This window comes from Maylandia zebra, linkage group LG23, assembly GCF_041146795.1.
Source record: "Maylandia zebra isolate NMK-2024a linkage group LG23, Mzebra_GT3a, whole genome shotgun sequence".
Classification (NCBI taxonomy): Eukaryota; Metazoa; Chordata; class Actinopteri; order Cichliformes; family Cichlidae; genus Maylandia; species Maylandia zebra.
The window spans coordinates 33363155-33625742 of record NC_135188.1 but is presented as its reverse complement, the minus strand read 5'-3'; the positions used below and the strand labels follow the sequence as shown (position 1 = coordinate 33625742).

Here is a 262588-nt window from a genome sequence, read left to right as displayed (position 1 = left end):
GCTCCCAGGCCTCTGGTAGAGGACACAACTTTGAAGGATATGCATGTGTTTGCATGCTTGAGGCAAATCTTATATTTATAAAATAATATTAACACATTGAGTCACAATAAAAAGTTTGAGCTTTAATGGTTGACATTTATTTTCACAGACATGCATACACTCAGAAGTTGCCATTGCTATCTTGGTCACGTAAACCTTAAAGTTGCTAAAAATAATTTTTTGTTGTTGTATTTTAAAAATGCGGGTCAAATCACTACGTGTCATGAGTCAGAAACACACAAAAATGTACTGAATAATTCCTGTCAGCTTCATGGGATGTCTTAGCATCTCTTAATTTGTTACTTTGGTTTTACAACCATAGTCAAAAACATCTAACATCTACACCATCTATGTTTTAGAATTTGTTTAATTTAGCATTTTTAAAGTCATTAGGAAAAAAGAGAGACATCTGAATTCGTCTACAATCTCATATTCTGATGTTCCAAGCTAGTTCAGGTCTGATCTGCACGGATATAAAGCTTTGAGGGTCAGTTGTAGTTATCGTCATTATCTCCTTCATCTAGGTCATGAATTTCATCGCTGTCTTCCGTGATGTAGCTGTCAGGGTTTTCGGGCTCATCAGCGGACTCATCGTCGTCCTCCGTGTTCACCCTCCCTGACAGGACATCCTCTATCCAGTCCTCCAGCTCCTCTGCAGTGGGCAGGTCCTCATCATTGGACATGTCCAGCCAGACACTATCTGCCTGGAAAACAGAGAACCACAACATTTAATGTCTTTAAAGTCTTTATTTTGGTGTTTTCTTAGAGTTTGATATTTTACTTACATCTGTCACATTGACCACACCAATCTGAGGTCTAAACAGGTCCAACTTAAAGGTTTTTTCCCAATAAGTGGTCAACTGTCAGGACAAGATAAACCAAGCTAACTTCAGACATTTTCTGCATTTAAACAATGGTAGAATTTTCCTGTGTAGAAATTGTTTATAAGGGATCATTTTAAAAACTATTTGGTTAAACAGGAAGACTGAACCAGAGGGAAGTCATCAGGGTCGATCCAGACAATACTCAGCTCTGGGTTGTTGGTATTGTCTCTGGCCACATCTTTCAGGATTTCTAGGAACTCATAGCCATCTAAGGAAGAGACAACAAAGTTATCTGAACTCAACTCCAGTTTCTAATCAAGAAAAATAAGTGTAATGTTAAACAATAAAAAGCTCTGAATTACAGCTGCACACCTGGATCTTCTTCCTCAGCAAAGGCAACAATATGTATTCCATCCATATCATCTTCCTACAGATGGGAAGAATTTAAAGATTTAGAGTAATTAGTAGCTTGAATTCAACGTTGGCTTCAATACATTTAAAGAAAGTGCTTGTATACTATGTAATTTCTGCTTTCATCTGCTCTAATAAGACCAAACAATCACCCATGTCTCAAACATATTCTCAGCCCGGAGCTTCCTCAAAGTAGCTCTGTAAGAAGCACATTTGTATTAAATCTCACACAAAGAAATGCTTGAAATTTTAAGTTTTTTTAATAAAACTTGAAAAAAATAAATAACATTAACCTTCTGTGCTGGGTTACATATTCAACAATGTCTATCTCGGATAGAGGTCTTCCAGGCACGATGGCCGGCTCCTCCATGAATGGCTCATAGAAATTAACTTCATTCATCTTTAGGGAAAGATGTTTGGCTACCTTAAAAAAAAAGTTAAATGCCAAGATGTCACTTCAATGTTTTAGGGGTGGTTTTCATGTTTTTTTTTTAATGTTTGAAGTGAAGCTCATTAATCAAGAGTTTCAACTAAATTAGCTATCTCCAGTCTTTTTCAGAAACGTATATTTGAGGAGCGATGTGAAGATAAAGATTGGAAACAGCTAGCCTAAGAGATCAGATTTAACAAAAAACAAACACTAACATTAATTTACATACTTTAAACAACAGGTGACATGCTATGTAGTGCGCTAAATAGTGAATTTCAGAGCTGCTAGCAGCTAGACTTTGATGCATTTGAATATAGCCATGCTAGCTTTTTGCAAAAGTAAGCTAACAAGCTACTTGTTATTTACACACAGAAATTAAGTTGCATTTAATTAAGTCAATATTCTAATTTATTATGGTTAGTGTGTTTTAAGTAATTATGGTGCATGTTACTGTAAAACAAAGTACAGTGTAGTATATTTTCTGTTAAGACTTACAGATTTATCAAATGTAGCAAAAAACTTGATGTAAGGCTGAAACCGCTCTGAGGCTTCCTGGAAAGCCTTGAAATCTAAAAAACAAAAACAAAAATGAGAGCTGGAAATAAATTTGAGAGAGATTGACAAGAACAAAAGCTCAAGTTCAGCAGTGACATTCTATAGTGATGGTGTGATGAGAAAGGCAAGAAGTGAAAGGCTTCTTCATTCAATTTCTCATCAGATTCTGGTATCTTCATCCCAGTAACCAACTTTCCCTTAATACAGTTTTATAAACTTGTAACACGATCCTAGTTCTCTTCCCAACAAGGTCACCGCCAGGGACCGACCTATATCTGGACAGAAATAGGCTTCATAATGAAAATTTGTGCCACCGTCGTATTGGCCAGATAGTATCTTCCCTGCCTCACTTTTTCTCCTTTTTTTGTGAGAAGAACTATAATTGCAGTTTGACCTATTAGACGAGGAGCCAGAAGCTATTTAAAGGCTGTCATGAGACTGAGTGAGACTAGCAAAGTCTAGAATCAGGTTTTCATTTAGCAGCCAGTAAGGCTATACGAAATATATCTCCATCAACCTCTATAGTCCATTAACATGTCTGAAGCACAATAAAACAACTTTATGGTACACTGAAAGAGAGAGTGAATGAATAGTAGAATTGTAAAGCGCTTCCAGGGTCTCGAAAAGTGCTATATAAATACAATCCATTATTATTATTGTTGTTATTATTATATTGACATATGAGTTTGATGCTAAACTAACATGAATCTTCTCCTTTGAAATAACCAATGAGGCGGATGTCTTCCTCCATCCTCTCAAAGGCTCGCACCTCCATGGCATTATTGATCATCTCTACTGGGTCCTCCAACACCTAAGGAGCAGTATAACACAGAAGGAAAACATGTTAGTCATTACTTAGGTAACTTAATCAGTTTGGTATAGTTGGATCAGTTCCAGTCTCATGCACTTTTGTTTAATGTGGACTCATAATTACATGCCGCTTTGATTAGCTTAGCATTAGCACTGAAGATAGCAAACAGCTAGCTTGGCTCATGCCATGGTAATATAATCCACCTAACAGAGTTGAAATACAGGGTACTGTTACCTAAAAGTAACTGTTGCGCTAAACCTACCTTGGAAGGTATATACATGTCAGTCAATAATCAATGCAAAGCAATAATGCTGAACTTGTGCATGATGCAGTCCTAAAAACTTTAAAGTGTGTAGTTTAGATAAAAATGAAGTAAATGTATCAGGAAGCAGGGGCCCAATTAAGGCCCTATTCACTGTTCTTTTAAAATACATATCTTGTGCAATATGCCGTGTAAACCGAAATGCTCAAATTAATTAAAAATAGTTTTCATATTTTTAAATTGGAGTTCTTGTTTTTTAACAAATTGCACTATTTTGAGGTAGTAATCACCTCTTAAAGGTAACATTTCTCTGTCGTCAGTTGCATTGTTTAAATGTGAATGTGTGCATGTGCTGATAGTCAATAGGACTGAATTAATGTAGAGAATATTGCACATGCAGTAATAAAGAGAGTAAAAAAAAAAACCTGCAGGAAGAGCAGTAAAAGCAAAAACCAAAGGAAATCTATTAGTCAGCTCTAGCTCGCACTTGTCTTTTAATAATACAGCTTACTGAGTGGATGCTATGATATTAGAAGAAAAAGCTCTAGGATTCCAGAGCTTATAGATTTGACTAAGATGCTATTATTTGGCAAAATTATTAGTGCGTCGACCTAATTGTGCGTAATAGATATTTGATCCATATTAGATAGACAGAAGCTGTGATGCCATGAGTGAAGGGGCTTGTTAAGCTATTGCTTAGCCTGAGTAGATGGCACAGGCTTCTTAGTGAGTTCTGCAAACTTTAATCTGTCTCCACTAAACTTTTGCACAACAAAAGTAAGGCAGAACCTTCTTATGTTTACAAAAAGAACTCCAACAATGTTGAGTAAAAGGGAGTTTTATATTAACTCATTACTTTTAATATTATGGTAATTTATCTTAGCCTGTGGGAAATGTGAATGAAAAATCAGTTAGATCATCAAAAGTATATGAGATTTAACTCTAATCAAAAGGGACCTGTAGCAGTTGTGTCGCTGCCTTAACTTTTCTGATAACTTAGTTTACAGTGCATTTTTTTATATGAGGTACAGATGACGGTTACTAAAATGTGTGTGTTGTTGAAGAGCTTATTGATGTTGCAGTTGTGATATGTTAGGGATTCAACTAATTAACGAGGCTAAGACTGATTGTTTTTGTGGGTAATGTAACTGCCGTCTGAAAAGCATCAGATTTTACTACTCACATCCAACAGGAACTCCACCAGAGTGTCTGCTGAGAGCTCCCCGTCAAACTCAATCACACGGTCGTCCTTGAACACGTACAAGCTGCCCACCTCCTCCAGTCCTATTTAGACAACAGATCCAACACTTTCAAAACAATACATTACTAGTAAAATGGTATAAGAAACCCATAGGAGTGGATAAGCCAAGAGCAACACAGATGCAGTACATACCCAGTTTCTTGGCCACTTTGACATCCTTCTGGGAGTCCACCATTCCAAAACCGATGTCTTTGTTCTCCAGGACTTGAGCTGTAAGCTGTGTTCAAGAACAACAACTCATTCAGTATTGTGACTCTATTAAAATACTCTATAAAACACACTTAAAAAAAAACCTAGATCAGGAACATCACCTAATCAGGATGATTTTCTGAATGGCATCTAGGATGAAACGTTAAAAATGAGATTTAATGTTCACTCTTTGTGTCGGGCCTTGTTGCAACAAGTTGGCAGTCATACAGGATGGACCATTGTTTTGAAGCTGATTGTCTCATCCTCATCTTCAAACTCACCTGCCACATTCTGACTTGAGAGTGCTGTTATAGCTCACCTGGTTGAGCAGCTCGTCAAACCCCGGCCTACTCGTCTGTCCCAGACGGTTTCCTGTATGTCATCCCCCTCACTTTCTCTCCAGCTTCCTGTCTACTTTCTGCACTGTCCTATCCAGTAATGGCAAAATACCTCATGTTCTGAAATCTCTTCATCGTGTTCTAAATGTTGTCTCTTTTCTAAAATCACAGAGGTCACCATCGTGATTGGTAAGGAGTTATGCATATACAAACAAACACATGTGACACCCTCAGCCATACTAACAGCAGCAGATTGAGATTTAAACCTTGTTATTTAGGTTAGGAAAAGATTATGGTTTAGGTCAATATTAAGTACAAATCTGGGTCAAGTTTCATAGTGACCTTCAGGATATTGTTGTCCAAGTAGCCAGAAAGTACTTCCTCTTGGTGGGAGGCTTTTGGTCAGTTTAGGGGCTTCGACACTGAAATAGGTGCAATAAAACACCAGTGTTGGCAACTGGGAGCAAGACGCAAGAGCATAGCTGGTAAATTAAATAATAGTTGGTGACTTTTTATTTGACTTTTAAATAAAACTGTACAGTGTGGACATGTGTGGACTAAAACCACCTGGTAAGTAAACCTTGAGATAAGAAACACTGGTGTGAACACCCTCATTGCTTTGATTTAGCTCTGACTTCTATGCTGTGTACTTGAGCCGACATCCACAGCTGCAGCCGTCTTCGTCAATACATCTTTTCATTACCAAGATGTCTGTGTACTGAGAGCCCCCTGTGGAGTTTTCTTGTTAGGAGGAAGCTGTGAGTCAGGACTGCTTGCCTTTCAGCTTGCAGTTGTTGAGGAAGGATAACAGATTTAGAAAACCACTGAGGAGGGGGTTTACTTTGTGTATTTCTGCTTTCCAAGAGTGCACGAAACATGACAGAAATGTGAAACTGAAAATGTTGCCAAAGGTGAATACTAACAAATAAAAAATGCCTCCAAGATGAGAAGGAAAGGAGTGTGAGAGCAAATCTTCTGATTTCTAGTTCAAAGGAAGGTAGTAAAGAGAATTGGGAACAAGCTATAATTAACAAAATGACCTAGAAACAATCCCTGGATATATGTAAACCACAGCGGAGAGCACAAAATGGGATTAAAAGGACTGCTTGCCAGTTAAGAGTGTGCACAGGTAAAACATAGATCCAGTCTAAGGAGAGAGTCTATACTTCAAGAAGACAGAGGAAACATGGGGCAGTCGCTGTCTGATTTCTCCTAGAACGGAAAGTATCAGTGATTACTTTGCATGGCAGAATGTAATCTGCAGGGATTTGAGCTATAGCTCAGCATCCGGTATGCCACAACAGATCCATCTCTCATTTCCTCATGTCTTCTTTGATCAGTGGTGATACATTTCCCATAGCTTCCAGGTATTTGCAAACCTGAAAAACTCAGGAGCAATGAATTTTGCAAAGAGTTTTCAAAACCAGTTCATTGTTTATGAAGCTTCATGATAGTAACATCCAGCAGATCGCTAGTGACCCCCTTAGAGTCAGGAATAGGGTTAACAGGGATTAACATTCACCTTGGGATATATTTTTTTGCCTATCCAATGTGGTCTAAAGCTACAGAGCTAATGTGTGAGGCTCTATATTGGTCTTTGGCCTAAATACGAATACCATCATCCTCATAGGCAATATGTTTAGTATGTTAGAATGCTAAGTACTGCTAAGGCTTCTGGAAATGTGATTTTTTACCACAAAGCAACTGTTGATCAACTGGTCAATAAACACAAAACGAATCAGCAATCCTAATAACTGCTTCTCCCAAATCTAATTTTTCAAGCAGAGAAGGCACTTTATGTTATAATTCATCATCAGAAAGAATTCTTTATGGAGCATAACGCCTGAACCACATGAGTTAGCCTTTCTGTTTAATGCTTATCAAAATGTGAAAAAAAAAACTCTATAAAAAAGTAGATTACATCATTATACTTCCACATTTCTCACTTTCCTTTCACAGTTAACTCCATTTTATAACACACAATGAATATCATCACCGAGCCACTTGCCCTGCAGTCTGTGACACATACCCAACCTCAACCAGTTTCTCACCTCCAGCACCAGCTCTGTCATCTGGAACCTCTTCTGAAGACCCTTGTTGGCCGGCAGAGGTTCGTGGTAGAACAGGCACAGCAGGTCATATCTCTTCAGAGCCTTTTTGTAGTTGCGCTCATTGATGTCCATCACCCTGTCTTTCCCGTCAAAATTGGGGAACTCTAGACCTTCCTCGGCACTGCAAAGGAAAACCAGGTTAAGGCAGAGGCCAGATAGAAGAGAGAGCCACATGTGTTGCATTTTTGTTCAGGTGTGGATGTGTTTGCAAAAAAATAAAAAATAAAAATCCAAGATCCTCTCAAGACCAAACTTGAAGAAATTGGCTATGAATGAGATCTGCAATTCATCCACAGATTTGATCTCTATTATATCTCCAGCAAATCTGAAATACTCTGTCTAATATTTCACTGGACACCCTGCTTCTTTTTATTGCCCTCTTTTGATAGCTCTCCCTCTCCACCTGTCTTCTGTCTCTTCCTCTCTCTGTCACTTACTGCCCAAATCTCAGGAGGGTCTCTTTCCTCCTCCTTTTCTCTCTGTGATGGAGAAACTCATTATATTGAGCACATTTGACGGATAATAATTCATGAGGATGCTGTTCATGCCCTTGAAATAAACTCGTGATTTTATCAACCACTAAATCAGTAACGTCATTACCTATGTGGCAGTGTTTGTACGTTTGAAAATCATGCCTTATGTTGTAAATAACTTTCTAATATCTATCTATCTATCTATCTATCTATCTATCTATCTATCTATCTATCTATCTATCTATCTATCTATCTATCTATCTATCTATCTATCTATCTATCTATCTATCTATCTATCTATCTATTAAACTGAAGATTTGAGACCAACAATCCCTCAGTGTTTTAAGCTTTACGGTAACGAACAAATGAATTTCACTGCGAGCATTACCGTAATGACTGTAACCCAGCCAGAAGTAGCGGACCGCAGATAACAACGGCGCAGATTCTCCTCGTCAGACAAAGCTGGAGGATAGAGGGGAAATGGAGTGGTTTTGGTTGTGGAGGATTTTAATAGTAGTGAAAGTTTTTCACGCGTGTTTGGCTGGTGCTTCAGGTAATCTATTTTTAAACACCTACGCCTTTTGAATTTGTTATAAAAAAAGAACTAGTGAGCTTTTATTTGTCCGTCGCTCTTTAAGATGACTTCTGGTGCTATAGGCAACCATCAATTCACCGGTGTTAGCTAACTAGCCCAGCAGCTAACTTTTAGGTTGGTATGAATGATGGGTAAGAGTTTGCTCTTTCTCTCACACTCACATTCAGTACGATAATTTATAGTCGAGCCATTACATGACAGAGTGTTTTCGTGCAGGAGTTACTTGAAGTGCTGTTAACCTGTATGGTCTGCTTGCTCTAAAAAACCTAACCTACACAAATACATTGATTCTATGTAAATTAGAGACTTGCAAACTGCGAAACAGCCGCGCGTGTAGGTTTTCCCTTGTTCTTTAGACTCCATCGACGTGTGTTGACTCTTAACGGATTGCGCAAATGCTCTGGCTTAAGCAAAGGGAAGCTCAAAAGTAAGCTCTCAGCCCCTTATAAAGCCCTTGTAAAGCCCTTATAAAGCCTAAGATTGTAATATGCTACAAACTTTAACAGCACAATCGAGGTGTCCACTCATATTTCAAAGTTTCTTCAAATTTAATATCACACACATCTGTGTTGTAGATTTTTTTAAAATTAATAATGAACATCTGAACTGTTATTAGTAAAAGGGACTGAAAACAAAAAGGGCATACAGGCAGCTGCGAATCTGGTTAGATACAATACATTAAAAATAACACGTCTGTTCTTCCCTAAATATTTCCTTTGTTGGCAGACTGGCAAACAACACTTCCTGCTTCCTGGTGTGTACTGGATCATTGTCCTGCTGCATAGGTGTGCTTCAGCCAGACATTGTCACTCAGGATCTTTTGGTAGAGAGCAGAATTTATGGTTCCATCAATTACAGCAATGAGCCATTTCTGCCCACTCGCTTTCTTCCCGTTGAATCAAGAACACTGACTTTAACTGAGTCAAGTGAGGCCTGCAGTTCTTTTTAGATGCTGGGCTCTTTTGTGACCTACTGAATGATTTTGACTCTATTAAATGTGATACAAAATAGCAAAATCTCCATTTATATGTGATGTTTCAGGCAACCAGTGGAAGAAAGTTAAAGAAAGGATATCGGATACTGTTAAAGGGTACACTCCATGTGAACCTGTCAACTGTAGCTGCCACCTAAGGTTGGTGCACTTTATCTTTCTTGCATATGAACTGAATCCAGGCAAAAGATCATTCTGTTAGAAACCTCTTTATTATGAAATAAGTGTCAGATCTACGTATAGTATCTGACATACTGATCACATGCATGTTTACTGCTTCATTCCCATTGTGTAAGTTAAAGCATAATATGAACTTTGCCGTCTGTCTCAGTGTCCTACAGCATGACTTGCAGACCTTTAAAGGGGGGATTTCACAGGATGTCATGGCTGCTACGGTTCAGAGAGGAGTGGGAACCCACTACCAGATCATTGGACACAAGCTGTACAGGGAGCAAAACTGCATGTTCCCTGCTAGGTAAAGCAGGACCTGGTGTGATTTTTAGAAACTGATCAGATACAAGTCATTGTTACTTGTCTGAACATCAGGTAGTTGTATCGATGACATGATGTGGGCCACTTCCCTGTTTTCAGGTGCAGTGGGGTGGAGCACTTCATACTGGAGGTGATTGACAAGCTGCCTGACTTAGAGATGGTTGTAAATGTGAGAGACTACCCTCAAGTCCCCAACTGGGTGCAGCCAACCCTGCCAGTCTTCTCTTTCAGTAAGGTCAGAATGTGGGCAGTGTTTTTGAGGTACACATGGATGTGTTATTACTATTATTAAGTGCAGTAAGTGTTCTTGAAATGTGGATGTTTGTTTTTTAAGTAGACCTCAGACTACAACGACATCATGTACCCAGCATGGACATTTTGGGAAGGCGGACCTGCTGTGTGGCCCATTTACCCCACCGGACTGGGAAGATGGGATCTGATGAGGGATGACCTTAAAAAGTAAGGTTTGCACTTTAGTGAGGGGAGGAGCTGACTAGTGAACATACAGTTTGGACCATTGTCCAATTATGTGCACTGAAGAAATTAGAAATGTAATTTAGAAATTGCGGTCACTTTTATACACAGTCCTGCATTTTTTGAAGCTCAAAGTGAATTGGACAAACTACCATAATCTTAAATATAATAATATTCCAGCATTTGGAGGAATCCTGCTGCTTCTGTCAGCAGTCCCATCAATGAACACTGGTGTTCCACTGGTAGCCATACTGATGACATCACAATGTTCCCACCGTGTTTGACAATGATGTGGTATGGCTCGGATCATGAGCTGTTCCTGTTGTTCTCCATACTTTGAATTCATTTAGGTGGTCCCTTTTCATATCCTTATTAAAAGAATATCTTCACTCTTTTCTATATTAAATAAAAAATGTTGATTTTAACGTACAACATTTCTAATAGTACTACTGCTAATAATGTGTTGTGTTTTAGCTCTGCAGCACAGTGGCCATGGAAGAAGAAAGAGTCTAAAGGATTTTTCAGAGGTTCCAGGTCAGTGTTGTGAAGATGTTCACTTTGTGTAACTCTCTATGGAAATTCTTTTTATTCTTTTTCTTTTCATATACATTTACATCATATGTGTAGCTAGCTGTAGGACCCTAAATCATGTCTTCTGGACTGTGCTCTTTCTTTGGTAGAACCAGCCCTGAGCGCGACCCTCTCATCCTTCTGTCCAGAGAAGCTCCAGAGCTGGTAGATGCAGAATATACAAAGAACCAAGCCTGGAAGTCTGAGAAGGTCAATCACACTGACACCACACCACACTGAGCTCACAGACTTTTGCAATAATCTGAAATCAGTAAGATTCTTTTTAAATTGATCCTGCTTATATACGATCATTTCATTGTTATAGGACATATTAGTCACTTTTACAGTGGAATCCATCAGACTGACTTTAAATGACTTTTTTTGTATTTGCTGTGTTTTAGGATACTCTTGGGAGACCCCCTGCCAAGGAAATTCCCCTGGTAGATCACTGCAAATACAAGTGAGCTCATTCTCTTGACTTTGCCTGTATTTCATTCATATTTAAAGAGGAACCATTATACTCTTTCCCAGCTCTGTGTGATCTACAAATCAGAATGATCCTCCTGAAATCCTGGGCCTTAGAGGATAAAATGAAAGGCAGACCTGTCTGAAACAAGGCTTTTTAGCTCCAATTCTTTAAACCACCTTCCTTCTGATTGGCTGCTCATTGCAAACAGAAGGATTGAGCTGCAGGTGCTGTGGCGACACCCTCGTGGCATGAGAACAGCCAAAAGTAGCATTTATAAAGACATGTCTTATAGCTGAGTTTACAGCAGCTTTGTTGTGCCATGCAGTCTAACGGATGACTTCTTTCCAATCTCCTGCAGGTATTTGTTCAACTTCCGTGGTGTGGCAGCAAGTTTTCGCTTCAAACATCTCTTCCTGTGCGGCTCCTTGGTGTTTCACGTGGGAGACGAATGGCAGGAATTCTTTTACCCTCAGCTCAAGCCCTGGGTCCACTACATCCCAGTCAGGCAGGATCTGTCGGATCTCAGGTAGGTCAGCTTGTGTCCTCAGTAGAGATGGACTGATCCGATATTACTATCGGTATCGGTCTGATACTGACCTAAATTACTGGATCGGATATCGGAGAGAAATAAAAAATGTAATCCGATCCATTAAATATCACGAAAGCACCTCACAAAACTTGCAACACGGCGTAACTCAGCTCATAACCTTAGCACGTCGAGCAGTATGCGTCACGTGATAGAGCGGCTGTGGCTGTGGTATAGCTTTAGTGTTTTTTTGTTTTTTTTTAAACTTCAGTATGAACTTATACAAAATGCAGCAAGATATTAAAAAAACAGTTTTATTGATTAAAAATACACTATATCGGATTCATATCGGCAGATATCCAAATTTATGATATCGGTATCGGACATAAAAAAGTGGTATCGTGACATCTCTAGTCCTCAGACGTGTGGATGAAGTCTGTGTGTGCATCGTTAGTTTTGTTGTTTAAATGTATTTGTTAAGACGTCCCTTTGGTTTAGAAAAGAAGATGGCAGCTTGTGTTCGTGGATGGAGGAAAAAAAGAGTCTTTATACAGTGTGTGTGTAGCCTTCTGTCTGTTGTCCAATTTAAAAATGTGAGGCCTTTTATATTCCTTTTATAGAACAAAGGAACGTATTTACAACCAGCTTTGACAATTTAAACCTGATGACACACAATAATAATTTGTTATATAGGTAAATGTGCAAATTTACACATTTTAATTGCATCCGTGAACATATAGCGATACGCTGACTGTATATTTCAAGCCAAAGCGTTTGGATAAATGCCAACAAGCTGGTGAAACAATTAATAGCTTGTAGCAAACCAGAGAGCTTGACAAGAAGGCTGGATGGGGATTTTAAAGTGAGCTCTCAAACTCTATTTGTTATTTTATTTCATGTTTTATTTTGAAATATCTCTATTCTATGCACGCCCAGGAGTACTATTTGCCAAGTAAGGAAGAATTTGCAAATATAAATGTGTCTGCACTCTGTGTCCTCAGGGAGCTGCTCCAGTTTGTTAAAGAGAACGATGCCATCGCGCAGGAAATGGCTACAAGGTGAGAGATCAGAACTTCATGATTGAGCAGGAGTAGCTGCGATAACCTTCTCCCAGCATCACGTGACTTTTCTGCTTCCCAACCTCTCTACAGGGGGAAGGAATTCATCCTCAACCACCTGCAAATGGAAGATGTTTCCTGCTACTGGGAAAGACTTCTGACCATGTTCAGCCAGCTTCTCACCTACAAACCCCAAAGAAAGAACAGCTACAACCAGATAGTCCACCGAGCCAGCAAAACAGAGCTGTAAGACAGACTGTGTGGGACCAGACTGTGAAGATTCTGACTGTAACTGAACCAGGGTGTACGGTTTCTTTTCAAGCAGCACTGTGTCATGTTGTTAGTATTCTGGTTTTATTTACTGATCTGAAGTCTGACGCTTTAACGCTGTCTTCATATATTTGTGTTTATTACAGTGTTTGAGACCAGTGTGGACCACACAATGACCCACATGTCCACCAGTTAGTGGGCTTAGATTACACAGCTGTACAAGCAGCTGACTGTAGATGCTGCCAGTAATTAATCTGTGCCCACAAGATTCTATCAGTATCTTTTGAAAGAGGGGGAAAGTGTGCACACTGTTTCTCTGTGGTGTATATTCCTCCATCAGATCACGTGACTGACACGTCTCTCTAAAAGAGCCAGCATTTGCAAGATTACACTAAGGATCCCTCAATCAATGCATTCTTGTGAAAGAATCTTTCACAAGAATGCAATGCAAGAATCTTCAGGTGCCACTAGGGGGCTTATGTGCCAAAGTCCTTACTGATCACTCTGGTTTGATGAGTTCAGTACTTCCAGATGTGACGACTGTTTTTGCGCCTGTTATCCATCTAACCAGCACAAGTGCGTAACTATAACGCATGTTTTAAGCCACTAAAGAGGCAATCCATTATTTTATACATCAGTTTATTTTTATTTGTCAAAAAGTTATAGCTGTGATTGTTATTTTGATTATATTATAGTGACATTATCAAGGTTAGTGGAAATCATAATGTAAAGGGTATATGTAAAGGAAAATCCAAGGGATTGTTGGTGGATATCAGTTTGGGAGTAACTTTTATAACTAGATTACATGTGAATATTTAGACTCTGTAGGCGAGAGGCAAGAATTTTGGTACTAGAAGCTTTCTGGTTTGTGTTTTGTTGTCCAGTTGTAGATCTGGGTTTTTGAGCAAACTTTGGTTGCATGCAGGTAACTTGTCCATGTAGAGAGCAAAAGAGCAATTACTCCTACTGATGGGCTCCTAGATTGGTCTGACAGTTGTTTTTATTGAAACTAAAACTTTAATTCTCCAGGAAAGGATCATAATGGAAATATAATGCATTCCTGTCTTTAAGTCATTGAAAGCTGTAATGGAAATGGACGACAGGTGTTCAGATATTTACAAAAGATGTGTAATTATTAAGTGGTAGTTAAGGATACCAGGTTTACCATGTTGGAAAAATTTAATGAACAACAAATAGTTTGATATTAAATGAATCTATGTTTAGTACAGTTCAGTACAGAAAATAATGTGTAGTCCACCTACCAGACATTAAAGTAGTGGCTAAAACTGGTGAGGATCATGTGGTAGTAGAGTTTCTTCTTTGCCACCAGTGAAGTTGATTGCAAAGCTTTGCTAAAGATAAGTTTTGTTACACTGCCCTCTACTGGGCAACTGGAAAAACTCTAGACTTTTACTAAGTTTCATGATAACCGGAATGCAAATCATTAGCTATATCAGTCTACATTTCACCGCCATCGATTTTAGAACATAGACAGAAGGACACTTTCTTTTACACAAAGTGCCAGCAGTGAGCAATAATATTCAGAGTAACCACTTTGTTTACCATTTCTGATAAAGCTGCCTTGAAATCAAGACATTATAGATGATGTAACTGATACATGATCATGTTGAATATGTTGTAGTATTCGGTTATTTGAGGAAAAAAAGAAGCTGAGATGATGTGTCTGGTCATAGTGTTTGTTTTTATCTCAATAAACTGGTTAAAACTTTTTAACACTGTCTTTGTCACGCTTTTGTCTTTGTTTTTGTCTCTTGCTGTACATGTATGTATGTATATATAATATTCACGTGTGCCCGCTGTATTTAGTTAAGGTTTTACCCCTTAACTAAATAACTATATAATAATAACCCATCATAAACTTAAACCACCCGGTTGTGTCAGCAACGGTAACAGCAACTGTGTTAGTCCTCCAGCGATAGGCGGCGCTATTTTCAAGTCTTTCAGCTGTAAGTCTTGGCCGGGGTGAAAGGTTTGGACGCCGGTGGACTATGTGGGAACTATAGTAAAGCGCTCTTCTGAAGGGCATTATGAAAAACAAATATCTGTATTTTCGTACATTAATCGGAACGGCACGTCTTTGTAAAAACAAGCGGTTCATTTCAGAGGGATTCAAGTAAGTTGTTTTGCACCTGCTGTGATGTGTCAGAGGCTAACAGCATGCTAACCATACGAGGGGTTGTTGCACACCAGTGTTTGAACAAACGAGGAGCATAAAACCGACCGCAATGAAAACCGGTGTCGCGTTTTGGGAGCTGTTACGTAAAACTGTGCTGTTTGTCATAAATAACGTGCTGCTGCTGTGTTAGCCTGAGCAACAGCACATGCACAGTTTGACCTGACAGGAGCACTGTATGAAGAGACAGCGTTATGTGGCATCACTTATCCACCAGCACACTGGCTTTAAAAAAATATATTAATTGTTATTAATAAAATCTCGCCAGAAATAATCCAAATAGTCCTCAGTATAAGGTTCTGCATAAACAAACACCCATTTCAGATGAACACAGCCTAAATGCTATTAAAAATATTCTGCCTTGTTGGGTTAAAACAACACAATCAAATCAATCACCAAAGCCATTTTTCTCCCTACTGAGGGGATACAACAGCTAGAACTGTGTTGGACCCACTTTGCCTTTAAAACTACCTCAATTCTTTGTGACATTGACTCACAAAGGTGCTGGAAACAACTTTTCACACCACCCTTTCCTCCCCATTATGATGCTGAGTTCGAACTTCAGCAGGTCAGGATCCACATGCCTGAATGCACTGAGTTGCTGCCATCAGAGTTTGTGTCATTGAGTGGCCACTCCATAGTCTTACAGCAGGAGTGAAAATACAGGGTTAGGTTCATTCAAATTGTTTAGATAAACAAAATTGTAAAATAGTATTGTTTCCTCTCAAATACAGCTTGATTGTTTCGCGCCTTGGTGCAAACAGACTCAGACTCATAATCTTATTTCTTCTACTGTGGATGGTTCAATAAATGTGAATATTTCCTTATATATTTACTGTTTGTGCTCTGGTTAAAAAAATCTCAGGCAGAATAAGGTCACTGTGACCTTTTATTTTTACCTTTGACCCCGGAGCAGTTGACACATCCTGATTAGCAGATCTGAGGTTTTGTGCTCTGAGAGATCAATAGTGTATTTTACAGTTGGGGGAGGAAAAAAGTCCTATTTTCCCAGTTTCTGTTGATAGGACTGTAGAATTCAACAGCTGCCTAGTCAAACAGCCTGTGCAGCACTGCCAGGCCTTCATTCGCCTCGAGGCTCTTGGTTTTGAGGATGGAGCTTGAGCTGAGGCGGCGAGTGTGGCGTCTCAGCCCGTGACCATGTGTTTCTCCCTGTTGCAGCACATCAGCAGCTGAAGCGTGATGCATCCAGAGCCACGCAGGACAAGCGTTGCCCTGCAGAGACGACTGGCAGATTCAGCCCCTCAGGGCACGCTGAGCACCGGCCAACTGCAGGGCTTCATCCAGCGTGCCAGGCCTCCTTTCTTCTGCTTTCTGCTCCCCAGGGTTCACGCAGCTGATGTGGCTGCTGCACAGATGCCCTCTTCCTCCTCCTCATCATCCTCTTCCTTCACCAGTACTGCTCCTGTAGCTATCCCTTCGTCCAGCAGCCTCCCGAAAAACATCGGGAAGCCAGAATTCCCGAGCACGGGATGGGAGCGCATCAAAGATCTCTTTGACAGAGAGTTAGTTTTATTGTTACATTGTTTCACTTGTTTGTGTCTTGGTGTTTTTGAAAAGGTCTTTGTGTATATGTAGACACTGTGGTGTCGAATTCATCGTGAATCATGTAGTTGATGAGTTAAGATTATTTAACTAAACTTGCAGCATCCTTTAGTTTTCAATGGCTTTTTGCTCTAATGGCTTCTAATGTAACAAGTTCACTCATTACTGGCTTTAAACTTACAAGGAAAATTCTCGTCCCTGTTTAGTGTGACTCAGAAATACCCAGAGGAGATCACCAATGTTGTAAACAGCAGTGCTCTCGGTGCACTTGCAGGCTTTGTCTATGGGGGCTTGCCAGCAGCTCGCCACGCCAGGGAGAGATATATCCAAGTCAGCCAGGCAGAATTATACACTAATCGTGTGGACGCAGTGGTAAGTGAAATCTGTGCCTTTAAAACCATATCTGCTGTGGTTTTGGGTGCAAATGTTCCATGAATGATGTCTGTGTTCAGCTTTAATATTGTGATGTCATAGTTTCTTATTTAATTGAATTATTATTTATGGGGTCTGAAGTGGAGCATTGAGAATAATGCTGCAAATAAAAGTAAAAGTCTGTCTGTGCCTGTTCTGTCTGTCAGCGCTCAGCACACAATGCAGCTATCCGGGGGTTTATAAGATATGGATGGAGATGGAGCTGGAGAGTGGCTGTGATAGTTACCTTGTTCAGGTAAACAAAAACAAAAAACAGGTGGAGCATGTGAGGAAAGTGTGTGTAGTGTTACTTTTACAAGGGGTCAAATCAGCTTGTGGATCTGGAGTATTAATAACAGGAGAATGCACAGAATGCTGAATGTCACATAAACAATGTGCAGATGTTTATTGGATGCGAGTGCTTTAACATTGCTAGCATACCTCGGTCAGTTTGTTTTGGCCTCACTGACTCAACATCGTGTGTGTTTCCTCTCCCTGTGTAGTTCTGTGAGCACGGGACTCTCCGTGTACCAAGACAAAGACGCAGTCAGCCAGTATGTTGCAGCTGGAGGTGAGTCACGTGATCTGATCAGGGCGCCTGCAGGTTGTAGTTCCAACTGTGATTGTTTTCAGTTATTTCTATAATAAATGCCCACTAAAATAGGACCGTATGTGATGATATTAAAATGTGACACGTCTGTTCAGTTACACCCAGAATCTATGTTTAATTATTGCTTGACAATAAAAGTGTTCTTTCAACATGTCCAGTACAAATTCCTGCACATTGAAATGATGAAACTCTGTATGTGAGCAGCTGTGACTGTAGGCCTTTTCAGACTGAACCTGGGCCTGAGAGGGCTGGTAGCGGGCTCGGTGATCGGAGCAGTGCTGGGGTAAGGCTGGCTTCTGCTTCTACAAGAATTCTTTGACTTCCAGTCCCAACAGTGCATGTTAAACTTTTTTTCCATCTGATGTAATAGAACATGCTCAGTCCTCAGTACTGAGCTGACTTCTATTATCAGATGCTGTGTATTTACTTTTTGACATGCATGCATGCCTTCTCGTGTATGTGTGTGTGTATTTACATTCATGCCTGTGTGCTCGAAGTCAGTGAGCACTCTGGCAGCCAGCTGCGCCCCTCCCAGCAACCCTCTGTCACCCAGCTGAACCTCCCCCCTCCTCCTCCCCACTCCCTTCCAAATCTGCTCGTGGTGCCAGAGGGACTCGTGTACCACAGAGGACAGTGTTTTGGGTACTGAACCAAGGAGACGGGCCAAGGCAGCAGCTGCCCTTCTCCTTTTATACCATCGGTGTTATTCCAGCCTCTTGTGTCCTTCTACCGTGGTCTGATGTAGACTTGGAGGTGCTTCATCCTCTGTCTCATCTTCACAGCCTGGCCCACTTTAGCCTCGCTTGTCCTTTCAGCTGAGCGCACACAGCTAAATGCAGATTGTATAACTGCAAATTGAGTGTGTTGCCTTTGATGGTGTAACAGAGGAGGGTCTAGTTTGGATCATCCCTGTGGTCAACTCCATAATGGCTTAGCCATACTTCCAGTTGGCCCTCCACTAGCACTGCTCCCTCCTCCTCTTCCTCTCACTGTCTGCTTCAGTGGCCAGCCACCTGGAGCATTTGATGTGGGCAAATGGCTCCAGCCACGGCTACGCCAGGTGTAGCTGGGGCAGAAGGGGCGGCATGAAAGCAGGCAGCTAATTGCAAAGCACATCACGCTCCAGATCTTTAACCATTATGGTTTCCTTATTCATGTCGTAGAGGTGTGAGTGGAAAGTGCGGAGGGTTTGGAGAAGCTGGGCCGCAGCAGCTGTAGAAACTGTTTAAGGAAGTTATTACAGGGTCGATGCTTCCATTGAACTGGCATCTGATATGTTTTATGTTATACAACATAGACTATCTGATGAACTGATCTGTGTAAAAGTGTAAAGGTGTGCATCACAGTTAGTTATACACACTGACTTCTACACAGGATTCCGGTTGGTGCTCTGGTCATTGCCTTGCAGTCCCTGACTGGAGAGACGATCCGAGAGAGGCGCAGGAGAGAGCGCAGGGAACTGTATGAGCACAAGCTTGCAGAATGGTAAGATCTATCACAAATAAATACAAAGTGTCATTTTATCCTGATGCTTCTTGGTTAATCAGAGCTGGTGTTTTCAATAAAAGGACAGCCCGTTTGCAGTTGACGGATGAGCTGATTTCCAACTTGAATGTGAGCTCTCAGGTGGAGGAAACCAATAAGGACATGCAGAGGATCCAGGAACTGCTCAGTCTACCACAGAATGAGGATGTAGTCAAAGACTCAAGTGGACAGTGAGCATGGCTGCCTTCACTGTCTGCTATCTGTTGGAATCTGGAAAATACAAACGTTCTCTTACTGAATGGAAACCGATTCAGATGAATTCATGATGCTGTTGTACAAGAAAAGTAGGTCCAACGAAGAGCTCACCTAAATGTGACATGGGATACAGGAAAAGGATTTTAAGACTTTCAAATATTCAGTATCTGATTTGTGCCACTTAGTCCACATTGGTGTTGTAAAGGTTAAGGTGGACTTGATGTGATGCTTCTGTGTACTTTTAATACTGAAGTTGACTGACACAGTATGTCCCGTGGTTGAAATCACAAAGTCAGCATTGTTGGTCGTACAACTTATTAAAACCACATGAAAGAAAGAAAGAAACAGACTCCTCTCCAAACCAATAAATATCAATTCATGCTACAAAACACTTCATTCTCTCTGTGTGTAATCTGTAGTTTGCTTTTGACCATGCCTTATGGGCTTTTCAGCAACTAGGTCAACCAAAGCCTCGGCCCCTGGTGTAAAGAAGATGTGACACAGCAACAGCTGGGGCTCAGGATGCAGCAGTGACTGCTGACGTGCACATGGACAGCCAATAGAAGCAGTCTGTGATGTGGAGAGCTCAGAGAGCTTCAGGTAAACGCTTCAAACGAGAAACTAGTTAATAGATTTCTCTTCTTTTTTTTTTAACCATTTAGGTTGGAGTAACAATGCAAGTCTGACTTTTCCAGACTTAATTTACTGCTGGAATGAAAGTGTTAGCATCATATTTGTTCAAATTAAAAACCTTATTGGATTCAAATATAAAATTATCCCAAATAACCACAATGAACCTGCAGCTCCTTTACATTTATACGTTTATACTGCATCTGAGGGATGGATCGACAAGTGAATACATGCTGTATTCACCCACTTCCTCCCATGGATCCTCCCATCAGCTTCTTAATTCTTCTGAGAGAGTAACATGACTTCTGAAAATGAAAATATGAATGATTGCTGAGTAATTTGTTGATAGAATGACAGCAAGTGAAGTATGTTTCATAAATGGGCTCTGAGCGCCCTCTGCTGATGGCTTTGCATGAGTGAGTACAGAATACAACAGAGATGTGTCTTCAGTAACTGCGGTATTTCAAAGTTAAAAAACTGCTCCACAGCTGAAACAATGCAACAAACGCATGCATACTGCAACGCAGGGGAGTTTCTTCTGGCCTGTGAAATGCTCGGACACCAAAGCGTTGTCAGTATTTGTTAATGGGTTGTGTCCACCATGTGTCCACATGGAAAAGAACTGAGCTGAACTATCTAAGATGTGCAGGAATGACACTAAAGACTGTTTCTTAGTTAGCACAAGGGCCAAAAGTGGATTTGCAAATTTCTGTGAGAGTTGGTGACACGATCACTCATGTTGTGTGCGATGGGAATCCAAAAAACAAAATAAATAAAACATGAAAAGACACTTGATGAATATTTGGAGAATATTAGATGTGGGGGTAGGAGTTTATCTTATGAGGCTGCATGAAGGAGGTGTCTTTGGTAGGTGGCACCATGAATGCCTCAACGTATACCAGAAGCTAACGAGATGACCGAGTCGCCAGAATCCTCCAGAAAAGAGATGATGACAAAGCAAAACATGTTGGCAAAACTCACGAGTGTTTCTAATACAGGCAAAAGAAAAACTATCACCTGGAGAGGTGTGTTGCGTGACTTGAAACAAGTGAAACACCTTTGGGGCATCTTTTAGAGACAAAAGTAAAGAAGGCAAAGCATCCCTTTGGAAACCAAGAAGGACCAGGCCATTAAAAACAACAGCAGACAAAGGAAGCTTTTAAAAAATACAAATGTATATTTCGTCTTCTGTACCTCTGCAGCTGTTAGATATGATATGAATCAGTTTAAAGAACATTATCTGACACTGCAGTGTAAACCTGATGATCTTTGCATAGAGAGAAAGTGTTTTGAATGCCTACAAGCCCAAAACAAGCTTTTTAAATGTGCACAGTGATTTGCGTGTAACCTTTGAGGGCTCACAGTTGCATGTATCTTGACCACACGTAGAACCATTTATCAAATCCGTGCATCCAAACCTGAAGAAATACTGCTCGTTTCTGCACAACGCCTTAAGTTCGGCTTCACAAATCGGATCATTTTCTCTGTGAAGAAGCTTCCTGTGCACACGCATGTCTAAACCGACGTGTAACCGCCCCCTCGCTCTCTTACAAACCATAAATGCGCACGAATGGCCTGGCACGCACAAATCACGTCGCATGCCGACGTGGGGTTTTGGCACAACTTTGACCCAGCCAGCCTCACACAAAACCACAAAACTAAGCTGCATTCAAGTCACAGTAAAAAAAGGAACATCTGGCTTCCGCTGTTTCGTCTCCAGGGTTTATCTAACCGGGCAGAGCAGAAACGAACTGAGCATTGACTGACTTTTCCCAGCAGATGAACATCCAGCATGTAGCGGCAGCTTATTTAAAGAATAAAATAATATCTGTGTTTTCTAGTGGAGAGATGAACCCATCTGTTTATTAGAAAAAAATACAATAGAAATCCAGATGTCTCCGTTTTCCACTGGGCCTTGAACGTAGCTTAGATTTTTGGATTTGTGAGAAGCAGCCGCCGTCTCAGAACCTCTCCCGGGCATGTGACGCAATCTGTAGGTATCAACGATTCTTGTGCATACGTTTAAGGTTTTGTAAGCGACCAGCAGGGACGTTACGTGCGCTCACAGGAACCTTTGTCAAAGAGAAAATGATGAACTTAAAAAGTTGTGCGCAAATGATCGCAATGTGTTCAGGTGCATGTCTGTGTGTGGACTGGAGCGCTCATTTGTTAACCCTCAAAAGTTACACATAAATCACGGTGTACACTTAGTTCAGGTTTGTGGATCATATCACATACATTTGTAACACTTTTGGCAAAGTTGTCTCCGTGTCTTTGAGCTAAAATTGGATATTGTTATAAGGTATTTAATTCTTGGCTCTGATTTAAAGAGAAACTAAATCCTGACTCTCATTTTTACTAAATGAGATCTGACAGTGCTGTGTCATCACAACAGAGGTTATGGCTTCAGTTTAGCTGTCTAAGTGAGAGATGGGTCTTTACTTGGTTAGAGCAGCTGTCTCTGTGCATTGCTGGTGTCTCATCAAGATGCAAAACTTAAGTAACATAGTGCTTTGGTATAGGGACAGAATCTCTGTAGTCTGCTAAACTCAGCAGCCCTGATGTGACGTCCTATTGTATAATGCCACTATGCATCCCGGTGAGACTCTCTGCACTATTTGCATGGACATTTTGGCATAAAATGGACAGATGGAGTGAAAACAGTGAAGTTTGATGTCATTTGGACGAAGTTGTCTTTTGAACTTTGAAGACGGCCCAGACTCCAGGTGCTCGCGCTGTCCTGACACACCAGCTACTGCACGTGGGGATCAGGAAACACACGTGAAAACCGGGGCCCTCGATATTGCACTTTCATAACTGTATCTGACTATAGGCGTTGCTTAAATGGTGCGTTAAAGTGCAACTCGTTCAGATTTGTTTTGTAACGTGAAATTGTCACTGAAAATGCCGACTTAAACACTTGTCCGTGACATTAAATGACAGTTATTTTATTTCAAACATGTACGCGGTTATTTCCATAGATTTTTTTTTTCCATTGGAGGTTCAGAAAGCTCACTAGGCTCATTTCTACTTTATAGTTAAACACTCCGCCTCTTGTTGTGCATTTACACCTGGGAACAGGTGGAGACAGTTTAGTGAAACACAGAACAGCTTCAGCAGTCTTGGCTTTACATGACGCAAGCCAACTATACATTTAGTGATCGAAGTCGTCCCTGAGTGAACACTGTGTACAGATGGGTACAGACAGCAGCCTCAGAGCACCCATCTAATATGGAGACTACAAAGGCAGACAGCAGGCGCAATCCTTTGGCCACTGCCAGCTTTTTTTCAAGGGTCTTTTTGTGGTAAGTGCATTAATGAAGATATTGGATTCCTCAGCATGTTGTTAGTATATCAGTCAAAAGAAAGAAGAAAGTTTCTGCAAATTATTCCGCACTGAGTGACAGCACTTAAAGTGTTCCGTCTGAAATGGGAATAAAGTATATCATAGAGATGAATCGGAATCTAGGAGCGAAGAGGGAATTTTTATTTTTATTTTTGTGTACTCAGTAACGACTAGAAGACTCGGGTAACAAGTAACTGAGAAATCAAATAGGTTAGAACTTAAAGGGCTTGCGGATCTTTTGATCTTTTTAAAGTGGGCTTTTAAAAAAGGCCCGTTATATCTACAGGGAGAGTGTAAGTCAATCGTTCTATAAATGTCAAATGTAAACTGTCCATATTCCATAGGTGACTGAATATAGGCTTCCCCTTCGCATAGGGGCTTGTACATATTGTACATAACAAATATGTGTCAGTTACTTAAAGAACATCACGTGATATATCCCCTACGGGCATTCCGATGTACGTCTTGGTCCAGTCCCAACGTGCAAACTGATGCTCTCACAAAGTCTGAGGCTCTCAAGTATTTTTGAAAAGCTTTCATGCAAATAGAAGTTAAAACACGTTCTTTATTGCACATCTAGTTTAATCAGCCGTTTCTTTTTATTGGAGAAAACTGATGAGACTATTGCAATGAGCTCACTAGGTGACTTCAGTGAACTCTGTAAGGCTTTACAGAGAAACAAACCAGGGCCCTCTCTCGTTTCACAGACGACATTTAACATGTTTAGCAGTCACAGCAAGTATTCCTATTTGCTCGGAAGATGAAGGCGAGGCCAGAGCAGCTGTTTGCTATCTGCAACTTCACCACTAGCTGCCCTAAGTCGTACACACTGCTTTTTTAAAGGTTTATATATAGACTATATAGAAGTGGGTGTAGTCATTCGTTTCTCTGGACTGCAGTGTGAAGTCAGCGTATTGTAACAGCAGTCTGGCGAGGAAGGAGCGGTCCAGCGGGCATGTGGTGTGGAGGTTAGCCGGATAACACGGAGCCAGTCAGTTAAATTAAACAACAGACCTTTATTCCTTGTCAGCAACATAAGACCATACAAGCCAGGTCTCCACGGCTCTACACTGTCCGTACATACATGTGCGGGGATCGGTAGTCGCCGGTGCCAGGCCGTTACAACGGTGAGGTCTATCCTGAGAACAGAACACGAGCAGCATGTAATGGCTGCCGCTAACAACTCACACACCCCCTAGGAGACTCCCATAGCTACTACAATAGTAGGGCAACCCCCCCTAGTGGTGCTATAACCCAAAAGGGTTGTTACAGTATGCAGATTGATTCATTCCCACAGCCAGCCTCAAAGAGCTGTCTTTTTCTTTCAGCACCAGTTGCTTTCCTGTGCTTATTAGTTATTCATACACTGATCATCATCACTTGCTTGTTAATTCAAGAAGCTGGATACCTGTGAATTTACATTGTAATTTTAAATGTTCTTCCGGGACTGTGGCCGATATTTGATGTGTGAACAGCATTAGCTTTAAGAGATCCTCCAAGTCCATCACTAGAAACACTGTTTCTCCAAATAACTCATTAAGCACAAATAGTTCAGACATTCACAGTCAGCTTAGATATGTCTTTTCTAAACCACAGTGATTTGTATTTTTCTCTGCCAGATGGAAATGGTTTGTTTTTTTCTGTTTCAGTTGGTTAAACCCCCTGTTACAGCTTGGCCAACACAGGCTCGAGAAAGGTGACATGTACAGTGTCCTTCCGGAGGATCGGTCTGAAACCCTGGGAGAGGAGCTGCAGAGGTACTTCAGCAAAAGGCTAATGTGACAAAACCAGAAGTGGTGCTGGTTAAGAAACATGTCTGTTTGTTTCAAGTTAATGTTTTATTTTTTTATAGTGTGGATTGCCATTCTGTCAACCTGCCACTGCTTGTAATATCAAGTGCTTTCGAGGGTCTGATAATTGTGTTACTGACCTGCTGCTAATTAACCTAATTAGCCTCAAAGTCCTCCAGTTGTTTCTTTTTAGTGCCACTTACCTTTGCAGCCTTCTCTTGCCCTGTCCCAACTTTGTGAGATATGTTGCTGCCATCAAATTTCAATGCAAATAATTTTCATAAAATAGTAAAGCACCTCTGTTGGAAATGTGTTTATAAATCCTGGGCTCAACTAATAAATTCATTTGATTTGCAGATGTTGGAACGAGGAAGTAAAAAAGGCTTCAAAGGAACTATGGAAGCCGCAGCTCTCCAGGGTTCTTATAAAGTGCTATGGAAAGTCCTATGCATTAGCCGGCCTATTTGAATTTTTTCTGGTATGTTGTGAATATTTACAATTGGCACCAGTGTTAAAACAATCATTCATGCACAGGTCGTATTTGAGATTTTGTGCGGTTTTCTGGCCATATTATTTCAGATGAGCTAAAATAAAAAGGAATACTGTAGTTTTACTGTATTATTGTATTACTAGCAGATATTTGAACCAATTTACCACATCCAGTACTAGTAATGGATAGAGTGAAGCTTGTTTGCATATTCCATTATGTATTTATTGTCTTTGTCGTAAAGGAGGCAATCAAAGTGATCCAGCCACTTCTTCTGGGAAAAATAATCCTTTTCTTTGAGAATTATCACCCAGATGATCAGAGGAGTCTTTGCATGGCGTATGTTTACGCTGCTGCGATGTCCATCTCCACGTTTGGACTGACTATCCTCCAACATCTCTACTACTATCATGTCCAAAGAACAGGCATGAGGATTAGAGTGGCTATGTGTCACATGATCTACAGGAAGGTCAGTGAAGATTCAGAAAATTTGCACAAGAGATGCAAATTTTTGAGCTCACAACTCTCAGAATAATTTTGTAAATTTTTCAAGCTGTTAAGTAAAAATGTTCTCATCAGGCTCTTGGTCTCAGCACTGAATCCATCGGACGAACAACCACCGGTCAAATAGTGAACCTACTTTCAAATGATGTTAATCATTTTGATGAGGTAAGGCAACAGATGACCTAAATTTGTAAGGGTCAAGAACCAACTTGAAACTACATTTGGAGAATTGTAACCGAGACAACAGAAGGACAGAGGGTTAACCTGGATGTACCCTTTGAAACATTTTTTCATTAGGTATTTGAGTAGATGGGTATTTGTGGTAAATACAGGGTTTTTTTTAGATATTATTTAAAAGTTACTACACTAACTTGCCACAGGAGAATGATAAAGATGAAAAATCTGAACTCTTGACCCTCTGCTTGATGTTATACACTCAACAAAAATATAAACGCAACACCTTTGTTACTGCTCCCATTCCCCATGGGATGGACGTAGAGACCTAAAATTCATTCCAGATACACAATATAACCATCCCTCCCAAACAGTGGTCACAAATCAGTCCAAATGTGTGGTAGTGGGCACATCTGCTATATTGAGATAATCCATCCCACCTCACAGGTGTGCCACATCAGGATGCTGATCTGACATCATGAGTAGTGCACAGGTGTACCTCAGACTGCCCACAACAAAAGGCCACCCTGGAATGTGCAGTTTTTTGCGCTATTGGGGGTCTGGGGACCCAGAACCGGTCAGTATCTGGTGTGACCACCATTTGCCTCATGCAGTGCAACACATCGTCGCATGGAGTCTATCAGATTGTCAATTGTGGCCTGTGAAATGTTGGGCCACTCCACTTCAATGGCTGTGCGAGGTTGTTGGATATTCGTGGGAACTGGTACACGCTGTCGTATACGCCGGTCAAGCACATCCCGAACATGCTCAATGGGCGACATGTCCGGTGAGTATGCTGGCCATGCAAGAACTGGGACATTCTCAGCTGCCATCTGCCCTGAACAATGTGAACCATGATTCATCCGTGAAGCGCACACCTCTCCAACGTGCCAGACGCCATCGAATGTGAGCATTTGCCCACACAAGTCTGTTACGGCGACGAGCTGGAGTCAGGTCAAGACCCCGATGAGGACGACGGGCATGCAGTCAAGCGTCCCTGAGACGGTTTCTGACAGTTTGTGCAGAAATTGTTTGGTTGTGCAAACCAATTGTTCCAGCAGCTGTCTGGGTGGCTGGTCTCAGACGATCTTGGAGGTGAACCTGCTGGATGTGGAGGTCCTGGGCTGGTGTGGTTACACGAGGTCTGCGGTTGTGAGGCCGGTTGGATGTTCTGCCATATTCTCTGAAACGCCTGTGGAGACTGCTTATGGTTGAGAAATGAACATTCAATGCACGGGCGACAGATCTGGTTGACATTCCTGCTGTCAGCATGCCAATTGCACGCTCCCTCATTGCTTGTGGCATCTGTGGCATTTTGCTGTGAGACAAAACTGCACATTCCAGGGTGGCCTTTTGTTGTGGGCAGTCTGAGGTACACCTGTGCACTACTCATGATGTCAGATCAGCATCCTGATGTGGCACACCTGTGAGGTGGGATGGATTATCTCAATATAGCAGATGTGCCCACTACCACACATTTGGACTGATTTGTGACCACTGTTTGGGAGGGATGGTTATATTGTGTATCTGGAATGAATTTTAGGTCTCTACGTCCATCCCATGGGGAATGGGAGCAGTAACAAAGGTGTTGCGTTTATATTTTTGTTGAGTGTATATAGGGCAGGGAAGAGGTCTGGAAGTGTCAATATAAAGCAAATCAATACAAAGTTGTCCAGAGAGATCACATTTATTGTATGACGAAACATTTCTGTCCACTTCCAGGATTACAGCACACCATCTATAGAGCATAAGGTCTGGCGAGTCCCTGTTCAGACGATGGCATCACAAGATGACTGATTTTGAGCTAATACAAGACCTCACAATAACTTCTAATCAATGAGATTGACTGAGAGCAAACCTTCAACTGATAGCTAGCTATGTCATAAGGATGTATATAGGCAATTTTTGTATGGGTAGGACAATTAAGTTTACTTTTGTCTAATTCACAGGAAGTTGTTTTCAAAAATATTAGGCAGGCATCTGAATAAAACATCTGTACTTCCACAAATGAAACATGCTCATCCACCCTGGTTAACTGCAGTCAGGCATTAAAAGCAAGTCTCTGCGGCTATTTTGTTAATGCCACAAAGGAATCATTTTTGGGATAGCTTAAAGCCTGACACGACTGATTAACATGTGAGGGTGATTGCAGTCACACGAGAATCACAAGCATCTTAAAGCTGTTCTATCGGCATGTAGTTACCCAACACTTTATTGAGTATTCCTAAAATTTGTTGACCATTAGCACATTTCTCCAAATCTTGGGCATCTATGTTTGCTTACATTACAGGCCCCTTATGGTGACTGACAGTTTTATCCAAGTTGTGACCGCCACTTCCAAATGTCACACACTTTTCAAAATGTCATTTATAATGACCTCTACAGATTACACTCAGACTGCACTACTTGTGGGCGGGACCTCTGCAAGCAATGGTGATCATCGTTTTCCTTTGGTATGAGATCGGCCCCTCGTGCCTGGCAGGTGTGGCAACAATTGCAGTTATGATGCCGATACAGACCTGGTTTGGAAAACTCTTCGGCATCTTCAGGTAAAGGATAACTGGAGAAGTACATGGATCTTTCAATCTATAGACCTCTCAACGTCCAGCAAGAAACAAGACCCGACTGCAGGACTCATAGGCAAATTGGGCAAATGTAAAACACACCTTTTTATTAAAGTAGAAGCCCGATGTTCACAAGCTCCAAAATATCCACACACAAAAAAGACTAATCCAGGAAATTCCAAAACCCGAACTGAGACATACAAAGGTGGTTAAACAGGCAGACTGCCAGACTTCTTCTTGGATTTTAGACACAAAGGTGCATTGCTGCCCTCTGGTACTTCGTAAACCAAGGAGGTCAAACTCATTTTACCTTGAGGGCCACATACAACTTACTTTGATCTTAAGCAGGCTGGACGAGTGGCGCTGTGATTTTTCTTTTCTAAAGAAATGTTGCTGTAGTAAATGAAAGACATGTTCGCACAAATTCAATTGTAAGAAATGTTTGAAATTACACAAAATGTTCTGGTAGCTCATTGCCCAGACTCTCCTGTAATTATAAAGCAGGAAGTGTTTGTTAATACACAGAAAACCTTCTGTTTCTCTTGTTTTCTTACTGTGGGCACATTATTTTACCGAACTTCAGCAGAGTTCTTCCCAACTCGGTTTCAATTATAGAAAGATTGGCACAGTCAAAAAAAGTCCTCCACTGACATCTCAACTCTCAACAAATTTCCCAAAATACTCTCTGTGTAACTTTTTTTTTTTTTTGGCTTTTAGCCTTTTGTGCTGTATCCATTTTGAGTTTTTAACCTCAGCATGCTAAGTGCACAGCTGATCATCACACCACTGTGACAAAAACTACTTTTTTTTGAGTTGTTGCATTTCATGAAGAATGTAGATTTATATGATCTCTCTAAAGAGTATGAGCTCTATTACCTGATCGAAGTGTGTTTAAGGTTCTGTATAATCAGTCTGTATCAGTAATGACCTTCATCGTAGCCTTAAGGATTGTCCTATGTTAATTTTTTTCTTTGGGTCAGATGAGTAAGTGATGGATGGAGGGAATTTTACTGCAGTCATAGAAATCCTAAACCTTGTTGCTTTGGCATTAGACACATTTGATGCATACAAACCCACACATAAACTCCTCTGTAGGACTCCCATTTTTAACTTTAGTGTATTTTATGTCCACCTAGATAACTAGGGAATGTTAAAGCTGATACTGAAGCCATGCAAATATTTTGCAAGACCGGAGCTAATGTAGAAATCAGACAGGAAACACCAGGGAAACAAGACACAGCTGAAACTAATCAGATGATTACAAAAGAAAGTAAAACTAAATACAAGACCCAAGAAACAAATGACAACCAAAATAAAACAGGGAATGAATAACCGAAACACTCAATATGACAAACTAAAAACAAGGAGAGGAAATAAGGGAACAAGAGCCAACAAGAATGAATCAAAGAAAATCAAACGATGAAGAACAACCCAACCAACAGAAATAGAAACTTGAACTAAAAAGATTCGAACTAAGAACTAAATGTTCCCTATGAATCTAAAAACATTTTAAAACAAGTTCCAAACTCTGAAACCCGAGTCCAAACCCAGGACCATGACAGGGCCTGTTTAACAATGTTCAATGACTGTGTCTATTTTCTCATGCACTAATATGTTATTTATAATGTATCATTAGGAAAACTAGCGGCCTCAATGACATGTTGTGGAGTTTTTTGTTGTTGTTTTTTGGCAGGAGCAAAACAGCAGTCCTTACTGACAGCAGAATCCGTATCATGAATGAAGTGGTGTCTGGCATAAGGATAATCAAGATGTATGTCTGGGAGAAATGGTTCTCAGCCCTGGTGACTGAAGTTAGAAAGTAAGGATGAGAATCACAGACAAACTGGTAATGTTTTGACACGAATCATTTTCTGAACCAGCAGAATACTACTGCATATATTATCCTTTTTTGGTACCCCTCTCCATCATCAACTGATTTAGCCCTCAGCTCTGACAGGCTCACGGGGTATTGTCGTCAAAACACAGGGAGGACGACAATACCAAGTTTGTGAATGAACTCCAGAATGAGGCGACATAGGATTTTCAAATTCAGACCAATGATGCACCTACTAGAAATCTCAGATAAGTTCAAATCCCGCTGACCTTAACCCCAAGGTCAGAGGTTAACTTTTCTGAAAATCACTTAGGATTTCCACGTTTTTCACATAGGTGCAAATGCTACAACTCTTACATAAATCCTCCTTTTGCAACATGTTTACATTTTATGTTTGCTTGTCTTTTCTTCAATTTGTGAAAAAGTTTATATTACTACTTTTTTTTCTGGGGTGTTCTTAATTGGTACTGTTGTCCTCCTGCTGAAACTCATATCAAGAGTGATCCCTAAACTCAGTGGGAGGTTTGGATCCTGCTGTATTGGATAACCAAGAGTACTTAGACAGAACTTATGCAGGCACAGGGAGAACATGGGAATTCACAAAAAGCTACACTCTGACTTTTCTTTCCTTTTTCCTTCATAACTTAAAAATTAAATATATAATTACTGTCATAGACATATCAAAGTGAAACCGATGTTGCTCAACATCCTGCCAAATTTAAACTTAAAACTTTGCTTCAACTATGTAATCCATCTACATATGTTCTCTTATGTTTGTAGGAAAGAAATCAGTCGGATATTAAAGAGCTCCTACCTACGAGGACTCAACATGGCTTCCTTCTTTGCCAGCAGCAAGCTCATAATCTTTGTTACCTTCACGGTCTACACTCTTTTGGGGAACACCATGACTGCCAGCCAGGTGTTTGTCACCATGTCCCTGTATGGTACAATTAAGGTCACCCTGACCCTGTTCTTTCCTCTGGCCATTGAGAAGTTGTCAGAGACTATAGTGAGCATTCGCAGGATTAAGGTAATTAATTTCTGTCATAAACTGTAGGAAAAGTTGGCAATCCAGTAGTCATGTCCAAGATAGTCAAACAATTTCCAAAGCTGGTGTAAAACCATGTTTATCATTTTCCCAGAATTTTCTCCTACTGGAAGAGATTGAGAGAAAAAACATTATGTTGCCTTTGGCGGAAAAGGGGGGAAACTCTATTGAGATCGAGAAACTGACCTGCTACTGGGATAAGGTAAATAGTGTAATATATTTCGTAGCGGTGTAACATATTGTTGTAGAACAATGACTGTTTCTGCAAACTTTATAGTTTGATGTAGTACTTACTGCCATTTTTGTCTTTGTTTAGAGTTTGGATGCACCATCTCTTCAGAATGTTTCCATCACAGCAAAGTCACATCAACTTCTGACTGTAATCGGACCAGTGGGGGCCGGAAAGGTCAGTAAACTTGTGTAATCTATTTTAGCATCCACCCTAAGATTATAGGAGTCTTTAACCTAACGGTTTATTACCGGATTCTTATACGCTGCTCAAAAAATAACCACTTTAATAACATATCAGATCTCAATGGGGAAAAAAATCATCATTACTGATGTGCACTGAGTAATATGTTAGGTGGTGCAACCTGGCAACATTGGATGAACTGAAACATAATGTCTCACAGGTGTTCTATTGATTTAGGTCAGGTGAGTGTGGGGGCCAGTCAGTGGTATTAGTTCCTTCATCCTTCAAGAACTGCCTGCATACTCTCACCACATGAGGTTGGACATTGCTGTGCACCAGGAAGAATCCAGGACCCACAAGCATATGGTCTGATAAAGTTCAAGGACTTTATTACAATATCTATTGAAAGTCAGGGTGCCGTTGCCTAGCCTGTAGAGGTTTGTGCATCCCTCTATCAATATGCCAGTGACTCACCACCAACCCAGTCATGCTGAATGATGTTACACAACATACATTTTTCCACGACTTCTCCAGACCCTTTCAGTTCTGTCACATGTGCATGGGTTAAGCTTGCTTTCATCTTTGAAAAGCACAGGGCGCAAGTGGAGGACCTACCAATTCTGGTATTCTATGGCAAAGGTTAGTTGGGTTCCATGGTGCTGGGTGGTGAGCACAGGGCTTACCAGAGGGCACTGGGCTCTCTGGCGCCATTATTGTCATTTTTATAGGGTTTTGGCAGTGATCATCCAGTTTCCTTTTGTAAAACGGAGCAGATCCCAGTCCTGATGATGGGTTAAGGGCCTTCAACAGCCTTGTCCAGGTCTCCTAGAACATTTTCTTGTCTCCTGGAATTTCATTTACCGTTTTACCATGTGGGAGATGGACTACCTGTGCAATCTCTGTAGGGTCCAGGTATCGACTAACAACCCCCTCTGCTATTTGACTGATCACATCAATATCCCAAAAGTTTAACTGACTAGTTGACAGACTAGTTACACAATATGGGATCAACAAGAAATGAATTTTGGAATATCAACAAATTAAATCCATAGTAAAAAAGAAATTTAATCCCAGTGAAGCTGAATTACAAACACCACCAACTGTGGTACAGTTTTTTAGTCTAAAACCCCCCAAATCATTGTCTAAAATATACAGAACACTTTCTAAAATAGATGAATCAATATCCCTTCCTATTGCAAAATGGGAACCAGATTTATCAATCAACTTAGACCCAAACCTTTGGTCTCAGATATCCTTAAAAACCTTTCAATGGATCAGAAATCCCAGTTTGCAATTAATACAATACAAAATATTACACAGAGTGCACTATACTGGTCATAGGATGTTCAAGATGGGCTATACGCCTTCCAACAACTGCTCACACTGCACAGCAAATACAACGGACAATTACATCCACGCTCTTTGGTTCTGTCCACCAGTTCAGAAATTTTGGCGTGAGATATGTGTAGACTTATCAAAGTGTCTGAAATGTAACATTCCAGCCTCCCCTTTAATATGCTTGCTGGGCAACTTGGATGAGGTCACTGCAGAAATAAACACAGCCCACGTTGTTTTTACGGCCCTATGCATTGCCAAGAAAATGGTCCTCATTAACTGGAAAAATAAAAATAATCTTAATTCTAACCAATATAAAAACCATCTAATAGATCACATTAGTCTTGATACAACCTCTGCCATCACATTTGATCAATCCCTTTGGGCTCCTTTGATTGGCTTCATCACCTAGTGGGGGTGGGGGGTCATGGTTTGGTCCTGCCTTCGCTATTGTAGTTGATATGGGGGTAGGGACGGCCTTAGGGTGTCTGGGGAGTCCCTAGGGATGTTTCCCTGGAGGGCCTAACCTGGGGGATGTGACCATGACCTGGTTAGGAGCTCTGGGGCTCTTGGATGGTGTTTTCCTTGTGGCTGCGTACAGCGGAGATGGGAGAGGGTCTGTGCTGGCGGACGTTGGTTACTGGCCTGGTAGCCTGGCTGCCCCTGGGAGGGTCCGGGACGGGCGTGGAGGCTTGGGGGTCTGGGGGTGCTCCGCCCCCCGGTCTGGGGTGCTGGCCGGGCCTTGGGGGCTTGGGTCCTGGCTGTTGTGTCGCCGGAGCAGTGGGCGGGTGGGTGCAGGGGGGCTCGGCCCCAGTGCAGGGGACCTCTGGTGCATCGGCCCAACTAGGGGGCTCTTTAACTGGTGGGGAGGTTGTTATATCTTTGCAGGTGGTCTCCTCACTACAGGAGCTCACTCTGCAGGTGGGGGGGGGGGAGAGATTTAGGAGAGGTGGAGAATGAACTCAACCTGGGTATCTATTGTCTTGTGTAGTTTGGGAGATGATTGGATGATGGAGTGGGTGCAGTTTTCTCTGGGGTGGAGTCAGGGGGGCTGCCCCAGACTCTGTGGGGCTGGGCGGTGCTGCTGCTGCGGGCCCCGGTCCGGATGGGCCTGGGCCCCCTTGCCCTGGTGGGTTCCAGAGTGTGGGGGTGCCTACTGGGGTCAGCGGGGGAGCTGGCCCCAGGGAGGGGCCACTTGCCCCTCCCTTTCTTCCCTCCCCATCCTCAGCTGCCTCCCTATTCCCGCTCTACCACACCCACCCACACACGCAGGGCTTGGGGTGCAGGTATGTCACCAGGGTGCAGGGGAGGCACTCCCTCTCTGTCCCCTTCTGGCCGCCTGTGCCTCAATTTTATTCTGCAACCTAGACATCCACATTACTCACACTCTCACATAACACATACATATAGGGCCTTGGGGGTGGGCACGTTTTACAGCATCCAGAGGATGGTTGGTGTATTCCAACCCACCTCGGGCGCTGATGCCCTACCCTCAATTTTAAATGTATTTAGACACTAAGGGTTTTCGGGAGGAGCCGTGCTGCTCTCTGAGAGGAAGCTAGTACCATGCTCTCCTGAGTTTTAAATGCACTTTAGAACAGCACACAGCAACACTACATATGAGCGGGCGTAGGGAGGTTTGAGGTCTTCACTCACCCCGGTTCTGTTGGCCGTCAGGGCTGGGGGGCTGGGAGGAGGTGCTGGCCGTCAGACTGGGGTCTGGGATGCGGGGCCTCCCTGCTACTGCAGATAAGGAGGTGGTCCGCTTGCCTCCACCCCAGAGAGAAGGGTTACATCTCCTGGGTCTAGGTGCGGCTTGCCCCTCTGAGGGCGGGGGTACCTGGACCTGGGATATGGAGTATGTTTGGGGAGTGCGACTGTCTGTGTAGTGTCTATTTGTGTCTGTCTGCACGTTAGGTAAGTGCCGAGTATTTGGTTGTGCATATGGGGTGGGAATGCACGTTTGTGTCCGCGTGCGCCTGTTCGTCTGTGTCTATATGTCAGGTTGGGTCTTAGACTCAACCTCTCTGGGTAGATCTCAGGCCCTCTAAAGTACGGAGGCCTATCTCCCCTCACCACACTCCCTGCCGGTGGCTGATGCCCTCAGACCTTGGTGTGTTGGTGGTCCTTGTCGTCTGGGGCTGGGCACTCATGTATGTACCGGCTCACTCCTGGTGGCCGATTGGTGGGACCTGGCGCCTGTGGCCCGGCTGGGCCCCTTCCGGGGGGTGGGATGCCCTCAGGCCTCTGGCCTCTGGGCCTGAAGCTCGGTCCTCTCTGGCACAGCTGGCTGCCGGCAGAGCCCGCGGGCACGCCACTGCAACCCCCTCTGGCCTCTGCTCCGTAGCTGCTGGATGACCTCTCGTTTGGGGCTCTACTCAGCTCTTCCCAGGAGGGTGGCACGGTTCCCCCCCTTTTGGTGGTTCTCCTCGGGTCCTTGTACTCTGGGGCCTCTGGATATCTGGGGCCTGGATCTCCTCCATACCTGCTTCATACCCTGGAGGACGGGGCTGTGGCTCCCCACACTCCCTAGCAGATCGTTACATGGAGAAACCTTTGGAATACAAGCATGCTGATCCACACAGGTATGCACACAGGTGTACACACGGGTATTCACAGACACGGACTACACCTTTCTTGGCTGCTGCCTCAAAGCACATTGTGTGCTGTCTATCTTGCGTGCTGCACAATATCATTTAATATTTAGTATCTACTGTTATCTACAGCTAGCTAGTTTATTGTGATGGTGCTGTTTTTATTATGTTGCTCTTTTTTTGTTTGCTTTCTCTTCTGTTTTTTTTTTTCTTCATACAGGTGATCCAGGTGTTTTGTTTGTTTTTCTTTCTTTCTTCCCCCCTTTCTCACCGTCTCTTCTCCCCTTTGGTTTTCTTTCTCTCCCTCTCTTTCTTTCATTCTTTCTCCCTGTCCTATCCCCCAGTCATGTCTGTCCCGTTTATAGCAACCGAAAATAAAATAAATTCATATGGACCAATATGGCAAGGCCATGATGATCCACTTGGTAAAATAAATCCGCTTGGCATCTTTCTTGGCCTTAAAACAACAATTCTGATGGCTAAAGATCCAAACGGGACACGAAAAAAAAAAAGTTTAACTGACTCGACTTTATTTAAAAAACATCCTTTAATTCTTTCTTTTAACAGTGTGCTTGATTTCATTTGTAAAAGAGTGGAGGTTTTTTCCTTTTTTTTCTGTTTTGTTTTTTTCTGTTACTGCATAGAGTCCTATGAAATATGTGGCCCATGATTCAGTACCTTGTACATTCACATTTAGCAAAAGTAGCTAAAGATCAGCTAAATCTGATCTGTATGACTTTATCAGTCATTATTCAGTTTATTCAGGTTTAGAGGCATATGTTTATACACAGCTCTTTTATGGTTCTGCCAAGGTGTTTGAGTTGTGTTGAGGTCCAGAATTTGTCTGGGCCATTGCACCATAGCAACTTGGAAACAAAGTGCTAAACCATTGCAGTATTTGTCACTGACAAAAAAAAAAAAAAAAAAATGCAATTTACCCAGCTTACATGCATGACATCCATGTTTTCCTCAGTCATCCCTGCTAAGTGCAATCCTGGGAGAGCTTCCTCGTGATACAGGCACACTGAAGGTCAAAGGTCAGCTAACCTACGCATCCCAGCAACCGTGGGTGTTCCCTGGAACCATTCGCAGCAACATCCTTTTTGGGAGAGAACTTAACCCAAAGAAATATGAGCAGGTCCTTAGAGCCTGTGCTCTGAAGAAGGTGAGCTAATGTGTTCTATCAAAACGGAATATTGTGTTCATGACAATGTAGAAATACTACTTGAAAAACTATGACTGAAAAGCTTCTAAAGCCTGAACTACTACTGTGGATTTCATGGACCCGGACTTTACAGAGAAGCAGATGCATGTCCACAACTCAGGCTTCTTCTAGTCATGATTCTGGGTTTTGTACCCAGCGTTTTTCAGCTTTGGAATCTCAGTCTTCAGTTTGATATTTTCTGTATGACCTTGTTGTAATTTTCTGTTGAATATTATGTTTGCTTGGGTTGTGTTTTCATTCTGATTTTATGTTTTGTATTCATAGTTTCTTTGTTAGTTATTCTCAGGTTTTTCCTTTCCTCTTATGTTTTTAATGCCTAGTCTGCGTTTCGATCATTAATACTTGTCCTGGAATCTCTATCTGTGCTTATAGTACAGGATAGCCTATTTTGCTAATATTCTGAAGAACAAAACCAAACTGCCAATATTTATCAAATGACTAAAATGTTCCCCTATTTTTGGCATTCACATTTATTTTTGTTACACGTACATTTTGTGCAGGACCTGGAGATGTTCCCAGATGGAGACCTAACACTGATTGGAGACAGAGGAGCCACACTCAGTGGTGGACAGAAAGCTCGTGTAAACCTGGCGAGGTACGACAACAGTCACAGCAGTTATGTCATTGTTATGCACAGGAGAGAAATCCATTTTTAGTATAATCCTCAACAGATTTGAATTCCTTCTCTGAGTTATTAGGCAGCCTAAAATAGAGGCAGCAATAACCTATATGTTCGGGCAATTTTTTTAAACCTCCAGGTATGCACACTACTGTTGCTATAGTTGTTCTACTTCACATGCCATAATCAAAGCCCTTTTTTTTTACAGGGCTGTGTATGAGGATGCAGACATCTACCTCCTGGATGACCCTTTAAGTGCTGTGGATGCAGAAGTTGGAAAACATCTTTTCGACAAGTAATGACTGCTCACAATTATCTGTGTCCCAAAGAGATACCCATATGTATTCATACACATGAAGTATAGTATATTCTACATGCTACATATCTCTGTTTTATAGAAACGAAGGGAATTATTAATTGTAAGGTTAGATTTGAGTTTTCAATTCAACACCGGTCATTTCATGGCACTTTATACTGTAAAGTAAAGACCCAACAATACTATCACTGATAAACTTAGAAGTGGGATTATTATGCTCACATCGAGCCATGATTTTTATTTTAGTTGCACTGCATGATTGGCAGTTCCAAATAAGCATTATTTAACTGTTACCAGTCCTTTTAAAGCCTCTCAGTTGACACAGAGATAAGGAGAAAAAGCCATAAAGATTTCTTTAAGTACATACTGCTGAGGTAATGCACACAGATCCTTTTCTGCTCTATCACAGCCACAGACTTTTTGCTTTTTTCCCCCTGTAGAAATATATTTTCTGCCACACATCCTGTTTGACCTTTTAAATGTTCTCTTACTCAAATTTTACACAAGTCAGCTATAAATGTGTCATAGTTCCAATATTGTAATCACTTTAAACAAACGCAAACAATGAATCTGGATCTTGAGGACTGAGCTCGCATTACACAGCTGCGTTGTGTCGTGCAGTATGGACCTATATGAGATTTTTAAAAGGAGAAAAGTTCCACTTCTTATTTATGAAATGTGTACACCTGTCTGTGCTTATGATCAGGTGTATCTGTGGCTTGCTGAAGAACAAGTGTCGTATCCTGGTCACACATCAGCTGCGACATCTGAGGGAAGTTGACCAGATCCTGGTCCTGAAGGAGGTTTGTACTCCTGCAAAAGAAAATTGCTTGAAGGAAGCCTGCCTCCTGCTTCTTAACCATGCCATTGCAATAAATAAAGCATTCCCACAGCAGAATCCTGCCTAGTCGGTCAGACTTGGCCTGACATGGTGACAATAACCTGATCAGCTGCGACATTAAAACCACAAAAAAGGTTCTCACCCATTCAGTAATGAACCTGGGCTGTTTATGTCACAGTATGGCTGCCGACGGACAGCCGACTGTGAGGAGTGAGGACGTGGAAGTGCAGACATGCAAAGAGACAAAACTTGAGCATAACAAAAATGAGCTGTTTATTAAGGCTGGCAAAATGGTACAAAACAAAAGGCAAAGACGAAAGTAAACAATAACCTAAACTGGGTGAACTAAGATTAAAACATGACCTCACAAACCTTGAACATTTAGACCTGGCATGGATTCCTAGAAAAACCTGGAAACATGACATGAACATAGCAGACGACCACCCACTGGAGGTGATCAGGGGAAGTGGAAACACATAGGGACACAGCTGACACAAATTAACATGTCACAGGGGAAGAGCAAAACTAAACACGAAGAACATGGGACACCAGACCTCTTCAAAATAAAATGGGAAACATAACGAGACACAGACGTGACAACACAAGCTTGACAACATAAGAAACGCAGATATGAAACACATGAGGGGTGAGGGAGACTTAAAAACAGGGGTGAAGACGCAAGGGGAATCTAATAAACAGTGAACTGTAACGGCAACCTATGCACAATAGAATTGAACTTAGAGAACCTAATAAACTTAAACATAAACATACTCAAAACATTGGGCCAGAAGACCCAGAATCATGACAGTTTAGTGGTTTCATGCACCTGGACATTATCGGTCCTGTGGGTTGCCTGCTGGGGCTTTGGCTTTTTAAAAGAATGTTTGGGGCTGGTTTAGCTGTAAACTGGGGAGCTCTTGTCCATTAGATGTATTTGCACTTGTTGAGAACCTGTTGTTTAGATGGTGATATGTGTATATAGGACCACGAATGTCAGGATCCAAGGTTTCTCAGAAGAGCTGTCTTACACTGTAAGGACATAACTGCTACTCATCTGTCTGTGGTTTTATTAATGCTGTCGCTTGTGTCAGTGTTAGTCATAATCCTATATATGTATATATGTATAAATGGTGACATTTCAACCATTTCTAAAATCGAAACAAATACGAAGCATTTTGACCACAGGTAAAAGTATTTTACAAATCTGTGCATCCACACCTAAATGCATTGTGATCACTTATGCACAACTTTTTAAGTTCAATTTAAGAAATCTGATCATCTTCTCTTTCAAAAATCTTTCTGTGCATACACATAACATCACTTTAATTTTCACTCACAACACCATGGTTGTACAGGACTGTGGACCATCCTCTGAAGTGGGTATATGCTAATCCATTTAATGTGAAATAAAACTTTGATGTTAATCTTACTATTCTCTGAAAACAGCAACATTATTGTTAGCTTAATTGCTAATCCTGGACATTTCTGCTCTCAGCTGACATCAAGTCAGACAAACCTTGGCAATGGAACAGTGGACAGTGGAAGCACAGATGTCCCAGTTTTCTGCTGGGACTTGAACACAGCTTAGATTTGTGGATCTGTGTGAAACTACCTGGGTCTCAAAACCCTATGTGGACATGCGATGTGACCTGTATGTAATGAATGATTCGTGCATGTGCACTTAAGGTTTTGTAAGTGAGGCAAAGGGTTATGTGTATTTTTAGATATTTGTGTGCACAGGAAGATTTTTTGAAAGAACATAATCAAATTTCTGAACTTGAAGTTGTGCGTAAACAAGCAGCATTTATTTAGGTTTGGATGTACAGATTTATAAAATGGTTTTCCGTGTGGTTAAGATGTTTTGTATTTGTGTTTGGAGCACACATTTGGAGTTCCAAAGTTTCATTGACCATACAGACCCACCCTTAAGATTGACCTCAGTACTCATTCTTCTCGGGTTTTATGAGTTTGATTTCTTTGTTTGGAGAAGTTTCAGTAAACACTTTCCTACATTGAAGCCTTTGACGCCTTTGACTTCTACCTGTTCCCGTGTTTCAAAGGGAGATGAGGATTGTATGCACTGGGTTTTAGGGGGTTATAGAGTCCCAGATTCCAGATTCACTTGGTTAAGTGCAAAGGTTTGTCTTGGGGTACCCCTGTAGGGTAGAGCCTACAGGGGTTACAAACAGTGAACAACCCCCTTTCCCCCCATTGGACTATCCATATACCAAAAGAACAGCAGCCTAGATGTCCAGTAACTGATTTCCTTTGTTGCATCTTTAGGGTCAAATCATGGTCCAGGGAAGCTACAGTGAGCTGCAGTCCTCTGACCTCGATATGGTGTCCCTGCTGAGACGTGATGAGGAGCAGGAGCAATTGTCTCCATTTGCTGACCCAGAAAAACTGTCTTTACAAAGTCGGTGGACAAATGATTCTCACAGTTCACACTGTTTCCTCAACTGCCCCCTTCCACCAGAAAGCACCTACACTGAGCATCTTCCTGTATGTATATTTACTAAAGAGATTGAACATTGCTATTTTTACAAAATAGTGTTGTTTTACCTTCAGTTTTTTAAAAATGTAATTAATTTTCATAGACCCCCATGCATTGTCCTTTCTCTTTTTCTTTAAAGTTTCTATATGGTACCATGGTATATAAACAAGTCCATTTATTACTTCTTCTAATATGTGACATTTGTAGATATTATCTGATAGCCATTTGGCTAGAAAAGATATGCTAACTTCAGGTAGCTATTGGAGAAGTTCACTTACTCTAAGTCAGGGGTGCCAAATCCCAGTCCTCGAGAGTTACTGTCCTGCAGCTTTTAGATGCATCCCTACTCCAACACAGCTGAATCAAACGGTTTGATTACCTCTTCAGCATGCCATCAAGTTTGGCAAAGGCCTGATAACAAGCCATTCATTTGATTCATTTGATTTGAACAAGGATGCATCTAAAAGCTACAGGACGGTAGCTCTCGAGGACTGGGATTGGGCACCCCTGCTCTAAGTAATTAGTTAATGTGTTAATAAATGGTAAATGGCCTGTATTTGCATAGTGCTTTACTTAGTCCCTAAGGACCCAAAAAGTGCTTTACACGACATTCAGTCATTCACCATTCACACACACATTCATACACAGATTCACACACTGCTGATGGCAAGCTAAATTGTAGCCACAGCTGCCATGGAGCGCACTGACAGAGGCGAGGCTGCCGGACACTGGTGCCACCGGGCCCTCTGACCACCACCAGTAGGCAACGGGTGAAGTGAAGGGGTGAAGTAATAAAATCATGAAAATGTATGAAAATTAAAACAACACAGAAAATTTAACCCCAAATCAACTATCTCAAATCCTCAACCTCTTAAAAAGTAAAAAAAGATGAGTGAAGAAGAAACACTTAGCGCATCATGGCACCCTAGACCTATTGCAGTGTAACTAAAAGAGGCTTGAGGGTCACCTGATCCAGCTCTTACTAATGCTTTATAAAAAGTCTAATCTTAAAAGTAGTGATGGTGTCTGTCTCCTGAATCCATACTAGAAGCTGGCTGTACAGAGAGGGGCCTGAAAGCTGAAGGCTCTGCCTTCCAAATATTGTAGCAACAACAAGTAAGCCTGCAGTCCGAGAGTGAAGTGCTTTATTGAGCTGATATGGTGCTGTGTGGTGTTCATTCATGGTACATGATATGGTAATGGATGGTACATATACACTGCACTTATACACTTAACACTGAATTACTGCATCCATGTAATGTGGTGTGTAGGTAATCAGCATGCAGGCACTGTAAAGTTGTTACTGAAGCTAAGATTGCTTTGATGGCAGCTTTCAGCTCATCTTTATGTGTCCATTTCCGCTCCATGTGAGGTCTCCCAATTTCTTAAATCAGCTATTCTTGACAATCCTTTCAACAGCTTTGAAAGAATTCTCACCTTTTCCTACTCTACGGTTCCTTTCAGTCAAATTTCACGTTACATGTAATAAATATATAAGAAAAAACTATACTGTCAAAAGTATTTGCTCATTTGACCATTCATCCAGAAACACATTTATCAGGTCAGACAAGAAGGACTAGCTCACGGTCCTTGCTCTAATTCATCCTAAAGGTGTTCTGTTGAGTTGAGGTCAGGTTTTCATGATATATATATTTCTCACTAATATTATTTTAGATGCACTATCATGAAGTGTCAGCTTTGTTCTGAGATTACAAACAGTAAAACTATGTTCAAGTATAAAGATGTGCCTGGATCATTTCTTGTTTTGCAGGTTGAAGCTATTCAAACTATTGCAGAGGAGACACGAGCTGAAGGAAATGTCAGCAGTCACATTTATTTTACATACTTCACGGCAGGCTGTAGCCTTCTGGTTTTAATGGTTATATTATTTCTTAGTATTCTAGCTGAGGTAAGTCACAGACCTCTTATGGTACCATTAGCAAGTGAATGGAGATTTTTAATGCAATGTTTTTATTCATTGTGAACATAAGAAACAAAACCAAGTTGAACCTTTTTTTTTTATTGTTTGTTTCTTTTCAATAGGTGGCATATATCCTTCAGGACTGGTGGTTGGTATACTGGTGAGAACTCAACACACTTTTAGTACTGTGTAACACTGTGCAAGTCTTGAGATACACCTCATTTCTTTATAATTTGCTTCTAAGGAGCTAAAACGTTTTTAGATATATTGTAATGTAAAGGCCCTACAAAGAGATTTGATAAAACAGCAAGCGCTTTGGGGACAGTGGGAAGGCAAAAAAATAATAAATCTATTTTTTCCTTCTGTTCTGCATTTCTATGTATGTTTTCAATAACTCACTACACGTGTGTCCCATTTTGCAAGCAAAGTATAAAGAAATTAGTGGTAGATCAGGACTTTAGTCCAGTTCTGTAGCCAGTAGCTTACTTTTCTATTCATTTAATTACAGAACATTTTATTAGACTGTTTAAGTGATGTTCTTTGTTTAATTGTCTTCTCACCTGACAGGGCAAGAGATGATTTTACAAACGGCACAAACAGCAGAGTCACTGCTGTTAGCCTTAAAAGTGGAATGAATGTTACTAGTTCATACCAAGAGTTTAATCTCTCGTTTTACCTCAGCATTTATTCAGGTAAGCCTTTCAGTCCTGTAGTTCTTACTGAAATCTTCACATACTATTGTTGACTACCATGTGTTTAGTGTCCATTATGTTATATTACTTGGTAGAATATCCTGCTGTAAATCAAATACCAAACTATTTTTTTAATATAGTCCTGCTGTGTTTACTTTTAGGTTTGACAGCAGCAGCTGTGGTCTTTGGTTTTGCCAGGAGTTTGGTGATATTTCATGGGCTGGTGAGATCAGCTCAGACTCTTCACAACAGCATGTTTAGTGCTGTGCTCCACACTCCTGTTAGCTTCTTTGATGTCAACCCCATAGGTGAGGCCTACACAGGATTTATTTTTATTTTTAAGAGGAAACAGTCACATATTTATCTGCCTAGTGTTTGTTAATAATGGATTGCATTTATATAGCGCTTTTCTAGAGCCTCCGAGCGCTTACAATTCTACTATTCATTCACTCTCACATTCACACACTGGTGGAGGCAAGCTACAGTTGTAGCCACAGCTGCCCTGGGGCAGACTGACAGAAGCGAGGCTGCCATATCGCGCCATCAGCCCCTCTGGCCATCACCAGGTGAAGTGTCTTACCCAAGGACACAACGACCAAGACAAACAGAGCTGCGGATCGAACCGGCAACCTTCCGGTTACAAGATGAGCTTCCCAACCCCCTGAACCATGGTCCATTGTTTAAAGGTGTAAAATGTAAGACTCTTGTAGGAGCCAGGAGTTTTAATCCGCCTGGAGCATCACATCATGGTGGAACTTGGGAACGGATAATTCGTATGATCAGAAGAATTCTGAGATCCGTTCTTCAGCAACAACAGTTGGACGATGATGGATTAAATACGGTTCTATGTGAAATTGAAGTATTTTTAAATGACAGATCCATCACAAAGCTTTCTGATGATCCAAAAGACCTAGAGCCACTTACACCAAATCACATCCTCCTGATGAAAGGAAAACCATCTTTACCACCCGGACTATTTGACCCTCAGGATATGTATCTGAAGAGAAGATGGAAACAGGCTCAGTACATCTCAGATCTTTTTTGGAAACGATGGATACGCGAATACCTGCCTTTGTTACAGGAGAGACAAAAATGGAACCAAAAGAAGAAGAATCTAAAACCTGGAGATATAGTCATTATAATGGATTCTTCTGCACCGCGTGGTTCCTGGCCACTTGGAAGAGTTCTGGAAGCCATTCGTGACAAAAAAGGACTTGTGCGATCTGCACGTTTAAAAACAAAGACTAATATTCTGGAAAGACCTGTAACTAAACTTTGCTTGTTACATGAGACTGTAATCTAAAAGTGTGTTACTTATGTTTATTTATGTGAATGTATAGGTCTAAAGTAGACTGTATTAGTGGCTCCTTATTTTCTTTGTGATTAGAATTGCCATGTCTGATAGCCATTTCAATTAGGGGCCGGGGTGTAGGAGCCATTCTTGGGTTAATACCTTATGTGGTCACTAGAGGTCACCTTTTTCTGTTTTGATTATGTAATGTAAAGGTATTTAAGGTAGACGCACGTAATCGGCGTCAGGTGTGTCATTGAGAAGGCAAACAGTTTGTGATCGTTGCGCTGTTATGCTAAGGCGATACAGAATAAAGACCAAAAAGGACAAGATACATACTGCTGGATTTATTGGACTGTGAACTTAATTCATGCATACCAGTGACATCGCGTCACCCCCGTTAACGACCACCTCAGTGGCTTCAAGCGTAGGCTTAGCCTCTACAACTCTAATTCAAAAATAAATCAAAACTGTCACCAATTGGGGCAGTGTTTCACTGGAAAATTCGTAGGTATCAATCCCCAATGTTTAAAAGACAAACCGCAGAATTAAATCTTGCTAACTATCCAATAACACCGGAGACACTGAAAGCTTTTAAGGCTGGTATTAACATGTTAGCCTGCTTACTTTAGTTGAGATCTCTGTATAGATTGCATAAACATCTAGGACATAACTTTAAAGCTGTTATTTTCTCACATTCTGCTCACAGATTTGGTTTAATTTCATTTTTAATTTCATTTTTAAACCATTTTCAATAAGCAATCACACACATTAGCCAGAAACTCCTAAAGTCTGAACTGCAGGCCTCACATCCACTTATAACACAGAATATTTTCAAGTTGACATTCTGCCCTTTAACAACATAGTCCTGTTAATTAAAACTGTGTCTGCATTGTAGGAAGAATACTCAACAGGTTTTCCAAAGATGTCAGCCAAATGGACTCCGTGCTACCTATCACCTTTGTGGACTTCTATCAAGTAAAGACTACCATAAATTATATACATATGTAGACAAAAATACTGTGCCACCTACACCATGTTACATTTACAGGAGCTGCTTGTCCACAGAAACCCATGCTATGAACCTTCAAGCATACATGCTCAATCATCCATGTAAGGAAATCCCAAAAAATTGATTCTGTTCATCTTGACATAGCATTTTGTGGGAGAAACGTTTCATCACTCATCCAAGTGACTTCTTCAGTCTGGACTGACTGCAGGTTTCCCCAAGTTTATGAGGATTACACATCCTGGATAGGGAGGAACGCTGGTTTGAGCGTGGAGTCAAGGAGGCCATTTACGTGAAAAGGGAAAGACCATCTCTGAATCGAGGAGGGGGCCTAAGGGTACATCTTTCACCAACTTACAATGCTGTGATTGCAGCCATACCCCAACTCTCTGTGAATTTTACCCATGCCCTTGATCAATGGGCTTTGATCAGTAATTGTTGATCAATGGTCATGGCAATTTGCATATTAACAATCAAGGAACTGACCCCACAGCCCATTGTTCATTCATTGGTCTGGTTTCAGTCATTGTACAAATGTGCTGTTTATAAGGTTGGGGAGGTATCTCTGGCTCTCTTCCACAGCATGTCTTTTATCCTGTTTTCCTTCTCCCACCCCAACCGGTCACGGGAGATGGCCCCGCCCCTCCCTGAGCCTGGTTCTGCCGGAGGTTTCTCCCACTGAAAACACTACGTCCAGATGAACATAATCACGTTTTTGGGACTTCCAGCATAGAGTTTTTGTATGCTTTTTGAGCACTGGTAGTTTTTTAAACGCGCTATGTGCCTCAGCAGAGTGACCCCACTCTGTAACTCTGCAACTTCATGCTGTGGTTGCTAAATGGCTCCACTTAAAGCTGAATGTGGAATATCTAGGAGGGAAGAAATTTCATGAACTGACAGTTGCCACTATTACTTAAATGATTAGAAGGTGTAGCACTCATTACCTTGGTCCATGTTTTCTTTATTTTGACTTAACAAGATCTTTCAGTGTTTTCATTATTTTTCATTATATGATGTTTTTTTTAAGTTATTTTTACAGAATGTTGGCGTTATCGCGGTGGCAGCCTCAGTTATTCCTCTCATCCTCATCCCTGTTGTGCCTCTCCTGTTAATCTTTCTGTATTTGAGGAGCTTGTACCTTCGTACCTCACGTGATATCAAACGCCTTGAGTCAACAAGTATGTTGATTTATTATTTATATAATTTGTTTTGGGGGAAAAAATAATCTGAAAGGGCCAGCAAAAGTAGTTCTTGTCTTTTCATTTTGCCCTTTCTACAGCTCGGAGTCCAGTTCTCTCACACCTGTCCTCTTCCCTTAATGGTCTTTCTACAATCAGAGCTTCCAGATCAGAAGAGAAGTTAAAGAAAGACTTTGATGCCCATCAGGACCTTCACTCAGGTTTACTCTTTGAGAATAAACATTTACACTTTCCAGGCTGACTGGAATTTGTAAAGTGACTGATTAATTTTCAGTGTTAAGTCCAAAAATTCTGTGAGACAACTTTACTATGGTGCATTTTTGAAAGACATGCAGCAAAATGGTGAAGACTTGAACCCAGGCAACTGCAGTCAGGGTTTCAATGTATGATGTATCTGCTTAACGAAGCAAAAAGAAGACAAATAAGAAATTGAACGACAAACCAAGTCTATTACTTGCCCTGTAGTAATCCAGATACAAAAAATAAGTCTGCCTTTGCAGTTTTGTACCCCTGAGCTGTAAAATGCTGATGGAGTATTGTTGACTCAAGTTCAAATCTCAGTAACTCAGTCTCAGGTTTTTTTCTGCTCTTTTGTTTCAGAGGCCTGGTTTTTGTTCCTGATGACCTCCCGCTGGTTTGCACTACGCCTCGACAGCATTTGCTCCATATTTATTACCCTCACAGCATTTGGCTTGATATTACTCAGAGATGGTAAAGAATTAACAACGTCCATCCATCCATCCATCTTCATCCGCTTTGTCCGGGGCCGGGTCGCGGGGGCAGCAGCCTAAGCAAAGAGGCCCAGACCTCCCTCTCCCCAGCCACCTCCTCCAGCTTATCCGGGGGAATACCAAGGCGTTCCCAGGCCAGCCGAGAGATATAATCTCTCCAGCGTGTCCTGGGTCTGCCTTGGGGCCTCCTCCCGGTGGGACATGCCTGGAACACCTCACCCAGGAGGCGCCCAGGGGGCATCCTTGTCAGATGCCCGAACCACCTCAGCTGGCTCCTTTCGATGTGGAGCAGCAGCTGCTCTACTCTGAGGGAGAGGCCAGCCACCCTTCGGAGGAAGCTCATTTCTGCTGCTTGTATCCGCGATCTCGTTCTTTCGGTCACTACCCACAGCTCGTGGCCATAGGTGAGGGTAGGGACGTAGATCGACCGGTAAATTGAGAGCTTCGCTTTTACACTCAGCTCCCTCTTCACCACGACGGACCGGTGCAGCGTCTGCATTGCTGCAGCTGCAGCCCCAATCCGTCTGTCGATCTCCGGCTCCCTTCTCCCATCACTCGCGAACAAGACCCCGAGATACTTGAACTCCTCCACTTGGGGCAGGAACTCATCCCCGACCCGGAGTGGACACTCCACCCTTTTCCGGCTGAGAACCATGGCCTCAGATTTGGAGGTGCTGATCCTCATTCCCACTGCTTCACACTCGGCTGCGAACCGTTCCAGTGCGAGCTGGAGGCCCCCACCCAATGAAGCCAACAGAACCACATCATCTGCAAAAATCATCTGCAACAGTCCATTCATTTAACTCTCCTTCAATAATCTCAAATACTGATTAATTCTGTTCCTATCTTGATTCAGAGCAATTGTGTGGCATCGCATGATTTTTACCAAGGTCTCAGTCCTGTCTTATTTACGGTGTTACGTTACTGGCTTTGCTTTTTTTTTTTTTTTAATTAATTAGTTAATTAAAGCTCCTGATTAGGGTCGGGCTAGGCTTAACAGTGGGTTCACACAAAACCTTGGTTGATTGTGACCCACACCCATTTTCACACCTTGGCTCGTGTGATTAGGTAGAGGATCAATAGGGGGTCCATGTCCCTCTTGGGGGAACACTCAGATAGGGCTTAAAATCTGGGACTCTCCACCAATTACTCTTAGAACTGAAGAAGCTTCTTGGATGAGAGGTGAAACATCTTCAAGGAAATTTAAAGAAGTCCAGACGCTTTTCTTTCCAAGCTCCTTAGACTCCTGATGATTGGAGACCTTGCAAATGATGCATGTAATTTGAGATCTGTATCTGCATGCAGTTTTAGTTTCTCTTTTGTGGTTTAAATAAAACAGAGAAAAATGATCCACTGGGTAAAAGGGTTTTTCTTTACTCGTCTTGCTATAAAGCTCAAGTAACATTCAGGATCACTCCCAATATTATGAAGGTAGAACCATCTCAGTGAATATATGTCTTTTGCTTTCATGTCTCTTACTAGTGTCACTTTCTTTGCACAATGATCTTGTACTTTTGCAGTTACAAAACGATTTGACTAAAAATTATGTAAAGATGGCAATGTGTTACTGACTGCAATACCAGAGTCCAAGCTAAAGCTACAAAAGCTAAACTGGCAGCACACTGGCCAATTCAACACTTTGTTAAATAGGTTTAGAAGAACAAACTCACGTGGTCTGTTTTTTTTCCTTCTTAAATTTATTAGGGCTGGTGGCTGGAGAGGTAGGCCTGGTTCTTACCTATGCTGTGACACTGATGGGAAACTTCCAGTGGACAGTGAGACAAAGTGCCGAGGTGGAGAACATGGTAAAAACAGAGTGACATTTAAATTTAAGGCTTTTTTCTTCTGTTAACAGATATTCACATGACATGCTGTTATGACCTGCTGAAGGTAGCTTGTGATTTTTTCAGATGACATCAGTGGAGAGGGTGGTGGAGTACACTGAGCTAAAAAATGAAGGGCCCTGGGAAACTCAGCAGCATCCTCCCTCTGATTGGCTGAGCCAAGGAATGATAACCTTTGATCGAGTGAACTTCTTCTACGACACAGACGGACCGCCGGTCCTCAAAGAGATTAGTGCCACGTTTCATGCCAAAGAGAAGGTGACACATTTGTTTGCAGACAGATAGTGGGTGGGTCTGAGTGATGATCAGCTGTTGATGTTCTGTGTGTTCGTCTGGGTCAGGTCGGTATTGTGGGTAGAACAGGAGCGGGGAAAAGCTCTCTGGTCTCGGCTATTTTCCGCCTGGCAGAGCCCCAGGGGAAGATCTACATCGATGGTGTTGTGACCTCTGAGATCGGCCTCCATGACCTGCGCCAGAAGATTTCCATCATTCCTCAGGTACAACATCAGATGACACCTATTCTGCCTATTGTGTTTTTTGATATTTCATTTCATAGCTGGAATTTATGAGGAAAATGTATTGTGGCTGCACAGAACACCTGCCTGATGAGAGAGACCTTAAATCGTAGGCCTACATAATTTTGCACTCGTGTTTAGTACCCACGTTCTTCTTTGCTTCTGCCCATGCACTGCTGTGTATCTTATCGTGTTATCATCACCTGTTGGGAGGATTTTATAATGTAACACTTGTGTGGACCTGCATGTAGAGCTTTGTAGCAAAGTGCTGAAGTTATAAAACAAACTCCTCTGTGACCCTTGACTCTAAGGATCTGTTCGTTTGTAAGCCAAGCAGTGGTAAAAGAATATGGGGCTTCAAGGCTTATTTTTTGAGGAAGTAAAAACAAGAAAAACAAAATGAAAGCAAATTAAATTAAATTAAAAATGAAAATGTGTAGTATGAAACTGATTAATACACCTTGTATTTATGCTCAAATCAAGTATATCTGTGATTCTGCCTCACTTCTCTCTTCTTTGTTTTCCAGGACCCAGTTCTGTTTACTGGCACTGTGAGGACAAACCTGGACCCTTTTAACCAGCATAGAGATGAAGACCTGTGGAAAGCTCTGGAAGAGGCTAGTAATCACATCCGGGACTTTAGTTACAGCTTCCAGTTGTTTCACAGCATGCCCTCCCCTCCGGTCTCTTTATTGCAGAAATTTACTTAAATTATTGTAAATCTATATACACATAACTTATATCATATACATATACCCTTGTACTAATAAATATCTGGGATTCAACTATGCTTTGAAAAATATATGGATGAATTAACTTTGTCTTTAAAGATCAAACCGGCATTTTTGTGTTAAAAATTCTTTGGCTAGACAGAAAGTATACTGTGTAGGTACAGTATATGCACTTAAGCTGGATTTCTTTTGAGTGATTTTATGTTAATAATACATATTGCATTGTAAATATTGCAGTGCACCAAATTATTCACAGCACTTCACTTCTTCCAGGTTTTGTCATGTTTCAGATTAATTCTAAATTGCATTAAATTCATTTTCACCCCTTGCACCCATATTAAGAAAGTGATAAAAAAAGTTTGAAATTCATGCAAATTTATTAAAAATATCCATCCATACATCCATCCTGCCTCCCTCCCTCCCTCTTCCGTTTCTCTGGGGCCAGGTCACAGGGCAGCAGCCAAAGCAGAGAAGCCCAGACCTCCCTCTCCCCAGCCATCTCTTCCAGGCTACCTGGGGGAAGACCAAGGCATTTCCAGGCCTGCCAAGAGATATGGGCTGTGTCCCAATTCAGGGTCTGCACGCTTGAAGTACGCATTTTAAGTGCGATTACGTCACCGCCACGCGACGACGGCTGTCCCAATCCGAAGTGTACTTCAAACGATTTCCCCAAATATCAAGCGTGATCCGGTGCACGCTTCGTGGTCCCATATATCCCACAATTCATAGCGCGTTGGTGGGTGTGGAGAATTTTTCCGCAAAATACGGCAGAAGGGAGCGGCCGAAGAGTGAACTGTCAAAGTACTGAATATGATGTCACTTACTTATGTGCGAATGTTTAATAATGAAGAACATTAAAACATTGCTGTTGGCCACATGTCGGCAAAGTTGTGTGACATTAGTGATGTTTGTACTTTCAGCGTCCATATTATATTTACATTACCACAGTGGGATGATTTTAGTCTCATGAACAACTAATTGTTATTTACTGACTAATCTTGAAATGACTGCTCAGTACAGAAATGATGCCCAACAATCATGTTTTACAGTCCCGTGGTCTCAGCCTCAGATACTCAACTAATCAAAGTGATGTCATGACGAAAATGCATGACTAACAAAACATTTGTTTCTCCTTCATTTCTGTCAAACAAAGCTGTATGTAACGTTACTCGCGGTTAGTATCATGGTTGCTAGGCAACCTGAACAGCGCGACGAAGGCTAGACCGTCCCATTTCACAAGCATCTCACTTCCGCACTTCTCATACTTATAGTACACACCATACGTAGTGCGTGTACTTCAAGCGTGCAGACCCTGAATTGGGACACAGCCATAATCTCTCCAGCGTGTCCTGGGTCTGTCCTGGGGCCTCCTCCCGGTGGACATGCCCGGAACACCTCACCCAGGAGGTGCCCAGGAGGCACATAAGTATTCACAGGCTTTGCCATGATACTCAAAATTGAGCTCCAGACCATGATAAACAAAATTCTCTGGTCTGATGAAACAAAGATTGAACTGTCTGGCCTGAATGCCAAGATTTGTGTCTGGAGGAAACCAGGCACTGCTCATCATCTGGCCGATACCAGAGCCACCCCACTGAGCTACAGGAGAAATGTGAAAATGGCTGTGTTCCAACATTCCCCATTCAACATGATGGAGCTTGAGAGTTTCTGCATAGAAGAATGCACAAAAATATGTGCGCCAAGGTTGTAGCATCATACTTCAAAAGACTTGAGGCTCTAATTGCTGCCAAAGGTTCAACAAAGTATTGAGCAAAGGTTGTGAATACTTATGTACATTGAAAAATACATGTTGTATTTTTGTTTTCTACTTTCTAAATTTGCGAGAATTTCAAGCTAACTTTTTATGCCTCAACCGTAAAAGCCTGAGGGAGTGCTGTCATCACCGGTCTTACCCAAGTTTGCGAATGCAAAAATTCAAGAACTAGGCGACGTAGGATTTTCAAATTCATATTATAGTTTGAACCACGAATTTGAATCTCTGTGACCTCAACCTCAAGATCAAGGTCAGAGGTCATGTTTCCTAGGAAGACACCTAGGATTTTTACCATAGGTGCATCTGCTAGGATTCTGGGGTATAGCACTTGTGGCCACCAGTGTTTTTATTTCACTTTATGAGAAATGAAATTCATCTATTTTGGAATAAGGCTGTGAAGCAAGTGAAGTACTGTCAATACTTTTTGGATGCACTGTATATGTCATTTGATTGTTTTTAGAAACTCTAATCAAGGACATTGTTTTAAAGAATAAACCAAAGACAGCTCTTGATGGTTGCTCCGTATAAACAAAGGTACAGCTGAAGTCTGTGGTGGAGGAGCTCCCTGGAAAGTTGGAGGCTGTCTTGGCTGAGTCGGGCTCCAACTTCAGTGTGGGTCAGAGGCAGCTGGTGTGTCTAGCCAGAGCCATCCTGAGGAAGAACCGCATCCTCATCATCGATGAAGCCACAGCTAACGTGGACCCGAGGTCCTCCAAACACATTGCCAGCACATATAAAGCATACACAGAAATGTCATTACACATCCACTAGTTTTCTCAGCACACCTCTCCCATATGTTTCTACTGTGTTTTGGTTGTTGCTGTGATTACAGGACAGACGAGCTGATCCAGAAAACCATACGAGACAAGTTCAAAGAATGCACAGTGATCACTATCGCGCATCGCCTCAACACCATTATAGACAGTGACCGCATACTTGTGAGTCATCTCTTCTGTCTCAGTGCAGTTTAATTTAATTTCAATCAACCATGTTTTATAATCATATTATCTCTCAGGAACACCTTGAGGATCTTTAAATTTTAACTTTAGCTGTCCATTTTCAGTCTGACAGTGTGTTAATCAGTTTTCATAGGGGTGGGAAATGCATTTTGTCAATCAGTACCCATGCCTAATGATCGTGAAAGCGATCATGCACTGGCCAGGTTCCTGTTTGGCTCATCCTTAGCAGGTTGTCAGTTTAAAAAAGGACTGCAGAGGACTGTTACATGTCTGGATAACAGACGAATCAGTCACAGTGAATGGATTTAAAGTTCTGGGCCCATGAAATAACTGATATTGGTAAAGATTACAATCAGGATCGTCCCAATTTATAGATATATTTTCCAAAGTAGTTTTTGAGATGTAGCACCATTTTCAAACTAATTTGAGTTCATTATTATTGCTGTGTAGCGTGTCAGTCTTTATATATTTTTCACATGCTAGCTTTTAAAGGACTGTAAGTTTACCGTTATTGGTGAAGAGGACATTTGTCTATTTTTAAGGTTCTGGAGAGTGGGACCATCCAGGAATTCGACCACCCCTTTACCCTGCTGCAAAACAAAGAAGGTGCTCTCTACAGGATGGTGCAACAGATGGGCCAGGCTGAGTCAGCATCTCTACTGGAGTCAGCTAGACAGGTGAGCTGAAAAAAGTGGATAGGGTGGAGAGAGAACTTTGGACTCTGTTTTTAAGTTAATTCGAATTAAAATAACGTTTTTCCCCTCCAGGCAGCACAGAGGTCCTGAAAGTCTGTGGCCAGTGAAGCGTGACTGTTGTGCCTAAGAACTGGAAGCCTTCTACCACTTTGCTAACTTGTACACTTGGATCCTAGAACAGTAGAACCACCGTGGGTTTAAATTGGACGCCCTTGGTATTTTTAAATAAATGTCTAACTACTAAAAGAAATCACTGCCGTCTCTGATCCATGGCTTACACCTAAATGAAAAAACACAACAATGATCATTACAAATGATAAGGATCATTTATACCACGAACCTTCCAGGGGTTATATTTACCCCTTTTTTTGAAATGCTGAGCTCTACAATTGTGCTACACTTGGTTGCCTTGCAGTGCTTATTGGTTACATATTTTAATAACCACTCTCCTATCCGATGACCCATAGCTAAGAGGATTAGCTGACAACACAAACAGATAGGAAGCTAGAGTTATATAGAAAGATTAATATTTATTGCAGAATTTAAAGGGGTTGGGATATTGAGGGAACAGGGAGCAGGTCAGAAAGGTTGACTGGGCAGGTTGCTGCCTATGCAAACCAGATAAAGCTGAATCTTAAATGTCCAGGAGTCCAGGGCTGAAAACTGGGGCTGGAGCAGACTGTGTGGTGGATCATCCAGAGCTTATGTCTTTTTAGTAGTCTTGACTATAGGATGGGATGATGGTGGGGCTCTACTCCAACTGACTCTTTATTGTGCTTAGTTGACAGTGTTGTCTTCTGCTACTCTATAGTTCAAGGTTCACTATCTTGGTGTCAGGTTTCCATTTAGCAGCAGTAATAATGTAGTAGCCACAATGGCCCTGCTGTGGTGAAAGAGTTTAGGTATACTTACAACAGTCTATGTAAATTCTGGAAGTAAATGCCTAAATTTATATCTAGCTACTGGCTCTAACACGAATTCTCTCCTTTGAAGTAACCAGTGAATTTTCCTCCATTAATGCTGTTCATAATTCTAACAGCAAACCTCTTGTGACTCTTCATTAACTAAGGAGCTGAAGCTAGATGGTAGTTTGTGTAGCATAAAGACTGGAGATGGGTAAATGGACTGGTTCTCATATAGTGCTTTTTTACTTGATTACTCAAAGTACTTTAAACACCATTCACACACACATTCATACAAGCACTTTTTCAAGGATTGAACCGCCTGTCTAGTGATGACATGCTCTAACTCCTGAGCCACCTGCCTGAGTAGGTGTTGTTTCATAATAAACCAAATCCATGAACAAATGATGTGTGAAAATGATCAGTGGTTGCCAATTTGTTTGCCAGGAACATTGATGATTTTTGCAATTTCAGTGTTTCTTTTTCAGCTTTGGAGTCTTCAGTTAGTATAGAGAAGGTACAAAGCAGTTTTAAACCACACAAGTTCAGTTTAACTGGACTCCGTTGTTCTGTTAGATGTATTCCTAATAGAGAGAGCTTCCGTTCTATAGTGTGCTGAGCTTTCCTAAAGTAACTAGCTACATTATCATTGGAATAAAATACATTCCTGTTAACAATTATACATGAAATGAACCCAAATAAGTCATACATGAAAACTCCTATCCATTATTCAGTGAGAAAAACAGATGTAACATATCCATACACAGTGTTTGGTTACCTTGGCACTAGGGATGGGTACCGGTGTCCGGTGCCATGATGGCACCGGTTCTGACATAAACGGTAGTAACCAGACCGAAAAGCAGCGCACATTTCGGTGCTTTATTTCGGTGCTTTTTTTCCTGAGCTGTGATACACTTCTAGCCAATAATTTTACGTTTCCGAGGATAGTAGGCGGGGCCAGGTACGTACGTTCAGTTAGAGCAGAGCTACAGATTAAAAATGTCCAAGGCGAAGCGGTCAAAAGTCTGCCTGTACTTCACAGCAAAAGATGCAAACTCAGCAGCCTGCAACAAGTGCTTTAAGCTGATACTGTGATACTGTCAAAGGAGGTAACACCAAGAATCCGATGAAACAGCTGGCGACGCATAGCGGTTTTTTTTTAAAAGCCGAGAAATGCGCCGTATTTGATAGCTTGCTGCGAGACCTCACACCGTGCACGTCGGGTGGGTTGCCAGTTATCGGACCCGGAGCAACATCCCCCAAAAACCCGAAGAATAGAGTCCTGGCCCCTAGCCCTGCCAGTGTAGCAGAAATGATGAGGATGATGATGCAGCAGCAGCCGTTCTTCTCTGCATGAGTAGCTTCATGTTGTTCGTGTGTAATTTACGTTGAGTAGGCTAACCACGTTATTACATTAATGCATGTAAGGTGAACTAGCAAACATCATCATAGCTACATGCGGCTGTCTTCTTGTTTGATGGCAGATACTCGCTTCACCCTGGCCAAAAAGGCTAAAATGACCAAAGAAAAAGTGGGAAACAGTTAAACATGAGAGGTTTTTGGACAAAGTTTGTGTTTTTTCCATTGTTTAAGCACTGCTTCCAGCCAAGAGTGATGCCATATATGCCCTATAGCTGCAGAAAAGGCTAACATTGTTATCTTTTTACAAAAAACCCCAGCTGAACATGAGAGGTTTTTGGACAAAGTTTGTGTTCTCCATTCTTTAAGCACCGGTTCGAGCACCGTTTAAGCACCGGCACCGTTTCAAAAGTACCGATTTGGCACCGGTATCGGATAAAACCTAAACGATACCCATCCCTACTTGGCACATACCTGCAGTTTCCCAAACCTGATGGTTATTTTTTTCTTTAAAAAATGTTTTTGAACCCTGACTTTGTTTTGGACATTATCTTATCTTTAAGCCTAGATTTGATGTGATTAGATTTATTGCTGTTCATTGGTTGGATGCCCATGCATCCATAGCTATAATGAACGTTGTGCAATTTGGTTATGAACAATGTGATGGTGGATATTATTCTTTTGCTTTGCTTGCCTTGTTTTACACTCTTTGTAAATTACTTTAACAGTGTGAGACTTGTGTCTCATTGATTCCTTACCTTAAATATTAAAAGACTGCTGTCTGGAAATGTGTGGCTCCAAATACTCCTGTATAGTGTTTTGAAAATTGAAATTTATGGGGTGGTTTTATATTGCTTCTATCAGTTTGTTTTTGGGTATGTTTTTCTTAACCAGTTCTTTTGTAAACTGTGAACCTAATGTTAGGTTTGAATGACAAAAGTTTGCTGAAGTCATTGTGTCAACCATTTTTTTCACAAAATTCAACTGACCCATTTTATTTTATTTTTTTTGTTACTGTTAAAAAAATGTGAGGTGTAGAACATAGACTGTCTTTGGCTTTTGAATTAAAGTCAACACTTTTCTGGGCATAACAAAATATCTATTAAAATAATCTGAAAATCATTAATTAAAGGTCACATGCACAGAATGACAAATGGTTTTCAGTAGACATTTGGTAGACAGTACTAAAGGGTCATAAGATTAAAAATCTTGGAACCACAGCTGTTGGAAGATAACATTGACCTCGGTATTCTGTAAATTCCTGACCACTGCTGTAAATCACTATGACTCTTAACTGTAAAGGGCTTGAACTGAGAGCAACACAAACGAACTCGTTTTGCACTGCAGTTTGCATTTAGCTTGGCACTGCTACACTGTCTACTTGAGCTGGCATGCACAGCTGCTGCTGTCTTTGTAAATACATATTTTCATTAGCGAGATGCTTGTGTGCCAAGAGCCCCCTGTGCTGTGGAAGCTGTGATTCAGGAATGCTTACCTTTCAGCTTGCAGTTGTTGAGGAAAGATAGCAGAATTGGAAAACTACTGAAGGCTGGGGGTGGGGCTGGGTGACTTTGTGTTTTTGCTTTCCAAGAGTGCATTAAATGTGACAAAAAAATGAAAATGTTACTAAACGTGAATAAAAAAAGGGAATAGTAACAAATACGAGGTATGAAAAGGTGAAGTCCAAATTGTTGATCAGTCAGTCAACACAAAAATTATTCCGCTATATAGACTGAACCCCCAAATCTGCAGCTCTCCAAAGGAAGGACAAATCTGTTTTGGGGTTTTTTTTGGGTCTTCAGTTCATGTGGCACCATGTTTGACTCTGTGGTGCCATTCATATTTTGTTGTGGTTTGCCAAGAGGCTACCATGAGGCATCAGATGCCTGAAACCTGAAACTCTACTCAAACTCCCTCTGAGAGAAAGTCTAGCCACTCTTCAAAGGAAACTAATTTCCACTGCTTGTATCCGCAGCATCATTTTTTTCCGTCACTACCCACACCTTTCACCATAGGTGAGGGCAGGACCTGACCAGCTCCCTTTTTACCACAACAGATCAGTACAGCTTCCACCTCAGTCCGTCTGTCAGTCTCGCACTCCACTCTCCCATCACTCGTGAACAAGAGATGCTTAAACCTCTCCACTTAAGGTAGTAACTTGTCTCAAACTTGAAGCAGGTGCTCCCCCACGATGTGAGTGGGCGTTAAGGCGTCTCGGGAGGGAACTCAAACGCCCACTCACATCCTGGGCCATCTGACCTCAGGAAATCGCATGATAAGGTGGGGCCAGGCTTCATAATGAGCTCACCCGAAACCCTGGTTGATTGGGACCCACACCCATTTTCACACCTTGGCTCAGGTGATTAGAGGATCATCAGGGGGTCCTTTTGTCCCTCTTTGGGGGGATACTCCCACTGGGTTTAAATCTGGGACTCACCACCATTTGACCTTAGAACTGAAGAAGCTTCTCGGATGAGAGGCGAAACGTCTTCAAGCAACTTAAAGAAGTCCAGACGCTTTTCTTTGCAAGCTCCTTGGACTACGATGACCTGGATGACTGAGAACCTTCACAGACATACTGTCCTATAGAAAATAGGAAAACAGCTTACTGTCTTGACATCTGTAAATGTCTACCTGCTGATTTTTTTTGTTTGGTTTTTTTCCTTTCATTTATTTAGGGTTAAATTCAATGAAAATAATGAAGTCTGCTAGTCGTACTATCTGGAGTATGAAACTGCACTCTCATGTTTTCTGTCAACTCGTTAGTCACTATAAGATAAGCGGAGCGGTAGAAGTTAATTAGCAGTCTTTAGGGTATTTGGGCTTCCTAAGAAAGTACATCCTTGGTTGTTCTTTTTCTACCTGGTGGGAAATGTTTGTGGACCAGGTAAGGTTGGCCAAGATGTGGACCCTGAGGAACTTAAAGCTTTCTACTCTTTCTACCTCCTTTCCATCAATGTAGAGGGTGGAGTACTCAGATCACTTTGTTCTCCTGAAGTCGATTACCATCTCCTTGGTCTTGGTTGTGTTCAGATGTAGGTTGTTGTTGTCACACAATCTCTTCAGATCCTGAACCTCCTCTCTGTAGGCCCAGTATGCACAGTCAGACCCATCCATTTTTTGTGTTTTGCAGCTAAGATAGTGACAGCAGAAACACTTGAGCCTGGAAATGTCGAAATCAATGTACATTAAATCAACACCTTATAAAACAGATGATGACATTATGAGAAACTGCCCAGCAAATGTTTTGATGGTGAATAACCATCAGGTGTCTGCGTTTTGTTGATATATAGTCACAGTGAAAAATTGTTCTAAAATAAAAGTTGAAACAATGTTGCAGATGTTACACTGTTAAAGGTACTTCTCCAAAATTTCTTAGATGTCCTTGTTAGACTTGATAGCAAGAGCAAATTTGTGTTCAAGGATTCTTTTAAATTATTACTCAATTATAATAAAAAACTAAAAACAAAAGAACACGCTGTACCTCAAACTCACAAGCGCAGGCTTCTGAATCCATTTTTATCCTGAGCTAATTGAATTATTGCTTAACCAGTCCCATGCCTGGTTTACTATGTTGATGCTGAGAACGGGGAACAGATATTTGTAAAAGGCTGACGTGTTAGATTCACTATTCACTATCTGTTTTTCTCACATTATAAAAGCGTCTGGAACATCCGTATGGAAACAACATCCCCGTAGATCAGATCAGTTTTTGACCAGGAAGGTGATGGCGGGATTTGAACCCTTCAGCTTAAAACTTTCCTTTTTGCTAAAGCATATGGTTAGGGCTGATCAGGTGACCCTGAACCCACCCTTAGTTATGCTGCAATAGGCCTAGGCTGCTGGAGGCTTCCCATGATCCACTGAGTGTATCTTCTTCATCACATCGGTATACCACTTTGCCTTTAATTATTAGTTATTAATCTCTTGCTCTCCTTCACAGTGTGCCTTCTGTTATGTCTCTACTATTGTAGGATCGTTGCCTTAGAATATAAAGTGGCTTAAGGTGACTGTTATACATAAAACTGAACTGAATTGATCAGGATCTGTGCAGCAATGTGACTGAAAATGTCTTTGGATCTTTACTCTACCACTTTCCCTTGTTTGAAGGCTGAGGTATGGTTTAATGCTGACAAAGAGACAAACCGCTGTGCATGCAACAATTCCAGAGAGCAACAACCAGTCATTGAGTTTTGCCAGGAAACTTTATGTAGTTGTGTTTGAGTAAAGCAAGATGTGTGTTTCCGCTGTCTCCATCTGGGTTACATAAACATGTCTGTATTTTCATTTCCTTTTCATCCTGAAGATATTTTAACCCAAATTAAATATCCAGCCTTTCATGGATATTGAGTCTTCTTTTTCTGGTGTCCAGTCCTGACAGATATTGGAACGCTTGCTCCTGAGAACGTGGACGCAGCAGCCTGAAGCCTGTTTTTCATTCTTTCAATACTTGTGTAGAATAAATACTGTAATGTTACCTCAGTGGAGATAATGCTGATATTCCTGTAGATTCATGCACTGTGGGACTGAATTCCTTACAAACGGATCACCTGGCGTTCCTTTTCTTTGTTTCTACAGCTTATGTGTGCTGTTTATCTGCTGCTATAGTTTTGTAACAGTTTTGAGCCATACAACTTTAGGCTTTACAAATCTAATATTAAAATAATTTAATATAATTTAAGGGAAATGCATCTTTCTTAAACCATAGGTTCCAGTGACAAAAACATTAGCGTCCGCTGTTCACTCACTGCGTGGGAACAAAACTTCTTTTTACAGCGAAAAAAACCCCTAAACACAAGCACCGAGTACGCTGCCACGGAATGGGAAATTCACAGAGAAACTTGCGGATTCTTCCACTGACCGCTGCGGCACACCTGCACCTGCATCAGTAATTAGTTACTGATTACTTTTTTCACTTAACTTGACCAACACTGCATGTGGAACATTTATTCTCCCTAATATTGATCAGGAGGAAGCTGGCATCATCTTTCCAGATTACTGGGTTTTCCACTCATTAGTGTCTCACAGGTGAGCTGCAGCTTAGCCAGTCTGACTGCCTTGCACGTCAGTCCCAATTTCCTTGTTGCTTGTCATTTTTATAAAGGTATGAAAATACACTCAACCCTCATTCATAAGTCAGCATATCTGAGATGTTGGAACACATCCAGGACAAATTTTAGTACACTGAACTGTGATTGGTGAAAGCCTGTGGATTGACTGAATGCCACTGGAGGTCTTTTAAAAAATGATTGTTTTCCCTTTTTTGTGAGCTCATGTAGTCACACAGAAATACGCACACAGGTATCGAGATACACACAAATCTTTTTGCTACAATAACAGCCCCGTACCTTCTGAGCAGCTCCTGCATCCGCAGGAAGACACTGATGTTTGCAGAGAGGTAGCTGTTTGAGATGAAGGTGACATTTGCCCTGGAGGTAGTCAGTAATGACTACTTTTTGAAACTATGCTGATTATGCTTGTATACTTATAGTTAAGGAGGGTGAATGCTAGACTCTTACTTGTAATAGAGTATTATCTTGGTGCATTAAAAATAATTTTACTTTTTAAGAAAGGAATTACGAACACAGAAAATCAGAAAAATCACAAAATTAGAAAAAGTCAGATTTTGATCCACCATGCAACACCAACAGTAAAGCATCTGAATGGCAGCAGTTTCACTATCATTAAGCATTAAATGAATATGAAGTCGTTTATTTGTGCTTGTGTAAAATATTCAAGTAGCAGGTTGCTCTTTATTTAAACTTTACCGTCCTGTGTCCTATGTAACTGTAGGTACTTGAGTGAGTGAGTAATTTCAAACTGAATTTCTGCTATTACTGCAGCTCACACACAGAGACTTCGACACCCTGGCCTTCACTTTGGGGTAGAAAAGTAATTTTCAAAGAAAAATTAGATGTAGGAGAGAAATAGATCTGTTGCCTTTTTTGAATTAAACTGTGAGAAATAAATGTAAATATAAATGAATAAAATCCAGATTATCCTATAATTATAAAACTGAAAGCTTTTTGGTAATTGAAGGATATTTTATTTATCAATTTAATTTTTGGTTTTACTACACTGTAAAAACTGTGACTAGAGGTTACTTAAAAAAGTTATGGCAACAAAGTGACACTTGAAATAATTAAGTAGATTTTAATTTCAAAAGATTTATGTAAAATGTAGAGAAAATGTTAATTAAATTCAAATAGAAAACAAAAGTAGATATTAATAGAATTAAACTGTAAATATGTGTTGGATTTAGGGTCAAAATCTCAAACTGAAGGTTGAAATTGCCCAACTTTACCAAAAAAAATAATTGATATGAAATAAGTCTCTGAGAAAAATTACTTTGAATTTACTAACTACCTGGCAAATGTTTAGTAAATATCAACATGAACCTGAAATTTGAATATCCTTTACCGTTTCCTTTATCTCTGTTACTTATTTATGATTGACTAACAAAAACTTTAGTTAGTCAATCTTTTGTTAAATTGAATCACTCAATATAACTGTAGAACAAAGGTTTTTTAACTCATGTACATGGAATATCAATAATGTAAATCAACCTTTTATCCCAATTTGGATGTTTAACCTGAGAAAATCTAAGACACATGTAAGAGGAAGTAACATTTCTACAGCTACAGGACTGCACTTCTGTTAAATTTTAAAGTTGTTTTAAACTAATGTTTTATAGTAACATACACTATAAACAAAGAAAAGCTTCACTAGTGATTCCTCCAATTTGTTGCCTTTCAAACAGAATATTCCTAAGAAACTTGTAGGTAATAAAAAACAAACATTAAAATGAAGAGCACAAATACAGCCTGACACATTGCAGGTCATTTGGGTAAGATATGAATAAGTTGAAATTATTTTGAAAACTGAAAAGATAGCTGCATCTAACAAAGACAAACCAAAGGTTTTCAGTGAGCTTATTTCCCTTTCATTCTTTCAGAGTCCTCACTTAAGCCAATAACTTGTTCTTGAGGCTGTTCACTTTTGGTGAGAGCTTAGCACAATCCAGTTCAAGGAAAGTTTTCTGGAATACTTCCAAGGTGTATTTTAGCTCTTTGGGATAGGCAAGATTGACTGCATATGTCAATTCAACCAGCATTGCGCATGCTCTTGGAAAATTGCCCAGAGCAGGCATAACTCTCACACCCTCCAGCACAATGCCAATGTCATCCTCCTCAGATCCAACAGCCTTGATTTTGTAGATTTTCATCCTCTGTTCAGAAAGATCTTGTGACACACCATCCTCATCAGCATCCTGAAACAACAAACACATGGGTTTTCTGACTGTAGTTGCACACATGAAATATTTCCTGGACACATCCTGTAGCTGAATGACAAATAGAACATGATAATGCCTCAAATTATTTGAAACTTGACAAACACATATGAATAACAAAAACAGAATAATGTTTCTACTTCAACACTTACACTGTACTCTTTGATCAGTTGATCAATGGACTCCCCAAGGTACACCATCAAGCACCGAATAACCAGATTTCTGGTTATGTCATTGCTAGGATTGCTTGGTGACTGAAAATGAGCAAGAATTCCAAAAATTACCATCAGATAAGTGACCATTTATTAAGACAAAACTGTGAGAATTGGCAGTATTAAAAAAAAATGTTAAATATCAAATTATCATCACATGGAACATTATGTGCGATAATTAGCTGATGTTAATGCACATGCCTGGGTGCTGACAGTCAACACAAAGGTATTGTCAACATGCTTGTAAGCTTCAATCTTTAAATGTGTCGTTTTAGTAAATTACATTAATTTATTCTTTTAGTTTTTTATCTAATTTAGTTTATGTTCGTCAGAAAGGGTTTTTCCTTCTTGGGACAAAACAAAAACCCAGCAATACCTGTACTTGTGTTTTTTTGTTTGTTTTTTGTTTGTTTGTTTTTACTAAGAATAGACATGTATTTAAAATACAATTAAAACATGAAACCCATAATTGTGTTGTTAATTATATCAGTGACGTCCTGGCGTCCTCTTGCACTGACAAAAACATGCAAACAAATTAGTGGAGCTGTGCACCATGCAAATGAAATTTGACAAAAAAATTCTTTAAATAAAATTCCAAGCTGAAATGTCTGTGGAAAATACCTTGGCTATGATAGCCTGCAACTTCAATCCCATGGCTCCCCCCTTGGAATGTAAAAGGGCCAACAGTTTGGGAGTGTACTCATCCAGCATGGACATGAATTTGGGTTCAAGGTGTACCAGGGTGATCCTGTAGAACTCATCCTGCAGCTGAACGACAAAAAAAAACCATGATGCAGCCTCAAATTATTTGAAGTTTGAAAGATTACATTAAAAAAAACCAAAAGCCCACCCAAAATGAATTTGGAACTCACATGAGATGCCTCAAACAAAGCTGGCCATCTGGCTTTGATGTCTTCAATGCTGGGGGACAGGTTGACAATTTCATGTCGTCTATGTGCAAATGTTTTAGCCATTTTTTCTTTTATCACTTTGTTGTTGTCTCTTTTCTTGACTTCAGTAAGCAACTGAATTCTCTCTTCTTCTTGACTGTCCTCATCTTCACCTGCTGGATATGGCGGAAGGTAATTTACCTCTGCTTTCCGAGGCTTTTTCACTTTATTTGCAGACTTCTGGTTACCTGGACTCTTGTGTTTCATGGCATTGCATGTCAACTCAGGAACACCAAACCCTCTAAGTTTTGTACGATAATTGGCCATCTTGTATTTGATGCTTTGTTGCCAACCATAATAACCTGAGAAAGAGCCAGGTTCCTTGAGACAAGGGTATTTTGTCACAAGTGCCTCAGCAACATAACTAACCTGTGCACTTGAAGGATAGGCCGTAAATGTAAATATAGTTTCAGCCAACTTCTCAAGAATATCAGTCTTTACTTTGGAGGTGGGCAGAAGATTTCCATTCTTTTTATACTCCTCAGTGGCTCTTTCCAGGTACATCTCAGTTTCATATGCAAACTGTGGAATGGGAAACTGTTTCGGCCAGGGCTCACAACGTTCTGTGGTCTTCTGCCTTTTGAGAATAATGGTGTCCTGAGAAGAAGTAGTTGCAGCAGAGTCTGCATTGGATACAACTGACTCAGCATATGAGGAGTCATAGTCAGACAGTTGGCCAGAGGGGCCGCCAAAACTGTCATCAACCGGAGTCAAGCTTAGCATGACTGGGGTGATGCCAACAACCTTCACAGTGTCTTTGTCTTTTATCTGGTCAGCTCTGTGAAGAGTGAAGTAGTCCTGGAATTCTGGGTCAAAATACTGAAGACTGAAGTCATTTGAAATCCCAAAAGTATCCTTCACAACACTCTGCAGCTCCTCCAATGTTGGTGGGATCCCTGATGGAAGAACCAACTTCTCGATTTGGTCATCAATAATTACACGAAGCTTTGCCTCCATCTTGTTCAACCTAGAATAAAATGTAAATGGGCAGAGTTAAATTTCCCTTCAATTAAATAAAATTAGTTATTACTTTTCATTTATACAATAGTTGAGATATAAAACTATAAAACAAAAAGCACACTTCAACACACCAAATGTTGCAAATAACAAATACTTGGGAGATGTACATGTTATCAAGTTTTTGTTGTTGTCGTTTTGTTTTTTGTTGTTTGTTTGTTTGTTGAAAAAGATTTGCATATCTTACACTGCCATCCCATTTGCCAGGTCCTAAAGTGATGGAAAAATATATATCTAAGAATCTAAATAGTTTTTCATGACAAATGTAAGAGCATGGGTATCTATACACATTTGATGTTGAGATTATAGAGAAGAAGAAAAAAATCCTACAAATAATAAGCAATTATTTTCTACTTATTGTTTTTACAAAAACAAATAAGTTAGATTAAGTGGGGTCAACTTGGTAATTTTATGCCGCTTCAATTTCAAAACCATTAGTTTAATTTAATATAACATGTTATCACAACTTACTTTATAATGCACAGTCTACATGCTGATCAGGTGAATTTAAGTTGAGGGATCTTCCATTACCTGAAAGGAAAGCAACATTATCATTAATAGCAGTCTCCAAAATAAAAAATTTACACAAACACACGCAGTCATTCCAATAGATTAACACATTTCAAAACATATAAGGACGTTTACTGTTATTTTCTAATAATGATTCTACAAATTTTCTGGTGAGATATTTACTCTTAACAGTAAATATAAACTCACTGACACTGACTTAACGCCTCTAAACGAACACAAACCTTTAGAGCACTTTTGCAAATATGCGATGTCTTGATAAACCGAGCAGGTATTTGAAGTTTACACAGCACCTCGCATGAAAATATCTTAAAAGTTTGTCCAAATTCATGGGCTGCATCCTCCTGAGGACCCGGCCTTCGCGGTCTACGTGGGCCGGGTCCCCAGAAGGTCGGGTAGGCTGGAAGTAAACGGCTGGGGAAATTGGACGGTCTAGCCTTCTGATTAGCGTCACCGCTGTCTCGGTGGAGTTTAATAAACTCAGCCGTCTGCTCCTTGCTATCTAAAATATAACAGGACGCTGGAGTAAATTCTCGACCGTCTCACACTTTTGTTTAATCAGTTTTCTGTTTGACGTTTATTCAGCTGTGTGAAAATCCCGGAGGATTAATAAAGTTTTGTTTTATCTAATCTAATCTAATAACTTTAATCTCAGCCAAACCGATTTACTCACGAACAAATAAAACACCGAAAAAACCAAACAATAACATTTTTAGGTTGTCTAAGTGACTTATACATTACGTTTAAACTGAGTAGCGAAACCCCGCGGTGATCTGAAAATGATGTGCCGGGAATTGTGCCGTTCTCAGCGGCTTCAGTGACCCTCGAGCTCCCGGCTTGCTATCGAGCTGGTGGGTAGCAGATGCTCCGAAAACGTCGAAGCACTTTTGCAAACATGCGATATCTTGATGAACCGAGCAGATATTTGATGTTTACACAGCTACTTTCTCGCCTGAAAATATGTTAAAAGTTTATTTTGTGACCCAGAAAGATTACTAAGAGTAATTTTAAAACTTAGTAGCGGCCGCCATTATTGGAAACTGGAGTTCGAAAAACTGACTGTGGCTGACAAAATCACTCACAACTGAGCGCAAAACATTTTCATGAACTTTTAAACGTGGATGAAAGACGTTAAAACTCATCGGAATATGTCGTTGATGTTTTTTAATACGGTAAAACATGTGGTTAGTTAAAGCTGTTCAGTAACACAGTCGTGAAGGCTTGGAAAGTGACCTTGTGCTAGCAGTCCACTAACTGCCATTTGTGTAAAAATACGATACTATCATTACAGTGATGATTATTAATAAAATTTCGACGTATCATACTGTTTAAAACCTTTACTCAAAACCGATATACGTTATTGTTTAAACCGTGTCTTATATTTGAACAAATTAAGAAGTCTTACCTCTGACAAAATGGAGATGTCCACTCATGAAGCACGTGTGTCCTGCACGTGGCACAAAGGATTATGGGCGGAAGTGTTCAATGATTAAAATGAAAATGCTTTCATCAGTTAAATCTATTAGATTTCTTAAATTTTTTTAGTACTCAAACATTTTTTTTAAAATCTACTCAACAAACCATTGCTGAATTTACCCCAAACAAAACTGTGTAAATTTAAATAACTGAACATCTCAAAATTGTTGAATTTTGCTTAGATTTGATTAAAACTACTCATACACGTTTTTACTGAGTAATAATTACTATTACTCTCCTATTAGATTCTAATTAACCCCAATCACAGTTTTTACAGTGTATGGACCCACAATATTTTTTTTTTGGTTTTTTTGTTTTGTTTTGTTTTGTTTTGTTTGTTTGTTTGTTTGTTTGTTTGTTTGTTTGTTTGTTTGTTTGTTTGTTTGTTTGTTTGTTTGTTTGTTTGTTTGTTTTGGGTGGTGTAAAATAAATTCAGAGTATTGGAAAAACAGGAACTTTTCTGTCCTTCAGTTGTTTATCTATCACTAAAATACTTTGGTGCAGGATGAATGGCCAGGGGAGAGATCCTTGTTAGTAGAAAGAGATGCAAAACGTATTAATATACAGTTAAAAGTCCATCATTTATGTCCTCCTTTACATTGTCCAAAGCAGTTCAGCAGTCCGGATTGGAGTCGTTGTCGGCCGATTTTGGATCCCGGACCTTACTTTGACAGCTCTGATTCGTTCATGTTGACAACGTAATCCCGCTCTGACTCGGCTTACTTCAAGTTTGACCTTAACGTCTTCCCGTAGTCACGTATACTTTGCACTCTGGGATGCAGAATTTAACTAGCCGTAAATTGAGCAGAAATTCTACACGCAGTCCAGAGCACAGCGCTCCCGCCCCTGACACCCAACCGGCCAATAAGCGGAGTGGACGTTCTCACTTGTTTTGTAGTGACGCACGGTTCGCGGACTTCGTTCGGAAGTTTCTGTGTGTGAAAGCAAAACATCCATGCGTCCGTCTGTTTTCTTCCGGGTCTCGGTTGTGCTGGATCCTGTACCAGTGGTCAGAAGTCGAGAGGCTGTGTAAACCCTGAGGTGTTAGGAAAGCAGACATATTTTAATAATGCTGCACAGGTAGAGCTAGACTGAAAAGATCACATGACTCCCTTACTTTTCAAGTTCCAAACACGACATCCTCTAGTCCTGTAGTAATAATAATATTAATAATAATAATAATAAAGTTTCACTTTCCTTTTCAATTTGCACTGATGGTCGTGTAGGTGGAGTTACGTGAAGCGATCTTAAATAACTTAAACGGCTAAATTCCAGCCTGAACAGTTATTGGTTGAGCTTTACATAACTTCCACTTACTACACGGACCGAATGAAGTGGAGCGTACAGCGTGCAGAGATGCGCCCGGCTGAGCTATCCCCAGTATGACCATGGAGGTGACAAGCACGGGCGGCAGGCACAACCCGCTGGCAACTGCCAGCTTTTTTTCAAGAGTTTTTTTGTGGTAAGTGTGATTTCACGGCGTGATCTAACTCTGACCGAGCGGTGAGGTAATTAGTTAAGAACAACAAACTGCTGATTTCATGCATACATGTTTGTATATCGTTTTAATTGTGGTTTTTCTGAGTTAACTAGAACTATGAACCCGTTTACAAGGGGATTTAATCTGTGCCAGGATGCATTTTTAATTGAAAAAAATAGTTTCTCATAACTTGATCACGCATTGAAAAATCAATAGGATTAGCCCATCCCAGCAATGCTGTGCCCCACGGACCACATGAGGCAAGCAAGAAATACTTCAGAATTTATTCAAAAGCCGGTGTTTACATGCTTCAGACCATAATAGTGGAAACTGAGACTGATTACTTTAATTCAAAGTGGGTAGAATCACTTCCATACACTGAAAAAACAAAACAAAACAAAAAACTCCTGGGTTATTTTATTAGGTCATAAAAAATACTAAATCCACAGAAAGTATGTGCAGCTTTTCGCTGTGTGTATTATTTCTGTGCATTTATTTGTGGAATAGATTTTGAACAGCAGAGTTGAGTCAGGTAGCTCTGGACTTGTTTGAGTTTTTCAACCATAACTCATGAATGGGAAAAGCAATCGTAGGCTTTAATGTAGCCCTCATGGTTTAAACTGGCTTAATACATAGTATGAGTACCACACAAACAAATACTACATAGATATGTGGTTGGTCTTTTGATGTCTATATTGAAAGCATTGAGTAACTGAGTAATAACTCACCTTCAGAATGTTCAAAGTGCACTTCTTTCTAGATACCAAGGGAGGCTTCACTACACATGACCAGAGAATTATTAAACTGGGAGAAGCAGAAAACTTTGCTATGTTGTTTCTGATACGTCTGCTTTTCCCCTCTGCTAACCTGACATACACTGAATGTCATACACTGAGACACCAGGCTATGCAAACAGGTGCTTATTAACAGGTGCTTTTACTGCCAGAAAAACACAGAGTTAAATTAAGATGAACTGTCCCATTATACTGTTTTTTTATTCTCTTAAAGTTAAAGTTGGGTGTTTTTTTATTGTTAGTATTTTTTTGAAAAACGTGGTGGATATGGGATGGTGTGTGTGTGAGTGTGTGTGTCCAGGGAAGGCGGACTTTGACGGGCATGCTAATGTGTGTGATTTAAGCCAAGTTGATCTGTAAAGCTAATTTTTTAAAACCCAGACATCAGTAAAATATCATAAGTACAAAAAGCCGAGCAAACTTTTTTTGCTTTTTTATCGTGGGGTATCGTGTGTAGAATTCTGAGGTGGAAAATGAATCGAATCCTTCTTTTGGAATAAGGCCGAAATATGGAAAAATGAGGGACAGGTGAAGCGCCATGAATACTTTCTGTCTTTCTATTTCAGCTGGTTAACCCCTTTGCTGCAGCTTGGCCAAAAGCGAAGACTTGAGGAAAATGATATGTATAGCATCCTTAAAGAGGATCAGTCTGAAGCCCTGGGAGAGGAGCTACAGAGGTACTACACTGCTGTGTTGCATTATTGGATCACTAACAAAAGTCAAATCTGAGAGACTGAGAAGATGATGGCTCAGACATAGGTCCTTACAATTTTCTATGACCAGTTTGAGAAGAGATTTATTTTTGAGTCAATGAGTAATGTGGTTATGCATACTACCCAAATAACCCATTTCACAACATGTGATTTAGTCAAATATTGCCTTGAATAACATTAAAAAATTCTTCTACCCAGGAAAGTTATGGGTTAAGACCCTATGGTTTTGTTGTCACTTCCTTTACATGTAGCTGGATGGTTGGCCTAGCACCAGAGGTTTTTGAGCTCTTGATCACTTTTAGTACTATTTATGAACTGGTCTTTTAAGCAGTCCAGAAGAAGAAGCGTTGTTATCTATTTATGATGCAAAAAAAGTCATTTCTGGCCAGTCTACCACAGTAGAATAATACCCCAAAATATTTTTCTGGAGTCTGCCATCTATTGATGATATTTCTGTTTGTATTCACCTCTTCAGGGGTTCATTTCCCCTGGTGAATTGTACAAATATGATCTGTAGACAAGCAGGTAGCTGTTGGTGCTTTGCCAGGAGAGACTGCATGCTTGTTCAGTAACTGTGTGTTTCTTTGAATTGCCAGGGAGTGCTGCCGTAGTGTGAGTCACACCTGATGTGTTATTCTGACAGGTCAATCTACTTATTCCGGTTTGATGTATTAACTCCTTTCACAACAGGCCAAACCCAACCTTAGGCCTCCCTGAAACATGCCGATGCTCCCAACAGGCATCCTGTCACTAAAAATAACACTAAAAGTTCAACAGAAAGAGCTGTAATAAAGCTCATTACTTTTAAATAATTCAGTTCCATTTTATCACAACAACAGCCAACTTAAAGCACCTTGTATTGTAAGGTAAGACCCCATAATACTACAGAGAAAACCTTAACAAGTCAGTGACCCCCTTTGAGCAAGCAGTTGGTGATGGTAGGAAGTCCACACTTAAATTTTGCTTTTATTTTTAACTTAGTTTTAATAGTTTTTAATAGTAATTGTTATAAAATTGTTAAAGAAGTAGCTTCTTTTTTGCCACACGTGTAAATGTTCCCAGCTCTCTCAGTCAGAAATGCTAACCAGCTCTCTGTGCCATTCATTTGATGAAGATGTAAGTGGCAGTGTCACTGGTGGATCATTGAATTGCTGTTTGCCATTCCATTAACCTGATACTTCTTGTAACAAATGAGTATGTTGCCACTGTGCGGCCGTATGGTTCTCATTTGGAAGGTTTATTTGCTAATGATTTTTTTAAAATGTTGGTGTGACTATATCCTAAATAGTTACATTGCCATTTGTTGTTCTAGATTGGTCTAAAGATCAATGTTGTGTCTAGATTGACATAAAATGTTGTTTGCTTAACTTCAACTTATAGTGTGTACTTCTGTTTGTACCAGAGAAGTTGTACCTTTCACAGTTACCTCATAGGTTAGCCTAATCTAATAATCTCCATGTTTATCTTGCAGATTTTGGGACCGTGAAGTTAGACATGCTACAAAGGAACTCCTGAAGCCAAAACTCACCAGAGTCCTTATAAAGTGCTATGGAAGGTCCTATGCAATGGCTGGGATATTTGTTTTTTTCCTGGTATGTCGACTGGTCATGTGGAGGTGTCAGATGAGTTATTTGTAATGAAATAATAAGCATGCTAATGTACTCAGAGACCTTTCTTGTAACAAAAATTGGCTCAAATATCTAGCAGCCATTTGAACCCATTTCCTAAAGTCTGGGAAAGGATGAATGTAAGCTTGCATTCATTGTCTTTGTCATAAAGGAGACAATCAAAGTGATCCAGCCACTTCTTCTGGGGAAGATAATCCTTTTCTTTGAGAATGGTGACCCCGATGATCAGAGAAGTCTTGGCATGGCGTATGTTTACGCTGCTGCGATGTCCATCTCCACGCTTGGACTGACTATCCTCCAACATCTCTACTACTATCATGTCCTAAGAACAGGCATGAGGATTAGAGTGGCTATGTGTCACATGATCTACAGGAAGGTCAGTGAAAAATCTGTACAAATGAAGAGTTGTCAGCTTATCTCTGTCAGAAATATGTTCCGATGGATCCATCTATACTTGTCGGTGTTGTGAAAATTGTTTTTTGAGCAGTTAAGTAAAATTCCTCTCATCAGGCTCTCAGACTCAGTGCTAAATCCATGGGACAAACAACCACTGGGCAAATAGTGAACCTCCTTTCAAATGATGTTAATCGTTTCGATGAGGTAAGAGAATCATGTACTCAAACACATGATGAGATTATTTAATTGTATTTGATGACATTTTTAAACCAAGTTGTGCCCTTAACATCAAGATCTTCACACAGATTTGTAAAAAATTGTAAGGTTTGGACAAGTTGTCCAGCATGTTTTCTGCACGTCAACAATCATGCTCTCTATAGATTACACTTAATCTGCACTACCTGTGGGTGGGACCTCTCCAAGCAGTGGTGATCATTGTTTTCCTTTGGTATGAGATCGGTGCCTCGTGCCTGGCAGGTGTAGCAGCCATCGCACTCATGATGCCGATACAAACCTGGTTTGGAAAACTCTTTGGCATCTTCAGGTATGGACGAAGAATACAGAAGCTGGACATTATTGTTTCTGACGATAACGTTCTTTTATTATGCACATTGTCTGCCTGTTTTTATACAATTTTGATTAGATGGTTTTTTTAGCCTCTAATGGACACAGTGTAAATGGTGCTTATATTTGCAGGAGCAAAACAGCAGTCCTTACTGACAACAGAATCCGTATCATGAACGAAGTGGTGTCTGGTATCAGGATAATCAAGATGTATGCCTGGGAGAAACCGTTCTCAGCTCTGGTGACTGAAGTCAGAAGGTAAGAACTACAGGTTTTATGAAGAATCAGCTAATTTTTTAGAGGAATTTCTTCTTCTTATAATGTGCTCCCATAATAATTATGAGTATAAACAGTGAATCAAAAACTGTCAAAATAAATATTTTAATAAACTGACTCGTCATCCTGCAGTTTTATGATTTGGAACGACCAATATGATTAATGCTTCGACACATGTGGAAATGAAATGAACTGAAAATATCAGACATGTCTTTAGCTGTCTTTTAAAATAGTGAACAGGACCGATAAACTTCAGGGGCATAAAGAAAGATCATACCACAGATCAGGCTTGCTCCATCAGCCCAGGAACTTTTCTCATTTGCCAAACGAATGAGGAATGTAGGGTTCACATAATGTGTGGTTTGTCTGGAGGCGGAGATCCATGTTGAACCACTGTGCTCTTCTGGAACAGCGGAGAACTGGTCCTATACATGTAAAAATCAAAGGAACACTTTTTGATGAGATTATAGCATCAAGTCAGTTAAACTTATGGGAATAATACAAACTGCTAAGTACCATTTTGAGCTGCTGCAGTGATATTTCAACAAAATATATATTTTTCAGCTCTATAGGTTGATAATTTTCATTTCGATGAAACAATCTGACATCCTTTCATTCCTTACACAATACACAGTCCATAGTGTAGTCAGCATTGATATCCAGCATGATTTTTCCTATATTTTTTTAGTTAGAGTATACAGTTGAAAACATCCTTTGGTGTGCCTAATGTTTTATGTGTGCTTATGAGTCTCCTCATCAACAAGAACAAAGAGCTTGAGCATATAAAGTTAGGCATGTCTGGGAAAATGTAAAGAGATTTCATTAATAGCATGATCTGTATTGGATTTTCTTATCTCTGCAGAGCTCATCAATTTCTTTAAATCACTGCAATCACAGTTTTTTCTGGTAACCTCTTAGGGCCCATGGGAGTTCATATGGATTAGCTACAAGAAGAATTAATCAGAATTAACAACAAGGAGAATTCCTTATTGCTTTGATGTACTGCTCTTAAAGAACAGCTTAGATTTGTATTAATTCATTAATCCTCAACTTTCTCAGCATTGATGTCTGGTTAATGATAATCCTTTATGTTTGCTCTGCACTTTATATGTTAACTGTCACTTATTGTTCCCATCAACACCTTCTGAGATTCTTTGAAAGAAACCCACTCAAAATCAGTCCTTGTGACATCAAGCAGTAATCCATTGTAGCCTTCAAAACTTTCCATCCATCTTCAGCTTAAATGTACTTAGAATAACCACAGAGGAAATTTGTCACTACTAGTGACCAGCATTGAATGGGAGGCTCTGCCTTCTTCATTCTGATTTTAAATACTTACCACGTGTAAGTCAGAAGTCTCTATTGGGGTGATATGGTATAAAGAGGTTTGCTTTACAGAAACCAGTATTTTAATATTGGCCATGTACAGACAGAGAGTGAGGAAGTCGGTGAAGCTTGAACTTTTGGTGTGGATTATACAACAGCTCAACATTATTTTTCTGTGTGAAAACTTGGGTTGCATTGTAGTCATGATTAATTCAGGGTTACAGTTTCAGGAAGAAAAATGTTTTACAGTCAACCTTCAAGTCTCAATGAGTCTTTGATAATAAAGACTTCTTAAGATATCCACAGTTACAAAACTACTAAATATGTAGTAAATATGAAGTAATGTGTACATTTGGATTCTAACACAGGGTTGATTTATGGTGAAATGGTTTGTCTATTTTTATATTTTAAATGGATTTTAAGTTGTTTTTTTTTTTAATGATTTGTAGAGAAGAGACAAAACCCTTCATCTTGATCAAAACACAAAACAAAGAACGTTACGTTCTTTCCGTCAAGCGCAAGGCCTCAGGCTTCGGGGCCTCTGCAGATGCTGAATCATTACATTCTTGTGAGAGGCCCCGCTCTGAATGTCCTTAGGGCCTCTAAGGACATTCAGTGCGGGGCCTCTCACAAGAATGTAATGATTTGCTTTGGTACAGCCTGTACCAAAGCTTTCGACAAACAATTTTTTTTAAAGCTGTTTTGCTAATGTTCTAAAGTAAGGTCAAATCTATAATTAACTGTCATTTTCTGCTGAGTCAAGCTAAATGTATTCCCAGTATTAGCATTCCATCATTACCAAACGATATGTTGACGCTATGCTGGACTGAGCCTTTGGTCAAGCAAACTAACACATGATCTTGGTGTTGCATGAGATACATGCAACACCAAGATATATTGCCAAAAGTTCTTGCTCGTTTGCCTTCACACGCATATGAAATTGAGTGACATCCCATTGTTAATCCATAAGGTTTATTATGATTTAGGAGTATATTTATGGGAATTTTTAACCATTTTTCCAGAAGTGAGGTCAGACACTGATATTGGATGAGAAAGTCTGGCTCACAGCCTCCGCTCTAATTATTCCCAAAGATGTTCTGTCAGGTTTAAGTCAGGACTCTGTGCAAGCCAGTCAAGTTATTTCACATTAGACTCATTGATACATGTTTATTTGGATGTTGTTTTCTGCACTGTTGCACAATGATGTTGGAACAGGAAGAGGCCGTCCTCAAACTGTTCCCACAAGGTTGGGAGCATGAAATTGTCCAAAATGTCTTGTTATGCATCAAGAGTTAGTTTCACTGGAACTAAGATGAGCCCAACTCCTGAAAAACAACTCCAGATCTCACCGCTCCACCAAATTTTACACTTGGCACAATGTAGTCAGGCAAGTACTGACAGACTCGATACACGTACACTACCGGTCAAAGGTTTTAGAACACCCCAATTTTTCCATTTTATAATTGAAAGTTATGCAGTTTAATGTTGCATTGCACTCTGAAGTGAAAGCATAGTACAAATAAGCAATTCAAGTAAAACAATTATCATGGAATCAATTTATAGACCAAAATGTATTCTATAATTCCACCTTTGGCAGCTGAACACACCCGTGGCATTCTTTCTACAACAGAGATCAAATATTCTTCAGAAAGTTCTTCCCATATCGGTTGCAGAGGTTCCCATAAATGTGTGGCACTTTTAGGTTGCTCTGCTTTCACTCTTCTGTCCAGTTCATCCCAAACCAGCTCGATGGGGTTTAAGTCTGGAGACTGGAGACCACTCCATGTTTTCCAGCTTACCATCTTGTTCTTTGTTCCTGAGGTAGTTCTGGCATAGCTCGGACTTTTGTTTTGGGTCATTATGTTGCAATAGGATGAAACCCTGACCAACTAGAGGGTATTGCATGGCGCTGCAGAATGCTGTGTTAGCCATTTTGGTTCAGGGTGCCTCTCACTCTGTACAAGTCACCGAGCTGGAATCCAGCAAAACAGCCCCAGACCATCACACTTCCTCCTCCATGTTTGACAGTTGATGCCACACACTGTAGAGCCATCCTTTCGCGTACGAAGATCCTGCGTGATGAACCGGTGATTTCAAATTTTGATTCATTGCTCTATAATACCTTCTTCCAGTCTTCAGTAGTGCAGTGGCGATGTTTCATGACCCAGGCAAGCCTCTTTGTCTTATTCTGACGTCTTAGCGATGGCTTTCTTCCTGCAGCTTGTCCTGTCAAACCTGCAGCTCGAAGTCTTCTCTTCACAGTTGAAACTGAGACTTACTATGACCATTATTAAGCTGTGTTTAAAGCTGTTGCCCTGTTAGCCACCGATCACGGAAGCTGTTAACTCTCAGAAACCTTTTTCTCACCACAAACTACTTTTTGCAGTACAGTGCTGTTCAGCTGATGCTCACGAGGGCATGGTACCACAGTGTGTTCCAACACTGCTTTCATGCAGGCAGAGGGGGTTGTAAGTAATCCAGAAAAGCTGGAACACCTGTAAGAATTAGTAGCACCAGCTTTCAAGACCTGATCAACCTCCATTGCTGCACAACAGCTTTAAATTGTTAACCCATTTTGTGTTCCCTGAAAAATACCTTTTTGTATAATTTGAAATGTACATTATTTTTCATTTTTTTCGAGAGTAAAAAAGGGTTATATAAGAATCAGTCCATTTACCATCCAGTGACCCTGTTCGGTGATTTTACGTTGCCTACCGTACCACTTCCTGGCAAAAAAGCAGAAAACTCAGAACCACTGTACTGCCAGATAAAAAAAAGTTTAATGCAATTTGTAGAAGCACAGCGAGGATAAACTTGACCTACGTGTATCGACTAGAGAAACTTCACGAGGGTCTAACATTCAAACTGGGAAGCTTAAATACAAACTTAAAAAGACAATAACAACCACCTGTGTGAGAGGAAATAAAAAAAACAAAACAAGAAGCATCACTGTAAATATATCAAGAATCACATATTATACGTGATAAACCTTGTTAACTCAATCTTTGTAGGCTAATAAATATAAGACCACAAAATACAAAAAATGCACAGAAAATATGTGATAAAGACATGAAAACTGTGGGAAGGAAAAACACAGGAAGGAAGCTCTGGGAGAACCAGGTTCAGGGAGGGGCAGCCATCTGGTGCAATTGGTTGGGGGTTAGGGGAGGAAGACAGGATAAAGACATGGTGTGGAAGAGAACCAGAGATTAATAATAACTAATGATTAACTCTAGAGTGGTGTATAAACAGAGGGTGAAAAGAGGTTAGTGAAGAAGAAACACAAGCATAAATTAGGTAGGTTTCAGGGCCAGGGTCACCTGATCCAGCCATAACTATGAACTTTATCAAAAAGCAAAACTTTAATGCTAATCTTGAAATCCAAACTGGGGGCTGGTTCAACAGAAAAGGGCCCTGAAAGCTGAAGTCGCTCTATCTACTACAATAACCAAGGAACCACAAGTAAGCCTGCAGTCTGAGAGCAAAGTGCTCTATTGGGGTGATATTTAAGATAAGATGAGGCCTGATAGTTCAAGGTCTTGTGTGTTAGTATGTCTTTGCACTCTTCATGGTCTGATGAAGAAAATAATTATTTAGACGTAAGTATTTCAGTTGTAGTCATTTGAGCATTCTTTTTTTTGACAGTGGTGTGACACTCTAAATAAAGTCTTCTGATTTTACATATTAAGCCTCCCTATGTTCTTCTTTACTCCTAGGAAAGAAATTCATCAGATATTAAAAAGCTCCTACCTGCGAGGACTCAACATGGCTTCATTCTTTGCCAGCAGCAAGATCACAGTGTTTGTCACCTTCACTGTCTACGCCCTCCTGGGCAACACCATCACTGCCAGCAGTGTGTTTGTCACTGCATCCCTGTATGGTACAATTAAGCTCACAGTGACCCTGTTCTTTCCTCTGGCCATTGAGAAATTGTCAGAGACTGTTGTGAGCATTCGCAGGATTAAGGTAATTCTGTTCTTTCATAAATTGGAATACAAGTAACAAAACCGTAGCTGATATCTGTCATTAGTACCATAATGACCGATTTACTACTTTTCTATTGTCTAAAAAGTTCAGAGAACTTTACATAACAAAAATCGTGTTGACTTAATGTTACGGTCTTCCCTGAGCCTGGTTCTGATGGAGGTTTCTTCCTGTTAAAATGGATTTTTTCCTTCCCACTCTCACCATGTGCTTGCTCATCTGAGTAATCTGATTGTTGGGACTTTCTCTGCATTGTTGTATTGTCTCTTTAGGTTACAATATAAAGCATGTTGAGGCAACTGTTGTTGTGATGCTTGTTTGGTGCTGTTGAACTAAAATAGAATTGAAATTCATGATGTTTTCCATCATGGAGAATCCATCTGTCAAATAGATCCTAAAGTGATGTCCAGATTGATTGCAGATATTGTAACTGTCCTGCAAAAAAATGGATAAAAGATTGGTGGTGACATCAGAACTCTTTTTAATCTTAAATGTAGTTGTTTCTAAATTTGTGGATAGGTAAAGCAAGAGAACTGTGCTAATTTAGTTTATGTTTCAAAGCACGTGTGTCCATTAAATATCTTTCAAGAATTTTCTCGTCCTGGAAGAGCTTGAAAGAAAAAATCTCGCACTGCCTTTGGAGGGAAAAATGGAGAACGCTATTGAAATTGAGGCACTGACCTGCTACTGGGATAAGGTAAATGTTAAAGTTTAAAACTCATATTGATAATGAGTCATCTTGCATAATTTTAAATTCAAAATTTGTGCATTAATTAATACATTCTTCTTCTTTTTTTTAGAGTTTGGATGCACCATCTCTGCACAATGTTTCCATCACAGCAGAGTCACACCAGCTTTTCACTGTGATCGGACCAGTGGGGGCCGGAAAGGTCCGCAACTGACTTACCATTTAGCCTTTAGGTCAGAACATTGAGTATCAAAATTGTGTTTTCAGGGTCACATGTTCATAACATCTGTGTTTTCTTCAGTCATCTCTGCTCAGTGCCATCCTGGGAGAGCTGCCTTATGACACAGGCACATTAAAGGTCATAGGTCAAATAAGCTATGCAGCCCAGCAACCCTGGGTGTTCCCTGGAACCATCCGCAGCAACATCCTGTTCGGGAAACAACTGAATCCTAAAAAGTATGAGAGGGTCCTCAGAGCCTGTGCTCTGAAGAAGGTGAGATATAATGCTGCAAGTTAACCAGTTCATGTTAGGCCAGCAGCTCAAGGCGAACCGCTCTTTACCCTCTGGTGTAAAATCTTACAAGGTGGGTTCCTACCTATAGAAAATGCTGATTAGCTCCAACAATATGATCAGATGACCTTGATAAAAGCCAGCAGCCTTCAAAAGTCAATTATAATCATATTGATTAATTGCATTGTTTGCTATAGTTTAGGAGCAAATTCTGAAATTTGACTTTGGGACGTCACATCTTTTCTTGAAAGTAAAGCAGTATTAGTTGTGCTTTTCTTTTATGTCTCATTTGAAGTACAGCTGTGGTCAGAAGTTTGCATGCACTCATCCCAGGCATGAATGTCATGGTTATTTAACTGTTCTTTTTCTATAGTGGAATGATTGTACAGCACACATCTTCAATAACTTTAAAACAAGTTTAAGCTTTTATTTGGGATTTTTTCTAATCTATGGATCAAAAATATACAAACAACCTCAAATATATACTCACCAATTTATTGGTGTTCATTTAGCTGTATTTAGTTCAATATCACTTTGCAAGTTGCTCTTCAAACAGACACTTTTGGAGGCCATCAATGATCTTCTGGTGGATTCTGTCTAGATATTTTGACCACTCTTCTTGGCAGTTTGTTTAAATTGGTTAGTTTCCTGGTATGGAGCTGGCCATCCTGGGAGAGCTGCCTTTGAAAGCCTCACCTTTGTTCCTCTAAATATATTGTGGTCTAACAGCTCAGTCTTTCTCTTGTCTGACCATAAAACATTTTATCAGAAGCTATTTGTTTGTCCATGTGGGGGAACAGCAAATTTCACTCAAGCTTGAAGGTGTTGACTTTGGAGCAGGGCCTTTTTTCTGTACAATCGTTTAATTCTGGAAAAAGAACAGTTCAAATAAATCATTAAAAACTCAAAATTATCATGACATTTATGCCCTTGATGATTGTAGGCAAGTTACGCCTCCATTGTTTCAAATTCAGGACCTGCAGCTGTTCCCAGATGGAGATCTGACACTGATTGGGGACAGAGGGGCCACACTCAGTGGGGGACAGAAAGCTCGTGTCAACCTGGCAAGGTACATGGACATCATGTAGTAAGAACGCTACCTAGAAGAAAACTTACACGTATTGTATCACCGTGACGCATTCAAATGTTAGTCTGAGTTTCTAAGGAACCTAAACTAGAGGCAACAAGTAGCTAGATGTTGGGGTGCATGTATTTTTACCCTGCATGCACACACTTGTGCTGTTACATTTGCTATAGTTTATGTGAAAGTTCAGTCTTTTTCCTGACAAATAAGATTCCCCCACTGTGTGTCCTTGTTTTCAGGGCTGTATATCAGGATGCAGACATCTACCTCCTGGATGACCCTTTAAGTGCTGTGGATGCAGAAGTTGGAAAACATCTTTTTGAGCAGTGAGTAATAAAGAGTTCGGTGCTAATTATCTGTATACCCTGATTAATAATGGTGTCGAGAATCGTGCTCATGCTCGACAGTACACACTGCATGATTGAAGTTCATGTGAACTGTTTTAATTCCATTCAGTTCAGTTTTATTTATATGGAACTATTTCAAAGCAACAGTCACAAACGTGCAGAAACCCCCTCTTATTTATCAAAATCAGGTGTATCTGTGGCCTGCTGAAGAACAAGTGTCGTATCCTCATCACACACCAGCTCCAGCATCTGAGGACGGCTGACCAGATCCTGGTCCTCAAGGAGGTTTGTCCCCCTTTATGCTGGTTTAAGTAGGCAGGGGATAAACATGTTTGCATTCACCAGTTATAGTTTGTTACTCTGAGGTGTGTAATCTCTGAGAGTGAGCTCCAGCACACGTTGATCTCCAGTCGTCAGGTGAGATTTCCGTTTCCAAATTGTTATTAATTTTTTAACTTACAACACAAAGTCTCTGGACCAGATGTGTTAATACAAAACTACTCAGTTACAGAAGTTAAGGAAACATATTCATTCAGATGAAAAATCTAATTCAGTTTGTCAAAAAACGCTTCAGCTGGAGGAAAGAGATCCAGCATTATGTAGAGTGATGTTGGGAGGTTTAGGTTTAGGTTAGCTTAGGTGACGAGCTGAAAAGTGTCAGGGATAAACAGGCAACGCGGCTTTGTGTACAGTTCCAATTAAATCTCCTTGATCCCCTTTTTAATGTGTTCCCCTTTACTCACAGGTTCTGCATTTTGTAGAAGGAGCTTCACAACTGATTTTTAATGGTGGTTTTCCAATTTTCCAAATTCATAGAAATGATTTTCTCCGAAGGAAGGCGTTCCTTCAGATGAGCCTTTTTGACTTTTTTGTTATTAAGTACTGAAAAACACATTGTTGCTCATTTTCATTATTTGTTTCTCCAGGGTCATGTCATGGTCCAGGGAACCTACAGTGAGCTGCAGACCTCTGGCCTGGATATTGTGTCCCTGCTGAGAAGTGATGTGGAGGCACATTCAGTTGGGTCATGTTCGGTTGACCCAGACAAATTGTCTTTACGCAGCCAGTGGACGATTTGCTCACATGGGTCACACTGTTCTTCCAGCAGCCTCCTGCTACCAGACAGCAGCTGCACTGATCAGCTTCATGTAGGTATATTTCCAAAAGATTAGATTAAGAGTCCCCACATAAATGGCAGCATTTTGTAGTCACCTAATTACAAGGATGGACAGAGGTAGAAATGAATAGTTTGGGTTAAAATAGACCTGCAAGTCTATTATCACTAAACTTGTTTTATTGTTTTGCAGGTTGAAGTTGCTCAAACTATTACAGAAGAAACTCGAGCTGAAGGAAATGTTAGCGGCCATGTTTACCTTAAGTACTTCACAGCAGGCTGTAACACTTTGGTGTTAATGGTCATAATACTGCTCAGCATAATAGCTGAGGTAAGCCCCGACCCTACAACACCCTTCCTGCACTCTTTCTGTCTCCAGGTGTTACCTGTCTGTATTAACTGTTATCAGTATTAAATCCCTCACTGTACAATCATGTGGAAAAGTCATAGTGACTCTAACCCAGGGGTGGGCAATCTCAGTCCACGAGGGTCGGTGTCCCTGCAGGTTTTAGATCTCACCTTGGGTAATCACCTGAATCACATGATTATTTCGTTACCAGGCCTCTGGAGAACTTCAGGACATGTTGAGGAGCTAATTTAGCCATTTAAATCAGCTGTGTTGGTTTGAGGACACATCTCAAACCTGCAGGGACACCGGCCCTCGTGGACTGAGATTGCCTACCCCTGCTCTAACCTGACTTAACCTTCCCACCCTCCCACACATTTCATGCAACTTGGTTTCCTCATGCTGTGTTTCAAAAATTGATCTAAAGAGAGGTCCGTTTCAACAGGTTGCATATATCCTGCAGGACTGGTGGCTGGTATATTGGTAAGAACTTTACCAATGTGGATATTTTTAATGGCAAATACAGTATGCAATAGCTTAACTTTATACTGTTCATTTGACAGTTTTTTAAATGAAATTAGATCAGTTATCATTTCGTGTGTACCTGATTGAATTGTCTTGTCATCTGACAGGGCAGGGGAGGAGTTTTCTAACAGCACAGCCACTGCTGTTAGCGTGGACAGTGGAATGGATGTTACTAGCTCATTTCGAAAGTTTGATCTCACTTTTTACCTCGGTATTTATTCAGGTAAGCCTATAGTTATAGTAATACCTATAGTTCTTGTTAGAGTCTTCAGGTCTAATATCTAATATAGTCCTGCTGTGTTTACTTTTAGGTTTGACAGCAGCAGCTGTGGTCTTTGGTTTTGCCAGGAGTTTGGTGATATTTCACGGGCTGGTGAGATCAGCTCAGACTCTGCACAACAGCATGTTTAGTGCTGTTCTCCACACCCCGGTTACCTTCTTTGATGTCAACCCCATAGGTGAGGCCTACACAGAATTTATTTTAAATTTAAGAAAAAGCGTTGAATTACATCAGGGTATATCCTGCCTTATGCCTTTGACCGATTGGGAGTTTTGCCTATAGTTTTACAAATAACCCAGTCTATTTCTACCAGGAAGAGAACTGGAGTCAAAACACATCCCTGACATATTCCAGTGTTGTCTGAGTTCTCCAAGATGACATTGGCCTTAAACCTCTAAAAAAAGGTCTATTAAGTTCAGTTCAATCCAGTTTTATTCATACTTGGCACTCCAAGTTAGAACAGCCACATAAAGGTGCTTTGGGAGGGAAAAACTCTCTTTTAACAGGAAGAGATTCCTGGTAAAACCAGGCTCAGGGAGGAATGGGGATTTTCCTCCCCACTTTCACCGAGGTGCTTGTCATGAGGCAACGTTTCAATGAATGGTGAAAGCATTGATTTGTATGGTGTAAAGCTTCATGTTCAGAACATAGACAGCATAAAGATGGACGTAGTGATATCACCCACTGATTTTGGATTGTCCAGGTAGCTTCAATGTTAGCGTCTTGCTAGCATTAGCCCACTAGAGCATACAGTACACACTAAGAAAAAGGACAAAAATTACACTTGCCTACATCCTTAACATGATAATGGTGCTGGGTGCAGGGCTGACATATCTTTGCTTTTACTGATTGAATGATTTATAGTCTTCTCTTTATATAATGTTTCTGTTCCTTTTCCCTTGTTTCAGGTCGAATACTCAACAGATTTTCCAAAGATGTCAGCCAAATGGACTCCATGCTACCTATCACTTTTGTGGACTTCTATCAAGTGAAGACTACTATATGTGCTATATACACACAAGACTCACTTAAAAGGATCCTTCAGTAATTTGAGTATTTCTGATTATGCGATGTTGTTTTAGTTGTTTTTACAGAATGCTGGCGTTATCGCGGTGGCAGCCTCAGTCATCCCTCTCATCCTCATCCCTGTTGTTCCTCTCCTAATAATCTTTCTGTACTTGAGAAGCTTTTACCTCCGTACCTCACGTGATCTCAAACGTCTCGAGTCAACAAGTGCGCTTATTTTTATTACGATCCTATCATAAACTCATCATTTTAAACTGTAGGTTCAATGACGCTGGCTGTTTAACAGTTTCTCACAGCTAATCTTTTCCTACAGCGCGGAGTCCAGTCTTCTCCCACCTGTCCTTGTCTCTTCAGGGTCTTTCCACCATCAGAGCCCTCAAGGCTGAGGAGAGGTTAAAGAAGGCATTTGATGCCCATCAGGACCTGCATTCAGGTTTACTCTTTATGAACTCTTTATGGATGGTTAAAACTGAGATTTTCTAGCTGATTTTAAAGGAATTTCAAGCGATAAAGAAAACTACTCATACTTCCAAGTAGAACTGGAATTCTGGATAATTTGCTCTCAGTCTGTCAATGAATACCTTCTGGGAGCATATTTGTAAAGGCATTTTCCCTCTTAAGAAAGGTTATCACAGGTCAATTCAAAGTTGATCATTTGCTCAACTATCTCTCCTAAGAGGCCTTGGGAAGATAAGCTATGCGTCTCCAGCTGAAAAATAGTTAAAAATGTTGTAAATCAGTAATGATAGTGGAATAATGATAGCGAAGAAGCCTGGAAGACTTTAATTCAGTTTTATTTATATGACAACAGTCACCTCAAGGTGCTTTATATTGTACAAATCGCTTTATAATAAATTACATGTGTGAGATATTTGGGTCTCATGAAATGTCTTGTAAAGTGAACCTGCTCAAAAGATTAACCTGGTCATCTTCTTTATAATGAAATGCATTTTTTCGTCTCGTTGCAGAGGCGTGGTTTTTGTTCCTGATGACCTCCCGCTGGTTTGCACTACGCCTTGACAGCATTTGCTCCATATTCATCACTCTCACAGCATTTGGCTGCGTCTTACTCAGACATGGTGAGGAACTAAAGCACCATGCAGACAAACTGTCTCACAACAGGTGCCTTATATTGTAAGGTAAAGAGTCTGTAACGATACAAAGAAAACCCCAACCATCAGAGGACCCTCTTAGAGCAAGCACTTGGCGACAGTGGGAAGGAAAAAATCCTTGATTTATTTTATTACAGCGATTATGTATGCTGTAGGTATTAAAGGTACTGTACAATGTTTTGAATATCAATCTATCAGACTCTAATTTGTACATGTAAATGGAGAGTCCTCTTCACACACTAAGGTTAGTTATGGAGTTCCACAGGGTTCGGTGCCAGGACCAATTCTGTTTATATTATACATGCTTCCCTTAGGCAGTATCATCAGAAGACATAGCATACATTTTCACTTCTATGCAGATGACACCCAGCTTTATATATCTATTAAGCCAGATAACACACACCAATTTGTTAAAATACAGGAATGTCTTAAAGACAAAGACTTGGATAACGTCTACTTTTCTGCTTCTAAATTCAGATAAAACTGAGGTTATTGTATAAAAATCTAACCCTCCAGTAACACTGAGGAATTTTGGAGTCATTTTTGACCAGGATATATCATTCAGTGCATATATGGTAAACAAACGTGTTGGACTTCCATTTGCGGAATCTGGTTCAAATTAAAAACATTCCGTTTAAGTGATGCTGAAAAACTTACTTCTAGGCTGGACTACAATTCCTTATTATCAGGATCTCCTAAAAACGTCCTAAAAAGCCTTGAGATGGTCCGCAATGCTGCAGCAAAGATACTGACAGGGACCAGACCAAGAGAGCACATTTCACCGACACTGGTTTTTCCTCATTGCATCCCTGTTAAATCCGGAATCGAATTTAACATACAAGGTCTGGAATAATCAGGCCCCATCTCATCTTAAAGACCTAATAGTACCCTATCAACCCATTAGAGCACTTCGCTCTCAGACTGCAAGCTTGTTTGTGGTTCCTAGAGTATTTAAAAGTAGAATGGGGGGCCGAGCCTTCAGTATTCAGGCCCCTCTTTTGTGGAGTTTGTATTCAGGACAGGGCTCTAGACTAACTTTTTGCCATGGGCGTACTCCTAACTTTAAAAAGTTAGGCGTACCGGCACAAAAGTTGGGCGCACACAAATTTTATAATAATTTATATAATATAATGTGTTTTTCTGAATACACTGTGCTTTTTCAGCATTCAAAGATTGATGACACCGTGTCAGAGCACTGGCTATGAATTTCAGAAGGATCAGGCCTTAACTTAACAGAAAAGTTAGCAATAGTTCTTTTCCTATTACAGCTACATCCACGTCTGTCGTGCCTAGGCTGCTCACTAGGGCTGGGTATCATCACTGATTTCTATAATCCATTCGATTCCGGTTTTCAAAGTCCCGATTCGATTCAACTTTTAGCCTCAGACAGTCAGAAATATTATAATTCTGATCATTTATCAGTACTGACTTCATCAGAATTGTGAACATCACAGCAGAGGCCTTTGTGTGAAAGTAACTGAGAATAAAACACAGATTTTCCTGGTCTGGCTTTTTATAGCAGATAACCTTAAAAATATTCTACAATGTTCTGCATATAAAGTTTAAATTTCTTCAGTATTGAACAACAGAAAAAATAGGCTCTCTTGTCCGAGGTCATTTAAGTGAAAAAAAGAAAAGAAAAAGACAGCAGCCACAGCGCTGTAAACAACGGTAGACTGGTGGGCAATAAGTGAATGAATAATACAGAAAACAGAGATTGGAGACGGGAAACTGTTCTTGAAGTACAGAGAGAGATAGAGAGAGAGAGCTAGCTGTGCATGAAGTGTGATTTTTTTTTTTTTTTTTTTTTTTTTTTTTTTTTTTAAATAGTCGTGGAAGCAAAACAGCAAAATTCATGACGACATTGATCAAATGTGAAGTGCAGTTTGCTGCTTCTTTTGCTGCTTGCTCGGTGAATTTTGGTTGGAGAGAGACAAAACCTGCAGCTCAGAATCAGCGCAAAAAGACGTAAACACAGTGCGGACCGGACGCATCAGAACCGCTAAGCTCCGACAGAGTGTCCGTCTACGGGCCGTCGGGTGAGAAAGCCGAGAAAGACAAAGTTGATTCTGATGCGTCGGTCCTCTGTGTTTACGTCTTTGTGTGGAATCCCTGTACCTGCTCTCATTTGCTTTTTGGTTGTTGTTGAAATGGTTTTGTGAGCTTTAATCTGAGAATCTGGCGTTTCTGGCAAAACACAGTTATATTTAAAAGTCGATTCAGGATTTAATGAATTGATATCGCTTTATTCAAGCTACTCACCTCCCACTTCCACCTGCACTTTCAACTGGACCACGGCCAATCAGAGAGGTCCCGCCCCTTACTATCTCTGATTGGTTTAGTCCACGATAGGGGCAAAATGTGTGTCTGTTGTTGACCACAGGGAAGGTTGCAGATTTTTTTTTTTTTTTTTTTTGCTACCCGAACAGTTGGTCGCACAGGTGCAACCAATTTTTTATTTTTTTTTTAGTGGCACCACTGAAAATTTTGGTCGCATTTGCGACCAAATTGGTCGCACTCTAGAGCCCTGATTCAGGAGACAGACAAACTCTACTTTTAAGACTTTTTTTTTTTATAAAGCATATATTTAGGGATGGATGAGTTAACCCTGAATTTTCCCTTAGTCATGTTGCAATAGCTCTAGGCTGCTGGGGGCTTCCCATGATGAGTCTTTTTCTTCACTCTTTATGTGCGTATACACCACTCAGCATTTATTCATTAGTTATTGTTCATCTCTGGCTCTGTTCCAGGGTGTGTCTTTGTCCCGTCTTATTCCCTGCACCCACAGTCAGTCATGGCAGATGGCTGCCTCTTCCTGACCTGGTTTTGCCAGAGGTTTCTTCCTATAAAAACGGAGTTTTTCCTTCTCACTGTCGCCAAAGGATTTGCTCGTGGGGGGTCACATGATTGTTGGGGTTTTCCTCTGTATTATTGTAGGGTCTTTACCTTACAATATAAAGTGCTTTGAGGCAATTGTTGCTGTGATTTGGTGCTATATAAATCAAATTGATGTGAATTGAATTGAATCTGTGCAACAGGTCAAGAATATATAATGTAGATTAATAAGATTTGCCATAAATGGACGTTTATTAAAACCTTTACTTAAACTATTAAAAATAAAGGAAAGAAAAACCAAACAGTTCCACAACTTTTAAACCAACCAGCCCCTTAGTGGGCTTGGGGTATTTAGCAAACTAAACACAATTAAATGTTTAATTTAACTGCATTTAGTTTGCTAAATACCCTAACCACACACATTTAGTTAATGCAGAAGAAAGTCCTGAACTAGCCTCTGATTTCTGATCATGTTTTGGATCCATTAGGCCTGGAGGCTGGAGAGGTGGGCCTTGTGCTGACCTATGCTGTAACACTGATAGGAAACTTCCAGTGGACAGTGAGACAAAGTGCAGAGGTGGAGAACATGGTAAGAACTGAGTGATGACATTTTGTATTTCCAGTTTTTTTTGAATGAATGATGTTGATGAAAATGATGTTGGTGGGTGAAGATAAATGTACTTAATGGACAGTTACATGGAGCAAAGTTTCCATTTCCCTTAATCCTCTCAAATTTTGATCATACCTCATTTGTACAGAAACTTTGGACACTTGACTTCTGCACTTACAGTAAAGTATGCTGTACAAATTATAAAGCCCTTTGTAGGAAAGTTGGAATTTTCGGTTTTGGGGTTTAAAAAATATAAAAACATCCTGATGCCTATGAATGAACGTTAACATAGGCTACAAAAAGCATAATTGAAAAAGACCTCTTGGCTTTTCAGATGACATCAGTGGAGAGGGTGGTGGAGTACACTGAGCTAAAGAGTGAAGCACCCTTAGAAACTCAGAAGCGTCCTCCCCCTGATTGGCCGAGCCAAGGAATGATAACCTTTGATCGAGTGAACTTCTTTTATAGCAAGGATGGACCACCGGTCCTCAAAGACATCAACGCCACGTTTCAACCCAAAGAGAAGGTGACACATCGGTTTGTGGAGAACAGCTGGTTGGGGTCTGAGTGATGATCAGCTGTTGATGTTTTGTGTCCTGTGGGTCAGGTTGGTATTGTGGGTAGAACAGGAGCGGGGAAAAGCTCTCTGGTCTCGGCTCTGTTTCGCCTGGCAGAGCCCCAGGGAAAGATCTACATCGACGGTATTGTGACCTCTGAGATTGGCCTACATGACCTGCGCCAGAAGATGTCCATCATTCCTCAGGTACAACATCAGATGACACTTCAACTGCCTGAAGAAATACGTAGTTACAATCTCACTGTTACAATAATGCTATCCATTTCTGTTATTCTTCTATTAATTGAAACTGCTATATCATTTATTTTCAGTAAATTAAACTCAAAACACAGATTTTCAAAGTCATACGATACTGCGTGTCGTTTCCAAATCCATATCCGGTACATAGAATTAATGACGTAGCAGAGTCTACTGATTTTTCTCCCTGACTTCTCTCCCCTCTGCTCCCCAGGACCCAGTTCTCTTTACTGACAGTGTGAGGAAGAACTTGGACCCTTTCAACCAGCACACTGATGAAGACCTGTGGAAAGCTCTGGAAGAGGCTAGTATTTAATTAGCACACCCAGATTTGTCGTTACTGCCCACAGACCAGCTACAGGTTTCTCCTCTCCATGTTCACTGCAGGTACAGATGAAGTCTGTGGTGGAGGAGCTGCCTGGGAAGCTGGAGACTGTCCTGGCTGAGTCAGGCTCCAACTTCAGCATGGGCCAGAGGCAGCTGCTGTGCCTGGCCAGAGCAGTCCTGAGGAAGAACCGCATCCTCATCATCGACGAAGCCACGGCCAACGTTGACCCAAGGTCCTCCAGATACATTACCAGTACAGAGAGCTCCTAGACATCCAGGAGCTTTCTCAACACACTTTTCCCACATGATTCTCAAAGTGTTTTTCTTGTTGTTACTGCAGGACAGATGAGCTGATCCAGAAAACCATTCGGGAAAAGTTCAGAGACTGCACTGTGCTCACCATCGCTCATCGCCTCAACACCATCATAGACAGCGACCGTATACTGGTGACTCAGCTATTCCGACTGTAGCTTTTTAATAAATTCATACTGTTAGAGTACACAGATATGCAAAAAATGTTCCTGTGTTAACTGTTACACCACCGTATGTTTTCTCTTGGCCTAAGGTGCTGGACAGTGGCACCATCCAGGAGCTGGACTGTCCTTTCACTCTACTGCAAAACAAGGAGGGTGCTCTCTACAAGATGGTGCAAGAGATGGGCCAGGCTGAGGCAGCGGCTCTGCTGGAGTCAGCAGGAAGGTGAGGTGAAAAAGAGTCCCCTTAAACATGGCTGAAAAATCTGCATCCACACAGTTTCCATGCTTTCCAGCTTATGACAGCAGCCTGAGCAAAATAATTTACTTTTCTGTGGCTGCTACAACCAGGTGAGGTCTACTTCCAACAAGTCTCTCTCACACCCAAACAGAGAAGTTAAACTGTGACGTGGAGTGAAACACTGGAATCAGCTGAACTCTTGCAGCAACCTCTGAGCACCGCGAGCTCCTCCTGCCTCCAACTGTGTGCAACGACTGGGGCGTTTGATGTTTTTTATGCTTTGATCTTATTTGATCTGTGTCTGTTTTTAAGTTATGTTGAAATCATAAATTATGGTTACATTGTCACATGTGAACAAGCTACTCTGTAAGATCTGTAAGCTTCAGAATTTGACCTTGAATTCCCCAACCGTTATACTTTTTGTACACGAATTTTCATAAAGTTCATGTAATTTGTAACAGTCCTTGTCTTCTTGACTTGACCAAAGATTTGATTTCAGTATTATATCTTAGTAGCAATATTTGCCAAAAAGCAAAAACTACACAATACACCAAGACAAATGTTACCATGTGAGATGTGTGGGCCTTTTATGTAATATTTGACAAAACAAGCGTACAAAGTTGAAATAACTTAAACATTCAGCAGACAGCTCACACTGCTATTTCACTTTCCTCCCTGGAAATGCTTCAGTCAGCATTTAAACAACACAAGGAACAAAATATTTAACACTGAAATCTTGTGACGCTTTTTTTCCAAGTCTTTAAAACATGTAGTTAAAGAGATAAATGTGAAAAAAATACAGAGAGATCTCTGCAGAGTAAGAATTTGGTCGTTACTAATCCTGAACAATAATATCACTTTGATCTACAAGTGATTTACTTCCATCAGTAAATTAAAGCACTTGGGATTTTAAGGATTATGTAGCCATTTAAAAGCTATTTGTGCAAGGCACCAGAATGCTGAGCAGCAATTTAACACGTGAGAGATAAATAGGTAGTGCTCTACATCAACAGTTCTCATAGCCCTGATTTCTGGGCAGTCAGTCTGAGGAAACAGCTGCACTGTGTGGCCACATCAGGCCCAGCAAATCAATGCTGTGCAGGTCACGTCCACCCCGTCTTACGCCACCAGCAGCGGATCAGCGCTTTCACCAGAGACTGGAGGGGCTTTACAGCCCAGGGATCTTCTGGAGGAGCAGCAGCAATTCAGTGCCTCCCTGAGCTTACAGAGCGGTCTCAAAGATAACCAAGTTCCCGTCTGCTGTTACTGCGTGTCCGTTTGACAGGCTGGGGCGGCTCCTGCTGTCGTAAGCCTGGAACGCATAGTTTACAAATGTCAGTTTACAAAAAGAGATTGACTCAAGTTCTTCACACTTAACGAAAACAAACTGACCTTTTTAGCTGCCTCTAGAAGAGCTGCTGCCTCCTGTTTGCCCGTCTGCTGCACCATTTTATAAAAAATGTTAGTGGGATCCTGCAGCAGGGTGTACGGCTCATCATACGCATGGATCTTCCCCGCATCTAGAACCTGGAAACAAATAGTTCTGATTATTGCACAAAAGTAAGAGCAAAGTATGAGTTTCAAAGTAAAACTAATAGCCTCTTGACTTGAATCTGGCATTTTTTCAGGCTATGAAAGAAAAGCTGCTAAACCCAGAAAGCCCGACACTCCATCCACATACAGGGAAAGCAGAAGCTGCTCCAAAGGTGACAGTCACACTTGTGTTACAGTTTGTATGTTTGGACACCAATCTTGTCAAATACAGAATGCATTAAGCATTAATGCATTTCTAAGGCCTGGCATTGACAGATTATTTGGATCCAGCTCTCAGCAAAAAGCCATTCTACTTTTTACCTTTGCATTAGTTGTTTAACTACTACCTAATTAGAGGTTTTACCTAATTAAGTGGCATCAGTGTCAACGATTCAGGACTCACCAGTATACGGTCGCTGTCTACGATGGTGTTGAGGCGATGAGCGATGGTGAGCACAGTGCATTCCCTGAATTTATCTCGTATGGTTTTCTGGATCAGCTCATCGGTCCTGCAGCCGCAGAAATAAACGCTTCTGTTAGTGTGACCTTTAGATAAAATTTACTATCAGCAAACAACCACCGATGTGTCAAAGTAAGTGTTATCAGCTGAGTAGTTTCTGTATCCCATCATGCTGCAGTACACAAGATATTCTTCTGTCTAACAAGATGTTGTTCATACACAGTAGGCAAACGTCATCTTGCAGTACCTCGGGTCCACATTGGCTGTGGCCTCATCAATGATGAGGATGCGGTTCTTCCTCAGGACAGCTCGTGCCAGACACACCAGTTGCCTCTGGCCCACACTGAAGTTGGAGCCCGACTCAGCCAGGGCAGTCTCCAACTTTCCAGGGAGCTCTTCCACCACAGACTTTAGCTGCACCTGCAGGAATAAAAAAAAAATAAAGCAGCTTTAACTACACTGTGTGTGTCCTCTATAAATAATTCCTGCTCTGTCGTCTTTTTACAGTTAGTTCCACAGGGTTCTGTACTGGGACCAATCATACATGCTTCCCTTAGACATTATTAGAAGCACTGCTATGATATGATACGCAGATGACACCCAGCTTTATTTATCAATCAAGACAAATGATTCAAAAACAAATAGTGTGTCTAACCTGACACTGACTCAACCTCCAATAACACAAGGACTCATGTTTGATCAGGGTATGTTCCTTAGCATCTACATTAAGGACTGCCTTTCTTTTCTTTCTATTAATTTGTGCAGTACCTGTAAAATTAGAAGCAACCTGTCTCAAAGTAAAGCTGGAAAGCTAGTTGGTGTATTTATTTATTCTAGGCTGCATTGCTGTAAAAGCCTAAAAGCCTTCAGTTGATCCAGAATGCTGCAATCAGTATAAAAGAGAGACTCCATTCTTCACATATTAGCTTCTCTGCATTAAATTTGAAGTTCTTCTTCTTACATATAAAAATCATGAATAAGACCTGTTAGTATCTAAATATCCTAACAAAGATTAATATAAACTATAACATAATATAATTACTGCATAGTCATCTGTTTTGACTACAATGTTACCCACAGAGATGTCCCGTGATGCTAAGAGCACAGCTTTAGCACATTTGTGCCATTCACTGCCTTCCCATCATAGGCCATAAGGGCTACTCTGGGTAACATCACCCTCAGAGGTATTTGTGCAATAAGAGCTGCTGGGTTCCTCTGCAGGTGGAGAACTGTGATAGACAGTGCGGTGTTATTGTTACACTGTGACAGCAGCAGATGTAGAGAATAGGGGTGCAACGATATTCGTATCGATATTGAACCGTTCGATACAGTGCTTTCGGTTCGGTACGCATATGTATCGAACAATACAACATTTGTAATTTATTTTATCAACTTTCCTTCTGACGATGCTGTCTGTGTGGAGCGCTCAGTGAATCTGCGTTCGACTACTCCGCCTAGGCGGCACTGTCGACCCTAGGCGGAGCAGTCGAACGCAGATTCACTGAGCGCTCAACACAGACAGCATAGTCAGAAGGAAGAGCGCAGGGCAAGCTAGCGAGACAGAAGTTAAGCTCTCCTTGCAACATGGACGTTCCCCACTCTCATTCAGATCTGGCGTTTGGAATTATTTTGGTTTTCATGTGACGTATGACCCTGAAGGTAAGCGAGTCATGGACTAAAGTAAAACAGTATGTTGGATGCGCCATGCAATGCTCAATTACATGGGTGGGAACTAGTGTGTTAGCGCAGTTAGCTCGTTAACGTGTTGGCCGTCTAGCCCCATGCACGGGGCGATCGGCGGTAGCTCGTTAACGGAGATTTGCCGTGTTGTGGCGTTAAGGTCATTTCAACGAGATTAACCTGAAAGCACTAGTGGGAACACAACGAATATGACTGCACATTTACATCATCTTAGTGCAAAGACAAAAACAACAAGCATGCTACTAACTTTAGCCGAGTCATTTAGACAGCTGTTAGCACATGATTCTCCTTATGCTGCTGAGAATATAGCCCAGAAGAAGCGGATAGTATAGCTTTTATTTTGGAAAGAGGCATTTCTCTGTAATAAACTCTCTTTTCCAAAGATGAGTGATTCCTCAATCAGATACAGGGCTCGCAAAATCGCTAGCCCGACGTCCTGGGGCTAGCGATTTTTTTCAGACGGGCTACCCTGCCCGTCGGGCTACCCTGCCCGTCGGGCTATTGTAGGAAGGAAAAATATATGTCAATGCTTTTGCATTCTTTCAGAAATGTAGCTGGGTAATTATGTCATTGGCATCGGTGAGCCACTGTCAATATGTGATATATTGAAATCGCGTTTGAATTTGCGCTTGTTTTTTTGCTTTCACTTTGCAATCGTGCGAACTGTGTATAGAGAGCGACAGCACTGATCTGTGAGTGATGATAATTTGTGCACCAATTCCTCTGACATCGTCTTATTAATCGTTAGCTTACTATGCAAACATGACAAGTGAAATCTCCCGCAGCAAGCTTAAACATGTGAGAGGTTGATCGCGCAGAGAATCGCTGAGCTTATGTGAGTGCGTGTGTAAAAGCAGCAGGATATATATTTTAGTTCTGCTGAGCCAAATAAGACAGGTCAGGGTGAAGAAGTGACAGCCAAAGAAAAGCTTACCACAAAACGGAGAAGTTATGACAAATCAGACTATAAGGCAAAAAGAAAGTGCAGCTTTATGGTTTCATGGACAAAAGAATTTCTGTGGCTGCGATATGACGAGCTAAATAACCAGGGGTGCACATAAGTGGTCCGCAGGTGCGCATTCGCTGTCAAAATAAAAAACACGCACAAGGGTTAGAGTTAAATTTAAAAACTGTACTTTTGAGTTAAAATATATATTTATAATTTTAATAAATGACAAATTAAAAAGGCATGAACATTTTTTTTGTATCGAAAAAATATCGAACCGTGACACCAAAGTATCGAACCGAACCGAACCGTGAATTTTGTGTATCGTTGCACCCCTAGTAGAGATGTGACCCAAAGCTGACAATCCCTCATTATAAGCGGTTGTAAATGCACCACAGGAATTAAAGAGTGCAAGGATGCAGAGAGTTGGAACTGCACAGTTTTTCTCAGCTGAAAGAGGGAGAGACAATGTGTGAAGGATGCTGATGATCCTCTGCTCTGAAAGTGACACAATTAGGAATAGGATCTATATAGAGCCCCAGACAGTCCATACATGGTGCAGGTTCCTGGCAGCTCTTTTCAAGGCTGATTTTGAGGTCAAAATCCTTGAGGTCATTCACCACCACACTGGGATCTCTGATTGTCCGCTCCTGGCTCCAGGACATAATTACATAATTGCCTATGTAAGAGAATATCCTCATGCAATAGAGACAGCAGCTCCTCCACCCTCAGTCATCCTGAATGGGACAGTTTGATGCTAGTACGCTACGCTCTGATGAGCCAACCTGACATATTTCACAATATTTCTGTTGTATGGTAAGATAATAAAATAGTTTGGCAAGTATTCTGCTTCATCATACAAGAATTAAAACTCACACACTACTGATTCTGCCGATTGTGAGAGTTACTGACCTCTTCCAGAGCACTCCACAGTTCTTCATCTGTGTGTTGGTTAAATGGATCCAGGTTCTTTCTCATGGAACCCGTAAACAGTACCGGGTCCTAAAGGGGTGGGGGAGAGTTGGAGAACCCAGAGGACACCAAAATGATTAGATTTTGTGGACTATTTGTAAACAGAACAGCACAGTGACTTATTTCGACATATCTGAGTGAATGTCCTGCTGTGGCAGGTAAAAGTTTAAAAAACCTAAATGGCACACATGGCAAACTGTAACCAGCTGCCCTCCTTTGGTTTTGAATGCATCCTACAGTTTGCAAAAGTTCTGACTGATCACAGCAAAGAGCTTTGTGGGAATTGAAATGCTGAGAGCGTTGAGGAGAAAATGTTTGCTGGACAGCTGATTTTAACTCATTACTGGTAAGCTGGTGAAAACAAACAAACAAACAACAAAAAAACCAAAAGATGCAGTGTTAAAACTACACTCGTATAATTGTTTGAGCAAATAATTCAATTTTATTTATAAGCACCAAATCAAAGCAGTTGCAACAAAGTGCTTGTGCACTTTGTTGCAACACTTGTGCTTTTCTCACAGAGCAAACAGAAGTGACTCTAGAGTGTCAGAGCAGACTGGGGCTGCTGATCCTTTCTTAGCTTTAAGGATGTGCCCAACTAGTAATAATTAATGTCACTTATTAGCCAAATATTTCTCATGTCAAAGTAACAAAGTCATAGTAGACGAGCTACGAAACAAGGCAACAAGAGTAGCCAGATGCTAGTGTTGTGTTCTGCTAAGAGGTCAGCTATGATGTTGTACCTGAGGAATGATGGACATCTTCTGCCGCAGGTCATGGAGGCCGATCTCAGAGGTCACAATACCGTCGATGTAGATCTTCCCCTGGGGCTCTGCCAGGCGGAACAGAGCCGAGACCAGAGAGCTTTTCCCGGCTCCTGTTCTACCCACAATACCAACCTGACCCACAGGACACAGAACATAAGCTTTGGTTTGACAGCGTATCACACAAATGGCTTCAGGTTCTTAGAAACAAAACAAATAAACCTTGATGTCTGACCTTCTCTTGGGGTCTAAACATGGCTTTCAGGTTGTGCAGCACCTGAGGTCCGTCAGCACTGTAGGAGAAGTTGACCTGGTCAAAAGTCACCAGGCCTTTACTTGGCCAATCAGGAGGAGGACGTTTCTGGGTTTCCCAGGGTGCTTCACTCTCCAGTTTAGTGTACTCTACTACTCTTTCCACTGATGTCATCTGAGGACAGAAACGCAGGAATGCACATTAAATCAGGGTCAGTCTGTGTGGTGTAGTCAAGAACACAACATGTAATAAAACTATTTGCATACAAGTTCAATTTAAGAAATAAACAATCAGGTAAATCTGAAAGAATGGATTAATATCTAGAATTACACCAAAAATTTAAGAAGATACTGCCCACCACATCCTCCACATCCAATCAGCAAGTCTGCAACTCACAACTCAGTGTTCAGGATGCTTCAGTCTGCCACTGTTTCTGCAGGATTATTTTCCTAAGCTACTTTTTCTCCATGAGCTGCTTTTCTCAATGAAGGAGAACTGCCACGTGAATCAGACGGATGTTATAGAATCATTTAGTGTGTCTACTTGGTATCAAGGAGAATGCAGGTATTATTTATTATGGAGAGATGCCAGAGAAACACCAGTACAACTAGTGGTCTATTCATGCTATTCATGTGAAAGAGCAGAATCCCAAAGCTTAACCCTTTGGACTCTTGCAAAATAATAATGTCCATTCGTCCTCTTCTGCTTATCAAATTCAGGGTCACGGGGGGACTGGAGCCTATCCCAGCTACCACAGGTCGGGAGGCAGGGTACACCCCGGACAGGTCGCCAGGTCGACAGATAACCATTCGCACTCACATTCACACCTACGGGCATTTTAAATTCACAACTAACTTCATGTCTGTGGACTTTCGGAGGAAACTGGAGTACCCGGAGAGAAACCACACAAACATGGGGAGAACATACAAACTCCTCACAGAAAGACCCCGGCCTGATGGTGGAGTTAAACTCAGGACCTTCTTCTTGCTGGGAGACAACAGTTCTAACCACTGCATCACCCAAATAAGTAATTTACTTCAGACTCCTAAAAATTTTTGATCATTTAAGTCTGCTGACAACACAAGTTTAAGATGCGTAGCACACCAGGCAGAAATCATACAACATCAGGAAAGTGGTCTCAGATTCACCTCCATGTCAACAAGCCCAACAACCATAAATATAAAACAAAATGGCAAAGAAGACTTTTGATGTTCAAATGACAGAATAAATACAATCTTTGGACTATTTCTGGAAATTAGTGAGATTTATATGGGAATAGCAAAAGCTCAGTATGGAAAGAAATGATACAAGCTCTGGAAATAAAAGAGACAGTGAGTATCTTACCATGTTCTCCACCTCTGCACTCTGTCTGACACCCCACTGGAACATGCCCATTAGTGTGACAGAGTAGCTCAGAGCCAAACCAACAGCACCCGCATCAAGCTCTGACAGGAGCAGGAAAACAACCATTTTACTAACACTTTTAAAAGTTAAACGGCAGCAATCACTCAGCATCTGCTGGACTGCATATACACTGTATTGCCAAAAGTATTCACTTAACTGCCTTCGCAAGCATATGAACTTGAGTGACATCCCATCCATTTAATTTAGAGGGTTTAAAATTATGCAGCTTCAACTCTTCCACAAGGTTTAGCAGTGCGTTTTTGGGATTTTTGATCATTCTTCCAGAAGTGCATTTGTGAGGTCAGACACTTATGTTGGATGAGAAGGCCTAGCTCGTCATCTCCACTCGAATTCATCCCAAACTCACTCACACATGTCTTCATGGACTTCATGGACGTTGCTTTGTGTACTGTACACAGTCATGCTAGAACAGGGGGCCATCGCCTTGATGGCCCCTTCCTGAATGAAATTGTCCAAAATGTCTTGGTATGCTGCACTAAGAGTTTCTTTCCCTGGAAACAGTCAGATAAGTACCGTTCTCAGACTGGACCATAGGCTTGCCAGATGGAGAAGCTTGATCGTTCATCAATTTGGATGGGTAAGCCTATACTTTTGGCAATATAGTGGATAACCGGCACACTGCTGCCCCCTGCTGGTAAGCGATCGCAAACAGCAAGACTAAATCAACAGTAAAATTAGTTCTCTCACTGTCTCTGAGCAGCAGACAGCCAAAAGTAGTGATGGTAACAAAGATGGAGCAGATGCCATCAAGGCGGACAGCAAACCAGCGAGAGGTGGTCAGGAACAGGAACCAGGCCTCTGCACAGGGAAACAATCCATCACAGACAGTTCAAAAACATACAATTTTTAAGTTCTCTGATCATAATATGAGCTTCTATGTGCCAAGCATGAAGAGCACCTGAGTGCAGGTCCTGATGGGCATCAAAGACTTTCTGGAAGCGCTTCTCTTCCCCAAATGCTCGGATTGTCCAAAGGCCCTGAAGAGATGAGGACAAGTGGGAGAAGACTGGACTCCGAGCTGAGGACACAGATGAGTCAGAAGTTACCAATAGGTTAAAGAGCTTCAAGTTTTAAAGATATTACATATGCAGGTTTTAAAATGAAAAAGAAACAACAGTAGCAGCACGTGTATCTCCTTCTTCACACACTGTTGTACTGTAGGACACTCACTGGTGGACTCCAGCCGTTTAACATTTCTGGAGGTCCGCAGAAAGTAGCGACGCAAATAAAGAAAGATGAGAAGGAGGGGGACAACGGGGATAAGGATCCAGGGAATCACTGACGCTGCAACAGCAATGACCCCAAGTATCTGGAGGAAGATCTGCTCACAACAGAAAAACACATCAACATTAAAGTGGTTTGTTCTTGTGCCTTTTTCTTTTTGAGTGTCTTTAGAAAAGAAAAATGAATGTTTTACAGAATGAGAAAGTATTTTCATTAACTTGTGCATTGTACTTCAGCCTTTCACTTTAGTAACAGCACTGTCAGTTTTACTCATTTTATTCTTCAAAGAGATCTTTGACCCTCTGTTACAAATAAGAGCGTTATCTCAGATGGGCATCAGTAGGTAAATGTTACCAACCTCAGCAAAGGGCAGTGCCACAGCGCTTACACTTTCGCTTTACTCACCAGTGGCAGCACTGAGTACTGAGTGACTGAGGCAAGCTCAAGGAACATGTGACAACAAAGAAATTCGTAATATTTTGTCCAGCAGCGTGTAATCAGTGTAATGATTAGCTTCAAAGTTAAGAGCTAAGGGCTAATGAGTTATAAAGCCTGGACCTGAGTGAAGTATTTCAGGTACTGCATTGATTTCATAGTGATGGGACAGCTGCTGTGAGTCTGCAGCAAAGTTTAAATTGCCTAGTTATGGCATTTTCTTCATAGAATTTAGCTTTCACTTTGGAAAACTACCCAGCAACAGATGAGCACATGGTAAGATCGCTTTTCTTCTTAGGTTGTTGAACTGTTGATTTGATTCTATTAAGACTTGTTACCGTTTTTTTTTATTGGACTTTAAATGACTTTTATTGGCTTGAAAGTTTTATTATCATTACAGTAGTGAGTGCTGCTGTTACTTCAGGGAAATACTTCCCTACCTTTGCTCTGGACCTGCTGTGTTTATCGAAAAGAGCGTGGAGGCTACAGCTCCACCATAAACTGTCACTTGTTATGATCTTCATTGCAGCTTTGTCAGTGGTTTAGAAAAGAAAAATGCTGCTGTGTCTTTGCTGAGAAATCTACCCTCACCTGAACGAAATCTGCAAACGTCACTGGCATGTTGGAGTCCAGCAGCCCAATGTCCTTTGAAAATCTGTTCAATACTCTTCCTGAGGTCAGACAAGAGATAATTATCACCACACTTTGAAACCAGCTAGAGTAAGATTAATGTTTAGTTTAACTTTCCTTGCCTGTATATAGGGGGTCATATGATTGTTGGGTTTTTCTCTGTATCTATGAAGCGCCTTGAGGCGACTTTTGTTGTGATTTGGCGCTATATAAATAAAATTGAATTGAATTGTATACTGTGCCCCCACAAAGATGGCAAATGGAGTAAAAGTAACCACAAAATTCATCCATCCATCTTTACCCCCTTTATCTGGGTTATTTGGGTCACACCAAGGTATGACTGAGTTCCTGACCCTATGTGTAAGGAAGAGGAACCTCACCAAACCTCATCTAACCCTGGGGCCTGGCCAGCTTTTTTGTTTGTTTGTTTTTTTACTTCAGTGGCCTCAGCCACAGTGATGGATGGGTTAGCTCCAGACTCTGCTTCCACTACAAAAAGTGTATCAGCAGGATTGAGGACATCATTTAAGCAGATCAAGCATCCTACCCAGGGACTTGAAGAGGGTTGGGTATTGTGCTGACGTGTCAAATGTGATTTTACACATAAGCATAAAATGACAGTCAGGACCTGTTTCTTGACTCAAATGCACAGGGAAACAACCAGACTCATCCATCCCAAAGCACAGTTGCCAAATTGGGGATACCTGTATACCCAACCTGCCTGTCACCTCTCACTGAGGGCAACCCAGGACTGGTACAATGTCCAGCCCTCTCTAGACACCAGAGCAAAAGCTATGAGTTCATGTGACCGTGACTACACCTAGTTCATATTTCTCAACCTTAAGCATTAGCTCAGGCTCCTTCCCCAACAGAAAGGTGCCATTCCAAGTTCCTAAAGCCAGATTTCTCAGCCTGCCCCTGACCATCTCCCCTCCGGTGAGTGGTTGGCCCACACGAGCACTACAGAATTCCATTTAGAAGTTTTTGAACTACAAAATTCTACAATTTACCGACTCTGGCTTTAGAACGTACAACACTAAAAATTTGCAAAGTTTTGCTTACCAATCGGATTGATGTCAAAGAAGCGCACGGGTGTTTGGAGTATAGCGCTAAACATGCGGTTGTGCAGAGACTGTGAACACCTCACTAGCACATTGAACAGCACCAAATTCCTGCCAAAGCCAAAGATTATGGTGACTGCAGTCAAACCTGGAAAAATAACACACCATAAAACACCAGTGGAGTAAAATCAGAAGAAATGCAGCGCAGTGTAAATAAGAGAACGCCTTTACCTCCATAAATTCCCAGGTAAAAATCCGTGTCCAGCTCTTTGGTGACATTTAGTCCATTTGTTGTGATGTTAGTCATGTTACTGCTGGCCATTAGTTTTTCTTGCTCATCAGCCCTAAACAGTCAGACATGAGTATAAACAGACATGTAAAAGCTGCAGTCTATGAGGAAAACGGCAGATTGAAGATACTTACCAGTAAGCTAGCCACCAGTCTTGCATGATGTATGCTACCTAGAAGATATAAAAGCCAAAAAAATAATTTTTACTGCTTTATATTACACATGTGAAATGCATTCAACACTTATTCTCACTGAGCTAACATGTGGAAGGCGAATTACAAGTGCAGGTGAGTCTTTGTGTACCTGAGCCATGATGTTAAGCAGCACGACAGCCAGCAGAACCACAATGTTGGCCCCAGCTGCCAGATACTTGGCATAGATGCGTATTCCAATGGTTCCCTGAGCTCGAGTCTCCTCTGCAAATGTCTGAACTTTCTCCGCCTGCGAGGAAGTCATCAGCATGCAGACAAGTATCATGATCACTGGCCGTCAAGTTCCCTGTGTTTAACTTGTCAAAATGAAAACGGACTAAAGCAAACTAAGCTCAAGTTGTGTCAGTTCAGCACGCTCTGTATGTTAAAGACCATTGGGGAAGGGGAAAAGAAAGAAAAGCAAACATGATATTAAACTAGGGATGGGCAGAAACGACCCATTTCCTATAAACAACCCTGATTTTTTAAAAACTAGGCTGTTTTTACTGATAATTATCCACTAACCGGTAACTGGTCTTCATCTTTGATGGACTGGACAGAGGAAGTCTGGGACAGCACTGAATTTTGAGACAGAGTTCGAGTTCTGGTGGGGGTGTCATGATGAGGCTGCTGTTGCTCCTCTTCCTCCTTCTTGAGAAGGGAGGTGAAGTCCAATCCAGACTGCTGAAGCTCCGTGTAAGTTCCCTTTGCCACCATGTGACCCTGACAAACACACACACATATCACCAAGTGTTAGGAAATTGTACAGCTGTGTTTTACAGACCTATGGCAGCACCACCTCCTCATGTGAAACACACACTTTGTAGTGTTTGGAAATGTACTGCGGTTTACATCTTCAAAGTCCTGCGAGTCACCCAGATAGTCTGTTGACAGTCAGCTTGCTTTGGCAGCACTCAGTCTTGTTTGTGCTTTTCTACAAATGGTAGTAGTGTGGCTGAATTTCAGAAAACATCTCCTGAAGAGACAAAGATAAATCCCTGCAGCCCCTTCAGTCTATGATCTAATACAGGGGTGTCAAACGTACGGCCCGCGGGCCGGATCAGGCCCGCAAACGGGTTTAATCCAGCCCGCGAGATGATTTTGTAAAGTATAAAAATGAGCAGCAATTTTTCAATAAAGAAACTGTTGTTCCAATTGTGTCCATTGGATGGCGCAATAGCAATTGTGAGCTACTTTGTTTTGCCCGCGAAATTTAAACCTGATCTGTTTTGGCACCCTCATTGCCCCAATATGTCTCTGTCAAAAAAGAGAAAAGTGGATGCAGAGTGTTCCAAGATAAATGGTCATCCTCCTCACGGAAGTGAATGGGAAAGCTGTATGTTTGGTGTGTTCCCAGCATGTTGCAGTGCTGAAAAGAATATAACCTCCGTCGCCACTATGTGAGTCTTCATGCCGACAAATATGACAACTTTCAAGGACAGCGGAGAAGAGAGAAGGTGAATGAACTGTTGGCGGGTCTGAAGAAACAGCAGTCTGTGTTTACTCACAGCCGAGACATCAGTGATGCTCCAGTGAAAGCTAGCTACCTCATTGCTAACGAAATTCCACTAGCTTCAAAACCATTTAGTGACGGTGAATTTGTAAAAACATGTATGATGAACGCATCGGAGATTGTGTGCCCTGAAAAGCGCCAGGCCTTTGCAAATATCAGCCTGACAACAAACACAGTTGCTGACAGGATTTCTGATCTTTCAGCGGATTTGGACAGCCAGTTGAAGCAAAAAGTAAAGTCATTTATTGTGTTTTCAGTTGCAATTGATGAAGGCACGGACATTACAGATGTTGCACAACTGGCAATTTTCATCCGCGGAGTTGATGACACATTGACCGTCACCGAGGAGTTCGTGGAGTTGGTACCGATGACAGATACAACGACCACAGCTAGGGTTGCCAACTCGCTGAAAAATAAATAAGGGACACCTCGTGGCCAGGGCCGGGCAACCCAGTTGTCTTCACCCTTCCCAGTGTGGTAGCTATTTTTTTTGTGTGTGAAATTATTTTTTAACCATTTGACTTGAATTTGATTTAAGCAGATGCATATTCTTTGTGATATGACCATATGGGAAACAAATGATCATTTAGCCATTTATTTTTAGCTCAAAATGACAACATTAACACAGTAAAACAGGTCTCTTTCTTAAACAGAAGCCTGTCATGCTTAACTTTTGAGAATATAAGTAAATCTTTCTTTAAAAGAACTCTGTCCTGCTTAACTTAAAATTATATAAATTAATAGAAAGCAATAGAACAAAAAATATTCCTGTAACTGTGCACATATAGTGCATATAGTACAATTGGCTTCAGTTGAGGTATTATTTCAGCTTTTCTAATGCTAATCAGCTGCTCCTGTTTGTAAACCCACTTGTTGCCATGATTACGCATCTTAACTCATCATCATTATTCATCTATGTATTACTTTTATGTATTAGTCATCTATTTGTTGTAATCATCTATCCTTGCAGTTGTTTATTACACAAAATAAATTATATTATCACACTTCTGGCCACATAGCGCTGATATTCACTGCACATGCCCATAATAACCTTAACCAGAGGGTTTAAAAAAACAAACCAATGTTTACATACCATATCTGCTTCTGCCGTGGCCTGGTGGACAAAAAAATGGTTAAGGGTTCCCTGAGCTTTCACACCCCTCCTATGGAACTCCAAAGTGTTCAAAATTAAATAAATAAATAGGTCAAGATGAAATAAATAACTATGTGAATGAATAAGACACAGATATGTAATGTGAGAATGATATTGTGAAATAATGGAACACATTTTGAAAAAAATGCTCATTATTGTGAAATATATTGCATTCTGCTATATAAATTTACTTATTATTGTGAAATATTATTTCATGGTCATTATTTTTCACAATAACAGAGATTATTCCTGAGGCATTTTATTTATTTCCAGCCGTTTTTAGTCCAAAATGACCTTTTTTCAAAGTCAGTCTTTATTTCAAAATCCCGTTTTTCCCGATGGTCTATTTATTTCATAATGCGACTTTTCAGCAGAATGACTTTGTCTGTCAATCAATGTAAGTGGGCTGGACCTTTGCACCTATTGGCTTATCGTTTACCATCGACTAGTTTTCCTGGATACCGGCTCCGCGGACGGCTACTGCAGCTAGCAACAGCGTGCTAGGTCAAAAGTCACGGAGGATGGCGGACTGGTGTGAACTTCAGCCAGTTCTGCTCATTTAAGCAAATCAGATAGAGAGGGATCATTTACCTGTAGATACTGTTTTGAGTCGTTTAGATGTTTCTGAAATGCTTGGGATGATAATTGCTCTTCAAGATGTTCGCATCGATGACAGCATTGTCAAAGGTTTAAGATCAATTCAGCACCGTGTTCGTTTGGAATACGCCGAGGAAGAACAGTCTTCAAATGTTGGCCGTCCACGTCTAGAAATCCCGGTGCAGCACTCAGGACTTTAGTGCTGTCCGGGATAACCGTCGGGGTAATTGCCGATACATTTTCTGTGTCTCCGAGCACAATTAGGAGGAAAATGACGGAGGATGGTCTAAGGTAAGTTTATGCTGTAATTGAGCACCTGTGTGATTCTGTACACAGCATTGTTTAGGTGTTGACCTTAATTATGACGTTTGACAATGAATTATTATCGCTTACTTTTTTTTGTTACTGTCTAAACTAAGTGGGGCAGCTACGGCTAAAGCTATCGGCGCCATCTCGGCGTTGAGACACGTTTAGCAGTGTTAGCTGTTAGTGTGTTAACTCGGAGACTGGGGTCAGTGGAGCCTGTAGGAACCTTTTACACAGAGAGTAGACCCACCAGCTTTCCACAGTCTACTTACTTATCACATCTTGTTAGACAACAGGGTCATTAGTGCTTTAAATAGTACATAGTTGAATGTTTCATTGCTGTTTGCAGTTGATTGTTCTCTGATAACGCATAACAAGGTTGATGTTAAATAGCGAGTTTATTGAAATGGTTTTGTCTATTTCAGCAGCATTATAGATATACTTTCTCTGGTGTCTTCGGTAAAGCTAAAACAAGAATACATTTACATCCTTGGTTCTTTCAGCATTAATTGGAAAACTTTGAGATTTGCTGTGCGCCTCCCAAGCCATTCTCTTTTATCCCACCTGTCAGGTATAGATGGCAATACTTTAAACAAAGTTAAATTTGTTATACCTGAAGAGAACCAATCCTGACCTAGAATGGGTGAATGAATAATTAGTTGGTAGCCAATGCCTAAGCAACTCACATAGGCCCTGGCAGACTCAATAAGTCCATCTAGGAACAGCTGCAGGAAACACCTCTTCAGTTTAGATTTAAAACATGTGCATGCTCTTTCAGGTTGATGAGGATTATGGTGTGGACTGGACAGGACAACATAATCGCTGCCCATCAAATGAGATCACCATTCCTGAGATTCAGCTCCCAGATGCACTGAATGAACAAGACCCTGCTGTGCTACCAATACTTCAAAATCACTTGTAGAAAGACATTATTACATTTAATCAGTTTCTATGTCAGGAGGATTTTTTTTTTTTTTTAATTTCTACAGCTTTGTAGCTAATACTGACTCAAAACAGCATAACCAATTTCATTTTCAACAAAACAGTGAGTGGCTATAAAACAGGATTTGTTTTATACAGCTGTCACTTTAATGATATTCATTTCTTGGTTGGATATACAGTACATGTCAACTCTGAGCAGATTTAATACAATGAACACAGTACAGTAGTGTAACATCTTAATTCAAATAATTTTTTCTAGAATTTTTTTGTATCAGTAGCGAGTATAAACAAAACATATTGTGTAATTTATAATGTACAGTGAACAACTGATTTTGATATCTGAACTCTTCATCAGTTTATATTAAAAAAGCCATAAATGCACACCTGTACTCTGTATTTTTCACTGTCAAGTGTATTAAAAAGAACTAGAACTCACTAGATTGTCCGTTTCTTTGAACACCGAGTACAGTAATGTGATGCAAGAAAGAAGAAATGGTCTAATTTTACCATGTGGTTATGGAATCAATCGTAAACCAGACCAAAACCTGAGTCAGTAGAGTTGAGACACACCTGAATGTCCATTAGAAATGACTCATAGGTACAGTAGTGTGCAGGAAGACGTAGTACTTCAAAACCGGTGGAAGACTTTGGAAGATTGCTGTTGACCACTTCCACAGTCATTTCTCGGCAAGACTTCCCATCCTGTCCAAAACTTGATGAGGGCTTTTTGTTGTGCACAAGATGCTGCAACAGAAGATTGTTTTAAACTATAATGACATCCTATATTCATTATTTTGAATCTTTTATGGAGAAATACCATAAAAGATGACCACTTACATACAGGGCACCAGACATTTTTGCCCCACTCAAATTGCTGTTGTAGCTTTTATAGATATTTTTATGTTAACAAAGCTAAAAGTAGTCTACATACAATTCTAGTGCAACTGATAATGCCACCACTCTTATGTATTGCATGGAGCAAATAACAAAACAAAATTATACTATAGCGTAGAGCTGGGCGATAGAACGATAACGATATGTATTGCGAAATAACCTTTTCTCAATAGAAAAATTAAACTATTGCGATAGACCTCACCGCTCTTGTCCTTTTTATAAAAAAATAAAAATAAATATCGTGATATGAAAAAATCTCATATCGCCCAGCTCTACTATAGTGTACTTTGTTAATGACCCAAGATCACTGGACTGTATGTAATTTACCAAAGTATAATCAGAGAAAACCAATGGCAAAATACCTATCGCAGCAGACTTACCATTTTCAATGAAGGACCGAAGGTAACCTGCCACTCTGCATTTATCCTCGAGAGCATTCCTCTTCTTCCTCATCTTCATCTTCTGTGGCAGGCCACAGTCATTTTATAGCTTTACTTATCTTGTAGTCTTAAGAGCATCAGCAACATTAGGTGTATTTTTATTAAATGTAACCCAGCTGTTCAACTAACCTACGCATACAAAACAGTATATTGGTGTTTTGTGTCAACAATTAATGTTCATCCTTCATAAATTAACCAAATAGCTTTACTATTCAGATGTTAAAAGATGTGACCTGACCTTACCTCACAACAGGGAGCAGTCTCTGATTCCCTTGGTAAGAAAGGAGGAATGATGTCTGATCTTTCTGTCAGAAGCGGCCATACCATGGTTTCCTTAAGCCCTTTCCTCAGCTGCTTGACTTGACGACTTGTTTGTGTTATGACCTACAACGGTGAGACCAAACCAAAACTGAAGTTGGAGTCTGTAAAGTGACACACACTTTAAATGTTAAATATTTAAAGAACATCCACTGTACTAGTAAAAGCATTTTCAAATTATACCCACTTACAAAATCACTACGTTGAACTAAAATTGCTTTCTTTTCTTTCACATAGATTACTTGTCTTCCATATTAGCACAGAAGATAAGCCACTTTAAAACAGTCATGAATAACTATTACCTACAACAATGTAAATAGTAATACAGACATTAACCCAGAAGACAATTATTTTCTCTTACCTAATTTATAGAATTCTTTGCTATGATAAAAAACAGTATTAAAAAAAATCTGTGACTAAACTGATTAAAAAGCTCATTTTTGCCAGACAGACTAACCAAGCAATAATAACATATCGTTACTTACCCTGAACAGCGTTTCGTGGAGTGGAGCTAGCTGTGATAGCGTTAGCATTTGCTAACGTTAACACTGTGCGGTTGTGATGAGAACTTGGACCAGGGACCACTTCATCTCCAGTACACTGCTGCAATACGCAGACTGAGGTGAAGACGTTCAATCTAAGCGGTTAGCAAGTTCTCTGAGTAACTCAGAAACGGACTTGTTTCCTGCAGCCATGCCCTTCACAAGAATTGATACACCTGTAACGTTATTCGCGCCCAGTGTTTTGCATTTGTCGGTGCCTTAAGTTTATTTTGAGCTGCATACTGCCGCCAGCTGCATAGGAGATGCATTGCACCATTAAACCTAAATCGACAATTCATGTGCTATTACTTACGTCTGAGTAAAGGAGCAACCAATCACACAACTGGCTCCGCCCTGTCTTTCTTGATTGACAGACAAAGTCATTCTGCTTTAAAGTCGCATTATGAAATAAATAGACCATCGGGAAAAACGGGATTTTGAAATAAAGACTGACTTTGAAAAAAGGTCATTTTGGACTAAAAACGGCTGGAAATAAATAAAATGCCTCAGGAATAATCTCTGTTATTGTGAAAAATAATGACCATGAAATAATATTTCACAATAATAAGAAAATTTATATAGCAGAATGTAATATGTTTCACAATAATGAGCATTGTTTTCAAAATGTGTTCCATTATTTCACAATATCATTCTCACATTACATATCTGTGTCTTATTTATTCACATAGTTATTTATTTCATCTTGACCTATTTATTTATTTAATTTTGAACACTTTGGAGTTCCATACCCCTCATGTTCTTCTTGTGCCCACCACTAGAAGCATGCCTATGGAAAAAGTGCGCCGGCACACAGTGCAGTGCGCTTTAAAGGTGTTATCGTGCACTTTTCCAGCCAGGTGTTTTCCTTTTCCCATTCCTCTCTGTACTTTTGCAGCCTTTTTTTCTTTCTCTGAGCGAACAAACATTGCTGCTCCAATGCTGGGCTTACACTGTGCGATTTTTGGCCCATTTTGAGCCGATTTTTGAGTCGTGCGACCGATTTGGTGATCGGCCCGATTTTGGCCTTCATCGTGCATCGTGTAGTATACGTGGGGTAACGAGAAGCGATTAACACCTCACGACCAGCTCCCGATCATCAATCGGTCGTGAGGGTGTCAACACAGCCGCTCACGCGCTAACACGTAAACGTCGGTGAAAAAGATGGAGCAGCATGGCTGTGCAGCGTGTGATCTGGACCCAAGCGATGGAGGCACAACTTGTAGAACTTTGGAAAGCTCATCCGAGCCTTTTCGATGTGGCATCACAAAATTATCACGACCACAACAACCGTGAAAATAGTTTGATTTACACTGCTGCTTAATCACAGCTGCCTGATCAATGTTTTTCAATTTAGCAAAGTTGATGGTGGTGGGGTGTCTGTGTGAGTGAAAGACAGAGAGGGAGAGCGAGCGACAGAATTTCTGTTATAACCTTCATTTTATGGAGGCACAGTGTGAGCACTCAGGTCTCATCAGAGCATCGGGCGGTATAGTGTGAGACTCTGCATCGTGACCTACCAACTTCTAACCCCTGTGAGTCAATCGTGCAGTTTGAGCAGGAGCTGAATAACGTGAATGAAAAAAAATCGCACAGTGTCTGCCCAGCTTTAGGTGTACTGTCGTCCGAGACTTGCACCGCAGTGTCAGCGTTTGTTTCCCTGTTGGCCATGCTTGTTGTTGTGGTCATCTGTTGTCTTCCGGTATTTTCTCCGCAAGCGACCTTTCCTCGACCAATGAGATAAGCGGTAATCTGAATCGTCATACTCGAATTGTCATAAGTGTGCTGTCAGCTCATTGGTCACAAAGCAGGAGAGGGGCTGGGAATTATGTTTTCAAACAAAGCGTTAATTCCATTAACATTTATAGACTACTTTTGATTCTCACTGTATTACGGGACAAAGTGCGTCCCTTATTAGCTCAATACGGGACGTGTACTTTTGTTTCTAAATACGGGACGATTCCGTTTTTTAAGGGACGGTTGGCAACCCTATCCCTGAGTGAACACGGTGTACAGATGGGTACAGACAGCAGCCTCAGAGCACCCATCTAATATGGAGACTACAAAGGCAGACAGCAGGCGCAATCCTTTGGCCACTGCCAGCTTTTTTTCAAGGGTCTTTTTGTGGTAAGTGCATTAATGAAGATATTGGATTCCTCAGCATGTTGTTAGTATATCAGTCAAAAGAAAGAAGAAAGTTTCTGCAAATTATTCCGCACTGAGTGACAGCACTTAGGCAAGGCAAGGCAAGTTTATTTGTATAGCACAATTCAACAACAAGGTGATTCAAAGTGCTTTACAGAGACATTAGAAACAAGAACAAATAAAAAGCATGATTTAAAATTGATTAAAACAAGCAAATAAACTAACTAATTAACAAACAAACAAACAAACAAAACAGTATATAAAATCAAAACAGATAAAATCAGAACAGTAGATAAAATCAGTAGTTAAATGTAAGTTTTGAAATTTAAGCTTAAAGTGTGGATTTGGTGCTTTATTCAAATGCAGCTGAGAACAGGTGAGTCTTCAACCTGGATTTAAATAAACTGAGTGTTTCAGCTGATCTGAGGCTTTCTGGGAGTTTGTTCCAGATATAAGGAGCATAAAAGCTGAATGCAGCTTCTCCGTGTCTGGTTCTGACTCTGGGAACTGATAAAAGACCGGATCCAGATGACCTGAGGGATCTGGATGGTTCATACTGGGTCAGGAGGTCATTGATGTATTTTGGTCCTAAACCATTCAGAGCTTTATAGGCCAGCATCAGAACTTTAAAGTCTATCCTCTGATGGACAGGCAGCCAGTGTAAGGACCTCAGAGCTGGACTGATGTGGTCCACTTTGTTGGTCTTAGTGAGGACTCGAGCAGCAGAGTTCTGAATGAGCTGTAGTTGTCTGACTGATTTTTTAGGTAGACCTGTAAAGATGCTGTTACAGTAATCAAGCCTACTAAAGATGAATGCATGGACTAGTTTTTCCAGGTCCTGTTGAGACATCAGATCTTTTATCCTTGATATATTCTTGAGGTGATAGTAAGCTGACTTTGTTATTGTCTTAATGTGTTTTTCTAAGTTTAGGTCTGCATCCATCACTACACCCAAATTTCTCGCCTGGTTTGTGGTTTTTAGATGTATAGATTGAAGTTCTCTGGTGACCTGTAATCGTTTTTCTTTGGCGCCAAAGACTATTACCTCAGTTTTGTTTTTGTTTAGCTGGAGAAAATTGTGGCACAACCAGTCATTGATTTCCTCAATGCATTTACCAAGAGCCTGTACAGGGCCTCGGTCTCCTGGTGACATTGTGATATATATTTGTGTGTCATCTGCATAGCTGTGATAGTTTATTTTGTTGTTGTTTATAATCTGTGCCAGTGGGAGCATGTAGATGTTAAACAGAAGGGGTCCCAAGATGGAACCTTGGGGAACTCCACATGTGATACTTGTCTGCTCAGATGTGAAGTTACCTATTGATACAAAGTATTTCCTGTTTTCTACGTATGTTTTGAACCAGTTTAGTACAGTTCCTGAAAGACCTGTCCAGTTCTCCAGTCGTTTGAGTAATATGTTGTGGTCAACTGTATCAAATGCTGCACTGAGATCCAGTAAAACTAGGACTGACATTTTTCCACTGTCTGTATTCAGACAAATGTCATTAAACACTTTGGTCAGAGCGGTTTCAGTGCTGTGGTTCTGTCTAAAACCTGACTGGAAGGCATCGTAGCAATTATTCTGTTTTAAGAAGTAACTGAGCTGTTGAGAAACTGCTTTTTCAATGATCTTACTTAAAAACGGGAGATTTGAGATCGGCCTGTAGTTGTTCATTTGTGTCTTGTCAAGATTGTCCTTTTTCAGTATAGGTTTGATTACAGCAGTTTTTAGTGATTCTGGAAACACACCTGATAATAAAGAAAAGTTGACGATCTGTAACAGGTCTGACTCTAAAGTCTTTGAGACCTTTTTGAAAAAACTTGTTGGCAGGACATCTAAACAGCAGGAGGAGGAGTTCAGTTTACCTAAGATGTCCTCCAGGTCTTTGCTGTTAATAGGTTGAAACTGTTTCATGGTGTTTAAACAGTTTTTTGGTGGACACAGTACATATCCTGGATCTGCTGTTGATGTACCAATTGCTTGTCTAATTTTTTGGATTTTTTCAGTGAAGAATTTGGCAAAGTCATTGCAGGCCATGGTCGAATGAAGTTCAGCTGCCACTGACACAGGAGGGTTTGTTAGCCTGTCAACTGTAGAAAATAAGACCCGAGCATTATGGCTGTTTTTAGTGATGATGTCAGAGAAGTAGGACCTCCTTGCATTCCTCAGTTGTAAATTATAATTGTGAAGTTTCTCTTTATAAATGTCATAATGAACCTGGAGGTTTGTTTTTCTCCATCTGCGCTCAGCTTTCCTACACTCTCTTTTTTCATTTTTCACCAGTGTGGAGTTTCTCCATGGAGACTTTTTCCTTCCAGAGATAACCTTCACCTTAATGGGAGCAATAGTGTCCATTACATTTAACATGTTAGCATTGAAGCTATTGACGAGCTCATTGACTGACCCTCTGGGCAGGTCAGGTGTTAATGGGAAGACCTGGTTAAAAATGGCACTACTGTGTTCAGTTATACACCGTTTTGTGATCACTGTTGTTGATATATTTGTGTGGGCTGAGATTTTACTTTCAAAGAAAACACAGTAATGATCAGACAGGCCCACATCAGACACAGTAACCTTTGAAATGCTCAGGCCTTTGGAGATCAGTAGGTCAAGAGTGTGTCCTCTATTATGTGTGGCCTCTGTTACATGCTGAGTCAGCCCAAAGTTGCCCAGAGTGTTACTCAGGTCTTTAGTCCCTTTGTCCTGAGGGTTGTCCACATGAATGTTAAAATCCCCAGCAATAATTACACAGTCAAAATCAACACAGATCACAGACAGCAGTTCACTGAGGTCATTAAAAAAGTCTGTGCAGTATTTGGGAGGCCTGTAAACATAACTTTGGATGGGGCCTTCAGCTGTAAAGCCACATATTCAAAAGACTGAAAACTTCCAGGAGATAGCTGCTTACATTGAAATGATTCATTAAATAAGACAGCAACCCCTCCTCCTCTCCTGCTCGCCCTGACCTCACTGATAAAACTGTAGTTAGGAGGGGTCGTCTTCGATGAGAACAGCTCCACTGTTACTTTGGTCCAACCAAGTTTCAGTTAAAAACATAAAATCAAGGCTGTGCTCAGTGATTAAATCATTAATTAAAAATGTTTTCCCAGCTAGAGATCTAATGTTTAATAAAGCCAACTTAAGTGTTTTAGAGGTATTACTTGTCCCCTCGTGTTTGGGAGCAGTCTGTGGCACACAAGGTATGTTTACTATGTTTAAAGATCTTTTAGAGTGCAGCTCTCTGTGTTTTGACCAGGCCACATGTCTCCTGTCACCTAAAAGTACAGAAATTTTAAAACCTTCTAGTAAACAGGGTCCCAGCTTCTCCTGGGAAAAGTCATCACTGCCATAATCCTCACAGCCCGGACCCTTCACACATCACGCATCAGACTGCGGAGACAGGGCATGAAGAGGAACTAAGGGGGGCGAGGCTGGGCAATGTGACTTCGATTGCTCTGTTGAGGGTGGGGCTCGATGGCGAACCTTTGGCCGCTCTGGTGGGGGGTTTATGGGGGACAAAAAGGGATTGGGACGGGGGGTAGATCTGAGCCCAGCATTGACCCGCTCCATCATCTCCTCAGTGAATTTCAGGTGTGGGGAGGAGGGAGAAAGGGAGGGGGAGGAGGGTGATGGCCTGTCAGGGGTTTGGGGGACTGGGGAAGGTCGTGGTCCCTTGTCCTGGTCGTTGGTGTTGTTGAGAGAGTTGGAGGCAAATAGGGACCCCTCTTCTTGCCTTAGATGTCTCTCCTTTCTGAGGCTCTTCCTCAGATGCCATGGATGTCTCTCCTTTCTGAGGCTCTTCCCGGGTGGGGGCAAATGGAGCTCCTCCTCAAGGTTTCTGCTGGGCTTTGTCTGTTCTTGGAGTACTGTTTGTTCCTCTTTATGAGATAACTCCTCGTTTATCTCAGCCTTGGCACCAAGCACGGATGGATGACGTATGGAATAAAACAAGTTGGAGGTGAACAGTTTCACCCCTGACTTGTTAAAATTAAATCCATTTGCTTTGAACAGATGCCTGCGTTCCCAAAAAATATTAAAGCGTTCCGTCTGAAATGGGAATAAAGTTATATCATAGAGATGAATCGGAATCTAGGAGCGAAGAGGGAATTTTTATTTTTATTTTTGTGTACTCAGTAACGACTAGAAGACTCGGGTAACAAGTAACTGAGAAATCAAATAGGTTAGAACTTAAAGGGCTTGCGGATCTTTTGATCTTTTTAAAGTGGGCTTTTAAAAAAGGCCCGTTATATCTACAGGGAGAGTGTAAGTCAATCGTTCTATAAATGTCAAATGTAAACTGTCCATATTCCATAGGTGACTGAATATAGGCTTCCCCTTCGCATAGGGGCTTGTACATATTGTACATAACAAATATGTGTCAGTTACTTAAAGAACATCACGTGATATATCCCCTACGGGCATTCCGATGTACGTCTTGGTCTAGTCCCAATGTGCAAACTGATGCTCCCACAAAGTCTGAGGCTCTCAAGTATTTTTGAAAAGCTTTCATGCAAATAGAAGTTAAAACACGTTCTTTATTGCACATCTAGTTTAATCAGCCGTTTCTTTTTATTGGAGAAAACTGATGAGACTATTGCAATGAGCTCACTAAGTGACTTCAGTGAACTCTGTAAGGCTTTACAGAGAAACAAACCAGGGCTCTCTCTCGTTTCACAGACGACATTTAACATGTTTAGCAGTCACAGCAAGTATTCCTATTTGCTCGGAAGATGAAGGCGAGGCCAGAGCAGCTGTTTGCTATCTGCAACTTCACCACTAGCTGCCCTAAGTCGTACACACTGCTTTTTTAAAGGTTTATATATAGACTATATAGAAGTGGGTGTAGTCATTCGTTTCTCTGGACTGCAGTGTGAAGTCAGCGTATGCAGATTGATTCATTCCCACAGCCAGCCTCAAAGAGCTGTCTTTTTCTTTCAGCACCAGTTGCTTTCCTGTGCTTATTAGTTATTCATACACTGATCATCATCACTTGCTTGTTAATTCAAGAAGCTGGATACCTGTGAATTTACATTGTAATTTTAAATGTTCTTCCGGGACTGTGGCCAATATTTGATGTGTGAACAGCATTAGCTTTAAGAGATCCTCCAAGTCCATCACTAGAAACACTGTTTCTCCAAATAACTCATTAAGCACAAATAGTTCAGACATTCACAGTCAGCTTAGATATGTCTTTTCTAAACCACAGTGATTTGTATTTTTCTCTGCCAGATGGAAATGGTTTGTTTTTTTCTGTTTCAGTTGGTTAAACCCCCTGTTACAGCTTGGCCAAAAACACAGGCTCGAGAAAGGTGACATGTACAGTGTCCTTCCGGAGGATCTGTCTGAAACCCTGGGAGAGGAGCTGCAGAGGTACTTCAGCAAAAGGCTAATGTGACAAAACCAGAAGTGGTGCTGGTTAAGAAACATGTCTGTTTGTTTCAAGTTAATGTTTTATTTTTTTATAGTGTGGATTGCCATTCTGTCAACCTGCCACTGCTTGTAATATCAAGTGCTTTCGAGGGTCTGATAATTGTGTTACTGACCTGCTGCTAATTAACCTAATTAGCCTCAAAGTCCTCCAGTTGTTTCTTTTTAGTGCCACTTACCTTTGCAGCCTTCTCTTGCCCTGTCCCAACTTTGTGAGATATGTTGCTGCCATCAAATTTCAATGCAAATAATTTTCATAAAATAGTAAAGCACCTCTGTTGGAAATGTGTTTATAAATCCTGGGCTCAACTAATAAATTCATTTGATTTGCAGATGTTGGAACGAGGAAGTAAAAAAGGCTTCAAAGGAACTATGGAAGCCGCAGCTCTCCAGGGTTCTTATAAAGTGCTATGGAAAGTCCTATGCATTAGCCGGCCTATTTGAATTTTTTCTGGTATGTTGTGAATATTTACAATTGGCACCAGTGTTAAAACAATCATTCATGCACAGGTCGTATTTGAGATTTTGTGCGGTTTTCTGGCCATATTATTTCAGATGAGCTAAAATAAAAAGGAATACTGTAGTTTTACTGTATTATTGTATTACTAGCAGATATTTGAACCAATTTACCACATCCAGTACTAGTAATGGATAGAGTGAAGCTTGTTTGCATATTCCATTATGTATTTATTGTCTTTGTCGTAAAGGAGGCAATCAAAGTGATCCAGCCACTTCTTCTGGGAAAAATAATCCTTTTCTTTGAGAATTATCACCCAGATGATCAGAGGAGTCTTTGCATGGCGTATGTTTACGCTGCTGCGATGTCCATCTCCACGTTTGGACTGACTATCCTCCAACATCTCTACTACTATCATGTCCAAAGAACAGGCATGAGGATTAGAGTGGCTATGTGTCACATGATCTACAGGAAGGTCAGTGAAGATTCAGAAAATTTGCACAAGAGATGCAAATTTTTGAGCTCACAACTCTCAGAATAATTTTGTAAATTTTTCAAGCTGTTAAGTAAAAATGTTCTCATCAGGCTCTTGGTCTCAGCACTGAATCCATCGGACGAACAACCACCGGTCAAATAGTGAACCTACTTTCAAATGATGTTAATCATTTTGATGAGGTAAGGCAACAGATGACCTAAATTTGTAAGGGTCAAGAACCAACTTGAAACTACATTTGGAGAATTGTAACCGAGACAACAGAAGGACAGAGGGTTAACCTGGATGTACCCTTTGAAACATTTTTTCATTAGGTATTTGAGTAGATGGGTATTTGTGGTAAATACAGGGTTTTTTTTAGATATTATTTAAAAGTTACTACACTAACTTGCCACAGGAGAATGATAAAGATGAAAAATCTGAACTCTTGACCCTCTGCTTGATGTTATACACTCAACAAAAATATAAACGCAACACCTTTGTTACTGCTCCCATTCCCCATGGGATGGACGTAGAGACCTAAAATTCATTCCAGATACACAATATAACCATCCCTCCCAAACAGTGGTCACAAATCAGTCCAAATGTGTGGTAGTGGGCACATCTGCTATATTGAGATAATCCATCCCACCTCACAGGTGTGCCACATCAGGATGCTGATCTGACATCATGAGTAGTGCACAGGTGTACCTCAGACTGCCCACAACAAAAGGCCACCCTGGAATGTGCAGTTTTTTGCGCTATTGGGGGTCTGGGGACCCAGAACCGGTCAGTATCTGGTGTGACCACCATTTGCCTCATGCAGTACAACACATCGTCGCATGGAGTCTATCAGATTGTCAATTGTGGCCTGTGAAATGTTGGGCCACTCCACTTCAATGGCTGTGCGAGGTTGTTGGATATTCGTGGGAACTGGTACACGCTGTCGTATACGCCGGTCAAGCACATCCCGAACATGCTCAATGGGCGACATGTCCGGTGAGTATGCTGGCCATGCAAGAACTGGGACATTCTCAGCTGCCATCTGCCCTGAACAATGTGAACCATGATTCATCCGTGAAGCGCACACCTCTCCAACGTGCCAGACGCCATCGAATGTGAGCATTTGCCCACACAAGTCTGTTACGGCGACGAGCTGGAGTCAGGTCAAGACCCCGATGAGGACGACGGGCATGCAGTCAAGCGTCCCTGAGACGGTTTCTGACAGTTTGTGCAGAAATTGTTTGGTTGTGCAAACCAATTGTTCCAGCAGCTGTCTGGGTGGCTGGTCTCAGACGATCTTGGAGGTGAACCTGCTGGATGTGGAGGTCCTGGGCTGGTGTGGTTACACGAGGTCTGCGGTTGTGAGGCCGGTTGGATGTTCTGCCATATTCTCTGAAACGCCTGTGGAGACGGCTTATGGTTGAGAAATGAACATTCAATGCACGGGCGACAGATCTGGTTGACATTCCTGCTGTCAGCATGCCAATTGCACGCTCCCTCATTGCTTGTGGCATCTGTGGCATTTTGCTGTGAGACAAAACTGCACATTCCAGGGTGGCCTTTTGTTGTGGGCAGTCTGAGGTACACCTGTGCACTACTCATGATGTCAGATCAGCATCCTGATGTGGCACACCTGTGAGGTGGGATGGATTATCTCAATATAGCAGATGTGCCCACTACCACACATTTGGACTGATTTGTGACCACTGTTTGGGAGGGATGGTTATATTGTGTATCTGGAATGAATTTTAGGTCTCTACGTCCATCCCATGGGGAATGGGAGCAGTAACAAAGGTGTTGCGTTTATATTTTTGTTGAGTGTATATAGGGCAGGGAAGAGGTCTGGAAGTGTCAATATAAAGCAAATCAATACAAAGTTGTCCAGAGAGATCACATTTATTGTATGACGAAACATTTCTGTCCACTTCCAGGATTACAGCACACCATCTATAGAGCATAAGGTCTGGCGAGTCCCTGTTCAGACGGTGGCATCACAAGATGACTGATTTTGAGCTAATACAAGACCTCACAATAACTTCTAATCAATGAGATTGACTGAGAGCAAACCTTCAACTGATAGCTAGCTATGTCATAAGGATGTATATAGGCAATTTTTGTATGGGTAGGACAATTAAGTTTACTTTTGTCTAATTCACAGGAAGTTGTTTTCAAAAATATTAGGCAGGCATCTGAATAAAACATCTGTACTTCCACAAATGAAACATGCTCATCCACCCTGGTTAACTGCAGTCAGGCATTAAAAGCAAGTCTCTGCGGCTATTTTGTTAATGCCACAAAGGAATCATTTTTGGGATAGCTTAAAGCCTGACACGACTGATTAACATGTGAGGGTGATTGCAGTCACACGAGAATCACAAGCATCTTAAAGCTGTTCTATCGGCATGTAGTTACCCAACACTTTATTGAGTATTCCTAAAATTTGTTGACCATTAGCACATTTCTCCAAATCTTGGGCATCTATGTTTGCTTACATTACAGGCCCCTTATGGTGACTGACAGTTTTATCCAAGTTGTGACCGCCACTTCCAAATGTCACACACTTTTCAAAATGTCATTTATAATGACCTCTACAGATTACACTCAGACTGCACTACTTGTGGGCGGGACCTCTGCAAGCAATGGTGATCATCGTTTTCCTTTGGTATGAGATCGGCCCCTCGTGCCTGGCAGGTGTGGCAACAATTGCAGTTATGATGCCGATACAGACCTGGTTTGGAAAACTCTTCGGCATCTTCAGGTAAAGGATAACTGGAGAAGTACATGGATCTTTCAATCTATAGACCTCTCAACGTCCAGCAAGAAACAAGACCCGACTGCAGGACTCATAGGCAAATTGGGCAAATGTAAAACACACCTTTTTATTAAAGTAGAAGCCCGATGTTCACAAGCTCCAAAATATCCACACACAAAAAAGACTAATCCAGGAAATTCCAAAACCCGAACTGAGACATACAAAGGTGGTTAAACAGGCAGACTGCCAGACTTCTTCTTGGATTTTAGACACAAAGGTGCATTGCTGCCCTCCTCTGGTACTTCGTAAACCAAGGAGGTCAAACTCATTTTACCTTGAGGGCCACATACAACTTACTTTGATCTTAAGCAGGCTGGACGAGTGGCGCTGTGATTTTTCTTTTCTAAAGAAATGTTGCTGTAGTAAATGAAAGACATGTTCGCACAAATTCAATTGTAAGAAATGTTTGAAATTACACAAAATGTTCTGGTAGCTCATTGCCCAGACTCTCCTGTAATTATAAAGCAGGAAGTGTTTGTTAATACACAGAAAACTTTCTGTTTCTCTTGTTTTCTTACTGTGGGCACATTATTTTACCGAACTTCTGCAGAGTTCTTCCCAACTCGGTTTCAATTATAGAAAGATTGGCACAGTCAAAAAAAGTCCTCCACTGACATCTCAACTCTCAACAAATTTCCCAAAATACTCTCTGTGTAACTTTTTTTTTTTTTTGGCTTTTAGCCTTTTGTGCTGTATCCATTTTGAGTTTTTAACCTCAGCATGCTAAGTGCACAGCTGATCATCACACCACTGTGACAAAAACTACTTTTTTTTGAGTTGTTGCATTTCATGAAGAATGTAGATTTATATGATCTCTCTAAAGAGTATGAGCTCTATTACCTGATCGAAGTGTGTTTAAGGTTCTGTATAATCAGTCTGTATCAGTAATGACCTTCATCGTAGCCTTAAGGATTGTCCTATGTTAATTTTTTTCTTTGGGTCAGATGAGTAAGTGATGGATGGAGGGAATTTTACTGCAGTCATAGAAATCCTAAACCTTGTTGCTTTGGCATTAGACACATTTGATGCATACAAACCCACACATAAACTCCTCTGTAGGACTCCCATTTTTAACTTTAGTGTATTTTATGTCCACCTAGATAACTAGGGAATGTTAAAGCTGATACTGAAGCCATGCAAATATTTTGCAAGACCGGAGCTAATGTAGAAATCAGACAGGAAACACCAGGGAAACAAGACACAGCTGAAACTAATCAGATGATTACAAAAGAAAGTAAAACTAAATACAAGACCCAAGAAACAAATGACAACCAAAATAAAACAGGGAATGAATAACCGAAACACTCAATATGACAAACTAAAAACAAGGAGAGGAAATAAGGGAACAAGAGCCAACAAGAATGAATCAAAGAAAATCAAACGATGAAGAACAACCCAACCAACAGAAATAGAAACTTGAACTAAAAAGATTCGAACTAAGAACTAAATGTTCCCTATGAATCTAAAAACATTTTAAAACAAGTTCCAAACTCTGAAACCCGAGTCCAAACCCAGGACCATGACAGGGCCTGTTTAACAATGTTCAATGACTGTGTCTATTTTCTCATGCACTAATATGTTATTTATAATGTATCATTAGGAAAACTAGCGGCCTCAATGACATGTTGTGGAGTTTTTTGTTGTTGTTTTTTGGCAGGAGCAAAACAGCAGTCCTTACTGACAGCAGAATCCGTATCATGAATGAAGTGGTGTCTGGCATAAGGATAATCAAGATGTATGTCTGGGAGAAATGGTTCTCAGCCCTGGTGACTGAAGTTAGAAAGTAAGGATGAGAATCACAGACAAACTGGTAATGTTTTGACACGAATCATTTTCTGAACCAGCAGAATACTACTGCATATATTATCCTTTTTTGGTACCCCTCTCCATCATCAACTGATTTAGCCCTCAGCTCTGACAGGCTCACGGGGTATTGTCGTCAAAACACAGGGAGGACGACAATACCAAGTTTGTGAATGAACTCCAGAATGAGGCGACATAGGATTTTCAAATTCAGACCAATGATGCACCTACTAGAAATCTCAGATAAGTTCAAATCCCGCTGACCTTAACCCCAAGGTCAGAGGTTAACTTTTCTGAAAATCACTTAGGATTTCCACGTTTTTCACATAGGTGCAAATGCTACAACTCTTACATAAATCCTCCTTTTGCAACATGTTTACATTTTATGTTTGCTTGTCTTTTCTTCAATTTGTGAAAAAGTTTATATTACTACTTTTTTTTCTGGGGTGTTCTTAATTGGTACTGTTGTCCTCCTGCTGAAACTCATATCAAGAGTGATCCCTAAACTCAGTGGGAGGTTTGGATCCTGCTGTATTGGATAACCAAGAGTACTTAGACAGAACTTATGCAGGCACAGGGAGAACATGGGAATTCACAAAAAGCTACACTCTGACTTTTCTTTCCTTTTTCCTTCATAACTTAAAAATTAAATATATAATTACTGTCATAGACATATCAAAGTGAAACCGATGTTGCTCAACATCCTGCCAAATTTAAACTTAAAACTTTGCTTCAACTATGTAATCCATCTACATATGTTCTCTTATGTTTGTAGGAAAGAAATCAGTCGGATATTAAAGAGCTCCTACCTACGAGGACTCAACATGGCTTCCTTCTTTGCCAGCAGCAAGCTCATAATCTTTGTTACCTTCACGGTCTACACTCTTTTGGGGAACACCATGACTGCCAGCCAGGTGTTTGTCACCATGTCCCTGTATGGTACAATTAAGGTCACCCTGACCCTGTTCTTTCCTCTGGCCATTGAGAAGTTGTCAGAGACTGTAGTGAGCATTCGCAGGATTAAGGTAATTAATTTCTGTCATAAACTGTAGGAAAAGTTGGCAATCCAGTAGTCATGTCCAAGATAGTCAAACAATTTCCAAAGCTGGTGTAAAACCATGTTTATCATTTTCCCAGAATTTTCTCCTACTGGAAGAGATTGAGAGAAAAAACATTATGTTGCCTTTGGCGGAAAAGGGGGGAAACTCTATTGAGATCGAGAAACTGACCTGCTACTGGGATAAGGTAAATAGTGTAATATATTTCGTAGCGGTGTAACATATTGTTGTAGAACAATGACTGTTCCTGCAAACTTTATAGTTTGATGTAGTACTTACTGCCATTTTTGTCTTTGTTTAGAGTTTGGATGCACCATCTCTTCAGAATGTTTCCATCACAGCAAAGTCACATCAACTTCTGACTGTAATCGGACCAGTGGGGGCCGGAAAGGTCAGTAAACTTGTGTAATCTATTTTAGCATCCACCCTAAGATTATAGGAGTCTTTAACCTAACGGTTTATTACCGGATTCTTATACGCTGCTCAAAAAATAACCACTTTAATAACATATCAGATCTCAATGGGGAAAAAAATCATCATTACTGATGTGCACTGAGTAATATGTTAGGTGGTGCAACCTGGCAACATTGGATGAACTGAAACATAATGTCTCACAGGTGTTCTATTGATTTAGGTCAGGTGAGTGTGGGGGCCAGTCAGTGGTATTAGTTCCTTCATCCTTCAAGAACTGCCTGCATACTCTCGCCACATGAGGTTGGACATTGCTGTGCACCAGGAAGAATCCAGGACCCACAAGCATATGGTCTGATAAAGTTCAAGGACTTTATTACAATATCTATTGAAAGTCAGGGTGCCGTTGCCTAGCCTGTAGAGGTTTGTGCATCCCTCTATCAATATGCCAGTGACTCACCACCAACCCAGTCATGCTGAATGATGTTACACAACATACGTTTTTCCACGACTTCTCCAGACCCTTTCAGTTCTGTCACATGTGCATGGGTTAAGCTTGCTTTCATCTTTGAAAAGCACAGGGCGCAAGTGGAGGACCTACCAATTCTGGTATTCTATGGCAAAGGTTAGTTGGGTTCCATGGTGCTGGGTGGTGAGCACAGGGCTTACCAGAGGGCACTGGGCTCTCTGGCGCCATTATTGTCATTTTTATAGGGTTTTGGCAGTGATCATCCAGTTTCCTTTTGTAAAACGGAGCAGATCCCAGTCCTGATGATGGGTTAAGGGCCTTCAACAGCCTTGTCCAGGTCTCCTAGAACATTTTCTTGTCTCCTGGAATTTCATTTACCGTTTTACCATGTGGGAGATGGACTACCTGTGCAATCTCTGTAGGGTCCAGGTATCGACTAACAACCCCCTCTGCTATTTGACTGATCACATCAATATCCCAAAAGTTTAACTGACTAGTTGACAGACTAGTTACACAATATGGGATCAACAAGAAACGAATTTTGGAATATCAACAAATTAAATCCATAGTAAAAAAAGAAATTTAATCCCAGTGAAGCTGAATTACAAACACCACCAACTGTGGTACAATTTTTTAGTCTAAAACCCCCCAAATCATTGTCTAAAATATACAGAACACTTTCTAAAATAGATGAATCAATATCCCTTCCTATTGCAAAATGGGAACCAGATTTATCAATCAACTTAGACCCAAACCTTTGGTCTCAGATATCCTTAAAAACCTTTCAATGGATCAGAAATCCCAGTTTGCAATTAATACAATACAAAATATTACACAGAGTGCACTATACTGGTCATAGGATGTTCAAGATGGGCTATACGCCTTCCAACAACTGCTCACACTGCACAGCAAATACAACGGACAATTACATCCACGCTCTTTGGTTCTGTCCACCAGTTCAGAAATTTTGGCGTGAGATATGTGTAGACTTATCAAAGTGTCTGAAATGTAACATTCCAGCCTCCCCTTTAATATGCTTGCTGGGCAACTTGGATGAGGTCACTGCAGAAATAAACACAGCCCACGTTGTTTTTACGGCCCTATGCATTGCCAAGAAAATGGTCCTCATTAACTGGAAAAATAAAAATAATCTTAATTCTAACCAATATAAAAACCATCTAATAGATCACATTAGTCTTGATACAACCTCTGCCATCACATTTGATCAATCCCTTTGGGCTCCTTTGATCGGCTTCATCACCTAGTGGGGGTGGGGGGTCATGGTTTGGTCCTGCCTTCGCTATTGTAGTTGATATGGGGGTAGGGACGGCCTTAGGGTGTCTGGGGAGTCCCTAGGGATGTTTCCCTGGAGGGCCTAACCTGGGGGATGTGACCATGACCTGGTTAGGAGCTCTGGGGCTCTTGGATGGTGTTTTCCTTGTGGCTGCGTACAGCGGAGATGGGAGAGGGTCTGTGCTGGCGGACGTTGGTTACTGGCCTGGTAGCCTGGCTGCCCCTGGGAGGGTCCGGGACGGGCGTGGAGGCTTGGGGGTCTGGGGGTGCTCCGCCCCCCGGTCTGGGGTGCTGGCCGGGCCTTGGGGGCTTGGGTCCTGGCTGTTGTGTCGCCGGAGCAATGGGCGGGTGGGTGCAGGGGGGCTCGGCCCCAGTGCAGGGGACCTCTGGTGCATCGGCCCAACTAGGGGGCTCTTTAACTGGTGGGGAGGTTGTTATATCTTTGCAGGTGGTCTCCTCACTACAGGAGCTCACTCTGCAGGTGGGGGGGGGGGGGAGAGATTTAGGAGAGGTGGAGAATGAACTCAACCTGGGTATCTATTGTCTTGTGTAGTTTGGGAGATGATTGGATGATGGGGTGGGTGCAGTTTTCTCTGGGGTGGAGTCAGGAGGGCTGCCCCAGACTCTGTGGGGCTGGGCGGTGCTGCTGCTGCGGGCCCCGGTCCGGATGGGCCTGGGCCCCCTTGCCCTGGTGGGTTCCAGAGTGTGGGGGTGCCTACTGGGGTCAGCGGGGGAGCTGGCCCCAGGGAGGGGCCACTTGCCCCTCCCTTTCTTCCCTCCCCATCCTCAGCTGCCTCCCTATTCCCGCTCTACCACACCCACCCACACACGCAGGGCTTGGGGTGCAGGTATGTCACCAGGGTGCAGGGGAGGCACTCCCTCTCTGTCCCCTTCTGGCCGCCTGTGCCTCAATTTTATTCTGCAACCTAGACATCCACATTACTCACACTCTCACATAACACATACATATAGGGCCTTGGGGGTGGGCACGTTTTACAGCATCCAGAGGATGGTTGGTGTATTCCAACCCACCTCGGGCGCTGATGCCCTACCCTCAATTTTAAATGTATTTAGACACTAAGGGTTTTCGGGAGGAGCCGTGCTGCTCTCTGAGAGGAAGCTAGTACCATGCTCTCCTGAGTTTTAAATGCACTTTAGAACAGCACACAGCAACACTACATATGAGCGGGCGTAGGGAGGTTTGAGGTCTTCACTCACCCCGGTTCTGTTGGCCGTCAGGGCTGGGGGGCTGGGAGGAGGTGCTGGCCGTCAGACTGGGGTCTGGGATGCGGGGCCTCCCTGCTACTGCAGATAAGGAGGTGGTCCGCTTGCCTCCACCCCAGAGAGAAGGGTTACATCTCCTGGGTCTAGGTGCGGCTTGCCCCTCTGAGGGCGGGGGTACCTGGACCTGGGATATGGAGTATGTTTGGGGAGTGCGACTGTCTGTGTAGTGTCTATTTGTGTCTGTCTGCACGTTAGGTAAGTGCCGAGTATTTGGTTGTGCATATGGGGTGGGAATGCACGTTTGTGTCCGCGTGCGCCTGTTCGTCTGTGTCTATATGTCAGGTTGGGTCTTAGACTCAACCTCTCTGGGTAGATCTCAGGCCCTCTAAAGTACGGAGGCCTATCTCCCCTCACCACACTCCCTGCCGGTGGCTGATGCCCTCAGACCTTGGTGTGTTGGTGGTCCTTGTCGTCTGGGGCTGGGCACTCATGTATGTACCGGCTCACTCCTGGTGGCCGATTGGTGGGACCTGGCGCCTGTGGCCCGGCTGGGCCCCTTCCGGGGGGTGGGATGCCCTCAGGCCTCTGGCCTCTGGGCCTGAAGCTCGGTCCTCTCTGGCACAGCTGGCTGCCGGCAGAGCCCGCGGGCACGCCACTGCAACCCCCTCTGGCCTCTGCTCCGTAGCTGCTGGATGACCTCTCGTTTGGGGCTCTACTCAGCTCTTCCCAGGAGGGTGGCACGGTTCCCCCCCTTTTGGTGGTTCTCCTCGGGTCCTTGTACTCTGGGGCCTCTGGATATCTGGGGCCTGGATCTCCTCCATACCTGCTTCATACCCTGGTGGACGGGGCTATGGCTCCCCACACTCCCTAGCAGATCGTTACATGGAGAAACCTTTGGAATACAAGCATGCTGATCCACACAGGTATGCACACAGGTGTACACACGGGTATTCACAGACACGGACTACACCTTTCTTGGCTGCTGCCTCAAAGCACATTGTGTGCTGTCTATCTTGCGTGCTGCACAATATCATTTAATATTTAGTATCTACTGTTATCTACAGCTAGCTAGTTTATTGTGATGGTGCTGTTTTTATTATGTTGCTCTTTTTTTGTTTGCTTTCTCTTCTGTTTTTTTTTCTTCATACAGGTGATCCAGGTGTTTTGTTTGTTTTTCTTTCTTTCTTCCCCCCTTTCTCACCGTCTCTTCTCCCCTTTGGTTTTCTTTCTCTCCCTCTCTTTCTTTCATTCTTTCTCCCTGTCCTATCCCCCAGTCATGTCTGTCCCGTTTATAGCAACCGAAAATAAAATAAATTCATATGGACCAATATGGCAAGGCCATGATGATCCACTTGGTAAAATAAATCCGCTTGGCGTCTTTCTTGGCCTTAAAACAACAATTCTGATGGCTAAAGATCCAAACGGGACACGAAAAAAAAAAAGTTTAACTGACTCGACTTTATTTAAAAAACATCCTTTAATTCTTTCTTTTAACAGTGTGCTTGATTTCATTTGTAAAAGAGTGGAGGTTTTTTCCTTTTTTTTCTGTTTTGTTTTTTTCTGTTACTGCATAGAGTCCTATGAAATATGTGGCCCATGATTCAGTACCTTGTACATTCACATTTAGCAAAAGTAGCTAAAGATCAGCTAAATCTGATCTGTATGACTTTATCAGTCATTATTCAGTTTATTCAGGTTTAGAGGCATATGTTTATACACAGCTCTTTTATGGTTCTGCCAAGGTGTTTGAGTTGTGTTGAGGTCCAGAATTTGTCTGGGCCATTGCACCATAGCAACTTGGAAACAAAGTGCTAAACCATTGCAGTATTTGTCACTGACAAAAAAAAAAAAAAAAATGCAATTTACCCAGCTTACATGCATGACATCCATGTTTTCCTCAGTCATCCCTGCTAAGTGCAATCCTGGGAGAGCTTCCTCGTGATACAGGCACACTGAAGGTCAAAGGTCAGCTAACCTACGCATCCCAGCAACCGTGGGTGTTCCCTGGAACCATTCGCAGCAACATCCTTTTTGGGAGAGAACTTAACCCAAAGAAATATGAGCAGGTCCTTAGAGCCTGTGCTCTGAAGAAGGTGAGCTAATGTGTTCTATCAAAACGGAATATTGTGTTCATGACAATGTAGAAATACTACTTGAAAAACTATGACTGAAAAGCTTCTAAAGCCTGAACTACTACTGTGGATTTCATGGACCCGGACTTTACAGAGAAGCAGATGCATGTCCACAACTCAGGCTTCTTCTAGTCATGATTCTGGGTTTTGTACCCAGCGTTTTTCAGCTTTGGAATCTCAGTCTTCAGTTTGATATTTTCTGTATGACCTTGTTGTAACCTATGTTGTAATTTTCTGTTGAATATTATGTTTGCTTGGGTTGTGTTTTCATTCTGATTTTATGTTTTGTATTCATAGTTTCTTTGTTAGTTATTCTCAGGTTTTTCCTTTCCTCTTATGTTTTTAATGCCTAGTCTGCGTTTCGATCATTAATACTTGTCCTGGAATCTCTATCTGTGCTTATAGTACAGGATAGCCTATTTTGCTAATATTCTGAAGAACAAAACCAAACTGCCAATATTTATCAAATGACTAAAATGTTCCCCTATTTTTGGCATTCACATTTATTTTTGTTACACGTACATTTTGTGCAGGACCTGGAGATGTTCCCAGATGGAGACCTAACACTGATTGGAGACAGAGGAGCCACACTCAGTGGTGGACAGAAAGCTCGTGTAAACCTGGCGAGGTACGACAACAGTCACAGCAGTTATGTCATTGTTATGCACAGGAGAGAAATCCATTTTTAGTATAATCCTCAACAGATTTGAATTCCTTCTCTGAGTTATTAGGCAGCCTAAAATAGAGGCAGCAATAACCTATATGTTCGGGCAATTTTTTTAAACCTCCAGGTATGCACACTACTGTTGCTATAGTTGTTCTACTTCACATGCCATAATCAAAGCCCTTTTTTTTTACAGGGCTGTGTATGAGGATGCAGACATCTACCTCCTGGATGACCCTTTAAGTGCTGTGGATGCAGAAGTTGGAAAACATCTTTTCGACAAGTAATGACTGCTCACAATTATCTGTGTCCCAAAGAGATACCCATATGTATTCATACACATGAAGTATAGTATATTCTACATGCTACATATCTCTGTTTTATAGAAACGAAGGGAATTATTAATTGTAAGGTTAGATTTGAGTTTTCAATTCAACACCGGTCATTTCATGGCACTTTATACTGTAAAGTAAAGACCCAACAATACTATCACTGATAAACTTAGAAGTGGGATTATTATGCTCACATCGAGCCATGATTTTTATTTTAGTTGCACTGCATGATTGGCAGTTCCAAATAAGCATTATTTAACTGTTACCAGTCCTTTTAAAGCCTCTCAGTTGACACAGAGATAAGGAGAAAAAGCCATAAAGATTTCTTTAAGTACATACTGCTGAGGTAATGCACACAGATCCTTTTCTGCTCTATCACAGCCACAGACTTTTTGCTTTTTTCCCCCTGTAGAAATATATTTTCTGCCACACATCCTGTTTGACCTTTTAAATGTTCTCTTACTCAAATTTTACACAAGTCAGCTATAAATGTGTCATAGTTCCAATATTGTAATCACTTTAAACAAACGCAAACAATGAATCTGGATCTTGAGGACTGAGCTCGCATTACACAGCTGCGTTGTGTCGTGCAGTATGGACCTATATGAGATTTTTAAAAGGAGAAAAGTTCCACTTCTTATTTATGAAATGTGTACACCTGTCTGTGCTTATGATCAGGTGTATCTGTGGCTTGCTGAAGAACAAGTGTCGTATCCTGGTCACACATCAGCTGCGACATCTGAGGGAAGTTGACCAGATCCTGGTCCTGAAGGAGGTTTGTACTCCTGCAAAAGAAAATTGCTTGAAGGAAGCCTGCCTCCTGCTTCTTAACCATGCCATTGCAATAAATAAAGCATTCCCACAGCAGAATCCTGCCTAGTCGGTCAGACTTGGCCTGACATGGTGACAATAACCTGATCAGCTGCGACATTAAAACCACAAAAAAGGTTCTCACCCATTCAGTAATGAACCTGGGCTGTTTATGTCACAGTATGGCTGCCGACGGACAGCCGACTGTGAGGAGTGAGGACGTGGAAGTGCAGACATGCAAAGAGACAAAACTTGAGCATAACAAAAATGAGCTGTTTATTAAGGCTGGCAAAATGGTACAAAACAAAAGGCAAAGACGAAAGTAAACAATAACCTAAACTGGGTGAACTAAGATTAAAACATGACCTCACAAACCTTGAACATTTAGACCTGGCATGGATTCCTAGAAAAACCTGGAAACATGACATGAACATAGCAGACGACCACCCACTGGAGGTGATCAGGGGAAGTGGAAACACATAGGGACACAGCTGACACAAATTAACATGTCACAGGGGAAGAGCAAAACTAAACACGAAGAACATGGGACACCAGACCTCTTCAAAATAAAATGGGAAACATAACGAGACACAGACGTGACAACACAAGCTTGACAACATAAGAAACGCAGATATGAAACACATGAGGGGTGAGGGAGACTTAAAAACAGGGGTGAAGACGCAAGGGGAATCTAATAAACAGTGAACTGTAACGGCAACCTATGCACAATAGAATTGAACTTAGAGAACCTAATAAACTTAAACATAAACATACTCAAAACATTGGGCCAGAAGACCCAGAATCATGACAGTTTAGTGGTTTCATGCACCTGGACATTATCGGTCCTGTGGGTTGCCTGCTGGGGCTTTGGCTTTTTAAAAGAATGTTTGGGGCTGGTTTAGCTGTAAACTGGGGAGCTCTTGTCCATTAGATGTATTTGCACTTGTTGAGAACCTGTTGTTTAGATGGTGATATGTGTATATAGGACCACGAATGTCAGGATCCAAGGTTTCTCAGAAGAGCTGTCTTACACTGTAAGGACATAACTGCTACTCATCTGTCTGTGGTTTTATTAATGCTGTCGCTTGTGTCAGTGTTAGTCATAATCCTATATATGTATAAATGGTGACATTTCAACCATTTCTAAAATCGAAACAAATACGAAGCATTTTGACCACAGGTAAAAGTATTTTACAAATCTGTGCATCCACACCTAAATGCATTGTGATCACTTATGCACAACTTTTTAAGTTCAATTTAAGAAATCTGATCATCTTCTCTTTCAAAAATCTTTCTGTGCATACACATAACATCACTTTAATTTTCACTCACAACACCATGGTTGTACAGGACTGTGGACCATCCTCTGAAGTGGGTATATGCTAATCCATTTAATGTGAAATAAAACTTTGATGTTAATCTTACTATTCTCTGAAAACAGCAACATTATTGTTAGCTTAATTGCTAATCCTGGACATTTCTGCTCTCAGCTGACATCAAGTCAGACAAACCTTGGCAATGGAACAGTGGACAGTGGAAGCACAGATGTCCCAGTTTTCTGCTGGGACTTGAACACAGCTTAGATTTGTGGATCTGTGTGAAACTACCTGGGTCTCAAAACCCTATGTGGACATGCGATGTGACCTGTATGTAATGAATGATTCGTGCATGTGCACTTAAGGTTTTGTAAGTGAGGCAAAGGGTTATGTGTATTTTTAGATATTTGTGTGCACAGGAAGATTTTTTGAAAGAACATAATCAAATTTCTGAACTTGAAGTTGTGCGTAAACAAGCAGCATTTATTTAGGTTTGGATGTACAGATTTATAAAATGGTTTTCCGTGTGGTTAAGATGTTTTGTATTTGTGTTTGGAGCACACATTTGGAGTTCCAAAGTTTCATTGACCATACAGACCCACCCTTAAGATTGACCTCAGTACTCATTCTTCTCGGGTTTTATGAGTTTGATTTCTTTGTTTGGAGAAGTTTCAGTAAACACTTTCCTACATTGAAGCCTTTGACGCCTTTGACTTCTACCTGTTCCCGTGTTTCAAAGGGAGATGAGGATTGTATGCACTGGGTTTTAGGGGGTTATAGAGTCCCAGATTCCAGATTCACTTGGTTAAGTGCAAAGGTTTGTCTTGGGGTACCCCTGTAGGGTAGAGCCTACAGGGGTTACAAACAGTGAACAACCCCCTTTCCCCCCATTGGACTATCCATATACCAAAAGAACAGCAGCCTAGATGTCCAGTAACTGATTTCCTTTGTTGCATCTTTAGGGTCAAATCATGGTCCAGGGAAGCTACAGTGAGCTGCAGTCCTCTGACCTCGATATGGTGTCCCTGCTGAGACGTGATGAGGAGCAGGAGCAATTGTCTCCATTTGCTGACCCAGAAAAACTGTCTTTACAAAGTCGGTGGACAAATGATTCTCACAGTTCACACTGTTTCCTCAACTGCCCCCTTCCACCAGAAAGCACCTACACTGAGCATCTTCCTGTATGTATATTTACTAAAGAGATTGAACATTGCTATTTTTACAAAATAGTGTTGTTTTACCTTCAGTTTTTTAAAAATGTAATTAATTTTCATAGACCCCCATGCATTGTCCTTTCTCTTTTTCTTTAAAGTTTCTATATGGTACCATGGTATATAAACAAGTCCATTTATTACTTCTTCTAATATGTGACATTTGTAGATATTATCTGATAGCCATTTGGCTAGAAAAGATATGCTAACTTCAGGTAGCTATTGGAGAAGTTCACTTACTCTAAGTCAGGGGTGCCAAATCCCAGTCCTCGAGAGTTACTGTCCTGCAGCTTTTAGATGCATCCCTACTCCAACACAGCTGAATCAAACGGTTTGATTACCTCTTCAGCATGCCATCAAGTTTGGCAAAGGCCTGATAACAAGCCATTCATTTGATTCATTTGATTTGAACAAGGATGCATCTAAAAGCTACAGGACGGTAGCTCTCGAGGACTGGGATTGGGCACCCCTGCTCTAAGTAATTAGTTAATGTGTTAATAAATGGTAAATGGCCTGTATTTGCATAGTGCTTTACTTAGTCCCTAAGGACCCAAAAAGTGCTTTACACGACATTCAGTCATTCACCATTCACACACACATTCATACACAGATTCACACACTGCTGATGGCAAGCTAAATTGTAGCCACAGCTGCCATGGAGCGCACTGACAGAGGCGAGGCTGCCGGACACTGGTGCCACCGGGCCCTCTGACCACCACCAGTAGGCAACGGGTGAAGTGAAGGGGTGAAGTAATAAAATCATGAAAATGTATGAAAATTAAAACAACACAGAAAATTTAACCCCAAATCAACTATCTCAAATCCTCAACCTCTTAAAAAGTAAAAAAAGATGAGTGAAGAAGAAACACTTAGCGCATCATGGCACCCTAGACCTATTGCAGTGTAACTAAAAGAGGCTTGAGGGTCACCTGATCCAGCTCTTACTAATGCTTTATAAAAAGTCTAATCTTAAAAGTAGTGATGGTGTCTGTCTCCTGAATCCATAGTAGAAGCTGGCTGTACAGAGAGGGGCCTGAAAGCTGAAGGCTCTGCCTTCCAAATATTGTAGCAACAACAAGTAAGCCTGCAGTCCGAGAGTGAAGTGCTTTATTGAGCTGATATGGTGCTGTGTGGTGTTCATTCATGGTACATGATATGGTAATGGATGGTACATATACACTGCACTTATACACTTAACACTGAATTACTGCATCCATGTAATGTGGTGTGTAGGTAATCAGCATGCAGGCACTGTAAAGTTGTTACTGAAGCTAAGATTGCTTTGATGGCAGCTTTCAGCTCATCTTTATGTGTCCATTTCCGCTCCATGTGAGGTCTCCCAATTTCTTAAATCAGCTATTCTTGACAATCCTTTCAACAGCTTTGAAAGAATTCTCACCTTTTCCTACTCTACGGTTCCTTTCAGTCAAATTTCACGTTACATGTAATAAATATATAAGAAAAAACTATACTGTCAAAAGTATTTGCTCATTTGACCATTCATCCAGAAACACATTTATCAGGTCAGACAAGAAGGACTAGCTCACGGTCCTTGCTCTAATTCATCCTAAAGGTGTTCTGTTGAGTTGAGGTCAGGTTTTCATGATATATATATTTCTCACTAATATTATTTTAGATGCACTATCATGAAGTGTCAGCTTTGTTCTGAGATTACAAACAGTAAAACTATGTTCAAGTATAAAGATGTGCCTGGATCATTTCTTGTTTTGCAGGTTGAAGCTATTCAAACTATTGCAGAGGAGACACGAGCTGAAGGAAATGTCAGCAGTCACATTTATTTTACATACTTCACGGCAGGCTGTAGCCTTCTGGTTTTAATGGTTATAGTATTTCTCAGTATTCTAGCTGAGGTAAGTCACAGACCTCTTATGGTACCATTAGCAAGTGAATGGAGATTTTTAATGCAATGTTTTTATTCATTGTGAACATAAGAAACAAAACCAAGTTGAACCTTTTTTTTTTATTGTTTGTTTCTTTTCAATAGGTGGCATATATCCTTCAGGACTGGTGGTTGGTATACTGGTGAGAACTCAACACACTTTTAGTACTGTGTAACACTGTGCAAGTCTTGAGATACACCTCATTTCTTTATAATTTGCTTCTAAGGAGCTAAAACGTTTTTAGATATATTGTAATGTAAAGGCCCTACAAAGAGATTTGATAAAACAGCAAGCGCTTTGGGGACAGTGGGAAGGCAAAAAAATAATAAATCAATTTTTTCCTTCTGTTCTGCATTTCTATGTATGTTTTCAATAACTCACTACACATGTGTCCCATTTTGCAAGCAAAGTATAAAGAAATTAGTGGTAGATCAGGACTTTAGTCCAGTTCTGTAGAGCCAGTAGCTTACTTTTCTATTCATTTAATTACAGAACATTTTATTAGACTGTTTAAGTGATGTTCTTTGTTTAATTGTCTTCTCACCTGACAGGGCAAGAGATGATTTTACAAACGGCACAAACAGCAGAGTCACTGCTGTTAGCCTTAAAAGTGGAATGAATGTTACTAGTTCATACCAAGAGTTTAATCTCTCTTTTTACCTCAGCATTTATTCAGGTAAGCCTTTCAGTCCTGTAGTTCTTACTGAAATCTTCACATACTATTGTTGACTACCATGTGTTTAGTGTCCATTATGTTATATTACTTGGTAGAATATCCTGCTGTAAATCAAATACCAAACTATTTTTTTAATATAGTCCTGCTGTGTTTACTTTTAGGTTTGACAGCAGCAGCTGTGGTCTTTGGTTTTGCCAGGAGTTTGGTGATATTTCATGGGCTGGTGAGATCAGCTCAGACTCTTCACAACAGCATGTTTAGTGCTGTGCTCCACACTCCTGTTAGCTTCTTTGATGTCAACCCCATAGGTGAGGCCTACACAGGATTTATTTTTATTTTTAAGAGGAAACAGTCACATATTTATCTGCCTAGTGTTTGTTAATAATGGATTGCATTTATATAGCGCTTTTCTAGAGCCTCCGAGCGCTTACAATTCTACTATTCATTCACTCTCACATTCACACACTGGTGGAGGCAAGCTACAGTTGTAGCCACAGCTGCCCTGGGGCAGACTGACAGAAGCGAGGCTGCCATATCGCGCCATCAGCCCCTCTGGCCATCACCAGGTGAAGTGTCTTACCCAAGGACACAACGACCAAGACAAACAGAGCTTCGGATCGAACCGGCAACCTTCCGGTTACAAGATGAGCTTCCCAACCCCCTGAACCATGGTCCATTGTTTAAAGGTGTAAAATGTAAGACTCTTGTAGGAGCCAGGAGTTTTAATCCGCCTGGAGCATCACATCATGGTGGAACTTGGGAACGGATAATTCGTATGATCAGAAGAATTCTGAGATCCGTTCTTCAGCAACAACAGTTGGACGACGATGGATTAAATACGGTTCTATGTGAAATTGAAGCAATTTTAAATGACAGACCCATCACAAAGCTTTCTGATGATCCAAAAGACCTAGAGCCACTTACACCAAATCACATCCTCCTGATGAAAGGAAAACCATCTTTACCACCCGGACTATTTGACCCTCAGGATATGTATCTGAAGAGAAGATGGAAACAGGCTCAGTACATCTCAGATCTTTTTTGGAAACGATGGATACGCGAATACCTGCCTTTGTTACAGGAGAGACAAAAATGGAACCAAAAGAAGAAGAATCTAAAACCTGGAGATATAGTCATTATAATGGATTCTTCTGCACCGCGTGGTTCCTGGCCACTTGGAAGAGTTCTGGAAGCCATTCGTGACAAAAAAGGACTTGTGCGATCTGCACGTTTAAAAACAAAGACTAATATTCTGGAAAGACCTGTAACTAAACTTTGCTTGTTACATGAGACTGTAATCTAAAAGTGTGTTACTTATGTTTATTTATGTGAATGTATAGGTCTAAAGTAGACTGTATTAGTGGCTCCTTATTTTCTTTGTGATTAGAATTGCCATGTCTGATAGCCATTTCAATTAGGGGCCGGGGTGTAGGAGCCATTCTTGGGTTAATACCTTATGTGGTCACTAGAGGTCACCTTTTTCTGTTTTGATTATGTAATGTAAAGGTATTTAAGGTAGACGCACGTAATCGGCGTCAGGTGTGTCATTGAGAAGGCAAACAGTTTGTGATCGTTGCGCTGTTATGCTAAGGCGATACAGAATAAAGACCAAAAAGGACAAGATACATACTGCTGGATTTATTGGACTGTGAACTTAATTCATGCATACCAGTGACATCGCGTCACCCCCGTTAACGACCACCTCAGTGGCTTCAAGCGTAGGCTTAGCCTCTACAACTCTAATTCAAAAATAAATCAAAACTGTCACCAATTGGGGCAGTGTTTCACTGGAAAATTCGTAGGTATCAATCCCCAATGTTTAAAAGACAAACCGCAGAATTAAATCTTGCTAACTATCCAATAACACCGGAGACACTGAAAGCTTTTAAGGCTGGTATTAACATGTTAGCCTGCTTACTTTAGTTGAGATCTCTGTATAGATTGCATAAACATCTAGGACATAACTTTAAAGCTGTTATTTTCTCACATTCTGCTCACAGATTTGGTTTAATTTCATTTTTAATTTCATTTTTAAACCATTTTCAATAAGCAATCACACACATTAGCCAGAAACTCCTAAAGTCTGAACTGCAGGCCTCACATCCACTTATAACACAGAATATTTTCAAGTTGACATTCTGCCCTTTAACAACATAGTCCTGTTAATTAAAACTGTGTCTGCATTGTAGGAAGAATACTCAACAGGTTTTCCAAAGATGTCAGCCAAATGGACTCCGTGCTACCTATCACCTTTGTGGACTTCTATCAAGTAAAGACTACCATAAATTATATACATATGTAGACAAAAATACTGTGCCACCTACACCATGTTACATTTACAGGAGCTGCTTGTCCACAGAAACCCATGCTATGAACCTTCAAGCATACATGCTCAATCATCCATGTAAGGAAATCCCAAAAAATTGATTCTGTTCATCTTGACATAGCATTTTGTGGGAGAAACGTTTCATCACTCATCCAAGTGACTTCTTCAGTCTGGACTGACTGCAGGTTTCCCCAAGTTTATGAGGATTACACATCCTGGATAGGGAGGAACGCTGGTTTGAGCGTGGAGTCAAGGAGGCCATTTACGTGAAAAGGGAAAGACCATCTCTGAATCGAGGAGGGTACATCTTTCACCAACTTACAATGCTGTGATTGCAGCCATACCCCAACTCTCTGTGAATTTTACCCATGCCCTTGATCAATGGGCTTTGATCAGTAATTGTTGATCAATGGTCATGGCAATTTGCATATTAACAATCAAGGAACTGACCCCACAGCCCATTGTTCATTCATTGGGCTGGTTTCAGTCATTGTACAAATGTGCTGTTTATAAGGTTGGGGAGGTATCTCTGGCTCTCTTCCACAGCATGTCTTTTATCCTGTTTTCCTTCTCCCACCCCAACCGGTCACGGGAGATGGCCCCGCCCCTCCCTGAGCCTGGTTCTGCCGGAGGTTTCTCCCACTGAAAACACTACGTCCAGATGAACATAATCACGTTTTTGGGACTTCCAGCATAGAGTTTTTGTATGCTTTTTGAGCACTGGTAGTTTTTTAAACGCGCTATGTGCCTCAGCAGAGTGACCCCACTCTGTAACTCTGCAACTTCATGCTGTGGTTGCTAAATGGCTCCACTTAAAGCTGAATGTGGAATATCTAGGAGGGAAGAAATTTCATGAACTGACAGTTGCCACTATTACTTAAATGATTAGAAGGTGTAGCACTCATTACCTTGGTCCATGTTTTCTTTATTTTGACTTAACAAGATCTTTCAGTGTTTTCATTATTTTTCATTATATGATGTTTTTTTTAAGTTATTTTTACAGAATGTTGGCGTTATCGCGGTGGCAGCCTCAGTTATTCCTCTCATCCTCATCCCTGTTGTGCCTCTCCTGTTAATCTTTCTGTATTTGAGGAGCTTGTACCTTCGTACCTCACGTGATATCAAACGCCTTGAGTCAACAAGTATGTTGATTTATTATTTATATAATTTGTTTTGGGGGAAAAAATTATCTGAAAGGGCCAGCAAAAGTAGTTCTTGTCTTTTCATTTTGCCCTTTCTACAGCTCGGAGTCCAGTTCTCTCACACCTGTCCTCTTCCCTTAATGGTCTTTCTACAATCAGAGCTTCCAGATCAGAAGAGAAGTTAAAGAAAGACTTTGATGCCCATCAGGACCTTCACTCAGGTTTACTCTTTGAGAATAAACATTTACACTTTCCAGGCTGACTGGAATTTGTAAAGTGACTGATTAATTTTCAGTGTTAAGTCCAAAAATTCTGTGAGACAACTTTACTATGGTGCATTTTTGAAAGACATGCAGCAAAATGGTGAAGACTTGAACCCAGGCCACTGCAGTCAGGGTTTCAATGTATGATGTATCTGCTTAACGAAGCAAAAAGAAGACAAATAAGAAATTGAACGACAAACCAAGTCTATTACTTGCCCTGTAGTAATCCAGATACAAAAAATAAGTCTGCCTTTGCAGTTTTGTACCCCTGAGCTGTAAAATGCTGATGGAGTATTGTTGACTCAAGTTCAAATCTCAGTAACTCAGTCTCAGGTTTTTTTCTGCTCTTTTGTTTCAGAGGCCTGGTTTTTGTTCCTGATGACCTCCCGCTGGTTTGCACTACGCCTCGACAGCATTTGCTCCATATTTATTACCCTCACAGCATTTGGCTTGATATTACTCAGAGATGGTAAAGAATTAACAACGTCCATCCATCCATCCATCTTCATCCGCTTTGTCCGGGGCCGGGTCGCGGGGGCAGCAGCCTAAGCAAAGAGGCCCAGACCTCCCTCTCCCCAGCCACCTCCTCCAGCTTATCCGGGGGAATACCAAGGCGTTCCCAGGCCAGCCGAGAGATATAATCTCTCCAGTGTGTCCTGGGTCTGCCCCGGGGCCTCCTCCCGGTGGGACATGCCTGGAACACCTCACCCAGGAGGCGCCCAGGGGGCATCCTTGTCAGATGCCCGAACCACCTCAGCTGGCTCCTTTCGATGTGGAGCAGCAGCTGCTCTACTCTGAGGGAGAGGCCAGCCACCCTTCGGAGGAAGCTCATTTCTGCTGCTTGTATCCGCGATCTCGTTCTTTCGGTCACTACCCACAGCTCGTGGCCATAGGTGAGGGTAGGGACGTAGATCGACCGGTAAATTGAGAGCTTCGCTTTTACACTCAGCTCCCTCTTCACCACGACGGACCGGTGCAGCGTCTGCATTACTGCAGCTGCAGCCCCAATCCGTCTGTCGATCTCCGGCTCCCTTCTCCCATCACTCGCGAACAAGACCCCGAGATACTTGAACTCCTCCACTTGGGGCAGGAACTCATCCCCGACCCGGAGTGGACACTCCACCCTTTTCCGGCTGAGAACCATGGCCTCAGATTTGGAGGTGCTGATCCTCATTCCCACTGCTTCACACTCGGCTGCGAACCGTTCCAGTGCGAGCTGGAGGCCCCCACCCGATGAAGCCAACAGAACCACATCATCTGCAAAAATCATCTGCAACAGTCCATTCATTTAACTCTCCTTCAATAATCTCAAATACTGATTAATTCTGTTCCTATCTTGATTCAGAGCAATTGTGTGGCATCGCATGATTTTTACCAAGGTCTCAGTCCTGTCTTATTTACGGTGTTACGTTACTGGCTTTGCTTTTTTTTTTTTTTTTTAATTAATTAGTTAATTAAAGCTCCTGATTAGGGTCGGGCTAGGCTTAACAGTGGGTTCACACAAAACCTTGGTTGATTGTGACCCACACCCGTTTTCACACCTTGGCTCGTGTGATTAGGTAGAGGATCAATAGGGGGTCCATGTCCCTCTTGGGGGAACACTCAGATAGGGCTTAAAATCTGGGACTCTCCACCAATTACTCTTAGAACTGAAGAAGCTTCTTGGATGAGAGGTGAAACATCTTCAAGGAAATTTAAAGAAGTCCAGACGCTTTTCTTTCCAAGCTCCTTAGACTCCTGATGATTGGAGACCTTGCAAATGATGCATGTAATTTGAGATCTGTTATCTGCATGCAGTTTTAGTTTCTCTTTTGTGGTTTAAATAAAACAGAGAAAAATGATCCACTGGGTAAAAGGGTTTTTCTTTACTCGTCTTGCTATAAAGCTCAAGTAACATTCAGGATCACTCCCAATATTATGAAGGTAGAACCATCTCAGTGAATATATGTCTTTTGCTTTCATGTCTCTTACTAGTGTCACTTTCTTTGCACAATGATCTTGTACTTTTGCAGTTACAAAACGATTTGACTAAAAATTATGTAAAGATGGCAATGTGTTACTGACTGCAATACCAGAGTCCAAGCTAAAGCTACAAAAGCTAAACTGGCAGCACACTGGCCAATTCAACACTTTGTTAAATAGGTTTAGAAGAACAAACTCACGTGGTCTGTTTTTTTTCCTCCTTAAATTTATTAGGGCTGGTGGCTGGAGAGGTAGGCCTGGTTCTTACCTATGCTGTGACACTGATGGGAAACTTCCAGTGGACAGTGAGACAAAGTGCCGAGGTGGAGAACATGGTAAAAACAGAGTGACATTTAAATTTAAGGCTTTTTTCTTCTGTTATCAGATATTCACATGACATGCTGTTATGACCTGCTGAAGGTAGCTCGTGATTTTTTCAGATGACATCAGTGGAGAGGGTGGTGGAGTACACTGAGCTAAAGAGTGAAGCACCCTTAGAAACTCAGAAGCGTCCTCCCCCTGATTGGCCGAGCCAAGGAATGATAACCTTTGATCGAGTGAACTTCTTTTATAGCAAGGATGGACCACCGGTCCTCAAAGACATCAACGCCACGTTTCAACCCAAAGAGAAGGTGACACATCGGTTTGTGGAGAACAGCTGGTTGGGGTCTGAGTGATGATCAGCTGTTGATGTTTTGTGTCCTGTGGGTCAGGTTGGTATTGTGGGTAGAACAGGAGCGGGGAAAAGCTCTCTGGTCTCGGCTCTGTTTCGCCTGGCAGAGCCCCAGGGAAAGATCTACATCGACGGTATTGTGACCTCTGAGATTGGCCTACATGACCTGCGCCAGAAGATGTCCATCATTCCTCAGGTACAACATCAGATGACACTTCAACTGCCTGAAGAAATACGTAGTTACAATCTCACTGTTACAATAATGCTATCCATTTCTGTTATTCTTCTATTAATTGAAACTGCTATATCATTTATTTTCAGTAAATTAAACTCAAAACACAGATTATCAAAGTCATACGATACTGCGTGTCGTTTCCAAATCCATATCCGGTACATAGAATTAATGACGTAGCAGAGTCTACTGATTTTTCTCCCTGACTTCTCTCCCCTCTGCTCCCCAGGACCCAGTTCTCTTTACTGACAGTGTGAGGAAGAACTTGGACCCTTTCAACCAGCACACTGATGAAGACCTATGGAAAGCTCTGGAAGAGGCTAGTATTTAATTAGCACACCCAGATTTGTCGTTACTGCCCACAGACCAGCTACAGGTTTCTCCTCTCCATGTTCACTGCAGGTACAGATGAAGTCTGTGGTGGAGGAGCTGCCTGGGAAGCTGGAGACTGTCCTGGCTGAGTCAGGCTCCAACTTCAGCATGGGCCAGAGGCAGCTGCTGTGCCTGGCCAGAGCAGTCCTGAGGAAGAACCGCATCCTCATCATCGATGAAGCCACAGCTAACGTGGACCCGAGGTCCTCCAAACACATTGCCAGCACATATAAAGCATACACAGAAATGTCATTACACATCCACTAGTTTTCTCAGCACACCTCTCCCATATGTTTCTACTGTGTTTTGGTTGTTGCTGTGATTACAGGACAGACGAGCTGATCCAGAAAACCATACGAGACAAGTTCAAAGAATGCACAGTGATCACTATCGCGCATCGCCTCAACACCATTATAGACAGTGACCGCATACTTGTGAGTCATCTCTTCTGTCTCAGTGCAGTTTAATTTAATTTCAATCAACCATGTTTTATAATCATATTATCTCTCAGGAACACCTTGAGGATCTTTAAATTTTAACTTTAGCTGTCCATTTTCAGTCTGACAGTGTGTTAATCAGTTTTCATAGGGGTGGGAAATGCATTTTGTCAATCAGTACCCATGCCTAATGATCGTGAAAGCGATCATGCACTGGCCAGGTTCCTGTTTGGCTCATCCTTAGCAGGTTGTCAGTTTAAAAAAGGACTGCAGAGGACTGTTACATGTCTGGATAACAGACGAATCAGTCACAGTGAATGGATTTAAAGTTCTGGGCCCATGAAATAACTGATATTGGTAAAGATTACAATCAGGATCGTCCCAATTTATAGATATATTTTCCAAAGTAGTTTTTGAGATGTAGCACCATTTTCAAACTAATTTGAGTTCATTATTATTGCTGTGTAGCGTGTCAGTCTTTATATATTTTTCACATGCTAGCTTTTAAAGGACTGTAAGTTTACCGTTATTGGTGAAGAGGACATTTGTCTATTTTTAAGGTTCTGGAGAGTGGGACCATCCAGGAATTCGACCACCCCTTTACCCTGCTGCAAAACAAAGAAGGTGCTCTCTACAGGATGGTGCAACAGATGGGCCAGGCTGAGTCAGCATCTCTACTGGAGTCAGCTAGACAGGTGAGCTGAAAAAAGTGGATAGGGTGGAGAGAGAACTTTGGACTCTGTTTTTAAGTTAATTCGAATTAAAATAACGTTTTTCCCCTCCAGGCAGCACAGAGGTCCTGAAAGTCTGTGGCCAGTGAAGCGTGACTGTTGTGCCTAAGAACTGGAAGCCTTCTACCACTTTGCTAACTTGTACACTTGGATCCTAGAACAGTAGAACCACCGTGGGTTTAAATTGGACGCCCTTGGTAATTTTAAATAAATGTCTAACTACTAAAAGAAATCACTGCCGTCTCTGATCCATGGCTTACACCTAAATGAAAAAACACAACAATGATCATTACAAATGATAAGGATCATTTATACCACGAACCTTCCAGGGGTTATATTTACCCCTTTTTTTGAAATGCTGAGCTCTACAATTGTGCTACACTTGGTTGCCTTGCAGTGCTTATTGGTTACATATTTTAATAACCACTCTCCTATCCGATGACCCATAGCTAAGAGGATTAGCTGACAACACAAACAGATAGGAAGCTAGAGTTATATAGAAAGATTAATATTTATTGCAGAATTTAAAGGGGTTGGGATATTGAGGGAACAGGGAGCAGGTCAGAAAGGTTGACTGGGCAGGTTGCTGCCTATGCAAACCAGATAAAGCTGAATCTTAAATGTCCAGGAGTCCAGGGCTGAAAACTGGGGCTGGAGCAGACTGTGTGGTGGATCATCCAGAGCTTATGTCTTTTTAGTAGTCTTGACTATAGGATGGGATGATGGTGGGGCTCTACTCCAACTGACTCTTTATTGTGCTTAGTTGACAGTGTTGTCTTCTGCTACTCTATAGTTCAAGGTTCACTATCTTGGTGTCAGGTTTCCATTTAGCAGCAGTAATAATGTAGTAGCCACAATGGCCCTGCTGTGGTGAAAGAGTTTAGGTATACTTACAACAGTCTATGTAAATTCTGGAAGTAAATGCCTAAATTTATATCTAGCTACTGGCTCTAACACGAATTCTCTCCTTTGAAGTAACCAGTGAATTTTCCTCCATTAATGCTGTTCATAATTCTAACAGCAAACCTCTTGTGACTCTTCATTAACTAAGGAGCTGAAGCTAGATGGTAGTTTGTGTAGCATAAAGACTGGAGATGGGTAAATGGACTGGTTCTCATATAGTGCTTTTTTACTTGATTACTCAAAGTACTTTAAACACCATTCACACACACATTCATACAAGCACTTTTTCAAGGATTGAACCGCCTGTCTAGTGATGACATGCTCTAACTCCTGAGCCACCTGCCTGAGTAGGTGTTGTTTCATAATAAACCAAATCCATGAACAAATGATGTGTGAAAATGATCAGTGGTTGCCAATTTGTTTGCCAGGAACATTGATGATTTTTGCAATTTCAGTGTTTCTTTTTCAGCTTTGGAGTCTTCAGTTAGTATAGAGAAGGTACAAAGCAGTTTTAAACCACACAAGTTCAGTTTAACTGGACTCCGTTGTTCTGTTAGATGTATTCCTAATAGAGAGAGCTTCCGTTCTATAGTGTGCTGAGCTTTCCTAAAGTAACTAGCTACATTATCATTGGAATAAAATACATTCCTGTTAACAATTATACATGAAATGAACCCAAATAAGTCATACATGAAAACTCCTATCCATTATTCAGTGAGAAAAACAGATGTAACATATCCATACACAGTGTTTGGTTACCTTGGCACTAGGGATGGGTACCGGTGTCCGGTGCCATGATGGCACCGGTTCTGACATAAACGGTAGTAACCAGACTGAAAAGCAGCGCACATTTCGGTGCTTTATTTCGGTGCTTTTTTTCCTGAGCTGTGATACACTTCTAGCCAATCATTTTACGTTTCCGAGGATAGTAGGCGGGGCCAGGTACGTACGTTCAGTTAGAGCAGAGCTACAGATTAAAAATGTCCAAGGCGAAGCGGTCAAAAGTCTGCCTGTACTTCACAGCAAAAGATGCAAACTCAGCAGCCTGCAACAAGTGCTTTAAGCTGATACTGTGATACTGTCAAAGGAGGTAACACCAAGAATCCGATGAAACAGCTGGCGACGCATAGCGTTTTTTTTAAAAGCCGAGAAATGCGCCGTATTTGATAGCTTGCTGCGAGACCTCACACCGTGCACGTCGGGTGGGTTGCCAGTTATCGGACCCGGAGCAACATCCCCCAAAAACCCGAAGAATAGAGTCCTGGCCCCTAGCCCTGCCAGTGTAGCAGAAATGATGAGGATGATGATGCAGCAGCAGCCGTTCTTCTCTGCATGAGTAGCTTCATGTTGTTCGTGTGTAATTTACGTTGAGTAGGCTAACCACGTTATTACATTAATGCATGTAAGGTGAACTAGCAAACATCATCATAGCTACATGCGGCTGTCTTCTTGTTTGATGGCAGATACTCGCTTCACCCTGGCCAAAAAGGCTAAAATGACCAAAGAAAAAGTGGGAAACAGTTAAACATGAGAGGTTTTTGGACAAAGTTTGTGTTTTTTCCATTGTTTAAGCACTGCTTCCAGCCAAGAGTGATGCCATATATGCCCCATAGCTGCAGAAAAGGCACACATTGTTATCTTTTTACAAAAAACCCCAGCTGAACATGAGAGGTTTTTGGACAAAGTTTGTGTTCTCCATTCTTTAAGCACCGGTTCGAGCACCGTTTAAGCACCGGCACCGTTTCAAAAGTACCGATTTGGCACCGGTATCAGATAAAACCTAAACGATACCCATCCCTACTTGGCACATACCTGCAGTTTCCCAAACCTGATGGTTATTTTTTTCTTTAAAAAATGTTTTTGAACCCTGACTTTGTTTTGGACATTATCTTATCTTTAAGCCTAGATTTGATGTGATTAGATTTATTGCTGTTCATTGGTTGGATGCCCATGCATCCATAGCTATAATGAACGTTGTGCAATTTGGTTATGAACAATGTGATGGTGGATATTATTCTTTTGCTTTGCTTGCCTTGTTTTACACTCTTTGTAAATTACTTTAACAGTGTGAGACTTGTGTCTCATTGATTCCTTACCTTAAATATTAAAAGACTGCTGTCTGGAAATGTGTGGCTCCAAATACTCCTGTATAGTGTTTTGAAAATTGAAATTTATGGGGTGGTTTTATATTGCTTCTATCAGTTTGTTTTTGGGTATGTTTTTCTTAACCAGTTCTTTTGTAAACTGTGAACCTAATGTTAGGTTTGAATGACAAAAGTTTGCTGAAGTCATTGTGTCAACCATTTTTTTCACAAAATTCAACTGACCCATTTTATTTTATTTTTTTTGTTACTGTTAAAAAAATGTGAGGTGTAGAACATAGACTGTCTTTGGCTTTTGAATTAAAGTCAACACTTTTCTGGGCATAACAAAATATCTATTAAAATAATCTGAAAATCATTAATTAAAGGTCACATGCACAGAATGACAAATGGTTTTCAGTAGACATTTGGTAGACAGTACTAAAGGGTCATAAGATTAAAAATCTTGGAACCACAGCTGTTGGAAGATAACATTGACCTCGGTATTCTGTAAATTCCTGACCACTGCTGTAAATCACTATGACTCTTAACTGTAAAGGGCTTGAACTGAGAGCAACACAAACGAACTCGTTTTGCACTGCAGTTTGCATTTAGCTTGGCACTGCTACACTGTCTACTTGAGCTGGCATGCACAGCTGCTGCTGTCTTTGTAAATACATATTTTCATTAGCGAGATGCTTGTGTGCCAAGAGCCCCCTGTGCTGTGGAAGCTGTGATTCAGGAATGCTTACCTTTCAGCTTGCAGTTGTTGAGGAAAGATAGCAGAATTGGAAAACTACTGAAGGCTGGGGGTGGGGCTGGGTGACTTTGTGTTTTTGCTTTCCAAGAGTGCATTAAATGTGACAAAAAAATGAAAATGTTACTAAACGTGAATAAAAAAAGGGAATAGTAACAAATACGAGGTATGAAAAGGTGAAGTCCAAATTGTTGATCAGTCAGTCAACACAAAAATTATTCCGCTATATAGACTGAACCCCCAAATCTGCAGCTCTCCAAAGGAAGGACAAATCTGTTTTGGGGTTTTTTTTGGGTCTTCAGTTCATGTGGCACCATGTTTGACTCTGTGGTGCCATTCATATTTTGTTGTGGTTTGCCAAGAGGCTACCATGAGGCATCAGATGCCTGAAACCATGTCAACTGGCTCCTGTTGATGTGGAGGAGCAGCAGCTCTACTCAAACTCCCTCTGAGAGAAAGTCTAGCCACTCTTCAAAGGAAACTAATTTCCACTGCTTGTATCCGCAGCATCATTTTTTTCAGTCACTACCCACACCTTTCACCATAGGTGAGGGCAGGACCTGACCAGCTCCCTTTTTACCACAACAGATCAGTACAGCTTCCACCTCAGTCCGTCTGTCAGTCTCGCACTCCACTCTCCCATCACTCGTGAACAAGAGATGCTTAAACCTCTCCACTTAAGGTAGTAACTTGTCTCAAACTTGAAGCAGGTGCTCCCCCACGATGTGAGTGGGCGTTAAGGCGTCTCGGGAGGGAACTCAAACGCCCACTCACATCCTGGGCCATCTGACCTCAGGAAATCGCATGATAAGGTGGGGCCAGGCTTCATAATGAGCTCACCCGAAACCCTGGTTGATTGGGACCCACACCCATTTTCACACCTTGGCTCAGGTGATTAGAGGATCATCAGGGGGTCCTTTTGTCCCTCTTTGGGGGGATACTCCCACTGGGTTTAAATCTGGGACTCACCACCATTTGACCTTAGAACTGAAGAAGCTTCTCGGATGAGAGGTGAAACGTCTTCAAGCAACTTAAAGAAGTCCAGACGCTTTTCTTTGCAAGCTCCTTGGACTACGATGACCTGGATGACTGAGAACCTTCACAGACATACTGTCCTATAGAAAATAGGAAAACAGCTTACTGTCTTGACATCTGTAAATGTCTACCTGCTGATTTTTTTTGTTTGGTTTTTTTCCTTTCATTTATTTAGGGTTAAATTCAATGAAAATAATGAAGTCTGCTAGTCGTACTATCTGGAGTATGAAACTGCACTCTCATTACCCAATGTGTTTTCTGTCAACTCGTTAGTCACTATAAGATAAGCGGAGCGGTAGAAGTTAATTAGCAGTCTTTAGGGTATTTGGGCTTCCTAAGAAAGTACATCCTTGGTTGTTCTTTTTCTACCTGGTGGGAAATGTTTGTGGACCAGGTAAGGTTGGCCAAGATGTGGACCCTGAGGAACTTAAAGCTTTCTACTCTTTCTACCTCCTTTCCATCAATGTAGAGGGTGGAGTACTCAGATCACTTTGTTCTCCTGAAGTCGATTACCATCTCCTTGGTCTTGGTTGTGTTCAGATGTAGGTTGTTGTTGTCACACAATCTCTTCAGATCCTGAACCTCCTCTCTGTAGGCCCAGTATGCACAGTCAGACCCATCCATTTTTTGTGTTTTGCAGCTAAGATAGTGACAGCAGAAACACTTGAGCCTGGAAATGTCGAAATCAATGTACATTAAATCAACACCTTATAAAACAGATGATGACATTATGAGAAACTGCCCAGCAAATGTTTTGATGGTGAATAACCATCAGGTGTCTGCGTTTTGTTGATATATAGTCACAGTGAAAAATTGTTCTAAAATAAAAGTTGAAACAATGTTGCAGATGTTACACTGTTAAAGGTACTTCTCCAAAATTTCTTAGATGTCCTTGTTAGACTTGATAGCAAGAGCAAATTTGTGTTCAAGGATTCTTTTAAATTATTACTCAATTATAATAAAAAACTAAAAACAAAAGAACACGCTGTACCTCAAACTCACAAGCGCAGCCTTCTGAATCCATTTTTATCCTGAGCTAATTGAATTATTGCTTAACCAGTCCCATGCCTGGTTTACTATGTTGATGCTGAGAACGGGGAACAGATATTTGTAAAAGGCTGACGTGTTAGATTCACTATTCACTATCTGTTTTTCTCACATTATAAAAGCGTCTGGAACATCCGTATGGAAACAACATCCCCGTAGATCAGATCAGTTTTTGACCAGGAAGGTGATGGCGGGATTTGAACCCTTCAGCTTAAAACTTTCCTTTTTGCTAAAGCATATGGTTAGGGCTGATCAGGTGACCCTGAACCCACCCTTAGTTATGCTGCAATAGGCCTAGGCTGCTGGAGGCTTCCCATGATCCACTGAGTGTATCTTCTTCATCACATCGGTATACCACTTTGCCTTTAATTATTAGTTATTAATCTCTTGCTCTCCTTCACAGTGTGCCTTCTGTTATGTCTCTACTATTGTAGGATCGTTGCCTTAGAATATAAAGTGGCTTAAGGTGACTGTTATACATAAAACTGAACTGAATTGATCAGGATCTGTGCAGCAATGTGACTGAAAATGTCTTTGGATCTTTACTCTACCACTTTCCCTTGTTTGAAGGCTGAGGTATGGTTTAATGCTGACAAAGAGACAAACCGCTGTGCATGCAACAATTCCAGAGAGCAACAACCAGTCATTGAGTTTTGCCAGGAAACTTTATGTAGTTGTGTTTGAGTAAAGCAAGATGTGTGTTTCCGCTGTCTCCATCTGGGTTACATAAACATGTCTGTATTTTCATTTCCTTTTCATCCTGAAGATATTTTAACCCAAATTAAATATCCAGCCTTTCATGGATATTGAGTCTTCTTTTTCTGGTGTCCAGTCCTGACAGATATTGGAACGCTTGCTCCTGAGAACGTGGACGCAGCAGCCTGAAGCCTGTTTTTCATTCTTTCAATACTTGTGTAGAATAAATACTGTAATGTTACCTCAGTGGAGATAATGCTGATATTCCTGTAGATTCATGCACTGTGGGACTGAATTCCTTACAAACGGATCACCTGGCGTTCCTTTTCTTTGTTTCTACAGCTTATGTGTGCTGTTTATCTGCTGCTATAGTTTTGTAACAGTTTTGAGCCATACAACTTTAGGCTTTACAAATCTAATATTAAAATAATTTAATATAATTTAAGGGAAATGCATCTTTCTTAAACCATAGGTTCCAGTGACAAAAACATTAGCGTCCGCTGTTCACTCACTGCGTGGGAACAAAACTTCTTTTTACAGCGAAAAAAACCCCTAAACACAAGCACCGAGTACGCTGCCACGGAATGGGAAATTCACAGAGAAACTTGCGGATTCTTCCACTGACCGCTGCGGCACACCTGCACCTGCATCAGTAATTAGTTACTGATTACTTTTTTCACTTAACTTGACCAACACTGCATGTGGAACATTTATTCTCCCTAACATTGATCAGGAGGAAGCTGGCATCATCTTTCCAGATTACTGGGTTTTCCACTCATTAGTGTCTCACAGGTGAGCTGCAGCTTAGCCAGTCTGACTGCCTTGCACGTCAGTCCCAATTTCCTTGTTGCTTGTCATTTTTATAAAGGTATGAAAATACACTCAACCCTCATTCATAAGTCAGCATATCTGAGATGTTGGAACACATCCAGGACAAATTTTAGTACACTGAACTGTGATTGGTGAAAGCCTGTGGATTGACTGAATGCCACTGGAGGTCTTTTAAAAAATGATTGTTTTCCCTTTTTTGTGAGCTCATGTAGTCACACAGAAATACGCACACAGGTATCGAGATACACACAAATCTTTTTGCTACAATAACAGCCCCGTACCTTCTGAGCAGCTCCTGCATCCGCAGGAAGACACTGATGTTTGCAGAGAGGTAGCTGTTTGAGATGAAGGTGACATTTGCCCTGGAGGTAGTCAGTAATGACTACTTTTTGAAACTATGCTGATTATGCTTGTATACTTATAGTTAAGGAGGGTGAATGCTAGACTCTTACTTGTAATAGAGTATTATCTTGGTGCATTAAAAATAATTTTACTTTTTAAGAAAGGAATTACGAACACAGAAAATCAGAAAAATCACAAAATTAGAAAAAGTCAGATTTTGATCCACCATGCAACACCAACAGTAAAGCATCTGAATGGCAGCAGTTTCACTATCATTAAGCATTAAATGAATATGAAGTCGTTTATTTGTGCTTGTGTAAAATATTCAAGTAGCAGGTTGCTCTTTATTTAAACTTTACCGTCCTGTGTCCTATGTAACTGTAGGTACTTGAGTGAGTGAGTAATTTCAAACTGAATTTCTGCTATTACTGCAGCTCACACACAGAGACTTCGACACCCTGGCCTTCACTTTGGGGTAGAAAAGTAATTTTCAAAGAAAAATTAGATGTAGGAGAGAAATAGATCTGTTGCCTTTTTTGAATTAAACTGTGAGAAATAAATGTAAATATAAATGAATAAAATCCAGATTATCCTATAATTATAAAACTGAAAGCTTTTTGGTAATTGAAGGATATTTTATTTATCAATTTAATTTTTGGTTTTACTATGGACCCACAATATTTTTTTTTTGGTTTTTTTGTTTTGTTTGTTTGTTTGTTTGTTTTTTGTTTGTTTGTTTTTTGTTTGTTTTGGGTGGTGTAAAATAAATTCAGAGTATTGGAAAAACAGGAACTTTTCTGTCCTTCAGTTGTTTATCTATCACTAAAATACTTTGGTGCAGGATGAATGGCCAGGGGAGAGATCCTTGTTAGTAGAAAAAGATGCAAAACGTATTAATATACAGTTAAAAGTCCATCATTTATGTCCTCCTTTACATTGTCCAAAGCAGTTCAGCAGTCCGGATTGGAGTCGTTGTCGGCCGATTTTGGATCCCGGACCTTACTTTGACAGCTCTGATTCGTTCATGTTGACAACGTAATCCCGCTCTGACTCGGCTTACTTCAAGTTTGACCTTAACGTCTTCCCGTAGTCACGTATACTTTGCACTCTGGGATGCAGAATTTAACTAGCCGTAAATTGAGCAGAAATTCTACACGCAGTCCAGAGCACAGCGCTCCCGCCCCTGACACCCAACCGGCCAATAAGCGGAGTGGACGTTCTCACTTGTTTTGTAGTGACGCACGGTTCGCGGACTTCGTTCGGAAGTTTCTGTGTGTGAAAGCAAAACATCCATGCGTCCGTCTGTTTTCTTCCGGGTCTCGGTTGTGCTGGATCCTGTACCAGTGGTCAGAAGTCGAGAGGCTGTGTAAACCCTGAGGTGTTAGGAAAGCAGACATATTTTAATAATGCTGCACAGGTAGAGCTAGACTGAAAAGATCACATGACTCCCTTACTTTTCAAGTTCCAAACACGACATCCTCTAGTCCTGTAGTAATAATAATATTAATAATAATAATAATAAAGTTTCACTTTCCTTTTCAATTTGCACTGATGGTCGTGTAGGTGGAGTTACGTGAAGCGATCTTAAATAACTTAAACGGCTAAATTCCAGCCTGAACAGTTATTGGTTGAGCTTTACATAACTTCCACTTACTACACGGACCGAATGAAGTGGAGCGTACAGCGTGCAGAGATGCGCCGGGCTGAGCTATCCCCAGTATGACCATGGAGGTGACAAGCACGGGCGGCAGGCACAACCCGCTGGCAACTGCCAGCTTTTTTTCAAGAGTTTTTTTGTGGTAAGTGTGATTTCACGGCGTGATCTAACTCTGACCGAGCGGTGAGGTAATCAGTTAAGAACAACAAACTGCTGATTTCATGCATACATGTTTGTATATCGTTTTAATTGTGGTTTTTCTGAGTTAACTAGAACTATGAACCCGTTTACAAGGGGATTTAATCTGTGCCAGGATGCATTTTTAATTGAAAAAAATAGTTTCTCATAACTTGATCACGCATTGAAAAATCAATAGGATTAGCCCATCCCAGCAATGCTGTGCCCCACGGACCACATGAGGCAAGCAAGAAATACTTCAGAATTTATTCAAAAGCCGGTGTTTACATGCTTCAGACCATAATAGTGGAAACTGAGACTGATTACTTTAATTCAAAGTGGGTAGAATCACTTCCATACACTGAAAAAACAAAACAAAACAAAAAACTCCTGGGTTATTTTATTAGGTCATAAAAAATACTAAATCCACAGAAAGTATGTGCAGCTTTTCGCTGTGTGTATTATTTCTGTGCATTTATTTGTGGAATAGATTTTGAACAGCAGAGTTGAGTCAGGTAGCTCTGGACTTGTTTGAGTTTTTCAACCATAACTCATGAATGGGAAAAGCAATTGTAGGCTTTAATGTAGCCCTCATGGTTTAAACTGGCTTAATACATAGTATGAGTACCACACAAACAAATACTACATAGATATGTGGTTGGTCTTTTGATGTCTATATTGAAAGCATTGAGTAACTGAGTAATAACTCACCTTCAGAATGTTCAAAGTGCACTTCTTTCTAGATACCAAGGGAGGCTTCACTACACATGACCAGAGAATTATTAAACTGGGAGAAGCAGAAAACTTTGCTATGTTGTTTCTGATACGTCTGCTTTTCCCCTCTGCTAACCTGACATACACTGAATGTCATACACTGAGACACCAGGCTATGCAAACAGGTGCTTATTAACAGGTGCTTTTACTGCCAGAAAAACACAGAGTTAAATTAAGATGAACTGTCCCATTATACTGTTTTTTTATTCTCTTAAAGTTAAAGTTGGGTGTTTTTTTATTGTTAGTATTTTTTTGAAAAACGTGGTGGATATGGGATGGTGTGTGTGTGAGTGTGTGTGTCCAGGGAAGGCGGACTTTGACGGGCATGCTAATGTGTGTGATTTAAGCCAAGTTGATCTGTAAAGCTAATTTTTTAAAACCCAGACATCAGTAAAATATCATAAGTACAAAAAGCCGAGCAAACTTTTTTTGCTTTTTATCGTGGGGTATCGTGTGTAGAATTCTGAGGTGGAAAATGAATCGAATCCTTCTTTTGGAATAAGGCCGAAATATGGAAAAATGAGGGACAGGTGAAGCGCCATGAATACTTTCTGTCTTTCTATTTCAGCTGGTTAACCCCTTTGCTGCAGCTTGGCCAAAAGCGAAGACTTGAGGAAAATGATATGTATAGCATCCTTAAAGAGGATCAGTCTGAAGCCCTGGGAGAGGAGCTACAGAGGTACTACACTGCTGTGTTGCATTATTGGATCACTAACAAAAGTCAAATCTGAGAGACTGAGAAGATGATGGCTCAGACATAGGTCCTTACAATTTTCTATGACCAGTTTGAGAAGAGATTTATTTTTGAGTCAATGAGTAATGTGGTTATGCATACTACCCAAATAACCCATTTCACAACATGTGATTTAGTCAAATATTGCCTTGAATAACATTAAAAAATTCTTCTACCCAGGAAAGTTATGGGTTAAGACCCTATGGTTTTGTTGTCACTTCCTTTACATGTAGCTGGATGGTTGGCCTAGCACCAGAGGTTTTTGAGCTCTTGATCACTTTTAGTACTATTTATGAACTGGTCTTTTAAGCAGTCCAGAAGAAGAAGCGTTGTTATCTATTTATGATGCAAAAAAAGTCATTTCTGGCCAGTCTACCACAGTAGAATAATACCCCAAAATATTTTTCTGGAGTCTGCCATCTATTGATGATATTTCTGTTTGTATTCACCTCTTCAGGGGTTCATTTCCCCTGGTGAATTGTACAAATATGATCTGTAGACAAGCAGGTAGCTGTTGGTGCTTTGCCAGGAGAGACTGCATGCTTGTTCAGTAGCTGTGTGTTTCTTTGAATTGCCAGGGAGTGCTGCCGTAGTGTGAGTCACACCTGATGTGTTATTCTGACAGGTCAATCTACTTATTCCTGTTTGATGTATTAACTCCTTTCACAACAGGCCAAACCCAACCTTAGGCCTCCCTGAAACATGCCGATGCTCCCAACAGGCATCCTGTCACTAAAAATAACACTAAAAGTTCAACAGAAAGAGCTGTAATAAAGCTCATTACTTTTAAATAATTCAGTTCCATTTTATCACAACAACAGCCAACTTAAAGCACCTTGTATTGTAAGGTAAGACCCCATAATACTACAGAGAAAACCTTAACAAGTCAGTGACCCCCTTTGAGCAAGCAGTTGGTGATGGTAGGAAGTCCACACTTAAATTTTGCTTTTATTTTTAACTTAGTTTTAATAGTTTTTAATAGTAATTGTTATAAAATTGTTAAAGAAGTAGCTTCTTTTTTGCCACACGTGTAAATGTTCCCAGCTCTCTCAGTCAGAAATGCTAACCAGCTCTCTGTGCCATTCATTTGATGAAGATGTAAGTGGCAGTGTCACTGGTGGATCATTGAATTGCTGTTTGCCATTCCATTAACCTGATACTTCTTGTAACAAATGAGTATGTTGCCACTGTGCGGCCGTATGGTTCTCATTTGGAAGGTTTATTTGCTAATGATTTTTTTAAAATGTTGGTGTGACTATATCCTAAATAGTTACATTGCCATTTGTTGTTCTAGATTGGTCTAAAGATCAATGTTGTGTCTAGATTGACATAAAATGTTGTTTGCTTAACTTCAACTTATAGTGTGTACTTCTGTTTGTACCAGAGAAGTTGTACCTTTCACAGTTACCTCATAGGTTAGCCTAATCTAATAATCTCCATGTTTATCTTGCAGATTTTGGGACCGTGAAGTTAGACATGCTACAAAGGAACTCCTGAAGCCAAAACTCACCAGAGTCCTTATAAAGTGCTATGGAAGGTCCTATGCAATGGCTGGGATATTTGTTTTTTTCCTGGTATGTCGACTGGTCATGTGGAGGTGTCAGATGAGTTATTTGTAATGAAATAATAAGCATGCTAATGTACTCAGAGACCTTTCTTGTAACAAAAATTGGCTCAAATATCTAGCAGCCATTTGAACCCATTTCCTAAAGTCTGGGAAAGGATGAATGTAAGCTTGCATTCATTGTCTTTGTCATAAAGGAGACAATCAAAGTGATCCAGCCACTTCTTCTGGGGAAGATAATCCTTTTCTTTGAGAATGGTGACCCCGATGATCAGAGAAGTCTTGGCATGGCGTATGTTTACGCTGCTGCGATGTCCATCTCCACGCTTGGACTGACTATCCTCCAACATCTCTACTACTATCATGTCCTAAGAACAGGCATGAGGATTAGAGTGGCTATGTGTCACATGATCTACAGGAAGGTCAGTGAAAAATCTGTACAAATGAAGAGTTGTCAGCTTATCTCTGTCAGAAATATGTTCCGATGGATCCATCTATACTTGTCGGTGTTGTGAAAATTGTTTTTTGAGCAGTTAAGTAAAATTCCTCTCATCAGGCTCTCAGACTCAGTGCTAAATCCATGGGACAAACAACCACTGGGCAAATAGTGAACCTCCTTTCAAATGATGTTAATCGTTTCGATGAGGTAAGAGAATCATGTACTCAAACACATGATGAGATTATTTAATTGTATTTGATGACATTTTTAAACCAAGTTGTGCCCTTAACATCAAGATCTTCACACAGATTTGTAAAAAATTGTAAGGTTTGGACAAGTTGTCCAGCATGTTTTCTGCACGTCAACAATCATGCTCTCTATAGATTACACTTAATCTGCACTACCTGTGGGTGGGACCTCTCCAAGCAGTGGTGATCATTGTTTTCCTTTGGTATGAGATCGGTGCCTCGTGCCTGGCAGGTGTAGCAGCCATCGCACTCATGATGCCGATACAAACCTGGTTTGGAAAACTCTTTGGCATCTTCAGGTATGGACGAAGAATACAGAAGCTGGACATTATTGTTTCTGACGATAACGTTCTTTTATTATGCGCATTGTCTGCCTGTTTTTATACAATTTTGATTAGATGGTTTTTTTAGCCTCTAATGGACACAGTGTAAATGGTGCTTATATTTGCAGGAGCAAAACAGCAGTCCTTACTGACAACAGAATCCGTATCATGAACGAAGTGGTATCTGGTATCAGGATAATCAAGATGTATGCCTGGGAGAAACCGTTCTCAGCTCTGGTGACTGAAGTCAGAAGGTAAGAACTACAGGTTTTATGAAGAATCAGCTAATTTTTTAGAGGAATTTCTTCTTCTTATAATGTGCTCCCATAATAATTATGAGTATAAACAGTGAATCAAAAACTGTCAAAATAAATATTTTAATAAACTGACTCGTCATCCTGCAGTTTTATGATTTGGAACGACCAATATGATTAATGCTTCGACACATGTGGAAATGAAATGAACTGAAAATATCAGACATGTCTTTAGCTGTCTTTTAAAATAGTGAACAGGACCGATAAACTTCAGGGGCATAAAGAAAGATCATACCACAGATCAGGCTTGCTCCATCAGCCCAGGAACTTTTCTCATTTGCCAAACGAATGAGAAATGTAGGGTTCACATAATGTGTGGTTTGTCTGGAGGCGGAGATCCATGTTGAACCACTGTGCTCTTCTGGAACAGCGGAGAACTGGTCCTATACATGTAAAAATCAAAGGAACACTTTTTGATGAGATTATAGCATCAAGTCAGTTAAACTTATGGGAATAATACAAACTGCTAAGTACCATTTTGAGCTGCTGCAGTGATATTTCAACAAAATATATATTTTTCAGCTCTATAGGTTGATAATTTTCATTTCGATGAAACAATCTGACATCCTTTCATTCCTTACACAATACACAGTCCATAGTGTAGTCAGCATTGATATCCAGCATGATTTTTCCTATATTTTTTTAGTTAGAGTATACAGTTGAAAACATCCTTTGGTGTGCCTAATGTTTTATGTGTGCTTATGAGTCTCCTCATCAACAAGAACAAAGAGCTTGAGCATATAAAGTTAGGCATGTCTGGGAAAATGTAAAGAGATTTCATTAATAGCATGATCTGTATTGGATTTTCTTATCTCTGCAGAGCTCATCAATTTCTTTAAATCACTGCAATCACAGTTTTTTCTGGTAACCTCTTAGGGCCCATGGGAGTTCATATGGATTAGCTACAAGAAGAATTAATCAGAATTAACAACAAGGAGAATTCCTTATTGCTTTGATGTACTGCTCTTAAAGAACAGCTTAGATTTGTATTAATTCATTAATCCTCAACTTTCTCAGCATTGATGTCTGGTTAATGATAATCCTTTATGTTTGCTCTGCACTTTATATGTTAACTGTCACTTATTGTTCCCATCAACACCTTCTGAGATTCTTTGAAAGAAACCCACTCAAAATCAGTCCTTGTGACATCAAGCAGTAATCCATTGTAGCCTTCAAAACTTTCCATCCATCTTCAGCTTAAATGTACTTAGAATAACCACAGAGGAAATTTGTCACTACTAGTGACCAGCATTGAATGGGAGGCTCTGCCTTCTTCATTCTGATTTTAAATACTTACCACGTGTAAGTCAGAAGTCTCTATTGGGGTGATATGGTATAAAGAGGTTTGCTTTACAGAAGCCAGTATTTTAATATTGGCCATGTACAGACAGAGAGTGAGGAAGTCGGTGAAGCTTGAACTTTTGGTGTGGATTATACAACAGCTCAACATTATTTTTCTGTGTGAAAACTTGGGTTGCATTGTAGTCATGATTAATTCAGGGTTACAGTTTCAGGAAGAAAAATGTTTTACAGTCAACCTTCAAGTCTCAATGAGTCTTTGATAATAAAGACTTCTTAAGATATCCACAGTTACAAAACTACTAAATATGTAGTAAATATGAAGTAATGTGTACATTTGGATTCTAACACAGGGTTGATTTATGGTGAAATGGTTTGTCTATTTTTATATTTTAAATGGATTTTAAGTTGGGTTTTTTTTTAATGATTTGTAGAGAAGAGACAAAACCCTTCATCTTGATCAAAACACAAAACAAAGAACGTTACGTTCTTTCCGTCAAGCGCAAGGCCTCAGGCTTCGGGGCCTCTGCAGATGCTGAATCATTACATTCTTGTGAGAGGCCCCGCTCTGAATGTCCTTAGGGCCTCTAAGGACATTCAGTGCGGGGCCTCTCACAAGAATGTAATGATTTGCTTTGGTACAGCCTGTACCAAAGCTTTCGACAAACAATTTTTTTTAAAGCTGTTTTGCTAATGTTCTAAAGTAAGGTCAAATCTATAATTAACTGTCATTTTCTGCTGAGTCAAGCTAAATGTATTCCCAGTATTAGCATTCCATCATTACCAAACGATATGTTGACGCTATGCTGGACTGAGCCTTTGGTCAAGCAAACTAACACATGATCTTGGTGTTGCATGAGATACATGCAACACCAAGATATATTGCCAAAAGTTCTTGCTCGTTTGCCTTCACACGCATATGAAATTGAGTGACATCCCATTGTTAATCCATAAGGTTTATTATGATTTAGGAGTATATTTATGGGAATTTTTAACCATTTTTCCAGAAGTGAGGTCAGACACTGATATTGGATGAGAAAGTCTGGCTCACAGCCTCCGCTCTAATTATTCCCAAAGATGTTCTGTCAGGTTTAAGTCAGGACTCTGTGCAAGCCAGTCAAGTTATTTCACATTAGACTCATTGATGCATGTTTATTTGGATGTTGTTTTCTGCACTGTTGCACAATGATGTTGGAACAGGAAGAGGCCGTCCTCAAACTGTTCCCACAAGGTTGGGAGCATGAAATTGTCCAAAATGTCTTGTTATGCATCAAGAGTTAGTTTCACTGGAACTAAGATGAGCCCAACTCCTGAAAAACAACTCCAGATCTCACCGCTCCACCAAATTTTACACTTGGCACAATGTAGTCAGGCAAGTACTGACAGACTCGATACACGTACACTACCGGTCAAAGGTTTTAGAACACCCCAATTTTTCCATTTTATAATTGAAAGTTATGCAGTTTAATGTTGCATTGCACTCTGAAGTGAAAGCATAGTACAAATAAGCAATTCAAGTAAAACAATTATCATGGAATCAATTTATAGACCAAAATGTATTCTATAATTCCACCTTTGGCAGCTGAACACACCCGTGGCATTCTTTCTACAACAGAGATCAAATATTCTTCAGAAAGTTCTTCCCATATCGGTTGCAGAGGTTCCCATAAATGTGTGGCACTTTTAGGTTGCTCTGCTTTCACTCTTCTGTCCAGTTCATCCCAAACCAGTTCGATGGGGTTTAAGTCTGGAGACTGGAGACCACTCCATGTTTTCCAGCTTACCATCTTGTTCTTTGTTCCTGAGGTAGTTCTGGCATAGCTCGGACTTTTGTTTTGGGTCATTATGTTGCAATAGGATGAAACCCTGACCAACTAGAGGGTATTGCATGGCGCTGCAGAATGCTGTGTTAGCCATTTTGGTTCAGGGTGCCTCTCACTCTGTACAAGTCACCGAGCTGGAATCCAGCAAAACAGCCCCAGACCATCACACTTCCTCCTCCATGTTTGACAGTTGATGCCACACACTGTAGAGCCATCCTTTCGCGTACGAAGATCCTGCGTGATGAACCGGTGATTTCAAATTTTGATTCATTGCTCTATAATACCTTCTTCCAGTCTTCAGTAGTGCAGTGGCGATGTTTCATGACCCAGGCAAGCCTCTTTGTCTTATTCTGACGTCTTAGCGATGGCTTTCTTCCTGCAGCTTGTCCTGTCAAACCTGCAGCTCGAAGTCTTCTCTTCACAGTTGAAACTGAGACTTACTATGACCATTATTAAGCTGTGTTTAAAGCTGTTGCCCTGTTAGCCACCGATCACGGAAGCTGTTAACTCTCAGAAACCTTTTTCTCACCACAAACTACTTTTTGCAGTACAGTGCTGTTCAGCTGATGCTCACGAGGGCATGGTACCACAGTGTGTTCCAACACTGCTTTCATGCAGGCAGAGGGGGTTGTAAGTAATCCAGAAAAGCTGGAACACCTGTAAGAATTAGTAGCACCAGCTTTCAAGACCTGATCAACCTCCATTGCTGCACAACAGCTTTAAATTGTTAACCCATTTTGTGTTCCCTGAAAAATACCTTTTTGTATAATTTGAAATGTACATTATTTTTCATTTTTTTCGAGAGTAAAAAAGGGTTATATAAGAATCAGTCCATTTACCATCCAGTGACCCTGTTCGGTGATTTTACGTTGCCTACTGTACCACTTCCTGGCAAAAAAGCAGAAAACTCAGAACCACTGTACTGCCAGATTAAAAAAAAGTTTAATGCAATTTGTAGAAGCACAGCGAGGATAAACTTGACCTACGTGTATCGACTAGAGAAACTTCACGAGGGTCTAACATTCAAACTGGGAAGCTTAAATACAAACTTAAAAAGACAATAACAACCACCTGTGTGAGAGGAAATAAAAAAAACAAAACAAGAAGCATCACTGTAAATATATCAAGAATCACATATTATACGTGATAAACCTTGTTAACTCAATCTTTGTAGGCTAATAAATATAAGACCACAAAATACAAAAAATGCACAGAAAATATGTGATAAAGACATGAAAACTGTGGGAAGGAAAAACACAGGAAGGAAGCTCTGGGAGAACCAGGTTCAGGGAGGGGCAGCCATCTGGTGCAATTGGTTGGGGGTTAGGGGAGGAAGACAGGATAAAGACATGGTGTGGAAGAGAACCAGAGATTAATAATAACTAATGATTAACTCTAGAGTGGTGTATAAACAGAGGGTGAAAAGAGGTTAGTGAAGAAGAAACACAAGCATAAATTAGGTAGGTTTCAGGGCCAGGGTCACCTGATCCAGCCATAACTATGAACTTTATCAAAAAGCAAAACTTTAATGCTAATCTTGAAATCCAAACTGGGGGCTGGTTCAACAGAAAAGGGCCCTGAAAGCTGAAGTCGCTCTATCTACTACAATAACCAAGGAACCACAAGTAAGCCTGCAGTCTGAGAGCAAAGTGCTCTATTGGGGTGATATTTAAGATAAGATGAGGCCTGATAGTTCAAGGTCTTGTATGTTAGTATGTCTTTGCACTCTTCATGGTCTGATGAAGAAAATAATTATTTAGACGTAAGTATTTCAGTTGTAGTCATTTGAGCATTCTTTTTTTTGACAGTGGTGTGACACTCTAAATAAAGTCTTCTGATTTTACATATTAAGCCTCCCTATGTTCTTCTTTACTCCTAGGAAAGAAATTCATCAGATATTAAAAAGCTCCTACCTGCGAGGACTCAACATGGCTTCATTCTTTGCCAGCAGCAAGATCACAGTGTTTGTCACCTTCACTGTCTACGCCCTCCTGGGCAACACCATCACTGCCAGCAGTGTGTTTGTCACTGTATCCCTGTATGGTACAATTAAGCTCACAGTGACCCTGTTCTTTCCTCTGGCCATTGAGAAATTGTCAGAGACTGTTGTGAGCATTCGCAGGATTAAGGTAATTCTGTTCTTTCATAAATTGGAATACAAGTAACAAAACCGTAGCTGATATCTGTCATTAGTACCATAATGACCGATTTACTACTTTTCTATTGTCTAAAAAGTTCAGAGAACTTTACATAACAAAAATCGTGTTGACTTAATGTTACGGTTCTCCCTGAGCCTGGTTCTGATGGAGGTTTCTTCCTGTTAAAATGGATTTTTTCCTTCCCACTCTCACCATGTGCTTGCTCATCTGAGTAATCTGATTGTTGGGACTTTCTCTGCATTGTTGTATTGTCTCTTTAGGTTACAATATAAAGCATGTTGAGGCAACTGTTGTTGTGATGCTTGTTTGGTGCTGTTGAACTAAAATAGAATTGAAATTCATGATGTTTTCCATCATGGAGAATCCATCTGTCAAATAGATCCTAAAGTGATGTCCAGATTGATTGCAGATATTGTAACTGTCCTGCAAAAAAATGGATAAAAGATTGGTGGTGACATCAGAACTCTTTTTAATCTTAAATGTAGTTGTTTCTAAATTTGTGGATAGGTAAAGCAAGAGAACTGTGCTAATTTAGTTTATGTTTCAAAGCACGTGTGTCCATTAAATATCTTTCAAGAATTTTCTCGTCCTGGAAGAGCTTGAAAGAAAAAATCTCGCACTGCCTTTGGAGGGAAAAATGGAGAACGCTATTGAAATTGAGGCACTGACCTGCTACTGGGATAAGGTAAATGTTAAAGTTTAAAACTCATATTGATAATGAGTCATCTTGCATAATTTTAAATTCAAAATTTGTGCATTAATTAATACATTCTTCTTCTTTTTTTTAGAGTTTGGATGCACCATCTCTGCACAATGTTTCCATCACAGCAGAGTCACACCAGCTTTTCACTGTGATCGGACCAGTGGGGGCCGGAAAGGTCCGCAACTGACTTACCATTTAGCCTTTAGGTCAGAACATTGAGTATCAAAATTGTGTTTTCAGGGTCACATGTTCATAACATCTGTGTTTTCTTCAGTCATCTCTGCTCAGTGCCATCCTGGGAGAGCTGCCTTATGACACAGGCACATTAAAGGTCATAGGTCAAATAAGCTATGCAGCCCAGCAACCCTGGGTGTTCCCTGGAACCATCCGCAGCAACATCCTGTTCGGGAAACAACTGAATCCTAAAAAGTATGAGAGGGTCCTCAGAGCCTGTGCTCTGAAGAAGGTGAGATATAATGCTGCAAGTTAACCAGTTCATGTTAGGCCAGCAGCTCAAGGCGAACCGCTCTTTACCCTCTGGTGTAAAATCTTACAAGGTGGGTTCCTACCTATAGAAAATGCTGATTAGCTCCAACAATATGATCAGATGACCTTGATAAAAGCCAGCAGCCTTCAAAAGTCAATTATAATCATATTGATTAATTGCATTGTTTGCTATAGTTTAGGAGCAAATTCTGAAATTTGACTTTGGGACGTCACATCTTTTCTTGAAAGTAAAGGAGTATTAGTTGTGCTTTTCTTTTATGTCTCATTTGAAGTACAGCTGTGGTCAGAAGTTTGCATGCACTCATCCCAGGCATGAATGTCATGGTTATTTAACTGTTCTTTTTCTATAGTGGAATGATTGTACAGCACACATCTTCAATAACTTTAAAACAAGTTTAAGCTTTTATTTGGGATTTTTTCTAATCTATGGATCAAAAATATACAAACAACCTCAAATATATACTCACCAATTTATTGGTGTTCATTTAGCTGTATTTAGTTCAATATCACTTTGCAAGTTGCTCTTCAAACAGACACTTTTGGAGGCCATCAATGATCTTCTGGTGGATTCTGTCTAGATATTTTGACCACTCTTCTTGGCAGTTTGTTTAAATTGGTTAGTTTCCTGGTATGGAGCTGGCCATCCTGGGAGAGCTGCCTTTGAAAGCCTCACCTTTGTTCCTCTAAATATATTGTGGTCTAACAGCTCAGTCTTTCTCTTGTCTGACCATAAAACATTTTATCAGAAGCTATTTGTTTGTCCATGTGGGGGAACAGCAAATTTCACTCAAGCTTGAAGGTGTTGACTTTGGAGCAGGGCCTTTTTTCTGTACAATCGTTTAATTCTGGAAAAAGAACAGTTCAAATAAATCATTAAAAACTCAAAATTATCATGACATTTATGCCCTTGATGATTGTAGGCAAGTTACGCCTCCATTGTTTCAAATTCAGGACCTGCAGCTGTTCCCAGATGGAGATCTGACACTGATTGGGGACAGAGGGGCCACACTCAGTGGGGGACAGAAAGCTCGTGTCAACCTGGCAAGGTACATGGACATCATGTAGTAAGAACGCTACCTAGAAGAAAACTTACACGTATTGTATCACCGTGACGCATTCAAATGTTAGTCTGAGTTTCTAAGGAACCTAAACTAGAGGCAACAAGTAGCTAGATGTTGGGGTGCATGTATTTTTACCCTGCATGCACACACTTGTGCTGTTACATTTGCTATAGTTTATGTGAAAGTTCAGTCTTTTTCCTGACAAATAAGATTCCCCCACTGTGTGTCCTTGTTTTCAGGGCTGTATATCAGGATGCAGACATCTACCTCCTGGATGACCCTTTAAGTGCTGTGGATGCAGAAGTTGGAAAACATCTTTTTGAGCAGTGAGTAATAAAGAGTTCGGTGCTAATTATCTGTATACCCTGATTAATAATGGTGTCGAGAATCGTGCTCATGCTCGACAGTACACACTGCATGATTGAAGTTCATGTGAACTGTTTTAATTCCATTCAGTTCAGTTTTATTTATATGGAACTATTTCAAAGCAACAGTCACAAACGTGCAGAAACCCCCTCTTATTTATCAAAATCAGGTGTATCTGTGGCCTGCTGAAGAACAAGTGTCGTATCCTCATCACACACCAGCTCCAGCATCTGAGGACGGCTGACCAGATCCTGGTCCTCAAGGAGGTTTGTCCCCCTTTATGCTGGTTTAAGTAGGCAGGGGATAAACATGTTTGCATTGACCAGTTATAGTTTGTTACTCTGAGGTGTGTAATCTCTGAGAGTGAGCTCCAGCACACGTTGATCTCCAGTCGTCAGGTGAGATTTCCGTTTCCAAATTGTTATTAATTTTTTAACTTACAACACAAAGTCTCTGGACCAGATGTGTTAATACAAAACTACTCAGAAGTTAAGGAAACATATTCATTCAGATGAAAAATCTAATTCAGTTTGTCAAAAAACGCTTCAGCTGGAGGAAAGAGATCCAGCATTATGTAGAGTGATGTTGGGAGGTTTAGGTTTAGGTTAGCTTAGGTGACGAGCTGAAAAGTGTCAGGGATAAACAGGCAACGCGGCTTTGTGTACAGTTCCAATTAAATCTCCTTGATCCCCTTTTTAATGTGTTCCCCTTTGCTCACAGGTTCTGCATTTTGTAGAAGGAGCTTCACAACTGATTTTTAATGGTGGTTTTCCAATTTTCCAAATTCATAGAAATGATTTTCTCCGAAGGAAGGCGTTCCTTCAGATGAGCCTTTTTGACTTTTTTGTTATTAAGTACTGAAAAACACATTGTTGCTCATTTTCATTATTTGTTTCTCCAGGGTCATGTCATGGTCCAGGGAACCTACAGTGAGCTGCAGACCTCTGGCCTGGATATTGTGTCCCTGCTGAGAAGTGATGTGGAGGCACATTCAGTTGGGTCATGTTCGGTTGACCCAGACAAATTGTCTTTACGCAGCCAGTGGACGATTTGCTCACATGGGTCACACTGTTCTTCCAGCAGCCTCCTGCTACCAGACAGCAGCTGCACTGATCAGCTTCATGTAGGTATATTTCCAAAAGATTAGATTAAGAGTCCCCACATAAATGGCAGCATTTTGTAGTCACCTAATTACAAGGATGGACAGAGGTAGAAATGAATAGTTTGGGTTAAAATAGACCTGCAAGTCTATTATCACTAAACTTGTTTTATTGTTTTGCAGGTTGAAGTTGCTCAAACTATTACAGAAGAAACTCGAGCTGAAGGAAATGTTAGCGGCCATGTTTACCTTAAGTACTTCACAGCAGGCTGTAACACTTTGGTGTTAATGGTCATAATACTGCTCAGCATAATAGCTAGTGATGGCCCGCTTGAAGCTGGCGCTCCGGAGCGTGTGTCGAAAAAAACAACACACTGGTTCAGAAGCACTGTGTCGAGGCTTGCTTCGTTTGGCAAAAGTCACGTGACCAGTGACGTCCGAAGCTTCATTACGCACGTAACTGCTTCGGTACCTGATTCAAACGGATATAAGGAAGTGAATCATCCACGGGATTCGTGGAGTGTGTTGATGGTGACAGAGAGCGAAGAGGTGATCATTCCACTGACAGATATGGAGCCAGCGAGGAAGAGAGGACGTTCTGGCGTGTGGGAATATTTTGAGTTGATTTTGCTCAATTCATTTTATCTGCCGAAGTGAAAAACTTGAAATGTCCAAAATCATGTTTTCATAATGTAAATATCATTACAGCATATGACTTCAGGAACACTTCCATGTGAATTAAAGCTAATGAAGACTACAAAAATGTATTTGACACTATACGTACATTACATTGCTACACAGTTTAGAAAATCATTTTGTTTATTGTTTTTAGGTGATAGTCTGCAGGACCCAGGAATACCTGCATATCTACCAGCTTGCAGTGTGGTTCCTGCACTCCACAGCCTCTTCTGTTCCATGCAAGTGGATTTTCTCCAGGGCAGGAGAAACTATTTCTAAGAAAAGAAACAGACTCAGCCAGCGCACAGTAACACTAATCCTCTTTTTAAATGTAAATAACAAAAGGGCTACCTTACATTGATCATGTTTTTACTTTGCAAGTTCTTGATTAGGGGTGGGTTTTGATTATCGCCTTTCTGATTACAATCCATGCTAAATTGAATAAAGTGATATTGATTCATTAAAATCCCGTGTCGATTTGTAAATTAACGTTATTATGCCTGAAACGCCAGCATCTCAGGTTAAACCTCACAACATGTCGTCAAACACCATGCAGCTAAAACAGTAACTGGGAGCAGGTTTACGGATTCTGCATACAAACGTGAACACAGAGCGCGGACCCGACGCGTCAGAGTCAGATTTTGGTGCGTCGTCGGGTCCGCGCTGTGTTTGCCTCTTTTTTTTTTCCGCTGGCTTCTGCAGCTGCAGGTTTCATAACTCTCTGTTTACATCTCTAATTAAGTCTCACATGTGTCAGCTTTCTTTTAATAGATACGAAATTATGGATATATACTGATACATGACCAGAATTGTAATATTTCTGACTGAGGCAAAACTTTCCAGATTCCAATCTAATTGAATCGGATCCTGTATCGAATCAAAAATGATTCTACAAATCAGTGACGATGCAGCCGTACTCAGCCCCCTAAGCATTTTCCCTTTCCAGTTCACAATCAATCCCACCCCTAGGTCAAAAATATGTATAGGACAATTGGCCTCATCTAATATTTTGTATGAACCTGTCCAGCTGTCCAGTGATTAAACGACAAGTAGATGGAGGCAGGACTCCACAGCAGGGGCATACTCCATAATGTGCTGTGCATTCTCATATGTATATTATATATATTGCTCACTTATTGTATTTACCAACATCAAGGAGTTATGAGCAAAGAAAGGCCACCATAGTGCATGTTTAAATAGGGAAAGTTTATTGATCAAAATGTATTACGCAGATACGCATTACATTTTTTTCAGCCCCCCAATCGAGAAAACAAAACCAATTACATGTTCAAAGCAACGGAACGGTGGCCCAATATCAGAGAGAACTCCACTCTTGAGTGAGCAGTGATAATTGAGCAGTCCGTTTTATTTTGCAGATTCAAGCTGCTCTTCAAAATTTTCACCACCAGATGTCACCGGAGAGGACTGTGTTGAAAAGCTTCGAGTAATGAACCGTTTTTCAATACAAGCTTCAGTGCTTCGGAAAGCTTCATTTGGCCATCACTAATAATAGCTGAGGTAAGCCCCGACCCTACAACACCCTTCCTGCACTCTTTCTGTCTCCAGGTGTTACCTGTCTGTATTAACTGTTATCAGTATTAAATCCCTCACTGTACAATCATGTGGAAAAGTCATAGTGACTCTAACCCAGGGGTGGGCAATCTCAGTCCACGAGGGTCGGTGTCCCTGCAGGTTTTAGATCTCACCTTGGGTAATCACCTGAATCACATGATTATTTCGTTACCAGGCCTCTGGAGAACTTCAGGACATGTTGAGGAGCTAATTTAGCCATTTAAATCAGCTGTGTTGGTTTGAGGACACATCTCAAACCTGCAGGGACACCGGCCCTCGTGGACTGAGATTGCCTACCCCTGCTCTAACCTGACTTAACCTTCCCACCCTCCCACACATTTCATGCAACTTGGTTTCCTCATGCTGTGTTTCAAAAATTGATCTAAAGAGAGGTCCGTTTCAACAGGTTGCATATATCCTGCAGGACTGGTGGCTGGTATATTGGTAAGAACTTTACCAATGTGGATATTTTTAATGGCAAATACAGTATGCAATAGCTTAACTTTATACTGTTCATTTGACAGTTTTTTAAATGAAATTAGATCAGTTATCATTTCGTGTGTACCTGATTGAATTGTCTTGTCATCTGACAGGGCAGGGGAGGAGTTTTCTAACAGCACAGCCACTGCTGTTAGCGTGGACAGTGGAATGGATGTTACTAGCTCATTTCGAAAGTTTGATCTCACTTTTTACCTCGGTATTTATTCAGGTAAGCCTATAGTTATAGTAATACCTATAGTTCTTGTTAGAGTCTTCAGGTCTAATATCTAATATAGTCCTGCTGTGTTTACTTTTAGGTTTGACAGCAGCAGCTGTGGTCTTTGGTTTTGCCAGGAGTTTGGTGATATTTCACGGGCTGGTGAGATCAGCTCAGACTCTGCACAACAGCATGTTTAGTGCTGTTCTCCACACCCCGGTTACCTTCTTTGATGTCAACCCCATAGGTGAGGCCTACACAGAATTTATTTTAAATTTAAGAAAAAGCGTTGAATTACATCAGGGTATATCCTGCCTTATGCCTTTGACCGATTGGGAGTTTTGCCTATAGTTTTACAAATAACCCAGTCTATTTCTACCAGGAAGAGAACTGGAGTCAAAACACATCCCTGACATATTCCAGTGTTGTCTGAGTTCTCCAAGATGACATTGGCCTTAAACCTCTAAAAAAAGGTCTATTAAGTTCAGTTCAATCCAGTTTTATTCATACTTGGCACTCCAAGTTAGAACAGCCACATAAAGGTGCTTTGGGAGGGAAAAACTCTCTTTTAACAGGAAGAGATTCCTGGTAAAACCAGGCTCAGGGAGGAATGGGGATTTTCCTCCCCACTTTCACCGAGGTGCTTGTCATGAGGCAACGTTTCAATGAATGGTGAAAGCATTGATTTGTATGGTGTAAAGCTTCATGTTCAGAACATAGACAGCATAAAGATGGACGTAGTGATATCACCCACTGATTTTGGATTGTCCAGGTAGCTTCAATGTTAGCGTCTTGCTAGCATTAGCCCACTAGAGCATACAGTACACACTAAGAAAAAGGACAAAAATTACACTTGCCTACATCCTTAACATGATAATGGTGCTGGGTGCAGGGCTGACATATCTTTGCTTTTACTGATTGAATGATTTATAGTCTTCTCTTTATATAATGTTTCTGTTCCTTTTCCCTTGTTTCAGGTCGAATACTCAACAGATTTTCCAAAGATGTCAGCCAAATGGACTCCATGCTACCTATCACTTTTGTGGACTTCTATCAAGTGAAGACTACTATATGTGCTATATACACACAAGACTCACTTAAAAGGATCCTTCAGTAATTTGAGTATTTCTGATTATGCGATGTTGTTTTAGTTGTTTTTACAGAATGCTGGCGTTATCGCGGTGGCAGCCTCAGTCATCCCTCTCATCCTCATCCCTGTTGTTCCTCTCCTAATAATCTTTCTGTACTTGAGAAGCTTTTACCTCCGTACCTCACGTGATCTCAAACGTCTCGAGTCAACAAGTGCGCTTATTTTTATTACGATCCTATCATAAACTCATCATTTTAAACTGTAGGTTCAATGACGCTGGCTGTTTAACAGTTTCTCACAGCTAATCTTTTCCTACAGCGCGGAGTCCAGTCTTCTCCCACCTGTCCTTGTCTCTTCAGGGTCTTTCCACCATCAGAGCCCTCAAGGCTGAGGAGAGGTTAAAGAAGGCATTTGATGCCCATCAGGACCTGCATTCAGGTTTACTCTTTATGAACTCTTTATGGATGGTTAAAACTGAGATTTTCTAGCTGATTTTAAAGGAATTTCAAGCGATAAAGAAAACTACTCATACTTCCAAGTAGAACTGGAATTCTGGATAATTTGCTCTCAGTCTGTCAATGAATACCTTCTGGGAGCATATTTGTAAAGGCATTTTCCCTCTTAAGAAAGGTTATCACAGGTCAATTCAAAGTTGATCATTTGCTCAACTATCTCTCCTAAGAGGCCTTGGGAAGATAAGCTATGCGTCTCCAGCTGAAAAATAGTTAAAAATGTTGTAAATCAGTAATGATAGTGGAATAATGATAGCGAAGAAGCCTGGAAGACTTTAATTCAGTTTTATTTATATGACAACAGTCACCTCAAGGTGCTTTATATTGTACAAATCGCTTTATAATAAATTACATGTGTGAGATATTTGGGTCTCATGAAATGTCTTGTAAAGTGAACCTGCTCAAAAGATTAACCTGGTCATCTTCTTTATAATGAAATGCATTTTTTCGTCTCGTTGCAGAGGCGTGGTTTTTGTTCCTGATGACCTCCCGCTGGTTTGCACTACGCCTTGACAGCATTTGCTCCATATTCATCACTCTCACAGCATTTGGCTGCGTCTTACTCAGACATGGTGAGGAACTAAGGCACCATGCAGACAAACTGTCTCACAACAGGTGCCTTATATTGTAAGGTAAAGAGTCTGTAACGATACAAAGAAAACCCCAACCATCAGAGGACCCTCTTAGAGCAAGCACTTGGCGACAGTGGGAAGGAAAAAATCCTTGATTTATTTTATTACAGCGATTATGTATGCTGTAGGTATTAAAGGTACTGTACAATGTTTTGAATATCAATCTATCAGATTCTAATTTGTACATGTAAATGGAGAGTCCTCTTCACACACTAAGGTTAGTTATGGAGTTCCACAGGGTTCGGTGCTAGGACCAATTCTGTTTATATTATACATGCTTCCCTTAGGCAGTATCATCAGAAGACATAGCATACATTTTCACTTCTATGCAGATGACACCCAGCTTTATATATCTATTAAGCCAGATAACACACACCAATTTGTTAAAATACAGGAATGTCTTAAAGACAAAGACTTGGATAACGTCTACTTTTCTGCTTCTAAATTCAGATAAAACTGAGGTTATTGTACTCACCTATAAAAATCTAACCCTCCAGTAACACTGAGGAATTTTGGAGTCATTTTTGACCAGGATATATCATTCAGTGCATATATGGTAAACAAACGTGTTGGACTTCCATTTGCGGAATCTGGTTCAAATTAAAAACATTCCGTTTAAGTGATGCTGAAAAACTTACTTCTAGGCTGGACTACAATTCCTTATTATCAGGATCTCCTAAAAACGTCCTAAAAAGCCTTGAGATGGTCCGCAATGCTGCAGCAAAGATACTGACAGGGACCAGACCAAGAGAGCACATTTCACCGACACTGGTTTTTCCTCATTGCATCCCTGTTAAATCCGGAATCGAATTTAACATACAAGGTCTGGAATAATCAGGCCCCATCTCATCTTAAAGACCTAATAGTACCCTATCAACCCATTAGAGCACTTCGCTCTCAGACTGCAAGCTTGTTTGTGGTTCCTAGAGTATTTAAAAGTAGAATGGGGGGCCGAGCCTTCAGTATTCAGGCCCCTCTTTTGTGGAGTTTGTATTCAGGACAGGGCTCTAGACTAACTTTTTGCCATGGGCGTACTCCTAACTTTAAAAAGTTAGGCGTACCGGCACAAAAGTTGGGCGCACACAAATTTTATAATAATTTATATAATATAATATAATGTGTTTTTCTGGATACACTGTGCTTTTTCAGCATTCAAAGATTGATGACACCGTGTCAGAGCACTGGCTATGAATTTCAGAAGGATCAGGCCTTAACTTAACAGAAAAGTTAGCAATAGTTCTTTTCCTATTACAGCTACATCCACGTCTGTCGTGCCTAGGCTGCTCACTAGGGCTGGGTATCATCACTGATTTCTATAATCCATTCGATTCCGGTTTTCAAAGTCCCGATTCGATTCAACTTTTAGCCTCAGACAGTCAGAAATATTATAATTCTGATCATTTATCAGTACTGACTTCATCAGAATTGTGAACATCACAGCAGAGGCCTTTGTGTGAAAGTAACTGAGAATAAAACACAGATTTTCCTGGTCTGGCTTTTTATAGCAGATAACCTTAAAAATATTCTACAATGTTCTGCATATAAAGTTTAAATTTCTTCAGTATTGAACAACAGAAAAAATAGGCTTTCTTGTCCGAGGTCATTTAAGTGAAAAAAAGAAAAGAAAAAGACAGCAGCCACAGCGCTGTAAACAACGGTAGACTGGTGGGCAATAAGTGAATGAATAATACAGAAAACAGAGATTGGAGACGGGAAACTGTTCTTGAAGTACAGAGAGAGATAGAGAGAGAGAGCTAGCTGTGCATGAAGTGTGATTTTTTTTTTTTTTTTTTTTTTTTTTTTTTTTTTTTTTTTTTGCTACCCGAACAGTTGGTCGCACAGGTGCAACCAATTTTTTTTTTTTTTTTTTTTTTTTTTTTTTTGCTACCCGAACAGTTGGTCGCACAGGTGCAACCAATTTTTTTTTTTTTTTTTTTTTTTTTTAGTGGCACCACTGAAAATTTTGGTCGCATTTGCGACCAAATTGGTCGCACTCTAGAGCCCTGATTCAGGAGACAGACAAACTCTACTTTTAAGACTTTTTTTTTTTTATAAAGCATATATTTAGGGATGGATGAGTTAACCCTGAATTTTCCCTTAGTCATGTTGCAATACCTCTAGGCTGCTGGGGGCTTCCCATGATGAGTCTTTTTCTTCACTCTTTATGTGCGTATACACCACTCAGCATTTATTCATTAGTTATTGTTCATCTCTGGCTCTGTTCCAGGGTGTGTCTTTGTCCCGTCTTATTCCCTGCACCCACAGTCAGTCATGGCAGATGGCTGCCTCTTCCTGACCTGGTTTTGCCAGAGGTTTCTTCCTATAAAAACGGAGTTTTTCCTTCTCACTGTCGCCAAAGGATTTGCTCGTGGGGGGTCACATGATTGTTGGGGTTTTCCTCTGTATTATTGTAGGGTCTTTACCTTACAATATAAAGTGCTTTGAGGCAATTGTTGCTGTGATTTGGTGCTATATAAATCAAATTGATGTGAATTGAATTGAATCTGTGCAACAGGTCAAGAATATATAATGTAGATTAATAAGATTTGCCATAAATGGACGTTTATTAAAACCTTTACTTAAACTATTAAAAATAAAGGAAAGAAAAACCAAACAGTTCCACAACTTTTAAACCAACCAGCCCCTTAGTGGGCTTGGGGTATTTAGCAAACTAAACACAATTAAATGTTTAATTTAACTGCATTTAGTTTGCTAAATACCCTAACCACACACATTTAGTTAATGCAGAAGAAAGTCCTGAACTAGCCTCTGATTTCTGATCATGTTTTGGATCCATTAGGCCTGGAGGCTGGAGAGGTGGGCCTTGTGCTGACCTATGCTGTAACACTGATAGGAAACTTCCAGTGGACAGTGAGACAAAGTGCAGAGGTGGAGAACATGGTAAGAACTGAGTGATGACATTTTGTATTTCCAGTTTTTTTTGAATGAATGATGTTGATGAAAATGATGTTGGTGGGTGAAGATAAATGTACTTAATGGACAGTTACATGGAGCAAAGTTTCCATTTCCCTTAATCCTCTCAAATTTTGATCATACCTCATTTGTACAGAAACTTTGGACACTTGACTTCTGCACTTACAGTAAAGTATGCTGTACAAATTATAAAGCCCTTTGTAGGAACGTTGGAATTTTCGGTTTTGGGGTTTAAAAAATATAAAAACATCCTGATGCCTATGAATGAACGTTAACATAGGCTACAAAAAGCATAATTGAAAAAGACCTCTTGGCTTTTCAGATGACATCAGTGGAGAGGGTGGTGGAGTACACTGAGCTAAAGAGTGAAGCACCCTTAGAAACTCAGAAGCGTCCTCCCCCTGATTGGCCGAGCCAAGGAATGATAACCTTTGATCGAGTGAACTTCTTTTATAGCAAGGATGGACCACCGGTCCTCAAAGACATCAACGCCACGTTTCAACCCAAAGAGAAGGTGACACATCGGTTTGTGGAGAACAGCTGGTTGGGGTCTGAGTGATGATCAGCTGTTGATGTTTTGTGTCCTGTGGGTCAGGTTGGTATTGTGGGTAGAACAGGAGCGGGGAAAAGCTCTCTGGTCTCGGCTCTGTTTCGCCTGGCAGAGCCCCAGGGAAAGATCTACATCGACGGTATTGTGACCTCTGAGATTGGCCTACATGACCTGCGCCAGAAGATGTCCATCATTCCTCAGGTACAACATCAGATGACACTTCAACTGCCTGAAGAAATACGTAGTTACAATCTCACTGTTACAATAATGCTATCCATTTCTGTTATTCTTCTATTAATTGAAACTGCTATATCATTTATTTTCAGTAAATTAAACTCAAAACACAGATTTTCAAAGTCATACGATACTGCGTGTCGTTTCCAAATCCATATCCGGTACATAGAATTAATGACGTAGCAGAGTCTACTGATTTTTCTCCCTGACTTCTCTCCCCTCTGCTCCCCAGGACCCAGTTCTCTTTACTGACAGTGTGAGGAAGAACTTGGACCCTTTCAACCAGCACACTGATGAAGACCTGTGGAAAGCTCTGGAAGAGGCTAGTATTTAATTAGCACACCCAGATTTGTCGTTACTGCCCACAGACCAGCTACAGGTTTCTCCTCTCCATGTTCACTGCAGGTACAGATGAAGTCTGTGGTGGAGGAGCTGCCTGGGAAGCTGGAGACTGTCCTGGCTGAGTCAGGCTCCAACTTCAGCATGGGCCAGAGGCAGCTGCTGTGCCTGGCCAGAGCAGTCCTGAGGAAGAACCGCATCCTCATCATCGACGAAGCCACGGCCAACGTTGACCCAAGGTCCTCCAGATACATTACCAGTACAGAGAGCTCCTAGACATCCAGGAGCTTTCTCAACACACTTTTCCCACATGATTCTCAAAGTGTTTTTCTTGTTGTTACTGCAGGACAGATGAGCTGATCCAGAAAACCATTCGGGAAAAGTTCAGAGACTGCACTGTGCTCACCATCGCTCATCGCCTCAACACCATCATAGACAGCGACCGTATACTGGTGACTCAGCTATTCCGACTGTAGCTTTTTAATAAATTCATACTGTTAGAGTACACAGATATGCAAAAAATGTTCCTGTGTTAACTGTTACACCACCGTATGTTTTCTCTTGGCCTAAGGTGCTGGACAGTGGCACCATCCAGGAGCTGGACTGTCCTTTCACTCTACTGCAAAACAAGGAGGGTGCTCTCTACAAGATGGTGCAAGAGATGGGCCAGGCTGAGGCAGCGGCTCTGCTGGAGTCAGCAGGAAGGTGAGGTGAAAAAGAGTCCCCTTAAACATGGCTGAAAAATCTGCATCCACACAGTTTCCATGCTTTCCAGCTTATGACAGCAGCCTGAGCAAAATAATTTACTTTTCTGTGGCTGCTACAACCAGGTGAGGTCTACTTCCAACAAGTCTCTCTCACACCCAAACAGAGAAGTTAAACTGTGACGTGGAGTGAAACACTGGAATCAGCTGAACTCTTGCAGCAACCTCTGAGCACCGCGAGCTCCTCCTGCCTCCAACTGTGTGCAACGACTGGGGCGTTTGATGTTTTTTATGCTTTGATCTTATTTGATCTGTGTCTGTTTTTAAGTTATGTTGAAATCATAAATTATGGTTACATTGTCACATGTGAACAAGCTACTCTGTAAGATCTGTAAGCTTCAGAATTTGACCTTGAATTCCCCAACCGTTATACTTTTTGTACACGAATTTTCATAAAGTTCATGTAATTTGTAACAGTCCTTGTCTTCTTGACTTGACCAAAGATTTGATTTCAGTATTATATCTTAGTAGCAATATTTGCCAAAAAGCAAAAACTACACAATACACCAAGACAAATGTTACCATGTGAGATGTGTGGGCCTTTTATGTAATATTTGACAAAACAAGCGTACAAAGTTGAAATAACTTAAACATTCAGCAGACAGCTCACACTGCTATTTCACTTTCCTCCCTGGAAATGCTTCAGTCAGCATTTAAACAACACAAGGAACAAAATATTTAACACTGAAATCTTGTGACGCTTTTTTTCCAAGTCTTTAAAACATGTAGTTAAAGAGATAAATGTGAAAAAAATACAGAGAGATCTCTGCAGAGTAAGAATTTGGTCGTTACTAATCCTGAACAATAATATCACTTTGATCTACAAGTGATTTACTTCCATCAGTAAATTAAAGCACTTGGGATTTTAAGGATTATGTAGCCATTTAAAAGCTATTTGTGCAAGGCACCAGAATGCTGAGCAGCAATTTAACACGTGAGAGATAAATAGGTAGTGCTCTACATCAACAGTTCTCATAGCCCTGATTTCTGGGCAGTCAGTCTGAGGAAACAGCTGCACTGTGTGGCCACATCAGGCCCAGCAAATCAATGCTGTGCAGGTCACGTCCACCCCGTCTTATACCACCAGCAGCGGATCAGCGCTTTCACCAGAGACTGGAGGGGCTTTACAGCCCAGGGATCTTCTGGAGGAGCAGCAGCAATTCAGTGCCTCCCTGAGCTTACAGAGCGGTCTCAAAGATAACCAAGTTCCCGTCTGCTGTTACTGCGTGTCCGTTTGACAGGCTGGGGCGGCTCCTGCTGTCGTAAGCCTGGAACGCATAGTTTACAAATGTCAGTTTACAAAAAGAGATTGACTCAAGTTCTTCACACTTAACGAAAACAAACTGACCTTTTTAGCTGCCTCTAGAAGAGCTGCTGCCTCCTGTTTGCCCGTCTGCTGCACCATTTTATAAAAAAAGTTAGTGGGATCCTGCAGCAGGGTGTACGGCTCATCATACGCATGGATCTTCCCCGCATCTAGAACCTGGAAACAAATAGTTCTGATTATTGCACAAAAGTAAGAGCAAAGTATGAGTTTCAAAGTAAAACTAATAGCCTCTTGACTTGAATCTGGCATTTTTGAAAGAAAAACTGCTAAACCTAGAAAGCCCGACACTCCATCCACATACAGGGAAAGCAGAAGCTGCTCCAAAGGTGACAGTCACACTTGTGTTACAGTTTGTATGTTTGGACACCAATCTTGTCAAATACAGAATGCATTAAGCATTAATGCATTTCTAAGGCCTGGCATTGACAGATTATTTGGATCCAGCTCTCAGCAAAAAGCCATTCTACTTTTTACCTTTGCATTAGTTGTTTAACTACTACCTAATTAGAGGTTTTACCTAATTAAGTGGCATCAGTGTCAACGATTCAGGACTCACCAGTATACGGTCGCTGTCTACGATGGTGTTGAGGCGATGAGCGATGGTGAGCACAGTGCATTCCCTGAATTTATCTCGTATGGTTTTCTGGATCAGCTCATCGGTCCTGCAGCCGCAGAAATAAACGCTTCTGTTAGTGTGACCTTTAGATAAAATTTACTATCAGCAAACAACCACCGATGTGTCAAAGTAAGTGTTATCAGCTGAGTAGTTTCTGTATCCCATCATGCTGCAGTACACAAGATATTCTTCTGTCTAACAAGATGTTGTTCATACACAGTAGGCAAACGTCATCTTGCAGTACCTCGGGTCCACATTGGCTGTGGCCTCATCAATGATGAGGATGCGGTTCTTCCTCAGGACAGCTCGTGCCAGACACACCAGTTGCCTCTGGCCCACACTGAAGTTGGAGCCCGACTCAGCCAGGGCAGTCTCCAACTTTCCAGGGAGCTCTTCCACCACAGACTTTAGCTGCACCTGCAGGAATAAAAAAAATAAAGCAGCTTTAACTACACTGTGTGTGTCCTCTATAAATAATTCCTGCTCTGTCGTCTTTTTACAGTTAGTTCCACAGGGTTCTGTACTGGGACCAATCATACATGCTTCCCTTAGACATTATTAGAAGCACTGCTATGATATGATACGCAGATGACACCCAGCTTTATTTATCAATCAAGACAAATGATTCAAAAACAAATAGTGTGTCTAACCTGACACTGACTCAACCTCCAATAACACAAGGACTCATGTTTGATCAGGGTATGTTCCTTAGCATCTACATTAAGGACTGCCTTTCTTTTCTTTCTATTAATTTGTGCAGTACCTGTAAAATTAGAAGCAACCTGTCTCAAAGTAAAGCTGGAAAGCTAGTTGGTGTATTTATTTATTCTAGGCTGCATTGCTGTAAAAGCCTAAAAGCCTTCAGTTGATCCAGAATGCTGCAATCAGTATAAAAGAGAGACTCCATTCTTCACATATTAGCTTCTCTGCATTAAATTTGAAGTTCTTCTTCTTACATATAAAAATCATGAATAAGACCTGTTAGTATCTAAATATCCTAACAAAGATTAATATAAACTATAACATAATATAATTACTGCATAGTCATCTGTTTTGACTACAATGTTACCCACAGAGATGTCCCGTGATGCTAAGAGCACAGCTTTAGCACATTTGTGCCATTCACTGCCTTCCCATCATAGGCCATAAGGGCTACTCTGGGTAACATCACCCTCAGAGGTATTTGTGCAATAAGAGCTGCTGGGTTCCTCTGCAGGTGGAGAACTGTGATAGACAGTGCGGTGTTATTGTTACACTGTGACAGCAGCAGATGTAGAGATTAGGGGTGCAACGATATTCGTATCGATATTGAACCGTTCGATACAGTGCTTTCGGTTCGGTACGCATATGTATCGAACAATACAACATTTGTAATTTATTTTATCAACTTTCCTTCTGACGATGCTGTCTGTGTGGAGCGCTCAGTGAATCTGCGTTCGACTGCTCCGCCTAGGGTCGACAGTGCAGCCTAGGCGGAGCAGTCGAACGCAGATTCACTGAGCGCTCAACACAGACAGCATAGTCAGAAGGAAGAGCGCAGGGCAAGCTAGCGAGACAGAAGTTAAGCTCTCCTTGCAACATGGACGTTCCCCACTTTCATTCAGATCTGGCGTTTGGAATTATTTTGGTTTTCATGTGACGTATGACCCTGAAGGTAAGCGAGTCATGGACTAAAGTAAAACAGTATGTTGGATGCGCCATGCAATGCTCAATTACATGGGTGGGAACTAGTGTGTTAGCGCAGTTAGCTCGTTAACGTGTTGGCCGTCTAGCCCCATGCACGGGGCGATCGGCGGTAGCTCGTTAACGGAGATTTGCCGTGTTGTGGCGTTAAGGTCATTTCAACGAGATTAACCTGAAAGCACTAGTGGGAACACAACGAATATGACTGCACATTTACATCATCTTAGTGCAAAGACAAAAACAACAAGCATGCTACTAACTTTAGCCGAGTCATTTAGACAGCTGTTAGCACATGATTCTCCTTATGCTGCTGAGAATATAGCCCAGAAGAAGCGGATAGTATAGCTTTTATTTTGGAAAGAGGCATTTCTCTGTAATAAACTCTCTTTTCCAAAGATGAGTGATTCCTCAATCAGATACAGGGCTCGCAAAATCGCTAGCCCGACGTCCTGGGGCTAGCGATTTTTTTCAGACGGGCTACCCTGCCCGTCGGGCTATTGTAGGAAGGAAAAATATATGTCAATGCTTTTGCATTCTTTCAGAAATGTAGCTGGGTAATTATGTCATTGGCATCGGTGAGCCACTGTCAATATGTGATATATTGAAATCGCGTTTGAATTTGCGCTTGTTTTTTTGCTTTCACTTTGCAATCGTGCGAACTGTGTATAGAGAGCGACAGCACTGATCTGTGAGTGATGATAATTTGTGCACCAATTCCTCTGACATCGTCTTATTAATCGTTAGCTTACTATGCAAACATGACAAGTGAAATCTCCCGCAGCAAGCTTAAACATGTGAGAGGTTGATCGCGCAGAGAATCGCTGAGCTTATGTGAGTGCGTGTGTAAAAGCAGCAGGATATATATTTTAGTTCTGCTGAGCCAAATAAGACAGGTCAGGGTGAAGAAGTGACAGCCAAAGAAAAGCTTACCACAAAACGGAGAAGTTATGACAAATCAGACTATAAGGCAAAAAGAAAGTGCAGCTTTATGGCTTCATGGACAAAATAATTTCTGTGGCTGCGATATGACGAGCTAAATAACCAGGGGTGCACATAAGTGGTCCGCAGGTGCGCATTCGCTGTCAAAATAAAAAACGCGCACAAGGGTTAGAGTTAAATTTAAAAACTGTACTTTTGAGTTAAAATATATATTTATAATTTTAATAAATGACAAATTAAAAAGGCATGAACATTTTTTTTGTATCGAAAAAATATCGAACCGTGACACCAAAGTATCGAACCGAACCGAACCGTGAATTTTGTGTATCGTTGCACCCCTAGTAGAGATGTGACCCAAAGCTGACAATCCCTCATTATAAGCGGTTGTAAATGCACCACAGGAATTAAAGAGTGCAAGGATGCAGAGAGTTGGAACTGCACAGTTTTTCTCAGCTGAAAGAGGGAGAGACAATGTGTGAAGGATGCTGATGATCCTCTGCTCTGAAAGTGACACAATTAGGAATAGGATCTATATAGAGCCCCAGACAGTCCATACATGGTGCAGGTTCCTGGCAGCTCTTTTCAAGGCTGATTTTGAGGTCAAAATCCTTGAGGTCATTCACCACCACACTGGGATCTCTGATTGTCCGCTCCTGGCTCCAGGACATAATTACATAATTGCCTATGTAAGAGAATATCCTCATGCAATAGAGACAGCAGCTCCTCCACCCTCAGTCATCCTGAATGGGACAGTTTGATGCTAGTACGCTACGCTCTGATGAGCCAACCTGACATATTTCACAATATTTCTGTTGTATGGTAAGATAATAAAATAGTTTGGCAAGTATTCTGCTTCATCATACAAGAATTAAAACTCACACACTACTGATTCTGCCGATTGTGAGAGTTACTGACCTCTTCCAGAGCACTCCACAGTTCTTCATCTGTGTGTTGGTTAAATGGATCCAGGTTCTTTCTCATGGAACCCGTAAACAGTACCGGGTCCTAAAGGGGTGGGGGAGAGTTGGAGAACCCAGAGGACACCAAAATGATTAGATTTTGTGGACTATTTGTAAACAGAACAGCACAGTGACTTATTTCGACATATCTGAGTGAATGTCCTGCTGTGGCAGGTAAAAGTTTAAAAAACCTAAATGGCACACATGGCAAACTGTAACCAGCTGCCCTCCTTTGGTTTTGAATGCATCCTACAGTTTGCAAAAGTTCTGACTGATCACAGCAAAGAGCTTTGTGGGAATTGAAATGCTGAGAGCGTTGAGGAGAAAATGTTTGCTGGACAGCTGATTTTAACTCATTACTGGTAAGCTGGTGAAAACAAACAAACAAACAACAAAAAAACCAAAAGATGCAGTGTTAAAACTACACTCGTATAATTGTTTGAGCAAATAATTCAATTTTATTTATAAGCACCAAATCAAAGCAGTTGCAACAAAGTGCTTGTGCACTTTGTTGCAACACTTGTGCTTTTCTCACAGAGCAAACAGAAGTGACTCTAGAGTGTCAGAGCAGACTGGGGCTGCTGATCCTTTCTTAGCTTTAAGGATGTGCCCAACTAGTAATAATTAATGTCACTTATTAGCCAAATATTTCTCATGTCAAAGTAACAAAGTCATAGTAGACGAGCTACGAAACAAGGCAACAAGAGTAGCCAGATGCTAGTGTTGTGTTCTGCTAAGAGGTCAGCTATGATGTTGTACCTGAGGAATGATGGACATCTTCTGCCGCAGGTCATGGAGGCCGATCTCAGAGGTCACAATACCGTCGATGTAGATCTTCCCCTGGGGCTCTGCCAGGCGGAACAGAGCCGAGACCAGAGAGCTTTTCCCGGCTCCTGTTCTACCCACAATACCAACCTGACCCACAGGACACAGAACATAAGCTTTGGTTTGACAGCGTATCACACAAATGGCTTCAGGTTCTTAGAAACAAAACAAATAAACCTTGATGTCTGACCTTCTCTTGGGGTCTAAACATGGCTTTCAGGTTGTGCAGCACCTGAGGTCCGTCAGCACTGTAGGAGAAGTTGACCTGGTCAAAAGTCACCAGGCCTTTACTTGGCCAATCAGGAGGAGGACGTTTCTGGGTTTCCCAGGGTGCTTCACTCTCCAGTTTAGTGTACTCTACTACTCTTTCCACTGATGTCATCTGAGGACAGAAACGCAGGAATGCACATTAAATCAGGGTCAGTCTGTGTGGTGTAGTCAAGAACACAACATGTAATAAAACTATTTGCATACAAGTTCAATTTAAGAGTTAAAAGGTAAATCTGAAAGAATGGATTAATATCTAGAATTACACCAAAAATTTAAGAAGATACTGCCCACCACATCCTCCACATCCAATCAGCAAGTCTGCAACTCACAACTCAGTGTTCAGGATGCTTCAGTCTGCCACTGTTTCTGCAGGATTATTTTCCTAAGCTACTTTTTCTCCATGAGCTGCTTTTCTCAATGAAGGAGAACTGCCACGTGAATCAGACGGATGTTATAGAATCATTTAGTGTGTCTACTTGGTATCAAGGAGAATGCAGGTATTATTTATTATGGACAGATGCCAGAGAAACACCAGTACAACTAGTGGTCTAGTCATGCTATTCATGTGAAAGAGCAGAATCCCAAAGCTTAACCCTTTGGACTCTTGCAAAATAATAATGTCCATTCGTCCTCTTCTGCTTATCAAATTCAGGGTCACGGGGGGACTGGAGCCTATCCCAGCTACCACAGGTCGGGAGGCAGGGTACACCCCGGACAGGTCGCCAGGTCGACAGATAACCATTCGCACTCACATTCACACCTACGGGCATTTTAAATTCACAACTAACTTCATGTCTGTGGACTTTCGGAGGAAACTGGAGTACCCGGAGAGAAACCACACAAACATGGGGAGAACATACAAACTCCTCACAGAAAGACCCCGGCCTGATGGTGGAGTTAAACTCAGGACCTTCTTCTTGCTGGGAGACAACAGTTCTAACCACTGCATCACCCAAATAAGTAATTTACTTCAGACTCCTAAAAATTTTTGATCATTTAAGTCTGCTGACAACACAAGTTTAAGATGCGTAGCACACCAGGCAGAAATCATACAACATCAGGAAAGTGGTCTCAGATTCACCTCCATGTCAACAAGCCCAACAACCATAAATATAAAACAAAATGGCAAAGAAGACTTTTGATGTTCAAATGACAGAATAAATACAATCTTTGGACTATTTCTGGAAATTAGTGAGATTTATATGGGAATAGCAAAAGCTCAGTATGGAAAGAAATGATACAAGCTCTGGAAATAAAAGAGACAGTGAGTATCTTACCATGTTCTCCACCTCTGCACTCTGTCTGACACCCCACTGGAACATGCCCATTAGTGTGACAGAGTAGCTCAGAGCCAAACCAACAGCACCCGCATCAAGCTCTGACAGGAGCAGGAAAACAACCATTTTACTAACACTTTTAAAAGTTAAACGGCAGCAATCACTCAGCATCTGCTGGACTGCATATACACTGTATTGCCAAAAGTATTCACTTAACTGCCTTCGCAAGCATATGAACTTGAGTGACATCCCATCCATTTAATTTAGAGGGTTTAAAATTATGCAGCTTCAACTCTTCCACAAGGTTTAGCAGTGCGTTTTTGGGATTTTTGATCATTCTTCCAGAAGTGCATTTGTGAGGTCAGACACTTATGTTGGATGAGAAGGCCTAGCTCGTCATCTCCACTCGAATTCATCCCAAACTCACTCACACATGTCTTCATGGACTTCATGGACGTTGCTTTGTGTACTGTACACAGTCATGCTAGAACAGGGGGCCATCGCCTTGATGGCCCCTTCCTGAATGAAATTGTCCAAAATGTCTTGGTATGCTGCACTAAGAGTTTCTTCCCCTGGAAACAGTCAGATAAGTACCGTTCTCAGACTGGACCATCGGCTTGCCAGATGGAGAAGCTTGATCGTTCATCAATTTGGATGGGTAAGCCTATACTTTTGGCAATATAGTGGATAACCGGCACACTGCTGCCCCCTGCTGGTAAGCGATTGCAAACAGCAAGACTAAATCAACAGTAAAATTAGTTCTCTCACTGTCTCTGAGCAGCAGACAGCCAAAAGTAGTGATGGTAACAAAGATGGAGCAGATGCCATCAAGGCGGACAGCAAACCAGCGAGAGGTGGTCAGGAACAGGAACCAGGCCTCTGCACAGGGAAACAATCCATCACAGACAGTTCAAAAACATACAATTTTTAAGTTCTCTGATCATAATATGAGCTTCTATGTGCCAAGCATGAAGAGCACCTGAGTGCAGGTCCTGATGGGCATCAAAGACTTTCTGGAAGCGCTTCTCTTCCCCAAATGCTCGGATTGTCCAAAGGCCCTGAAGAGATGAGGACAAGTGGGAGAAGACTGGACTCCGAGCTGAGGACACAGATGAGTCAGAAGTTACCAATAGGTTAAAGAGCTTCAAGTTTTAAAGATATTACATATGCAGGTTTTAAAATGAAAAAGAAACAACAGTAGCAGCACGTGTATCTCCTTCTTCACACACTGTTGTACTGTAGGACACTCACTGGTGGACTCCAGCCGTTTAACATTTCTGGAGGTCCGCAGAAAGTAGCGACGCAAATAAAGAAAGATGAGAAGGAGGGGGACAACGGGGATAAGGATCCAGGGAATCACTGACGCTGCAACAGCAATGACCCCAAGTATCTGGAGGAAGATCTGCTCACAACAGAAAAACACATCAACATTAAAGTGGTTTGTTCTTGTGCCTTTTTCTTTTTGAGTGTCTTTAGAAAAGAAAAATGAATGTTTTACAGAATGAGAAAGTATTTTCATTAACTTGTGCATTGTACTTCAGCCTTTCACTTTAGTAACAGCACTGTCAGTTTTACTCATTTTATTCTTCAAAGAGATCTTTGACCCTCTGTTACAAATAAGAGCGTTATCTCAGATGGGCATCAGTAGGTAAATGTTACCAACCTCAGCAAAGGGCAGTGCCACAGCGCTTACACTTTCGCTTTACTCACCAGTGGCAGCACTGAGTACTGAGTGACTGAGGCAAGCTCAAGGAACATGTGACAACAAAGAAATTCGTAATATTTTGTCCAGCAGCGTGTAATCAGTGTAATGATTAGCTTCAAAGTTAAGAGCTAAGGGCTAATGAGTTATAAAGCCTGGACCTGAGTGAAGTATTTCAGGTACTGCATTGATTTCATAGTGATGGGACAGCTGCTGTGAGTCTGCAGCAAAGTTTAAATTGCCTAGTTATGGCATTTTCTTCATAGAATTTAGCTTTCACTTTGGAAAACTACCCAGCAACAGATGAGCACATGGTAAGATCGCTTTTCTTCTTAGGTTGTTGAACTGTTGATTTGATTCTATTAAGACTTGTTACCGTTTTTTTTTATTGGACTTTAAATGACTTTTATTGGCTTGAAAGTTTTATTATCATTACAGTAGTGAGTGCTGCTGTTACTTCAGGGAAATACTTCCCTACCTTTGCTCTGGACCTGCTGTGTTTATCGAAAAGAGCGTGGAGGCTACAGCTCCACCATAAACTGTCACTTGTTATGATCTTCATTGCAGCTTTGTCAGTGGTTTAGAAAAGAAAAATGCTGCTGTGTCTTTGCTGAGAAATCTACCCTCACCTGAACGAAATCTGCAAACGTCACTGGCATGTTGGAGTCCAGCAGCCCAATGTCCTTTGAAAATCTGTTCAATACTCTTCCTGAGGTCAGACAAGAGATAATTATCACCACACTTTGAAACCAGCTAGAGTAAGATTAATGTTTAGTTTAACTTTCCTTGCCTGTATATAGGGGGTCATATGATTGTTGGGTTTTTCTCTGTATCTATGAAGCGCCTTGAGGCGACTTTTGTTGTGATTTGGCGCTATATAAATAAAATTGAATTGAATTGTATACTGTGCCCCCACAAAGATGGCAAATGGAGTAAAAGTAACCACAAAATTCATCCATCCATCTTTACCCCCTTTATCTGGGTTATTTGGGTCACACCAAGGTATGACTGAGTTCCTGACCCTATGTGTAAGGAAGAGGAACCTCACCAAACCTCATCTAACCCTGGGGCCTGGCCAGCTTTTTTGTTTGTTTGTTTTTTTACTTCAGTTGCCTCAGCCACAGTGATGGATGGGTTAGCTCCAGACTCTGCTTCCACTACAAAAAGTGTATCAGCAGGATTGAGGACATCATTTAAGCAGATCAAGCATCCTACCCAGGGACTTGAAGAGGGTTGGGTATTGTGCTGACGTGTCAAATGTGATTTTACACATAAGCATAAAATGACAGTCAGGACCTGTTTCTTGACTCAAATGCACAGGGAAACAACCAGACTCATCCATCCCAAAGCACAGTTGCCAAATTGGGGATACCTGTATACCCAACCTGCCTGTCACCTCTCACTGAGGGCAACCCAGGACTGGTACAATGTCCAGCCCTCTCTAGACACCAGAGCAAAAGCTATGAGTTCATGTGACCGTGACTACACCTAGTTCATATTTCTCAACCTTAAGCATTAGCTCAGGCTCCTTCCCCAACAGAAAGGTGCCATTCCAAGTTCCTAAAGCCAGATTTCTCAGCCTGCCCCTGACCATCTCCCCTCCGGTGAGTGGTTGGCCCACACGAGCACTACAGAATTCCATTTAGAAGTTTTTGAACTACAAAATTCTACAATTTACCGACTCTGGCTTTAGAACGTACAACACTAAAAATTTGCAAAGTTTTGCTTACCAATCGGATTGATGTCAAAGAAGTGCACGGGTGTTTGGAGTATAGCGCTAAACATGCGGTTGTGCAGAGACTGTGAACACCTCACTAGCACATTGAACAGCACCAAATTCCTGCCAAAGCCAAAGATTATGGTGACTGCAGTCAAACCTGGAAAAATAACACACCATAAAACACCAGTGGAGTAAAATCAGAAGAAATGCAGCGCAGTGTAAATAAGAGAACGCCTTTACCTCCATAAATTCCCAGGTAAAAATCCGTGTCCAGCTCTTTGGTGACATTTAGTCCATTTGTTGTGATGTTAGTCATGTTACTGCTGGCCATTAGTTTTTCTTGCTCATCAGCCCTAAACAGTCAGACATGAGTATAAACAGACATGTAAAAGCTGCAGTCTATGAGGAAAACGGCAGATTGAAGATACTTACCAGTAAGCTAGCCACCAGTCTTGCATGATGTATGCTACCTAGAAGATATAAAAGCCAAAAAAATAATTTTTACTGCTTTATATTACACATGTGAAATGCATTCAACACTTATTCTCACTGAGCTAACATGTGGAAGGCGAATTACAAGTGCAGGTGAGTCTTTGTGTACCTGAGCCATGATGTTAAGCAGCACGACAGCCAGCAGAACCACAATGTTGGCCCCAGCTGCCAGATACTTGGCATAGATGCGTATTCCAATGGTTCCCTGAGCTCGAGTCTCCTCTGCAAATGTCTGAACTTTCTCCGCCTGCGAGGAAGTCATCAGCATGCAGACAAGTATCATGATCACTGGCCGTCAAGTTCCCTGTGTTTAACTTGTCAAAATGAAAACGGACTAAAGCAAACTAAGCTCAAGTTGTGTCAGTTCAGCACGCTCTGTATGTTAAAGACCATTGGGGAAGGGGAAAAGAAAGAAAAGCAAACATGATATTAAACTAGGGATGGGCAGAAACGACCCATTTCCTATAAACAACCCTGATTTTTTAAAAACTAGGCTGTTTTTACTGATAATTATCCACTAACCGGTAACTGGTCTTCATCTTTGATGGACTGGACAGAGGAAGTCTGGGACAGCACTGAATTTTGAGACAGAGTTCGAGTTCTGGTGGGGGTGTCATGATGAGGCTGCTGTTGCTCCTCTTCCTCCTTCTTGAGAAGGGAGGTGAAGTCCAATCCAGACTGCTGAAGCTCCGTGTAAGTTCCCTTTGCCACCATGTGACCCTGACAAACACACACACATATCACCAAGTGTTAGGAAATTGTACAGCTGTGTTTTACAGACCTATGGCAGCACCACCTCCTCATGTGAAACACACACTTTGTAGTGTTTGGAAATGTACTGCGGTTTACATCTTCAAAGTCCTGCGAGTCACCCAGATAGTCTGTTGACAGTCAGCTTGCTTTGGCAGCACTCAGTCTTGTTTGTGCTTTTCTACAAATGGTAGTAGTGTGGCTGAATTTCAGAAAACATCTCCTGAAGAGACAAAGATAAATCCCTGCAGCCCCTTCAGTCTATGATCTAATACAGGGGTGTCAAACGTACGGCCCGCGGGCCGGATCAGGCCCGCAAACGGGTTTAATCCAGCCCGCGAGATGATTTTGTAAAGTATAAAAATGAGCAGCAATTTTTCAATAAAGAAACTGTTGTTCCAATTGTGTCCATTGGATGGCGCAATAGCAATTGTGAGCTACTTTGTTTTGCCCGCGAAATTTAAACCTGATCTGTTTTGGCACCCTCATTGCCCCAATATGTCTCTGTCAAAAAAGAGAAAAGTGGATGCAGAGTGTTCCAAGATAAATGGTCATCCTCCTCACGGAAGTGAATGGGAAAGCTGTATGTTTGGTGTGTTCCCAGCATGTTGCAGTGCTGAAAAGAATATAACCTCCGTCACCACTATGTGAGTCTTCATGCCGACAAATATGACAACTTTCAAGGACAGCGGAGAAGAGAGAAGGTGAATGAACTGTTGGCGGGTCTGAAGAAACAGCAGTCTGTGTTTACTCACAGCCGAGACATCAGTGATGCTGCAGTGAAAGCTAGCTACCTCATTGCTAACGAAATTCCACTAGCTTCAAAACCATTTAGTGACGGTGAATTTGTAAAAACATGTATGATGAACGCATCGGAGATTGTGTGCCCTGAAAAGCGCCAGGCCTTTGCAAATATCAGCCTGACAACAAACACAGTTGCTGACAGGATTTCTGATCTTTCAGCGGATTTGGACAGCCAGTTGAAGCAAAAAGTAAAGTCATTTATTGTGTTTTCAGTTGCAATTGATGAAGGCACGGACATTACAGATGTTGCACAACTGGCAATTTTCATCCGCGGAGTTGATGACACATTGACCGTCACCGAGGAGTTCGTGGAGTTGGTACCGATGACAGATACAACGACCACAGCTAGGGTTGCCAACTCGCTGAAAAATAAATAAGGGACACCTCGTGGCCAGGGCCGGGCAACCCAGTTGTCTTCACCCTTCCCAGTGTGGTAGCTATTTTTTTTGTGTGTGAAATTATTTTTTAACCATTTGACTTGAATTTGATTTAAGCAGATGCATATTCTTTGTGATATGACCATATGGGAAACAAATGATCATTTAGCCATTTATTTTTAGCTCAAAATGACAACATTAACACAGTAAAACAGGTCTCTTTCTTAAACAGAAGCCTGTCATGCTTAACTTTTGAGAATATAAGTAAATCTTTCTTTAAAAGAACTCTGTCCTGCTTAACTTAAAATTATATAAATTAATAGAAAGCAATAGAACAAAAAATATTCCTGTAACTGTGCACATATAGTGCATATAGTACAATTGGCTTCAGTTGAGGTATTATTTCAGCTTTTCTAATGCTAATCAGCTGCTCCTGTTTGTAAACCCACTTGTTGCCATGATTACGCATCTTAACTCATCATCATTATTCATCTATGTATTACTTTTATGTATTAGTCATCTATTTGTTGTAATCATCTATCCTTGCAGTTGTTTATTACACAAAATAAATTATATTATCACACTTCTGGCCACATAGCGCTGATATTCACTGCACATGCCCATAATAACCTTAACCAGAGGGTTTAAAAAAACAAACCAATGTTTACATACCATATCTGCTTCTGCCGTGGCCTGGTGGACAAAAAAATGGTTAAGGGTTCCCTGAGCTTTCACACCCCTCCTATGGAACTCCAAAGTGTTCAAAATTAAATAAATAAATAGGTCAAGATGAAATAAATAACTATGTGAATAAATAAGACACAGATATGTAATGTGAGAATGATATTGTGAAATAATGGAACACATTTTGAAAAAAATGCTCATTATTGTGAAATATATTGCATTCTGCTATATAAATTTACTTATTATTGTGAAATATTATTTCATGGTCATTATTTTTCACAATAACAGAGATTATTCCTGAGGCATTTTATTTATTTCCAGCCGTTTTTAGTCCAAAATGACCTTTTTTCAAAGTCAGTCTTTATTTCAAAATCCCGTTTTTCCCGATGGTCTATTTATTTCATAATGCGACTTTTCAGCAGAATGACTTTGTCTGTCAATCAATGTAAGTGGGCTGGACCTTTGCACCTATTGGCTTATCGTTTACCATCGACTAGTTTTCCTGGATACCGGCTCCGCGGACGGCTACTGCAGCTAGCAACAGCGTGCTAGGTCAAAAGTCACGGAGGATGGCGGACTGGTGTGAACTTCAGCCAGTTCTGCTCATTTAAGCAAATCAGATAGAGAGGGATCATTTACCTGTAGATACTGTTTTGAGTCGTTTAGATGTTTCTGAAATGCTTGGGATGATAATTGCTCTTCAAGATGTTCGCATCGATGACAGCATTGTCAAAGGTTTAAGATCAATTCAGCACCGTGTTCGTTTGGAATACGCCGAGGAAGAACAGTCTTCAAATGTTGGCCGTCCACGTCTAGAAATCCCGGTGCAGCACTCAGGACTTTAGTGCTGTCCGGGATAACCGTCGGGGTAATTGCCGATACATTTTCTGTGTCTCCGAGCACAATTAGGAGGAAAATGACGGAGGATGGTCTAAGGTAAGTTTATGCTGTAATTGAGCACCTGTGTGATTCTGTACACAGCATTGTTTAGGTGTTGACCTTAATTATGACGTTTGACAATGAATTATTATCGCTTACTTTTTTTTGTTACTGTCTAAACTAAGTGGGGCAGCTACGGCTAAAGCTATCGGCGCCATCTCGGCGTTGAGACACGTTTAGCAGTGTTAGCTGTTAGTGTGTTAACTCGGAGACTGGGGTCAGTGGAGCCTGTAGGAACCTTTTACACAGAGAGTAGACCCACCAGCTTTCCACAGTCTACTTACTTATCACATCTTGTTAGACAACAGGGTCATTAGTGCTTTAAATAGTACATAGTTGAATGTTTCATTGCTGTTTGCAGTTGATTGTTCTCTGATAACGCATAACAAGGTTGATGTTAAATAGCGAGTTTATTGAAATGGTTTTGTCTATTTCAGCAGCATTATAGATATACTTTCTCTGGTGTCTTCGGTAAAGCTAAAACAAGAATACATTTACATCCTTGGTTCTTTCAGCATTAATTGGAAAACTTTGAGATTTGCTGTGCGCCTCCCAAGCCATTCTCTTTTATCCCACCTGTCAGGTATAGATGGCAATACTTTAAACAAAGTTAAATTTGTTATACCTGAAGAGAACCAATCCTGACCTAGAATGGGTGAATGAATAATTAGTTGGTAGCCAATGCCTAAGCAACTCACATAGGCCCTGGCAGACTCAATAAGTCCATCTAGGAACAGCTGCAGGAAACACCTCTTCAGTTTAGATTTAAAACATGTGCATGCTCTTTCAGGTTGATGAGGATTATGGTGTGGACTGGACAGGACAACATAATCGCTGCCCATCAAATGAGATCACCATTCCTGAGATTCAGCTCCCAGATGCACTGAATGAACAAGACCCTGCCGTGCTACCAATACTTCAAAATCACTTGTAGAAAGACATTATTACATTTAATCAGTTTCTATGTCAGGAGGATTTTTTTTTTTTTTTAAATTTCTACAGCTTTGTAGCTAATACTGACTCAAAACAGCATAACCAATTTCATTTTCAACAAAACAGTGAGTGGCTATAAAACAGGATTTGTTTTATACAGCTGTCACTTTAATGATATTCATTTCTTGGTTGGATATACAGTACATGTCAACTCTGAGCAGATTTAATACAATGAACACAGTACAGTAGTGTAACATCTTAATTCAAATAATTTTTTCTAGAAATTTTTTTTGTATCAGTAGCGAGTATAAACAAAACATATTGTGTAATTTATAATGTACAGTGAACAACTGATTTTGATATCTGAACTCTTCATCAGTTTATATTAAAAAAGCCATAAATGCACACCTGTACTCTGTATTTTTCACTGTCAAGTGTATTAAAAAGAACTAGAACTCACTAGATTGTCCGTTTCTTTGAACACCGAGTACAGTAATGTGATGCAAGAAAGAAGAAATGGTCTAATTTTACCATGTGGTTATGGAATCAATCGTAAACCAGACCAAAACCTGAGTCAGTAGAGTTGAGACACACCTGAATGTCCATTAGAAATGACTCATAGGTACAGTAGTGTGCAGGAAGACGTAGTACTTCAAAACCGGTGGAAGACTTTGGAAGATTGCTGTTGACCACTTCCACAGTCATTTCTCGGCAAGACTTCCCATCCTGTCCAAAACTTGATGAGGGCTTTTTGTTGTGCACAAGATGCTGCAACAGAAGATTGTTTTAAACTATAATGACATCCTATATTCATTATTTTGAATCTTTTATGGAGAAATACCATAAAAGATGACCACTTACATACAGGGCACCAGACATTTTTGCCCCACTCAAATTGCTGTTGTAGCTTTTATAGATATTTTTATGTTAACAAAGCTAAAAGTAGTCTACATACAATTCTAGTGCAACTGATAATGCCACCACTCTTATGTATTGCATGGAGCAAATAACAAAACAAAATTATACTATAGCGTAGAGCTGGGCGATAGAACGATAACGATATGTATTGCGAAATAACTTTCTCAATAGAAAAATTAAACTATTGCGATAGACCTCACCGCTCTTGTCCTTTTTATAAAAAAAATAAAAATAAATATCGTGATATGAAAAAATCTCATATCGCCCAGCTCTACTATAGTGTACTTTGTTAATGACCCAAGATCACTGGACTGTATGTAATTTACCAAAGTATAATCAGAGAAAACCAATGGCAAAATACCTATCGCAGCAGACTTACCATTTTCAATGAAGGACCGAAGGTAACCTGCCACTCTGCATTTATCCTCGAGAGCATTCCTCTTCTTCCTCATCTTCATCTTCTGTGGCAGGCCACAGTCATTTTATAGCTTTACTTATCTTGTAGTCTTAAGAGCATCAGCAACATTAGGTGTATTTTTATTAAATGTAACCCAGCTGTTCAACTAACCTACGCATACAAAACAGTATATTGGTGTTTTGTGTCAACAATTAATGTTCATCCTTCATAAATTAACCAAATAGCTTTACTATTCAGATGTTAAAAGATGTGACCTGACCTTACCTCACAACAGGGAGCAGTCTCTGATTCCCTTGGTAAGAAAGGAGGAATGATGTCTGATCTTTCTGTCAGAAGCGGCCATACCATGGTTTCCTTAAGCCCTTTCCTCAGCTGCTTGACTTGACGACTTGTTTGTGTTATGACCTACAACGGTGAGACCAAACCAAAACTGAAGTTGGAGTCTGTAAAGTGACACACACTTTAAATGTTAAATATTTAAAGAACATCCACTGTACTAGTAAAAGCATTTTCAAATTATACCCACTTACAAAATCACTACGTTGAACTAAAATTGCTTTCTTTTCTTTCACATAGATTACTTGTCTTCCATATTAGCACAGAAGATAAGCCACTTTAAAACAGTCATGAATAACTATTACCTACAACAATGTAAATAGTAATACAGACATTAACCCAGAAGACAATTATTTTCTCTTACCTAATTTATAGAATTCTTTGCTATGATAAAAAACAGTATTAAAAAAAATCTGTGACTAAACTGATTAAAAAGCTCATTTTTGCCAGACAGACTAACCAAGCAATAATAACATATCGTTACTTACCCTGAACAGCGTTTCGTGGAGTGGAGCTAGCTGTGATAGCGTTAGCATTTGCTAACGTTAACACTGTGCGGTTGTGATGAGAACTTGGACCAGGGACCACTTCATCTCCAGTACACTGCTGCAATACGCAGACTGAGGTGAAGACGTTCAATCTAAGCGGTTAGCAAGTTCTCTGAGTAACTCAGAAACGGACTTGTTTCCTGCAGCCATGCCCTTCACAAGAATTGATACACCTGTAACGTTATTCGCGCCCAGTGTTTTGCATTTGTCGGTGCCTTAAGTTTATTTTGAGCTGCATACTGCCGCCAGCTGCATAGGAGATGCATTGCACCATTAAACCTAAATCGACAATTCATGTGCTATTACTTATGTCTGAGTAAAGGAGCAACCAATCACACAACTGGCTCCGCCCTGTCTTTCTTGATTGACAGACAAAGTCATTCTGCTGAAAAGTCGCATTATGAAATAAATAGACCATCGGGAAAAACGGGATTTTGAAATAAAGACTGACTTTGAAAAAAGGTCATTTTGGACTAAAAACGGCTGGAAATAAATAAAATGCCTCAGGAATAATCTCTGTTATTGTGAAAAATAATGACCATGAAATAATATTTCACAATAATAAGAAAATTTATATAGCAGAATGTAATATGTTTCACAATAATGAGCATTGTTTTCAAAATGTGTTCCATTATTTCACAATATCATTCTCACATTACATATCTGTGTCTTATTTATTCACATAGTTATTTATTTCATCTTGACCTATTTATTTATTTAATTTTGAACACTTTGGAGTTCCATACCCCTCATGTTCTTCTTGTGCCCACCACTAGAAGCATGCCTATGGAAAAAGTGCGCCGGCACACAGTGCAGTGCGCTTTAAAGGTGTTATCGTGCACTTTTCCAGCCAGGTGTTTTCCTTTTCCCATTCCTCTCTGTACTTTTGCAGCCTTTTTTTCTTTCTCTGAGCGAACAAACATTGCTGCTCCAATGCTGGGCTTACACTGTGCGATTTTTGGCCCATTTTGAGCCGATTTTTGAGTCGTGCGACCGATTTGGTGATCGGCCCGATTTTGGCCTTCATCGTGCATCGTGTAGTATACGTGGGGTAACGAGAAGCGATTAACACCTCACGACCAGCTCCCGATCATCAATCGGTCGTGAGGGTGTCAACACAGCCGCTCACGCGCTAACACGTAAACGTCGGTGAAAAAGATGGAGCAGCATGGCTGTGCGGCGTGTGATCTGGACCCAAGCGATGGAGGCACAACTTGTAGAACTTTGGAAAGCTCATCCGAGCCTTTTCGATGTGGCATCACAAAATTATCACGACCACAACAACCGTGAAAATAGTTTGATTTACACTGCTGCTTAATCACAGCTGCCTGATCAATGTTTTTCAATTTAGCAAAGTTGATGGTGGTGGGGTGTCTGTGTGAGTGAAAGACAGAGAGGGAGAGCGAGCGACAGAATTTCTGTTATAACCTTCATTTTATGGAGGCACAGTGTGAGCACTCAGGTCTCATCAGAGCATCGGGCGGTATAGTGTGAGACTCTGCATCGTGACCTACCAACTTCTAACCCCTGTGAGTCAATCGTGCAGTTTGAGCAGGAGCTGAATAACGTGAATGAAAAAAAAATCGCACAGTGTCTGCCCAGCTTTAGGTGTACTGTCGTCCGAGACTTGCACCGCAGTGTCAGCGTTTGTTTCCCTGTTGGCCATGCTTGTTGTTGTGGTCATCTGTTGTCTTCCGGTATTTTCTCCGCAAGCGACCTTTCCTCGACCAATGAGATAAGCGGTAATCTGAATTGTCATACTCGAATTGTCATAAGTGTGCTGTCAGCTCATTGGTCACAAAGCAGGAGAGGGGCTGGGAATTATGTTTTCAAACAAAGCGTTAATTCCATTAACATTTATAGACTACTTTTGATTCTCACTGTATTACGGGACAAAGTGCGTCCCTTATTAGCTCAATACGGGACGTGTACTTTTGTTTCTAAATACGGGACGATTCCGTTTTTTAAGGGACGGTTGGCAACCCTAACCGCAGCTGATATTTTCACCGCACTCGTCGGTGCGCTGGACAGGGTCGGAGTGGACTGCAGAGGTGGGACCAAGTCATTGTTTTGCAAGTCTCAAGTAAGTCTCAAGTCTTTATCCTCAAGTCAAGTCTCAAGTAATGTCAGGCAAGTCAGAGTCGAGTCTCAAGTCACTGGTGTAAAAGTCAGAGTCAAGTCACAAGTCTGAAACTTTGAATTTCAAGTCCTTTCGAGTCTTTAAAAAAAAAAAACGAAAAAATAATGTTGCAGTTATGCTAAATGTAAATATTAGACCATGTAATTTTAAAATCTGTGTTTTTCTCAACACATGACAAAATAGTGAACTTAGAAAATATACACAAATTGTGAAATTGCACCTCTTTAAAATGCAGCTCAATTAAACCTAGCTCCAAGAATAATTTTCACCGACAGTTCTGAGATAAGCTGCATGTTATTCTTGGATGCGGTTGTAGGACCGGCTTTAAATCGCATGACAAAAATATCATACACATTAAAAAAAACTGCATCACCAACGTAGCCTGGACAACATTTGCTAGTTAGATGAAGTCAGCTATCTCATCTTAGCATATTTATATGCATAGTTATAATCATACGGTTCTTGGAGTGAGTGCATACACTCATGAAGTTTAGTAACTTCCGGTCACTGCAACAAGCCCAGGTACAGTTTACCGACGGATGGGTGCAGGACCTTGAAATGCACCGTGTAGAACGAAAGACCATCGTACGTATCATAAGTTTACCAGTCTCACAAATTGTCGTCATAAATACACATTCCTTAACCGTTTATTAATAGGACCTTTGAGCTCAACGGTAATTAATTAGTAGTGGAAATAATTTCTGGTACCCATCACAGAAATGTAGCAGTGACAACAATATTGTATGCTGTAATCGTACTGGGCAATTAGTGATACAAAAAACCTGTTTTATCCTGTGAATAAAAGTATATGTTTTTGTCAGTGTACCATAATAACAGAAGCGAAACGCAATATTGTGTCAGGACAATTCACTATTTATGCACAATAAATAAAGGAGCATAGCGCGACAATTTCTGTTCGGCGCCAGACTTGCTTGTAACCTATATCACTAATTATGTTATGAAAATGACGTATTAAGTACTAAAAAACACTGACCTTCGTGTAAATGCTTGGAGCAGACTAACCTGTGAGCTGGAGTGTTCTGGGACGTTATATTTGATCTTTGAATGGCTGCAATCCAGGCCATCCGTCGCGTCTTTGTTACTTCGGAAACATGGCTTGAACAATTTCTCTTCAACGACGTAATCCGATAACAACCGATCTCTTTACCCGTCGGCTTCCCGTGGCTGTCATGCGACCGGCTATTGCAGTTAATAATACAACAGCTTCTTGACATTTTTGTGTTTCTTTTTATCGCTGTATAACTGATTTTAATTGAAAGCCTGCGTGCGCTAGTACCGCTTGCCACGAGTTCCCAGAATCCTTTGCGGTTCTACCCGTGAATGACGTCACATTTTCAATCTCTATATAATATGCATGTTAAATTTTATATTTGGGGTAAAATATCAAGTCTTTTCAAGTAAACCGGTTCAAGTCCAATTCAAGTCCCAAGTCATTGGTGTAAAAGTCCAAGTCAAGTCACAAGTCTTAGAACATTTTTTCAAGTCAAGTCTAAAGTCATAAAATTAATGACTTGAGTCTGACTCGAGTCCAAGTCATGTGACTCGAGTCCACACCTCTGGTGGACTGGTCCCGCGCTGTCAGCCTGGCTACAGATGGTGCGCCCTCAATGATCGGGAAGAAAGCAGGCATTGTAAAAAAGTTCAGAGATAAAGTGCAATCTGCAAATGGAGGACGTGATTTTTGGACTTTTCACTGTATTTTGCACCAGGAGGCTTTGTGTTACAAGTCACTGAAAATGGATAACGTCATGAAGGTGGTCATCCAAACTGTTAATTTCATCCGATCCAGAAGCCTCAATCACCGTCAGTTTGACAGTCTTCTCAGAGAGAAAGACCACATCTATGGCCTGCCATACCACACTGAGGTAAGATGGTTGAGCCGAGGTGCTGTGCTGAGGCGTTTCTTTGATTTACGAGAAGAAATTGAACAGTTTATGGAAGAAAAGGGCAAACCAGTGTTAGAATTTCATTCCGCAGAATGGATGCAGGACCTTGCATTTATGGTGGATGTTACAGAGCACCTGAATAACTTGAACAAACAGCTGCAAGGACGCAACAAAGTTGTCACACAGTATTATGACAGCATACGTTCTTTCAAGTTGAAGCTGTTATTGTGGGAGACGCAGCTCGCTGGTGGTGATGCAGCTCACTTCCCCTGTCTGAAAAATGTGTGCACGATGTTGTAGTATCAGGTAAATGTTAAGTGGTAGGAACGTTTCTGCTGGGTTGTTGTTGTGGGGGGGGATGAAAAATAATAAAGGACACTCATTGGAGTAATGGCGCGTCTCGTGTGTCTGTGAGTTATGCCTCCAGTCAAATAACATCCATAACCTCAAATAACGGAACATGGTGTCAGAAGACAACTGGAAACGTTAGTTGGGCATAAGTGAAAGGTTTCGGCGTCGGTGCCAGGTTAAAGGTCGGCCATAGAGGAGCTGCGCGAAAAGAGACGTGGCGTCATGAGTCAGTTTCAAGTCACCCCGCCGGAGAAGTTCACTTTTAGGTCCGACGACTGGACCAAATGGATAAAGTTTTTTTTTTTTTTGCATCGCGTCTGGATTGGAGACGCAAGCGGACGAAAATCAAGTGAACGCCCTTATCTACACTATGGGCGAGGAGGCGGAGGACATATTGGTATCCCTGCACCTGACTCCCGAAGAGGCGAGCGATTCGTAGCCTGAAGAAACATCATATTTGAGCGAGCGAAGTTTAACCAGCGCCAACAAGAGACGGGTGAGTCAGTTGACAACTTCCATACTGCACTGCATTGTCTGGCAGAACATTGTGGATAGGGCTGCTCAATTAATCGAATTTTAATCACGATTACGATCTGGGCTTTCAACAATCATTAAAAATGACTGAGCCGATTATTAGCCCCTCCCTCATTTATCCGCGACACCTTAAAGGCCGGTCCGTGAAAATATTGTCGGGCATAAACCGGTCCGTGGCGCAAAAAAGGTTGGAGACCGCTGATTAAGAGGACCCGAGGGAAGCTCGGAAAGCTAAGCAGAAGTTATTTGGAGAGTGACTGCCGTTGGTTGAAAAGAGAGTTTAAAAAAAAACTTCAGTGGTGTTGCACACTATTTTATATTATTTTTTTAAAGTCATTGTTAACCCTTTAAAGCCGGTCAGAGCAGCACGCTCCGTTTTGCGTAACTATTGTTAAATCCCTGTAGAACCTGAACCACGTAAGCTAGCGCAATAATTTGTTTTGCATATGAAACCGGAGGAGTTGTACTTACATCTGATGCCATCAGCTTGTCCTCGGTCACGGTTTCCTTCCACATATAGCTTTGCAAAAATTGCATAAAAAGCGCTTGCAGGAACAAAAACATAATATTCCAGAAACACGTTTTGCCGATCCATCAGCTGTTCGTAATACTTCCCACAGTGAAATGATGCACATGCTGTTTTCTTTGCAAATTTGCATCATAGGATTGTTTTTTGTTTTTCCTGCAGTATATAAAAATTGCTGTATCTCCAAAATAAAACTATGAAGACACTCAAAATAAATTTCCTGTTGTTGTAAACTATTTTTTGGAACTTTATTGTATTTAAAGTTTTGAGGGATAAACCTCTTAAATTTCTCCAAGTAGAAATATATGTAAACAAAACAAAAGCGATTTTCAATTTTTTTTGTAGTTTATTGTACTTTTTTGCAATTTATGTAATTACTATGGACTTAATGCATACATATTATTAAAATATGGGCTATAACAGTTGTATTGATGTATAGCAACTTGAAATGCTCCCACAAATGGCACTACAACATGTAAAAACATAATATAAGCTCTGGTGGACTTGGTTCTATAGTAGGTCTTAAAGGGTTAAATAAATATCGTCAAATAATCGTGATCTCAATTTCAGTGAAAATAATCGTGATTATCATTTTTTTTTTTTTTTTTTTTTTTTAAATGACATCAGAAACAGCAGTATGCGACATTACGTGATGGCAGAGCTTCAGTTCATCCTTTGTCATTTTTTTTTTTTTTTTAATAAATAGGACAGGGGGAATGAATGAGAGAAAGAGGGGGAGAGAAAGAAAGAAAACCAAAGGGGAGAAGAGACGGTGAGAAGGGGGGGGAAGAGAGAGGAAAAAAAAAAAAAGAACTCCTGGGTCACCTGTATGGAGAAAAAAAGAAACAAACAAAAAAAACAAACAGAGGAGACAGCAAACAACAAAGAGCAACATAATAATAGAGAAAACAAAGCACCATCACAATAAACTAGCTAGTCATAGATATCAATATTTACTAAATAATAAACGATATTGTGCAGCACGCAAGATAGACAGCGCACAGTGTGCTTTGAGGCAGCAGCCAAGAAAGCTTTAGTCCGCGTCTGTGAATACCCATGTGTGCATACCTGTGTGGATCAGCATGCTTGCATTCCAAAGGTTTCTCCATGTAATGATCTGCTAGGGAGTGTGGGGGGGCCACAGCCCCGTCCTCCAGGGTGTGAAGTGGGTATGGAGGAGATCAAAACTCCAGACATCCAGAGGCCCCCAGAATACAAGAGACCATGGAAGACCAACAGAGGGGCAGCCGCGCCACTGTTCCAGTAAGAGCTGAGGAGAGTCCCAGATGAGGGCTCGCCCAGCAGCCGCGGAGCAGAAGTCAGGGGGAGTTGCAGTGACGCGCCCGTGAGCTCCGCCGGCCCCCAGCTGTGCCTGAGTGACCGAGCCCCAGGCCGAGAGGCCGGGGGCACCCCACCTCCAAAGGGGCCCGAGCGAGCCCCAGGCCCCGACAAGCGGCCGCCAAGGAGTGAGCCGGTGTGTACCCGGACGCCCACCCCCAGATACAAAGAACCACCAACACACCGACACCTGAGGGAGTCCGCCACCGGCAGGGGAAGTGGTGGTAGGTGGAGATAGGCCTCCAAACCTTGGAGGGCCTGAGGTGTCCCCAGAGAGGTGGCGTCTGATACCCAACCTGACATATAGACACAGACATACAGGCACACACAGACACAAACATCCATTCCCACCCTCATGCTCTCATATGCACTCACTCCACACTCAACCAACGTGGAGACAGACATAAAGAGACGCTGTACACACAATCACACTCCCCAAGCGTACTCTACAAACCGGGTCTAGGTACCCTTGCCCCTGGAGGGGGGAATTGCACCCAGACCCAGGTGGTGTTACCCTTTTCCCTGCGGTGGGGAGAGGCAGACCACCCCGACTCCGCAGCAGCAGGGAGGCCCCACACCCCAGACCGCAGTCGGACGGCCAACTCCTCCTACTAGCCCTCCCGCTCCAGCAGGCCGCAGAGAATGGGGGTGGGAGAAGACTCCAAACCTCCCTCCACCCGCTCATTGTAGTGTTGATGCATATGTGTTCTAAGGTGCAATTAAAACCCAGGAGGGCATGGAGCTACCTGCCAAGGAGCAGCAGGTAAGCGCATAGTCCCTCCTGCTAGCCCTCAATGACTAAGTGTATTTAAAATTGAGAGGTGGGCAACGACGTCAGGGGTGAGGTATACACCCTGATGGTAATTTGGACTCCGTGATTGTGCCCACCCCCAAGATCCTATATGTATGTGTAATGAGAGTGTGAATAATGTGAATGTCTAAGTTGTGGGATAAAATTGAGGCAGAGGCAGCCAGAAGGGGACAGGGGGGGGGGGGGGGGGTAGCCTCCTCTGCACCCTGGTGACATACCCCCACTCCAAGGCCCTGCATGTGTGAGTGGTTGTGGAGGAGCGGGAAGAGGGAGGCAGCTGGAGATGGGGAGGGAAGGAAGGGAGGGGCAGGTAACCCCTCCCTGGGGCCAGCTCCCCCGCTGACCCCAGTAGGCACTCCCACCCTTCGCGACCCGCCAGGGAAGGGGGGCCCAGGCCCATCAGACCGGGGCCCAGTGCAGTAGCGCCCTCCGGCTCCACAGAGCCCTGGACAGTCCACCCAACCCCACCACAGAGAAAACTGCACCCACCCCACCATCCACACATCTTCCAGACTACATAAGACGGTAAACGCCCGGGCTGAGATCTTCCTCCACCTCTCCTGTATCTCCCCCTCCTGCAGAGAGTTCCTGAAGAGAAGAAAGCTCCTGCAAGATGTGACCATCCCCCCCACCAGTTGAAGAGCCCCCCAGGCGGCTCGACGTACCGGCGGCACCCTGCTCCAGGGCCGGGCCCCCATGCACCCACCCGCCCACAACCCCGGCAACACACCAACCAGGACCCAAGCCCCCGAGGCCCGGCCCGGGCCCCAGCCCAGAGATGGAGCGCCCCCAGAACCTCACGCCCATCCCGGACCCACCCAGGGGCAGCCAGGTTGCCAGGTCAGTAACCCACGTCCGTCAGCACAGACCCTCCCCTAGCCCCGCTGCACGCAGCCGCGAGGAAACAGTTGACAGCCGACAAACACAGAGGGGAACGGTAAGTGACGGAAGTGATGTTGTAGGTGACGTCAGACGCCGGAGATTTTGGCGGAGAAAAAGCAAATGGTAGCATAGAGTTTAACAAAGGTTTTCCAAGCTTCAGTATTACCAAATATACTAATCAATTGTCATATAACTAACAACATCTGTTTTATCATCTCTAACACCCTGGAGGACAACGGGGAGAGTTTAGACGCTCTCCAAGATTACATCGACCGCTGTTTTCAAGATTTAGTAATGCATAAGGCCCAGAGTGCATCTTCCCCGGCCAAAATCGAGACGCCGTCATCGAAGAGAAGTCGCCAGGCAGACTCCCCCGGTACAACATCGCCTGCCGGCAAAGACATCGCAGAAATCCTGGAGTCAATCGACAAGCGATTGATTGTCCAGTTTCGATGCGAGGCTGTCCCTGGTGGAGATTTTACACCGGGAATTTAAATCTCTGAGAGAATCCCTGGAATTCAGCCAGCGGCAGGTGGAAACGCTTGCCGCTGAAAATGCCACGCTACGGGAGTCGGTTAAATCGCTCACCGATAACGTGACCCAGCTAAATATTGAAAATAAAAAAATAAAAGAGTCCGTTATCGATCTACAAGCCCGTAGCATGAGAGATAATCTTGTGTTTTCTGGTATTCCAGAAACTGCCGGAGAGGACGCAGAGGCAACGGTGAAAAACTTAATTAAAACCCACCTGAAGCTGCCGGAGGACACCGTAAAGAACATCGACTTCGATAGAGTACATCGCTTGGGGGGCGTGCGGTCGCGGACCGGGAGACCACGGCCTATTGTGGCCAAATTCGGTCAATTCAAACAGAAGGAACAGGTGAAGAGTCGCGGCAGAGAGCTGAAAGGAACGGACTTCAGCGTGAACGACCAGTTCCCCAAAGAGATTCTGGAACGACGCAAGGTCCTGTTCCCAGTTCGACGTAGCTTCATCCAGAAAGGCTCCCGTGCTGTCATCGCCGTGGACCGGCTCTACGTGGACGGACAGCTTTACCGCGACCTCGGCACCACACCGTGGTTATACTGACTGCACTCCAGATAAGAACCCGCTACACTCTTTTCTTATTCATTCACACTCTCTCCTTTAACATGAGTTTAAGCTAGTAATATCAATATGATGTCATAGCAGATATAACACCGTCACCCTCCGTCATTGCTTTAATTGGAATGTTTCCGTCTCGTTTCTTTTTTTTTTGTTGTCGCTCACAGTTCATGTGGTTTCTTTCTTTCTCTTGTCTTTCACTGCTGTGGTCACCTACTTCCCCACTCACCTACAAACAACAACCTCTATTTCTCCATATTTTCACAACACGATCACGCAAACACATCAGCTCAACGGCAGCACATTCACAACAACCTCACAGCACGCACAGACTTGCAGGACACATAAGCAAGCCACGCTTGTTCATATTAGTGAATATTCACACACATAGTCAGACTTATGGAATCTCTCACCACACTTCTTTTTCTCTTTCTATTTACAAACAAGGGATGTTTCCATATTCTCTCCACCTGTCTAAACGAAACACCCAGCATACATCATTAGACATACACGTACAATTAAGGGCATGCTGAGGTTTGTCACATGGAATGTAAATGGAGCTGGCACCAGAGGAAAGAGGTTAAAAATATTTAACCAGCTTAAAAAACTACAGGCAGATGTTGTTTTATTACAAGAAACTCACAAACCTGTCACAGGTTTAAATGAACTTAAAACACCTGAGTTTCCTAACGTGTTTGCAGCCGGTTATAATTCTAGACAACGGGGAGTAGCAATTTTAATACATAAAAATGTTAATTTTACAGTACTCGATACAGTTATAGATCCAGAGGGTAGATTTCTAATTATTAAACTATCAATATTGAACAAAAAACTATGTATTGTTAGTATATATGGTCCAAATGTTGATGAACCCTCATTCTTCCACGGTTTTTTTTAGTGCACTCTCTGAACACCTTGATTGCACACTCATTCTTGGCGGTGACCTCAACCTTGGACTAAATGAAGAAATGGATAGGCTCAACACAACAGGAACTCAGCGTAATTGGCAGTCCACAAATATAATCAAACAGTATATGAACGACTTTGGTCTTTGCGATGCATGGCGCTCTCTTCACCCCACCAGTAAGGAATATACTTTTTTCTCGCATGTTCATCACTCTTACTCTCGTCTGGATTATTTTTTGGTCAGCAGCTCACTGCTGTGTGACATTTCAGACACTGAGATTCATCCTATAGCTGTCAGCGATCATGCTCCTGTATCTTTAACACTAATGCACAAGAATAATACTACGCCAAGTAAAAACTGGAGATTTAATATATCACTACTTAAAGATGAAGACTTTTTTATATACTTTAAAAAGGAATGGACTTCATATTTAGACTTTAATGACACTCCCGGAATATCTGCTTCTGTTCTATGGGAAGCAGGGAAAGCTGTGATGAGAGGTAAAATAATTTCTTTCTCATCACACAAAAAGAAAGAAGAAAACAAAAATATTCAGGAATTAGAAAAAAACATCAAATCACTAGAAGAAGCCTACGCGTCCCACCAAGATCAGGAAACATTGAACAAAATATGCAAAACAAAACTAGAATTAAATGAAACTATTAATAAAAAAACACAATTCCTTATACAAAGACTTCGCTTGCAGAATTTTGAACACAGTAACAAATCAGGTTGATTTCTAGCTAACCAGCTAAAAATAAATAAAGAAAAAATAACTATATGTGCTGCTAAAGATTTATCGGGGAACACAATATATGATCCTGGAAGAATAAACAACATTTTTAGGGACTTCTATGAAACTTTATACTCACCACAAATAAACCCATCTAAAAATGAAATTGATCTGTTTCTTGACAACGTAACTCTTCCAAAATTACTAGACAGTCAAGCAATGGAACTGGATTCGCCACTGACGCCAAGTGAACTCCAGGAAGCCCTGATAAGTATGCCCAATAATAAGGCTCCAGGTCCAGACGGCTTCCCTGCAGAATTCTACAAAGAATTCTGGACAATTTTGGCACCAGTATTCCACAGCATGTTGCAGGAAATCGAGGAAAAGGGCAGACTACCACCAAATATGAATTCTGCCAACATTAGTCTCCTGCTAAAACCAGGCAAAGACCCTTTATTTCCCTCAAGCTATCGTCCAATTTCTCTTTTAAATGTAGACCTTAAAATAATCTGCAAAGCTCTCTCAAAGAGATTAGAGAAAATGACCCCCCTCTTAATTCATCCTGACCAAACTGGTTTCATAAAAGGTCGGCACTCATCAACAAACACTCGTAGATTACTTAATTTAATAGACTACTCATACGATAAAAACATCGAAACCATAATATTATCTCTAGATGCAGAAAAAGCATTTGACAGAGTTAATTGGAAATTTTTATTCGCAACTTTACACAAATTTGGTTTTGGAAACTCTTTCATAAACTGGATAAGAATATTATACAATTCCCCAACGGCTCGTATCAGAACAAATGACCAGACATCCTCCAGCTTCTGTCTCCTGAGGGGCACCAGACAGGGATGCCCACTCTCCCCTTCACTTTTTGCAATTTTTATCGAACCTCTAGCAGCAGCATTTAGACAGGCTACAACAATTAAGGGCATAAAATGTAAGAACATAGAACATAAAATCAGTCTCTATGCGGATGATGTGTTGCTTTTTCTGCAAAACACACAAACCAACCTCTCTGAGGTAATTACTTTAATAAACTGGTTTTCAAGAGTTTCAGATTATTCAATTAACTGGCCAAAATCTACAGTTCTCCCCATTAACTGCTCCTTCCATAATTCTTCCTCTGCCCCACTGCAATCCGGAAATATTAAATATTTAGGTATTAATGTCTCTCCTAAGCTTTCAGACTTAACTAAACTAAACCACATCCCACTTCTAAAGAAAGTAGAAGGCGATCTGACTAGATGGAAATCTTTACCCATATCACTCATGGGAAGGGTCGCCACTATAAAAATGATGATCTTGCCAAAAATAAATTACTTATTTTTGATGATCCCTAACAAACCATCACAAGATTGGTTCAGATCTCTGGATTCATATATTTCCAAATTCCTTTGGAAAGATAAACCCCCGCGTATTAGCTTAAAAACGCTACAAAGAACCAAGGATAGAGGAGGATTAGATCTGCCTAATTTTCACCAATACTTCTTAGCCAACAGGCTTCAGTTCATCTCAGAATGGTTAAAACATACCTTCTTAGTTGAGCCCTGGCTAGATGTTGAACAGGCACTATGCAAGGATCTAGAGATTTCAGACCTACCATTTATTAGCTCAAACATCAAAAGACATGAATGCTTTAAAAGTATCAACATCAGCTTTTCTCTAACAGCATGGTGGGAGTTTCTAAAAATAACGGAGTCTTCATTAATCCCATGCAAACGTACACCTATCTGGAATAACCCTGACATATTACAAAACAATAATATGATTAATTTCCCAGAATGGAGTTGTAAAGGAATTAAATACTTAGAACATATATTAGAGGGAACAGAATTTATTCCATTTGACAGACTAGTTGAACAATATGGGATCAACAAGACAAGGTTTTTAGAATATCAACAAATTAAATCCATAGTAAAAAAGAAATTTAACCTCAGTCAAGTTGAATTACAAACACCACTAAGTGCGGCACATTTTCTTACTCTTAAATCCCCCAAATTATTATCTAAAATATACAGAACACTTTCTAAATTAGATGAATCAATATCCCTTCCTACTGCAAAGTGGGAAGCAGATTTATCAGTCAACGTAGACCAAAACTTCTGGTCTCAGATTTGCTTAAAAACTTTTAAATTAATTAAAAATCCCAGTCTGCAATTAATACAATACAAAATACTTCATAGAGTGCACTATACAGGTCATCGGATGTTCAAGATGGGCTTTACATCTTCCAACAACTGCTCACACTGTCAAGGCAATACACCAGACAATTACATCCACGCTCTTTGGTTCTGTCCACCAGTGCAAAAGTTTTGGCGCGAGATATGTGAAGACTTATCGAAGTGTCTGAAATGTAACATTCCAACCTCCCCTTAGTGTGTTTACTGGGCAGCTTAGATAATGTCACTTCAGAAAAGAATATAGCCCATATGATCTTCACTGCCCTATGCATAGCCAAGAAAACAGTCCTCATGAACTGGAAAAATAAAAATAATCTTAATTCTAACCAATATAGAAATTATCTATTAGATTACATTAGTCTTGACACAGCCTCTGCCACCACATTAGATCAATTGCTCTGGGCCCCTTTTATCAGCTCCATCACCTAGTGGGGGTGGGGGGTCATAGTTTGGTCCCGCCTTCACTGTTGTGATTGGTGAGGGGGTAGGGACAGGCTTAGGGCGTCGGGGGGTTCCCCGGAGGCATCTTCCTTGGGGGGCTCAACCCGGGGTAGCGGTCACGTCCGGTTGGGGGCTCTGTTGGCTCTCAGGTGACTGATTATCATTTTTGCCATAATCGAGCAGCCCTAATTGTGGATACGGGACTTTGCATGACAAAATGGTGCGAGACAGATTTGTCGTGGGTCTGAAAGACAAACGATTGTCAGAACAGCTACAAATGGATCCAGAACTAACGCTAGAGAAAGCGCTTAACAGAGCCCGACAAAGTGAGCTTGTAAAGAAGCAACAAGAGATGCTAAGCACTAACTTTAAAATGGATATTACCAACTCACAACTGAACCGCGTCCATGCTAAACGGCAAGAAGGGGCACGTCCCAAGCAGCTGACACCGCTACATAAACAAACCGCCAAAACACAGAAAGAAAAAAAGACACAATGCAGAAGATGTGGAGACATAAAAGGTCACAATCTTCAACAATGCCCTGCGATGGAAGCCGCATGTAATTACTGTAAGAAAAAAAGGACATTTTGCCTGGATGTGCAGAAACAAAAAACTGTGTGAAGTCAATGCTGCAACAGTTTCAGAGAACAGCGATACAGATGATGAGGTCGCTTTCTTGGGTTCCCTCTCTGCGGACACCAAAGAGAGTCCATGGGTAACAGAGATACATGTGGACAAATACAACACACTCTTTAAAATCGACACCAGAGCGGATGTCACAGCAGTCCCAGAGACTTTCTACACACAGCATCAGTTGGGGAGATTGGATAAGCCCAAAAGGGTTCTGCAGGGCCCAGGAGGAACACGTCTGAAGGTAAAAGGCATGTTCACAGCCACTCTCAGCAAGAACAACCACAAAACCAAAGAAGACATTTATGTCGTACAGGGTTTATGCACACCGCTGCTGAGCGGGCATGCTGCAGTGGCACTACAGCTGGTTGCTAGAGTGAATCATATTAGCTTAGACTCTATTGACGCTGTCAAAGAAGAATTCCCCAAGCTTTTCAGCGGCTTAGGCAAAATGGAGGGGGAGTACAATATTGCTCTGAAACCAGAGGCACAGCCGTTTTCCCTCTCGACCCCTAGGCGAATCTCCCTTCCACTCTTACCAAAGGTTAAAGAAGAGCTGAACAGGATGGAGCAGCAGGGTGTCATTTCCAAGGTGGAGGAGCCCACTGATTGGTGCGCGCCTGTGGTGGTGGTTCCTAAGCGCACAGGCAAAGTGAGAATATGCAGCGATCTCACTGAACTAAACAAATATGTCATGAGAGAGAAGCATCCACTCCCTTCAGTAGAACACACACTAGGACAGCTTGCAGGAGCAAAAGTGTTTTCAAAGCTGGATGCCAATGCATGATTTTGGCAGATTCCCTTATCCAGGGACTCTTCTTTGCTCACGACCTTTATTACACCTTTTGGTCGGTATTGTTACATTCGTCTGTGCTTTGGAATCTCATCAGCCCCAGAACACTTCCAGAAACGGATGGCACGCATTCTTGAGGGCTTAGAAGGAGTCCTCTGCCAGATGGATGATGTGCTCATCTGGGGGACGTCACAAGGAGAGCATGATGAGAGACTTCGAAAAGCACTGGTTCGACTGCAGGAGGCTGGAGTAACATTGAACGACAAGTGTGAGTTCTACAAGAACAGGATAAAGTTCCTGGGGCAGGTCATTGAGGGATCGGGGGTTAGCGCAGATCCTGACAAGGTGCATGCCGTGAGTTCCATGGATGAGCCCAGCAACATAAGTGAGGTGAGACGCTTCCTGGGCATGGTGAATCACCTAGGAAAGTTTCTTCCTCACCTGGCAGAAAAAACGTGCCCCCTAAGAGATCTGCTGAAGAAGTCCAACCTGTGGTCATGGGGGCCACAGCAGCAGCAGGCTTTCGACGGCATCAAAAAAGAACTGACAACACCCCCAGGGTTTGCTCTGTATGATCCAAATGCTGAAACGTGCGTATCAGCTGATTCATCTTCGTATGGCTTGGGAGCAGTGCTTCTCCAGCGGCACGCCGATCTAGGGTGGAAACCAGTAGCATACGCTTCAAAAGCTCTCAGCGCGACTGAGCAGCGATATGCTCAAATTGAGAAGGAGGCCCTCGCTTCAACATGGGCCTGTGAGAGGTTTGCAGAGTTCCTAATTGGGAAGACATTCCACATTGAAACAGACCAATTCAATTCAATTTTCAATTCAATTTTATTTATATAGCGCCAAATCACAACAAAAGTTGCCTCAAGGCGCTTCATAGATACAGAGAAAAACCCAACAATCATATGACCCCCTATGAGCAAGCACTTTGGCGACAGTGGGAAGGAAAAACTCCCTTTTAACAGGAAGAAACCTCCGGCAGAACCAGGCTCAGGGAGGGGCGGCCATCTGCTGCGACCGGTTGGGGTGAGAGAAGGAAGACAGGATAAAGACATGCTGTGGAAGAGAGACAGAGGTTAATAACAGATATGATTCAATGCAGAGAGGTCTATTAATACATAGTGAGTGAGAAAGGTGACTGGAAAGGAAAAACTCAATGCATCATGGGAATCCCCCGGCAGCCTACATCTATTGCAGCATAACTAAGGGAGGATTCAGGGTCACCTGGTCCAGCCCTAACTATATGCTTTAGCAAAAAGGAAAGTTTTAAGCCTAATCTTAAAAGTAGAGATAGTGTCTGTCTCCTGAATCCAAACTGGAAGCTGGTTCCACAGAAGAGGGGCCTGAAAACTGAAGGCTCTGCCTCCCATTCTACTTTTAAATACTCTAGGAACAACAAGTAGGCCTGCAGAGCGAGAGCGAAGTGCTCTAATAGGGTGATATGGTACTACAAGGTCATTAAGATAAGATGGGGCCTGATTATTTAAGACCTTGTATGTGAGGAGCAGGATTTTGAATTCAATTCTGGATTTAACAGGAAGCCAATGAAGGGAAGCCAAAACAGGAGAAATATGCTCTCTCTTTCTAGTCCCTGTCAGGACTCTTGCTGCAGCATTTTGGATTAGTTGAAGGCTTTTCAGCGAGTTTTTTGGACATCCTGATAATAATGAATTACAGTAGTCCAGCCTGGAAGTAATAAATGCATGAACTAGTTTTTCAGCGTCACTCTGAGACAGGATATTTCTAATTTTAGAGATGTTGCGCAAATGGAAGAAAGCAGTCTTACATGCCACAAACCTCTGGTCTCGTTGCTTGGCTCCAAGGGCCTGGACGAGCTTCCACCTCGTATACAACGTCTACGCATGCGATTGATGAGGTTCTCTTATACCATATCTCATGTTCCTGGTAGAGACATTGCAACAGCAGATGTACTGTCCAAAGCTCCTGTATGTGACACAACTGAGGGTTTGCCGGAGGAAGAAATCAACTTGTATGTGGAGTCCGTCATAGCAAGCCTGCCAGCCACAGAGCCACGACTCAGAGAAATCCAGACACATCAGGACAGCATTCTAAGCCAGCTGAAGAAGTTCTGTGTGGAAGGATGGCCAGATAAGTACTCCATTGAAAGGGTTTTCCAGCCTTATCTGCCGTTTTCAGGTGACCTCACAGTCCACAATGGTTTGCTTCTTTATCAGAGCAGAATAGTGATTCCCACATCACTCAGAGCAGACATTCTGTCTAAACTACATGAGGGACACCTAGGAATAACGAAATGCAGAGAGAGAGCTAAACAATCTGTTTGGTGGCCAGGCCTGAGCAGTGAGCTGATAAAAGTGATTGGGACCTGTGACACTTGCTGCCGTGAGCGGACTAACCACAAAGAAACCATGCTACCTACCGAGTTCCCACAAAGACCGTGGGCCATGGTGGGAACTGATCCGTTCCAGATTGAGAATAAACAGTACCTGGTCATTGTGGATTACTTTTCCAGATTCTTCGAAGTTGCCAAACTGACATCTACAACATCAGAGGCAGTGATCGAGCACTGTAAATCAATCTTTGCACGTCATGGCATACCAGAGCGGGTTCGCTCTGATAATGGACCTCAGTTTTCGCCTGATTCCTTCAAAAGATTTGCACAAGAATGGGGTTTTAGCCATGAGACATCCAGTCCCCACTTCCCTCAGAGCAATGGGGAGGCCGAGAGGGCAGTCAGGACCATCAAAAGTCTTCTTAAAAAGTCTGGCGATCCCTATCTCGCCCTTATGGCATACCGGGCCACTCCATTGGCAAATGGCTACAGCCCAACGAAGCTTCTCATGGGTAGAAGGATAAGGACAACTATTCCTGTCATCCCATCACAGCTAAATCCAAGAGGTACGGACACAGACAAGCTCAAAGCTATAGAACAATCGTACAGACAAAAACAAAGACAAAACTACAACCGCAGACACAGAGCACATGATATGCTACAGCTCAATCCTGGAGACAAAGTGTGGTTCTCAGACATGGATACTAGAGGGACAGTCGTGTCCATGGCAGGCTCACCGAGGTCCTACATCATTGAGACAGCAAAGGGCACGCTGAGAAGAAACCGTTATCATCTTACATGGACACCTGGGGCACCGGAGATTTCTGGCGATCCACCAGAGGCTTCACCTGAGAACTCTGTTCCAGCTGCACAGATTGTGTCGGTTCCAGACACTATCTCACAGGAGGCCAGCCAGCAGACTCCTGAAGCTGGGAGCCAAATCCAACCCAGGTCTAGGAGGCCTCCAGCATACCTAAAAGACTATGTTTGCTCATAGGGCTTGGAACTGAGTGAGCAATGGGGCAGAATAATCCCCACACTCAGGCTGAGGGCTGGGTAGTCTACCCCATCCCTCATAGAGACAATGAGAAATAAAGCAAATGGTTGCACTGTTTAAACATGTTGTTTGTAGCTGCACCGAATAGTTCAGAAATGTGCACTTATGCTTAGTGTTCAGAGTTGTATACTTTGAGAGTTTATTTTTGGACATTCTGAGTAGTCTGGTTTGAAACCAAGCGAGTTCAGTAAACAAGCTGTTACCAGATAAAGCACAAGGACATAGTAATAGTAGGGCTGAACGATATATCGCATTTGCGATAATATCGCGACATGATCAAGTGCAATTTTCTAACCGCAAAGGCTGTGATTATACTGCGATTATATTATACAATTCATGGGCTGCATCCTCCTGAGGCCGCATTTGTAGACCGATTACGTCACAGCGACGCGCCGAAGGCTGTCCAAATTACTACCATATCCCAGAATTCATAGCCAGCCAAACTCCAGTTTCCAGCAATGGCGGCCGCTACTAAGTTTTAAAATTACTCATACTAATCTTTCTGGGTCACAAAATAAACTTTTAACATATTTTCAGGCGAGAAAGTAGTTGTGTAAACATCAAATATCTGCTCGGTTTATCAAGATATCCCATAATTTGCAAAAGTGCTTCGACGTTTTCAGAGGCGTCTGCTACCCACCAGCTCGACAGCTAGCCGGGAGCTCGAGGGTTACTGATGCGGCCGAGAACGGCACAACTCCCGGCACATCATTTTCAGATCACCGCGGAGTTTCGCTGCTCGGGTTAAACGTAATATATAAGTCACTTAGACAACCTAAAAATGTTATTGTTGGGCTTTTTTCAGTGTTTTGTTTGTTCGTGAGTAAATCGGTTTGGCTGAGATTAAAGTTATTAGATTAGATAAAATAAAACTTTATTAATCCCCCGGGTGGGTTCCTCCTTGGTTTTCACACAGCTGACTAAACGTCAAACAGAAAACTTATTAAACAGAAGTATGAGACAGTCGAGAATTTACACCAGTGTCTGGTTATATTTTAGATAGCAAGAAGCAGACGGCCGAGTTTATTAAACTCCACCGAGACAGCGGTGACGCTAATCAGAACTAGCCTTCTGATTCAGAAGGCTAGACCGTCCAATTTCACGCCTTTAAACTTTAAAGGCGTGTTTGTGTGTGTGTTTATACAATTGCTATTATGTTTGCACTTTATGTGTAATGTTACTGACTGCAGAGATCAGTAAGATGTGTGTATTTTTTATTTATTAGTTTTATTTATTTAATATTATTTTTTAATTGAATGACTGTCTAGTAGTTCACAGATGTCGAAAAACTGAGTGTGGTAAAGCCACTGATTTTTTTTATGTATATTTCTGCAATCTGCACATTGTACTGACTTTCATTTTAATGTTTACACCAGGGTTCCTTGTCAGCACTTTATGCTCAGATGTTTGTAAGCTAAAAATAAACTATTGTGTATGTTCAAATATACTGTTGTGATTGAAGAAGTTAAATAAAAATGTCAGTCATCAATTCATGCATCACCTCATGTCATCATAACAGAGGTCTGTCTTCCAGGAAAGAACAGTTTAAAATTAATGTAATATAGTATTGGCCATACTATATGATGTATTGCTTGTCTTTGTTTAATAATACAGAAGACAAATACCTTAAAAAATAATCGCATATCGCATCGCAATCGCAATATTGGGGCAAAAAATCGCAATTAGATTATTTTCCATAATCGTTCAGCCCTAAGTAATAGTATACTTTAAAGCGTGCGGGTCTAATCTGTTTTCTTGGTTATATTCCAGCATCACATTCTATTTAGTAGGGGGGGATGTAGTATCAGGTAAATGTTAAGTGGTAGGAACGTTTCTGCTGGGTTGTTGTTGTGGGGGGGGGGGATGAAAAATAATAAAGGACACTCATTGGAGTAATGGCGCGTCTCGTGTGTCTGTGAGTTATGCCTCCAGTCAAATAACATCCTTAACCTCAAATAACGGAACAGATGTGGCAGATATGAAGCGGTTTAAAGATAAAATAACGGGACTGTTACTAGAGTTTGAGCAACGATTTCAGATTTTTGGTGAACTGGAGAACGACTTCAAAGTTTTTTGCTCGCCGTTCACCGTGAATCCCTTTGATCTGCCCGTCAGGATCCAACTTGAAATAATAGACTTGCAGTGTGACTCTGATTTGAAGGGCAAATTTGCCGCAGTTGGCTTGAACACATTCTATCAGAATCTCTTGCCAGGTTACCCCAACTTGACAGCCCTCGCTGCAAAACTGTTGTGCATGTTCGGAACCACGTATCTTTGTGAGCAAGTTTTCTCTGTAATGAGCGTAAATAAAACAAAACTGCACTCAAGGCTCACGCACAGGCACTTGAATCATATCCTAAAGTTAGCTGCCACTCAGGATGTGAAGCCTGATATTGATGAGTTGGTGAAAGCAAAAAGATGCCAGGTATCAGAAGTCAAATAAACTATGTAACCCCACTGAAAGTGCTGCATGAGACACCCTGATGTATTTCTGTGATCTGTGATTTACTTCTGTGAATCACTGTGTTCTTTGTCCTCAGAATTTTCAAATAACTTGAGGTGTTTTGTAATTAATAGCTATATTGTGCTTTTGGACACACTGTCCTCAGGCTCCAGCTTTATGTTTATATATTTTTATGTTGATGTGAGACTGTTTCTAATTGATTATATTTGATTTATATATTTAACCTATTCTGTGGTTCTTGTACTTGTTTGGGGAACAGGATTTCATTATTTTTATCTACGTTGCTGCCTGCGAAGTGACACCCTGATATAGTTCTGTGATCTGTGAATCAGTTCTGTGAATCACTGAGGCACTGTGTGTTTGTGTGTTCTTTGTCCTCAGAATTTTCAAATAACTTGAGATGTTTTATGATTAATAGCTATGTTGTGCCTGTACTATTTTGAACATACGGTCCACAGGCTCTAGCTTTATTTTTATGTTGATCGTATTAAAACAAAGAAAACAATCTGAAGTTGTTGTTTTTAAGTTATATATACACACAATGATTTTACCAGTACGGCCCACTTGAGAATAGACTTTTCTCCATGTGGCCCCTGAACTAAAATGAGTTTGACACCCCTGATCTAATATCTTGTGTGCAAAGCTGATAACTGACCTGAAGGTGGTACCAGAGAACACTCAGAAACAAAAGTTCAGAGCAATCTTCTATAAGACTATTCAAGGCTGATCCACAGTGTTTGCAGTATAGTGATTATTTCAGATGAATCCTTTTATTAATCTGAAATAATCTTTTATCCAGAATTGAATTCAAAATACTGCTCCTCACATACAAGGCCCCATCTTATCTTAATGACCTTGTAGTATCACCCCATTAGAGCACTTCACTGTCACACTGCAGGCCTACTTGTTGTTCCTAGAGTATTTAAAAGTAGAATGGGAGGCAGAGCCTTCAGTTTTCAGGCCCCTCTTCTGTGGAACCAGCTTCCAGTTTGGATTCGGGAGACAGACACTATCTCTACTTTTAAGATTAGGCTTAAAACTTTCCTTTTTGCTAAAGCATATAGTTAGGGCTGGACCAGGTGACCCTGAATCCTCCCTTAGTTATGCTGCAATAGACATAGGTTGCTTAAGGATTCCCATGATGCATTAAGTATTTCTCTTTAGTCACCTTTCTCACTCACTATGTGTTAATAGACCTCTTTGCACCGAATCACACTTGTTACTAATCTCTGGCTCTATTCCACAGCATGTCTTTTGCGCTGAAATGTAATAGCTGAAGGTAAACACAGTGCTCAGATACAAGTTTGGTACACAGGGATGATTTCATCTGCACTAACCTCTTTCAGGACAACAATCTGGTTAGCTGCCTTCAGGTACTGAAGCTGATGGGTGACCAGGATGCGAAGCTTGTTCTTCAGCAAGCCACAGATGCATCTGATACAAGAAAAACATTTCCTCTCATTCCAGTTTGTTTCAGTTTCACATAAAAACGTCAAACACTGTCAAAGGATTTTCTCCTTCCTTAGTACAGTTAAAAAGTTTGTATGTTATCTAAGAGGAAGAGTGTAACAGGAAGTTTGGGGTCAAGTTCAATTGTCTGCCTGACACTGGTAGTCCCGCACCCCTTGCTGGCTTAGCCCAACACATGCAAAGCTTTTGTCAGTTTTCACTTCTGATGTATTTTTGTTTCAAAGCACTGTGTCCAGTGCTAAAGCTATAAAAACAACATTAAACAATGGTGCACTGCTAAACATCCATCGCTCAGGTTAAAACTTCTGCCAAAAGCCAAAAACACAAGTGCATGTGTTACATCATGCACAAGAATAGAAACTTTCTCCTGCTGGGGAGGAGACACTGAACGATTTCCAGCTTTGATGTATTCTTCCAGTAAGGGGCTTAACCCCACCCCTGACCTGTGATGTGACTGCTAACAGAAGGATGAATAGCAAGGACAGAAACCTGTTTTGCAGAATTTTGATTAAACAATATAGCCATTCCAAGCCACTTCTTAAAGCAAGGGTTGCCTGAAGTTTTTTTGTTCTTTGCCAAATAATCATGTGTAGACACAAAAGAACACTCAAAGAAAACGTCCAGAAAGCCTGCAGAACTACTCTTTAGTCTGGCTCCATGGAAGCTAAATATCCAGTCTTGTCCAGTCTTGTGCAAGACTTTTGCACATTATTGTAAATGTGTGCATCAAAAACAACCACACATTCTTTGCAGACAGATTGAGTCATAAATGCTGAAATGATTTTAACTGAGTCACTCACTGTTCAAAGAGGTGCCGCCCCACCTCTGCATCCACAGCACTGAGTGGGTCATCCAGAATATAGATGTCTGCATCCTGATACACAGCCCTGAAATCAAAAGCATGAATCCCTTTTTTACAGTAGCTGCAGCATCAGGCTTCATAGCAACAATGAGATGTCTTTTTACCGTCATCTAAAAGTGAGAAGGTCTTCTGTTGTTTTTTGATTATCATTACTTTTGGCTCACGGAGTGCTTTAATTCAAGACGACTAAAAGAACGCGATCCATTCGTGCATGCATTTACTGTGTCAATACCATCTTAGGTGTTGCCAGGAAACAGTCTGCTGCACCTTCCTTTAAAACCTGTCCATTCCTGTTCCTTTAAAGTTTTTCTGCCTAAAGGGAAATCTATGCTGACATTTCATGTGTATCATTTACTGCTACTAGCAAAACAAAAACTAATGTGCAACCTAACAGCAGTCATGAATATCTGGGTGAACACAATAAAGCAGTCTGGTTCTCTGTCAAACTACCTGGCCAGGTTGACACGCGCTTTCTGTCCTCCGCTGAGTGTAGCTCCTCTGTCCCCAATCAGTGTCTGGTCTCCATCTGGGAGTAGCTCCAGATCCTGGATGTATGGGCAGCAGAGTTTTATTACTGCACTATACAGTACCATGGGAAGAAGAGCATGTATTATTGCAGGGGTGTCCAACTCCAGGCCTCGAGGGCCGGTGTCCTGCAGGTTTTAGATGTTTACTTGATCCAACACAGCTAATTTCAATGACTAAATTACCTCCTCAACATGTCTTGAAGTTATCCAGAGGCCTGGTAATGAACTAGTTGTTCGATTCAGGTGTTTAGACCCAGGGTGATATCTAAAACCTGCAGGACACCGGCCCTTGAGGCCTGGAGTTTCATAATAAGACAGCCCTGTCTTATTATGGCTTTGTTGTTGCTGCAGAGTACAACAATTACCAGCACAAAGGCACAACTGCAATTTGAAAAACAAAAAAACCCTTAATATTATTATTAATATTCCTTTTGATATTCAATAATATGATGACTCCATGATAAAAATGCCACCCAACCTTTGTGCAAAGATGAATGACACAGCGACACTAGCCCCGTTTGTTTTATACAAATGTACAAGTGTGTGTATAAATGAGAAGAAAACAAAGCAAACAGTAACCCCGCTAATGTAAAATACCTAACCTTTCACAATGACTAAGTCAGAACATTGAGTGACTGAGCGTCTTGATGACAAAGCTATTCATGAGACTATCAAATCATTTCTAGCCCTTTACAAGTCACAGATTAGATAAGATGCTCTTGTCAGAGCAGAATTTGTTTTTGTTTTACTTTGTTTATTGCGCACAGTACCATGACTCACAAGTAACTCATCTACTGAGCACAGCATGTGAAACCTCTGCTGCAGGCAGATTAACAAGGGCTCACTGCAGTGCAGCCGTTATATCAGTCATTTGCAAAAGTGCAGACATGCAAATCTTGTTGTAAAACTACATAAAAGTAAGCAATAAGTGATCATAAAAACAAAGATGAGAAATGCTGAGACGAATACAACAGGACGAAAGTTGGACTCTCAATCCTCTCTGCACTCAGACCTCTGCAGTCGAGTCACTCGGTACCATTCACTTACAATTAGCATATAGTAAGAAAAAGTAGTGCTGCCATCTATGGCTCATTATTTTCAGTAGCTTTATGAACAGAACCAAGTCAGCTTGTTTCTAGACTGTCTACAGTCTACACACTCACTCATCCAAAAATCTATGTTGCCATCTTTCTCAGCAGATTGGTGACCTTGGGTTTGGTGATACACTGACACCATATTTTATCTGGATAATGAGAAGATCCTGGATGGAAGGAAAATACTCTAGGATTACTAGGAACAAGAAGTCCCAGCTCACTTAACAGTAGGCAAATTTTCTGACTGACTGCAGAGAGACGACAACATTCTGCCATCAGAGTGCTATTGCCAAACTGACTCCAATCAAGCCCAGTTTAACTGTGAGGATATAGCCTGCACATGAAAAAGATGACCCCACTCAGTATTCACTCAAAACTTTGAACTATGTGTTAGCATGTGCGTCACTCTGTCCGTAAACACTACCAAAAATATTACCTCTGCCAAGGAAGTTGTTATAACACAGCAGATCGAGTGAATTTATGTGATCAACCTGCAGCTAAATCTTGCTTTTCAACCCCAGTAAACCCTGAAACCATATTGTTATACAGCCAAAAGCAGCCTGTTAAGACTCACATAAAGGTGACAGCAGCTGGTTTCTTTTAAGGAACATTAAGAAAAACGCTGCTGCTGACACAGGAAGTCATCTGTCTAATAAAGCTTAGAAAACTTTTCCTGTCTCATTATTCTGCAGTATCACAGAGTCAAACAAACACAGGTCCCATCTCATTTATTGAGACCTTCGTGATCAACAGACTGGGTGAAGTTTCACTAATCCTGAAACACAAATCCTCCCTTTCCAACAAACATGACACCAAAGTATTTTCATACCCCTGACCAGTGTTGGTCAAGTTACTTGAAAAAAGTAATCAGTAACTAATTACTGATTACTTCCCCAAAAAGGTAATCCCGTTACTTTACCGATTACTTATTTTCAAAAGTAATTAATTACTTAGGTACTTAGTTAATTTTTAAAAACACGATTTTCAACCTGAAAAAAACCTGAAAAAACCTGATAAAGCGATAGATCTTTCAGCCCAATTCTACTTTTTCTGCATAATCCATCATACAAAATGTAATCAAATGGAAAAGTATCTTTTTTAAACTTGTTTTATTAGTTTTAATCTTTTAACTTTATGCATCAAGCAAAAATTTAATTATATTCAACATTCTCTGACTGGAAGAAATTTGTTTAATATTTAAACAACGGTAATCTAATTACCGGTTTTGCAATAGTAATCCGTTACATTACTCGTTACTTGAAAAAGGTAATCTGATTACAGTAACATGTTACTGCCCATCTCTGCTCCTGACAATGAAGAGGGAACGTACTAGCAGCACCACACAGGAACAGAGTCGGTGCAAGAGAAAGGGCGTGACACACGCTGGCACAGGTGATGCATACCAACGCTGCTTTTGACAAAGTAAAGTCATCAAATGTGTTTTCACATTGAATTAGTATTAGACTCCTCAAACAGAGGAAAGTGTAGTTGCTTCGGGACCTGATTTCACTGAAAAAAAACAAAACAACAAAACAAGATCTAGTGCAACTTTGGAGTTATTCATCACCCTTTTCTCTGTTTCTAAAGGCTCAATCATGCACATAACAATGATTGAGTACTTTGTGAACTGCAAATGCAAATCTCTCACCCTCTTTAGAGCACAGGCTCTGATGACTCTCTCGTACTTCTGGGGGTTCAGCTCTTTTCCAAAAAGGATGTTGCTGCGAATTGTTCCAGGGAAGACCCATGGCTGCTGGGCTGCGTAGGTCAACTGTCCTTTGACTCTCAGCACCCCTTTTTCAGCTGGAAGTTCGCCCAGGATGGAGCTCAGCAGGGATGACTGATAGTGATGGTAGAAGGTAAAGCACAGATGCGGTAAATGGACTGGTTTTTATATAGCGTTTTTCTACTTTGAGTACTCAAAGTGCTTTATATAACAGCACGTATGGCATGAGTAAGACAAAGAAAATAGATTACACAGCAACACGAGTAGATGTCTTACCTTTCCAGCTCCCACCGGTCCAATTACAGCCAACAGCTGATTCGAGCTGAGTGTGAGTGAGATGCTCTGGAGAGATACAGCATCCAAACTCTGCAAAGAGAATAAAAATCTTACATCAGAAAAAACATTTTAAAAGTCTGCTGTTTAGAGTTACTATGAACAAAACAAAGTGTAGCCAAAGGGCAAGTGTGCACTCAGTTAAATTGAGGTCTTCTGATTGGTTAGAGCAGCAAGTGACATGTATCCAACCTTGTCCCAGTAGCAAGTCAGATCCTGAATCTCCACAGCAGCATCCTTCTCATCCTGCGGCAGAGCAACTGTGTTTTTCCTGATCTCATCCAGTGTCAAGAACTCCTTTACCACAGAAAGAGAGAAGTGCAATAGTGATGAGATCTAACACAGCCATGACAGTCAAATCGCTCCCATGATCATTTCCCAATGCAGTGTTACACAACAGCACCAAGGTGCCACATGTTTAAAGAGTAGCCTTTTACTACAGTGATCTGGTAAATTATTTGTAATATTATACAACTGACAGTGATGCCAATGAAAATTCCATTTAAATCTGAACTCGAGTTTAGGGGCAGAAAATTTAAAATGAGGAAGAACTTTGTTTTACACAGATGAACCATTGAGATGATGCTGTGTGAGAACAGCAGTCCCGGACTGAACATTAAAGGAGTAATGTAATGAGCAAATACTAAAGCCTTTATCTGCTTTTATGAGTCTGTTCATTGAAAGCAGAACCAGACTTTCAGAAGCACTGCTACATTCTGCTGGCTTTAACTGTTCAAAAGCTGCATGGCGAGAGACAATGACTTTAAACACAAGAGCACGTTCAGTGAGAGACTGAGATTACCAAAAAGCACCACTGAATGACACAGGAAATCATTCCTGCCTGTGGCCATCTCCCTGTACACCTCATCCACTTAACACACTGTTTACTGCAACAGCTACACCCTTCTTGCACATGCTCTTTTTCAGCTATTTATTAATAAGTGACTTTTATGTATATATATGCCTGTATATATTGTGCTATTCTTAGTTAGTGTATTGTCTGTCTTTGTTAATGTTTGTTTATAATGGAGCACTGTAACAAAAAATAATTTCCCCTAGGGATCAATAAAGTATTCTGATTCTAAACCTGCACTGAAACTGTACTGGGCACGTCTCCAACAAGTCAACAGACCTTACTGTTACAAGTAGGGCTGGGCGATATGACCCAAAATTCATATCTCGATATTTTTTAGCTGGATGGCGATATAAGATATATATCTCGATATTTTTTTTAAAGTTTTAAGTTTTAAGTTAAGAACAAAAAGAGAGTTCTAGTCACACTGTGTCCCAGATGTCACACAGGCACTTTTATTTACATACAGCGTAGATGTACATGAAGAAATTACTCAAAAATAAATTATCAGCATTTATTAAATAATCATGGTCCATAAATAAAAGAAAACAATGTTGTTTTTGTGCATAACAAAAAGCTCACAATTGTGCAGTCAAAATGTAAACTAATAGACGCTGAGCATAATAACAAAGACAGATTTCACAGCTGCACCACGTCTCTGAACAGGTGCCATTTGTGGTCCTTATACACACACGGTACGTATCACTCCGCGAGGCTCCTCCTCGGTAGCCGTAATCCTCCGACAATCCATCAAGCGGTGCAGCTCCGTAGCTTAGCAAAGTCATATGAAAACATTTGACAGATTAGCTCGTTAGCGCGGTTAGCTCGCTAACACGTTGACACCGTCCAGCCCCACACACGGGGCGATCCGCGGTAACTCGCTAACGGAGATTTTCCGCTTTCATCTTGTCATTGCCTGCAGGTGAAGCTATGGGGGAGGGGGAGTTGTGTTCAGTGAAGGAGAGGCGAGGCCGAGTAACGTTGCGTAGAGACAAAAGTGGACGAAAGAGAGGCAAACCTGCGGCTCCACAAGTATAATTATAACATAACATAGACTATATCGATATAAACGATATTGTCACATCTTATATCTCGTATGAAAATATATCGATATTTTTTTAAAAACTCGATATATCGCCCAGCCCTAGTTACAAGGTCTGCTGACTCGACTGATTTTTAGTGAAGTCTTTCAGTGAAGTCGGAAAATAGCACCAATGCAGTGTACCTGAATCCTGCGGACGCTGACACGGCTCTCAAACAGCTTTTCAATAGCACTAGGGAAGAAGAGCGTCACCGTAAGTCGCACCGCACTGTAGAGAGACACCGTCACGAATACACGGCTGGCTGAGATGGTATTTCCCAGGAGGACATAGATGGCGAATGTGACAAAGAGAATGAGCTTGCTGGCGCAGAAAAATGAAGCCATGTTGAGACCTCGCAGGTAGGAGCTCTTCATGATCTTGGAGATCTCCTTTCTAGACACAGAACACCAACAATGAAATGTGACCAATGTTACTTATTCCTTAGCCCTTCACAAAAAAAAAACATACATTACTTTCTAACATTCAAATGTTAGCGATAAAACAGAAAAATGCATCTATATGCAGTGTTGTCATAGATAATAAACACCCAGACTCCAAACTGTTGTCCAGCCTAGAAGTAATGAACTAGTTTTTCAGCGTCACTCTAAGACAGGATGCGTCTAATTTTAGAGATGTTTGATTGATTGATTGATAATTTGTTTCAACATGTGAACAATATACAGGTACATTTAGAAAAGAAAATAAGAGATTTGTGCAACATTTTTTAAATGTTGCACAAATGAAAGAAAGTAGTCCTACATATTTGTTTAATATGCGAGTTGAAGGACATATCCTGGTCAAAAGTGACTCCAAGGTTCCTCACAGTGTTACTGGAGGCCAAGGTAATGCCATCCAGAGTAAAAGAATGATGTTCACGCTCCTTCTCTTACTGAGGAATGCAGATTAGCAATAAAGCAGCAATAATCAGCACCAGTACCAGCTATCAGTATTGTATCCAAACTGGAAAAAGCTGGACTGGTTTCTCCCCTGTTACCGTACACTACAACATTCTCTCAGAAAACTGCCTCTTTTTCCTTTATTTACATTCTTACTCCCGCCCCAGACACATGTCTCTAATTAAGCCAGTGGTTTGGTAAGATAAGCATTTTCTTCTTGGTTCATTTTCAAAGTCAGAGCTTTGAGTAACACCCTTCATCAACTATCACAGTTGATGAAGGTCAGGATGTGCTCCAAAACCAGATCTGCACATTTTAAAATTAATTGCATAATGTTCTGGAAAAAAGAGCAAAGTTAAGTTTGCATTTCTTGAGACTCAGAATTAATAATAATAATCATCATCATCATCTTTTTACCTTCTGACCTCAGAGACCAGAGCAGCGAAGGGCTTCTCCCAAGCGTACATCTTAATGATCCTCATTCCAGACACCACTTCATTCATTGTGCGGATTCTGCTGTCCGTCAGAGTAGCAGTCTTACTTCTGTAAACAAAATAGAAAACTCACGATTGAACAAACCTATCCAAACATCTAACATGCAACATCAATGTTCATCAGTTCCATCAGGATTATTCCTTAAAATGTTTTTCGTCACCAAGTCTGTAAAAGACCTTTTTCTTTTGGGGGGAATTTAGCCAAAAATACTGAAATAAAATCAGACCAATCATAGGAGTTTTAGACTAAAACAATAGTTCCTTGCTACAGTTCCACAAAGATACACATTTCTGTTATGCTAAATCAGAGTTCAGCTCAGTTTCAGGGATCTAAGACTGAATGAGCATTTGTGGGTTTACCTGAATTTGGAGAAAAGTCTTCCGAACATGCTTTGGACAGGCATCAGAATCAAGAGGACCCCTATGCCTCCCAAGCATGAAGGACCGATCTCGTTCCACAGCAGCCCAACGACTGCAGCTGCCTGGAGCGGTCCCACCCACAGGAAGTGCAGAAAGATCGTCACCTATTCAGAGCAAAATATCTGGAATAAGTTGCAATATTACTTTAACAGCAATACATCTTTTAAGGAAGCATGGGAATTCCGCCATTTAGGAATGGCTACTTTCAAAAGACTTTATGAAGATCAGTGAAAGCATGACATGGTGTAATTAACATCCAGCTGCCAAGGAACAAAATACCCCCAAGAAGCTGGCATTTTCACAGCAGTCTCTGCCCACACTGATTAAAAGGAAACTCAACATTCCAATGAGGGAAACTGGATTTGGTACCAAGAGTGTAATTAAGCCTGAACCTCACGCTAGGAGAGATTTGCCAGAGTTTGTCTGAGTGAGTAGAATCAGAACAGTCTGATGTGACACACATAAAAAAGATGAATTAGTGGGTGTGTATGTTTGAGTCTTTATGCATGCATTTAACCCTGAGTGGATTAAAGAAAATCCAAAATAAATTCAATACAACTGCATCTTTAAAATTAGTAGTTGCATAGCAGTAAAGTTGCATTCTGCTTACATGTCTCTGTAGTTAAATGAAGCTTAAGTGTTAGAAGGTGCCACTGGAAATGAGGTTTAGCTATAGTTAAAATATTGTTGCATCCAAGGGTTAAAGCAAATATTATTACTTAGCAACTAGTCTCAAGTCTTTGCTTTTTATTTGCTAAAAAATGTAAATTTCACATACTTCATCAAACTTGTTGACATCATTGGAGAGCAGGTTGACGATCTGGCCTGTGGTGGTCTTCCCCATGGCTGAACTGCTCAGATGCAGAGCCTTAAACAAAGATTATCCGTGAAGCAACATTCCTCCACCTCAAACACACATCTATCCACAGAGTTCTTAAAGTATTACATGACAGAACTTGGCAAGGTGATACAAGCACAAGAATGCAGGTACGGCCTTTAGCAGTCCTCGCATGAAATCTAAATAGAGTTCAGTAACAACTAGAAAAGAAAGGGTTTTTCCTTTATCAAGGTCATGGACTCCTGCTCACCTTCTTATAAATCATGTGACACATGGCCACTCTGATTTTCATGCCTATCCTCTGCACATAGTAAAAGTAGAGGTGATGCATCAATGCCAGGCCAATGGTGCAGAGAGACAATCCAGCTGCATAGCCCAAGGTCTCATGAAAAGCTCTTGTGTTATTTGGGTCATAACTCTCAAAGTATTCAATAATCTTCCCCAATAAGATTGGCTGGACGACTTTAATGATCTCCTGAAATGAAGAACAGATGAAGAACAGTGACTGTCAATACACAGTAAACACAGCATTGATTAATGATTCTGATCAACATCTCCACTGCTTTAAGTTTAGTTCTTTTCATTTTTAATTGTAATGAACACACCACTGACCTCAATTAGTGTAAAGATCCCCAGGACTGCATATGCTTTCCAGTAACACTTAACAATGACACCGGTGAGTCGAGGCTTCCGCAGCTCTTTGGTAGCCCTCTGGACCTCATGATCCCAGATTCTGTCATGGAAACATCATATTCATGTTGTTTTCCACTTTTGTCTTATAAATCCTGGAGCAATTAAAGATGACATAATGAGGTCTCCCTGTCACTTGACTGTACTGCTGTGGTAAGATACAAAACAGGTTAATAATTAAGCCATTTCTACGAGTTTGCTGTGGATGTTTTATAGGCTTTACCTTACATCGCCTCCTGTTAAAATTCAAACATCAGTCTCAGACATTAGTTTTTCTTTAACCTACAAACTTTCATATTGTTTTGGTGTGACTAGCACAAATAATATTTACGTGAAAACAGTTTTACTCTGGCAGTTTTTATCCAGTCAAAACGAGGTTTGGACACAGCTACTACGTGTTGGTTGCCAGCAGAGCCAGAAGTGTGAATGACCAGTATCATGTCATCATAAAATCCAATCAAGAGGTTAATTCACCTTAAACACTGAACAGGTGCAAAAAGGGTAAAACAAGGAAAATGGACCTGAACAATATCTAATGTTTACACCAAAGCCAAAGGTCCAACAATTGTTTGGATCATTTAAATTCCAAAGTCTTTACAAGAACAAACCTATAGGTGTTTAACGTTCCTCTTAAGGCTTTTTATGGTTGCTTTGCAGCATTCCTTACTACAGCTTATGGGAATATGCGGTTCCAACTTATCAACAATGACACCCTTAAACAAGACACAATTTCAGCTTTTATAGGCTCCATTTATTAAAACACTTGATTAAAGAAGTCTTTAAGCACTTAATACATCAGCGAGCCATGCCGTTGCAGTCATAAAGGTGGATGTTAGAGTGCACCACAAGGCTTTTGATTGTTAGTTGGAAAGTTCAGTCTTTTGTCCACTCGCCAAGTCTGTTGTGATCCAACAGCACTTATATCGAGCCGGATGAAACCAGACTGTTCATCCATAGATCAGCAAAAATAAAGAAAACTGTTGAAATTATACAAATTATATCTACATCCCTGAATAAAAACTCACAGCTCTCTTTCCCTTTCTCAGGGAAGTTTATAGTCTTTATTTTGTCTCTGCACATTTCAAGACTGCAGACAGAAAGCAGCAAATCTTGACTCTGGACTAACAGTCTTTGATGTCCTAAACACAGGATTTCCTACTCAGATATTGATCGTTTCAAGTCCCACTTGAAATTAGACAGCAGATAGCAAACTGCAATAATATTACTGAACAACCTGCTCAGAGGACAGTACAAGAAATACAGATCCTACATTACAAGAAATTTCACTTGAAAGACACCATCACAGCCTTTCTACAATCAGTTCACTTGGAATTTATAGTTGGTGAAGCTCAGTTTTACTGACTGATAATCACAAGGCACAGCTTTTCTAGCTTCATAAGATAAATAAGAAAGGTCTAATTTATAGTATTACTCATCTACTGTACTTTTAGTCCTTCACTGTTAAACATCACAAGGGCTCCTGATCATGTAGGAAATATTTCACTTGACAGGGTTGAATTCTGAATCACCATTATTTACGATTTCCCAGAGGTCACAAAATAAAAACCACAAAGATGAAGCAGAAAATACACAAAACTGCTTTACATGGAAATTTCTTTCTGGATTGTTGGCTTTCAGCATATACAGAAGTAACCTAAACACGTTAAATCTTGTTTTGTTAAAACATGGCAGCAACACAATGTGAAAGTCACAACTAAATAGTATATAGATGGCTTAAAATGATAGTGCTCGTGAAAATGCCACGAGGGGGGGGAAAAAAAAAAAAAAAAAAAAAAAAGAGTTTGGTTTTACATCCATCCATCAAATTCGGCACTATGGCTAAAAGTCAGAGTGAACAGGTTGACAGTCTGTTGCAGGGCTTAGAGACACGACTGTTCACGCTCACATTCACAAACACAGTAACCAGTAACAACTGTGAGTGTTAGGATGCCTGGGTCGTTGACCCAGGGTTTTTGAGTTTATTATATTGTTTATAATTTCTAGTCTTTGGGTTTTTGTTAGAGTCATGTCTTATGGTTTGTCTCTGTGTAATCCTTAGTTGCTGTCTCCCCTGTCCACTATATCCCCGTGTCCAGTCAGTGTCTGTGTCTGCCCTGGTCCCACGTCTCTGTTCCCTCTGTTGCAGTGCCTGCATGTGAGTCTGTGTCTTTGTTCAGTCTGTGTTATGTGTTTCCTGTTTTACTTTGAAGGTCTCCGTCTTATCTCAGTGTGTTCAGTTTACGCTTCCTTGTCTTGTCAGTTCTGATTTGCCCCAGCCGTGTTTCCCTCCTGTTGTCCATTCCCTGATTGCTCCCTCTATGTATTTAAGCCCTGTGTTTCAGTTTGTCATTGTTGTGATCTACCTTTATCTTGCTGTGTGTTTTGTCTGCGTAGGTGTATTTTGTATTCTTAGTGTTTGTTACCCTTTTGAGTTCAGCATTAAAGCTGTTTTGAGTTACTTTCTGTCTCCAGAGTCTGCACTTTGGGTCCTTCTCCTGCCTGCACACAGCCGTCACATAACAGTGAGAGGAAGCCACAGGGGAGAGCCTGCAAACTATACAGAAAGGGTGCAACTGGCCTGTGGATTCAAACACAGGACACTCTTGCTGTGAGACAACAGTGCTAACCATTGTGCCGTGTAAACTTGGACTAACATGTGGTGGAAAAATAAACTGAACACTGAGACTGTCAAACTGTCTTGAGATTTACTGAACAAACTTTTGCAAAAGGAACCCCACAGCATGAACAGAATCAACACCAGCATTGATGCTGAATAAACAAAATCTCACCTCCTTTATACTCTGTGCAGCTCCAGAGCCGCGTTTTCCCCACTATCATGTACACACCTACTTGATAATAAAGAGTGTGTCTAGCAGTTTTGTGCCTGCTTCATCTTTGTGGACAATCAGCACTACAGTACTACATAAGGGTTAAATAATTTTTCTATTAGACATTAATTCTAAGTATCACAAAGCAAATACAAGAAACAACTATTTCAACTTTGATTCCAACAAGGCTGATGTTTCAGACACTGATTAAGGCTGGTCCAACCTCACCCATAGCAAACACCAATCCAACATCTAAATCTTTGACACACAATTTATTGTGTGGCCCCGTTGTTTCTCCCCTCTCTGAATAACACAGCCAACACAACATCATTTTCCTGTTCGTCTGTTTTTGTTTTGTTTTTGTTTTGTTTTTTCTCTTTATGCTTGATTACAGGCTGCTTTGTCGGCCCGGAAAGCCGAGGCTGACCTGGACTCCTGCTCTCCCCTCTACCATCTTTGCTCACTCCTCTACCATCTTTGATGTGACCCTGACCAAATGCTACAGCAGCTGGATCCACAACAACAACCTGAAAATGTCAACACTGCTGCAGGAAAACGATCTCATGCAGCAGAGACGGAGAGCGTCAAATCCAAGGCCCGTTTCACTACACGGGGGAGATTTCCAGACAGCTTCAGCTGACAGAGCTGTGACGAGACACCCATTAAGCCCGGTTGAGAAGTGAGGCCGAGCAAAAGAATGCTGACCTTAACAACTCTGCATTAAAACTGTGCAGGACAGTGACGGACCAACATGGATGATCGGGCAGCAAAAAGGGCATGCCAGAGACAGGAGGAGTAACTGAGGTCAGGAGGCACCTCAGAATGGACAAAGGCACCAGGAGAAAATAAGCTGAAGGCACAGGTGTCGGGGCCCGGCCAGGAGCTGACCTCTGAGAAGAGCCGAACAGCAGAGCTGCAGAAGGCCGTGGAGCAAAGCAAGGAAAACATCAATGGACTTCAATCTGACGTGTACGGAAAAGACTCTGAGGTTTCTGCCCCCAGTAAGAGCTCAAGGCATCAGAGCAGAAACTGAGCATGGCTCAGGAGGAGCTGGCTGATAATCGAACCCATCAGTCAGGCTTGGAGTCCCAGACACAGGACTTGAAATCAGGCCGGAGCTTGCTGGAGCAGGAGGTCGCCAAACCTGACCAGAAGCTCCAACAGCAGGAGCAAGCCCTGAAGGAGCTACAGAAGCAAAAGGGTCAAGTTAAGGAGGAGCGGAACAAGGAGAAGATGCAGGACACTGGAGAAAAGCACTGCCTCAATTGGGGCCAGAACCAGTATGGACCCCAGGGCACGCCTCAGGCCGTGGTTTACCCAGAACACCAGAACAGGAAAGTGATGAACACAAACACACACATCTACATGCACTGACTCAGAATGAAGAGAAACACACATATGAACACATATCCACTCATTGATTGAGTGAGAAATGACACACACACACACACACACACACACACACACACACACACACACACACACATCGAAATGCTGATTCAATTCACTGAGAAGTGATCCACACACACACACACACACACACACACACACATGCACACGCTTGTGCAATGAAGAGTGATACACACACACGCTGATGCGATGAAGAATGCTTTACTAACAAATGCTTATGCTGACACGCAAAATGCTGCACACAAACATCCAAATACAGAATCTGTTACAACAACAAGAAGCCATTGATTGTTTATTGGTTAAATGCATTTCATGTCACCCAGAGGGCACTTGTGTAGATTTAGGGGACAAGGTCTAAGGCGGTTTGGTTATGAAAACAATGTCTGTGCGTGATGTCTGTTTATGGCTTAAGGCCTCCACTGAATTGTTTACTGTGCTTCACACAGCCTGATAAGGAGCAGTGGTACAGAGTGAAAATGATGAATTAACGGTGTGAGTTATATTTCGGAGCGCCACATTTTTGTGATTGAGATTTAATTGAAGGAGGAACACACTGGAAAAAAAAAAAAAAGGGGGCCAGCCCTTGGATTTACGTAAGCATCTCGCGTGTATTTAACACAATTGCCTCAGGCTTTAAAGATCTGTACAAAATTCTGGTTTCCAGTGTGAGAGAAAAATTCATGCAGTTATTAGAGCTAGGTTAATTGATGATTCTAAATTATCCATGAATGTAAGGGTAAATGGCTGTTTGTTTCTATCTGATAGACTGGTCGGCTGTCCGGGGTGTACCCTGCCTGGTAACGTGTCACTTCAGGGTTATTTCCCGGCCCTGCTGCAACCAGGATAAAGATAGGAGGATGGTAGTTGTTGTAGATCCATTCAATTTTTATGGCAACCAGGATCTAGACTTTGTTGAACCGCATGCAATCTGAAGACAACATGTAGTATTTAAGTGACCAAGTAGTATTTGGATAAAAGTTATTGAATAGTGTTGAAATAAACTGACAGAATTGAAGGATTAAAATATTCCAGGAGCTCAACTTACTCCATCTGAACATGTTTCAATCGTGTTTTATGAACACAAAATGCACAGGTTTACTGAATATGAAAAGGTTGTGTTGATTTAACTCAGTTGTTTAAGTTTCTGCCAAAGCAAAACATTTGTGTGCAACCAGTGTCCACTATTGAATCAAGTAAATCCAACATGTTTTTTTTCCCAGTGCAAAAAGGAGTTACGGTACCTGTATTCCTACGCAATATTGTCCCGGGAGCGAGGAAAACTTTCTGGTGAAGTTTTGGTTGATTTCTGGGTTTTTCTTGACACTAGGTTGATTTTATCAGTGAGGTTTGGATTGTTTTCTTTCTCTAAGAGAGAGAAAAATGGTTTTATGCTTGGACATGTTTGCAATGGGCCCCAGTATTTGTTATTATATGGGTATTTTATTGGTTACGTTTGTTTTTGCTTTTGTTACAGTGCACTGAAATTAGAACATCTGAGAGGTGTGATCCACCGGTGGTGATATTTTGGTATTTTGTGAGTTCCTGATTTAACAAATCAGCTCTTTAATCCAGGCCTGAGAGATTGAACTTTAAAGCGCTATAAAATATTCTTACTGGAAACAGTCGCAAAGTATTTTTCTCCATGATTATAATGGGCTTGGGAGAAATTCACTTATATGGGACACTGATCACATGAGAAGTCCTGAGCCTGAAAGGATTGCAGCGAGTCAATCCAGTCCAAAAACAAGGAACTGTTTTCCTTTAAAATGATGACGTCATCTTGCTGGTGATGGAGGGTCGAATAGGTTGCGCGTGAGACTCCATTATCAGCAACTTCTGGTATGAATGTGTGTGGATGTATGCATGTAACTGGACTGTGATGGACTGACGACTAAAAGTTTTAACTGACTTGATACTGAGACAAAAACGGTGCCGACTTTAGGATTAGTAAATGTCCACAACAATTCACCCAGCCTGTAAAAGAAGGGTGGATATTTTGTCTTGCTTTGTTTTTGTTTTTGCAAGAACAGAAGGATGACAGAGACTAAAGGGGGATGCTGTAGCTTCACATGAGTGTGAACTGCAGACTTAACCCTTTGGTTGCTAATTTTGAGTTACTGATGTTTGCATTAAGAAAATTGTGTTTTAGTAGCTGTGTTTCGATTAATGTATCACATTATATTGTTGGGAATGTTAAATGCTAAAGTGAAGAAAAGGTTTGATTTCACTCATGACTGAACATGTTATTATTAACCATAGCGGGCCACTGTAAAGAGTCAATTAACTTTTATAGAGGTAAAAAAAAAAAAAAAAGCCAAAAAACCCTCTATTGAGGTCTATGAATAACAGGGGAATGATAGGCTCGTCACATTCAAAATGGAGATATGTAATAATAAACACTGGTCCCCGTCTTTTAGGTGCTTTCTTGAAATAGTCAGCAATTTAAAAGTAGGATAGAACGGACAGGGGCATGTGCTGAGAGGTGGTGCTGCACAAGAACAAGAGCAAAATAAAGAAAAATTATTGTGTTTAGCTTTGAGAAATTAAAATTAAAATGTATCATTACACTCAGAGGATCAATATGAAATTCAATATATGCTAATTTTGTATGAAGTACATGACTGATAACTGTTCTGTCCTGAGCTTTTGTTTTTACAGCACCCACTTGACCACACCAACAGTTTCTCGTCACCAACAGGGGGTACTTGCAAAGAATAGGGAGGAATATCATCAAAACTGGGAAAGGTAAGCCCCGAAGGGGGTGATAACACCATAACTTTCATTTATGGTCAAATTCTCAAAATTTGACCCCAAACATGAAAAATTCTTCAAACATTTAGAGACAGAGTGGAGTTCTGGATAAATATAATGTGCCAAACCACATGCGGAGGGAGAGTTGGAATCGATAAGATGGTGAAATAACACGCAGTAAAATGTTGATCATGTTGATTATGTTTATTCCAGTGTGCAGAGCAAGGTTATTATCGTTAATGAAATAACGAAAACTAGAAGTGAAAAAAACATTTTCGTTAACGGAAATAAAAAAAAAATTAAAAAAAGGAAAACTAACTAAGACTGTAATGAGTGTTCACAAAACTAACTAAAATTAACTGAATTTATAGCAAAAATGTGTTTAGTTTTTATTGATGTGTGCATGTCATACAATAGTCAAGGGAGAAAATGAAGTTTAGTTTCCAGATTTTTGTCTTGCTGTGTCTCATTATGCCAGCAGGTGGCAGTACGTTAGTCGAGTCGTCTGTGTTGCTGCTCCGTCCACGCGCAGAATCATGTCAGGAAAAGTCGGGAGAAAGCGCCAGAGTCCAATTTGGGATTACTTTGAATATGACTGTGTTTTGGATAAAGCAAGTATCTTGTAGTGGAAAGAGACAAATTATTATTTCTAAAGGGAAAAAAATCCCACAAACCTTAAAGTGCACTTGAAAAGCTCACACAAGAAGGCTAACCTAGCTTACCTTGAGAAGGTAAGGGAGCACACTCCCCCTCCTCAAAGAGCTCCCCCCACTCAAACCTCATCCCCAGAGAACAGAAGCTAATCCCATGCAAGGCAGCGTGATGCATCCCGAGACAACAGGACTGGGATATCTACATAACTGTGTGAGTCAATTGCCTTCAAAAAGTTTATCAATTCACTTGAACCAAAATTACGAACACGTGGTGCTGCAAGAGTTAATAGTCTCAATACCCGAGGATAAGCAGAAGAGCATGACTGATATGATGAAACTGGGATTTTGTTACACTTAATTATTGCAGACACAACTAAAACTATAACTGAAACTAATCAAAACTAAACTGAAACTAAGGATTTTCAAAAAGATAAAAACTAGACTAAACTAGCAAACAATTGGTAAAAACTAATTAAAACTGATATAAAGTTGAAAATCTGAAGTCAAAACTAAATAAAAATACAAACTAATGAAAATTGCAAAACTATTAAAACCCTGGTGCAGAGATTGGCTAATCTGACCAGGAAATGTTATAAAATGGATTGTCGGAACAGTCAGCGTTAAAGTCACCTTTGACAGTCCAGACTAAGATGGCATTGGACATCTTCAGGGCGGAAAAGGGTTGGTGTGACGTGTGACGTGTGGTTTGGCTTGTTGTATGTATATTTCAAGATGATACAGCTCTGGATGAACCAGTTACCAGGGCATGGAAGGAGGACAGACTCATTAAATGAGGAGAAGGATTTTTCTGGGATTGGAGATCCTCTGGGTGAGTGGTTGACTAAAAGCATGCATAAAATAAAAGCTATCTTTTGTTATTGATTGGTAATAGATTGATAATTGGCCACATTTACAGCTGTATTGGCTTGTTGTGGACGTAGTCTACTTCATGTTTAAGCACTCTAATTAACAGATTGAAAATAGTGACGGCAGCATGGTGGCACGGTGGTTAGCACTGTTGCCGCTCAGCAAGAAGGTCCTGAGTTCAATTCCCCCATCAGGGGGCATGCAGCTTGTGGGGATAGGTTAATTGGATAATCCAAATTGCCATTAGGTGTAAATGTGCGAGTGAATGTGAGTGCGAATGGTTGTCTATGTCTATGTGTTCGCCCTGCGACAGATTGGCGACCTGTCCCCGCCTCTCGCCCTATGACAGCTGGGATAGGCTCCAGCGCCCCCCGCGACCCTGAAAAGGATAAGTGGAAGGGAATGGATGGATGGATGGATGGAAAATAGTGACATTAAAGGAAGAATATGCAGCGCCACCCTGTCAGATGCCAGTGACGGTGGGGCTCAGTGATGAATCAGGTGAGCCGGATTCATGGCTGATTCAAGACAAAGATTCCCCAGCTGTGGTCAGTGAGGGAAAAACAGGGGGAAATAAAATTGAAAGAGGCATTTATAAACATTTATGTGTGAAGTGGGATAAAAAGGGGGTGTTTTACTGTTATTTCAGCATCAGCATTATTATTGCATCAGAATCATATAACAAGCATTGCATTAATCATTTCTTGAAGCTATTGACATTACATTAACATTTGTATTACAGTGATTGTTATAACCTCAGGTTAATCTTCTATTTACAGGTGTCAGCATAATCATATGATCTTTCATTGCAGGTGTAACCATGATCATCTTTATACATACAGTGGGGCAAAAAAGTATTTAGTCAGCCACCGATTGTGCAAGTTCCCCCACTTAAAATGATGACAGAGGTCAGTAATTTGCACCAGAGGTACACTTCAACTGTGAGAGACAGAATGTGAAAAAAAAAAAAATCCATGAATCCACATGGTAGGATTTGTAAAGAATTTATTCGTAAATCAGGGTGGAAAATAAGTATTTGGTCAATAACAAAAATACAACTCAATACTTTGTAACATAACCTTTGTTGGCAATAACAGAGGTCAAACGTTTACTATAGGTCTTTACCAGGTTTGCACACACAGTAGCTGGTATTTTGGCCCATTCCTCCATGCAGATCTTCTCGAGAGCAGTGATGTTTTGGGGCTGTCGAGCAACACGGACTTTCAACTCCCGCCACAGATTTTCTATGGGGTTGAGGTCTGGAGACTGGCTAGGCCACTCCAGGACTTTCAAATGCTTCTTACGGAGCCACTCTTTTGTTGCCCGGGCGGTGTGTTTTGGATCATTGTCATGTTGGAAGACCCAGCCTCGTTTCATCTTCAAAGTTCTCACTGATGGAAGGAGGTTTTGGCTCAAAATCTCACGATACATGGCCCCATTCATTCTGTCCTTAACACGGATCAGTCGTCCTGTCCCCTTGGCAGAAAAACAGCCCCATAGCATGATGTTTCCACCCCCATGCTTCACAGTAGGTGTGGTGTTCTTGGGATGCAACTCCGTATTCTTCTTCCTCCAAACACGACGAGTTGAGTTTATACCAAAAAGTTCTACTTTGGTTTCATCTGACCACATGACATTCTCCCAATCCTCTGCTGTATCATCCATGTGCTCTCTGGCAAACTTCAGACGGGCCTGGACATGCACTGGCTTCAGCAGCGGAACACGTCTGGCACTGCGGGATTTGATTCCCTGCCGTTGTAGTGTGTTACTGACGGTGACCTTTGTTACTTTGGTCCCAGCTCTCTGCAGGTCATTCACCAGGTCCCCCCGTGTGGTTCTGGGATCTTTGCTCACCGTTCTCATGATCATTTTGACCCCACGGGATGAGATCTTGCGTGGAGCCCCAGATCGAGGGAGATTATCAGTGGTCTTGTATGTCTTCCATTTTCTGATGATTGCTCCCACAGTTGATTTTTTCACACCAAGCTGCTTGCCTATTGTAGATTCACTCTTCCCAGTCTGGTGCAGGTCTACAATACTTTTCCTGGTGTCCTTCGAAAGCTCTTTGGTCTTGGCCATGGCGGAGTTTGGAGTCTGACTGTTTGAGGCTGTGGACAGGTGTCTTTTATACAGATGATGAGTTCAAACAGGTGCCATTCATACAGGTAACGAGTGGGGGACAGAAAAGCTTCTTACAGAGGACGTTACAGGTCTGTGAGAGCCAGAGATTTTCCTTGTTTGAGGTGACCAAATACTTATTTTCCACCCTAATTTACGAATAAATTCTTTACAAATCCTACCATGTGGATTCATGGATTTTTTTTTCACATTCTGTCTCTCACAGTTGAAGTGTACCTCTGGTGCAAATTACTGACCTCTGTCATCATTTTAAGTGGGGGAACTTGCACAATCGGTGGCTGACTAAATACTTTTTTGCCCCACTATATTGCAGTTTGTTGCTCATTATAGAGTTGTGCTCAAGTTAATAAGGGTTAAAAGCTACAGTCAACGCGATGTTTGGCTGATCTATGGACTGGAGTGACTTCGAGCATAGAAGGCCGCATGCGCTTACATAACACTGATATCATGTTTTTCTTTGTGATCTTTTATTTAGTTATATCGTTTGTTAAGTTTTAAGTAGTGGCAGTTGATTAAACAACATTCCTTTAATATTACATACCTGATTCAGAGAATTACACACAGATCAACTTAACAATCTGCAAAACCTTGTAGCTGCAATGTTGTGTCTCCATAAGGGACAGTTGGCTCCAGGAGATAAGTGGGAGTCAGTGCCTGTCCTCGAGGAGGAGAGAATGTTCCTTTGCTGTGTCAAAAGTAGTCAACAAGTTCATATTGAAGTGAAATTCATATTATTACAGGTTTTGTTTCTTGGCAATTCTGTGGACGCAGGCTCTGGGCAGAGCCAGGAGTTGAACAGATCTATCATGTCAATTAAATTGATTTCATTCCCTGGCACAGGATGACGAGACTGGAGCGACAACACTGGATAGGAGAAAGTCTGATACTTTCTAAGATATGAGGTCACTAACCTTTTCTTTTAATTTTCGAGCTCCGTTGATTTGACACATGGGAATGTGTCAAAAAAAGGGGGGGGGGGGGGGGGGGGGGGGGAGTTGAGTTTTAACATCAAACAAGGGTTATATGAACATTTTTATGACTTGATTTGTGTTTTAATAACTTAGGTATGGTAAAGCTTAAGCTAATAGTGACCCGAAAGGTTTCCGGACTTTTTTAGAGAATCAGTGAGAAGCATAAATCATTATTTCCATGTTTGAGCGTTAATCATTAAAATGAACTGAATAGCGTTTAGAAGATAAAATGCCTGTGTTCATGAGAAGCTGAGTACCACACTGGAGAGGAAACCGTGGGACGGTAGGCGGAAGGAAACACATGAATTTTGTGAAAACGGGGGGCGAATGTTAGAATTAAAATGGCTAATTTGTTTTTGATGTCTTTTGTTAAAATGAGTGGTTTTAATAATTTTCAGACACACCTTGCAAATGTGCTTATAATGAGTTGGCACTCTGTCTTTTGGTTCGGCGTATTTCCCTGGGACATTCTGAATATTCTAAACCAATTCTGAATCACCAGAAGATCAGTAGATAACAACATTAGATTATTAGAGCTAGGGAGAGAGGTGTTTTGGTTTTCTGTCTCTTACAGAGAAAGGAACAGACACCAGACGAGGTCACGGAGATACGAGGATCCTTCGCAGCAGAGACAGACACAGTGACTGCCAAGGCACCAACTGGGTTCAAGTGTCATGGCGTTTGGGCTCGGATTAGTCACCTCAAAAGGATGGATCCCATAAACACAGCAATAACCATGAATGGGTTGGCGGAAATCCAGGAACACCAGACCAACGAGGTTCGAGAGGCTCTTGGTCAAAAGGGGGACACGTTCCTGTTCCTTTTTCTGGGGGACACAGTTGTGACCAGAGGATACACAGATCGTTGTTTGACATCGGGGCAGAATAATCCCCTGATCTGTGTAACGACTGAAGGGTTGTCTAACCCCTGAGGTTGAAGAAAGAAGAGCAGAGGATCACCCAACTGGAAGACACTGGTGGCTGCAGCAATAAAATAAAGGCTAAAAGCTCCTCGGACAGAGGTTCTAGTCTGAGTATGTCTGAAGGGTATAAGGTAGCACCGAAATAAAGCTGTGGAAGAACTGGGGAGTGATGGGAGTATCATCTGTACCTACTATTGTTGTTGTAATAATAGTTTTTCTTGCATCTGAACTGCGCAAACACAGACGTCATCTCACGTATGGTTCACCCAACAGGGGGACAAAGGGCCTCAGGGGTAAGAAGAAATGAACCCGGCCACACTGGATTACAGGGTGTAGGTGAGCTCTTTATTCTAAAGAGCTCAACAGGGGGAGTGTGGGATTATAATATTATTTTATGCCATGTTAGACCCCTAATTAAAGATTGTGAATTATTATGTAGTTTTAGTTTGCATTATTCTCCTGAATTAGAAGAAGGTGATAACTATTGCATTTTTTAAACTGATTTGCATTACATTAGACTGCTGATTTATTGTGAATGAATGATATTGTTTTATGATGCATTATACTGCTGAGTTATAAGAAATACTGTTCGCAGAAAGTCATCGCCTTATTTGTCTGATTAGAAGAGAACAGAACATACTGGAGAGATTTTCTGCCCCATCTCAGCAGGAGCAGATAAACAGGGAGCCAAGGTCGTAGCTTAGGCGCTGTGTGAGAGAAAGAATGTGAATGTTTAGGCTTTTATGATTAGGTGGGGGCCACTAGAGGCTATAAGAGTTTGATCAATGCTCCACCATTTTGAGATCTGATGCTGTCTGCGTACGGTGTCCATCTCCCACGCGTGTGATCATTAAAATCATCGTTTGACTCAACCCGGCCGGACCAGTGTTGTTATTTTGGTTTTTCCTCTTGTATCCATCCCCAATATTTGAATCCGTAACAAATCATAGTTAAACACATTTAGTGTAGTGTAATTTCCTCCAAACTTCTGTCATGTGGTGACTTAAACACAGAGCAACATAGAACTGAATGGATCATCTCACCGTAAAGTGTGATCCAAAACAGCTGCCCTATATTTCCTCATGCCACCACTATTTAAAAAAAAAAAATGTTATAAAAATTGTCATTTAATGTTATATCTTACAAGATTCTCTATTGGAGACAGTACAGGTGACAAACATGTATAAAGTCCATTTCTACTCTTGCTGATCACTCGACGATTTTCCTACTGCAACCCTCATTCCTTCAAACAGCGCTTTTATTCTATGCGTAGAGCACTTTGTCTAACTTTCATATGTAAACTCAACACTCTGATGTGAGGGGACAACTTGGGGTTCAAATCTTGTCCAGGGTGCAGAGGGGATTGAACCATCAACCTTCAAAATAGCAGATAACCTACTTTACCCCCTGAGCCACAGCTTCTCAAACAGTACAGAGAGAAAATATTATTTATATAGTTAAAAAAAAAAAAAAACAACAACAACAAAAAAACCAGCCCAAAAAGTGATTTGTCAGTTATAAGTATTTCCCATAACAAATACCTTGAAGGAGAGGGTAGTGAGTGGTATCACTTAACATTTAGAAATGGGTAAATGACCCAACTCCTAGGTATACTGGTGTGGCTGTATCTCAGGTGGTAGAGTAGGTCACCTACTAATTGGAAAGGCTGGTGCTTCAATCCCTTATACCGGACCTTGGTGTAGCCCCTCAGTTCATCCATGTTAGAAAGAAGCCTTCAAACTCAACACCAACACAGTCAGACGCATGTGAATGAGCTAACAAAGCCACCAGATGTGATAGTGTCTTAGTACATAGATGTAAAGCTTCTCTACCTCTGCAGGTCCTGTCCCAGTTTCTCCGACCGGTCCTCTGCAAGCACTTGGTACATATCATCTTCCTCCAGCCTACGTTTGTACCCCGCCCGGAACAAAGGATTCAGCCACCTGAGGGAAAAATAAATCCAAGAGTCAGAGGGAAGTGGAAGCAGATGTCGAAAGAAAGAGGAGAGACCGTAGTTTATGGTTTAATTTAGCTGATCATCAACTCTACATGGTGTTAGAGCCGTGCAAAAAAAACATGTAATATGCTTGCAGCAATGAAAAAAAAAAACCTTAAAATGACGTGAGAAATGTGTGGTAAAGCAGGACTTCATAACATGATGGGCTGGAGGCACAGATGGATTAATAGATATACAGATTCAAACAAATAAAAAAAACCAACAGCACTTACATAAAAGCAAGGATCCAAAATGCAGGTCTTTGTTGCTTGTTTACCTCACTTCGTGTCCATTTCATTTCTTTGTGTGTTTTGTAGTCACATTTTAATGGATTTCCTTTTCTCTCTTGACTCCTGTGTAGTTTATTTTGCACGCAGAAATGTCTCTTTGCACACACAGTGTTTTTCACTGAAGCCGTGCCAGGCCCAAACTGGAACTAATTGCACGCATTTTTGCAAATGCCAAAAAGCAGACACTCACATGACGCCGCAGAACTATCGGGCCCAAAATTGGGACCACTGTTTACCAATGGCTATAGGAGGTGTTTACTAATGATTTACACAGTCAGTCTGTAGATTGTGTTGGACTTTTTTTTCCTTTTTAAAAAAGATTACCACAACTCTGACAAGCTTAGACTCTTTTAAGGGATGCTCAAGCGTCCCTAAATGTCTTCATAGCACCCATTAAAAACAAATAAAAGAAATTGTCTAAAGCACAGTGGACTGACTTTATATGGTTAAGAGACTTAGCTTAAAAAAGCTGTGGATGCTTCTCCTCTAATCTGCTTTTCTACAAACTGTTCTTTAACTTTGGAAAATAGTGGTCAGCAGGACTGAGCCTTTGCCTCAGTCACTACCACTGTGACAGTACTATATTTAAATGTCTAAATAGATTGAGTTTGAAGGCAACATTTTAATATTTATCAGATTGAATTTAGGTGAAAAGGACTGAATGGTTGCACCATTTTACATAAATATTAAAGCCAATTTATTATATGCATGGCATTATCCTTGGAAACTGAGCCCCCCTAAAGGTTTTAACTTAGACTCGCCCCTGGTGTAACTCAAGGGAGATTCTTTGGAAGAGAAGTAACAGCGCGTTGCCACTGGGCTAGTGCAAGGTAAACACGTCCAATTACCTGTAAAAATTAAAGAGCACAGGTGTATTAACAACGGCTACGTTCTACTCAGGAGGTCCTGCTTCTGTTCGCGAGGTTATAAGTTGCTGGGAATTGAGAAATCAAACTCCGTGAGCTTGACGTGAGTGGTAAAGGAAACCGTCGTGTACAAAACAGCAAAAAACAGCTTGATCGTCCACACAAACAAACATCCTATTGCCAGTAAACAATTGACATTTGAAGCGGCGGTATTCAAAATAACTCAACGATAAAGCTTTGAATAAATATATACAGGATGCTTCTGACATTAAAGACTTGCCTAAAGTTTAAATTCTGTAACGAAAACCAGTCAACCGCGTTTTAGCCAAGCACCCGACTTCTGGTTTTCAGCAACTTTCGGTTTAAGCTGTTTTATGGCTCCACTTACTTTAAAAACAACATTTAGAAAACATATACATTTCTCCACATCCTTTATACGTGTTTTCAAGTTTCAACGTTAGCCCGCAGGACGTTTTATTAACTTACCAGAAAAATATCTTGGACAAAAAGTTCGCGGTGGCAGCCGGGTTCGTCTTGGCATCTTCACTGACTTTTTCCATCGTAGCCCACGCTCACACCGCAGGTTCCCTTTCAGCTCTTTCCCCTTTAAAAAACTGCTCCTCGTGGCTTTGGAGCAGACATATGTTACGCGGAGGTCAGCAACCTCAAGGTGCGTTACATATCCTGTAAAACACATGGGCCTTCTCCTTAGAAGCGGTCATAAAAAAAGAAAAAATAGAATAGAAATGTCTTTAATCGCTCCGCCCCGTCACACCCAATTGGTTAAAACAGTCGTGCACGCGCACTGACTGTGTGGCTGCGGTGCATTCACGTAACATGTTTAGAATGTCACAGAGTCCAGTTTACCTATGATTTTTCTTCTTCTTTTTGGTCATTGATGAGGAAAAAGTAGTATTAAAGATACTGCAGATAGTTCTCTTTCTAATATGGAAGAGTCCTTAACACCTTCAGTTTTCAGATGCAGAAGCAATGTGTCTGTGAAGGTTCTCAGTCATCCAGGTCATCGTAGTCAAATGAGCGTCTGGACTTCTTTAATAAAAGAATAAAGCAGTAATAAAGCAATATTTGTACCGCATTACGTTTTAAGGTACAATTGGCATCAAAATTAAGGAAAAAATTGACTTTACTGGTGAATATCAAATTTTCTTTATGCTGTAAAAGAGCTCAAACGTGTCCATATAAACTTCCTGTGTGTCAGATGCTTTGAGCTTATCCTCATTAGTCAGCAAAATACGTTCCTCATAGGGCTTGCCTTGTAGCTGTGAGGTCTCACTTGACTGTATTTAAGTTATGATAACAATGTATCATAAACGAAATTGTGTCTGTCCTGTGGGACCCAACCTGAGAGTTTTCTACTCAAAAGTTTCCATGGCAAAGGAGGTGGCATTTGTTTGCTTGCTTGCTGTGACTTTATGATCCCAGAGGCAAACACACTGATGTGAGGTAGACACAAAGAGAATATCCTATAAATAAAGAGCAGGTTGTTGATGAGAGAGGCTGTCTGACATTCAAGAGGTGTTTCCTGCTTTGACATAAAAGACCAGAGATAGAAAAAGAGAGCAGGGACTAAAACACCTACCTCCTCTCCTTCTCTCACTAATTTCCCCTTATTCACTGAAATTCAGTCAAATATAACCAGGGTAAATGAATGTCCTGACAGTCTCAGTCTAATGATAACAAAGCTGCATGTTCATAGCTCCTAACCTCACATGTTACTTTATACTACGGTTGATGTTTAGCTAGCGCTGACTGGGAGAAAGGCCAAAAGAAGAGAAGCCAGCAGGAGATTATTACAAGCAGCTGAGCTCAACCCAATAACATTCATCTAAACTACTTTCGCTTGCTATCCTAAGTTGTGTGGCAGGTCTGCTTCATTTCTCACATGTTGTAGTTTCAGGTTATTTTCATTTCTTCAGTGCTCAACAAGGCAAAGGTGCATTATTTTCACAATTCTTCAGCATGCTTTATTGACTTGGGTCAGGGTGACCAGACAACTGCCGCTTACAACATATACATTACACTATAAACCAAGGGGATGGTTCTGTGGGAAAAACCCAATAAATCAGCAGTTTCCCTCCTGTCGTCCTGGGACATTTTTGTACCACTTTCTGGTTTTAAATGCATGCCATTTCCACTGTGTTCAGTGGAATATAACCAAACTTGCCAAAGGATTTTTTTTTTTTAATTTTAAAATTTCAGTGTGAATTTCTTAAATCAGCCTAAAATGGCTGAGCAACAGAAATCCTCACACCCTTTACCCTAGGGACCATTTTCGGCCCCATTGACTTCCATTATAAACGCTATTTTTCATCCCAAAATTATTATTATATGATTTTATTTTTTTTTTTTGCTTTGGATGTCAATGAGGACTCAGGGCCTTGAAATTTTAATTTTTATATTTGTCCACCAGGTGGTGCAATTTTTTCACTTTTTGGCCAGTGAATGAAATGAAGTAAATTTTCGTATTTATTCCATAGACTTTCTGCTGAATAAATGATAATTCTGTGTCACTAACAGTCTTAGACAATGGGGTGTATGTGTAAAAAAAGAAAATAAAGGTTTTTATGCCTAAAAAAAGAAATAAAATACGCATGCACACACACACGCGCACACACACACGCACACCTTTTCCCCCCCGTCTTTTCTCTTAGGCCAATATGCAATACAAAAACAATAAATATAAAAGCTGGAACCAAAGCCAAATTAACTTTATTATAGAGCTGGGCGATATGAGATTTTTTCATATCACGATATGTTTTTTTCATTTCAGGCGATAACGATATCTATCACGATATGAGCCAAATAACTATATTTGTAAGATTTAAATGTGCCGTTGCTCACAAGTAAAATGTGAAATAATCAGCAGCTTGTTTTTATTTAAATATTTATTTCCCATAATAAGTTCAACGGGGTAGATGTACTTAAGGAACATGAGACTTTTTCAGATAAATAAAGGCAAATATTGCAAACTACACAAAAGGCAGCCGCTAAAGCGTTTAAGTTTCAAAATAGAACAAACGAAACAGACTAAATTGTCAATTCCACTTAGAAACAAAATATTAATTCTAAAAATAAATCTTAGTTTGTTTTACAGAAGAACAGACAAAACTGACTAACTTTTGTCAATATCAAATAAACTGAGAACTAAAAGGAAATTCTCAATCTCTCCTTGTTGTATAGCTGAGCTTTTCAAACACTTTTAACAGTTACTTTAGTCTGACAAAAGCCGAATGAAGAATTAGCGCTTCCAGTCAGAGACTGAGGCTACGTCCACACGTACACGGGTATTTTTGAAAACGGAGATTTTCCGTTTTCGTTTTAAAAAAGAATCCCGTCCACACATAAAGGCAGAAATGAAGGAAAACGCTGCTATGAACATGCCAAAGCAGCAGGTGGCGCTAGATTCCTAACCGTGCAGAAATGTTGGCCAATCAGAAGTCTAGAAGCCTCGGTGGGAAAAAGTAAACAAAGCTGGGGCATAGAAGCAGAACCGAGTCGTATGTGTGGAGGGACAGTAACTGTGTGTATGTGTAAGCATTTAAACACTGCAGAGAGTAGAATTAACAGTAACAGTATTGTAGAAATTCATTTCACCGAAACAATAACGTGGCGCACAGTGTGACGCATGCACCAGTTTATTGTATTTCCAGACTTGCTTTCGGCACAATTTACAGTGCACGCTACTCTGTTTTTTGTCAGACTTGAAATAGCCGAAATACCTTCACACTACGGAACTTCTTTGGCTCTTCCGTTCGACAATCTCTCCGGCATTGGAACCATCATCTGTTTTCTCTTCGGTCACGCTCGGTTGATTTTTCTAGTCGGCACACTCATTTCCTCCATTACGCGCTGGCTCCATTACCCGCTGGCTGCTTCCCAAACAAACACACGTGTGGCTTGGCACTTGTGCTGTAGTAACAAGTCACGCGACGTGACGCTGCGGCTGTGATTGGTTCGGCTCTGCGCTACCTAATTTGGATTGGCTGTTCTTTTTTTTTTTTTTTTTTTAAGAGGACAAGAGCGGCGAGGTCTATCGCGATAGCTTAATTTCTCTATCGAGTAAAAGTTATATCGCGATACATATCGTTATCGTTCTATCGCCCAGCTCTACTTTATTATGACAAAAAGTTAATTTTTCAGTGAAGCTGTGGTTGGGAAAACAAGCTGTACCCCGGAAGTAGTTATTTTTGACGACGGAAGGGCTCGGCGCGCACTGCGGTTGGCACACTGGCATGCAAATTTAACGGTAAAAAAAAGCACCTTTGCCACTCGTTATAACATTGGGAGCGAAAAGGAGATGAATGAGACAGTAACAGGGCGATATTTTAAAGTATTTTGGTCACTCAAAGACAATGATCCGCCATCGCGTTGGCGATGCTTTCAGCCGATGGCTGTTAGCTGTTAGCGGATGACAAAATCCGCCCTTCCCCCCTGCATCGGGATAATGCAGGGAAATATTAATGTTTTCGTTACTTTAAAAATTAGTATCGTTGCATTGCCACTCAGTTACCGGGGGTTACAAAAGAAAACGATAGATTTATTGCGTGGGATCGGACATAACGTGTAGGTAGCTACCCTGTCGGGGTAGCTACAGGGTAGCTACACGCTACAGAACATGACACATGTCACGATGATGCAGCGAGCTATGGTTTGTTTTGCTTTTATGAAGAACTTGTATCGTTGCATTACCATGCAATTTGAGAGTTAGAAAAGAAAACTACAGATTTATTGCTCTAGCGTGGATCGGACATGTCGTGTAGGTAGCTACCCCGACCGAACATGGCACATGCGTCACCATGACGCAGCGAGGGAATGTTTTGGTTTTATAAAGAACGTGTATCTTTGCCTTATTATTCAATTTGAGGGTAAGAAAACATTTTATATTGACTATTCTCACGTTCGGACAGGATTATTGTAATGAACAAAGGACATTTTGCCTGATAATTATTTATATCCTGCTGTAACTTTTCTGTATAAAGAACTAAGCCCTCCAACATTTCAGGTGTAAAACGTCATAATTAGAAGTGTTTGTAACTAAAAATAAAAATTGTGGAATACTGTTTGTGCATGATTTAGACTTCCCAGCCTGAAACAAACTGGCCCGGAACACTCACCACGGAACGACACCGGGACCCACCGCTGCAGCCCGCTGGATGCAGCCAGCTGGAAGCAGAACGCTCCAAGCAGCCGGCTGGAGGCAGCGGAAATCATATTCTTCCTTGATTCTCAACATAACTGTTCATATTCATCCTTCTCAAATAAATGTTTTTTTGGTTTAAAGTGATCTTGTATTGTTATTAACATATTTTTGTAATTTTATTTTTAGAAAACAACTCCTCCTTGAATCGCTACCTTATCGTGGTGGAGGGGTTTGTGTGTCCCAGGGATCCCAGGGGCTATGTTGTCTGGGGGCTTTTGCCCCCTGGTAGGGTCTCCCATGGCAAACTGGTCCTGGGTGAGGGACCAGACAAAGAGCGATTCAGAAGACCCCCATGAAAAGAATATCGAGGGAACAGTTTACCCTGCCCGGGATAGGGTTACCGGGGCCCCGCCCTGGAGCCAGGCCCGGGGAGGGTGCCCGAGGGCGAGCGTCTGGTGGCCGGGCCTTAGTCCATGGGGCCCGGCCGGGCACAGCCCGAAGAGGAGACATGGGCCCATCCTCCCGCAGGCCCACCACCCGCAGGAGGCGCCATAGGGGTCGGGTGCATTGTGAGCCGGGTGGCGGCCAGGAGCGGAGGCCCTGGCGGACCGACCCCCGGCTGCCAAGACTGGCAATAGGGACATGGAATGTCACCTCTCTGGTGGGGAAGGAGCCTGAGTTGGTGCGTGAGGTTGAGAGGTACCGGCTAGATATAGTTGGGCTCACCTCTACGCATTGTCTGGGCTCTGGAACCAGTCTCCTGGAGAGGGGCTGGACTCTGTCTCAGTCTGGAGTTGCCCCTGGTGAGAGGCGGCGGGCTGGGGTGGGTATTCTTATATCCCCTCGGCTTGCTGCCGGTACGTTGGGGTTTTTCCCGGTGGACGAGAGGGTTTGTTCCCTGCGCCTTAGGGTCGGGGAACGGGTCCTGACTGTCATCTGCGCTTATGCGCCGAGTGGCAGTTCGGAGTACCCAGCCTTCTTAGAGTCCCTGGGGGGGGTGCTGGAAGGTGCTCCACCTGGAGACTCTGTTGTCCTGCTGGGAGACTTCAATGCTCACGTGGGTAACGACAGCGAGACCTGGAGGGGCGTGATTGGGAGGAACGGCCTCCCTGATCTGAACCTGAGCGGTGCTTTGTTATTGGACTTCTGTGCTAATCACAGTTTGGCCATAACGAACACCCTGTTCGAACATAAGAGTGTCCATAAGTGCACGTGGCACCAGGATGCTCTAGGCCGTAGGTCGATGATCGATTTTGTAATCGTATCACCAGACCTGCGACCATATGTTCTGGACACTCGGGTTAAGAGAGGGGCTGAGCTGTCAACTGATCACCACCTGGTGGTGAGTTGGATCAGGTGGCGGGGGAGGACGCTGGACAGACCTGGTGCACCTAAACGCGTAGTGAGGGTGTGCTGGGAACGTCTAGCAGAGGCCCCAGTCCGCGAGATCTTCAACGCACACCTCCGGCAGAGCTTCAACAGCATTCCGAGGGAGACTGGGGACATTGAGTCCGAATGGACCATGTTCAGCGTCTCCATTGCCGAAGCTGCTGCATTGAGCTGCGGCCGCAAGGTGGTTGGTGCCTGCCGTGGTGGTAATCCCCGAACCAAATGGTGGACACCAGAGGTGAAGGGAGCCACCAGGCTGAAGAAGGAGGCCTATCGGGCTTGGTTAGCCTGTGGGACTCCGGAGGCAGCCGACAGGTATCGACAGGCCAAGCGGAATGCGGCTCGGGCAGTGGCTGAAGCAAAAACTCGGGTGTGGGAGGAGTTCGGAGAGGCCATGGAAAAAGACTTTCGGACTGCCTCGAAGAGATTCTGGCAAACCGTCAGGCGTCTCAGGAGGGGAAAGCGGTGCTCTACCTGCACTGTGTATAGTGCTGGCGGAGCGCTGTTGACGTCGACTGAGAAAATTGTCGGGCGGTGGAAGGAATACTTCGAGGACCTCCTTAATCCCACTGACACGTCTTCCGGGGAGGAAGCAGAGTCTGGGGATGAGGGGTGTGACCCACCGATTTCCGGGGGCGAGGTCACTGAGGCAGTTAAACAACTCCTTGGTGGCAGAGCCCCTGGTGTCGATGAGGTCCGCCCCGAGTTCCTGAAGGCTCTGGACGTTGTAGGGCTGTCTTGGTTGACACGTCTCTGCAATGTTGCGTGGAGATCAGGGGCAGTACCTGTGGACTGGCAGACCGGGGTGGTGGTCCCCATCTTCAAGAAGGGGGACCGGAGGGTGTGTTCCAACTACAGGGGGATCACACTCCTCAGCCTCCCCGGGAAAGTCTATGCCAGGGTGCTGGAGAGGAGGGTTCGTCCGCTAGTCGAACCTCGGATACAGGAGGAACAATGCGGTTTTCGTCCTGGTCGCGGAACACTGGACCAGCTCTTTGTCCTCTCGAGGATACTTGAGGGTGCATGGGAGTTTGCCCAACCAGTCTACATGTGTTTTGTGGACCTGGAGAAGGCATTCGACCGTGTCCCTCGGGGCGTCCTGTGGGAGGTGTTGCGCGAGTATGGGGTGTCTGGCCCATTGCTACGGGCCATTCAATCCCTATACAACCGTTGCAAGAGCTTGGTTCGCATTGCCGGCAATAAGTCGGACTCGTTCCCGGTGGGTGATGGGCTCCGCCAAGGCTGCCCTTTGTCTCCGGTTCTGTTCATAATTTTTATGGACAGGATTTCTAGGCGCAGCCAAGTGGCGGAGGCCTTTCGCTTTGGTGGCCTCAGAATCTCATCTCTGATTTTTGCGGATGATGTGGTTCTGTTGGCTTCATCGGGTGAGGGCCTCCAGCTCGCACTGGAGCGGTTCGCAGCCGAGTGTAACGCAGCGGGAATGAGGATCAGCACCTCCAAATCTGAGGCCATGGTTCTCAGCCGGAAAAGGGTGGAGTGCCCACTCCGGGTCGGGGATGAGTTCCTGCCCCAAGTGGAGGAGTTCAAGTATCTCGGGGTCTTGTTCGCGAGTGATGGGAGAAGGGAGCTGGAGATCGACAGACGGATTGGGGCTGCGGCTGCAGTAATGCGGACGCTGCACCGGTCAGTCGTGGTGAAGAGGGAGCTGAGTGTAAAAGCGAAGCTCTCAATTTACCGGTCGATCTACGTCCCTACCCTCACCTATGGCCACGAGCTGTGGGTAGTGACCGAAAGAACGAGATCGCGGATACAAGCGGCAGAAATGAGCTTCCTCCGAAGGGTGGCTGGCCTCTCCCTTAGAGATAGGGTGAGAAGTTCGGCCATCCGGGAGGGGCTTAGAGTAGAGCAGCTGCTGCTCCACATCGAAAGGAGCCAGCTGAGGTGGTTCGGGCATCTGGCAAGGATGCCCCCTGGGCGCCTCCTGGGCGAGGTGTTCCAGGCATGTCCCACCGGGAGGAGGCCCCGGGGCAGACCCAGGACACGCTGGAGAGATTATATCTCTCGGCTGGCCTGGGAACGCCTTGGTATTCCCCCGGACAAGCTGGAGGAGGTGGCTGGGGAGAGGGAGGTCTGGACCTCTTTGCTTAGGCTGCTACCCCCGCGACCCGACCTCGGATAAGCGGATGAAGATGGATGGATGGATGGAAAACAACGAGGTAATAAGCACTTAGTATGTGAAAACTAAAAACATAATATACCGTTTTATTATAATTTACTATGATGCTGCAAAAAAAATAATGCTGGATCAAAACAAATGTTGGTGCCAATCTTTGACCCATCGAAAGGCCTAATTATAACAATAATCAAATATTACTTCAAATGTATTTTATGGAAAATATTTAAGTTTTTGTTTTTTGGGGCTAAAAAAACGGTGAGCTCATGGAATTAAACTACGATTTAAAGGGTTAAAACCCCCGAAATATAATTAAAACTTTATATGAATATTTCAGGGAGAAGTAGTTTTAAAAGATTGGCTAATTTAAAGTGGAAAAAAATATGAATATATAATCTTTTTATAGCACTTTTTGGGGTGTGGCAGAAAACGGTCCCTAGGGTAACGGACGTAAGTTTTTCTTTTAATTTGCCCCTGCATTAAAAATAATGCTGGATCAAAACGAATGTTGGTGCGAATCTTTGGACCATCCAAAGGTCTAATTATAATAAAAGTCAAATATTACTTCAAATGTTTTTTTTAAAAAATATTTAGTTTTTTTTGTTTTTTGGGGGCAAAAAAAAAGGTGCACTCATGTAATTAAACTGCGATTTAAAGGGTTAAAACCCCCGAAATATAATTAAAACTTTATATGAATATTTCAGGGAGAAGTAGTTTTAATTTAAAGTGGAAAAAAATATGAATATATAATCTTTTTATAGCATTTTTTGGGGCATGGCAGAAAACGGTCCCTAGGGTAACGGACGTAAGTTTTTTAAAGGATCGCACCAGTCAACCTAACACCAGCAAGCATGCCATCTTTAAAGTCACTAAAATCACCTAATTTCCCCATCCTGCCAGTTTGCAGAAAGCAGGTCAGCCTGACCATGTCTATATGCCTAACTAAAAGCTTTAATGCACTAATGAGCTGCTGCCATGTGATTGGCTAATTAGATAAAGAAAAGATACCAATAATGAGTCATAACCACAGATGGGCAATAACGCGTTACTTGTATCGCGTTACTGTAATCCGATTACTTTTTTCAAGTAACGAGTAAAGTAAGGGATTACTATTGCAAAAACGGTAATTAGATTACCGTTACTTCCCGTAGGAACGCTGCGTTACTGCGTTACTAAAACCATGATTTTTTTGCGAGAATGTCTCATCACAGTGATGTAAGCAAGTGCAACAGCTGTCTGCAGATCAACAGTAGATATCGAGTGCGGGAGAGAGTATGAGCGTGCAGCGTTTAAAGCGTGGAAGTACTGACCTTACTTTAAGTTTGATTCCATAAAAAGTGACAAAAACATTAGTGTTCGTTGTGCGTGGGAAGAAAACTTCTTTTTACAGCGAAAAAACCCCCCTAAACTTCCAAGCAAGCACCGAGTGCACTATGACATAATGGGAAATTCACAGAGAAACTCGCGGATTCTTCCACTGACCGCCGCGGCACACCTGCACCAGAGTAAACCTCCACCTACCCTACTGCTGCTTTACAGGTGAAAATAGAGCAAAAGGACCGCTAGTCTTTGACTTTATTTATCTTCTGCTGTGTTTTACTTGCATCTATTTGAAAGAGTGAGTGTAAACAAAAAAAAAGAAAAATTATGTGCTGGAATGTGCAAAAAATAGGTTTAAATGTTAAACAAATTTCTTCCAGTCAGAGAATGTTGCATATAATTAAATTTTTGCCTGATGCATAAAGTTAAAAGATTAAAACTAATAAAACAAGTTTTAAAAAGAGACTTTTCCATTTGATTCCATTTTGTATGATGGATCATGTAGAAAAAGTAGAATTGGGCTGAAAGATCTATCGCTTTATCACCGATTCAGGTTGTAAATCGTGTTTTTAAAAATTAACTAAGTAACTAAGTAATTATTACTTTTGAAAATAAGTAATCAGTAAAGTAATGGGATTACTTTTTTGGGGAAGTAATCAGTAATTAGTTACTGATTACTTTTTTCAAGTAACTTGACCAACACTGGTCGCAAGTGAAGCCGCGCCTCTCTAGTCCTCTGTGCCCTCCTTCCAGACCCCCTCCACCCGCCCGGGTCATTGATGGCCACCCGGCTTTCACCATTTCGAGAATCATGGATGTCCGGCGCCGGGGGCGCAGTCTGCAGTATCTCATGGATTGGGAGGGCTACAGAATGGAGGAGCGTTCTTGGATCCTGCGGGCGGCCCTCCTGGATCGGGGTATGGTGTGGGCGTTCCATGCGGCTCACCCTGACAAGCCTGGGGTTCGCCGGGAGGCTCCCGTTGGGGGGGGGAGGGTACTGTGCTGCATGCTGATCAGCACTCTCTCTGTTTCTCTCTCTCTTCCTCTCTCTCTCCTCTTCTCTCTCGCCGGGGCAGAACTCACTGTGGGTTCACACCCTCGGGAGATGAGACACCTGGTCTCATTAAGGTGAGCAGCATTTAAACCAGGAGGTGACTGCTGTTCGTCGCTGGATTGTTGTCTACCACGCGTTAGTGAAGTCAAGCTACAGCAAGTTTAGTTAAGAGTGCTTTCCTTTGTGCGTCGTACTTAACCCTGTCTCCCTGTCTACAGAGCTTCCTGGATTTACCCCCGTGTGATTCCCGTGTGGCAGTGTCGGAGTGTGAGCCTGTGATCGTGTGAATGGATAATCGGAAGAACGCGTGCTTTCCCCTGGACTACCCTGGAGACCCCTTCTCCCCCCACTCAGCTGTATATAGCACCCCCCGCACATTCTTGTATATACACCTGGTGAATTGTAAATAAACCCTTCTTGTGAGCATCAGAACCGGAGTCCTGCGCTTGAGTCCTCCTCCAAACCGTAACACCTGGAGACTCTGTTGTCCTGCTGGGAGACTTCAATGCTCACATGGGTAACGACAGCAAGACCTTGAGGGGCGTGATTGGGAGGAACGGCCTCCCTGATCTGAACCCGAGCGGTGTTTTGTTATTGGACTTCTGTGCAAATCACAGTTTGGCCATAACGAACACCTTGTTCGAACATAAGAGTGTCCATAAGTGTACGTAGCACCAGGACGCTCTAGGCCGCAGGTCGATGATCGATTTTGTAATCATATCACCAGACCTATGTTCTGGACACTCGGGTAAAGAGAGGGGCTGAGCTGTCAACTGATCACCACCTGGTGGTGAGTTGGATCAGGTGGCGGGGGAGGACGCTGGACAGACCCGGTGCACCTAAACGCGTAGTGAGGGTGCGCTGGGAACGTTTAGCAGAGGCCCCAGTCCGCGAGATCTTCAAGGCACACCTCTGGCAGAGCTTCAACAGCATTCCGAGGGAGACTGGGGACATTGAGTCCGAATGGACCATGTTCAGCGTTTCCATTGCCGAAGCTGCTGCATTGAGCTGCGGCTGCAAGGTGGTTGGTGCCTGCCATGGTGGTAATCCCCGAACCAAATGATGGACACCAAAGGTGAAGGGAGCCACCAGGCTGCAGAAGGAGTCGGGCTTGGTTAGCCTGTGGGACTCCGGAGGCAGCCGACAGGTATCGACAGGCCAAGCGGAATGCGGCTCGGGCAGTGGCTGAAGCAAAAACTCGTGTGTGGGAGGAGTTCGGAGAGGCCATGGAAAAAGACTTTCGGACTGCCTCAAAGAGATTCTGGCAAACCGTCAGGTGTCTCAGGAGGGGAAAGCAGTGCTCTACCTGCACTGTGTATAGTGCTGGCGGAGCGCTGCTGACGTCGACTGAGAAAATTGTCAGGCGGTGGAAGGAATACTTCGAGGATCTCCTTAATCCCACTGACACACCTTCCGAGGAGGAAGCAGAGTCTGGGGATGAGGGGAATGACCCGCCAATTTCCGGGGGCGAGGTCACTGAGGCAGTTAAACAACTCCTTGGTGGCAGAGCCCCTGGTGTTGATTAGGTCCGCCCCGAGTTTCTGAAGGCTCTGGACATTGTAGGGCTGTCCTGGTTGACACGCCTCTACAATGTTGCGTGGAGACCAGGGGCAGTACCCCTGGACTGGCAGACCGTGGTGGTGGTCCCCATCTTTAAGAAGGGAGACCGGAGGGTGTGTTCCAACTACAGGGGGATCACACTCCTCAGTCTCCCTGGGAAAGTCTATGCGAGGGTGCTGGAAAGGAGAGTTCGTCCACTAGTCGAACCTCGGATACAGGAGGAACAATGCGGTTTTCGTCCTGGTTGCGGAACACTGGACCAGCTATTTATCCTCTCAAGGATACTTGAGGGTGCATGGGAGTTTGCCTAACCAGTCTACATGTGTTTTGTGGAGTTGGAGAAGGCATTCGACCGTGTCCTTCGGGGTGTCCTGTGGGAGGTGTTGCGTGAGTATGGGGTGTCTGGCCCATTGCTACGGGCCATTTGATCCCTATACAACCGTTGCAAGAGCTTGGTTCGCATTGCCAGCAATAAGTCGGACTCATTCCCGGTGGGTGATGGGCAGGATTTCTAGGCGCAGCCAAGTGGCGGAGGGCTTTCACTTTGGTGGCCTCAGAATCTCATCTCTGCTTTTTGCGGATGATGTGGTTTTGTTGGCTTCATCGGGTGGGGGCCTCCAGCTCACACTGGAACGGTTCGCAGTGTGAATGCTAAAAACTTTTGTATATTCAGCAGGTGGAACCATGTCAGGTGACCCAGGTGACCCCGGACTCTCCAGATTAGAATAAATATGATGTGGAGGTAGTGTCTCCTGAGTCTGACCAAGTAAGCATAAGTAACCAGTAAATGCCAGAAACAGTGTAAAATGTGTATAAAAGTGTTAAAGAAAATGTACTGTATTGAAACCAGTGTGCTAAAGCATATAGTTAGGGCCAGATCAGGTGACCCTGAATCCTCCCAAAGTTATGCTGCAATGGGTGTAAGCTGCTGGGGGATTCCCATGATGCATTGAGTATTTCTTCTTCAGTCACGTTTCTCACACAGTATCTGTTAACAGACCTCTCTGCACCTCATACTTGTTATTAATCTCCGTCTCTCTTTCACAGCATGTCTTTTATCCTGTCTTCCTTCTCTCACCTCAACCAGTCATAGCAGATGGCTCCGCCCCTCCCTGAGCCTGGTTCTGCCGGAGGTTTCCTCCTGTTAAAAGGAGGAGCCAGGATTTAAACAGACTTAACCCACATTAAGTCTGTTTAACTTAAGAAACCCACCTTGACCTTACCTCCTAACACAGATTTACAGGCCTGTAGAGAAGCTATTCCAGAGGAGAAGCCCTGATATTGCCCAAGATATGGTGTATCTAACTTTTCTTTATTCTCTTGGTGATTTGGTGATGGTAAATTGAGGCATGGGAGGGACAAGACGTGTGTCAAAAGGAGGGATTCCAGGTTTACTCAAAAACTGTTTTGCGATTTAAAAAAAACCCATTGTTCTATTGATTTGTGTCACTAATAATTCATATACAGTAGGTACATCCACGCTGAGATAAGTCTTTTGATAACCTATAGGTTAAGTTCACTGAGTGAGGTAAGGGGTGAAAAGAGCGCCCTCCTCCAACTCATTGACTGGAGGGAATTCACCAAGTTGGACTCTGTGTCACCTACGACGGATCAGCGATGGAACACAGATAGCACCTGATTAAAGAGCCGGGCTAGTTTTGTCTGAAAAGGTTCAGTATGTTTTAAGTTATGGTAGTCATTGGTGTGATGTTTCTAATTGTTTTACAAATGATAAACATTGACATGACTCTCCAAACATCACAAACACAGTGAAGGTGGATGTAAATTTCTAAGTTTCAAACTCTTCCCGACTCCTGATCCTGATTAAAAGTGACTGAGTAATTATAGCATGCAAATTTCAAAGCTACTTGATTTTCTAGGGTAGCTAGACTGCTTTTCTAGCATGCCAGTTCCTGATACGTAAGTGCATTCGATCCTCATTATCGTAGTAAACATAGCAACAACAGCTGTAAGTTCCTTTGGCATATTTATTGAATTCTGACACATTATTTGATCCCCTTAAAGTACAAACCGGATTGCAAAAAAGTTGGGACACTAAACAAATTGTGAATAAAAACTGAATGCAATGATGTGGAGATGGCAAATGTCAATATTTTATTCATAATAGAACGTAGATGACAGATCAAAAGTTTAATCCAAGAAAATGTATAATTTCAAAGGAAAAATATGTTGATTCAAAATTACACGGTGTCAACAAATCCCAAAAAAGTTGGGACAAGTAGCAATAAGAGGCTGGAAAAAGTAAATTTGAGCATAACGAAGAGCTGGAAGACCAATTAACACTAATTAGGTTAATTGGCAACATGATTGGGTATAAAAAGAGCTTCTCAGAGTGGCAATGTCTCTCAGAAGCCAAGATGGGTAGAGGATCACCAATTCCCACAATGTTGCGCAGAAAGATAGTGGAGCAATATCAGAAAGGTGTTACCCAGCGAAAAATTGCAAAGACTTTGCAGTTATCATCATCAGCTGTGCATAACATCATCCGAAAATTCAGAGAATCTGGAACAATCTCTGTGCGTAAGGGTCAAGGGTGTAAACCCATACTGGATGCCTGTGATCTCCGGGCCCTTAAACGACACTGCACCACAAACAGGAATGCTACTGTAAAGGAAATCACAGAATGGGCTCAGGAATACTTCCAGAAACCATTGTCAGTGAACACAATCCACCGTGCCATCCGCTGTTGCCAGCTGACACTCTACAGTGCAAAGAAGAAGCCATTTCTAAGCAAGATCCACAAGCTCAGGCATTTTCACTGGGCCAGGGATCATTTAAAATGGTGTGTGGCAAAATGGAAGACTGTTCTGTGGTCAGACGAGTCACGATTCAAATTTCTTTTTGGAAATGTGGGACGCCATGTCATCCAGACCAAAGAGGACAAGGACAACCCAAGTTGTTATCAACGCTCAGTTCAGAAGCCTGCATCTCTGATGGTATGAGGTTGCATGAGTGCATGTGGCATGGACAGCTTGCATGTCTGGAAAGGCACCATCAATGCAGAAAAATATATTCAGGTTCTAGAACAACATATGCTCCCATCCAGACGTCATCTCTTTCAGGGAAGACCCTGCATTTTTCAACAAGATAATGCCAGACTACATTCTGCATCAATCACAACATCATGGCTGTGTAGGAGAAGGATCCGGGTACTGAAATGGCCAGTCTGCAGTCCAGATCTTTCACCTATAGAGAACATTTGGTGTATCATAAAGAGGAAGGTGCGACAAAGAAGGCCCAAGACGATTGAACAGTTAGAGGCCTGTATTAGACAAGAATGGGAGAGCATTCCTATTTCTAAACTTGAGAAACTGGTCTCCTCCGTCCCCAGACGTCTGTTGAGTGTTGTAAGAAGAAGGGGAGATGCCACACAGTGGTGAAAATGTCCTTGTCTCAACTTTTTTGGGATTTGTTGACACCATGACATTTTGAATCACCATATTTTTCCCTTAAAATGAAAAATTTTCTCAGTTTCAACTTTTGTTCCGTGATTTATGTTCTATTCTGAATAAAATATTGACATTTGCCATCTCCACATCGTTGCATTCAGTTTTTATTCACAATTTGTTTAGTGTCCCAACTTTTTTGGTATCCGGTTTTTAGGATTTTGGGGTCACCACACGTCATTGAGGGATTTTACTAAGCCTCAAACATGCTTGGAGCACCTAGAAAATTAGGGTCGATTACCCTACAACAGTAAAGGTTACAGTACACTGCATACATAGAAAACAGAGCTCTATTACTCTATTGGACAATGTAGATTGTATTGTGGCTGTGTGGAGACACGTGGCTACTTCTGGTTTTATCCCCGTCTTTGAGTCTAATCCCTAACAATACTGGGGCTAAGGGTTCTTATTATTGAAATTATTGAAAGCATTGGCTGAAAGATTTAATGATAAGGGCTGACTCACACCGAATGGTTTCCATATCTTAACAACAGTTTCTCATAGATGTGTACTTAGTTGAAGCTCTGTTTAGCAGGTGAACAACAAATGCTATTTCATATTTCCATGTGTAATCTGATATTTATGAAAGTTTTTCCTTTGTGTCATTACTACTATTTTGCATACAAATTTTGTGCCATACGTTATTCTACGCATAGTGAGGCATTGTAAGTTAGAGTGACACATGCAGGCGCCTGGGGGGGGGGGACAAGGCCTTTCTCGGAGGCGAACTGGGAATAGGAATATCACGAGTGACAGTTAAATATAGGACAAGTTGTGACTTTGTCTCTGGAGAAAGGGGGCTGGAGGTATAGACACTGTTTTGTAGTTTTTGTGTGTTCATGATTTGTTTTGAGAAATTATTTATGTTATGCTCTTAGTCTTCTTATAATCGTTTGATGTTTTGTTCCTTTGTGCTTTTGTGTTTTGGTATTTCATGCCTAGGAATAGATCTGTTAGTTCTTTTTTGTGCTCCCTCTCTGTTTCCCTATGTCTGTCTGGTTCTCTGTGGTTGTCTGGTTTCCCTGTTTCTCCTCTTCAGCTTAGGATGTTCAGGATCTCTGCTGAGGTGGCACTGGTCCCAACTAGAGGTGCTACAATTGAATTGATAATCATGATTGGATGTTATCAGTAGGT

The 262588-nt window shown here is 41.4% G+C and overlaps 10 protein-coding genes across 20 annotated transcripts; 6 read left to right on the top strand and 4 right to left on the bottom strand.

Moving 5' to 3' along the window:
- Positions 1-114: 114 nt before the first annotated feature.
- LOC101486104 (calsequestrin-2-like) lies at positions 115-7690 on the bottom strand. Its single transcript, XM_012925320.3, has 11 exons — positions 7172-7690; positions 4726-4810; positions 4516-4616; positions 2962-3070; positions 2200-2273; positions 1568-1698; positions 1427-1472; positions 1236-1290; positions 1031-1131; positions 825-899; positions 115-743 (listed from the first exon to the last, which is right to left on the bottom strand). The coding sequence occupies exons 1-11, from the start codon at positions 7412-7414 to the stop codon at positions 528-530; spliced, it is 1236 nt and encodes a 411-aa protein (XP_012780774.1). The 5' UTR covers positions 7415-7690; the 3' UTR covers positions 115-527.
- Positions 7691-8096: 406 nt separating this feature from the next.
- On the top strand, positions 8097-14883 carry poglut1 (protein O-glucosyltransferase 1). 2 transcript variants are annotated; one of them, XM_076880328.1, is made up of 11 exons: positions 8097-8257; positions 9341-9431; positions 9622-9765; positions 9882-10017; positions 10120-10241; positions 10731-10790; positions 10937-11036; positions 11228-11286; positions 11654-11821; positions 12823-12879; positions 12973-14883. In XM_076880328.1, exons 1-11 carry the CDS (start codon positions 8185-8187, stop codon positions 13127-13129), a joined length of 1167 nt encoding a protein of 388 aa, XP_076736443.1. In that variant the 5' UTR covers positions 8097-8184; the 3' UTR covers positions 13130-14883. The 2 variants fall into 2 exon arrangements, with proteins under 2 accessions (XP_076736443.1, XP_076736444.1); XM_076880329.1 differs by lacking the exon at positions 8097-8257 and adding an exon at positions 8293-8413.
- A 220-nt stretch (positions 14884-15103) lies between these two features.
- On the top strand, positions 15104-20058 carry timmdc1 (translocase of inner mitochondrial membrane domain containing 1). Its single transcript, XM_004573258.4, has 8 exons — positions 15104-15283; positions 16523-16866; positions 17113-17278; positions 17485-17573; positions 17821-17888; positions 18132-18210; positions 19302-19412; positions 19496-20058. The coding sequence occupies exons 2-8, from the start codon at positions 16544-16546 to the stop codon at positions 19644-19646; spliced, it is 987 nt and encodes a 328-aa protein (XP_004573315.2). The 5' UTR covers positions 15104-15283; positions 16523-16543; the 3' UTR covers positions 19647-20058.
- A 2198-nt stretch (positions 20059-22256) lies between these two features.
- Positions 22257-58290, top strand: LOC106675707 (ATP-binding cassette sub-family C member 4). Of its 3 annotated transcripts, none has more exons than XM_076879999.1 (31): positions 22257-22290; positions 25293-25400; positions 25791-25911; positions 26165-26389; positions 26500-26589; positions 28984-29147; positions 30856-30981; positions 31777-32026; positions 32139-32246; positions 32361-32450; positions 37359-37550; positions 38111-38205; positions 38438-38524; positions 39252-39348; positions 41670-41888; positions 43652-43789; positions 43924-43961; positions 44369-44493; positions 44655-44801; positions 46683-46762; positions 47821-47971; positions 48073-48192; positions 48593-48703; positions 50428-50528; positions 50634-50825; positions 50909-51064; positions 51610-51699; positions 54122-54294; positions 54420-54525; positions 55089-55223; positions 55314-58290. In XM_076879999.1, exons 2-31 carry the CDS (start codon positions 25345-25347, stop codon positions 55329-55331), a joined length of 3801 nt encoding a protein of 1266 aa, XP_076736114.1. In that variant the 5' UTR covers positions 22257-22290; positions 25293-25344; the 3' UTR covers positions 55332-58290. The 3 variants fall into 3 exon arrangements, with proteins under 3 accessions (XP_076736114.1, XP_076736113.1, XP_076736112.1); XM_076879998.1 differs by lacking the exon at positions 22257-22290 and adding an exon at positions 23402-23602 and having other exon boundaries at positions 54128-54294; XM_076879997.1 differs by lacking the exon at positions 22257-22290 and adding an exon at positions 23403-23602.
- Positions 58291-64348: 6058 nt separating this feature from the next.
- On the bottom strand, positions 64349-68008 carry LOC112429672 (uncharacterized). 2 transcript variants are annotated; one of them, XM_024801789.2, is made up of 5 exons: positions 67444-68008; positions 65878-66922; positions 65627-65773; positions 64946-65047; positions 64349-64772 (listed from the first exon to the last, which is right to left on the bottom strand). In XM_024801789.2, the coding sequence occupies exons 2-5, from the start codon at positions 66910-66912 to the stop codon at positions 64467-64469; spliced, it is 1590 nt and encodes a 529-aa protein (XP_024657557.1). In that variant the 5' UTR covers positions 66913-66922; positions 67444-68008; the 3' UTR covers positions 64349-64466. The 2 variants fall into 2 exon arrangements, with proteins under 2 accessions (XP_024657557.1, XP_024657558.1); XM_024801790.2 differs by lacking the exon at positions 67444-68008 and having other exon boundaries at positions 65878-67036.
- A 2247-nt stretch (positions 68009-70255) lies between these two features.
- Positions 70256-92928, top strand: LOC112433809 (ATP-binding cassette sub-family C member 4). Of its 4 annotated transcripts, none has more exons than XR_013095554.1 (32): positions 70256-70438; positions 71817-71927; positions 73435-73555; positions 73743-73967; positions 74102-74191; positions 74368-74531; positions 74684-74809; positions 79870-80119; positions 80727-80834; positions 80938-81027; positions 81127-81318; positions 82311-82405; positions 82660-82746; positions 82956-83052; positions 83694-83915; positions 84075-84212; positions 84673-84710; positions 84860-84975; positions 85064-85210; positions 85941-86020; positions 86115-86265; positions 86372-86491; positions 87027-87137; positions 90494-90594; positions 90950-91141; positions 91223-91378; positions 91644-91733; positions 91817-91989; positions 92097-92202; positions 92322-92460; positions 92586-92644; positions 92696-92928. XR_013095554.1 is itself a non-coding variant. In XM_076879991.1 (32 exons), exons 1-31 carry the CDS (start codon positions 70359-70361, stop codon positions 92635-92637), a joined length of 3927 nt encoding a protein of 1308 aa, XP_076736106.1. In that variant the 5' UTR covers positions 70256-70358; the 3' UTR covers positions 92638-92644; positions 92696-92928. The 4 variants fall into 4 exon arrangements, 3 of the variants coding, with proteins under 3 accessions (XP_076736106.1, XP_024657562.2, XP_076736107.1); XM_076879991.1 differs by having other exon boundaries at positions 92322-92455; positions 92622-92644; XM_024801794.2 differs by having other exon boundaries at positions 86127-86265; positions 92322-92455; positions 92622-92928.
- Positions 92929-93032: 104 nt separating this feature from the next.
- LOC112432754 (ATP-binding cassette sub-family C member 4-like) lies at positions 93033-112817 on the bottom strand. 4 transcript variants are annotated; one of them, XM_076879993.1, is made up of 19 exons: positions 111003-112817; positions 110443-110583; positions 104880-105077; positions 104467-104604; positions 104298-104335; positions 104106-104218; positions 103876-104022; positions 102775-102854; positions 101695-101845; positions 101423-101542; positions 101212-101322; positions 100444-100544; positions 99082-99273; positions 98826-98981; positions 98023-98112; positions 94711-94883; positions 94407-94512; positions 93863-93997; positions 93033-93782 (listed from the first exon to the last, which is right to left on the bottom strand). In XM_076879993.1, exons 1-19 carry the CDS (start codon positions 111048-111050, stop codon positions 93693-93695), a joined length of 2328 nt encoding a protein of 775 aa, XP_076736108.1. In that variant the 5' UTR covers positions 111051-112817; the 3' UTR covers positions 93033-93692. The 4 variants fall into 4 exon arrangements, with proteins under 4 accessions (XP_076736108.1, XP_076736110.1, XP_076736109.1 ...); XM_076879995.1 differs by having other exon boundaries at positions 110443-110621; positions 111003-112816; XM_076879994.1 differs by lacking the exons at positions 110443-110583; positions 111003-112817 and adding an exon at positions 108610-108753.
- Positions 112818-112870: 53 nt separating this feature from the next.
- Positions 112871-148840, top strand: LOC106675948 (ATP-binding cassette sub-family C member 4). Its single transcript, XM_076879990.1, has 31 exons — positions 112871-113183; positions 118462-118572; positions 118963-119083; positions 119337-119561; positions 119672-119761; positions 122156-122319; positions 124031-124156; positions 124952-125201; positions 125314-125421; positions 125536-125625; positions 130533-130724; positions 131297-131391; positions 131624-131710; positions 132438-132534; positions 134848-135066; positions 136830-136967; positions 137102-137139; positions 137549-137673; positions 137835-137981; positions 139863-139942; positions 140991-141141; positions 141243-141362; positions 141763-141873; positions 143601-143701; positions 143807-143998; positions 144080-144235; positions 144501-144590; positions 144674-144846; positions 144972-145077; positions 145641-145775; positions 145866-148840. The coding sequence occupies exons 1-31, from the start codon at positions 113110-113112 to the stop codon at positions 145881-145883; spliced, it is 3930 nt and encodes a 1309-aa protein (XP_076736105.1). The 5' UTR covers positions 112871-113109; the 3' UTR covers positions 145884-148840.
- A 6359-nt stretch (positions 148841-155199) lies between these two features.
- LOC105941198 (ATP-binding cassette sub-family C member 4) lies at positions 155200-179165 on the top strand. The gene is made up of 31 exons (XM_076879989.1): positions 155200-155302; positions 156680-156790; positions 158298-158418; positions 158606-158830; positions 158965-159054; positions 159231-159394; positions 159547-159672; positions 164734-164983; positions 165591-165698; positions 165802-165891; positions 165991-166182; positions 167175-167269; positions 167524-167610; positions 167820-167916; positions 168552-168773; positions 168933-169068; positions 171392-171443; positions 171593-171708; positions 171797-171943; positions 172674-172753; positions 172848-172998; positions 173105-173224; positions 173760-173870; positions 176731-176831; positions 177187-177378; positions 177460-177615; positions 177881-177970; positions 178054-178226; positions 178334-178439; positions 178559-178692; positions 178859-179165. Exons 1-31 carry the CDS (start codon positions 155223-155225, stop codon positions 178872-178874), a joined length of 3939 nt encoding a protein of 1312 aa, XP_076736104.1. The 5' UTR covers positions 155200-155222; the 3' UTR covers positions 178875-179165.
- A 104-nt stretch (positions 179166-179269) lies between these two features.
- Positions 179270-246097, bottom strand: abcc4 (ATP binding cassette subfamily C member 4 (PEL blood group)). Its single transcript, XM_076879988.1, has 31 exons — positions 245856-246097; positions 244050-244160; positions 229599-229719; positions 229237-229461; positions 228927-229016; positions 228089-228252; positions 227652-227777; positions 226482-226731; positions 224596-224700; positions 224347-224436; positions 223993-224184; positions 221174-221268; positions 220662-220748; positions 219729-219825; positions 191084-191281; positions 190671-190808; positions 190502-190539; positions 190310-190422; positions 190080-190226; positions 188979-189058; positions 187899-188049; positions 187627-187746; positions 187416-187526; positions 186648-186748; positions 185291-185482; positions 185035-185190; positions 184232-184321; positions 180939-181111; positions 180635-180740; positions 180100-180234; positions 179270-180019 (listed from the first exon to the last, which is right to left on the bottom strand). The coding sequence occupies exons 1-31, from the start codon at positions 245927-245929 to the stop codon at positions 179930-179932; spliced, it is 3966 nt and encodes a 1321-aa protein (XP_076736103.1). The 5' UTR covers positions 245930-246097; the 3' UTR covers positions 179270-179929.
- Between the last annotated feature and the right edge of the window lie 16491 nt (positions 246098-262588).

Bases quoted from the DNA above. Each gene is read 5' to 3' on its own strand.
- timmdc1 (XM_004573258.4), top strand. From the start codon at position 16,544: ATGCATCCAGAGCCACGCAGGACAAGCGTTGCCCTGCAGAGACGACTG. The intron at 16,867-17,112 runs GTTAGTTTTATT...GTCCCTGTTTAG, and splicing joins AAAGATCTCTTTGACAGAGA to TGTGACTCAGAAATACCCAG. The intron at 17,574-17,820 runs GTAAACAAAAAC...CTCCCTGTGTAG, and splicing joins GTGATAGTTACCTTGTTCAG to TTCTGTGAGCACGGGACTCT.
- poglut1 (XM_076880328.1), top strand. From the start codon at position 8,185: ATGGAGTGGTTTTGGTTGTGGAGGATTTTAATAGTAGTGAAAGTTTTT. The intron at 8,258-9,340 runs GTAATCTATTTT...GTGATGTTTCAG, and splicing joins GTGTTTGGCTGGTGCTTCAG to GCAACCAGTGGAAGAAAGTT. The intron at 9,432-9,621 runs GTTGGTGCACTT...CGTCTGTCTCAG, and splicing joins AACTGTAGCTGCCACCTAAG to TGTCCTACAGCATGACTTGC.
- LOC112432754 (XM_076879993.1), bottom strand. From the start codon at position 111,050: ATGCTAACGCTATCACAGCTAGCTCCACTCCACGAAACGCTGTTCAGG. The intron at 100,545-101,211 runs GTGAGAGAACTA...TGCTCCTGTCAG, and splicing joins CTGTCTGCTGCTCAGAGACA to AGCTTGATGCGGGTGCTGTT. The intron at 93,783-93,862 runs GTCAGTTTGTTT...TATGCGTTCCAG, and splicing joins TTCTAGAGGCAGCTAAAAAG to GCTTACGACAGCAGGAGCCG.
- LOC105941198 (XM_076879989.1), top strand. From the start codon at position 155,223: ATGACCATGGAGGTGACAAGCACGGGCGGCAGGCACAACCCGCTGGCA. The intron at 158,831-158,964 runs GTCAGTGAAAAA...TCCTCTCATCAG, and splicing joins GTCACATGATCTACAGGAAG to GCTCTCAGACTCAGTGCTAA. The intron at 168,774-168,932 runs GTAGGTATATTT...ATTGTTTTGCAG, and splicing joins GCTGCACTGATCAGCTTCAT to GTTGAAGTTGCTCAAACTAT.
- LOC101486104 (XM_012925320.3), bottom strand. From the start codon at position 7,414: ATGCAACACATGTGGCTCTCTCTTCTATCTGGCCTCTGCCTTAACCTG. The intron at 4,617-4,725 runs GTATGTACTGCA...TTGTCTAAATAG, and splicing joins CAAAGTGGCCAAGAAACTGG to GACTGGAGGAGGTGGGCAGC. The intron at 744-824 runs GTAAGTAAAATA...TCTGTTTTCCAG, and splicing joins GTGTGGTCAATGTGACAGAT to GCAGATAGTGTCTGGCTGGA.
- LOC106675948 (XM_076879990.1), top strand. From the start codon at position 113,110: ATGGAGACTACAAAGGCAGACAGCAGGCGCAATCCTTTGGCCACTGCC. The intron at 119,562-119,671 runs GTCAGTGAAGAT...TGTTCTCATCAG, and splicing joins GTCACATGATCTACAGGAAG to GCTCTTGGTCTCAGCACTGA. The intron at 130,725-131,296 runs GTGAGCTAATGT...CATTTTGTGCAG, and splicing joins GAGCCTGTGCTCTGAAGAAG to GACCTGGAGATGTTCCCAGA.
- LOC112433809 (XM_076879991.1), top strand. From the start codon at position 70,359: ATGACCATGGAGGTGACAAGCACGGGCGGCAGGCACAACCCGCTGGCA. The intron at 83,916-84,074 runs GTAGGTATATTT...ATTGTTTTGCAG, and splicing joins GCTGCACTGATCAGCTTCAT to GTTGAAGTTGCTCAAACTAT. The intron at 91,379-91,643 runs GTACAACATCAG...TCTGCTCCCCAG, and splicing joins AGATGTCCATCATTCCTCAG to GACCCAGTTCTCTTTACTGA.
- abcc4 (XM_076879988.1), bottom strand. From the start codon at position 245,929: ATGGAAAAAGTCAGTGAAGATGCCAAGACGAACCCGGCTGCCACCGCG. The intron at 229,462-229,598 runs GTCAGTGGTGTG...TCTTCATTTCAG, and splicing joins GGATCTTTACACTAATTGAG to GAGATCATTAAAGTCGTCCA. The intron at 221,269-223,992 runs GTGAGAGATTTG...CCATACATCCAG, and splicing joins GAGCCTGTGCTCTAAAGAGG to GATCTGGAGCTACTCCCAGA.
- LOC112429672 (XM_024801789.2), bottom strand. From the start codon at position 66,912: ATGGAGGCAAAGCTTCGTGTAATTATTGATGACCAAATCGAGAAGTTG. The intron at 65,774-65,877 runs GTGAGTTCCAAA...TTTGTCGTTCAG, and splicing joins CTTTGTTTGAGGCATCTCAT to CTGCAGGATGAGTTCTACAG. The intron at 65,048-65,626 runs GTATTTTCCACA...GCTCATTTTCAG, and splicing joins TGCAGGCTATCATAGCCAAG to TCACCAAGCAATCCTAGCAA.
- LOC106675707 (XM_076879997.1), top strand. From the start codon at position 23,529: ATGGAGACTACAAAGGCAGACAGCAGGCGCAATCCTTTGGCCACTGCC. The intron at 25,912-26,164 runs GTATGTTGTGAA...TTTGTCGTAAAG, and splicing joins GCCTATTTGAATTTTTTCTG to GAGGCAATCAAAGTGATCCA. The intron at 43,790-43,923 runs GTAAGTCACAGA...TCTTTTCAATAG, and splicing joins TTCTTAGTATTCTAGCTGAG to GTGGCATATATCCTTCAGGA.